A 231,658-nucleotide genomic window follows, 5' to 3' on the forward strand; every position below is an offset into this window, starting at 1 on the left:
CCACGATTTCTCTTCCCTTCCCTTAGTCTGAGGTGTAGCGGATGGGGCTGGAGTTTGGGGTGGGGGCGGGTATAGGACGGGATGAGTCCGGGGGGGGGGGGATGAGATATGAGAAGATGGGCTGGGATAGTTTCCTTCCCTGGGCCCTGTTGCCTCCCTTCTGGATGTCAGGGTTTCTGTGGTGAGGACAGCCAGGTGAAAGAAACAAGGACTGATCTCCAAGCTCCAAGCCAGCCCCAAAGTGATCGCTGCCGCTCTGTGTACACTGAGTTCCATACTGAGCTATGAGCTAACCATTCCAGACCCCTATTGTTTCAGAGTGATTCTGGGAGGAGACATAGGGGGACCTCAAGAAGTTAGATTCACTTCTGTGTCTGATGTGGACACAGTCCTCTCCCCAGAGACCCTACCCTCATCCTCCCAGACCTCCAGCTTCTCCCCATTGCCCTGTCCCCGCCCTCATTCACTCTACGGGCACCGGCCCCGCCCCAACCTGCTCAGCCCACGCCCCGCCCCTACCTGCGCACCCCACTCCCAGCGGCTCATCTGCTCAGCGGCTCAGGATCCTGCCCCCCACTGGCTGCCCAGCTCTGAGATCGACTCTGCCGCGGTTCCTTCCCTCCTTCCTGTCTCTGCCCCTCCCGGGGGGTGATCCCTGTCTCGCTGCCTCCAGTCCGAACCCAGAGAAGTCGCCCGGTTCGGGACTACGCGACCCAGCCCGAGAATGGACAGGAAGGTGGCCCGGGAATTCCGGCACAAGGTCAGAGCCACTGGCGGTCAGGCGGGTGGCGCTAGCCCGGGGTCGCAGGAACTCGGGCTCGCGGTTACTAGGGAGGAGAGGGAAGGACGGGACAGGTTGTGGTAACTGAAACTGATCCCCACCCGGAGCCCTCGCACAAGGCCGACCTCAGATATTGGGCCCTCGACACCCCCAGAGGATGATCGAGGGGCCACTTTCTCCAACCTAGGCCCCGCTGGCCTCACTACGCACCACCATCCCCAACCCGCTTCATCCACCCTACTTCCGTCCCCCTCTCCCTTCTTTCCCACCCCGAAAGATACTTGTATTAATTTGGGACTTAGCTGGGAACACCAACCCTGGGCCACCCACCCTGCCCCCTCCTTTCTAAATGGGAGCCCAAACTTGCCCCACTCTTGCTTCTCCCTCCCCACACCACACACTTGCAGGAGGTATTCCTAAATCATCCCCAGCTAAATCTTCAAAGGGAGTGAGACTCCTAGGAAGAACCCTCACCATCCTACCCACAACCCCAGCCCCCTTCCAACACACACTCTGGCTCTTATTCCTGCGCAGGGCCTGTCCAGTCAAGCAAGGAAATTAGTTGTGAATTACTTCGACGTTTACCTTTTGACCTTTCACCTCAGAGAGGGCTTTCCACGCATATCCCTGCTCAGGATTATATAAAGAGGCCTTGATGCTCAAAAGGAGTCCTGTGGAGCCCCATTACCCAGTTAAGGTGTAGGGGTTGGGATAGAGAATAGCTCAAAGACAGTGCAGTTTTAAAGAGGATTGGAAGGTCCCATCAGGGCGCTTGTTTAGGGTGCTTCTGGCTCTGAAGCTCTCAGTGTGAGGTCTGCCTGTGAGCCCTTGGTGTTTGGTTAGCATGTCATCAAGCAGTAGGGCTGATCTGAAAAGTGCTGGGGTTAACGGAAGTACCCCATCTGGGCAGGTACTCACATCCTAAAGGCTAGAGTTATAACAATTCATTCCACCCAAATGGACTCAGACTCTTGTAGAATGTCAGAGCTCCAGAGAATCCATCGATAAGTAGACAAGCATTTTTAAAGTATCTGTCATATACATATCAAGGACTGGGCTGGGCCCTTATACAAAAAGCAAAACTAAACCATGTCTGCCCTCCAGGAGCTGACATTCTAAACAGATACAAAATATGTATGAGAAAAATATCGAGCAATTTGGAAGGATGAGGAACACCCTCTTGTATATGCTGAGCTTCAAAAGAAGCTAGGGACTCTGAGGCACAGAAATGAGGAGGGATTCCTCTCCAGACATGGGATACAGCCCATGAAAAGATAGGTAAAGGCTCTGGAGTCTGAGGATGTGTTCAAATGACCTCTCAATCAATGACTACCCAGGAGACCTTTTGGACAAATTACTTTACCCTCATACATATTTCGTATCTGTTTAGAATGTCAGTTTCCTCATTTTGCAAATGTGGGGGTTATATATACTCAGATAACCACTATAAGCTGTAAAATGGTATGTGACAAATAACACAGAGGCCAGTTTGGCTGGACTGTAGAATGCATAAAGGGAGGTAGTCTGGACTGTCTCTAAGTCAAGTTGTGAAGAGCTTTATTCTAGAGGCAATTGGGAGCCATTGGAACTTCTTGAGTGGAGGAATGACATGGTCAGAGTTGTGTTTCTGGAAAATCACTTTGACATCTATGTGGGGGATGGATCAGGGGTGAGAGAGACTGGAGGCAGGGAGACCAATTAGGAAGCTATTTGAACAGTCCAGTGGAGATCATCTTGTTCAACCCCCTCCCCCCCCCCAAAAAAAGAATATGGTAGACCCAAGAGAACACCCAAACCCCTGTTTTCTGACTTACAGTCCAGCATTTTTTCCATTCCACTGTATAACTGGCACTCACTTTATTTTGGGGCCCGTGATGGGAGTGGGTAGTGTTATATGGTGGAAGGATAAACTCTTCCTAAGAAAATGCAGGCTTCCCATTGCAGGTTTCATAGTAAGAGTAGGGGATGGGTCAGAATTAGGCTGAGAGTTCAGGTTGACGGTGAGCATCGGAGAGTTTGGCACATAAAAGAACATAAGGGAAGAAATTTCAGCTGATGAGTGTTTGGTGAGTGTGGATTTCAAGCAACCCATTGTGAAGAAGCCCAACCCCCTCCCCTTCACCCCCACCAGGATCTCTTGTGTCTGGCCTGCAGACTCCGGTTTCACTTGTGCCATTGGGTTGTGAAAGCCAAAGTCCGAGAGGCTGTGCTTGGTAATATCTTTGTCTGTGGGCTCCTCCTCTTTAAGGAGAGTGTGTGTGTGTGTGTGTGTGTGTGTGTGTGTGTGTGTGTGTGTGTGTGTGTGTGTCTTCCCCAGCTCGGCTCTGGGGACTGCTGAGCCTACAAACACTGCCCCTAGTTCAGTACCATTGCACTTCCATGATCGTGTTTCCTTATCATATTCATCTTTATGGATTTATGCTCCCAAGAGGTGTGTGGGTTGACGAGATGGCAGGGTGGGGACTGGTCTGGACTTTGTACCAAACAGTTGTCTGAGAGAGAGGTTGGCCCTTGAGAAGGAAGCTTTCCCTAACCTCCCCACCCCCATCCCTTCCCTTGTGAGCCCAATACAAAACTCTCTCTCTCTCTCTCTCTCTCTCTCTCTCTCTCTCTCTCTCTCTCTCTCTCTCTCTCTCTCTCTCTCTCTCTCTCTCTCTCTCTCTCTCTCTCTCTCTCTCTCTCTCACGCGCGCGCGCGCGCGCGCACACACACACACACACACACACACACACACACACACATATCCCATATATCCAAGGTTTAGGAATGAGTTGAATTTGGAGGGAGAGAATCCCTGGGAGCAGCATTAGGGGGAAATACATCTTGTGCTGAAGTTGAACAATCTACCAGTGATTTCCCCAACCCCTGGGACTGGACCGTGACATAAATCTCCTGTTTTTGAAAGTGGCGTGGGACCTTGTTGCCATCTTGGCCATACTACGTTTATATGCCAGAGAAGGTGTTGGGTTTGGAGTGAAAGAGTTTTACACGTAGGTTTACACCTACGTGTAAAATCCAACTGTGCTATTTCTGACCTGGGTGACCCTGGGCAATCAATGAACTCCCTGGGCTGCAATTCCACATTTGTAAAACTATGTGGTCCAACTCTAATCCAAGGCCTCTGAGGACCCTTCCAGCTCTAAATACCAGTTCCTATCATCTTTCTGGGCATCTGCTGAAGTTTAGTACCTTTTACACCTGAAAGGTACCTTTAGAGGTCATTCAGTCCAGCTCTCTCATTTCACAGATGAAGAAGCTGAGTCCCCAAAAAGGCGAAAGACTTGCCCAGGGTTACACAGGTAGGAAGTAAGCCTTTTTAGGCTAGGTTTGGACCCCACGTCCTCTGATTCCAAATTCAGCACTCTTTCCACTACAACAGGATAAATTAAGTCTCTATTAGAGCTCCCAGGGACTCTGTGTGAATTGCATTCTTTCAGGCTTGACGGTATTTCTTTGATAAAATTCTAAAATAGGGAGGGAAATATCAAAAAACTATGATTCCTTTAGTGCCAATGACTTCTAAAAGCAAGACTAGCTCTTTATAGATGAGAGAGAGAGAGAGAGAGAGAGAGAGAGAGAGAGAGAGAGAGAGAGAGAGAGAGAGAGAGATTGGTCTATCTATTGAGCAATAAGAATTCAGTGTAAATCTATAAGCTGAGTACTTGGATCTTTCAGGGTGGTCTCCATACTGAAAGGTGGATATCTTCCTTCCATTTTCTGGAAACTTCCATACCCCATGTTCCTGCTCCCTGTTTGTCTCCCTTAGCCTATACCTAGTATCTCCTTGCTTCTGCTATCAGATATGGGCAACCAGCTAGCCTCAGGAAAAAACCTACCTCTTCCCTAGAAAACTCCAACCTTCCTATGTTTCTCTGAGTTAAACTGGTCTGAAAGTTGTTATGACTTGGGTGATCTGCCTGCACTGACTAGACATGATGAAGAAATGGGCAGAGCCAGATGCACTGAGTCATCATTGCCAGAATGTCACTGATGACCTTACCTCCTGTTGACCTCCCTTCCTTCTACTTTTTTTTGGGGGGGTGGTAGCTCTTAGGCTTAGAGATTTATAGTTAGAAGGGACCTTAGGGATCACTGAGTCCAACCCCCTCATTTCATAGATTCAGAAATTGAGATTCAAAGAGTTTAAGTGAGGTACTGAAAGGATCTTCTGGTCTTCAGGTCTTCCTGACCCCAAGTCCATCATTCCATTCACCACATCATATTGCCTACTTGTTTCCTTCTACTTGTCTCTCCACCCATTTCCTTGACTCCTGGGTGTTTTCAACACTTAGCAGTACTTGGGCACATAGTAGGTGCTTAATAAGTGTTTATTGATTGACTGTTTTGCTTTGGGTTCCAAGCCTCCCTTTGTATGAGTTAAAATGGGTAGAAACAAAGCCTGTTGTTTTATGTGCAGCTTGCTCATCTGATTCTCTTTGAAACCCTTTCTAAGATATATAGCTGCTATTAAGGACTGGTAACAGTCTTTTTATTGTTTGCCTATTACATGCCTAGCATTTTCCTGATACTGCTGACAATACAAAGAATATGGTCTGTCCCCATCTCAAAGATCTTACAACTTTCTTATAATAATAATACCTCACATTCATATAGCAGAACTCTTTCCTCAGGATAAATTTTATTATGATACCCATTTTATAGATGGGGAAACTGAGGCTCAAAGTGCTTGTCCAGGACAGACGGTCAGTAAAGAATTAGAACCAGAACTGGAACCCACATTTTCTATGGAGACAAAACTTAAGCTTTAGGGGACTGCAGGATCATATTCTAGAGCCGAGAGTGACCTCAGATGCCATTTCCCCCAACTCTCTCATGAGGAAACTGAGGCCCAGTAACTTGTTCAAGGCCACAGAGGAATTGTCAGAGGTGGGATCTGAAGCCAGAACTTCCTGAATCCAGAACCAATGCTTTTTCTACTGGACCTATGATCCTATTAGCATGGTTACTTTATCACTGGGGCAGCTTGCCCACCTTTGCATGCCCTTTCTTTCTTTGTTAGTTATCTTTTCCCAGGTCTTCTGGTAAATCTACTGTAAGGTATCTACCTGATATGCTGGAGAACTTTCCTTTATTTATTTAATAGTATAGGTATGATAATGTAATAGGAGCGGTAGTAGTAGTGGTGGTGGTGGTGATGGTTGTAGTAGTGTTAGTAGTAATAGTATTTATAGAGAGCTTTAAGGTTTGCAAAGCACTTTACAAATATTGTCTCATTTTATCTACACAACAAGCATGGAAAGGAGATGCTATTATGATCTTCACTTTACAAATGAGAAAACAAAGGAAGGCAGGTCAAGTAACTTGTCCATGGTCACACAGATAATAAGTGTTTGAGTAGAGATTTGAACTCAGGTCTTCCCGACTCCTCAGATACCATGTGACCCTGGGCAAATCACTTGACTCTGCTTGTCTCTGTTTCTTCATCTGTAAAATGAGGCAATGGCAAACTACTCTAGTATCTGCCAAAAAAATCCCAAACAAGGTCCCGAAGAGTCAGATGCAACTAATAAATGACTGAACAATAAAAATAACCTCCTGATTCTAGGTACCACATGGCCTGGCCATTTGTTATCTCTCACTCATGTTACATGAGTGTCCCACCATCTTTTCAAGTCATACAGAGCTTTGAAGCTGTTCTCAACACCTTCCATCATGCACAAACCCTCATTGGTAGGCAATATGTTGCTGCCAAAGGCATTTGGGGTCAAAGGACATGACAGGTTCCAGCTCTGTTATTCACTAAGCTGTGTCATTCATTCTGTCTGAGTGAGTTGTAAAAGGAGGATGCAAATATATCTGCTACTTTCCTCAGAGAAGAAAGCCCATCAGAAACTTTAAAATGCTCATCAATTATGGTTATCATGAGTGCTTCTCATAAAGATTTTATAGAGCTGAGGAAGTAGGTATACGGTCCTAAATTTGTTATAGATCTCCATTGTCCTGTGTGTGTGTGTGTGTGTGTGTGTGTGTGTGTGTGTGTGTTTAATCAGATAGAAAACTGTCCATGATCTTTTTCACCCTTTTGAAATCTTTTTCTCTGGGAGATCTGCAACACTGATCCCTGAGTGTCTTTAAAGTGGCCATTTCCAGACTAGATTTCTTCTCTATGTGTTGTTTGGTCAAATTTGACTGCTTTTTCCAACTTCATCTTCTAGGTTTGCTCTTAGAACTCTTGAGATCTCTCTCGCGATCACAAGACTTGGAACTGGAACTAACCTTCTAGAGAATCTAGTTCAATCCCTTCATTATACAGTGGGGGAAATCCACCCCAGATCCTTTTTCATATGAGTTGCTCTCTTGCCATGGCTCCCCCCACCCCATCTTATAAAATTCATTTCTTGAACTCAAATATAAGACCCTATTTAGCGCTATTCAATATCATCTTATTGATTATAATCTCAATAAACATTTATTAAGTGCTTGTTATGTGCTAGGCAATATGCTAAGTTCCGAGGATACAAAAAAAGACAAAAGATGGTCCCTTCCCTCGAGGAATTCACAATCTAATGAGAGAGTCAACAAGCAAACAACTAAGTACAAACTACATACAGGATTTTTATTTGGGGGTGGGGTGAGGCAATGGGGTTAAGTAACTTGCCCAGGATCACACAGCTAGTAAGTGTCAAGTGTCTGAGGCTGGATTTGAACTCAGGTCCTCCTGACCCCTGAGCCAGTACTCTATCCACTGAGCCACCTATCTGCCCCCTACTATACAGGATTGATGTGTTGTTCAGGCATGTCCCACTCTTTGTGGCCCTGTGGATCAGCTGTCTGCAGGGTTTTCTTGGCAAAGATACTGAAGTGGTTTGCCACTTCCTTCTCCAGTTTCATGAAGGCAGAGGTTAAGTGACTTGCCCAAGATCACACAGTACATGTTTAAGGTCAGATTTTCACTCTGATCTTTCTGATTCCAGTCTCAGCCACCTAGGCACCCCTAGAAGCAGGATAAATAGGAAATAAGCAGAAAAGGGAAGGCACTGGAATTTAGAAGGATTGGGGGAAAGCTTTCTATAGAAATGGGATTTTCTCTAGGTCTTAAAAGAAGCCAGGAATTGCAGATGAGGAGGGAGAGCATTCCAGGCATTGGGGACAACAAGTGAAAATGCCCAATTCAGAGAGATGTAATGTCTTGTTCAGAGAACTCCAAAAAGATCAGTGTCACTTAATCACAGAGTGTGTGTGTATTGGAGGTAGGATGTAAAATGTAGGTTGGGAGTGGATATAAAATGTAATTTAAGAGGGGGCAGGTAGATGGACCAGTGGATAGAGCATTGGCCCTGGATTCAGGAGGACCAGAGTTCAAATCCAGCCTCAGACACTTGACACTCAACTAGCTGTGTGACCCTGGGCAAATCACTTAACCCTCATTGCCCTGCAAAAAAAAAAAATGTAATCTAAGAGTTGGGGGAGACCTCAGAGGCCTCTGGCTCAACTGATATCTGAAGAAGTATCTCCCCTCCTCCCCCAATAATGTCTTTTAAAAGTGGTGGTCCAGGGGGCAGCTAGGTGGTACAATGGATAAAGCACCAGCCCTGGACTCAGGAGGAACTAAGTTCAAATCCGGTCTCAGACACTTGACACTTACTAGCTGTGTAACACTGGGCAAGTCACTTAACCCTCATTTCCAGATAGATAGATAGATAGATAGATAGATAGATAGATAGATAGATAGATAGATAGATAGATAGATAGATAGATAGATAGATAAAAGTAGTGGTTCAGCTTCTGTTTGAAGAGTTCCAGTTGGGGCAAACCCACTACCTCCCTTGATGGCTCATCCAGATTTGAAATAGGTTTGATGGTTAGGAAGTTTATACTTATGTCAAGCCTAAATCTTATAGGCAGAACCAGCTAAATCACTTCCCCAAATGATAGCACTTCATACACTTAAAATACAGTTGTTATGCCAAACCTCCTCATCTCCCAGCTGACTGTAGTTCTTTCAGCCAGTCCTTGTGTAGCATAATCTCTAAGCCCTTTGTCATTCTGGTTGCCTTCCTTTGTATGCTCTCTAGTGTGTGAGTGCCCTTCCCAAAATGTGTTGCCCAGAACCAAACATAATACTGTAGATGTCGTGTGATCATGGCAAAATACAGTGAACCTATTTCCTCCTTAGTCCTAGATACCAAACCTATTGATATAGCCTAATATGGCATTAGTTTGGATTGCCTTTCATAGAGTTGACTCATATTGAGTGTAAAGTCCATCAGAGTTCCAGATCTTTTCAAAACAAACTCTAATGTAGCCACATTTCGCCTACCTTATACTTAGAAAGTTGATTTTTAAAATTCACTATGGGAGGGTGGGAAGGGAGAGAGACAGACAGAGACACAGAGAGAGACAGAGACAGAGACAGAGAGACAATATTCTTAAGGACGCAGACTGATGGAAGAGATGAGATCAGAAGCAAAAGTAGAAGAAAGGGCCTTGGTAAAAAAAAAAAAGTGTTGATGATGTAGTAGGGTTTTGAAATGTAGAATAGAGTAGAAAAGGATTTTATGACAGATGGTCTCTGCTTTCTCAGATAGGCAGGATGCAAAGTCCTTTGCTAAGAGGGAAAGGGAGATGTAATGTAATGGGTTGCAGGAGAGAAAATTTAAAATAGTGGCTATGGAGTGCCAAAGTGTCAAGCAGAGTAGTATCAAGAGATTACTGTGCAACAGGGAGGGCCCAGTTGAGATTACTTGACATCAATCTGTAGTGGTCCCAGTTCACATAATTGTGTGACTTCTCCAATCGTAATCAACAGTATATTAGTTGGAATGGAGAAGGAGGGAGTTGGGGGCAAGCCAAGGTTACCAATTGTGCCTAACCAAACCTCAGCAGAACAAGGGGACAAAGGACTAAAGGATAGAGGATAGTATATAGCTGAACTCATCAACCCAACATTCAAAACTGTGAGGGGAAGAAGATAAAGCCAGAGTAGTGATAAGGGACTGGGAGAGCAAAGAGGAGGTGAGGACATGGAAGTCATACAGTAAGGGTGAAGATACTCTTAGGACAAATGAGACAGAGGGAGAGATGGAAGTATGGGAGGTTATGACTAGAGAACGGAATTTCAAAGTTCTGAATCATGGAGCTAGTAAAGATAAAGGTCATGGTGAGATCCAAGAAATGCCATTCATTTGTATGTAGAGTGAACCTGTAGGTCGTGGGGGTGGAGAAAACTAAGAACCCCAGAGATGAGTGTTTAAGGTAACATAATGTATATTTGAACTTCCCAAATACTCAGGCCCCTTTACAAGTCTATGATGACTGAGTATGAAGTCAGTTTTGGAGACAAGTCAGCTTCCATGGATGCCTGCTCCAAACACAAGGGATTTAGAGGCATCTTCAAGAAAGGAGTTCTGTCCAGGCATATGTGTCAATAACTGGTGCTACAGTCTCAGTAAGTTTGGACTCACTGAACATCAGTCCTGTAGACTCATCCCCAGGATGGCAGGGGATACAGCACACCCCACAAAAGATAGCCCCCATGTAGCATAACCACTCATCTCCCAAGCTCTTGATTATGTCCCCTGTGGTATATAGGCTTGGGACCTAAAGTGAGTCTGAGCCCCCTTCTGTTCCTGGTGCTCTCTTAGGAATATTAAGTGCCTACTATGTGCCAGAGACTCTAGTCCTCATAGAAGCATGGGAGACTTAGACAGACACTGCCTCAGACACTTAGAAGCTGTATGACCATAAACAGATGGGTTCACTCCTGAGAGCCAAAGTTTGTTCATTTGGTAACACTTGTACTAACCTAATCTCATAGAGAGGAAAATGTTTTGCAAACCTTACAATGCTCTATAAAATTTCCTTGTTATTACACATGCTACCTCCTTCCCTGTATTAATTTGGGTTCTTTGCATCCGTAGCCCTTTCTAGATTTTTCCCATCCACCTCAGTCATCTGTCCTGAGCCCCTCTAGCAAGTACAACCTGAAGCTTAAACTAACAAAGTCCTTTCTCTTTCTATAATTGTTCAGGGTCAGGGGAGTGTCAGCCAAGACAGTCCTGGGCAGTGCTCACCCCAGAAAAGTGGGGACGAAGGGAGAATTAATGGGGATGGAGTAGAAACTGGTATTAAATAGTCTCTTCCCCAAATGTATATAGAATACAAGTCCTTCAGGGGCTGTAGACTGAATGACAGAAGTAAGGCAATGTGTTCTAGGGGTCCAAGAGAAGAAGAATTGATGTAATAATAGCAAAGCCAGGCATTAATACAGCTCTTTTAACTTCACAAAATTAGCACTTCTGAGCCTCACAACAGCCCCGGGAGGTAGGCATGGCAGGAATTATTGTCTCCATTTTATAGCTGAGGAAAACAAAGACCAGAAGGCCTCATTGGTGCTTACAATCTGGCTGAAAAGATATAATAGAAGAGGAAAAGATGAAGCCAAGGTTGTGTGTGATTAGTGCTACAGTGACAGTACCTGCTGGAAGTGAAGAGCTCAGAAAAGGCATGGGCAGGGAAGCCCTTTGGAGAAAGGTGAGACTCAGTCTGGGTCTTCAAGGAGGGGTAGCAGTTCAGGAGCTGGAGATGGGTCAGGATGGAGGAAGAGTATGAGCAAAGGCATGAGGGCAGGAGCGTAAAGGACATGTGCAGGCTCTAGTTTAGGCATAGTTTGGATAATAATGAAAAACAGGACTGGAAAAGTAGGTTGGGGAAAGATTAAACAGGACTTGGGAATGAACTAATTGAGGCCTCACCAGGCCAGCCACTTAGGAAGGATCCTAGTGGAGAGACGTTTTTTGAATATAGGAGAAAGGAAGAATAGAACCCCTAACTCAAGCACATAGAACCACCAGCAAACTATGCTCTACTGATATTATACCTCTGCTCTAAAACCTTCAGTGGCTCCCCACTATCTACCACATAAAGTTCATATTTCTAAGCCTGGCATTCAAGGCCCTCTATAGCTTGGTTCTGTTCTACCTTTCCAGAATTCCTTCACAAAGCTCTAGTCCATAGACCCCTACATATCAGTCAAACTAGATCATTCACTGTTTCTGATACATGCCCTCACTTTCTTGCCTCTGTACCTTTTGTTGTTATCATTCAGTCATGTCTGACTCTTCATGGCCACATTTAGGGTTTTCTTGGTAAAGATATTGGAATGGTTTGCATTTCCTTCTCCAGCTCATTTTACACATAAGGAAACTGAGGCAAACAGGGTTAGGTGACTTGCCCAGGGACACACAGCTAGTAAATGTCTGAAGTAGATTTGAACTCAGGAAAATGAGTCTTCCTAACTCCAGGTCTGGTGCTTTGTGCATTATGGTGCCACCTAGATGCCCTTGCCTTATACCTGAAATGCCTTTCCCTTTTTCCACCCCTGCTTAACATTTCTACCTGATGAAATGTTCCCTTTAAGCCTGCATTCAGGTGCCGTGTCTCCCAAGAAGCCTTCCCTTGACACCCTGCCCCCCTTCACTCCAGTTACTGTCCCCTGCCACAGGTGAGAACTCTGTTCTCTGACTTAAGTTCAACATTTATTAAATACATATTTGTTCAGAGAACTATGCTGGGTACTGGTCAAGAGAGAGAGTTTAGATAAAATGTAGACCCTGCCTACTCAGTGCTTAGCAGGTAAGACACACAGATAACCATAATACACAAATATACTAACTATAATACATGAATATGAGATATTTGCATCATAGAGGTACAAAGAGGTACAAAGGTTTGAGGGGGAAAGCCACAAAAAATGGAATGATTCATGAATCTATGCATTCTCTGAACCAACAGAGTTTGCACCTCTGTCATGCACACACCATGTTCTCTTTGGTATGATGGTTATTTGGGTTTGGGTTTGACCTCTTTAATAGACTGCCAGCTCTGGGGATATAGGAACCCTTTCTCATTTAGCATTACATCTTTTCCAGAGAGAGAATCTACTGGCCAAAAGATGGGGCAGAAGTATAGGGTCATTGGGATCTTAAAGTAGGAATGGGCCTTAGGATTCTTCCACTCTGAACTTCTTCCCAATGTAGGACACCATCTAGATTCTGCCTGAAAACATCTTGTGTTAGGGAGTTCAGTGATAATAGTAAAAGCAAGGGAACATCCAGGCTTTCCAGCTGTGCCAATCTGGACTCTGCAGCTCTGAAATGATCATAATAATCTTCATGATCCGTAATGACGCTGTTGTTGTTCAGTCATTTTCGGTTGTGTCCAACTCTCTGTGACCCCATTTGGGGATTTTCTTGGCAAAGATGCCTCACAGTAACCTTGTGATTATGACATGGATGGTGCAGATATTGTTGTTGTCGTTATCAGCATTAAGACTGAGTCTTCTTATTGCGCAGTGGCCACTCTAAAGCCTGATTCTAAAAGCTTTCATCTGTTCCATTCTTCTGACTTGGGCTGGTTTGTCCCATTTTAGGCAACCTAGTAGCCCTCCCTCCTGGGGGAATCATCATAATACTTCTAGATCTAGTGCCGACACCCAACTGGCTCTAGTCTTAACTGCAGCTCAGAACTACCACACCCAAACAGTCCACCAGCCTCAGCCTCCCCCAGTTGTTGTTATTGTTGCTTAGTCATGTTTGACTCTTCATCACCCCATTTAAGGTTTTCTTGGCAGACATACTGGGGTGGTTTGTCATTTCCTTCTCCAGCTCATTTTATAGAGAAGGAAACAGGCAAAGAGGGTTATGTGACTTGCCCAGGATCACACAGCTAGTGTCTTTCTCTGGATTTGAACTCAGACCCTCCTGACTCCAGGCCTGGCACTCTATCCACTAGGCCACTGAGCTTCCCCCTGGGGTGGGGATTAGTGGGGAGAAACTCCCTCTACCGATCCATATTTGCAACTTAGTGTCAAATAGAGTTGCTACAGTAACATATCCAGGATATGTCAGATTGTGATTGTTTCTTTGGACTCCAAGACTGGCACTTTCTCTGTCTAATATTTCATGTTTCCCCATAAAACTCTGTCAAAATGAGATTTAAATTAAACTTGGCTAAATTGCCTAGTTTTTGTTGAATGCATGCTGACTCCTAATGATCACTGCTTCCCTTTCTAAGTGTTCACATGCCATCCCTTCAATAGTAGAGTCTAAACTTTGCCAGGACTAGAAGCTGAGCTCACTGATCCTTGGTCTGAAGGATCAACTCCTCCACCTTTTAGAAACATGGGGCACGGGCAGCTAGGTGGCACAGTGGATAAAGCACTGGCCCTGGATTCAGGAGGACCTGAGTTCAAATCCGACTTCAGACACTTAACACTTACTAGCTGTGTGACGCTGGGCAAGTCACTTAACCTTCATTGCCCTGCAAAAAAAGAAAGAAAGAAAGAAAAATGGGACATCTGCCTCTCTCCTGCGGCATCCTCCCTGTTCTCCACAATTCCTCAAAGATTGCCAGCAGCAACTCTGCATCCTGAGAAGCCTTTGACCTTTAACAGTCTATGACAATGGTTATGTTAAACTTATTAACATTCAGGATCCTTATAAAGAAAGAGGAGATAACATGGACATAAGGAATATATATATATATATATATATATATGTGTATGTATATAATATTAAATATATTATACTACTATATCAAATATATTAAACTACTATGTATAATATTAAATATACTATAATACAATATTAAATACATTATACTATTAATTTGTAATATTAGAAATATTATGCTATTAATTTATACTATTAAATATATATTCCTTATGTCCACGTTCTCTCTTCCCATGAGTAATAGCTATCTTTCTTTTTTTGTGTGTGAGGCTATTGGGGTTAAGTGACTTGCCCAGGGTCACACAGCTAGTAAGTATTAAGTGTATGAGGCCAGATTTGAACTCAGGTCCTCCTGACTCCAGGGCCGGTGCCCTATCCACTACACCATCTAGCTGCCCCTTATAGCTATCTTTCTTTATAAGGACCCTGAATGTTATCAAGTTTGAGATGTATATGGCATATGTATATAATATGAGATATATAGTATTAAATACATATTTTATATATTATATATGTATATTATGTGTGAGAGCACCAAATGAGTATCTGAGGGAAGCTGTTGGCTTTCAGTCCCTGGACAGCTTTACCAATAAGAGACTTCATCTACATGATGCGATTGTGCCACAGGTAGGGGGAGCTGTCCAAGATGACCTTTGATAATTCCCCCAAACCTCATGCTTTAAAAGACCTTGGGACTGAAGAGACAGACCTTAGATACAGTTAGAGGAGCATTACCATATACTGGTATCTAGGAGTGACACTGAATTCAGAATTGCCCATATGGGGATGAGGTCATTATGAAACAACAGCTGAATCTGACCTTGGAGATGACTATTGTCCCCAAAGTGGCAATGATGTAATCTGAAACATTCCCCTGGGACCTGCTGAGATAGGAGGGAGTGACAGGAAGGCTGATGAGAGGACCAGAGCTCAAAGACAGCATGTCACAGAGCAGGGTCCCAACCCCAGGGTACAAGTCATTGCAGGGTCAGCCTCAACTCAGTGGTCGGTGGTTTCTTGCTAGGTAGGCATGTGTTATTAACACGTATGTGTTATGTGAGTGGCCCAAGTCCTTCCTGAAAGTTTTCGTCCAGCAGGCCAGCCACCACCAGGCAAGTCATACTGGGCAGTCATGGGTGTGGGGCTGTTGTGGTTTGCATCACCACATCTGTGTGTATGGAGGAGAGTTACTGTCATGTCAGGGTGTGTGTGACGTTTTTGCATTGCTACATCTGTGTGGAGGACTTGGCATTTCCACATCTTAGGGGAGATGGGAGACAGGAGGGTGGCACTGACACACTTGTGGGAAAGAGAGGAGGGTGACATCCCCACATCTGTTTTTGGAAATCTGACATTATTCTTAGAAATGTGTCCTATACAGGGGCAGCTAGGTGGTGTAGTGCATAAAGCACTGGCCCTGGATTCAGGAGGACCTGAGTTCAAAGCCAGCCTCAGATACCTGACACTTACTAGCTGTGTGACCCTGGGCAAGTCACTTAACCCTCATTGCCACAGCAAAAAAAAAAAAAAGAAAGAAAGAAAGAAAAAGAAAAAAGAAAAAAAAGAAAAAGGAATGTACCCTGTATTTGTTCATCTGAAGATACAATATTCCAGGGGTAGAAGGTAAGCCCTATAGTGGCAGGAATTGTTCTGTCTTTGTCTTTATATTCCCAGCAACTAGCACAGCATAGCACGTGGTAAGTACTGAATACAGTACCTGTTGGTAGACTACCTGCATGTTGGGGATGGTGACATCACCATTTCTCTGTGAGTCTAGAAGCCACATCTGAGAAGTTGGCATTTATCTGGAGAGGGGGCAGGGATATCAGCATGGCCTTTGGGGTGGAGGCCTGTTGGTAATCTGGTGGATTACTCAGAGGAAAGGGAGGTTGACTTCTGGGCTCCTAACTGTACTTCAGGGACCTGGAAAGATTCCTCCGGTCACAAGGTTTCCTCTGGATGGAAAGACTCAGTTAGGATGTGGCTCTTCTGTTCTAGGTAGATTTCCTGATTGAAAATGATGCCGAGAAGGATTACCTGTATGATGTTCTACGAATGTACCATGAGTGAGTATGAAAGTAACTCCACACTCCTCCCCATCCTCTCCATCCTCTCTCCCCTCTCTGTCCCTCTCTCCCCATTCTCTCTCTTCTCTCTCTATCCTTCACCTCCCTATTGGGAGCCTACTGGGCTATTTGCTGCCTGAGCTGAGCCCTCCTTATTGTTTCAAAGGCCGTAGGCCCTGGCAACTGGTCTCCATGGGCCTCTATGCTGAAAGGAGTGGGCCAGACTGGCCTATCGCCTGACCCAGTTTCCGTCTGGGCTCTACAACTGTTTCCACATTCACAAAACCTTCTGGGACAGCCCCTGAAGAACCATTCAAGCTTTCTGCTTCATGGAAGTATTATTAGGGATGGAGGTGGGGAGGACAGCCCAGGAAGAGCAGAGGGCACAAAGGTGTCAGAAGGACAGGGGTTGTCTTGGGGAGCAGGGTTATGGCTCAGGGCCTCAGGATGCCTGCTTTTCTTTAGTTGGGTACCTGTCTATCCCAATAAACTCCTCCCCTCTCTTCCCACCCCTACCTTGAAAAATACACACCATGGGGCAGCTAGGTGGCACAGTGGATAGAGCACCGGCCCTGGATTCAGGAGGACCTTAGTTCCAATCCGGCCTCAGACACTTAACACTTAGTAGCTGTGTGACCTTGGGCAAGTCACTTAACCACAATTGCCTCACAAAAAAAAATAAAGAAAAGAAAAATACACACCACATTATACTGAGCTCACAGAGACAAGTTACTTAGATCCCCTCAAGGCCCTGGTGTTATGCCTTTTCCCTTTCCATTTCTCCTTTGTACTACATTAATCTGTCTTGTCAGCATCCCTCATCCTCAAGAAAAGGACACTTTTGCTGTCGTGTTTTGTTCTTTGTCCCTATCCCTGAAAACAACAATACAACCAACATCACTAAAACACCCTCCCCGGCCACCACTCCCCAATATGCGTTGTCTTCCCCTATTAGAATGTTAGCTTCTTATACTTGTATCCCAGTGAGGTATCTGGAAAATGTCAAGCACCAAATAACTGCTCTTCCATTGTGTTTCCCATAAGGGCCATGGATGTCTCTGTGCTGGTGGGCGACCTGAAGTTGGTGATCAATGAACCCAATCGTCTGCCCCTATTTGATGCTGTCCGGCCTCTGATCCCACTGAAGCACCAGGTGGAATATGACCAGCTGACGCCCAGGCGTTCCAGGTAGGGACAAGACCAAGGAAATGATGGGGAAGGTAAGCAAGAAGGGGTGATGTTAGACCCCAGTGTTGGGTAGGGAATTAGTCATTGAAGTCCAAGGGCCTTCTTGATGCACAGATGGGAGAAGTAACCACATTAGCTGGATAAGGAAGGGACACCCAGGGTTCAAGATCTCCATTTCCCGAGTGACAGGTTAGACATCTTTGTCTTCTGCAACAGGAAGCTAAAAGAGGTGCGCTTAGACCGAACACATCCTGAAGGTCTGGGCATTAGTGTGCGAGGGGGCCTGGAATTTGGCTGCGGCCTTTTCATATCCCACCTCATCAAAGGAGGACAAGCAGACAATGTCGGGCTCCAGGTGAGTGAGGGGAGACCTTTGTGAGTGGTGGGCCCTAAAACTTTCCAGCTCTCTGATCAGCATTATTAAGATCCAATAGGTTCTGAGTTGGAAATCTAGCCTCTGACTGAGTCATTGTGTACCCCTCTGAGGTGGTTTTTGTCCCATAGTGTAGAAGGGAGCTCAGAGTGGGCCCTTCCCCTATCTGTGTCATTAATAGCTCCAAAGACAGTCCAGACTCACAGAAATCAGGCAATGTCCTTCTTCCTACTGTTTATACAACAGGCATCTTCTGCCTCTTTGTCTTTGCCTCGCCTGTTCTTGTGCCCAAAATGCACTTCTTTCTCACCTTTGTGTCTCAGAATGCTAAGCGTCCTTCAAGACTCAGCTCAAGAACCACACATCTATAGGAAGCCTTTCCTCATCTCCATATGGCCTGCCCCACCCCACCCCCAACTACTAGTAGTTTCTTTCCCCATATCACCTTAAATCTCTTTTGACCTAAATCTAAATCCACAGCTCTCCTAGTTATTGTTTGTCCAGGAGGTGAATCTAGGGTTCAAACTTGGAGTCAATTCTAGCCAATTTTGTCTCATCCCCAAAGGTGTCATTTGATCAGAAAACTTGAAAGTGAGGGGTAGAAAAGGACTATTCGGTCAAGATCTACCCCTATTCTTGTCCCCAACCACACCACAATTTAGTGATCACATCCTATCTACTGAAACACCCACGCCCAGCTCTGGCTTCCCAGATATGTTGTCTCCCCCTATTAAAATGTAGGCTCCCATCTTCATAGCTCTGGGAGAGTCATTTAACTTTCCTCAGGCTCAGTTTCTTCATTATTAAAATAGGGTATTAATAGCATCACCCTGAGAGGGTTGTTGTGAGAATCAAATGAGATGCTATTTGCCAAGTGCTTTGTAAGCCTTAAAGGGCTATATAAATGCTAGCTATTTTTATCATCATTATATATTTTGTATGTGCCTATGTGTATGTTTCTCTGTGTGTGTGTGTGTGTGTGTGTGTATCCTATTGTCTCCCACAATAGAAATAAGTTTCTCAAAGGTTGGGTCTGTTTTCTTGCTTGCTTTTGTCTTGTATCCCCAGGGTCTGACATGCTGTAAGTGTTTAATAAATGCCGACTGATTGTTTGATTGAAAAATCTACCCCCCTCCCCAAGTGACCCCCTGCTACTGCCTAACTGCTCCAGGGACACAAGACTGAATGGTGCGACTGATGGTTGGAGGCAGTGACCACAGGGCCTGCTGTGGGGCTGGCCAGCCCTTCATGGTTGCCATAAGTGGAGTCCTCCCAGGCATGTGTGGAGCTCTGAGCCCAGTCCCTTACAGAGCTGTCTCTTGTGCCTGCAAACAAAGAAGACCCTCAGCCTTCCTCCCCCAAACGGGAGTTTTGGAGTCACGTCTTAGGGCCCCTGGCAGCACTGTTAAAGCCGGGGCTTCATGTGGCTCAGGAGCCAGATGGCACAAGATACCGTGTAGCCCAGAGTGAGGGCTGGGAGCTGACAGACGGCGCTTTGTTCTAAATCGCTGTCTCATCCTAAAGCCAGCAGCTTCTGAAATTTCACCCCTTGCATTATTTCCCTACATCCCGGCACATTTTCTAGACCAGAAATGTGGTCAAAGAAAGGACATAATGACTTGCTATCATAACATCACCCCAGGCCCCCTTGATTTCCTACTAAGTTCTCTTCCCAGGGCAATTACTCATCAGACATTTGAGGCATTGGGAGGGACGTGGGGCTGAAACTCTGAGTTTCGACTGTCCTTGATGTCTCTCTGCTTATTAATTGGCGAGCTCCGGGCCTTTCATGGACAAGTATGTTCCATCTCTCTTTGTCCAGCTCTCTCAGATATTCATATCTGTGGCATTTCTGCAAAGGGCTTTTCCCAGGGTGGATGAGAGTGAACACAAGAGAAAATTAATCTAGAAACCCGAGCTGGCACGGGTGGGGGGAATAGTGTGAGAGCCACTCATGCCTGGGATCACAGAGTAAGTTTCCTTTGGGAAAGGGGAGAAGAGAATTCAATGGGAGTTTGGAAAAAGTGAGTTTCGGCCTGCTTGGGTATTCATGTTTCTGGGTCAAGCACAGGGGAGCCAGTGAACTTAACGCTTAGCCAGAGGGCTGTGGTAGAGGCTTCTCAGGAGCCAGACAAGCAACATATTCACCCCCTCACCGTGATATTGACTTGAGTCCAATTCTTCCTGGGAGTCTTCATTTAGGCAAGCTTGCAGGGCCCAGCCCTTCTGTTCTCTGTTCCCCATGGGCTTATCAGAGTATGTTTCTCCATGGGGATTTTCAGAGACATCACCATTTATTAACCTAGGGATCACAGGAACATAGACCCAGAGCTGATCTTAGCCACGTAGCCTGATCCCTTCATTTTACAAGCTTAGGAAGATTAAGTGATTTTATCCAAAGTCACATCAACATAAGCTTCCACGGTAGGATTTGAACAAAGGTCTTCTGGCTCCAGAGACAGCCTTCCTTTTACTCGATCCACACTGCCCGTCAATATCATTCAAGCACCCCTGTCAAAACAATTCTAATTTGTTGAGTGACCTAGGCCTGGTAATTTAATTTGTTTATGGCTCTCCAAATTGGTAGAATAATCAGGGAGAAATGGACACATCAGGCTTGACCCATATTCCCTCATCCCTGCCCCACTCATCACCCAAGAAGAAACTCTGGCATATTTGAGGTCTCTGGCTACATTAGCTGAACCAGGAAGTCTCAGGTTCTTTAAAGAGCCTGTCCTTTGCAAAGTCAGGGGTCAAAGAAACTGGAGATCCCAGCCCAGGGCCACTGGAAGGGTCCTATGAACAAGAAGGAGGAGATGGAATGGTCTACATTGAGAAACTAGGTGATGGAGCTGTATTTTAGGGATAACACGGAAGGAAATTTCTGATAGGTGGTCACCTAGCCCAGGCTTCAAGTTTTCTAGTACCGGGGAACTCAACTGCTTCCCTAAGCAACTCATTCTGCTTCTAGGTAGCTGATTGTTAAGAAGCTTCCCCTTAATTTGAGCCCAAATTCAGCCCTCTGCGACTTTCCTCTATTCCTGTGAGTGCCGCTCTCTGGTCTCAAGTGAAACAAGGCTAGTCTCTCTTCCATATCATTTCCCTTTAGGTGCTTGAAGACAGAAATCTTTTCTCCTCCAAATCTTTCCTTCATCGTGTTAATCATCCTCAGTTAAACATCAAATGCTCATGTGGTCTAGTTTCCAGTCTTTTTCATTAATCTGGAGTTAATGGCCCTTTGCACCTTCTAACTGTGATTCTGTTAAAATAGCATTGCCTTCAGCCTTCCCCTGAGGCTGTGAGGGTGCCTTTAGGGGGGCTTTCTGGAAAGAATTCCATTCCTTCCTCACATCTAATTTAGAACTGAGCCATAAATTGATATATTTATTGAGTCCCCTTACAGTAGCCGGGGAAGTGGTCATATAGATGTCTCCACATATAGAATTTAAGCTCTGAAAGGGAAAGGAGTGGTTTTGTTTTTGTCTTTGTATTGCCATTACTCAGCACCAATGCCTGGCACATACTTGATACTTAATTGTTTAACTGGGAACTGTAAGTGATGTGTGTTTTTTTAAAGAGATATAAGCAAAAACATTCATGTAAAAAATTTTAATTTAAAAATATTTATTGATGTATTTATCCTTGTTGTAGGTTTGAGGGGCTATATGTAGAAGTTCCCATCCCATATTACTGAAAATATTGATTTTTTAAAAATTAGTTTAAAAAATGTGTTTATTGATGTATTATTCCTGATGTAGGTTTGAAGGACCATATGTACAAATTTCCCATCCCATATCACCAAGATGTAGCCATTGCTTGTACATCCAATACAACCATTGGTATAACCATTGGTTGTAACCAGTAGAATGTAAGTTTCTTGAGGACAAGGAATGTTTTTTCTTGTCTTTGTCTCCCCAGGGTCTAGTATAATGCTTGGAATATGGAAGACACAATAAATTGAATTGAATTGTTGACATAGACTAAGGAAATTTCTTGTTTGGGAAGAGTAGGAAAAGCCAAGATGGTTTTAAAAACCAGATTGGGTTATCTATCTGGGGTGGTTTGGGGATCATCACTCCGAAATACAGTGAATTGGGACCAAGTGATGATGTTTCAAGGTCCCTTCCAGTGCTGGGCTTTGTCAATTTGATGACAAAAGGTGACTGAATTATCAGCCTTCCCTAGAGCACAAAGGCACTATTCAGTGTAATTTGGTTCATTTGGCATGGTGCATCCACTGCTATGGGATGAGGCTGCCTTCCTCAGAATGACCCCATGGACCCACTGTGGCATATCCCCTGGTCTTCCCAGCCAATCCTTTCCCTTCATCCCACCTTTTAAAATAGTTCCCCAAATCCATAGTCCTCCCTTTGTCTTCTACCAAGCTTGGTGATGAGATCGTCCGGATCAATGGATATTCTATATCTTCCTGTACCCATGAAGAAATCATCAACCTCATCCGAACCAAGAAGACTGTGTCCATCAAAGTGAGGCGTGAGTACAGTCAGTGCTGGAATTGGGAATGGAGGCAGAATCTTAGTGCTTGGGCAGTGAGGAGGCAGGGAGGGAGAATGGGAGGATGACTGTCTTCCTTACTCCTATCTTTTCCCCTACAGACATTGGCATGATCCCTGTGAAGAAGTGAGTGGAGGACCAGCTCTCCTTTTTCTGGCTCATATTCTCCCATCTCTGATCTGCCTCAGGCCTCTAGCCCCTGATCTCAGCTGACCAGGACCATATATGCAACCCCTAGTTTTTGCATTTAGTGTGTGCTTTTAATTTTTCAACACTGTCCTATAGGAAATGTTGGGGGCATTGATTTTGAATTGGTTTGATAGCTATGTAACCAACTCTACCACCACCCCAACCCCCTCAAAGATAGCCCTTGGACTATAAGGTCTCCAGACGTGGGGCAGGACTGCCCCAGGGGTGAGCACCTGCCATCAACAGCTATCTAATCACCATACTTATTCTCCCCCTCAGCTCTCCTGATGAATCTCTCAAGTGGCAGTTTGTGGACCAATTTGTGGCAGAGTCAGGGGTAAGAAGTATGATGCCTCACCTAAGGATAAGGGAATAAGGCAAGGGTCTCCTAATACAGGTCATGCTTGACCAGAAAGTGATTTGGTCTGAATTGGGCTCCTTTATCCAGGTGAACTAGAGACTACATTTGTTGGAGATGAGCCTCAGGATCCAAAAGCTTAGTGAAGCTAGAGAAGATTTATTCCCTGTGTACCCCAGCATGGAAAAAGTGGTCCTATAGATGACCCTTCTTTGCAGGGCAGTGAGGGTTAAGTGACTTGCACAGGGTCATGCAGCTTATAAGTGCCAAGTGTTTGAGGCTAGATTTGAACTCAGGTCCTCCTGAATCCAAGAGCAGTGCTTTATCCACTGCGCCACCTAGCTGCCCCCTATGGATGACCTTTTGACCAGACTGAGATATATACAACTTAACCCTTAAGAAAATTAATGTCCTTCCAGGGATGATGAGGCTTGAAGCAGGCAATATAGCTCAGCCATAGGCTCAGGACAGAGTGGATGGATGAATGAATGAGAAAGCATTTCTTATTCTCTGTGGCTCAGAGAAGAGGTCCATGGACCTGTCATAGCTCACTGAATTGTCTTTGCCTTTGCTCTATGAGGCCACATGCACTCACAGGTCCGGCATCACACATTTCATTTCTTTCTATTGTTACAGGGAGGAAGAGGTGGTCTACCCTCTCTTGGGAACCGAGAAAACAGAGAGAAGAAAGTTTTCATCAGTTTGATTGGTTCTCGAGGCCTGGGATGCAGGTGGGTAGTGGTCACGTGGACTGTATTTTTAGGTGAGGATTCCATTTTATCACACTGTCCCCCACACAACTCTCCTCTCTCATTAGCTGTTACTGTTTTCCTAAACACCAAGATGAGCAATTCAAATCCATGCAGAGCTTTCTATTAATAATAACAGCACATTTATATAACTGTTCAAGCTTATTAGGACTTTCCTTGCACTGACCCTGTGAGGTGGGTAGTGAAAATATTATTACATTATATGTGAATAAACTGAGGCCCAGAAAGGTGAAATATTTGGCAAAAGTCACACAACTTTCTAAAATTCAAATCTAAGATGTTAAGGTACATCTTCCAGCTCCTGGCCTTGTGCAACTTTCTAGTAACTCTGCTTTCCAAATAAAAGAGGGTGGCAATGTGCACCCTGTAGCCCTTCTTTCTCTCTGTCTCTCTGTATATCTCTCTCTGTCTCTGTCTCTCTATGTCTCTGTCTCTTTCTCTGTCTCTATCTTTCTGCCTTTCTCTCTCTCTCTGCATCTCTGTCCTTCCCCTTCTCCTTATCTCACTGTGTTCCTTCTCTCTCTATTCTCTCTCTCTCTCTTCTCTCTCTCTCTCTCTCTCTCTCTCTCTCACACACACACACATTACCTGCTCTGTACAGAGCACTATACTAAGTATTGTGGTATAGATGAGACAATCCATGTGTTTAACACACATGGAGCGGACAGGTTAACAATCAGATGAGTAATCAGGAGGTAGCTGATGGTTTTCATTCCTGGGAATATTAAGAGATGAACCTGGTGGGTGACTAAAGAGTTGAAGGCAGGAAGAGAAAAAAAATAGAGAGATCAAACCCTCACCCTGCCCTTCTGATCTGTTTGTGCCAGCATTTCAAGTGGTCCCACCCAGAAGCCAGGCATCTTTATCAGCAATGTGAAGCCAGGCTCTCTGTCTGCAGAGGTTGGGCTAGAGGTGAGTGAGTACTCTCCACCCCCATCATCCCCAACCTTGCCTTCTGAACTGAGGCCCAACATCTGTATGACTGACCCCCATAAAACTATGACAAAATTGTTCTTCTCCAAACCCCCTTCCATGATCATCTCCCAGTTTGGTGGTGCCAATTCCTCCTTTTCTCCCCCACCCCATTTCCCTAAGCACCTAATATAGTCAAATTTTTGCCCTTTGCCAGGTCATAGCCTTCCCACAGGGCAGAATATGAACATCTCAGTCACCCTGAAGTATATGAGTATAGCAGGGAACAAATAGTACTATCTACTGAAAGTATTCACTTTTAACAGTAATGTTTTGAAATGACTTTGATTATATATAAAATACTGATAGCCTTGGCATGGATGCCACCACCACCTGGTGGCAGTATACCCCAATTACAGGTTTGCTTGTTTTGAGTGATGTCAGGTATCTTATAAGTTGAACCCTGACATCTATAGGAAAGGATTACAGTAAATGCCACAAGGGGACAGAATCTTAAGCTAGATAAATAAGTCTATAATTACAGAATTTCAGGTATAAATGAGTAATTGGAAGAGGTATAGTGGAAGCCAGTTTCACTTGGCCCTAGAACCAAGAAGGAACTGAAGGGCATTGCCTTAAGTCCCCAAGAGAGTTTCTTCTTGATGCTCAAGACACAAGGAGGAGAATTAGCCTTTATGTTGTCACCACTGAGTCCATTTCCTGAGCATTTGAAATTGACAAGATGGGGGGCAGATTTTAAAGTTTGTAAAAGACACAGCATCATAAGATTAATGGTCTATAGAGACCATCTTGTCCAACCTCCTCATTTTACAATAAGGATACTCAGAGATTTACAGTAACTTACTCTGGTAGTAACTCCCAGAATCAGGACTTGAACCCAGGTCCTGACCCTGAATCCAGCATGTTCTCCTTCATACCACCCACTCTCACAGTGATTATGCTTCTTTATTTCCTAAGACAGGAGATCAGATTGTTGAAGTAAATGGCATTGACTTCACCAACATGGATCACAAAGAGGTGAGACATATTTACCAGAGGAGTACCTCCTTCTGAAGTTGTCTTCAGATCTCTCTATTCCTTCTCCCTCCTTCCCCTATTCCCTGCCTCAAGCAAGGAAAGATGCTTTCCTAGACTTTAGCTGATCATTCTTCTGTCTTTGCAGGCTGTGAATGTGCTAAAGAGCAGTCGAAGCCTGACCATCTCCATTGTAGCTGGAGCTGTAAGTTATAAATGTCCCAGTGTCCCCCATGCTCTGCTCCTATCTGGAGCCCCATATCCCTCGTGGTGTATCCATTGGGAAATGGTCTAACATGAAAGGGCTGCTCAGGGTTGGCTTCCTTACAAGACTTACCTAAAGTTTCAGAAGGATACCCTTCCCTTTGCACTCCTATCCTGAAGCTAAATATGGTCTGCATTGAGAGGGAGAAATATTGTCCCCAAAGATGACCAGTTGGAATTCTCAGTATTCTGAGATGAATAGAATCTCAGCTGTCAGGGGAGGAGGAGTTTCAGCAACAGCTATTCTTTAGTGCTTCCTAGGTACTAGGCACCAGGTATATCAGGTCCCTGCCCTCAAATAGCTTATTGTCTAGTAGGAGGGAAGAGACATATGCATAAATATGTATAATCAAGGTAAGAAAAGATTAAGGGCATAGTCAAGATCAAAGTAGCCCAAGAGATTCATGGTGGTAAGAGAGAATCACTTCTAGTCAAGGAAGATCAGGAAAGACTTTTTGGAAGAGGTGGCAAGTACCCATGCCAAAGTAATTCTCTTAATGCACTGCAGTGATCTACTTTCCTTCAGTGGCTCCCCACTGCCCACCAAATAGAGTAAAATCCTGATCCTAGGGTTCAGTCTCTCTACATTCTGGCTCACACCTACCTCTCCAACCTTATCTCATACTATTTCCCTTCAGACTGTATGTTCCAACCAAGCTCGGCTCTACTCTCTTTCCCCCCAATTCTTGTCTTTCTCCCAATTCCATGTCATTACTCATGAAATACTGCATGCCTGTAATGGATTCCGTACCTCCTCTAATATCAGTCATTTGAAGTTCTTCCCTTATTTCAAGGTTCATCTCCCTCTAAGGAGATCTCCCTGACTCTCCCTTCCTTCTCTAAGTAAAAAACCCTCCCTCTTCATATTTCTCATCATGTCTGCCTGGTCTCTCCTTTCTACCCATCTCACTTTCCCCTGTATCATAAGTGTCTGTATCCATATATTTCATCCCACAAGTTTTTAAATCTTTGGTGAGCAGAGTCTGAGTCACATCTGTTTTTATATCCCCTCTATTGAGTATAATAGGCATAATCATGTAGACAATTAAGAAATATTTGTTTAATTTGAATCAATCAACAAGCATTTATTAAGCACCTGCTATATGCCTGGCAATATGCAGGGTTATAAGGATACAATGAATGAATAGTCCCTGCTTTCAAGAAGCTTACATTACATCAGATGGTCAGACTTGGTCATTTGTAAAACCTAATGCTCAGAACACAGCTAAAGTTCTGCTACTACACAGACGGATTGAAGGGAGAGAGCCCAGAGGCAGAAAGACCAGTTAAGAGACTATTAAAATAATCACAGCTAGAAGTAATGAGATCGCAAAGTAGGGGGGAGGAGTAGATAGGAAAGGGGATAGATGGGAGCCGATGACAGGAGTTTAGAATCTGATTGGATAAAGAGGAGAGAATAGGATTCAAATTAAACCCCACCATTTCAAGTCTGAGTAACTGGAAAAATGGCAAGACCATCAAGAGAGATGGGAAAGTTAGGTGGAGCATGTTTTGGGAGAAAGGTGATGATGAGTCATGGATAAAACTGTTGACAACTCAATAGCCTGAAGGCTTAAATCTACCCTCATGTCACTCCCTAACCCCGGGTTTGAAGCAATGATAAGATTTTGAAGTAAGGAAGAATGTGATAGTATGAATGTCCATGAGGATTGGGAACCTGAGAAGGCCTTCCACTGCAAGCTGATCACCATGGAGTTGACCAAATTTCTCCTTACACTGAAAGGGACGGGAGCTCTTCATGACAGAGAGGGAGCGGCAGGCAGAGGTGCGGCAGCGGGAGCTGGATCGGCAGGAGTTAATGCTACAGAAGCGTCTGGCAATGGAGTCCAACAAAATTCTCCAAGAGCAGCAGGAGAAAGAGAGACAGTGAGAACAGAGGGCCCAGGGGCAAGGGCTGGGGCTAGGGCCCTTTGTTTTCCTACTCCTGTCTTTTCTTTATCTACCACAACCCACACACACACATAATAAATATGCAGAGTTAAGCAAAACAAATTCCTCCATTGGCATTGTCCAACAATGTGTGTCTCATCCTACATATTTAGTCCTCATTTAGTCAGGAGGCCCACATTCTTCATCATCAGCTGTCTGGAATAATTTTTGATCATTGTATTGATGAGCATTCTTCCAAAAAATTGTGTATTTTTATATTATTGTTTTTATTGTGTAAGTTGTTCTCCTGGTTCTACTTACTACACTCTGCATCAATTCATACAAGTCTTCCCAGATTTTTTTTCTGAAATAATCCCCTTCATCATTTCTTAGAGCACAATCATACATATCCCATCCTATTCATATGCCATCATTTGTTCAGTCAACCCCCAGTTGATTAGCAACCCCTTTAGTTTCCAACCCCTTTAGTTTCCAGTTCTTTTCTACCACCAAAAGCTATGTTATAAATTTTTTGTACCTGTGAGTTCTTTTCCTTTTTTCTTTGATCTCTTTGGTATATATGCCTAGTAATAATATTACTGGATGAAAAGGTACACATAAGCCAGTAGCTTTGGGGACATAGTTCCAAATCACTTTCCTGAATGACTGGACCAATTCACAGCTCCATCAACAGTGCATCACTGTGTTTGTTTTCCCACAACCTCACCAACATTTATTATGTTCCTTCTTTGTCAGCTTTGCCAGTCTGATCAGTGTGAGGTATAAACTCAGAGGTCTTTAGTGTACATTTCTTGAATTATTAGTTATTTAGAGCATTTTATATGGCTATAGATAACTTGGATTTCTTCTCTTTAGAAGTAACAGCCTGTTGACCTTTGACTTCCTTTGACTGTTTAGAAATTGGCCCATCCTTCTCTTTTCAGTTCTTTTACTTACAACCACAGATGGAAATTTCTTTCCCCTTAGTTATTTGAATTTCTTTTCTATATTAACTTAAACACCAAAGTTATTGCACCATCCTATGAGGGATAAAGCCAATCAAAAGTGTATCTGCCTTATTCAATCAACACTCAATTAATTAAGCACTTATTAAGCACCTACTTCACTGTGCCAGGCACTCTGCAAAGTCCTAGAAATATGAGAAAAAAGGCAAAATATTCTTCTCCCGTCTTCCAACTGTGTTAGAAACTGAAGCTGGAGGCACTGGGTTTCTATCGAGAAAGGGGGTGGCGATAAGGAATATCCATACATTAACCAAACATTTTTCTTGGTTAATGTTGGTTGGACTGTCAACAATCATAAGATAGTGGTGATTTAATCTATCATCCTGCCTCCAGGGGGCATAACTAGCTCAGGCCATGCAGAGAAGGATGTCAGTTTTGAAAGCACTCTGGAAGATTTCAACCTCCTTGAATGAACCTCTAGCCAAGCTCCCAGGCACCTCTACTTCCTGCAGTCTTTAGCTGAGCACTTTATTCCAGGAAATAGCCAAAAAGCTATTTCCTGCCCCTATATCAGGCCCATAAGACCCCAATCTTCCTTGGATCCCAGGTGATGGGACCAAAGCCCACTCATTTTCAGCTGATGGTTCATTTACTTTTCTCATTTGGAATGTTGCCTACCCTCTAGCAGCCCCAAAGCCTGAATCTGCCCAGAGGATCCCCAGAGGGAAATTTTGAGGGAGTAGAGCTTGCCATTTTTCTCATATTAAGAATTAGATCAACAAAAGATGTTCTAGAAGTGCTGACCCAGGTTTGTTTTTCAGGAGGAAGAAGGAGATTGCTCAGAAAGCTGCAGAAGAGAATGAAAGATATCGGAAAGAGATAGAGCAGTGAGTTCTCTTGGTTCTTTGTGCATACCTATGTGTATGTCCCTGTGTGAAGGAAGGAAAATAGCCTTAGTCAGGTGTCTAAGGAAAAGGCATCTGATTTGGAGGCATGATCGACTCTACAGGTGCCTGGTTTCAGTTTGGAGTTAATAGTGCTCTCTGAAAGCACCACATTTAAAGATGACACTCACTGAAACCCTTGATTAGGTTGTGGGGTGTTGTGTGGTAGAAAGAGCTTTGAGCTTAGATTTGTGGGATGTGACTTCAAATCCTAGCTCGCCCCTTGCTACCTGAACAAGTCATTTGCCCACTCTGGGCCTCTGTTTTCTGATCTATAAAATGGAAGAGTTTGGCTGGATGGCCTGTGAGATCCCTTTCAGCTCTGTCCCATCCTCTAGTGGAGAACCTGTCTGGTGAAACTGTTTGGGGTTGTGATTTGCCTACAGGGTTCCCATTAACTGGATAATGGACCAAGTGCAGAAAATTTGCTTGGTTCAAAATTATCTAAGACTAGGGAAGTTGAGAGTAAGATCAATTTATATGGAATATCCAGTCAGCCATTAGCCAAACATTACCCTTGGTTCATGTTGGTTGAATTGTTAACAGCCATGTGAGATGTGATGTGGGGTTGCACCAACAGTTGGTCAGAGGGCAGCCAGGCTTACCCGATGCCCAGCAAAAGCACATTTTGGGCGGGGGGAGGAGGAGCTACTACTTCCTGTCCTCTCTGGGACAATTGAGACAGAATTGCTAACCCTAACTCTGGAGAATGGAGGAAAACCCCTAAGAGTCCCCTTTCAGAATGGGAGGCATGTAACTGCATACCAGAGCTATATGTCCTGGCCACCTCCGTCCTGACTGTCCTGAGGACTATCCTGTGTGCTGGTCATCTGGTTATGGAGAGTCATGGTAGACAGTGGGAGGGGGAATTAATTCAAGCACCACAACTCACCCAGTTCTCCTGTGTGCTCAAATCTACCACTCACAAGTAGAATTGGGAATGTGGTTCATGCTGTAATTTGGGTTTTCAAGGCATTAGGGTCTTAGACTATCTACCAAGTCCTAGTCTGATAGTGCTTCCGATCTGGGCATTGGGGGAAGGGGAGGTGTCCCCAAATAAAAATGAGGGATCCCAAAAATCAAGGAATGACTTGTTTCTCTTTTTGGAGAGTCACAGACACACTAAACATCACCTTGATTGGGCAAAAGATCCACCCACTTACTCTTAGTAACTTGGTAAGGAGCTAGTTCCTAGGGGCATTAAGTCGCAGATTTAAATTTAGAAATGGAAGAATTAGAATGCCCTCCTCTCCCCCCCAAAAAAGTGCCACATCCTAAGAGCACCTTATGTGATATTGTCACTTTGCAATTCTTCCCAGATGTTGTATCTTATTACCACATATTTCATTAGAACATGCTTCAGTAGCCCAACTCCTTTGTGTTTAAACCCCCTATGCCTCATTAGCATTTGTCCCAAATTTAAAGCTGGAAGAAAATTTGCAGATCTGCTAGTTAACTCTTCCATTTTACAAATAAGGAAATTGAGGCCCAGAGAGGGGAAATATGCCAAATGTCATGCAATGAATGGCAAAACTGGAACTAGAATCCAAGCCTCTCTCAATTCCCAGTCCAGTGCCCTTTCCATCATACCATGCTGCCCTGGTTGTCTATAAAAATTCAATGCCGAGAATATCCACAGCAAAGAAAAAATATGGCGGCCAGACTTTTATTCAATTCAACAGACTTTTATTCAAATTACCCACTATGTGCCCAGTACTGTGGCAGGTACTGGGTCTGCAATTATAAGAATGAAACAGCCCCTGCCCTCAAAGAGCTTACGTTCTACTGAGTGGATTCACCCTGTACACAGATAAGTAAATACCAGGGCAACATGCTCCTGAGACATGCCTTCTTGAATAGAACATACCTTCTCTGCCAGTAAAATGTGGAGCATAGTGTGCCAGGCACAAAGTCAAGAAGACCCAAGGTCAAATCCTACCTCACACTCACAGTACCTGTGTGACCCTGGACAAGTCACTTCATCTCTCTCAATTTCAGAAAATGTCAGAAAATATCTGAAGGTAGCATGGTGATGTGGTAATGTCAATGCTATGGAGTCAAAGGAACTGGGTTCAAATTTGACCTCATCTATAAAATTGGAAAAATAATTGCAGTACCTATTTTTCTGGGTTATTGCAAGGACAAAATGAGATAATATTTGTATGGTACTTTGCAAACCTTAAAACTCTAAAGATGTTAGTTATTATTGATATTATTTGTAGTAGTGGTGGTGGTGGTGGTAGTAGTAGTAGTAATAGTAGTAGCAGTAGCAGTAGTAGTAGTAGCAGTAGCAGTAGTAGCAGTAGCAGTAGTAGCAGTAGCAGTAGTAGCAGTAGTTGTTGTTCTTGCTGTTGTTATCTTTGTATTCTCCTGGGTGAATAGTATCAGGCAGTGCCTGACGCAGAAGAAATTAGAGAAACTGGAGTTTTAATTCCATTGCTGTGAGAGCTCCCAAATGAGGAAACTCTTTCTACCAAAGAAGTGCAGCACTCTATTCGAAACTTACAATCGTAAAGGGTTGCCTTGATGGGGTGGGGAGGGGACTAAAGGGTTAAGTAACTTTCTAGACAGTGGTGGAACTTGAACTCAGGTCTTCTGGTTCTATTGCTTACTCTATACATTATTTCCATTCTGGCTCTAACAGCACATAGCAGGTTCTTAATGAATTAGATTGGATCCTTGAAGCCATGGGTCTAACCCTGAGATAGTCAGCTCAGTTGCAGTGGAATTTGGTCACAACAATTCCCAAAGAGCAGAGCCTGTTGGCCATGGCGGGACATGAGGATGGGAAGATGTAAGTTTGCCCACATCACATGGGGTGGTCTTGTTGGTCTTTTAGGATCACAGAAGATGAAGAAAGGTTTAAGAAGCAGTGGGAAGAAGAATGGGGCATGAAGGGCCAGATGCTGATGCCTAAGACCATCACAGCCGAGGTGCACCAGCCACCGCCACGCAAACCAAAATGTAGGTAACAAGGGAAACTTGGGGAGGTGGCACGGGGAGCAATGGGGATGGAAGGGACGAGTCCATCCATCTCACATGTTCCCAATAAAGGTTTAAGAGAGTCCCTGGGCACAGAGGTGGTTTAGCTTCACCAATTGATTTCCAGAGACATCTCTGTTGTTGTCCAGGTCTCTTCTCCCAGGTCCTGAAGCAAACCTAGTCTGTGGGTAGACAACAAGCCTAAAGTCTCTGATGTGTTCCAGGCAAGAATGCATGCATCTGCCTATCCCAATCAAGGTTTTTCTTACAAACCTACTCTAGGGTCATTTGCACACTGATAAACTGTATGGAGAGGAGTGGGTGTGGTGGGAGGTGGTAACTGAAGGTAAAGATTCACAATTCTCCCCAGCCTCTACAAATGGCACCACAAGATCATGGGCTTTGAGGCCCAGTGAGAAATCTTGGCTTCCTTAATTAGTCATAGTGTCTCCTCTTGTGCAACTTCCAGCATGGGGCTAAGAGTGAACCTAGGGGTAGAATCTTAGCACCTAAGGAGTATAAAAGATCTCGGGATGATGTAGAAGTGAAAGGAAACAAATATTTATAAAGCACCTACTGTGTGCCAGGCACTAAGTGCTTTCCAAATATCCCATCTGATTTGTTGTGAGGACAACAACCATGGAAGGTAGGGGTTGTTATTATCTCCATTTTACATTTGAGGGAACCGAGGCAAACATAGGTTGAGTGAGTTGCCCAAGGGTCACACAGCCAGAAAATGTCTGAGGCCAAATTTGAACTCAGGCCTTTCTAACTCCAGGCCCAACATTCCATCCATTCCACCACCTAGCAGCCTAGAAAGAACATTATCCCTGGCGCCCTAGAAGTCAAACCTGAACTCAGCCTGTGTGATCTTGGGCAAGTCACTGCATCTCACTAGGCCTCAGTTTTCTCATCTGCAAAATGGGAAGAGGAGGGGGGTGTTGAACCTAGTAGTCTGTCTTTAAGGTCCCTCCTACCTCTAGGTTTTTGATCTTATGCTCTTTTGGGTTCATGGTCATCCATAGCAGTTTTTTTTTCATGATGGAGGAGGTGCCTAGTATCTTAGAAAAATCTTTATTCCTAAATGTCTGTTCAGCTTCCTAGTCACATTTGGGTCTTCCCTATGTGTCTGTCCTTAGGCCTCATCTTGGCTTTAGCTCTGTCCTACCCACTATAAACTGACCTCCTCTCTACCTTCAGGGATGAGCAGAGCTACCCGTGTCCACCTCAGGCTAAAGCTGGAGTCTCCTTCTATCCCTGCAGTCAGTCAGAAAAATCATGCAATGGCATTTCCAGCTCAAAAAATGGGCTTTTCTGAACTTTGGAGACTAGAAAACAGGGAAAGTAATCTGGGAGCAAAACTCAGCTTTGAGTATTGTCAGATTTGTAGTAATCTTCCAAGATAGCTGGCAGTGATTTTATTCTTATCCTGCAGCTGTGAATAATGTTATTTTTAGTTGGCATGGGAAAATCCCAGCCTTCTACACACTCAGTGCCCTCCTCAGGGCCTGGTATGAGGTTGGCCCAAAAAGCTAGGGTAACCCGGGCATCTCTAAGACAGAGCAAGTCACATGGCAGCTGCTGCCCATGTGGGTATGCTCACTAAAGCTGTTCCCTGACCCCAAAGTACACCTCACCCCCTTCAAGGTCAACTGTCTCACAGGTGCATGGCAGTGAGAATGGAGGGGGGCACCCATCCCTACCAGTTGTAGATGCCCTATAGCACAGGCCCTCCTGATAATAGACTGACTTCATCTCTGAAAGACGAAAACGCTACTCTCACAAGTCTCACACTCAGTGGTGTTTTATATTAGTTAGGGATGTGGCCAGAGATAAGCTGCAGATGAATAACTTGCTCTCAAAACTTACAGCTAATTTGCTTTTATGAGAGAAATGAGAGCTTTAATAGAGGAGAAATCGATTTTAATTGGTTCCCAGGAAAGGAATCCTAGGTCAATTCAGTGCCTCTTTCTTGGAGACAGTCATGGATGGCTCCTGCTCAGATGTGGTCTGCCAGGAACAAAATGAAAACCCCTTCATTGGCCATTTGTTTGTTTAGATTTTTAACGAAATCAAGTTTTTCTGAGGAGAGGGAGAGAAAGGAAAGTGGTGTGTGTGTGTGTGTGGGGGGGGTGTTGTTTTGGTGAGGGTTTTTTTGCTCCAGATAAATGTTTTCTAGGGCTGTAAACAAGAATCTCAGCAGCTGTTTCCTGCAGATTGCTGAAATGAGCTAAGATACCAGGCCCAGCCATCCATCTCCAAGAACATCACCCACTTACCTCCAGATTAACAATAACTCAGGAAATGTTGTTAGGCAACTGGGCTCTCTGGGTTCATTCCTTTCTCCTTTCCAACGCATTCCGATAAGGCTGCAATATCCACAGCTTCAATCAGAATCATTGGGCCTGGTCCAGGCTCTGTGAGTGTGTGTGTGTGTGTGTGTGTGTGTGTGTGTGTGTAAAAGCAAGAGTTGTAAGGGATCTGAAACCTAATTGTCCAAGAGTATAAGCATACAACTTAAGCTTTTTGAGGAAAGCAATTGTTTCTTTTTTTTCTAATTATATCTTCATCACCTAGTAAGGTGCCTAGCACATAGTAGGTGCTTAATAACTTCTTAGTGAATGACTGAATGAGTAAATGAGTGAATGATGGAATGACTGAATGAGTGAATGAATGAATGAATGAATGATAAGTGTACTCCTATTTGGGAGTTAAAGATGTATATACCATTTTAAGGGCTAACAGGAAATAGCTTAGAGCTGGAAGCAGGGTTTGCTCTCAGCCTCTGTTGAGGTTTTCATGGCTGCCCTGCCAGGTATCCAACGGCCCCTTGTCTGACTCAGCAGGAACAAGTAAATTTCTAGAGAAAACTGGGTTCTAGTTGCTCCTTTGGGAAGTTTTCCCCTTCCCTGGGGGAGGGGTGTTAGGTCAGCCTAGGATCCCACATCCTTCCTCCAGAGAGGTGACTATCCAAGCCATCTGAACTGGATGATGTCCATGAAGAGCTCTCAGGATGGAGGTTCACTCATTTAAGCATCAGCTTAAAACCCTGTAGTTTGGTTACTGGTATTGTTCTCCCATTATTCAATCCCTCCTCATTCCCACTCCCAATGGCTTCCCCCTCAATATTCTACCTTTTCCTCCAGCCTCTGAGGTCACCCATTCTCCACCTGTAGGAAACAATTCAGAATGCCCCTTATGCAGAGAAAAATCCTGGGAAAGGCAGATGAAAAAGGTTTGGAGACGCTGGGCAAGTCAATGGAACTCTTCAAACCTTTGTCTCCTTTCCTGTCAAATGAGGGGGCTGGAGCAGAAGGCCTCTGAGGTCCCTTCCGGCTCTAGGTCTATGAATCATTGTTAGTTCCATCCTCCATCTTCAGATCTCCTCCTATCCTCCAGCTCCCAAATTATGGCCCAGATTTTCAAGATATTTTCCATGCATCTGGGCACCTTGATCCTCTAAAGGATGGTAGAGTTAATATCTTTTTTTTTACAAGTAGGAAAATAATCTGTGAATGAATAAAAGAACTTCCATGACCCCACACTGAATGATCAGCTCAACCTAGAACTAGAACCCTTTATCCTCAGCTCTAGATCCCCATCCCCTAATTCTAACCCCATTGTTCTTCTGGAAACCTATGCTTCCCATCTCCCCTTGGTGCCAGAAGCAGGCTCTCTTTCCTCCATCCTCCAGGGTGTCCTGAAAATATCTCTGGGGTCCATTCCTCCTCATTTCCTTCCTCCTCTGTTTCCCTAGTAAATGAAAAGGGAGTGAAGTTTCTGCCACATGCTGACGATGACCCGAACGGAGACACGGAGAATCAGCGAGTGCAGGTTGGCAGTCCCCGCTTAGCTCCCCACCAGTCTAATGCTAATGCTTACTGCACCTTGCTTCCTCCTGACAGTCAGCTTGGACCCTGGGCCTCAGGGCAAGCAGCTTATACTAACTGGTCCAATCCAGTTTAATGACTACCCAGCCCTGTGGGGGAGATGCAAGCAGAGCAGATGATGTGGGCCCTGCCCAGAAGAAGCTGGCAGTCCTTGTTGGGTTAGGGCTCCTGTCATCCTACCTTCCATAACAAGAGGTCTTGGTAGGTCTTACCTTTTGTAAGTCTCCTTCTCTGGGAAGCAGACAGTCACTTCATGGTTTTTGAACCAGTTCAGGAAAGTGTGCTTGTACCCCTTGCCCTGACCCCTTCTCTCCACCCTAGTTACAATTTCTGTTAGCAGTACTCAGCCAGGTGGCCCTTTACCCCACCCCCCCCACCCCCCACAACATCTGACTCGAATCATTGTCCTTTCTTTAATTGTTGAAAATCACTGTAGGGGAAACAGAGGAACTTTGCCCTGTGTATGCAGGACCCTGACTGTTCTCAAATGCGAGTGTGTGATCTAGAATCATCTCTTGGATCAGTGGCCCAGTGAGGGGCCAGGGAGGGGATTGTTTTTCTTTTAATCATTCTTTGTATTTTCTGGCTGGTTCTGGTTTTCAGAAGAAAAACAAATAACCTTCCAATATTTAGTCTTTGATCACCTGGCACCTACATCTGATGCCAGGCAAAGACAAATGAGCGGGGCTTTGGCCCCATGACAAATAGTTCTTCAAGTGGTTACACTGAGCCACGCTTGCAAATCAGATATTTTTAGGTGAGTTCAAGGGCCATACTCAGAAGCCATGCTTGCATTTGATCTGCTAACACCATGCCGGCTGTTCTTTGTGTGCCTCGAGTTCCCTTGAAAACGAATTTCCAGCAGTCGCCGATGGATGCGTTCTGATTCCCCCTGGAAAAGATTTTTCTTATTGCCTTGTTCTTTGTTTCTAGCTTTTGGGTGGTTTTATCGGTATGAAGGCAAATTCCCAACCATCCGAAAGGTAGGGAAGGACTGAGGGCTAAGTTTGCTGTGGAGTTTGGGACTTTCAAATCTCCTTTATTTTCTCTCTTCCATGAATGGCAGCACCCTAGGGGACCACTTTGAACATTCTCCAGAAATCCCCTTCCTCTGAATGGTTTGCTGATGATGGCCAGGGATGTCACTAAAGCTAAGGAGGGGTTCATATGTAACAACTGATAACAGTGGCAACATTGCAAACATGTTAATTATGTTCATTAAGTTTACATATCTGTTAATTATGTGGTGGTAGATGTCAGAGTAGAAAGAGTACTGGACATGGAGCCAGAAATCAATCCTGTCTTAGATACTTACCAGTCATATGACCTTGGATGAGTCACTTCACTGCCTCAGTTTCCTCATCTATAAATAATAGCACTTCCCAGGGTGATTGTGAGAATCAACTGAATTAATATATCTATTGATTCTCAAACCTTAAAGTGCTATATATCTATTGACTTATTATTTTTATTCTCCCTCAAGTCCCCACCGTTTACCAGCCCTGCATTCTGATGAGAATAGGGATGCATTTGGAACTCTGGATTTTTTCCTCAGTAGGGCAAGACTGGAGAGAGACCAGACTGGAGTCAGGCAAAGAAAAATAAATACTAAGTGACAGGCTGCAAACTGTAGTGGGGTCAGAGCTGTGGCAGTTGGCCAGATTATGAAGACCCAGGGAACTTCTGGGCCAAAGCCGTTGCCACTAGAGACATCCAAGCCTCTAACCATTAATAATATCATCTTGAGGGGCCATCCCAAAGCATCTCTACTGTCATTAACTAAGCCCTTTAATTTTATATCCCAATATCATTGCTGAATGTCTGGCTCCCAAGATTCTAATATCGTTTTTCTTTCTTAATTCTTCTGACACCAGATGAAGGAAATGTTTCTCCTGAAATCAGTGACACTGAGACGACATAACTTGGTATCTGAAAATCACATCCCAGTAAAAATAAGGACATATTGCCTCTAAAAGGCTGCCTTCCAGAATCAAAGGCTCTGATGTCTGAGTGACCTCGAGCAAGTCGTACAATATCTCTTTCCACTATCATCCTACCTCAGTTTCCACATCTGCAAAATGGAAATATCTCATTCCCTTGAGTTTTCCTTACTTTTTTCTGGCTGGGGGAAGAAGATAAACAATTTACACTTAAAATAAGAATTATTCCAGTTATGGACTAAATAGGGGAAGGAAGGGGATAGCTGACACCATAATCCTTTATTCTAGATTACAGACCCAAAAGATTTGATATTCCACAGCTACAGACAAATGCAAGATACCTTGTCCTAAGGTCTGTAAAAATTCACTGCCTTCCCCTTGGCCTGATATGACTATAAAGTAATGTCACTGCATTTTCTTTGTTTTTAATTTTATTTTTTGTCACTGCATTTTCAAACGTACACATTAGAATTAAACCATCTAAGAGACTAGCGACCACTTCAAAGCAGTCTCCTCGGGGAACATGTATATATTCTAGCAATGCCAATATTGTTCAAACTATTTCTGGCCTCTTCTGGAATTGCTATCAAGGCCTGCTGCACATTCTTTTAGATCTGCCTGTTGGTAACAAAAATTGCTCCTTTTTTGGGTGGATTTGACTTTTGGAAATAGCCAAAAGTCATTCAGAGCCATCCAAGTCTAGTGACACAAAATGGGATTGAGCAATAACATTTAAAGATGGAATTAAAGGTCCCAGTGGCGATAGAAATGCTTTATGGTGGGCACTCAAGAAAAACAAATGGGGTGATCCTATTTGGGAATGAAAACTAAGGGAGCCTATAAAGTAATGTGAGTGGGAGCCAGATTATGAGTCCTACACAAAAACTGAAAAGGAAGCTCTAGAAATGTCTGTGACCCACTTGAGTGAAGTTATCCTTATGCAGGATGGAGGAGGGACTGAGGATGATTCAAACATCCGTGAGGGACACATCAGCGATCCCTTTGCCTGACTCCTCTAAGAAAGAGATTTCAGTCAAGTTGCACATCCCTAAGCAAGTGCAAGGAAGGTGCTCATTTACAGAATTAGTAAAAATATTGGGGTCCACTAGGTGGCGCAGTGGATAAAGCACCGGCCCTGAATTCAGGAGGACCTGAGTTCAAATGCGGCCTCAAACACTTGACATTTACCAGTTGTGTGACCCTGGGAAAGTCACTTAACCCTGATTGCCCCGCCCCCCCCAAAAAAATCTGTTGAAACATAGACTGCATGAGCCTGTATCAGGGATACTATTATCAGTCAGGTGGTTGAAGCTGAGATTCTGTGATCTGCCACCTAGTACCATCATCTTCAATTTGGTCCATGCTGCCATCTATACCTATTCTACAAGCTGTTTCCTTCATCTGTGTGCTGTGGAGTGATTCTGGACTGACCCTCTCTTTCCCCTCCCTATCACTTCCCTCCTCCCCCTGTAGGTAGCTTCACCCACCTTCAGACCCCCTGGGAGAAAAAGCTGAAGTCTATCATTACTGACTTCAGTGAGCAGGAATACAAAATTTTTACTTGCCCCTGTTCTACTAAAAATAAAAACTTCAAACCTAACCTTTCTGGGTAAAAGAAAACCAGGAGCTCTCAGCTCTAACTTAACCTCATTGCTGCTTTATTTTAAATTTTCATCTACTAGCTCCAAACCCTTAATGCTTCAAGTAGAAAATATTTTAAGTTTTTCACTAGAAACTAAGAGAGATGAATTGAGTCCCCAGTGCCAGGAGGGCAGTTCTGTTGTACAAATGCAGCTTTGGCCCACTCCACCCTCCTCTTACTGAGGTTAGAAGTTCCTCTTAGCCAAGGTTTGCCAGCTCTCCCAAATTTCCTGGGCACCTACTGGATTTGTAGACATTGACCAGATGTAAAACTCTAGGCAAGTCTCTTAACCTCTCTCACCTTCTTCATTTACAAAATGGAATGGGTAAGATTAGATGATTTCCAATGTCCCTCCCAGCTCTATAGCCTATCATCTCTCTGACTCCTGGACATTCAGTCTTGTTCCTTCTGATAAACCAAGGAGCAGAGGAAATGCCCAGAGCCTCTCCCAGAGCTAGAATATACATGGTACCTCTAGCCTCTGCTTCCCTTAAGCCCTGTGATTTATACAGTGAGCTGAGGGTCAGGCCCTGAAAGGATAGGAGAGCCTGTTCTTAAGGGTTTGGCTGCTGTGTTTGCGGTGATGGCTGCCCTTTTAGAGTGGACATCTCCCTCCCATGTGCCTCAATGCGCCCTCCCAGAAAGGGAAAGATAAGAAGAAATCTAAGCATGACAGCCTGCAGGAGCTGAGGAAGCACAAGAAGGAAATTGAGTTTGAGCAAAAGCTTTATAAGGAGAAGGAAGAGATGCTGGAAAAGGAAAAACAACTGAAGATCAACCGGCTAGCCCAGGAGGTACATGTCTTCTTTCTAGTGTTGAGCTAGCCCCTCTTGGGACTAAATTCCTGTCCTTCCCTCAGGGCTCAGGTCTGAGGCTATCCCTCCTTGGAGTTAGTCTAAGATTGGCTCCCCCAAACAGTTGCCAGAATAGATGTCTATGAGCTAGTCTTAGCATCTTACCCTTCTGACTCGAATATGGATCTGAGGTTATCCCACACCTGGCCAGGGTGTGGGTCTGAGGTTAGCCCACCTCCCCTAAGGCATGTCAGAACAGTTACATAGCAAGTAAGCCTTTTCTAGATGGGGTTGAGTGATCTATACTCACTCCCCTGGCTACTGAAAATAATATGTCTGCTTCTTTTTAACATTTCTAGGAACCAAAAATGCCAAAGTAGTTAAGGAGAGAGTGGTACAGTGGAAAGAGCCCTGGATTTGGAGTCTAAGAGACTGATTGGGTTCAAATCCTGACTCTGCTACTTACTGAATGTATAACCTTGGCTAGGTCATTTCACTGGTTCTCAGTTTCCTCATCTATAAAGTGAATAGCTTAGACCCAATGATCTTTAGAGTCCTTTCCCACTGTAACTCTGTGGTTCCGTGAACCTATGTGAGAATACTGTTCTGGGCAGTCTCTGGAGGCCTCTCGAGAACCCAGTTCTTTGTGACTTAAAGCTGCTCATGGTGGGAAGGGTGGTGTTTTTACGATCTTTGTGTGGTGGTCCTGTGGCCCAGGTGTCAGAGACTGAGCGAGAAGACCTAGAGGAATCAGAAAAGATTCAGTACTGGGTGGAAAGGCTCTGTCAGACCCGCTTAGAGCAGATCTCCTCTGCAGAGAACGAGCTTGCGGAGGTAACAAACTACTCTGTTCTGTGTGCTGTGCTGGACACACCTCGATGTCTGTGACCATACCCTTGGCCCCAGTAGCTTCCCATGTCCAACCGCCCCCCACCCCAGCAGCAGTGTTGGAACTTTAACCCTTTGCTCCCAGATCCGTTGTCCATCCCACTTCTGGCTACCCCAGCCCCTCCCTCTCACCCAGTCTTTGCTCACTGATACAGTGCAAAGGACCAATTCAAACTAAGGTGCTGATGAGTGAAAGATAATTGGGTTAGCCCTCCCAGGACTGGTGGCATTTTTCTACGGGGGCCATTGCTTGGCTCTGAAGGAGTAAAGCTGTAATGGTGGGATGTTGGGCCTTGGCAGCATACTGAGATGAAGCAAAGGCAATTAGAAGGGAGGACTTCCTAAAACGCATCCGATTATCGTACATCGGCAGCTGGATGTCCTCTAAGGTCCCTTCCAGCTCTAAAGTCTATGGTGCTGCTCCACAGACTTGTTGGGCCAGCCTTTTTCCCATAAGAAACAGTTCTCCTGCCACTCTTCTGGAAGTCCGGTGGCTCGCACCCCCAGGCAAGGATCCCTTTTGTAGGCTCAGATGAATAAAAGAGACCAAATTAAATTAGGTGCTAAACACCCAAAGCCCCCACGGTCCTGCATCAACAATGGGCCGTTCTGTTATCCCAGCTCTGCTAAATTCCCTTCTTAGAAGCCATCTGCTTTCTCCTAGTGGTGAGTCTGTAACCAGGCTCGAAATGACCGTTTGGAGATGCCCTCCCCCCCCCCCCCGCCCCAATTCACACCCTAGTTTCTTAAAGAACAGTTTGAGTTCAGCCACCACTGAAGCACAGTGGCTCTTCTGCCCAAGTGTTTCAGGAGCAGCAGAAGCTCTAAGGCCACTGAGGCATTTGATTATGACCTGAGCAACATTGGTCCTATCAGTGCACCATCTCTCCACCATCACAGGATTGGTGCTGCCCCTCCGGGGGCTATGGCGATGACCTCTGTCTCAATAATGACCTTGCGGAACTTCAGGCCACATTGTTCCCAAGGGTGTGAGGAAGTCTTTATTGCCTGTGCCCACACCGACATGGACATGGAGCGTCAGCAGACAGCTGTAATCACACACACAATCCATTCATCCTGATTTCCTTAGGAAATCATCTTGGAGGTGCTAACAGACAGGAGTGCCAGGCTTAGCCACAAATCCCATGCTGGGGTCAGCTACTGTAATTTCTCACCTAGAATGGCCATGTGGTATCATTCTAATCACTGGAATCTGAAACTGACCTCCACTCCCAGAAACATATGCCTTGCTTGAGTTAGTTTGGTGAAGATTGTTCTGTCGTAGATAAGCCCTACACAGCAAGGATGCTGATTTGAGTTTTTGTCCCCTGAAACACTGACACTCTAGCCAGATAGCATCCTCAAGTCTGGGCAGTGCAGGTCCCTGGTATAGCTCCCTATTCACCTGCACTGGGACTGAGAAAGCCCCTCCATGACTTTTCATTCCCCCAGATGACCACCAGTCCCCCATCTTCCGCGACTCTCCTGGCCCCGCCCCTGCGGCGCTTCGCTGGCGGCCTGCACCTGCACACCACTGATCTTGACGACATTCCCTTGGACATGTTCTATTACCCTCCTAAGCGCCCGGCCCCTCTCCCACCACCCTCGGCACTGCCTGTGATGCCCCACCCCCCAACCCCTAACCTGCCTTCCAAGGTCTCAGCACCCCCTGTCATTGTGCCAGCTGGCCAAGCATCTTCCTCTTCCACTTGGGTACGGCGCCCACCTCCCCCACTCCCTCCCCCTCCTTCAGTTCCCACTCTGGACCTCAATCTGTCCCGCTCACTTCCTTCTGCCTTGGAAGAGGCCCTGGTTAACCACGGTCTCCATTCTGGAGACTCAACTGAACCTGTGGAGGACTGGGAGCTAAAGAATTATAGCGGGAGGCCTGTGAGCTCCCCCCTCCCTGAACGGAGCTTCCCTCCAACTCCAAAGGTACACGCTGCACTCAGCATGGCATGCCTGGGAGACTGGCTCTTGGCATCTCTCCTTTAGAGTGCCCCTGAGAAGTCAAGAGAAGATACTGCCTTTTATTTTCTAAAAACACAGTATCCATTTGTTGCTGTTCGCATGTTGCATGTTGCATGTATATAGTATCTAGTGAGTGTGATGGGCTAGTTCTTCTTTGCAAGTTGTCATTCACTCCTCTCCCTGTGATTCTTCTTGGAAGGGGCAGGCTGGTATGGGCCACTAACTTTTGGCCCTTACTTCAAGGCCATATTAATTAAGAGACAAAGTTTTTTGACCAGTGTCAGCTACCTGTTACAACCTAGCAGGCTGAAAATATGAGGAACCACTCTGAGTAAAAACAAAACACATACAAACAAGTCCTAACCCTTCAAAGGATGTAGTGGCTGTATTCCAGTATTAATACTGGAATTGCATAGGTGGAAGTATACTCACCAAAAGTTTCTGGTTAATTCCCAGCCTAAGAGGAAAGAGTTCAAAGGAAACCTTATTTCTGTGACCTTGGGAAAGTCACTTACCTCAGAGAGCTTCAGAGTACCCATCTGTAAGGGGTTAGATTAGATAGGTGGTTCTCAACCTTTCCAAGCACCAGGACCCTCTTTTCATGCCAAATTCCACAAACCTCTCACATTGTATTATTAGCATCTGGAAAAATACATGATGGCAAAATCTGCATTCACAGACTCCTTGCATAATACCAATAGACTGGGGATTCTCAACCTTATTTGTTTCTTAGATTTCACTGGACTTATGGACCCCTTCTCAGAGTAATGTTATTAAATTTATAAAATACATAAGATTACAAAGGAAACCATTTACCTTGAAATTTAGCCATCAAAATTACTTTTTTTAAGTTTATGGACCCCAGGTTAGGAATCCCTGCAATAAGATGAACTGCAGGTTGGGAACCATTGGACTAGACCACTAGGATCAAACTCAGATAAAAAGAGATCCCTGTGGGCTCTCATCTTATTATCCATGTTGCTTGGTATTTTTATTTAATTTATTAAACATTTCCCAATTATGTTTCAATCTGATTCAGCCCCATTAGCCAGAGAGTTTGACAACTCTGGACCAGAGGGTAACTAAAGTCCTTTCCAGCTCTAATATCCAATAATTTTGTAATTTTCAAAATGAGTACCAAAAATTTGAAGATTTTTTTTTTCAGTCTTGGGGGGTGAATGTGTGACATTTCTTAGGGAAGTCATTCCTGAACCATTTGCAGACAAGCCAGAACCCTAGGAGAAAGACAAATAAATCTTTCCACTCATCCTAGAAGAAATAGAATGCCTCTCTGAGGTGGTCCCTGTGGCCAGATATCAGGCCTGCCCTTACCAGTTAAGGGAGGGGGCTTCTTTTAGGGGTGTGTAACAGTAGTTTGTGGGGAGTTTTATTGACCATTCCCTGCATGAATTTGGATGCCTTCATGATCTGCTTGAGAGTGATGACTGGAGGCAAGAACGAGGGTTTGTGGGTACACCATATGGGGGACAAGCAGGAGCCAGTTAAGACAACACTGCTCTCAAGTATACAGCTCTAGACCTTCTCTACATGGCTCCCATGCTGGTAAGTAAGGATGTGAGCCTGGAAGCTACAGCCCTGGACTCTGTACCCAAAAGCAAGGCTAGGAGGCCAGATGGGGTTTGCTGGGAGGGTGAATGAAAGCATGGCATGGAGGCACAGACCCTCCCTCCTTTGAGGGCTGTCCTCATACTTAGCATGCTATCGAAATAAGCAGAACTGTCCCAATCTGAGACAGCAGCACCAACAGGAACAGCAATGTTTATATGGCAAAGGTGATGCAAGTGATGCATTTATCTAGACCTGGAAGGGACCTTGGATTTGACCCTAGAAATCACATAGTCCAGTCCTCATTTTACCAAAGAGGAAGCTGAGGGCCAAAACATTGAGGTCGTTTTGCCATGGTCACATGGGCAGAAAAGGCAGAGCTTGGATTCTGACCCAGGTCCTGGAGCCCCAAATTGAGTTCATTCTGCCATGATGACTGGGGAGTCAGGAGACTTGGGTCCCATCCTGGTTGTTCTACTAATTTGTATGACCTTGAGTGAGTCCCCTACCTTTTCCATCCCTCAGTTTCCTCTACTGTCAAATGAGGAGGTTGGACTAGATGCATTCGTTCATTCAGCAAGCATGTATAAAGTGAAAAGCTCTCTATCCACTGAGCCAAGTTGCAGTTTTAAACAGCATTCAAGGACAAAAGACTTGCTTGATTCTAAGTCCTCAAGCATCAAGAGCAAATGGAATTGCCAGGGATAGAACCCAGGCTCTCACAAATGAAAAAATAATGCAAGATATTTGGCATAGAGGATAGAGGGCTGATCTTTGGAGTCAGAAGGACCTGGGCTCAAGTCCCCATCTCTGACATCTACTGGCTATGTGACCTTGGACAAGTCACTTAACTTCCTAGTGTTCCAGGCCACTCTCTAAGTTTACAAATTACCCAATGGTTGCTAATCTGCATTGGTAGAGGTAGAGGGAATTTCCTCACCTGAAATTCTTCATACTGATGAAATCGCAAGGCCAGAAGAAAACAAAAAGTAAGGTGTCCAAGGCACCATACTGGGCACTAGAGATGCAAAGACAAAACTGAAACAATCCCTGTCCTCAGGCAGCCAATGTTACCTCTATGCTATGGCTTTAATAATCTAACATGTTTTCAGCAAATCTCACTGGGAAGGTTTCAAGTCCCCAAAGAAATGCCTTGACTTTGGGGATTCTCATCAAGAGACAAAGAAGCTTAAAGAGCTCCTGATTATTAGAATCTCCAAAAGGCTGATGAAGTCTCACTGTTTAAGCACCTAGAAATGGCTTCTTTTTGGAAAGTGGAGATTGTTATGTAGATTAAGAACAAAGGGTGACAGGAGAGTTCGGCCCCATGTGTATCTTCACTTTGACCAAGAGCAAAGCTGTCTGCCAAGCCTTATGGGACCTAGATGTAGTCACTGTGCCCCCAGGGTCAGTGTTGTCAATGGGCAGTGGGCAACCCAAACTGGTAGGCCCTTTGCAGAGCTCTTGCCACCTGGACAGTCTGTCCAATCTTTTATACCTCCCACTGAGCATTTTTGTCAAAGCCTGACCCCTCATGTTTTGCCCTATCCCCCTTCCATGGTTGGCATCTCCCACAAGGAAGCTTCCTTCATCCACAGCTCTGAACTGCCCCAGGAATGTTCTTTTATGTGTTATACTCCCAGTCCTTCTAGGTCCAGTCTTCAGCTAAGCAGTGACCATACTGGTGACATCCTGGATAGGTTATCTGAGCAGAGGGGGCCAGGACTGCCTTGTGAATACTTCTTAGGAACAACCCCATTTCCTCTCTCTTTACATTCTCACCCTGGGAGCTAAAAGCCCATTTATTATTAGCAATGTGATGGTAGGCAAGTCACTTTGACATTCTGGGCCTCGGGGTCCTTGTCTAAACAACACGTATTAGAGTACCACTAAAGGGAAGTATGACTGTAGTGGAAAGAATACTAGACCTGGAGTCGAAAGGTCTGGGTTCAAATTCCCCCTCTGACACTACATGATTATAAGCCTCAGCTTCCTCAGCTATAAAATGGGAATGATAAAACCTGTGCTATCTAACCTACAGGACAGCACTCTGTAAACTTGAAAGTGCTAAGACAATATAACAGAATGACCAGTGCCCTAGATCTGGAGTTGGAAGACCTGTGTCCAAATCCTGGATCTGCCACTGATGACTCTTGGGCAGGTCATATCCGCACTGGACTTGGAATCAGGAAGACCTGGGTTCAAATCCTGAATATTTACCAGTTGTATCAGCCTGGGGAAATCACTTAATTTCTTTGTGTCTCAGTTTCCTCATCTTTAAAATGAGGGGCTTGGACTCAGCAGCCTCTAAGATTTCTTCCAGCTCTAACCCTATGGGCCCTCAGCTTCCTTGTTTACAAAATGTGAGGAGGTAAACAATATGCTAGTAATTAATAATTAATAATGTAAGTGCAATGTGATTATTAACAAGAAATTGATATTATAAGTACAATGTCCTTATTAATAAGAAATTAAGAATAGAACTATAATGTCCTTGTTAATAAGAAATTAATATGTTATAATTTGTTTATTAATAATATTATGTTTGCTAATGTCCCTTCTGGCTTTAAATATGATGATCCTCACTTTCCCAGGAAGGAACCCTCCAGAGAAAGGGTTATTCTTGACATGCGGGACTGGAAGGGTCTTTAAGGATACCCTCTTCTGGGATGGGGCCAGACTGGAGTTCAGCAGAGAACTGAAAAGTTTCCATTCTAGGGCATTCAGTTCCTAAGACCCTCCCTGTAGCTTTGAGCCTCAATCTAAGAGGTCATAAATGTGGCCACCTTTACCTCTACCTGTGCTGTAAGAGTCAGTGACCTTGACTAGCTCTGTGGGTGTGCATGGACGTAGAAAGGATGCCATCGCTGCTGTGAATGGGCCAGGCTGCCCCTGTGGCCACCGAGTGAGACTCTTTCTTGAATTGACCCCTCCTAGCCACTTTGTCCGAGTCCGATGCCCCCGCGAGGCCCTGGTGTGTCCACCATCTCCAAACCCGTCATGATTCCTTATGACTTCAACTTCGTTGGCAGGCCAGTGGTCAGATCCGAGGTCTTGGTAAGCCCCTTCAGTTCCCTGTGTGGGCTACACCCTCTGATCCAGGTCCTGAGATGCAGGCTGCTATCCTGCAGATGAAAAGAAGGCTCGGTTCCTGTGGTGGGAAGGTTAAAACCCAGTACCAGGGAAAACTATCCAATACCACCTACTATATTCCCTGGCCATGAGCCATCACATCCAAGTCCAGTATGTGAGGATGTGTTGGTGTGATGGGACCCACAGCATGTCTCATGTTTGAAGGTCAGTCCACTAAACTTCTGGTTAGAAGTCTCCTCTGTTAGCAATTCCAAATATCAGAATCCTGGCCTTACCAGGGAAATCTTTGCCTTAGTACCTAAGGGATCCACGATTCTGTTTGTGCAAGTCCTTCCACTGATATAGGTCACGACTCTTCTACTTGAGTGAGATGGTTTTTGTGAGCTGCCATAGTCAAAAACAACATCCAAAAGTCCAGCCAAAATAACCCTAATCACCAGATTGCTGATGGCTTCTCTATAGGCCTGGGGACCAGGGACCTCTTGGTGATGGTTTCTCTATTGGTCTTTGGACAGTAGAAATATAATCTATCACCCAGTCTATGATGAAAGCCTTTTCATCTTGGTGTCCTCCACTGGAGCCTCTGTTCTGCCAGCATAGCCTTCAAGAACCTTGGTCCATTTCCACATCTTAAAAAGGCATCCACTTAGACTTTAGTGCTTAAAGCAAATTTACTTCCTCTGTTCAATTTAACTTCACCAGTACCGGGGGTCGCATGAGGAATGTAAAGTCCTTGAGGGCAGGGAGTATTTTGCTTTTCTCTTTGTATCTCCAGTGCCCAGCACAGTGTCTGGCCCATAGTAAAAATCTTAGTAAATGCTTGTTGAATGACGAAACTGTACAAAATGTAGGTGTGCCAGAAAGGTAAGAGGGTACCCTTGTGCCTTGTGACCCTTTCCCCTAGGGTGTATGGTGGCCAGGAAATCAATGTTACACATATCTTACTGTCCCTACAGCACTAAGACTCACACCCCCTCCCCCAGTTATAATGGTTATCCTACATATAGAATCACCCTACCCATGTGTATCATATATCTAGAATCAACCAGCCCCATGTGTGTATCATATATCGACTAGTTACTTACCCACTCACAGTCTAATAAGATCACTGAAAACATTTTCTATTTAACTTCCAAAGAAACCCTACCCAAATGTCAGGAAAGATTATGTATCATAGATTATTTTTGGTTTTCACTGTAGTATCGGCTTCCAGAGGAGAAAAGTTCACTCGGTAAATGAAAGCTTTTTTAAGCATAGGACTCACATTTGGCAATTAATTCAGTGAAATATCCTTCTCTTACTGATATAACTTTGGGCAGCTTTTGTGGCCAGAGCCTGGAGAAAATCAGTCTAACCACAAAAGAAATCAGGCTTCTATCAAAGTAAGAAAATTGCCTTTTAGGAGCGGTCCTGCCCTTGGCTAGGACCCAGGAACCTCAGCAATGGCTGTTGGGAGGAGGGCCTGCCTCTGAGCTGGGCCAGGCCCAGAGGGGTTGGGGAATGGGCATCTGACACAAGGGGACAGGCAGGTCTTTATTTGCACACACATGTGGAGAGGGCCAAGTGCTTAATATCCAATTTGGAAATGTTCTTTTCTTTGGCAGCCACAGGAGATGTTGAAGAGGATGGTGGTTTACCAGTCGCCATTCAGAAAAGTAAAAAAGCTATATGTTTTCCTCTTCTTTCCCCAAGTGTTGCCTATCTTGTTTCTGACTGGATGGTATAGTCCTGAGCTAACCTATGCCCATCAGTAGGAACCCATGAGATTCCCATGTTGCCATGGTCTGGCAGCCAAGGTGCATTGGAGTCTCTTAGAAAAGGCTAGAGACCCCAGTGCCCACTTGCTTGTGAATGGTTGGGAGACCCAAAGCTATGGACAACATGGGAGCAGGGAGGAGAGAAGGAAATTGGCCTGCTGCTTCTGTCAAATAGACTCACAGAATCCTGGATTCTGTGATTCTAGTCCAACCTGTGCCTTAATAGGAAATCCCTCTGTGATTCCCCTAGATACCCCAACCTGGTAAGGAAGCCCAATCCACCTTTGAAGGCATCTAATGGTTCAAAAATTCTTCCTTACTCTGAACTCAGATCTACCTCCCTGTACTGCCCACTCCTCCTGAAGTTCTGTCCTCTGGGGTCAAGAATAACAAGTCTAATGCTGAGGCAGCTAGGTGGCGCAGTGGATAGAGCACCGGCCCTGGAGTCAGGAGTACCTGAGTTCAAATCCGGCCTCAGACACATAACACTTACTAGCTGTGTGACCCTGGGCAAGTCACTTAACCCCAATTGCCTCACTTAAAAAAAAAAAAACAAGTCTAATGCTCTTCCATATGACAAGCCCTCAAGTAATTGAAAATTAGGGCTTTCCCCTAAATCTTTTTACATCAGGCAGGTTCAGTTCCTTCAAATGATTTTCATTTTTTTCCTGGTTTCTAGTTCCCTAGCTGTCCTGCATGCTCTCCTCTGGATGTTATTCAATTGGTCAGTGTCATTCCTAAAATGCTTGGACAGCTGAACACAATAGCCCAGATAAGGTCTGACAACAGGGCCTTCACCTCTTTTGTTCTGGACACTCTGTCTCTGGATTGGGGAGGATAAGACTGAAACCCCAGCCCCACACAGGGCCCTGCTCAGGGCTCTGCCCACAGACAGGACAGCTCTTGGCTGTGTGGACTCCCCCACCACCTTGACAACCAGTTCAGTGCATCCTAATATGACGTTAGTTTGGGGGAGGGAATAGGTTGTTATGTCTCTTACTGAGCCTGCACTCCACCAGAACCCCTAGATCTTTTTTTACAAGACTCTTGATCTTGTGCTGTGGATTTTTCTAACCCAACTGTAGAGCTTTATGTTTATCTATAGTCTTTCTCCCTGAAAGATAATTTGATTTTGGATATAGTTAGATTCTTGGTTGTTTCCTTCCTCCATGATCTTTTTTCCCAAGAGGTATCACCATCATTACTTGCTGTAACTGGAGGAAGGTTGGGATTTTGTTGTTGTTTGTAACCTGATCATCAGTCCTCCATTGTATAGCTTAAGGCCAGTTTGTGGTATACATGTGAGATCCAGCTCTGACCTTGAAGCTCAGAGATCTATAGCTGCTCTCAGAATCAGGACCTTAATATCTATCATCCTGAAATGAGACCAGTCTTGGGGCTAGAGCTTCCCCTCTCAGCCATAGAGTGAGGAAAGGAGAAAATGAGTTGTTTAAAAGAGGGTCTTGGACAAGGATGGGTAGTATGAGGAAAAGAAATTCTGAAGCCAAGTAAATATGGAAGTGAAATCAGCCAAACAATTATTGGTTAACTACTATGTGAAGGAGATAAAGGGAATGCTATGAATAAGCTGCCCTTGTAGCCTGACTCAAGCGCTGTTGTCAAATTGACCAAGAAGATGAATTGATGATCTATATTGATGATATAGACTGTCTGACCTCATCAATCAAAGAAGCATCTGTTTTGGGAAGGAAGAGCAGACCCTCCAAGGAGTATCCCTCTGAAAAACCTTTTCAGAGACTAACCTACATGTATGTGTGTTCACACGTACACTAAAACTAGACTATCAGTCTGCATTGTCAGACTCAATTCAGGAAGGTTTTGTTGATTCCTAGTGAATAGGACAGTTCTTTCCTTACATTGAATTCTAGGAAAGAATAGAGGTACTCCCCTTCCCTCCCCACTCTAATCATAGAATGCCAGTGATCTTAGAGACCATCTCCTTTAACCCTCATTTTACAGATAAGGGCTCCGAGTTCCTTGAATAGGTTCACACAGTCAGTAGTAGAGCCAGGACAAGAACCCAGGTCTCCAAATTTCCAGTCCAGGGCCACACCTCTCTACCACTAAATCTGACATTATTCATCCAGATGTATGAATGATTCCATGGTTTCTCAACTATTCTACATGCTTCCACCTGGATGTCTGGATGTGCTGGATGTCTGTGCTTGCTGCATTAACTCTTCCTCTGGCCACATTTATTTCTAAACACAGTCACCTGTTACCTGTTGATTACCAACCATAATTGCTGGTGCCTGGTCATTCCTCCCGGTAGGCTCTTTAGTCCTCTGGTGGGGTGTTTATCCCTTCCTTCTCAATCCTTCCTTCCATCAGGTCAGCCTCAACTCTTCCCAGATTCCTCCACACTGATAAGTTTCATCCCATTAAGAAATGGGCTAGACCCAGACTAGGACAATTTCTCTCATCTCTATTTTCTGTATAAAAAGAATGGGATTTGGACTTGTGTGTGTGTGTGTGTTTTCATTGCAGAATATGATTTATTTTCCCTCAAAAGTTTCAGACCTGTTTTCTACAAGGCCACTTTGCCATCCAATGGCAGTGCCCTGGGAAACCAGGCCTTTCTCCAAGATTAGAGCATAAGAGTAGAGAGGAGATTGTCTGATCTCTTTCTCTTGGGTACTTCTCCCACTCACACCACCCTAGAGTCTCAACCATCATCTCATCTGAAGTCAGCCAGAATAAGACAACTGAAAACCTCCAATGAATTGAGAGAAATTGAAACAAATGAGGCTTTGAAACAGCGAGAAATTTTTCTATTTAGTAAATATAGATAGTCCATCTTTGTCTCACAGTGTCACATGTGTACCATTCATCTATTGCCTCCTCAATACATGACTGGACCCCTCCTCTTTTGGTAATTCATGCCTCTGATGGGGGCTTCCATCCCACTCTCTTCTCTAAGCACCAATGATAACACACTGCTTCATGCTTTGGATTACTTGCAGTTTACATTAAGTGACATTTTCTACTCCAGTAGTCTGTGATGTGGGTGTTTCCTCTAACAATGCAGACCACTACCCATCAGGGTTGGTCCATCTTGTATAGTTCTCATCCCTGTCTTCCCATAAGTCCATTGGCTCATCTTTACATACCCTGGGAGAGGAGGGGAATAAGTTCTTCAAGATTCTATTCCCTCCCTTGGTGATCTCATCTTCTCCTAGGGCTTCCACTATCACCTTCATGCAAACATGTAGGAACCTAGCCCCAGAGCTTTGAGGGATCTCAGAGTCTACCTCCCTCATTTCACAGAGGAAGAAACTGAGGTCTGGGGAGGCTGTGAATTGTCCAAGATCACCAAGGTAGTAATTGACAAAGCCAGAATTTGAATCCAGGTCCTTTGATTCCAGAGTTGCTCTTCTTTCTATGAGAGTATCATGTTGATGCAATTGACTCCCAAGTCTATGGTTCTATTCTGGACTTCCTCCAAGTTCTAGACTTGCATCTCCAGTTGTTTTTACAACATCCCCAACTAGATGACCCATAAGCACCTAAAACTCAACACTCAATTCAGTTCAATAAGCATCTGGGTTTTTTAAAATAAATATGGGTATGTTTTGATTTTTGCATTATCTACATTTCTCACTGCATCTATCCCCTTCTGTTCCTTAGCAGGGAACCATCCCTTGTTATAAAAAAGGAAAAAAAGTTCAGGAAAATAAACTAATGTATCTAAAAAGTCTGAGATTATATACAACATTACAGAACCATAGTCTCCCATTTCTAAAAAGAAACAACTGAGGGATCTAAAGTCTTGTAGACAGAGAGATGACCATAAAAGGATCTAGTAGTCCATACCATCTGTATTATAAAGGGCTTAAGGGGTTGGCCTTTCCTAGTAACTTGTGTTCCCATGACTTTTCAAGACAGAAAAATCTTCAAAAGAATGTATCTCTTAATAGTGGGATTTCAGTCATTGTGACAGATTTTGGAGAAAACTTCTTTGGGCAAGATGACTTTGCCAGGATAAGCATCTATTAAGCACCTACTGTGTGTTGGATCCTACGGCCAAAACAGTTTCTCCTTTATCCCCCAAAATCCATTTTTCCTTCTTATGCCACTCTACCTCTAACTCCATGATCCACCCTGTCCTCTCTACTTGAAGCTTTGATGTTATTTTTAGCTCTCCCTTCTCCCTCACCTTTTGGATCTAATTAGTTACCAGGTCCTCCCACCCCCAATCTTTCATAGCACTTTGTACCTTCTGATGTACTTATACAGTGCACCATGTGTGTGATTCATCTGTTGCCTCTTCGATATATGATTGGACGCCTCCTTCTTCTGGTAATTCATGCCTCTGTTGATGCTTTCCATCCCACTCTCTTCTATGAACACCATTGGTAACATGTTGCCAACTGCTTTGGATTACTTACAATTTACATTAAGTGACATTTTATACCCCAGTAGAGTCTGATGTGGGTGTTTCCTCCAACAATACAAATCATTATCTATCCAGTTTGGCATATCTTTTACAATTTTCATCCATGTCTTCCCATAAGTTTACCCCAGGGGGAACACCCAATGTCTGGGGCAATGGGATGGTAAGGAATTAAAGTTTTCTTGGCATCACTAAGGTAACAATGAAGTCCATGGTCTATTCATCAGTCATCCATCACTCTTGCCAAGTAGTCAGCTCACCTTTTTTTAGTCATGCATTCCCTACAATTTGCAACCTCCTAAAATGCACTTATATCTTTATATTATCCTTACCTGTTTATGTATAATATTTATCCTATTCCCTCCTTAGATTAAGTTCCATGAGAGCAAGGATGGCCACTTATCCAAATTCCATATCTTCTTCTCCAGGCAAAGTGTTCTTAATAAATGTTTGTTCAATTTCATTTGATTGATGAATACTATTCTCAGGCTGGGTCCTTTCTTCTTTTTCCCCCAGAGAGGGTTCCTTGCAGGGATCTGTCCCTAGGAAGTCCTTCTCCATGAAATGGTTCTATTTATCAGAAAACATAAAAATGACTAGCCACCAGGATGTTTGATCATTTATTCATTCAACAGATATTTGCTGAGTGGCTATAATGTGCACAGCCTGATAGGGGATCCAGAGCTTTATGAATTTCACAAGATACCTCCCCTTGGGGAACTATAGGCTCATAGGTGGAGAGATGAAACTATTAGGAGCTATTAGTCCTTCCTGCCCCTATGATGGAGATCTTAGGATGGTAACCTTTCTTAGTAACCTGAATTCTGTTGTCAGGACTCTCCAAGTTAGAAAAGCCACCCAGAGCCAAAGGAATACATCTCTAATAGTGGCATTCAAGTCCCTGTGACACACTTTGGGGAAAGTATCTTTGGACAATAGGGTCTTCCTGGTATCCCTTACATCAGAATTGTCCAACCCAAGGCTCCAAGACCACATGTGGCTGACAATATTCTCCAGGGTGGCCATAACCAGATTAAAATGTAATTGGAAAATCTTTTTTAAATAAATAAAATTACAAATAAAACATAAATAACATTACATTTTTTAAAACCACATCAATATGCAGCCAGCCAGGATCCTTCTGTATGGATCAGGGGCCCCCTTTTTCTACTTCAGTCTGACATCACTGCTTTAAAGCATTTACCTCATTGGGTTATGCTATTTTCCTGCCCTACCTCCTCTCTCCCAACTCTTAGTCAGCTTGGGGCTGCTCTGTCTGTGAGAATAAAACTCACCTTTTCCCTCCCCCTTAGGTCCAGACTTCTCTGCTTTTTGCTTGCTCTGCCTCCCTTCTCCCCTGCTCCATGACATCCCTCTTCTCATTCTCCTTCCATCTCTGAGTTTGCTTCCCTGAACCTGCAGCTGTCTGTTCTGAATTCCATGCCCAGTGAAGAATGCTATCCCCCCTAAATTCCTATCTTTGTCTCCAGGATTTCAGGAAATATGAGGAAGACTTTAACCCCTACTCCATGGTAAGAGATGCCCTTGGCTTCCCTGGGAGGTTGGAGGGAGGGAAGAGAGAGAGAGAGAGAGATGAGTATGAAGGGTAAGCCCACATTTGGGGTGATCAAGAAGGGCTGCTGAACTTGGGTCAGATTGATACACATGCTCCCTGGAAAGACCAGATAGGAATGTGAAGGTAAGGTCTGTGTTAACTGCCTGCCAGGGGGAGCCTTAATCCTTGAAAGCATTCATTTTCCTTACTCAATGCTCACAGTCCAGTTGGGGGGTGTGTGTGTGGATGTGTGGATGTACTGTTTGTCATCTGAAGTATCCTGTATATGTTACTGTCTGGGGAAGGGTCAAAGGCATTTCTAATGCACTTAACATGATCCTGAAAAGTTTTTTCATTAAAAAAAAAACACCATGATACTGAAGTGAGGATCCAGCATCCTGACTGTAGTAAGTTGGATGTTGGTGATATGCATGTATGGGTCTTTGCAAGGTTGGTGGCTCTTTATTCAAGAAAACCCATGTTCCCTTACCTGAAAATTTCTCTTCCCCATCTAATTTTTCCAATAATATTCAAAAATCCCATACCGTCTCTCTTTCCAGTTCCTCCCAGAGCAGATCATGGGGAAAGATGTCCGGCTCCTAAGAATTAAAAAGGTAATACAGCTTCTTGGGTAGGGGTCTTTTCTGCCATGTCCAAGGGCAACCACATTGTGGCCATTATATTGCTCTGGGGAAGAGAGAAACACCTACCTTCCTCTTGTCTGGTTCGGCCATACTTTACATATAAACAGAAGACAAAAGTGGCCTCCCAGACTGTTCCCCTCCAATACCTGCAGGCAAATCCCTCCACTCTGTCACCTAAGCAATGTCATGTCCAATGATGTTATCCTTGGAAGGACAACTCCCCATCCTGCTGTGGAGGTATTTCCTCAAGTGCCTCATAACCTGATTTGTGATGTAATGACAGTCCTTCTTTTCCAATTTTTGGGCCATCCAAACACCTCCATTATTATAGTGCAGTATTAATTTAGGGTTCCCTTGTACTAGAAGCTATTTGAAGAGATGAGATGAATTCTCTCCTTTGGGATAAAGAGGGGGAGGATTTGCCTGGGCCCTGAGCTCCTCCCCTCCTTTCCAATACAAACCCTAAAGAATCAGATTAAAAGACTTTCTGGGGCCCTCATATCTGGGCTGAATTGGATTGCCTTACTTCTCTCTGTCTTCTCATTGTTTTGTTTTTCAACAAGCACTTATTAAATGCTTACTGTGTGCCAGGAACATACTAAGCTTTGTCCTCTTTTCTCCCTTTTGTTTTTCTTTCATGCTCTATCAAGGGTATTATTGATATCTATAAAAATTTATCCTGGGCCTTTACAGATAACAAGTAGTAGCAGCAGCAGTAGCAGTATAGTAGTAGTAGTAGTAGTTGTAGTCGTAGTCGTAGTCATGGTGGCAGCAGCGGCAACAGCAGTGGTAGTAGTATTTATATGGTACCTAAAGCACCTGCCAGGGCTATACTAAGTTCTTTACCAATATCATTTCATTTGATCTTCACAACAACCCTTTGAGGTAGGCACTATCATTATATTCACTGAGGAAACTCAAGCAAACATAGGATAAGTGACTTGACTAAGGTTCCAGAGCCATTAAATATCTGAGGCTGGATTTGAACTCAGGTCTTCCTGACTTTAGATCTATGAATTGTTGTATCTGGCTGCTAAGTAATATAAACAGAGGCTAGTTGACCACTTATCAGAGATATACTGTATGCATGGTAAGGGGTATTAATGCTTCAGGAAAAGGATAGATTTGATTAATTCCGCCATCCTACCCCATTCTAGGATCCTGTAGTTTAATAATGTGGGGGTAGTGAAGCCCCTTTTGTTGCTTGCAGTCCAGATGGGAGCTGCAAGGTGGAAATCCAGCTTTTGCTCTCCTTGGACTCTTGGGACCTTTTTGACGCAAGTTGTTTCTATTTTAGGATCCTTGGGGAGGCGGGGTCTCCAGAGGTCCTTGAACCTTTAAACTCTAGAACTGTTTTTTAATACTGATCAACTCATTTCACCCACTTATTTTTTCCCATGGAAAAAAACCTGAAACCCAAAGAACAGTATGATTGGGTGGAAAGATCCCTGTTCTGGGAGCTGTGTCCCTCAAAGCTGTGCCACTAACTATAGAATTTAGGCAAATCATTTAACTTTTTTCAAAGTTAACATTCAAAGAAACTGGTCTATCTGGGTGACCTACCTATTCCATCCACCCCTGCTGTCTCCCCAAAGTTTGGTATTGCCCTATAGACCATAGGATAATGTAAGAGTTTCTTAGACATGTACTGTGTAAAGAACCACAAAGTACTTTGTAAACTGTAAAAGAGCTATATAAATAGGAACTACTACTATTACTACTACTACCACCACTACCATTATCATCATCATTAAATTCAATAAACATTTTCTGGGAGCCTACTATATGTAAGGCACTGTCCTAGATATTGGAGACACAACAATGGTATAGTAGGAAGAGCTAGATGGCACAGTGGACAGAGCACTTGGCCTGAAGTCAAGAAGATCTGAGCTCAAATCCAGCCTTAGACACTTACTAGCTATGTGACCCTAGGCAAATCACTTGGCCTTTGTCTACTTCAGTTCTACAACTGTAAAATGGGGATCATAAGAGAACCTACCTCACTGGGCTGTTGTGAGGATCAAATGAAAACCATCCTTGTAAAATAATGACAGCTAAGTGATGCAGTGAATGGAACTCCAGGCCTGAAGTCAGGAAGACATCTTTCTGAGCTCAAATTCAGCTTCAGACACTAACTAGCTGTTTGACCCTTGGCAAATCACTTAACCTTCACTTTGACTCAGTTTCCTCATCTGTAAAATGAGTTGTAGAAGAAAATGGCAAACCACTCCAGCATCTTTGCTAAGAAAACTTCAAATGGGGTTGTGAAGAGTCAGACATGACTAAAAATGACTAAACAACAACAAGAGTCCAACTCCTTAGTGTAGGGACCAATTTTTAATTGGGGAGTGTTAGCTAGGCCGCTCGCCTCAATATTGGGGCAAGGAAGGAGACCAACAGCCTCCCTCAAAACAGAGCAGGATTTATTTAACAAGAATGAACTTAAAAAAAACACAAACAGGATCAGTAGGATTAAGGAAAAGGAAATAAAATGGGGAAAGGGAAATTATACAACCTGAACAACACCACTGCCCAGGAATCAGCTGAGAACACATAGCAGCGTCCTGTCGCCTTCCAGCTTCCAGCTAGAATGGCAAAACACCTCCCTTCTTCCCAGCAGACCCCAGGCTGACCACACAGAGCCCCCAGCCAATTGGCTGGCCACTCTGACAGTCACATGGCTGCCCTCACTGGGCTTCCAATCATTATAATTTTGCCAGGCCCATATAGGCTTCAGCAAGTGGTGATGACGAGAGATGCCAGCACCATGGCGACAACTACAACAAGTGGGTGGCGCATCTTGCCACCCAGGAGCCCCCAGGCCAGTGCACACACCAATGTCTCCTCAAACTCTAGCCAAAAAATGGGTCCATAAAAACTTCAAATAACAATCAATTATTTACATTAGGGAAGGGAAGGATAGATAGATAGGTATACATGTGTATGAGGGAGATAGGGTTGTCATTTGCCCAGGGTCACACATGTAGTAAGTGTCTGAGGTCAGATTTGAACTCAGGAAGATGAGTCAGGAAGATGGTATTCTATGCACTGAGCCACATAGCTGCCCATAAGGGGTTGCAGCAGAAAGCCTCAAAGGTCTCTTTCAGCCCTGTGTCTGCAGATCCATGCTCCATCCCCACATCTCCACATACTCATAGGTTGCTGGTCTCTCCAGGTTGGCCATCCTTTCTCTAACTCTTTTCTTTGTTCTTTTTTTTTTGAAGGGCAATGAGGGATAAGTGACTTGCCCAGGGTCACACAGCTAGTAAGTCTCAGGTGTCTGAGGCCAGATTTGAACTCAGGTCCTCCTGAATCTAGAGCTGGTACTTTATCCACTGCAACACCTAACTGCCCCCTCTCCATCTCTTTTCAGGAAGGGTCATTAGATCTGGCAGTGGAAGGGGGTGTTGACTCCCCAATTGGGAAAGTCGTGGTGTCTGCTGTTTATGAAGATGGGGCTGCTGATCGTCACGGTAAGCATCATGGGGACTATGTTGGGGGATGGGGAAGAAAACCACTATCACATAATGTTTGCTGGGGACTGGCCTTGTATGTAGATAGTAAAACAGCTGCCTGGGTGAGATGGTTCAACATGGAATGCCTTTCTCCATTTCTGTTTGTCAAAATCCTGCCATTGTTTGCTTTCTTTTTTTCCTGGTTCAAATGCCACTTCCTCCGTGAAGCCTTCATAATAGGATGTGGCATCTCCCTTCACTCCACTCCCATAGCCCTTTGGCTATACCTCTGTTATGGTGCTTATCATGTTTTAGTGATGTAATTTGTAGTTGTTCCTCCCCTAGGAAACTCTAAGCAGCATGATGAGTGCCAAGAATTATTCTAATGATACTCTAATAATTCTAAGATGCCATTTACATGATGCTTTACAGCCTACAAAACTCTATGGAGATAAATTATCTCCTCCAAGTCCTATACAATCCCAGGAGGCTGGTCCTGCTGGGATTATTAGCCTTATTTTCCAGATGAGGAATCTGGAGCTTAATGAGGTTAAATAACAATATCCAGTGTTACACAGCCAGGAAATAAATGTCAGAGGTGGAATTTGAACCTGGGTCTTCCTGCCTCCAAGTACACTGCTCTCTCTGCTGCCTCATCTCCCTTCCCCAGCAACTAGCACACAGTAGGTACACAGTCACAGCTGGAAGAAACCCTAGAAAACTACAAAGAGAATAAAGTATGGCTCCCTTTCTGGGCCCTTTTTGCTATTGATTCTTCTCCCCCCTCCCTCACTAGGGACATAGCCCTTCCCTAATAAAGAATCTTTATTGTTGTTGTTCAGTCATGTCTGACTCTTCATGACCCCATTCGATGTTTTTTTGGCAAAGATTCTGGAGCAGTTTACCATTTCCTTCTCCAGCTTGTTTTTTGTTTGTTTGTTTTTTGGGGCAATGAGGGTTAAGTGACTTGCCCAAGGTCACACAGCTAGTAAGAGTCAAGTGTCTGAGGCTGGATTTGAACTCAGGTCCTCCTGAATCCAAGGCTAGTGTTTTACCCACTGTGCCACCTAGCTGCCCCTCCAGCTTGTTTTACAGATGAGGATACTGAGGCAAACAAGGTGAAGTGACTTGCCCAGGCTCACACAGCTAGTAAGTGTTGAGACCCAGAGAGACTGAGTGATCTGCTGGAGGTCAGCCTGGGAGTAAGCATCAGAGTTGAGTCATGAACCCAAGGCCTCCAGCTCCAGTGCCAGAGCTTTCTTTCTTGTGAAATGATTAAGATAAGGGTAACTAGCAGAATCCCAGGCCTTGGGGGGGGGGGGATAGAGAGAACACCAGTCATTACTAATCAATTACAACGAGAGATTTGTCTATCTGATGCTTTTTGTGATTGTCCTTTTTGTCTTTGGGGCATAGGAGGGATTGGTAGATCAGTCTAGTAAGCTAGGGAGGTCTTGGAGAAGAGCTCTGAATCTGAAGTCGTGGGACTTAATTCTGAATCCCACCTTTATTGCTCATTACCTGCATGACCTTGGGTGCATCACTATCTCTGTCTTGGTTTCAGTTTCCTTCCTTTCGAATGCAAGGGAGTTGGACTAGGTTATTTCTCTTCCTACACGATGATCTTATGATTCCCAACTGAAATCGGGACCCTTCTAGGATTTGGCTGGCATCTTGTTCCTCTAGGTGAAAGGGAGAGGTCCAGCAGAGGGAGGAGAGGAGCTCAAAAACGGAGGCTGTGCACAATTTACCTCCTTTGCAATTGGGGGGAGTTTTATCCCTGATGTTTTCATAGCTTGGTTATTGCTGGTTTCTTGCTTCCTCTACACCATTAGGCTTTGCACAACATTCCCACCACCCCCCTCTCCAAATGAGGAAACCAAGGTGCAAAGGTGATCTGCTCATAGTCACATAGCTAAGAAGCATCCTATCTGCTCATTTCCTTTCTTTATCTACTTCACTAGGGAAGCTTTTCAGGGTTGATCATCTGAGATGCATCTGGGGCTACTTTCACAGGGCATAGAAAGCAGAGACAAAACTGCCTACTTAGAGTCCTCCCCTGTGCCTGGGCGGTAGTTGTTGTTGTCAATGATAATGATGGTGGTGCTGATAATGATATTGGTGGTAATGATGATGGTAATGGTGATGCTGCTGCTGGTGATGGTGGTGATGGTGATAATAGGTGGTGGTAAAGATGATAATCCTTCATTCTCAATGATGTCTTGTCATATATACATGTGATGGAAGGAGGAAGGGAGAATATCTCCCGTTGGCTAAAAGTCATGTCTTCTCACCATGTCTCCCCCACCAGGTGGCATTGTGAAAGGTGATGAGATCATGGCAATTAACGGTAAGATTGTGATGGACTTCACCTTGGCAGAGGCCCAGGCAACCCTCCAGAAGGCCTGGAACCAGGGCGGGGTAAGAATGGTCCTTCTCCTTACATTAGACTGTAATAATAATAACAATAATAGCTACTATTTTATAGTGATTTCAGGTCTGCTAAGCATCTTGCACACATTAGCCCATTTGATCCTCACTGGGAGGTAGGGTACTTTTATTTTCCCCATTTTACAGATGAGGAGATTGAGACTTATGGAGGTTAAGTAACTTGCCCAAAGTCACACAGAAAGTAAGTGTCTGAGGCTGGATTTGACCTCAGGTATTCCTGCCTCCAAGTCCAGGGCTCTATCCACTGGGCCATTCAGCTACCAAACTCCTTGAGGGTAGGAATCATTTTTTTGTTTTTGTTTTGTTTTGTATCCACAGTGATTAGTACAGTGCCTGGCACGTAGTAAACACTTAATAAATGCGTACTGATTGATGCCTACTCATACATTTGCACGCGTGCATTTGACCTTTGGAAGTGAGGTCAACATCTTTTACTGTGTGTACACACTCTATGGCCAGAGGCAGTGCTCAAGGTCTCCGGCATCATAGCATCATTAGTATCCCAGAAGACACCAGCAACCCCCACTGAATACATCTCTCAAAATAGTAAAATGCTTCCCTTAATGGAGAGGCTACCCAAGACCTGTCAGTCTTCCCAGATAATAAATCTCCCCCTTCCTCCCAGTGAGAAAACACAGAAGGAACACCCTGTCTGCTATTTCCCTAAGCAGGCCTGTCCCAGAAGCAGCAAAGAGATATTCATTTATAGGAACAGAAGCAGAGCCCTACCTCCTGTTACCCAGGAGTGCTTTATCTAAGATCTGAGATCTGAGATCAGTGCTTATCGGAGACCAGTGGCTCTTGAGTTCCTGGGTTCTGAGGTGCTATGGAGACAAACACATTACCCAGGCCTGTAACAGAGGCAACCTAGATTGGTAGAAAGAGCATAGGTTAGATTCCATTCTCTACTTACTACCCATAAGACTTTAATCAAGTTACTTGATATCTCTGGGCCTCAGTTTCCACATCTGTAAAATCAAAGGGTTAGAGCAGATGACTTCAAAAGTGCCACCAAATACAATTGTGTGATCTTAAAAATTGGTCATTGTGGATGGCACTTGATATTTTGAGTTGTGAGTAATGATTACAGGGTGTATAGAAGATTCCCTGCTATTGTTTGGGGAAAGGTGTATGTGATAGGATAGGCACTAGGAAATATCTTGGCCCCATTATTGAGGCAACAGTAACTGTATGCATGGAGTAATGCCCTCCTCTCCCTACAGGATTGGATTGATCTGGTCATTGCCGTGTCCCCACCCAAGGAGTATGATGATGAGCTGTAAGTCCCTGTTGGACTCTTGCCTCTAACCACTTCATGCAACCCAGTCAACCTTCACATAAGCCTAAAAGTGAGGGGGGGAAATGGTCCCTCTGCCCCCTCATTCAGGCTTCCCCAGATACCTTGACCTCTTGCGAATATCTTGAGGTTGCATCATCTCCATGAAGTATCCCAGCTTAAAGATTTGTCCTGAACTTTGTGAATGACTATCTGCAATACCTCCCTTACTGCCCAAGGGTCAGAGGGGAGATGGCCCAAACATAATATATAAGGACATATCTACCCCTTGCTTGCTCATTCAAGCCCTCTCCTCCCCTCTCTCCCCCTTCCTCTCTCCAATCCCCCACTCTCCCTCTCTCCTTTCCCTCTTCTCTCTCTGCTTTTCCCCCTTCCCCTTCAAACTTTCTTTCCTTCCTCTCTTTTTCTACCTCTCTTCTCCCTTTTTTTCCTCCTTTCCCTTATCTCCTCTCCCTTCCCTGTCTCACCCTTTTCTCTCCTCCCCATCTCACTCTCTACCTTCCTATCTCTCCCTTTCCCTTTATCTCCCTCCCCCTCATCCCTCCTCTCCTTTTCTGCTTTCCCTCCCCTTCTCTCTCAATCCCTTTTCCCATTCCCTTCCTCTCCCCTTCATCTTCATTATATTTGTCTGGAATTCTCTCCTTTGAAATCTGTTGTCCTCTCTCTCTGATTCCTGCATGTAGACACCACTGCAGCATATATTCACCATAATCACATTATACTTCAACATCTTACATCCATTATTAACCCCAAAGCTGACATTCTAACAAAAACAATCTCTTGTCACAGAAAGAGCTCTGAATTTGGAGTCTAAAGCCAATACTGGCTCAGACACTTAATAGCTATGGGACCTTAGGCAAGTCATTTCTGGGCTCTGGCATTATGAAATGGGTGGGACCAAAGGATCTTTGATCTTGTCCCTAATGAGCAGAGTCTAGAGGCCCCTTTAGTTAGTCTTAGGGAGGCCAGCATCCCTCAGGCCCATCTGTCCTCTTAGACTTCTGGGAAGATAACCAGGGTTGGGGGTGGGAAGGAAGGGGCTACCCCTGCAAAGAAGATCATATAGCCCCAAGGAAATAACACAAGTCACCATTTTGTGTGTTTTCCTGCTCTTCGTATGTAGTTCTTCTCTTCCCTCCTCTGCAGACAGCAGCCCCCAGCCACTCAGAAAGAGCCTTGAAGGCAGCGCCCCCGTGCACAGACACGGCTTTCTCCTGCAGCTGTAGCCCCCACAGCATTCCCTCATGGTGAATAGACGGTCCTTCTAAGGCTAGTCATCCTGATGCTGACCTGACGTCTCTCATAGGCCGTCAGAGTGTTCTTTGGACTGCTGCCTGACTTGGTACTGCCAAACATCATCTCCCAAATGTGCCACTGAGGCAGATGTTTGGCCAAGGAGAGGTCCCCGGTTCATATCTGACTTGCACAACTTTGCCAGTCTGTGCCATGTGCTAGGGACCCAGGAGTCCTATCCTCACCCTATCTTCCAACTCATGCCCAATGTCATGCTTATTTCTGCCATGCGACTCTCATATGAGCTGGAATTCTTGCCTTTGCCATTCTGTGTAGGGTACGAACAATGCCACAAAACAAGGCAAAGGCACCATTGACAGAGAAAATGGGCCTGTAACTTCCCCCCAATTAAAAATGTAACAGGCATGTGGCATTTTTTTTTTTTTATCAAATCCTGATGTGACTGACATGGAAAGTGAACTGGCCTTGCTCTTGGGGTATAATCAGTCAGTCAATCAACACACATTTATAAAGTGCCTACTATGTGCCAAGCCCAGGTGATATAAATACAAAGGAGGAAACAATCCCTACTCTAAAGAAGATTCTATTCCAAGCCCCCTGTCTCCATTCTAGCCATCAAATGCCAGCCAGAACTAGATCAAATTTGAGAGATTTTCAAGGCTGGTCCAAAGAACTGGAACTAGTGTTCTTTACATACTTTCCTGCCTTGGGTCATACGAAAAAGAATTTTTCCTGTTTCTTCTCCCTCCGTTCCTGCTCCTGTGCCAGGAGACCTGTCTCAAATCTGTAGAGTGTGCTTGTGCCCCCCACCTCATGTCAAGGGGTTCCCATGGGCAGAACCAGCAAGCAGATGGGTGTGTTACCACTGTTTGGCATAGCCTGAAGCCTAGATTCTGGGAACAAGCCATGACTTGACCCTGGTCTGAGTCTACTTGGGAAATTTGGCCTTCTGCCATTGAATTTAGCTTGTCATTACCATTTCACAAAATGTTAAGACTGTGCACTCCCACTGTTGTTGCTCTGACACCCTGGTGGCGTCCCTCTGTCCCGGGAAGTGGGTCTGGCCCTAAGTTTTCTGTCATTTGTAATCTCTGGTTTCCCAAGGGATTTTCTTGGCCTGCTTCTATCTTTCTCCCTCCTCTCCTTCCTGATTTCACAATTTTAAAAGTTAGGTCTCCTCATCCCTTGCAGTCCTGTGGGCCTGAGCCCATGGTTGGCTAATGTGACCACAGGCAGAGGAGAAAGTGAGACTTTCTGCTAAAGACATGCATGAGCTTTGGTTGATTGTGAGTCAAGCTTTGCCTGGAGGCTAGCATCATCTTTCTCCCTTCCTTTGTGTTGCAGGACATTTTTTTGAAGTCCAGGAGACACCAAATCCATGCCTAGCTGATATCCAATCTCTGATTCTTCCATCTGAACCTGTGACCAGTCATCTGCTTTTAAGAATGCCCTACCACTCTGACTTTGGTCCCCACAGATCCTAGGATCCTTTTCTGGGAGGCTCCACCAGCAGTCAGCTGGATGTCTTCCCATCTATCATTCAACACTAATGCTTTCCTGAGTCAGACTGGAGCTAAGCAGCTCAGACCTGCCTATCTCCTCTCCACACCGAAGCCTGAGAGAGCTGGGAGGGAGCTTCCAGGAGGGGTCCAAGGAGGAATGACTGATAAGACTAATGTTTCTATTTCGAATGTTGTCTTATTACCTGTGAATTTGGTTTCTCCACAATCCCTAGAACTCCTCTATCACACCCCAATTCCATCCCTGCCCAGAATAAGGATTTAGAGGCAAATGTCATTAAGTTCTGTAGGACCTTCTCCAGTGTTCTCGGAAATTGTTTTCCTCAGGTTGCAATTACTTTGGGGTTAGGAACAGAGAACCCTCTCAAAACTGGCCAATAAACTGATTACCTGATTGTCAAGTCAACTAGCATTTATTGATCACCTACAATGTTTTACACACTGGGCTAGGCTCAAGGCAAATACCAATCCTTGCTCTAATAGGGAGGGCAACATTCAAACAGCTATGTACACGCAAGACACATACAGGATAAATTGGTGGTAATCTAGGAGGGAAGGTTGACAAAGATTAGAAAAGACTTTTTGTAGAAGGTAGTACTTTGGCTGAGGTTTTCTGCCAGTGTCTGTGCTTAAGGCCCAGGTAGGGGTAAGGAATAGTTATAAGGTCATAGATTTTGAGCTAGAACAGACCTCACAACCTTTCATCTTTTTTTATTGCGGTTGTTGCATTTTAAATTCTGAACTGTCTCCCTCCCTCTGTCCCACCGAGAACTAGAGAAGACCACCATTTCACACATACACATACATTTATATATAATATAATATATACATGCATGTATATATTTACATACATATGTAAAACCATGCTATGTATACTCCTATTTATCACTTCTTTCTCTGGAAGTAGATAGCATCTTCCTTCATAGGTCCCTTGTAGTTTAAGTATTTGTGATACTCAAAATAACTTAGTCATTCACGGTTATTCTATGAATAATATTGCACAGCCTTTTGTGAGGGCCAAAATTGGATATATGGAGCATTAATCTCCCCTTTAAACTTTCCCTTTTATATATACCTCCCAGGCCAATAAGAAAAGGAGCCTCTGAGCTTTAGTTCATAAAAGATCAGGTTTTATTGCTTGGGAATTAATTAGACCACAAAGGTGAAACCAATTAGGGAAATAAGGAGGTAAAAATACAGATGGATAGTCTTAGCTTTAAGCTTAGCCTATGGAACTTAGGCTTAAACTCACCAACCCTGAACTGCCACCAGACTGAGAACCAGCACACCCAAGACCGAGCACAAAACACGCCACCACGAGCTGAGCGCCTCCAGAGACTGATCTCCAGGCCAAAAGAGCGCAACCTTTAGAATGCCCCACCCACCAGAAGTTGCCTCCCTTCTGGTGGAGTTTTCCTCCCACAAAAGGGGAGGTCTGGCATTTTTCTTCCCCAAAAGGGGAGGTCCTTCAAAAGCTGCTTAGTAGCATGTGCAGTCTCAGGGTGGGCCAGGTGTGGCCCCTCCCAAATGATTCAGCTAGAATTTTCTATATCAATCTTTACCGCAAATAATTTTTACCACACTCTCATCTTACAGATGAAAAAACTCGGGCTTCTAGGGTAACGTGACTTTCCCAAGGCCACATAGACAGTGTCCGAGATGGAATTTGAACTCAAGATCTTTGATTCTATAGCCAGTGCTCTGTCCACTGTACCATCATTTAATATCTGCATTTCCCCTCCTTTCTAGCCCTTTTCTCCTCTCTGAGCTCCCTCAGGGTCTAAATAAAATCCCATTCTGATCAAAGCTCACTCCCAAGTATATTGGTTTATCCATAGGGAATACCAAAAAGCCTTCAAGACCCAAAGAACTGGATTCCCTCCAAGGGGTAGAATGAGCGTGACTCCTCCCTGAGTAACCCATGGTTTCCCAGGACATATTATTTAGGATCTCACCTAGAAGAGAGGGGCCTTGATTGATGCCCACAAACACAGCCCTCTTCCCCTACTCCATCCTCCCAAAGATGCATTTGGACTTGGGCATTCTTTGTGGGGAGAGGTTCATTTAGTGAACATCCTCTAGAGACTCTAAAGCAACCTTCCTTCCTGCAGAAAAATGAACACTTTGGGAAAGATTTTAGCTTTGTTTGGTGGCAGAGACAACAGTTCTACCTCAACAACATATATTGCAAATGGCCCTTTCCATTCTCCTGGCCACCACTCCAATTAGTGCCCCCATCACTTTTTGCAATAGCCTCTTTTTCCCCAGGGCAATGGGGGTTAAGTGACTTGTCCAGGGTCACACAGCTAGTAAGTGTCAAGTGTCTGAGGCTGGATTTGAACTCAGGTCCTCCTGAATCCAAGGCCAGTGCTTTATCCACTGTGCCACCTAGCTGCCCCTGCAATAGCCTCTTAATTGGCCTCCTCACTTCCAGTGTCTTACCTCTCTATTCTCTACACAGAAGTCAAAATAATCTTAGAGCACTGTTCTGATGATATCACTACCTCACCTTAACCCTGCCCACCAAGAACTATTGAAGGCAATGGCTCCCTATTGACACTAGGATAAACTGTATAATATTTAACTTGCATTTTAAGCCCCTTCACATTCTGGCTCCAGCCTACCTTAGAAGCTTTTGGAATATCACTCCCTTTCATATACTGCATTTCAATAAAACTGGCCAACTACTATTCCCCAAACTTGGTATTCCATCTCCCATCTCCCAACATTTACACAGGTTCACCAACTGGAATACCAAGAATACAATTTTTGTCACCACTATCATTTAGACTCTCTAGCTTCCTTCAAGCCTCAGCTGAGATACCTGCTTTTCATGATTCCCCGTAATGAGTGCTGTCTCACACACTGTGTGTATTCTCTGTTGATAAACTACATCTCCCCACCCAAGTAAAATGTAAAACTTTCTAAAGGCAAGACTTTGACATTGCAAGTTTCCTGGCACATTGCCTGACAGCATCTCACAGAACCATTGCTTTGAGATTCTGGATGGATCTAAGAGGCCATCTAAGACAAGCCATACACCAAAGGAATACCCACTATCATACACCCAACATGTGTTCATTCAATTTCTGCTTGAAGACCTCCAAGGAGCACCTCAACACCTGTTGAGGCAGCCCATTCTACTTTTGAACAGCCATTCAAAAGTTTGAATTATGTTATCATAGGTGCTTAATAAATGCTTGTTGGACTGAATTTGGGTCATTCAACAAACCTTTAAACAGATGAGTGTGGTCATATTCTGGAAGACCAGCTGTCATGCAAGTACATGTTGGGGGGGGAAGTACATAGAAAATGTACTTTTGTAGTCTGTCATGGGGGCAGAGAAGGGAAAAAGGGGGCATGAGTACCAAGATCAGGGCACCCAGACATGGTCAAGTGCCAGGAGGTGACCTGGTAATTAGGGATTTGGTTGGGGGGGGGGGTGACGGGACTTAGAGCCTTGATCTGGGCTTCAAGGATTAGGAAAATTTGCTAATGAGTGAGAGGTGCAAACTCTAAGGAGGCTAAAGGCAAACGTCCTAAGAAGAGGAGACAGTCCCCTAGGATGCCCACTATGTCCCTGTGGAGTCTAACATCCTCTCCCAACTCCTCTACTTCATCCTCCTCAAACACCAACATACAGAGACAATGCACTATTCCATCCATCATCTGGAACCAGCCTAGGTCAAATAATCTTAAAGCTGGAAAAGAACTTAAAATATGTCCTAATTATAGTTTCATAAGATTTGGAAATGTATGGGGACCTTGGAACTCAACTCCCTCTTTTTACAGATAAGGAAACTGAGGGTCTGAGAGGTTATGTTACTTGCCCAAGGTTAAACAGGGAATAAGTAGTGGGAGCAAAATTCTTACTCCAAGTCCAGAGCATTTTCGACACTACACCAATTCAGTCCTCCCATTTTACAGAGGAGATAAGCAAGACTAAGGGGGGGGGGTGTGACTTGCCCAAGGTCACACAGCCAGTTGGGAATAGAGCCCAGTTCTCTTGACTTCCAGTGCAAAGCTCTGTCTAATGCATCAAACTGCAGTAGAATGCTGTTGGGAAGATGACAGAGGAGGGCTGCTCCGTTTCCAGGCTTGGGAAAAAATAAACAAGAACGTGTTCCTGCTGATAAAACACTGAATGACCCTGTCTCCAAGAGTCTTCTCCTTTTTCTCTCCTCCCCTACTCTGTATCACTCAGATTTCTTGACTATAAACTATAAAGCAAAGCACGGGGTTCCCCTGGAAGCAAGAAACAGGCTTCTAAAATTATTGTTACAAACTTTACACTTGCAACAAAACCCAATAAATAATCAGGCTACATTTGGAGCAAATAGAAAGTCTCCAAATAAAAGCCTAAAATGTAAACTATTTACATTTTTCAGAACTAGTAATAGTATATACAAATATGTGGCAGATGGGAATAGGAACTAGACCAGTAATTTCACTGGTGTTGGAAACTACCAGAGGAGACAACTCCCCCTAAAATTGGAGGTCAGCGCCTTCTCTACAACTTACAGCTAGAGAGCTGGTGAGAGCACTAAGAGTTTAGGTTACTTGCCCAAGCTCACACAACAGGTGGTCAGAGATGGGACTTGGACTCAGGTCTTGCTGGGTTCCCAGGCCAGCTCTCCATTCATTACATTAAGTGCCTGTCCTAACAAAATAAGCACTAAAATAGAAAACTCCGTCTGTGTTCTATTGTGAATCTGTCAAGCTGTAGGTTAGAGGCTCCTCCAAATACAGAGGTCCTGAGTATACTTTGGGAGACCTCTCACTTCTGCTGACTGCTCTCACCCTAAGCTGGAACCACTTTTCAAAGGACCTTTGTGGTAAGTGAGAGGCAGCATGGTATAGTCCAATCACCAGAAGTGAGGAAACTGAAGCTCAGAGAGACTATACAATTTGTTCAAGGTCACACAGGTAGGTATTAGATAGCAAGGCTAGGACTCTGCCTCCACACCCAGAATGCTTTGCATTGTACTGTGCTGCATTTTGGGTGGTTCAAATGGCCAGGATGACAAAAATCAACAGCCTTTTGGGAGTATCTGTCATGTAAAGAGCACTGTGCTAGGCACCAGAGTTACAAAACTGAAATAAGAGAATCTTTGCTTTCATGGAGCTCATAGTCTAGTGAGACATGGCATCCCCTTGATGTTATGGTCCTCTTCAATAATAAAGGATAAACAACAACAATGGCAACAAGAAGTCATTACAAAATCAAAGACTCTAAGAGGAGAAATAGTAGCACAACTTCCCATTCAATATAGCAGCTGCAGACGCTGCGTGATATAGTCATTCAGTCAATAAGCATTTATCAAGTGCCTACTATATGCCATCACTGTGTCAAGCTCTGGAAATACAAAAGAGAAGAGTTTTTCCCATAACTTCAACCTCTCAAGATAAAATATATGGCTATAGATAGGTATAGATATAGGTATAAGTATGGGTATAGGTATAGTATAGATATAAGTATAGGTATGGGTTACATAGGTAGATAGATGATAGAGATGATGATAGAGAGATAAATGATGATGATAGATATAAGTGGGTGGATGGATGGATGGATGGATGGATGGATGGCTAGATGGACAGAGACAGGATAAATTGGAAATGATCAATAGAGGGCAGATCAGCAGAATTGGAGTCTGGAAGACCTGGGTTCAAATCCTGCCTCTGATACTCTGTGACCCTGTGAAAGTTATTTAACCTCTTTGATCTTCAGTTTCTTTATCTGTAAAATGGGAGGGTTAGACAACTTCTAAGGCAACCTCCAGCTCTAAATCTATGATGTCAGGATCCCTTCGTCAGGGTCCATGGCAGGTAGTCAGCCAGCCTCTTCTTGAATACTCCCCTTGAGAAGCTCTTGAACCATAAGACAATTGGTTCCACAGCTGTACAGCACTCAGAATTAGTGAGTGCCTATAGTATGCAGTTACTAAATTAGAATCCATCCCACAATTTATCCAAGAAATAGTCATCCAACCATTGATTGAAGACCTCCCTTGAATAAGAGCTATTCTACCATAGAGTTAGAGCTAAAAGGACCTTAACTGTAATTTAGTCCAACTACCTTATTTTACATTTGAGGAAGCTAAGGCTACAGTCACTTGCTTAAGGTCATGAAGGTATTATATGGCAGAGCCAGAACCCTGACTGCAAAACTAGCACGCTTTGCATTGTACCGTGCTATGTTTAAGATGGTTCAGATGGATAGGATGATGAGTCAACGAACTTCAAGGAATAGAAAAACAATGTTCTTCCTTATTGTAAGAAATGGGAAAACTGAGGCACGACTCCTGGACTGGTGCAAAGAAGGAAGTCCGTTTTTTTAAATGTTTTTTTGCAGGGCAATGAGGGTTAAGTGACTTGCTCAGGGTCACACAGTTAGTAAGTGTCAAGTGTCTGAGGACAGATTTGAACTCAGGTCCTCCTGAATCCAGGGCAAGTGCTTTATCTACTGCGCCACCTAGCTGCCCAGGAAGACCATTTTATTCTCCAACTTGCAAGAACAAGCAGGCACTCCAATCCCAGTGAAGTTCCCCTTTTTATCCTAAATCTAATGCAAGGTCCCTCCCCAGTCTGGGTTCACATTCTTTGAGACACTTCTAAGCATGTAGGCCAGCCCCCCCAGATGTGGCGCCACTGCTGCCCCCACCCTGTGGGACAACTAGACTCTGAGATTTTATGATTCTTTGTTCTCTAACTTTAGAAAACCTCTGTTGACTCAGCAGGGAAAGGAAGGAAATTTTGGGGAGTGGGAATAAGCCTTTAGGGCTTGAATTATGTAGTTTATTCTTATCTGAGAGAAACATGCTCTACTAGTTAACTGTTAATTCAGCAGGAAAAAGGAAGGCATGTTGGGGGAGAAGCCCCCAGGACTTGAATAATGTATCCTGCTTTCTGAGGAGGACACACCATTCCTATCACTTATATTGAGCTAAAATCTGCCTTTCTGAAATTGTCTCCCATTGGTCCTAATTCTGCTCTCTGGTGCTATACAGAATAATTTTAATCTCTCAAAATGACAGCTCTTCAGATACTTGAAGGCAGCTATCATGTTCTCTGTTGAAAGGGCTCATCTTTGTACTCTTGGGAAGGGGTGTTGTATTCTATTTTTGAGGTGATGGGAAACTGTAATTGTGAGTGATAGCTCTTTATCTCTCATCCCCTTTGAGCAGAAGAATGAGAGATATGTAGTTCACTGAGTGATTAGTAATATGAGCTAAACCTGCCATAATCAGGATGCTTCCTGGTTGGCCAAAAGGGAGATTGGGATTGTAGAATGGGCCAGTGACCCTGATCCTGAGCACCAATACAACACAATCCCAACTGGTCAGGGTGTGTTCTGGTGAAAAAGATGCCATTTTCTTTGGGTGGAGCAGAGGGAAGCTGGAAGTCATGAGCCAAACTAGACCTAAGAAACTGCAGTAATTTTCTTTTGTAACTTATGATTCATGCCCCTTTTCCCCTGCCCAAGACTTTGGGTTTATATGAAATGGGCCTATTCTTGGGACCTGCCTCCTTATGGGTCAGTTTCTTTCTAAAGTTCATTGCTCCCACATGGGGTTACTCTAGGAAACTCTCTGAATATTGCTTCCATTAGGTTCATGTCTGTTTCCCCAAATGCAGCCTCCCACTCCTATGTAAGCACTCAAGGTAACAGCTTCTTTTCACTTCACAGAAAATACAGAAGGCATTTTGATGGAAAAGACACACAGGAACCTATAAACAGTTACAGAAATACAAAAAACAACACACTAACTCCCCACCAAAGGGAACTGAATGTGGGGGCCTCGAGACAATCCTTTGACATTCAGGACGATCCCTAGCTCTCCTACAGGGTTCTACACAGTCTATTCTAGACTCCTAGTATCATCCTGTGATTTAGAGTCTCCCCAGAAGACAAGTACGTTTGGAAGCTTTGGATTCAATAATCTTCCCAGTAGATTGGCATTGTCTGAATAACACACTGGCTTTGTTCTCCAAGTTGGATGCTATTCAGGAGCTGTGATGTATCCTCTTCTCTCTTCAAGGAGCATGCTGCAGCAAGAAATTATCATCTCTCTCTCTCTCTCTCTCTCTCTCTCTCTCTCTCTCTCTCTCTCTCTCTCTCTCTCTCTCTCTCTCTCTCTCTCTGGAAAGTCCATTCCCCAAACTTGAAAACTCTTGAAACTGGGGTCAATTTCCTCATCTGTCAAATGGATAGAGTATTTCTTCTGCTCCTTCCTTGAAAGAGTGGCCATGACAATCAAATGGCATAATAGAAGCAAAAGTACTTTGAAAGGTATAAAATGTAATGAAAATGTGATTTGCTATATCATATTAGCATCATTATAATTACTAATACTGCTACAAAGCAGAAAATTTCAAGACAAGGTGTTACTATGCTTCTTAGTTATACACCTGCCCCATCAACAGTCAAGGAGTATGTGTGTGTGTGTGTGTGTGTAGATGTGTGTGAGCATGCACGTGTGTTACACATGGGTACATGCACGTGTACAAGTGATTGCTGGTGTTTGAGGTACATGAGTCTTACTGGGTGAATGCAGTGTGTGGGATGACAGCAGGACTTGGGCTCAGAGTCATTGCCAAACAGTGAAGGTGGACTCCATGCCTGAATGCACGATTCCTTCTTTCTTTAGCTTATATTTGGAATGATGAACAATCTTTGCAGTGAGACTTCCTGGGTTGGTGTTCCCTTCTGTTGTATGTATCACCAGGACAGCTTCTCTGGGCCTCAGTTTCTGCAGGTGGAAGATGAAAGAATTGGAGTAGATGTTTGAAATTATCTTTGATCCTCTACCCCACCCATCTAGTGCTCCCTTGCATCTGCACGCTCTCTCTCTCTCTCTCTCTCTCTCTCTCTCTCTCTCTCTCTCTCTCTCTCTCTCTCGATCTCTCTCTCTCTTGATCTCTCTCTCTCTTGATCTGTCTTTCTGTCTCTCTCTCTCCCCCTCTCAAATTTTCTTGTACATACATATTAAGGTTGTATATACTTATATATGTCCATGTCTCCCCCCATTTGAATGTAAGTTCATTACGATTAGAGACTATTTCCTCCTTTGTACCTGTATCTGTCTGAAGGATTTAGCACAGTGCCTAGCACATGGAAATTGCAGAATAAATATACTTCATATCTATTTTGCATATACCACATGTGTACCTCTATATAGAGATTATATGTGTACAGATATATGAGCTATGTATATGTATGTATAGATATCAAAACTACATATGTAGGTAGAGATCTCCCCAAATAGAATGTGAATTCCTTGAGGGCAGAGACTGTTTCACTTTTGTCTTTGTAACCCCAGTGCCTAACATAGTGTCTGTTGCAAATTGGGTACTTAACAAACACTTGTCAACTCATTGGACTTTGCCTTCAGTTGTTGATTGAAGGGTGCTTCCAGCTCTCATATTCTAGTTTCTATGACTCTGAAGTTGTATAATTCTACTCATTAAATACATCTCAAAATCCTACATACAAACACCCATAACTGGCTAAAGATATTAACTAGGCAGTAATTTTAAGAGAGACTTAAAATTAAGAAGTGGGAGCAGCTAGGTGGCGCAGTAGATAGAGCACCAGCCCTGGAGTCAGGAGGACCTGAGTTCAAATCTGCCCTCAGACACCTAACACTTACTAGCTGTGTGACACTGGGCAAGTCACTTAACCCCAATTGCCTCACCAAATATATATATATATATGTAAATAAATAAAATTAAGAAGTGGTAGAAGTGACATCTATTGTAGAGTCAGCACAAGTAAATTATCCTAGTGAGAAAGACAGTGCGGTTGAACTGTGGGGGAAAAATGGCAGCAGCTACTACCAATAATCCTGAGGAAATCACCAACATCAATGTCACAGTGGGCTTAGACAAAAGCCGTAAGAGGAGCAGAGCTTCCTATGGTAGTTTAAGGCTGCCCAATCAGACTGCTATTGCTTCTTACCCTTTGTAGGGGGAAGAAGTAAGTCAGATGGGACCTAGTTGTGGCTATGAAGACTGTGGTCTTCCGGTACTAATCCTGGGCAGCTTTTCCTGTGTCTTGCTGTTGTTCCCTTATATTATATGCATCTTTGGAGAGTCTTATGTTCTTTACTCTGCTTCACAACTGCCCAAGGTCCTATTACCTAACACCCAACAACGCATCTACTAACTACTCTGTGTCAAGTAAATTACTCAAACCACAAAAACGATTCTTCCACTCAATCCATTATCTATTCTCTGTATTCTGAAATTCCATCCTCAGAGCACTCCATGCAAATTACACAGAAGCCAAGCCCACTAACAAATCCCTTCCAACTATCTGCAATAGGAAAATTCCCTGACTACTCCAAGTTCTGGATGAGCAGCTGTAAACCCTTTTTTCAACTTGAGCACACAGCTGTTACCTTTTCAGTCTATTGGAGGCAGACTTTAATTCAATCAGAGGCATTGGAGGAGGACTTCAGTGAAGGGATAACAATGATGATGTATCAAAAAGTCCTAACCCATTTGTCCTTCCAGAATGTCGGCCCCTCCACCAACCAAATAGCAGGCAAATTTTAAGCAAGTCAGTTGCCTCAAATAATTCAAAGAGCTCTCCTTGGGGGAGAGGAAATAGCTCTCCTGGGGTGCCAGTCTTTAGGTCAATATTTTACTACTTATCCAGAGAAAATTAAATAACACCACTGCCATTAAAAATATACAAATAATGGTTTGATTCCTTTATAAATGAAACAGCCTCATTCTCCTTTTTGGAGATTCCAAGTAGGATTTTTCTTTAAATAAAGTACATATTCTTACAAAAGTACAAGAATTCTCTCCAGCATTGGTGCTAAAAATAGTTTCTCTTTCATTTGCATATTTGCTTCACATATCACGGGAAACCCAATTCACTTGCCAATTTAAAATTTTAATGCATATTTCTTCCATCTAAAAGTGGATTTTAATTATATACAATTGTGTACTTAGAAATGTTTCCTTAAGCCACACAGTGTTGTCTAGAAAAGAAGTCAAGATGAAGGCAAATTGTAATTGTTATGAGTATCCTACTTCAGTTCTGTCTGACCTTCCTCTTTTTATTCATCCCATTTGATTGACTAAGCAAAGGAGACCTGTTCCTGACAGCATCCTGGTTCAAGAATATTATGAGTGATGGTGCACTTCCTCTACCAGAGATTGAAATGGACAAGTGGGATCACACACACACACACACACACAGTATAGAAGCACTCATTTATGCAAATATATAATCCCTATGTCATTGTAGAACACAAGGGTTATATATTTGTATTAATGTGCCATTAGAGGAAGCACCCACAAGAGATCACATATTTACTAAAATATTGTGGTAACCCTTGTATCACATATATACTAATAGCAAGAAATGCCTTTATTGAGAAGCAATGGGGTGGTAGGGTACTATACTCCTCTTGGTTCATACCCCAACCTGGAATCCTTGGGGCATCTCAGTATATTGGTGCCAATTCCACATTCACAAACATTCCAGTCATAAAATACAGAAAGGAAATTTTGTTAGCAAAATGATACCTTACACATAGTATATGTTTTTAACTGTATTGAATTTAGAAAGATGACAGAAATCAAAAGATTTACAGCTAATCTGAAGAGTCTTCATTCCCACAAAGTCTCACCCTAAGTATTCACAGTGACACAGTCCTAGGCTCTTGGAATCAGAGATGTAGAGCTGGATGTCACCTCAGAGATCATCAAGTCCTTCCTCATTTTATCTAATCCTTCGTTTTGTGTCTAAAGAAACTAAGGGCCAGGGAACTTAAATTACTTGTCCATGGCCATGCAGGAAGCACCAGAGACAGAATTTGAATCCAGGCTCCTCAACAGCAGAGTCAGTATGCTTTCTCCCACACCATTGCCTCCCACTGCCAAAAGGAAAGGTCCTCTTATATTTCAGTCCCCATTGTCATTATTATAGTTCCCTTCTCTTTTGATGATCTTTTCTAAAGCAGCTTTCTAGTGCCCACCTGCAATATTGTCCTCTCCTGACTTCCACCCTCAGAGTACTCTGATTCTCTCCTCTTTCTTGGCACTAACCAGAATAGGTCTGGCTAGGACAACAGCTTTCCCAACAGGGTTCATGGCTATAGAAATTTTTTTACCACAATTAGGGAAGCAGAGCAGTTAAGCTATAGAATAGAAAGATAGCAACTGTCACCCTAAGCAATGAGATCCTGGATCTCTAGGATGAGGCTAGTCTGGCCAGCTAGGCTGAGGTATTGGCAGTCTTCAATTTAGAAAAAAGGAAAAACAGGAGAGCCAGGTGAAACCCTTTTGTGGCAGAACAGTGGGCCTCTGGGACATCTGGTTAACCTGGTTGGCTTTCCCTATGTGCTTAGCACAGTGCCTGGAACATTGTAGGCACTTAATAAATATTTATTGAATTGCATTGGACTTTAGGAAGATCAATATGACAGCTGAGTAGAGGAGGGACTGGAGTGGGAGAGACTTGAGGCAGGAAGACCAATCAGAAGGCACTAAGACGTTTAGGACCCAGACCAGGGTGGTGGCAGTGGCTTTTACAAAGATAGAATTGACAAGACTCGGCAACTGATTGGATGTGAGGGGTTGAGAGGAGAATCAAAGATTACACCTAGGATTGAAAGCACTGGTGATTGGGAGGATTCTGAAGCTCTCAGCAGTAATAGAGAAATTAGGAAGAGAGAAGAGTTTGAGAAGGAGTTCTATTTTGGACACATTAGGAAAGGACTTTGAATTTACAATGTCTATGTCTTATCCAATTTGAGATGTTCAAATAGGCAATTAGAGATGCAAAACTGGAGATCAGGAGAGGGGCTTTGGCTGAATAAATAGATCTGAGAATCATCTTCATAGAGAGGATAACTGAATCTATAAGCTTCACCTAAAGTCCTTTCCTCATGTGTTATCAAGGATGGTACTTCTCCCCAAGGGAATGCTCCCTACTTATCTAAGCATTGCTACTGATTTCTTATTCTTAGCCACTTGCAGTTATTCAAGCAATTAAAAGACTGTCAAAATCTATACTGGTTGTAAGCCCCGTTCCCACAAGGTCCTTTTTTTTTTTCTGGTAGTCCCAAAGCCTTGGATGTCCTAAGACTCCTACCATTCTCCTTAACTAGCCAACTTAAGGAGAAACATGAAAAAGTGCTACAGTCTTTCCAGAGAAACCCTCTAGTTATTTCTTCATAACATGCTAAAATCATCTTCCTAAGGCACAGGACTGATCATATCATGACCCTGTGTCAAAACCTTAAATGAGTCTGCCTTGGTGAGGTGGGGAAAGTGTAAATTCCTTGTATTCAAGGCTCTCTGAGCTGGATTTCAATCAGGAATGTGCTAGGAAATGTATTTAAACTAGATTATTGGAGTGGAGGGTGAGGGATGAGGGTGGGAAGGGGGATTTTACATAGGACATATGTTTCATTTTAATCTTCATTATTAACATTTTATTCACCGCTTTCTTAAGTGAATATAATCAACAAAAGAAGAACTCAAACCGAGATTTGTTTGTTGATTTCCAAAATATACATGCTGACACTGAACATTTAACAATTAGCTTTTGGGAGGTGTTGAAGTTGACTCTAGCACATTCCTAATTCCAACCCACCTCTCCAACCTGACCAGGAACCAATCTTGATTGAGGATGAAACATACCTTCCACCCCTTGGCAGGGAGGTCAAAGACTAGATACATGGAACTAGATATGCATTCTCGGCATGGTCACTGCATTGATTTGCTGTACTTGACTATACATAGTTGTTATAATAGAACTCTTCCATTCAGGGGGCAGGGAAAGAAGATAGGTTGGGAAATAGCATTAGACACTGAAAAAAGAGGAATAAATGTATGACACTTTATTCAATGAAATGTATTAGGGGGCAGCTAGGTAGTGCAGTGGATAAAACACTGACCCTGAATTCAGGAGGACCTGAGTTCAAATCCAGCCTCAGACACTTGACACTTACTAGCTGTGTGACCCTGGGCAAGTCACTTAATCTTCATTGCCCTGCCCCCCCCCCAAAAGAAATGTATTCAAGTAAAAATAGTAACTAAACAAGGTCATGTGGTTGTATTAATGATCAATATGAACTGACTTCAACCTAGTCTTTTTTGCCTTTGGGGCTGCCCTCCCCCCTCTCTCTCCATTATGCCATCCTGGTTCTCAACTCATAATAATTATGAAAACAAGACAAAGTCCTTCCTGTGAATTTTCCAGTTTTCACACTCCCTTGTCATTGCTTAAAGGCTAAAGACCTTACAAGCACAACTTAACAACAGTTATAGGCTTAGTGTTCCTCAGTGCTTATCACAAGAGCAGATAACTTACCATCTGCATCACTAATAGCCCTCTTTCTACCTGAGTTTCCATTTCAGTTGATTTTGAAAAGCCTTTATCCTTTCCCACACTTGGCCCTGGCTGATTGGCACTTAAGAAGCCACAGGGAATGGACTGGTTGTTTTCAAATGGTCCCTAACATCATGCCCTCTATGGATTCATTCATTTATTCATTGATGCAGCAGGTCTGAAACCCTGCTATGCACAGAGACATGAGGGTGTGGGGACATGGAACAACAAGCCTATTTTCTCTCCTCTGGAGGAGGCAGAGTCATCCAAGTGGGGAGAGACCTTGCACTCAGGAGAGGTAAGTAACAGTGTATGGAAAGTTAGTATGAATGCTGAGATGAGTAATGCTGTCAATAAGTGTCTAGAAAATCAACTGTGACTGGAGCAGCAAGAGACCCCTCCCACACATGGAAGGCTGTCAGGGGAAGGGCACTGGATTTGAGATCAAGGACTTGGGAGTTTTAATGGGTTTTTTTTCAAGTAACAAGCATTTTTTCTCTCTCTCCCTCCCACTAGTTTAAAAGAAAGAAAGAAAACCTTCAAAACAAATATAGAAAGCCAAGCAAAACAAATTCCCACATTGGTCATGTCCAAAAATGCATCTAATTCTGCACTTTGAATCCATCACTTCTGTGTCCCAAAGTGCTAAGCATGTTTCATCATGAGACTTCTGTGATGTTGGGTAATTACATCGATCAGAGATCTTAAATCTTTCAAAGTTGCTTAGAAGATTGGGCTCCCAATTTGCCTACACTGATTAATAGCCCTGTAATCTTGGGAAAATCACTTCTCAATGAGCTCCAATCTCCTCTTCTGAGAGAAACCTCCTTCGCAGTTAGGTGCCTCAGTGAATAGAACACTGGCCCTGAAGTTGAGAGGATCTGAGTTCAAATCGCACCTCAGACCCTTACTAGCTGTGTAATCTTGGGCAAGTTACTTAACCCCAATTCCCTTAAATATCCGGGGCCATGTCCAGTCATCCTGATGTATATCTTGCCACTGGCCCCAGATGCCTCTGGAGGGGAAAATGAGGTTGGTGACCTTGCACAGCCCTCCCTCACTCAAATCCAACGCAGTGCATGTCATAACACCCAGATGTCATGGTCCTCTTTGAGAACGAAGGACCACCACCAACACCACATCAGCATCCATCTACAGCTGGAAGAGAGATCAGAGGCCAGATAATTCAACCCCCACATTTTACAGCCAAAGAAACTGAGGTTCAGGGAAGTCTGACAATTTGCCCGATGTCACCATGGGTAATTAGAATCAGAATCAGGATTTGAATCCAAGTCCTCTCTGACTCCAAAACCAGAACTCTTTCCATTATACCATGCTTCCTCCTACTGTGAGAACCAAATGAGATAATGTATATAAAACCTTTTTATGCTATATATTCTTATTACTATTATGACCGTCTCAGGGTTTCAGAGTGGTTAGAATGTTGGGTCTGGAGTCAGGTAGTATAGGTTCAGATCCCTCTTTGACATTTTCTAGCTAGATGACCATGGACAAGTGGCCCAACCTATATGAGACTGTTTCCTCATCTGTAAAAGGGGCATAATTATGGTGCCACTTACCTCATAGGGTTGTTATGAGAGTCACATGACAGTATATTAAAAATGTTGCTAAATAAATGCATTGAAATTATTATCATCTGCATTTCCAGTTATATTTTCCCACATCTCCATCGCATGCTTCACCGCCCTCCTCCAGTTTCCAGGCAAGCTCTACTAGCAGGTAGATCTTAGTAAAAACATATCCCCACCCCCAAGCAGGAGCCCTCAAGGGACTTCACTAATTCACACGTAAGGACTAAAGATTTTCTAAGAGGAAGGGGACTTCTTCCTAGAGCCAACTCTTAGATTATCCATGTTTATGGGGGAAAGAAGGGTGGTAAAGATAATCCAAAAAACCCTTGGTATTCCAAAATTCTTTCATACATTTGACTTTGGGTATATAATTGGGAGAGAAGGGCATATTTTTTTCCCTCACAATGTCAGCCTTGAAATGAGTTTGCATTTCCTGCCTACATTGAGCCTGGGGATGGTCTATGAGCCTCCTAGGGAGAAATAACCTCCCTTCCATAATCCACTGCTGCTAGAAAGCATGCACTTGAGGCACCCTCACTAAAGAAGTTCTTCCTTCCATCTAATCTTACTCTGGGAGTGGGGAGGGAGGAGATAAGCATATTTCTTCTCATTGATGAAGAGGTGCTGGACCACTTTCTGCCCCACCCCCACCCCACAAAGGCTTTCCCATCCAGCTGAGAGAAGCTTTCAGAACTGTTGTCTTGCCTACACTAAAAGGGTGTACTGAGGGATAGTATGAGGAAACAGTTGTGAAATGCTTTGGGGACTAAAAGGCACTAGCCATAGGGCAAAGACTGTGGTTATTACTGGGATTTTTCCCCCTGAGGAACTCATCTCACACCAGCATCTATTAAGCAATTTATTGTCTAAGTCACACAGTCAGTATGCACAAGAAGCAGGACTGGGACCTATGTTGGTGTGGTTCGAGGGACATCTCTCTTTGCCCTGCTGGTGCTGTTTTCCTACCAAGGTGGCTATCCATAATAAATGTTCGCAATTGAAATATCTACTGTATAAATATGACGTAAGCTACTTGGGAACAGGAGTTTTCATTCATTGTCTTTGTATCCCTGGCACCTAGCACAGCGCATAGTGCATACAGCAGGTGTGGTATAGATGATTTTGCTGACCGGCTTGGTTGCAAGGCACTGCTCTGAGTGATGAGGAGATAGAAAGTCTTTTTGTAGCTAGTTGTGGAACAAGAAACAAACATAATAACTATTTCTATGCATTGTAACAAGATAAGTTCTATAGAGAGTTACCAAAGTTCTGAGGGAGAAAGTGGTTATGGGAAGAGAATCAGAGACTGTTCTTTGAGGAGGTGGCATTTGAGTTGGACTTTAAAGAGTGCGTAGGGCCTCCTATAATAGTAGAGAAAGAGGACATTCTAGAGTCAGAAAGCATCATAAAAGGTAGGAAGTGTGCCTTTAATCAAGCATGTGCTGAACTCTTTGGGGACAAAGGTGTCCAGTCTGTAGAGAGTAGAATGAGTGGAGGGGAAGAATATTAGATGGCATCGAACAGGCCAGTGATGCCACATTTTGAAGAGCTCTAAAGACTCTCCTTAGTACGCCTTAGGGAGTTGGGGGCCAAAGAATGATGTGACCAGAGATTCTCTTCTCCAGATTGAGCCATAGTAGTTCTGATGACTTCTTCCTGGGTCCCAGAATCGTCTAGGTACAGGTTTAGGACACGAATCGTCCCCGGGACCTTTCCCTCCGGTTAATCCCAGCTACTCGATGGGCTAGGGCGGGGAAGAGGGGTGGGGGGACGGTCTTCTGCGTTCGACTCTCGGGAACAGGCAGCGCCAGTCTGGACGTGAGTCCTAGCAGCTCGGAGACCGTCTCTGGTTCTACCTTCCCCACTTGCCCTACCCCCGTATCAGACTTCTTTGGCAACCCCAGATTCAGCCTAACTCCGTGACCCCGAAGTACTCTCCCAGTCACACACACACACACACACACACACGTCCAACCTGAGCCCTCGGAAAGTGCGCCCCCAGCACACACAAAAGAATAGAGACCCATAATTAGGTTCACCCTCCATTCACCCAGCAGCGCACGCGCGTAAAACACTCCCTTGCACGCGCTCACACATATATACATAGACACACTAGCGCGCACACATACACAAACATACATGCATAGGCGCGCACACACAGAGGCGTGCAAACCTCCTCCTTCCCTAAGGCGCGCGCGCGTACACGGGCACACACACTAAATAGGACTCGCGCAGGGGTGCCACCTCCAACGGAGTCCGGGGCTGGACTAGGGGTGAAGGGCGGAGGTGGAAGCTCAGGTAGCTGGGTCACAGCGGCTGGGCGGGGCTGGAGGGTGGAGCCGGGGTGGGGGGCCGGCTGACAGCTGGTCCGGAGCGCGGCGGCGCCGGGAGGATAGGAGGGAAGCTGGTGAGCCCGCAACCCGCAGCCTGAGCCCTGGCCCGGCCCGCCTGGCCCCCGCACCGCCATGCCCTTGGCTTTCTGCGGCAACGAGAACGACTCGGCCGCCTACAAGGTGGACCAGGGCGTTCTGAACAACGGCTGCTTCGTGGATGCGCTCAACGTGGTTCCTCACGTCTTCCTTTTCTTCATCACTTTCCCCATCCTCTTCATCGGTAAGCCCGAGAGTACCAGGCCGGGGAGCTGGGGCTGCGGAGGGCACTGGGGAGGGGAGCAGCAGCGGGGGCCAAAGCGCGAGCATGGACTTTCCCCTCACTTTCCCCAGCTCCCCGCGGGTTCCCCTACACCCGCCGTCCCCAGCCTCTCTCTGCTCTCCAGCCCTTCTCCCATCGCCCTTCTCCGACACTTCTCCTTGCGCCCTTTTCTCTTTCTTGTTTCTCTCGGAGCAGCCCTTCCTCTCCGAGCCCGGTGTCTTCTGCATCCCTTCGTTCTTCCTGTCTCCCAGCCCCACTTTTGTGCGCTCCAGCCCCCTTCTCTGTTTGCGTTCCTGTCTCAGCTCCGCTCGCTTCCACCCTTCCCCACATTCCTTTTGCCGGGGTCCTTGACCCTCCTGGGAAGCCTAACTTTCATGAGTCCTAGTTTAACTTCCTTGATCAGCCCCTAAAGCCCTAACCTCAGAAAACTCCTCCAAGAGACATACGTCCCCTGTGCTCCAGCCCCGCTTTTCCTCCCTCGCCCCCAAAGTGCCCCAGGTGATGTTAAAATGGAGGAGGGGGTGGCAGTGAAAGTGGAAGGGGGGTGAATAGGGAGCTCAGGTTCCCAGGGCTGAAAGTGGGGCCACAGCCCGTTCTGGGAGAAGCAACGGGACTCAGAGTGGGCCCAGAGAAGTCCCAGGTAGCCCCGAGGTCTTTCTGTCCCCTCCTCCAGAGCCAGTCAAGGTCTCTCCTCTCCCTTCCCTGCTTTCCCCTCTTCCCAAAGTGCAAGTCCTAAGGCTAAGCTTCAGAGCAGACCCTACAAAGGGAAGAAGGCTGTCAAATCCCACCTCGCCTCCTCCCCAACCCTTAGTTCATCTCAGAAAGATGTCGTCAGTACCCGGTTCCACTAAATTCCTGGGAGCTGGGGACTCTGGGAAGAGGTAGAAACCTAGATCAGGGAATGCCTGTGCCCTGGGGTAAATTAGTATCACATAGATTCATAGAAAGAGAACTGAACTTGGAGCCAGGAGACCTGAGTTCAAATGTTCACTTTGCCAGTAACTACCCCTGTGACCTTGGGCCTCTTTTTCCTCATCTGTTAAAAAAAATCATTGGGATTAGACTAACTACCCTCTAGCATCTCTTCCAGCTGTAGGTCAAAAATCATTATGTCAGAGGTAGAAGGGATGTATGAAGCCACAGATCATAGCCCTCTACTTTTTCAAATGGGTAAAATGAGGCTCCCAAGTAAAATGACTCATCCAAGTCATTCAAATAAGAAGTGGCCTAACCAGAACTTGAACCATTAGATTGGCTCTCAGTTAAACAGCCTTTCCATTTAAGCCATACTGCCTACCTTCTTTTTAACTTTATACCCAAGCTAGAGCTAAACCAGATGCACTTGCAGCTTGGCCAGGCCTGGTTTTCGGAATTTAACCAATTGGTGGGCACTTCTGTCTCCAAGCAGCATGTATTTTGTTGCTTTTATTTTCTTTTCAGTTGTATTTTTATTTTTAATTCCACATTCTCTCTCTCCCTCCATACCCTCCCCGCCCCCATTGAAAAGGCAAGAATTATGATGCCTGCTATACATATACAGTCATGCAAAACATATTTCCACATTAGTTATGTCCTCCTTTCACAAACACATACATACACACACACACACACACACACACACACACACACACACACACACACACCCCAAAGCAAGAAAAAATAAAGGGAAAAAAATAAGCTTTTATCTGGACTTTGAATCCATCAGTTCTTTATCTGGAGGTTGATATCATTTTATATCATGAGTCTTTTGAAGTTATGGTGGTTCATTGTATTGATCAATTACTAAGTCTTTCACAGTCTATTATCCTTACTATTATCTACTACTATCCTTACTATTGCTATTATTGTGCAGGTCATTCTGATTCTACTCACTTTGCATCAGTTCATATATGTCTTCCCAGATTTTTCTGAAATCATCCCCTTCATCATTTCTTATACAGTAATATTTGTATCATTCATATACTATAACTTGTTCAGCCATTCCTCAATTGATGGACATTCCCTCAGTATCCAGTTCTTTGCCACCACAAAAAAAAAAAAAGAGCTGCTAAAAATATTTTTATACATATGGGTCCTTTTCCTTTTTCCTTGGTCTCCTTGGAGTATAGACCAAGTAGTGCTATTGGTGAGTCAAAAAAGTATGCATGTTTTTATAACCATTTGGTTCTAAATCAGTGTCACCAACTCAGGTTTTATAACATGCCAGGGTGTCAATGTTCTTTCAAACATCTTGATTTTGCTTTAATTTTCAAATAAAAAAATTAAAAAGTATGCCCTACAACATTTTTAGAGGGAGAGGAGTGTTAAAAAAAATGAATAAACATGAGTAGAATGATGCAGCTCCCACAAGTTGATAATACACATGCTTCAGATGTACCATATGTGCAGTGTGCTGGAGCCAGCTCCAATGGGCTAGAGCCTGTTGTTAAATTTTCAGTGTCAACACTTAAACTGTAGAAACTGGCAACTGCCACAAGTCAAGTCTTGATTTATTGTTTTGTTTATTATCCACACTTAGGATACTGGGAGGGAAATATTAATAAGGAAGATTTAACTTAAAAGTGTGTCATACATATTTTTTTTGTAGAGCCAGTTGTTAAACATTTACCCACACCCCTACATAAATGTAATACACATATATCTGTTGGTGAGCATTTCCCCTCAGGAAGTCAGTAAATATAACCAGCATTTATCCTTCTGATTTGGATTTTCTTTTTTTAACTTTATTTGATGGCTTCTGTCTTTAACCAACTATAAGGTCATGGATTCAGATCTAGAAGGGATTGTAGAGACCATCCAACACCCTCATTTTACAGATGAGGAAACTGCATCACAGAAAAGTTAAATGACTCATCCAGCTCACCCAGCTTGTAAGTTGTTTTGGAGGGATTTGGATCCAGGTCTTCCTGGAAGATGTTAATGATGTTCAGCCTGAAGAAATAAAAACATAAGAGAGATATGACTGTTTTTAAGAATTTGAAGGGCTATCATCTGTTTGGCCATGAAGAGTAAAAGTAGGAGTAACACTTCAATGGTCCTGTGATCTCATCAATGTGACTATTCCCTCCATCATTCCAAATCGCAGTCCATCCATGCCTTCTCATCCTATGTAATCCATATTCTTTTCCAGTCCTCTACTCACTATACTGGAGACTTTCTTATAGTTCTTTGTATATTTCATGGGTGCCAGTAGAATGCTCAAACTGTTCGTCTGTTGACCCTTAGCCTCACCACCTGCCTGGACCACCCAATTTTCCAATTATATATGATAAGCCTAAAGATGATTTTATTTAGTCACCAAGCTCCCCTGGAAGTAAAGCACTAGCTTTTTGCTGTTCTGGGCATTTTCCTATGGCATTATTTGGCTGTTTTTTGGGGCGATCAGGTCATGAGTTCGGGAGCTCACTGCCTTTCCTCCACCATCTTGGCTCCACCCCGGAAGTCCAAGCACTATCTTTTTAATACGGATATTCTTCTGGTAACATTGTATGGGTTATAGGTCACTGGAATGCTACAGAATCCAAGAGATGTGTAGTGAGCTTAAGCAGGTAGGAGAAGTGGCATAAAAGAATGGCATCATAGAAATGGACAACCAGGAAAAGAAATGGCTAGGCCACATAGCCAGAGTGAGGAACAGAACCAGTGGGTAGCCTAAGCCCTCCGTTGATATCCATGCAATGCTAAGAGATTTGGGGGAAGGCTCCCAGAATGTTGGGTACGCCCACTCCCTGTGACAAATTTATTGGAGGATGTGGACAAGAGTCACAGGACAGACAGGCAGAGATAACTTGTCATCTTTGTCAATAGAAGGAAGCATCCATATCAAGAATATTGGTACTGTCAAAGCATTTCAAAGGGCAGCTAGGTGGCTCAGTGGATAAAGCACTGGCCCTGGATTCAGGAGGACCTGAGTTCAAATCTGGCCTCAGACACTTGACACTTACTAGTTGTGTGACCCTGGGCAAGTAACTTAACCCTCATTGCCCTGCAAAAAAAAGCATTTCAGTAACAATTCCTTTTTCCACCTAGAGAACTAGAAGCTAGAGAACAGACGTAGATTTCAGCTCAGTGGAAGAAAGACGTCTTAACTTCTAGAGCTGTCAAAAAATGTGGAATGAGTTGCCTTGTGAAGTAGTGAGTTCCCCAATACTGGAAATATTCAACTGGAACCTAGATGAACACTTGTCAAGTATATTATAGGAGGCATTCCTGTTCAAGTAAAGGTTTGACTAGGTACCATCTGAGTTCCCTCCAACTCTGAAATTCTATGACTAAGTACCCTTTCCAAGCAGCTAAGAGCTAAGCCTAAATCCAAGCCTTGACTTATATACCATAGAAGGCTTAATCCCTTTCCTGGCAGGGAAACTTTTTTACTTTACAGGTTGGTAAGAATTAAAGAATATAAAACTAAATATACATACCCCCCTCCAAAAGACATTCAGCACATAGCTTCTGCGTGAGTAATGTCACCCTCTAGACTCTATGTTCAATATTGTCCTAATGTCTCTTCATTTCCTGCTACCTTCTAACCACTCTCACCTTTCCTAGAAATGTCTGTTCCCTAAAATGTCTCCCCTGCTTCCAATTCTTCCAAGAGAATCTACATCTCTCTACTAGTATAATGGAGGGAATCCAGGACTTAGAGTTCAAAGATCTGAATTCAAGCCCCAGTTCTGACAGCTACTGATGTTATGACCTCGGGCAAGTCACTTAACCTTGCTAAGCCTCAGTTTCCCCATCTGTAAAATATGATAATATCTGTATTACTTCCCTCAACAAAGTGTTATCAGAATAGTGAAATCTGAAAATGTTTTATGTCAGGGAGCCCCATATGAAAGAATAACAGGTCTTCAGTATTCACAGAATCAAAATGTCAGGGCTGGAGGGGGAGTTATAACTTAAAACAGTAGGGACATGGGAACATAGAGCTAGAGAATTTTAGAACTGGAAGGGATTAAAATTAGAGCATAGAATGTAGTACCTAGAACGTCAGAGCTAGAAGAGACCTTCAAAACCATCCAGTCCAGCTACCTCCTTTTACAAAGGATTAAAATGAGGATTAAAGTTGGGTGATTTACCTAAGGGATCCATGGCAAAGAAATTACTGAAGCTAAAGGTTCCAAACTCCAGGTCTATGACTTTGTTTATCCAGGCTATTTCCTAGCACAGCATCTGGCACATAGTAGGTGCTATATAAATATTAGTGATGGTCATGGTCATGGTTGTGGTCATGGTGGTCATAGTGCTCTTAGTGGTCATAGTGATAATCTTTAATAGTGTCTTTCACAGTATTTTTACACAGGAAAATGTATCAGTGTCAGCCTCAGAATCAGGAAGACTGGGTTCAAGTCTTGACTCTAACATATGCATGTTGCATTATTCACACAACCTCTAAGGGCCTCCTGATAGCTCCTTAAGACCATAAGTCTTAACAGTCATCAATCTGCATTGCTGGAGGATATCCCTCCAGTGGACAGTTCCTTATCTTTTGGGGAGGGAGGGGGCAATGAGGGTTAAGTGACTTGTCCAGGGTCACATGCTAGTAAGTGTCAAGTGTCTGAGGTCAGATTTGAACTCTGGTCCTCCTGAATCCAGGGCTGGTGCTCTATACACTGTACCACCTAGCTGCCCCTGGACAGTTTCCTATCTTAATAAAAATCATTATTATCAGACAATCAATTCATATAAATATGCATTTACCATCAGTTGATCAACAAGTCATTATTAGGGCAGCTACATGGTGAATTGGATAAAACACTAGATCCTGAGTCAGGATAGAGTTGAGTTCAAATCTCGTCTCAGAAATTTATAAGCTATTGTGCTGGCTTGTCAGCCCTCAGCTCCTCATCTGTTAACAGGGAATAACTATTTGACCTACCTCTGAGGGTCACTGTGAGGATAAAATGAGATGCTATTTGTGGAGCACTTTGCAAACCTCAAAGAGCCTGATTCTTATTATTAAGTGCCTACTATGGGCTAGGAACTGTGCTCAGGCTGGTGATATCAAGATAAAAGTGAAAGTCTCTTCCCTCAAGGAGCTTACATTCTCTCATTTCCATCCATGCACTGATCTATGTGAAACTACACCTTTACCATTTCTGGAGTCTATGACCCAGTTGTTCATTCTCTTCAGGATGGGGCAGTCAGAGTTCGAAAGTTCACATCCATCATAGCACATGGCTTCACTTCCCTGGCCACAACCTTCGCTGGATCCTAACCTTCATGCTGCTGTTTGTCCTGGTGTGTGAGATTGCAGAAGGTGTCCTGTCAGATGGGTAAGTGGAGCCCCCTTGTGGTAGGGAATTATGTCAATAACTCAGGCAGGTGTCCAGAGTGTCTGTTGGATGACAATTCACTGACTTCTTTCTCTCTCTGTCTTCCTTCTGGGGTGGGGAGAGAGGGAGAGGTATTCGATAGAGTATCAGACTTCAGGAAAACCCAGGTTCAAATCTTGCCTCTGACACTCATTAGCTGTGTGACCATGAATAACTCAATTAACCTCTCTGAACCTCGTTTTTCTTATCTGAAAAATGAGAATGACAAAATATGTAACCCCTACCTCTTGGGGAAAGAGGGGTAGTGAAAGCAATTGAGATACTGTATGTAAAGCACCATGCAATTGTTAAAATCTGCTATTATATATATATGTATGTACATATATATGTATATTTAATTTGGGGGGGGGGGAATTAGGGTTAAGTGACTTGCCCAAGGTCACACAGCTAGTGTCAAGTGTCTGAGGCTGGATTTGATCTCAGGTCCTCCTGAATCCAGGGCTGGTGCTCTATCCACTGTGCCACCTAGCTGCCCCTGCTATTATATATTAAATAATCAATCTCCTTTGGGTTAACCAGATCACAGATAGTCAGTGTAGTGTGGTAGAAATAGGGCTGGACTGGGTCAGAAGACCTAAGCTCTTAGGCTGTCAGTTCTGCTTTTTGTGCTGGAATCTTCCTCTGTCTAGATGGAGATGAGATAGTCCCCCAAATCCTCCCTCTCCCACTGGACGGGAATCTAAAACTCCTAGAAAGTCTATGATTCTGGTTGGGATCCTTCTACAAATTCAGTCAACTTTCTCCTCTTTGTTGTTTTGTTGTCTCTTTCCAATGATTCCCCTGCTCAAGTGTGCGCACACGTACACACACACACACACACACACACACCCCTACCTAGTAACAAATAATTACCGTCAAATAAAACAAATGAACACACTGACCATAGCTGATAAGATATGCTTCATTTCTTACCTCTAGTCTGCCAACTGTCTACTTGGAGGGGATTTGTAGAGGGTCTTTTTTTATCATCAGTCTCATCAGTCCACTGGAGAAATGACTGCTCTTATTTTCAGTGTGTTGTATGACTATCACATGGACCAGCTGACGTGTCTGAACCTAACAGAGTTGGGCAGGTGGTCATTGGCTCAAGGCTGGGGTAAATAGCCATCATGTAGAAGCTAGGATTGTCCCTTCTGTCCTTTCTACCCAACCACCTGAACCCTTTTCCCCTGGGCTTGGCACTCCTTTGCAAGCCTGGGATAAAGGAGCACAATGCACCTGGAAGAAATGTTGATTGCACCCTAAAAATCCCAAGAAGTGACCATTTTAACATCTTGTCCCCTCTATCCTGGAGCCAACTGGTCCAAGCTGATTCTCAGATTAACAGAAGCCCTGTATGCCACTGCTGGCATGGATGCGACTGATGTCTGGGACTTTGGAAAAGTACATAAAACCCTCTGTGACCAAGTTTTGTCATCTGTGACTTGAGAGAACCCTTCATGATTGTCCTCTTTCCTTGGAAGTAGAGAAGATGAAGAGTGTGCTGTAGGGTAGGTGTTTCAGAAATATAAATTCCTCCGCTCACTGAGTACAGAGCCATATTGTGCTTATTTAACAAATATTTACTGAGCACTTACTTTATTCAGGGTCCTGTGCTAGCAGCTATGGCAGAGCCAAGGTGAATCACAGATAGTGCCCACCCTCTGTGTCTTTACTCTATAGTAGAGATACGTTAGAACATAAGGCCGACTGTGATCTGTGCAATTGGACGAGCCATTCTGGAAGCCTCAGTCATGGGCATATATTTGTGCCTCTACATACACACACACACACACACACACACACACACACACAGCCTCACATATGGCTGCCTAAGCTCTCTACCAAGACGTAATCCTCTTGGCACTGGGAAGCAGGTTTCCTGACTCCACCCCCTGAGCAAATTCTCCGATAACAGATGCCAACTAAATGCTAGGGGCACTAGCTGGGAATAGCCTCCTCCACTCTTTCCTCTCCAGAGTTGAGACTTACCCTTGGCAAAGTCAGGACCTCTAGGCAAAAGCTCTTCCTGGGAATAGTTAGATCTTCAAAGCTTCCAAGAAACTCTCAGGCTATGAGAGTAAGGAATTCATCAAGTTTCACTTGCTCTTGTAACTCCAAGACAATTATAGAAACTTGGAAAATCAGAGTCAGACAAGATCTTGGCTTAGATAGTCAAATCTCTTACTAATTAGGAATGCCCTCTTACAAATTTCCCAAGAGAGAAGAAATAAGCAAGACCCAAAAGTAAATGAACATAGTCGCCTAGTGTTTGATAAACCAAAGAACCTTTATTGTCCTATAACCTGAACATGAGCTACTGGGATAAGGACACCCTATTAGACTGGAGAGCAGTATTGCAGAAAATTAGATAAAGAGCAACATCTTACACCTCATACTAGAATAAGTTCCAAATGGATATGTAATCTAAATATAAAAGATTGCATCATTTTAATGGGGAGAGAATGAAAGAAGGTACCAAACAATCCTCCTAGGAAGTGATGGTGATGTGAAAAAAAATAACATCAATAAAGCATTTTTTTAAATGGCCATCCACCTCTCCTTGAAGATCTTCACTGAGTAGAACTCATCACCTCCCAAGGCATTCTAGTTTTAGTCAGATCTAATTGTTAGGATTTTTTCATGCATTAGGCACAGCTCTACATATCTTCAACCTCCACCCATTGCCCCTATTTTTACCTTCTGGTGCCCAGTAGAACATCTTTAATTCTACCACATGACCTCCCTTCAGATATGCAAAGATAGCTAATACATTCCTCCTAGGCAGCACAGTTCCTTCAACTGATTCTCCTATCCTCTCCTTATCCCTGTCACCTTCCTTTGGATCTTCTCTAATTTATACCAGAGTCCATCTTTAAATATGGCATTCAGAAATAAGCACAGAGTTCAACCTGTGATCTCACCATGGTATAGTACCCTAGGATTATCAATCACCAATAAGCATTTATTGAGTGACTTCTGTGTGTCAGGCATCTGGTTAGGCACTGGGTATGCAAAGACAAAAATAGCTAATTCCCTACCTTCAGGAAGTTTGAGAAGCAACAGGTACAGATAGAAGTAAATACAAAATATATTGGTTCTTAGTTCCTTTATCTGTAAAATGAAGGGTTGGAACTAGACAGACTCTGAAATCCCTCTGTATCCATAATCTTAACCCTATAAATACAAAGTAATTTGGGACAGAAGCACCAGCAGCTGGGAGGGCAAAGGGGATCAGGAAAGCCTTTATATAAGAGATGAAACTTGAGCTGAGCTTTCAAGAGAGGCAGAAATGAGAAGAGAATATATTCCAGGCATGGGGATAGTCTGTGCAAGGACAAGAAGATGTGAAATAAAATGTCACATGTGAGCAATAGCAAGAAAGCCTGTCTGGCATAAAGGAGATTAATATAAAATAATACTGGAAAGGTAGACTGGAGCTAGGTTGTGAAGGGCTTTCAGTGACTAACAAAGGAGTTTGTATTTTAAACCAGAGGCAATGGGGGGGGGGCAGCTAGGTGCTACAATGGATAGACTGCCAGGCCTGGAGTCAGGAGGGCCTGAATTCAAATCCAACCTGAGACACTTACTAGCTGTGTGACCCTGAGCAAATCAGTTTACCCTGTTTGCCTCAGTTTCGTCATCTGTAAAATGAGCTGGAGATGGCAATGGCAAATCACTCCAGTATCTTTGCCAAAAAAAAAACAAAAACCCAAATGGGAACACAACTGAACAATAACTGAACAACAACTGAAAATAGGGATCCACTGGGACATAATGAACAGAGGAGTGACATGCTCAAACCAGTGTTTTAGGAATATCATGTTAGCAACCACAGGAAGGATATATTGAAGAGAAGAGAGACTAAGGGCAAAGAGACCCTGGCTCTTACAATAGCCCAGGGTGGAGGTGGTGAGGGCCTGAACTAGGTGGTGGATGTATGAGTGGAAAGAGGGGGATAGATGTGAGAGATATGTTGATAGTAGAATTAATAAGACTTGGCAACTGATTGGATATGGGGGGCAAGGGAGATCCAGGAGTCAGGGACAACTCCAAAGTCTCAAACTTGTGCTTGAGGGTAGGGGATTGTCCATTTTTGTCTTTGTATTGTCAGTGCCTAATTTAGTGCCTGACACACAGAAGTCACTCAGTAAATGTTTATTGATTGCAAGAATAGTAGCGCCCTCAACAGAAACAGGGAAGTTGAGAAGGATGGGTTCAGGGATGGAGGGTCGGAGGAATATAATAAGTTCGATTTTGAACAGTGCTGAATTTAATATGTCTACTGAACAGCCAGTGAAAATGTTTAATAGGCAGTTAATAATTCAGGCCACAAGCTCAGGGAAGAGACTGGGGCTAGTTTTATAAATCCGGGGGGTTTATGCATAGAGATAATTGTTAACCCAGGGGAGCTGATGGCACCATTCTGTACACTATACTTAAATTAACATATTTTAAATAGTCATAGCCAGTAGATAAGAGAATGCTAGCTCTGTGAGCACACAGCCGGAGATATCCAATTGAATGTATATCCAAGAAGATGCGGGGCACCTGAGCCAATTACCAGTATTCCCCTCTCTCCTGCTGACTGGCAGCTCTTGCTGTTTACTTGGCTACATTGGAAATCCTGACCCCTCTGGCTCAGAAAGAGGTCTTCTCTAAAGAAGTGTTGGATGCTCATGATGAATTGTTATTAAATAACAATAAGTCATTATTGAATGTCTCATGGGCTATATGCCCAACTCTGGACTAGGGCATATACAGAGGTAAGAAATAGTCCCAGTCCCTAGGTCTGTTCAATATATCTCGAGGATTAGATCTTCCTGGGAATTGTGCCTTCCCCAGGCTCCAGGGACTTTATTTAATCAGTCAATAAACATTTATTGAAGAGCCAAGTATGTGCTAGGCACTGGAAGCACAAATACAAAAGTAAGACAGAATATACCTTCAAAGAGCTTATGGGCTAAAAGGCATATCCTTACCCATGAGGCAGTGGTGGCCTTGCAATGGAATTTTGATCTGGGCAATGACAGGGATTGTGAAGCAATAGGTTATCGTGCTTTTCTCGTAGCAATGGGAGTAATGGTTGTGTTATTGATCCCAGAACAAGAATAAGAGGTGGAAATGGGGTACACTTGGTGGCAGGGTAGAAGACAAGATACCTCCATTGGAGGGCCATGGTCTCCTGATGAGACCACTGAGTAAGATGGGAAGCATGTCCAGGGCTGGCTAGATACAATGTGCTATGAAAGTAATGGACCTTACAGTTACAAAGTGTTATATCTCTTATTATAGCTGTTATTTCTCTGAAGAGGTGGCAGCAGCCTCTGGAAAAGGAAAAGAGGGATAGGGGTATAAATGAAGTAGAGGATGGCTTACAATTAAGAAAGGCAGTAGTAGTCATCAGAACTTAGAGTCCTGTTAGGGAGCAGAAGAGGTGCACAGGAACTGGAAGTCTAACTCATCATAGTGCTCAGTATCCTGGGATGTGTCTGAAGCCACTAGATCCTCCTTACAGTCCAGAGGCAGGAGTCACATAAAAAAGGGTAATTGGGGTATCTCTGACCCAGGTGACAAACCTGGGAAGGCAGAGCAGTCACAGTTCTCTAGCACCCAATCAAACTCTGGGCAAAGCTTCTCTTCCTTGCCCTCTGACCTCACCTTTCTCCTTCTTCCTGGAGCCTTATTCTATTTCCTGGGTCCTCTCCCTGCTGTCAGATAGATGTCAATTAATCCCTGCTCAGATATTATCTGGTATGGAAAAGGTTAGCATTGTTAATATACTTAAGTTGTTGACTAATAACTAAGTTGTTAGCTGACAACTAAACTCTAACTTGACTGTTGTGAAGGTATGGCTTTCTTTAAACTAGGGTGCCTGGATAACAGCAGCAGGATTTTCCTCTTGATGAAAAAAAGAGAATTCATAGCAGATAAAGAAGAAATCAAAGAAATTGTCAGAAACTATTTCCACCAAATATTTGCCCCCAAACCTGGCGAATGAAATGGATGAATATTTATGAAAATACATACAGAACAAGAAACAGAAAGTAGAAAGCTTAACTGAGTCACACTCTCAAATAAGAGCTTTCAGAGCCTGCCATCCTTAATAAGTAGGGAGACCAATTCTTCCATATCTTCCATCTCCTCAGAGGTAGATATATACTAAATTGGGCCTATACATAATGAAGATTAAATACAAGGTTAGAGAGGAAAGAATCTGGCAGCTGGGAGGAAGCAGGTCATCATGTACCATGTGGTACCTTGTAAGGAAGTGGGGCATTCTGTGAAGTGGAGATGAGTAGAGAGTGACCTCTGGGCATGGGGAACAAAAAATACAAAGGTGCGTGTGTGTGTGTGTGTGTGTGTGTGTGTGTGTGTGTGTGTGTGTGTGAGAGAGAGAGAGAGAGAGAGAGAGAGAGAGAGAGAGAGAGCAGTTTGTCTGGACCATAGTGTGAGGGCAGGGAGTCATGTATGATACTGAAAAAATAGATTGGGGCCAGGATGTAAAAGGCTTTAAAACCACAAAGGAGGAATTATATTTGGCCCTAGAATGAATACTGAGCCCCTGTAATTTATTGAATAACAATGTGATATGGTCAGATCTGTGCTTAAGGAAAATCCTTTTGACAACTGTGCAAAGGATGGATTGGAATGAGACGTGGGGAGACTTGAGGCAGGGAAACCAATTAATACCTAAAAATAATAACTAGAATTTAGATAATGCTTTAAAGTTTGCAAAGCATTTTACAAATAATATCTCACTTCCTCCTCACTCCAAATCAAGGTGGCAGGTGCTATTATTATCCTCATTTTTATCAATGAGGAAACTGAGGCAAACAGAAGTTAAGGGACTTACCTAGTGCCATGCAACTAATAAATGATCAGGGGCCAAATGTGAACTCAAGTCTATCTACCACACCATCTGATTAGATAGCAATTAAGAGACCCCTGCAAAAATTAATTAATTAATTAAAAATAAAAACAAAACAACAAAAAAGAGACCACTGCAATAGACTCAACAGCAGGTAATGAGAACCTGAACTAAGTAAGTAGGTAGCTATGAAAAAAGGGGGTGGATGTGAGAGATGTCATGGAAGACTTGACAAGATTTGATAATTGATTGGATATGTGGGGTGGGGAAGAATGAGGAACTGAAGATAATGATGAGGTTATGAACCTAAGGGCAGCTAGGTGGCACCGTGTATAAAACCCTGGGCTTGAAATCCAGAATATTCTTCTTCATGAGTTCAAATCTGGTCTCAGACACTTACTAGCTGTCTGACTCTAGACAAGTCATTTCACCTGGTTTGTCTCAGTTTTGTCATCTGTAAAATGAGCTGGAGAAGGAAGTGGCAAACCACTTCAGTATCTCTGTCAAGAAAACCCCAAATGGAGTCACAAAGAGTCAGACAACTAAAATGACTGAACAATATGAATGTAGGAGACTAGAAGAATAATGGTGCCTTCAACAGAAATAGGGAAGTTGGAAAGAGTAGTGGGGAGGGGAAATGAAATTTGTTTTTGACATGCTGAATTTGAGTTGCTTATGGGACATTCAATTTAACATGTCTAATAGGCAGCTGATAATTAAGGGACTGAAGCTCAGGAGAGAATGTAGGGCTGGATTTGTGGCTCTGGAAGTCATCTGCATAGAGATGATAATTAAACCAATGGAAACTGATGAAGTCACCAAAAGAGAGAGAAGAGAAGAGGGACCAGGCCAGAACCTTGGGAAACAGAGAGTGAAGGGGCATGATATGGATGATAAGCCAACAAAGGAGACTGAGGAGTGATTAGACTTATCACAATAGCACCTACATGCATTTGATAACTAGTAACACATCTATGTATGAGACCTAATCTATAGCCATTCTCTAGAAAGTATATTTGCTTATTTATGGCCTTTCAGATCCTTTGCAATAACCCCATGCCCCCTTTCCCTTCCAGCTCACAGGTTGGAAACCACTGGACAGGACTATCTGCCTTTGCCAGGGAGTTGAGAAGTGGGGAGAGAAACTAATGGGGAGAGGGGATGAAAGTTGATGAGACCCCATGACTCCTCCATTGCATTACTACAACTTCTCTTCCTCCCCCACCCAGCCTTTTCCCCTTCATACCTTATCCTGGCACTTGACAATCTCCACTGATCCTACTTACTTGTTGTGAGCAGCATTGACCAAATTACTCAAGGCTCTCAAAAGTGCCCCTTGTAGGTGTCAGCTGATAATTATAGTATTAGGTGATCATTAGGGTACCAGTTGATAATTAAGGTGTTAACTAATAACAGCTTGTTATGACCCCATTGGGAGTGGGGGCATGCTGAAAAGCCCTGCCTCCTGCTGTATCTCTGACTATTCACAAATGACAGAAGGTTGGGGGGTATGACAAGGGGGCGACTGAGGAAAGGGAAGGTCAAGGAAGTCAATAGGGAAAGTTGAGTGAATCAGCCCTGAACAATTTCTAGCCTCTAAGCCTTGACCTAGCCTACTGTTGTCCTAACATGGATCTGTCATTAATCTGGCTCAGGCTGGGAGGTTTATCCCTGGTACTTGAACTTATCAAACCATTTGGGCCAGAAGAATTTAGTTTCTGGCACAAAGAAATGGTTCTCCTGGCCCACTGACCTCATGGCTGCAGCCAAGAACAATGCCCCTGTCCTAGATTCCCCAAATTAGGAGGGAGAGAGGGAGAGAGGGAGAGAGGGAGGGAGGGAGGGAGGACCATTCCAGGGAGGGGGAAGGGAGGGAGGAAGGAAGGGCCATTCCAGGGATGGAGGGAGGGCCGGTTTTCTCCAGGCTTCACTCCTGACTCATCTCTATAGGGCTTTCTCTACCATACCTCAAGACTGGTACCTTCACATCTCCTTACCTTCAGCTTTTAGCTTCCTTGGATATGTTGTCTTCCCCCATTAGAATGTAAGTTCTTTGAGGACAGGGACTGTCTGTCTGTTTGTATTTGTATTCCTAACACTTAGTGCAGTGCCTGGCACATGGGAAGCACTTAATAAATGCTTGTTGACTTGACTCACTTAACTTCAAAGTAGCCTATGTACCAGACCCTCATAGGTTCAAGGTGTATAATTCAAGACCCTGGTGCACTAGAAAGGGCAGTGGACTTGGAATCAGGAAGACCTAAGTTCAAATCCTGCCTCAGGTAGTTAGTTACCTGCTGGGTAACATTGAGTAAATCACTTACTCACTCTGAACTTCAGTTTCTTCATCTGTAAAATGGAGGCAATAATACCTCTAGTACCTGTCTCACCAGGTTGTTGTGAGACTCAAGTGAAATCATGTATGTGAAGTGTCTTTCCAACCTCACCAAGGAAAGACTGTGGAAACCACAGAGAGTAACATATATGTCAGTTCCCAACTTCTTCAGGCTGTTGTAAAGAAAAATAACTTAAAAATAAAGTGCTTTGTAAATGTATTTTCCTCCCTCGGTGATTTTGTTTTTGTTTTTGTTTTTCCATCACCTTAATTTCTGAATACATCTCTCCTTCCCAATCCCTGTCTCAGGTCTGTATTTGGTCAAGTCAACAAACATGATAAGCATTTACTTACAATGTGTCAGGCACTGTGCTAAATGCCTGAGACTACAAATACCAGCAGAAAGATAATCCCTGCCCTCAAGGAGTTTACATTCTAATGGAGGAAGAGCCAGGTACAATATTCTACACCTTCAAAGAAGTGAACTTTCTCAGTGCCTTATTTTTATTATCACTGTAACAAAGCCTTCATTTCCCTCCCTCCCTCCCATGGTCCTATCTCCAACCACCAATTTAGAGAAAGTGTCCAATGCAAACCCCAAGAAAGCATTGAGCTTGTCAGCAGTCGGTGTGAACAGGATGGCTTCTGAAGCTCTAATAGTATCTTCCATGTGGGACTAACACAATTCCTTCTCTCTCTCTCTCTCTCCTCCTCCCCAGGGTGGCTGACTCCCGTCATCTGCACTTGTACATGCCTGCCGGGATGGCATTCTTGGCAGCTATCACCTCTGTCGTCTACTATCACAACATTGAGACCTCCAACTTTCCCAAGCTGCTGATTGGTACGTGACAAAGCTGCTCCACAGCCATCCTAACCACCCCCTGGTTCTGCTGTGTATCCATAGCCAGCTGACAGTGGCCAGTGACAGACACTAGAGAGGAGATTCTAGCAGTGTGTGGGAGGTTGGGTTAAATGGTTCCAGGGGTCATTTTCACCTCTGAGAATCTTCTCTCTGAGCATTTCCTGCTAAGCTCTGGTGCTGCTGATTAGAGAGTCCAGGCTTCGAATCTGGGGCTCAGACTGTGTCTGGTTCAACTCGTGTACCTGGGGTTGAGAATAACCATCACCTGTAATCATGAGGTGGGGCTAGAGTGTTCTGGTCCCCATACCTCTCTCCCTACTGAACCTTGCATTTGTGCAGTCTAGGAAATCATGATGAATACAGGGAATTCAGGAGAGACCATAGGAGAGGAATGGGAAAAGGGATATTAATGCACAGTTGAAGCATGTGTGGTACACTGTGAAGAGTCCTAGATTTGGAGGGAGAGAACGTGGGTTCACATCCTGGCTCTTCCCTTTGCTATCTGTTTGAACTTTGGCAAGTCACCTTACCTCCCATGGCCCATGAGGGATTTGGACTAGATGGGCTCTAAAGTCCCTTTTCTCTCTGAATTTGTGACCTGATGTTCTGAAGGAAGAAGAAGAGGAGGATGTGGTATGAGTATGGTGAGGAGGGAAGGAGGGATCTGGAGAAAATGATTAAAATATAATAACAATAGCTTACATTTAGATGACAATTTAGAGTTACACAGACTTTTTTACATATAGTATCTCATTTGTTTTTACAGGGCAATGAGGGTTAAGTGACTTGCCCAGGGTCACACAGCCAGTAAGTGTAGTGTGTCTGAGGCCGGATTTGAACTCGGGTCCTCCTGAATCCAAGGCCTGTGCTTTATCCACTGTGCCACCCAACTGCCCCCCTATAGTATCTCATTTGAGACAGACAATAGCATCTCATGTGTTTTCAGTCTTCTACAAGGACAGGAGTGGTTATTAGTATTGATTCAGTACTTAAAGCATCTACAATTTCTTCTGTATGGATATGTCCACTAGTACTGTGGATTGCTCTATGACCTAATGGTTGGTTTTTGAGAGATGCTGTGGTTGAAGATGCATCACGCTAACCCTGTAACCTTCTCTTGAGTTATTGAGCCTTTGTACATATCACTTCCTTTCACAGATCTGAGCTACCTCACTGAAGTGGTAGGTAACAGGTAACATAGTGTATTGAGTTGGAGAATCTGAGTTTGAATCTTGGCTCTGCCTCTTTACTCCCTCTGTGACCTTGAACAAGTCACTGAATTTCTTGGCCTCAGTTTCTTTATATACAAAATGAGAGGGTTAGACCACGTGATTTTCACTTTCCCTTCTAGATCTAATTTTATGATCCTATTATCCTTTCTCCCCATTTCACAGATTTAAAAATCTGAGATATAGAGAGATGAGTGTTCACCATAGGATTACATGATCTGTTGATTTCCCAGTCTGGGACTCTTTATTTCAAACAAAATAATCTCACTTTGAAAATACTTCAAAGACCATCTTGTCTAGCCCAAAGGTGGTCAGGAATCCTTTTTACAAATTCCAGCTTTCACTTGAAGAATTATGAAGGGGATCACACTACCTCCCAAAGCTGACCTAGGCATAAACTCTGATTGTTAAGAAATTTATACTTCAATGAGACTAATCTTGCCTCTCTTAAACTTCCATCCACTGTTCCTAGTTCTGTCCTCTGGGGCCAAGCAGAACAAGTCTGGTCCCACCTTCCCAGAAGGGACAGCCATACAAATACTTGAAGACAGTTTCATGTCATTCTCCCTACACCCCGCCCCCACCAAGTCTTCTCCGCTTTGGGTTAAAAACATGGCATGATCCTGAAGGCTTTTCTCTCCTGCTCATCCACTTCTGGGTGTCCTTCAGTTTATCCACATCTTCCTTAAATATGGCAGATAGAACTGAACCACAGTTTTGTGTCATATCTGAATAATAGAACAAACAGGGAGCAGCTAGGTGGCCCAGTGTATAGAGGAAAGCCTTAGCTTGGGGCTCCCGGATTGCCCTGCTGCTGGCAAAGCAGGCAGTCAACAAGCATTACCTTTTAAAATTAAATTTCTTTTTTCCATTAACAAAAATCAATTTTCTTCCTTTCCCATTCCAGTACCTAACTTGGGTCAGGGGGGAATCTTTATAATAAACATGTATATTAAAGCAAAATAAATAACTGCACTGGCCATGTCCAGAAAAACATGCCTCATTCTGTACCCTGAGTCCATAACCTCTGATATATTTCATCATTTTGTCCTCTGAAATCATAGATGGGCATTGCATTGATCAGAATCCTTAAGTCTTTCCAAGATATTTTCAAGAAACACTATGCATTATGTGAAGACTAGGGATAGACAGAAAGGTAAAAACCAGCCTTTGTTCTCAAAGAGTTCACAAAGAAGAGAGACAAGATGTACACACATGGCATACATGTGTGTGCGTCTACCATATATATCATGTATGTTTTAGAGATACTATATTTACATATATATTTATATACATGTGTATGCATATTTTAATCTGGCTTGATGGTACTTGGGAGTTTTGCAAGCTTCATGCAGCTGACTGCCTTGAGTTTGACACATCCAGTCTAGAATTAAGAAAGTGATGGAGAAAATGTTAATAATATAAATTAAAAGTATGTTGTGTGCACATTTTTTTGGAGAGCCAATTCATTGCCAAAAATTTGTTACTACTCCCCGCAAATAATACATATAGGTAATATAGATAGTATTAATGTGGGTAATATTATATGTAATATGTGATATGGATACATATTATCATGTGTATAATACAAGATATACGTAATACACACAGTGTAAATCTAATTCCCTCTGAGTAGTCTCCAAGGAAAGTCAGGCATCTCATGCTAACCAGGTGTGGGTGGCAGGTAATTTACATGACAGGTGCTAGCATTCCTGTCTCTAGACTGAGTGGGGTATTGAATACAGGTTGCTGACAGCAAAAGTGTCAGGGGTCAGTTTTCTAAGCCCCTTCAATCAGCTGGGAGCACTCACTGACCCAAAACACCCTTCCCCCTGCTCCTACAGCTGCTCACGTTAGAGTCTATTTTTTAATTCACAAGGAAACAAAACAGTGAGGAACTAAGATTTTCTTTTTATACCCAAAGTTACCTCCTGGGAAAGGGGTAGTTATTTTCTAAGGAACAAGAAACTAATTCATCCTGCTTTTTCCAGGAACTCTTCCACTGTGCTCCCAGGGGACTTATAACACACAACACATGTTATAGGAGAAGGTGGCTAGGGGCAGAATGTAAACTTCTACTGACTTGGGATTGTTTCATTCTTTGTACTTATATCCTCAAGTGCTAGAATAGTGCCTGGCACAGAATAGACACCTAATCAGCACTTGATTGATTGATTGATTGACTGGGACAGTGGAAGCCAAAATTAATCTTGGACTCACACTCAATTTCTTCTTCTTCTTCTTCTTCTTCTTCTTCTTCTTCTTCTTCTTCTTCATCATCATCATCATCATCATCATCATGATAACTTGCATTTATTTGGCACCTTATGGTTTGCAAAGCACTTCACATAAATTATCTTATTTGATCCTTTCAACAACTTTGGTAGTTAGGGGCTATACTATCCCTATTTACAGAAGAGGAAATGAGGCTGAGAGGGATTAAAGTTACTTGCTCTGGGTCACCCAGCCAGTAAGTATCTGAGGTCAGATTTTAACCTAAGCCTTCTTGATTCCAAGCCTGGTGCTCTGTCCACTACTCAACACTACCTCTCACACCTACATGCACTTGGGATCATGGTATCATCTAAGAATCCTTAAAGGTCATTAAGTACAACTCCCTAATTTTATAGGTGAGGAAACTGAGGCCCGGGGATTCACCCAAGGACATACAATTAATAAGTACCTGAGGTGGTATTTGAGCCCAGGTCTTCCTGACTCCAAGTCCAATGCTCAATACCATGCTCCTTCTAATCACCACCACCATCCTCCCACACTTACTCACAGCTGCATTCTCCCAGCAGACTCAAAAACACACTGCAGAAATCTATATTTGTACACAAACCCATCCTCACATTCATGCATAGATTCACATGGGCAGATAAGTTACATAGTGGATAGAGTGGTGAGTCTGGAGTCAGAAAAACTTATCTTCCCGAATTCAAATATGTCCTCAGACATTTACTAGCTGCATGACCCTGGGCAAGTCACTTAACCTTATTTACCTCAGTTTCCTCATTTGTAAAATGAGCTGAAGGGGCAGCTAAGTGGCGCAGTGAATAGAGCACCAGTCCTGGAGTCAGGAGGACTTGAGTTCAAATCCAGCCTCAGATACTTGACACTTACTAGGTGTGAGACCCTGGGCAAGTCACTTAACCCCAATTGCCTCACCAAAAAAAAAAAAAAGAGCTGGAGAAGGAAATGGTGAACTATTCCAGTATCTTTGCAAGAACACCCCCCCTTCAATGGGTTCATGAATAGTCAGACATGACTGAATTAACTGAACAACAACAAAGGTTCCCATATATATACCTATACTCACACACAGAGAGACTCACAATTCTTCCCACTTAGACCCACACACATACTCATGATTCCCTTTTTTCAATTTCAGCCTTGTTGATTTACTGGACTCTGGCCTTCATAACCAAGACCATCAAATTTGTCAAGTTCTATGACAACGCAATTGGATTTTCTCAACTCCGATTCTGCCTAACTGGGCTGCTGGTCATCCTCTATGGAATGCTCCTGACTGTGGAAATCAATGTCATCCGAGTGAGGGTAAGCAGCTTCCAGCCTGCCCTGCCATCACCACTGCTATTGGTGTTCACATGACAGAGCTGACCAGGGCTTGGGACAGCATTGAGTGAAGTCTGGTCTATCTTTGCCAATGGGCATTCTCCCTCCCTCTGACCCCAGAGACCCCATCTAGGCTCTGCTGTCCTCCTTTAGTTGGGTTTAACAAGAGCCATGTAAATCAGTACGACAGATGTTAGAGGGTTTGAGAAGTAATAGGAAAATCATTCAAAAAAGAATTGGAAAAGTCCAAGTTTAGTTTGTAGAAGAAAAAAACAGGTGAATATGGACAGCAGGGGATCATAGATTTAGAGTCAGAATGAAGCTTAGAGGTCATTTAGCTGTATCCCCTCATTTTTCAGATAAGGAAACTGAGATCCAGAGAAGTAAAATCTGTATGGGTGGTAAGTCACACACAAGTAATGGGTAACAGATTTATACCTGAAAGGGACCTTATAGGTCATATAGTCAGTCCAACCTCCTCCTCTTTGAGAAGGGAAAGCCCAGGGAGCTGTCCGAGATCACATAGGTAGCAAGTGACAGTCAAGATTAGAACCCAGGCCCTATAACTCCAAATTCAATGTTCTTTCTGTGATACCATTCTTCCTACTCTGTGTATGTCCTTGATTCTATGGAGAAATTAACAACTCATAAGATCACAAGTTTATAGAGAGCTCAGAGACAAGCTAGTCAAACCCTTTCATTTTATAGATGAGGAAATGGGCCCAGAGGGTGCAAGCAACTTGCCCAAGATCACACAGGTAGTAATTAGCAGAGTCAGATTTTAATCTAGATCCTCTATCTCCAAATTTTGCCACTCCAGTATACTGACTGCCTCCTTAGAGGACAGGATAAGTAAGAACAGCTTAAACTATAGCAGGACAGATTGAGAGTACAGCCAGAAGGGCCTAAAGCATTAAATAAATGGTCAAGGGAGGTGATGTATATCCTTTCCCAGATGCCATTAGTGATAACTCATAGAACTCATATCAACATAATGCTTTACAGAGCAATCTTATTTTATTAATTATTCATTATTTATTAATTATTCCATGAGGTAGTAATGCAAGTATGCTCATCACCATTTTACAGGTGAAGAGATTGAGACTTAGAAATTCAAAGTGACTTCTCCAAAGTCATACAGCTTTCAAGTCAGAAGACCCTGGTCCATATCCCTTGGGCAAGCCACTCATCTGTCTTGGGCCTTGGTTTCCTTAGGTCTGAAATGAGTAGGTAGGACCATTCCAGTTCTAAATTTGTCTTCTAAGCTAATAAGTAATAAAGCTTGGACTGGAACTCAGCTGTGCTAAACTCAGAATCCAGGGCCCTTTTCATCCCATCTCTCAGAGGCCAAGCTCTGGAATCCTTTACTTTATTTATTTGTGGCAGGGGAGTGGTCACCTGGAGTCATTCACTCCCCACTGCATGTGTGCTTCCCAGAGATATGTGTTCTTCAAGACGCCCAAGGAGGTGAAGCCGCCCGAAGACCTGCAGGACCTGGGTGTACGCTTCCTGCAGCCTTTTGTGAACCTGCTGTCCAAGGGGACCTACTGGTGGATGAACACCTTCATCAAGACAGCCCATAAGAAACCCATTGACCTGAAGGTCATCGGGAAGCTGCCCATTGCCATGAGGGCTCGAACTAACTACCAGCGCCTCCGGGAGGCCTTCGAAGCCCAGAAGGTCAGTGAGGGACCTGGTCCTCATCAGAAGAATAACCTTCTTCTGGGCCCTCAGAAGGATTTGACAGTCTTTCTGCAACCACAGAAGGGGGGTTCTTCAGTCTAGTTTCATAGCCCATTAAGCTTAATTAAAAGGGCCTTTCATAGAATCACCAGATTTCAGACCCAAAGATGACCTTGGAGGGCATCTTGTCCAAACCTGAGCAGAAATCCCCTCTAAAGGTGGACCTCTGCCAAAAGACTTACAACGTGGAGAATTTCTCTCTCAAGGTAGTTTAGATAGCTTCAGTAGAAGCAGCTTGGCATGGGGTCAGGAGAACCTTAGTTCACATCCTGCCCCAGACACTTTCTATATTCGTGACCCTGAGCAAGTCACTGAACTACTGACTACCTCAGATTCCTCATCTGTAAAATGAGGATAGTAACAGCCCCTGCCTCTCATGGTTGTTGTGAAGATAAGCAAGATAATATTTGTAAAGCACTTTGCCAACCTGAAATGTTATATTTTCTTCTTTCTTTTTGGGGGGGAGGGGTGGAGCAATGAGGGTTAAGTGACTTGCCCAAGGTCACACAGCTAATAAGTGTCAAGTGTCTGAGACGATTTTGAACTCAGGTCCTCCCAAATCCACAGCTGGTGCTTTATCCATTGGGCCACCTAGCTGCCCCCCTGAAATGCTATATTAATGTTAGTTATTATTAGTAGAAAGTTTTTGTTTATATGAAACTGGAATCTGTTTTTTCAAGTATTTTATTGATTTTTTTCTTTTTATATCACTGATATTTCCCAATTTTACTATTTCCCCAGGAAGACCTTCCCTTGTAACAAAGTGCAATTAAGCAAATCAAACACCTTGATTATGTCTGACAGCACATGCCTCATTCTGTATCTGTGTCCCACCACCTCCCTTTTGAAAGGAGAGAGCTCAGCTTCACCATCACTCCTATGGAGGAGGATTGGTCATTACATTGCTATGAGTTCTGATTTCTTTTAATGTGGTTTTCTTTTACTTAAGTGTTCTTGTGCATACAGTTGTCCTGGTTCTCATTTTCCTCTGCAACAGGATTTTTTCTATTCATTGTTTCCTATGGCACAATAATATTTTATTATACTCATAAACCACAGTTTGTTCAGAAATTGTCTAATTGATGTGCATTCTCTTTGCTTCCAGATTCATCATATCATAAAAAGTGGTACCATGAATATTTTGGAATATAGGGAGGTCTCTTTGTCTTTGACTTCCCTGGGGTAAAAGCCTAGTGGTACCTCTGGGCCAAAGGGTATGAACAGTTTAGTCACTTTTCTAGCTCAAGTCCAAGTTGTTTTCCAGAGTGGTTCAACCAATTTGCAGCTCCACCAATAGTGTATCAGTGTGTCTCTCTTCCCATGGCTCCTAAATAACACAAATTATTTCCATCTTTTGTAATCTTTGCCAGTCTCCTGGGTTAGAAGTAAAAACTCAGAGTTGTCTTAATGGATATTTCTCTTATTAGTCATTAAGGAGCACGTTTAAAAAATGACAGGTAACACATATGTCACTTTTAAGGTTTGCCAAGTGCTTTACATATGTTGTCTTATTTGAGCCTCACGATAACCCTAAGAGGTGGGTGCTATTTTTATCTCCATTTTACAGAAACATTGGATAAGGAAACCGTGGCAGGCAGGCAACAAGCCTTTATTGGTTTCTACTGTGTGTGTAGAAAGTATCTGAATCTTTAAAACTTGAATCTAGGTCTTCCTGACTTCAAGTCTAGCCCTTTATCCACTGAACCATCTATCTACCTCATACAGTTCATCATTTACCTTTTGTCTTCTTTTAACTGTTTATTTATAGATTTTAACCTCTTATTATTGGGGCACGACATCAATTTTGCCAATTTCCTTTACATTTTGAAGATCAGAGCTTTATCAGTTATTTAATGTGAAGGTTTTCCCCCATTGACAATTTCTTTTCTAATCCTAATTATATTGATCTTGTTTGTCCAAAAGCTTTCTAGTGATAGCTACCTTTCTGCAACTCCCATTCATTATTTCCCCCTTAGAGCCAAACCAAACAAATCTGATCCCTCTTCCTGATAACAGACCTCTAATTACTTGGGGATAGTTTTTACAGCCATCTAATCCTCGTGATATTCTGAGAAGTAGACAGGGCAGGGATATTATTTCTATTTTGCAGATGGGTAAACTGACCCCAGAGAAGGGAAGATCCCATAGCTAGCCAGTGGCACAGCTACTGACTCCCATCCATCCAGTCTATTTTTGCCTCTCCCTTATGCTGCCTCAACATATATATACACATAAACTATTCACAGAGTTAACAGTCAGGATACTGACCCACTACAATGGGCAGGCTAAATACCTCCAGCTGCCCGGCTCTCCCTAGTTAAAATTGGTTCTGTCCTCTTAATCTCAGCAAGCTCACCCAAGTCCAAGGATACAGCAGCCATTAGGACCTTTGAGTGCTGTATATAGTGTTGTAGTGTTCGAGGACCAGCAGCTGAGTAGAGGTGGGGTGGGGGATGTCTGGGGAGGTGATGGTTATGGTCAATCTCCTGGGAACAGTTTGCCCATCCGCTGTGATGGATCTGACTTTGCCGCTGTGCTTTTTTACTGGACCAGGGGAAGGGCTCCAGATATTCCCAGGGCTCCCGGGCCATCTGGTGTGCTCTCTGCCATGCCTTTGGGAGAAGGCTGGTCCTCAGCAGCACATTCCGGATCTTGGCTGACTTCCTAGGATTCGCGGGGCCACTGTGCATTTTTGGAATTGTCAACCACCTTGGGAAAGAAAATGGAGTCTTCCAGCCAAAGGTAAGCAACCCCTGTGAGCCAAAAGGCCCTCTCTAGGGATCGGGGAAAGGCTCAGCCCATTCCCTCATGGGACCAGTGCAGGGGGAGCCTCCTCAGAAGGGCTTTTGTAAGAGACTGTTGGTGGGTCCGTAATAATCCCTTACCTACTATAAGACAAATAGCTGAATGTATTGGAGAACATGGGGAAAGAAAGGGAAAGAAGGACTTTCAAAGAATAGAGACATAACAACCTTGATCTACAGGGGAAAGGGGTCTGAACTTGGAATTGGGTAACAGGAACTGGAACAGGGTTCCAATCAGGCCTCAGATATTTACTATCTATATGACTCTGGGTGAGTCATTTCATTTTTCTAGGCTTCGGCTTCCCCATCTCTGAAATAAGAGGGTTGGATTTGATGACTTCTAAAATTCCTCCCACTTGTAAATCTATAATCCTGTGACTTGAATTCAAAACACCACCCTGATATTTAGTAGCTGTGTGACCTTGGAAAAGTCACTTACAATCTCTGAGTCTCAGTTCCCTTGTCTGACTTAATAAACCTTAATTTGATAATAATAATTAATAATAATAATAATATAGTTGGCATTTATACATCACTTTAAAACTTGAAAAGTACTTTATATATGTTATCCCAATAGTACCCCACAACTACCCCCTGAGGTAAGTATTGCAAGTATTATCCCTATTTAATAGATGAAGAAATTGAAATTCAGAGGGTTTAAGTGTTTTGCCCGGCATATGGCTAATAAGAGTCAAAGGCAGGATTTGAATCCAGGCCTTCCTAACTGTAAGTCCAGAGATCAGTCCACAATACCAAGCTAAGTTATTGTTAGTATCATGGGCTGCATTTGTGTCTAGAGAAGTCTGGTCTCTTTCTTAAAATCTGTGTGGGAATAGCAGGTCAGATTGGTCTTAAAACAGCATCATTTCCCAAGAGGTGACCTATACCGGCACGGAGTGGAGAAAGTAATGTTCCAGTGAATTTGGGGGTATCCAGAGTGCCCACACTTAGTCCCTGGAGCAGGAATTGTTTGATTCCCTTTTAGCCCACAACCATCAGGGCACCTAACACCTCCTTGAAGATGGAGGGGGCAGGGACCAGGCCTGTGACAGAAGGGCTGCTGTCTGGGGTACCATGGTTTTAAATACTTCTCTTCATGCTCAGATAATGCTGTGTTCTGTGATCTCACTGATAGAGGTATCACTGCCACCCCCACAGATTGGAACTCTTTGGTGCCTCCTAATTCCTATCTGTGTCTTCCCTTAAATCCTCCCCAGAACAACCACCCTGTGTTCCGGGTGCTTTCCCTGGCTCTTTTGATATCTGTAGGATACAAGTATAATACATGGCCATCTATCATCTCTCATTCTTGATACACAATTGGCCCATCTCCTTCTTTTTTTAGTCATTTATGGTGATGGTAGAGTAGAAATAATAATAGATGGGGGCAGCTAGGTGGAATAGTGGAGAAAGCACCGGCCTTGGATTCAGGAGGACCTGAGTTCAAATCTGTCCTCAGACATTTGACACTTACTAGCTGTGTGACCCTGAGCAAGTCACTTAATCCTCATTGCCTCACAAAGAAAAAAGAAAGAAAAGGGAAATATGAAATAATAACAGAGGTAATACCTAGATGTAGAATGGAAATAATAACAATATATATGTAGCACTTTGTTTGCAAACTGCTTTACATATAATCTAATTAGATACTCACAGCAATCCTGGGAGGTAGGTATCATTATTACTCCCATTTTACAGATGTGAAAACCGAGGCACAGAGGGCTCATGCAAGGTCACACAATCAGTAAATGTCTGAGGGAAGATTTAAACACAGTCTTCCTGATGCTGAGTCTAGTACGCTATTCATTACTTCATGTAGCTGGCTTCTCAGGGAAGAGAGAAGAGCAGCCTGGAATGAAGGTTCTTGTGTATCTCCCATATATAAAGATTAATTTAGGGTAGAGATATTGTCATGAAGATTCTGCAGTGATTTGGCTTCCTACCCTTGTGACTTTGTCACTTACCTGCAGAAGTCATCCCCTCAGATGTAAAATTAGGAGGCTGGTCCCAATGAGCGAGCCCCAGGGCCTCTTCAGAGTTCTGATCCTGTGATCCAGTCTCTACTGCCAATTTTTGTGTACAGGTCACCAAAAGTCATATGATGCTTCCCATTTGTCCCTACCACGAATCTTTCCATTGCCCTTTGGGTCAGCTGCAAGCTTAATTCTCCTGAGATCATGGTGTTTGCTGATTCATAGAGCATCCCCAGGAGAATATGGATGGTAAAGAGATGGGGTTTGCAGAAGGGAGCAGCTTGGGATTATTGAAAGCACAGCATGATACTCCAAGTAAATGTAGCCCATTCTCCTACTCACCTCATTCTGTCCATCTGGAGTACTTGTACTAGATCTATGTGCTCGTGGACTAACCAAACATGTTGCCCAACTAACTGCTTTTCATAATCTGAATCAGGCCTTCTTAAACTTTTTCCATTTGCTACGCCCTTTCACCCAAGAAATTTCCATGTGACCCCAGGTATATAGGTATATAAAAATAGTTATACATAACTTTTTACTGTGGCCAAATTTTTCCAAACCCACACATTCAGTTACATGACCCCCATATGGGGTCATAACCATAGTTTAAGAAGCTATGATCTGGATAATAAGCCTCTTTGGGGACAGCTAGGTGGTGCAGTGGATAGAGGGCCAGACCTAGAAGGGGGTAGACTTGTGTTCCAATCTAGCCTCAAACACTTACTAGCCGTGTGACCCTGGGCAAGTCCCTTAACCTCTTAAGCCCCAGTTTCTTCAATTGTAAAATTTGGACAATAATAGCACCTACCTCCCAAGGTAGTTGTGAAAATCAAAATGAGATAATACTTGTAAAACTACATTTAGCACTGTGCCTGGCATACAGTAAGGGCTATGTAAATATTAGCTATTACTATTATTATTATTTGCTTGACCACATTTCCCACAGAGTGAATGAATATCTAGCTCAATCTCTTTCTAATCACAATGAATTTCACTACAAAAGCTATATAGTATTGCAGGGCAGCTTCCATAGATGTCATTATAGGGGGTAGGCCAACAATAATGAAATCCCCCCCTTCTTGGAGATTTTTCTATTTGTTGTCATCCCTTTAAAGGTTATAGTGCAATGTTTATGGACTAACTATGGTTTGTTTCTACAGTATCTGCAATTATCTACAATGATCAAATCCCATGATTCTTGGGGATTTTACTGTCTTTTTATCCATGTAGAGGTTATTATGTATTATTTATAGACTAATGTGTGGTTTATGTATTTTCTACTTTCATTGATGAGTCACTTGAGTCCTTTATAGCTCCTGCATTTTCTATGGAGTGAAATAAAGACTATTTCATACTCCATATGCATTTGTTACCTTGAAAACTTATATAGGAAGGAGCTGTGGACCTTATTCCTGATGTCTGCAGAAGCCTAGGAATGAAATGTGTTCTGATACCCCAGCATAAATTCTGGGTGTAGGCAACATAAACCAAAGGAAGACTATTACTCATATGGAACGCTATCCCTCCCCCACAAAGACTGACCCTTGTTTGTGCAATTCTAGAGCTTGACGGCTCCAAACCATATATTACAGTCATATATTTTATATTGACTTACCTGTGTACATATTCTTCCCCACTGTGAGACATAAGTGCCTTGAACCAGGGACCATCTGACTCTTGCCTGTGTCTGTTCAGCACCTAGCACACTGCCTGAAATATAGGAAGGGTTTATTCAACTGCATTATCCTGGGGATAAAAAAGCTCTAATCCCCATCCTCATTTTTCATTTGGGTCATTACAATCATTCCAGAGGCAGACTTTTGAAGTTCCCCTACCCTGCACTTCCTGGGCCCAAAACATGCTGCTGGTATCTTGACTTAAATGATAGCACTGCAGCAGAGAGCAGGCCCCGCAGGGCGGTGAATGACACAGCCTCAAGGTTGTTTCCCTGAGTCTGGGAGAGATTTATTTCTTGCCTGGTCTGGGCTACTGCCCTGCCCCCAGAGTCTCCTCAGGCCTGGCCAGTCTACAGCTCCACTCTGTATTCTAGAACCCTGATCTCCTTCCAATTTCTAATCCAACATGATCATTACTGATGCAGGGGCCTGGACCCTTTAATCCTACAGCAGGAATTCTTCACCCTTTTAGAGTCATGGGCCCCTTTGGTAGTCTGGTGAAGCCTATGGTCCCCTTCTCAGAATCATATTTTTAAATGCATAAAACAAAATATGTAAGATTTCAGAAGAAACCAATCATATTGAAACAGTTATTTTTTAAAAGTTCATAAACCGCAGGTTAAGAACACCTTTCTTTTTTTTCTTTTTTTCTTTTCTTTTCTTTCTTTCTTTTTCTTTCTTTCTTTCTTTCTTTTTTTGGTTAGGCAATTGGGGTTAAGTGACTTGCCCAGGATCACACAGCTAGTAAGTGTTAAGTGTCTGAGGCCAGATTGAACTCAGGTCCTCCTGACTCCAGGGCCGGTGCTCTATCCACTGTGCCACCTAGCTGCCCCAAGAACACCTTTCCTAAAGGGAAATAGACATTCACCTTAATGCTGAAAAGCATTCCTGGGGTATCCTGTTTTTAAGAAACCCTGCTCTGACTATTTGGTTCACTAGAAAGATCACTGAATGGGGAGTCAGAACAAGAATGCAAATCCTGCCTGTCTCACTGATTTATGCTGTAACCTCAGAAAAGTCCCTCGATTTCCTCTTCTGTAAATTGAAGGCATTGACCTTGTGTTATAGGGAAAAGGTCACTGAATTTGGAATAGAAGGACCTGAGGTAAAATCCTAGCTTTGCTATTCACTATTTATGTGACCTTAAGCAATCTCTGTCCCCCTATGGACCTCAGTTTCCTCATGTGTAAAATAAGGGGATGAACCCCTTGGTTGTCCCCTAAGGTTCCTTCCATAGCTGGAGCTATGAAACTTTCATTCAACAATCTCTAAAGGCTCTCCCAGCTCAATCAGTCTACAACTAAATCTTCCAATTAGAAATGGAAAGGATTAGGATAAGATTATTCCTCTCCCAGAGCTCCAAATATTAGAGAGCAGTTGACACCTGTGGTTTCATTCATTCATCCATCCATTCATTCAACAAATGTTTGTTAAGAACCTACTCTGTGGGGGCAGCTAGGTGGCGAAGTGGATAAAGCACCGGCCCTGGAGTCAGGAGTACCTAAATTCAAATCCGGCCTCAGACACTTGACACTAGCTGTGTGACCCTGGGCAAATCACTTAACCCCCATTGACCCGCAAAAAAAAAAAAAAAAAAAAAAAAAAAAGAACCTACTCTGTGAAAGGTCCTGAGCTGGCATTTTGTTTTGTTTTGAAACTGGAGATTCATCAGGTCCATTGATTGTCTGGAGCCAGAGGAACCTGGGATAAGATGTTGACTTTGCCTTGAGGTTTTTTTTTCCCTTTTCAATCTGGATGCTTTGTCCTTCCCTCTACTTTTCTACAGCCAATTCATTTCAGATTATTATAAAATAGGAAAGTCACTACTCCTGCTGAGGACTGGGATCTTATTCTCCCAGTGAGGAAGAGATTCTAACCTCTTAACCACAAACAAGTGGGAAAAGAAAAAGCAAAGACGTAATTAGTGACTTGAATAATTGATGGCTCAGCCTCATGTAATGCCATTCATCTAATAAGTCCCTAAACCTCAGGCAGCAGTAAATCCTCACAAGGTTTTTATTAAATTTCGTTTTGCCCGAGTTACAATTAATCCTCCACACCTCGCTGCAGGGGGGCGGGAAGAGAGAGATTCTACACCAGGGAATATGAAATGTAATCTCCCAGGCAGAAGGACTTGTCCTCTCTTTGGGCATATTGGATGTTTTGAGAGGTTATATGTTTTCAGCTTCTGCACCTGATCCAGGAACAGTAGAAGAATTCTGCTGCATAATAGCTAGCTAATAATGATAACTAACATTTAGATAGTGATTTTAAGTCTTTACAAAGTTCCTTGCATGTATTATATCAGTTGAACCTTATAACAATCCTGTGAAATAAATACTATTAACATCCCCACTTTATAGATGGGGAAATGAGGCTCAGAGAAATTAAATTACTTGCTCAGAGTCCCACAGCTAGTAAGTATTTGAGTCAAGACTCAAGCTGACTAGTCTAGTGTTTTATGCATTAGGCCACCTAGCTGTCACCACCACCACCACCCCACCACCACCCCACTACCACCTCCAGAGTAAAGGATCATGGCATGGGATAGAGGAATGGCGAAAAGGAGGATCCTACCTTCCTCATGATTTGGAGTACACGAACAGATTTTCTAGACAGGGAATGCTGGGACTTCATGACCCTAACTGGACCAGGAAGGCAGAACTTGTAGCCAACCAGAGAAGTTTAGATTTCTTGAGCAGTCTCTGTTTATTACCCATGGGCTAAGGTTAGAAAGCACCAGAGGGTCTATTTTGAAGCCAGCTGGTCCTGGCCCCAAGGAAGGAGACTTAAGTAGCTTTTGTTTTGTTTTGTTGAGGCAATTGGGGTTAAGTGACTTGCCCAGGGTCACACAGCTAGTAAGTGCCAAGTGTTTGGGGCCAGATTTGAACTCAGGTCCTCCTGAATCCAGGGTTGGTGCTCTATCCACTGCTCCACCTAGCTGCCCTGACTTAAGTGGCTTTTACAGCATCATAGAGATAGAGATAGAGTGGGAAGGGACCTTAGAGGCCATCACATCCAACCCCTTCATTTTATAGACATTGAAACTGAGGTTCAGGGGAGCTAAATGACCTACCCAGGGTCACACATTGAGGAAGTGACAAAGGTAGCATCTGATGAGAGATCTTCCTGGCTCTGAGTCCAACACTCTGTACACTATGTCTTCATATGAGGCTTCTCATTATCTATATCCCAGTCCATAAGGAAGAAGATTGGCCAGCACCATCCCCAGTACTTAACAGCCCTTCTCTCCCCTCCCCCCAGGATGGTGTAGTGGACTCAACCCTCATTTGGAGTCTAAGGCCTGTGTTCAGATCCTGGCTCTGCTACAAGGTCACCTGGTGACCTTGGACAAATTGCGTGACCTCTTTGTTCCTCTGTTCCCTCATCTGTAAATGTGAGGTTGGATTAGGAGATCTCAGAAGTCTCTTCTAAGTCTGAATAATAGCGATTATTATTGTTCATTATGATCAATTAATAATAATAATAATTACTGTTATGATTCCCTCATCTATAAAATGAGGTTAGACTAGAAGACTTCTGAAGTCCTTTCAATAACCACAGCTTGCATTTCCATATGTCTTTAAGGCTGCATCCATCATCTTATTTGCTCTATTGATCCTGGAAATTTTTGTCCCCAAGCGCAGCCTAAAGCCTCCACCTTGCAGCCTTGGCCCATGGGCAGACCTCACTGATGTTGTAAACAGCTCAGCCTGGACTCACTTCAGTTTCCAGGCCAGCAATAGCACATTGTCCTTGGCATCAGCAAGGACGAGCCACTTGTATTGTTTTGTTGGATCACTGAAGGTTTCAGTGTCTCTGCCAGATCTTCCTTCCTCCCCTCTGACCTCCCTCCCTCCCCTGCCTACCTTCCTCCCCAGGGTGATGCACATAGGGGCCAAGGAGTCCTTCATCACTCACTCCCCCCACCATCACATGCAGTACATGCCACTGTTCAGGGCCCCAGGAGGCCGGGAAATTAAATTCATCCCCAGCCCCAGGCGCTGAAATCTGCCACTAGAGCCTGAGCCCAGAAAAGAAGTGTCAGAGGCTGATTCAAGGAAAGACACTTCTAATGGCTTAGGGAGAGGGAGGGAGAGGTGAGAAGAAAGGATGAAGGAGGAGGAAAGGAGAGGGGAAGGAGGGAGGGAGATAGAGAATATAAATGTCTTGGTCTTCCTATGTCCCTTTGTCTTCCTGTGTCTAAAGCTGTGGGTAGGTGTGTGTGTGTGTGTGTGTGTGTGTGTGTGTGTGTGTGTGTGTGTGTGTGTGTGTGTTCTGGGTAAAGATTGCCTTTTGTAGATTTCATCGGGTCCCCTCCCACATATCAATGTCTATTTGCAGCTCATCCTTCCTCAGACACTATCATAGAATCTGTCATGACACTATTAGGCAGAAAGCATCTAAGAACAAAGCCCCAGATGGCTGGCCTAGATCATTTGCTTCCAACTGCCACGTGTCAACCTCACCCAATAACCCTAGAGAGGTAAAGAGGCTTTCTCAGTGTCTCAACTGGCCAGGAGGAAGATGGAGGAATACAACCCATCCCTTGCGCTTTCTGCACAATAGCCTAATACATGGATTTTAAAAGAATATAGAGGTGGCAGCTAGGTGGCACAGTGGATAGAGAACCGGCCCTGGATTCAGGAGGACCTGAGTTCAAATCCAGCCTCAGCCATTTGACACTTACTAGCTGTGTGACCCTGGGAAAGTCACTTAACCCCAATTGCCTCACAATTTTTTTTAATTAAAAGAATACAGATTTGGGAGTCTGATGGTCAAAACTATGAATGGCACCCCAGTTGTATGTCTGCTTTCTGAAAGGATTATCCCTAGCTTAGCCCAAACTGCTCCATATACTATTTTAAACATAAATTTAGGACCCCGGGGCTCTAGAATTAGAATGGACATCAGAGGCCAACTATTCTGACACCTTCACTTTACAGATGAGGAAAGTGAGGCCCAGGGAGGTTCAGTAACTTGCCAACAAGGTCATACAGGTAGTATCAGAGGTAGGATTTGAACCCAGGTCCTTTGACTCCAGAGTCTGTGTCTTACTACTGTACTGTTTATAAAACAGGGGATTTGCCAGTTTCATAGCTAATATTTCACGATCCCCCAGTTGGGTGTAATGGAAAGGGCAATGGATATCGAGTCATAATACCCAGATTCAAGCAGTGTGGCTCTGCTATTGACTGCTTTGCTACCTTGGGTAAGATGCTTCATCTCCCCCACCCCACCCCAGTACTGCAGACTCCCAAACCAACTCCTCTGTCCAATTCTGCCCAGAGCTGCCTGGCCAGACGTTAGATTATTAGATTGCTTTTCAGTGAGCTTCCCAGTCACATCTGTACCCAGTGAGGAAACAACACAATGGCATCCCCTGGGAATTAGCATTTTAGGCATGCCCAGGCTAAGGTCTACATTAAAAAAAAAACAAATGGGGAAAATGGGTGGCATGTGTCTGTGATTCTGACAAGTAAACAGTCAAGTTACAAGTATTTTTTAAATGCTCACTATATGTCATGTGTTGTGCTACATGCGCTGGGGCTACAAATACTCAAGGAGATTGAATCCAATAAAGGATAATAGCACATAAATGGAAGCTCTGGGAGAAATTCACCCACAGAAGGGGATTTCAAGGACAAGGGGCTCTTCCAGGGCAGAAGCACGGTGACAAAGTTCAGAGAATCATCAGCAGACCCAGGAGAAGAAATACAGAGTGAGGGGTGTGTGTACTGTCAGTATGAATTTTTTAAAAACCAACACAAAAAACCCCAAACCAGCCAGAAGACAGGCATCTCCAGTCCCCCTGGTAGTCAGAAATTCGTCCCTGACTTCACTGAACTAGGTCTCCAGGTGAGGAATTGATTATCTCTATGCTTCCAGATTTCACTACCTTTTTTTGGGGGGGAGAGGTCAGGCAATTGGGGTTAAGTAACTTGCCAAGAGTCACACAGCTAGTAAGTGTCAGATGTCTGAGGCCGTATTTGAACTCAGGTACTCCAGACTCCAGGGCTGGTGTTCTATCCATTGAGCCACCTAGCTGCCCCTCACTACCTTTTTACTCAATTTTCACTATTTTCCATTTTTCACCATCTTTATCTACAGCTTCCCCCCACCCCCAAGATTCCCTGTATTCTGATTCAAGATACATAGGCCCTGGGGGCAGCTAGGTGGTGTAGTGGATAAAGCACTTGCCCTGGATTCAGGAGGACCTGAGTTCAAATTTGGCCTCAGACACTTGACACTTGCAAGTTGTGTGACCCTGGGCAAGTCACTGAATCCTCATTGCCCTGTGCCCCCAAAAAAGATATATGGGCCCTCCATTCTGCCCTTCTCCCCCAACTAGGCCTTACTGCACATTAGGGAGATTATTTGTGAGCTAGGTAGCACCCAGAGAGGATGCATCCCATCATATGTTGCCATCTCTCTCTGGGGCTTGGATGATCCCTCATTAAGAACATATTGCATCCTTTTGGTGTCTGCTTCCTGCTATTCCTCAAGGGGAGAGAATCTCCCTTTAAGAGGATGTGTCCTGATTATGTGTGTATAAGCATGTATAGACATGTTGGCTGTGGGCATGGCTGTCCCCCCAAAGTTCTACCCTGTGCTCTCTGCTCTCTCTATTCTCTCACTTGGTGACCTTATCAGCTCCCATGAGGTTAATTATCATCTCTAGGCAGATGACTCATAGATGCATATATCCAACCCCACTTTCTCTACCTACACTCTAGTCTCACATCACCAAATGCATAATAGGCATTTCAAATCATAGATATCTCAACTCACTTGTCTGAAAGCTTGTTTCTCCCCAGCCCCACTTCTTCCACTTTTTCAGACTTCACTATTTATGTCAAGGGTACCAACATCCTTCCAAGGCACTCAGGTTTGCAACCTCATCATCCTCAGACCCTCGTTTTCCCCTATCCCACATGTTCAATCACTTGCCAAGTCTTAGCAATTTTATCTCCTCAACCCTTGAATCCACCCCCTTCTTTCCACTACTCTAGGGACTCAACACCTCTCACCTGGACCATTAGTCTCCCAAACGGTCTCTCTGTCTCCAGTCTCTTCCTTCTCCAATCTATCTTCCCTGCAGCTAAACGAGATTCTCCATAACACAAGTCTGGCCTTGTTATTCTCAGTCTCAAAAAAACCTTCAGTATTTCCCTATTACTCCAAGTATCAAATATAAACTCTTCTATTTTTCTATTTATATTTTCTATTTCTATTTTTCTATTTCTATTTTATATTTCTATTTTTCATTTAAATTATTTTTAAATTGTATTTTTTAATCCATAGAATAAAACAAGCATTTCCATAATAGTATAATTTTTGAAAAGATGATTACACACAAAACTGCAAATATACTATGTACAACTTTCTATTTTTAAAATATATAATAAAGTTATCATGTAAACTTCCTTTTTTCTTTTTCCTTTTTTTCTTTCCTGCCCCCTGCCCTAGAGATGGCTGCCATTAGACACAAATATATGTGTGTGTACATATGTAGATATGTATGATCATTTTATACATACTTCTATTTTAAAATTCCTTTTAAACCTGGCTGTCCTTTCCATCCTTATTATATTTTAATTCTGATATAGTTCTTCCCTTCATGTGCTCCATGATTGAAACAAATTGGTCTTCTTGCTGTTACTCACCTGTAAACACTCCATCTTCTGCCTCAGTGACTGCACTGGCGATGTCCCATGCACAGCATAAACTCTGTCCTCACCTCTGCCTCCTAGAATCCCTGGTTTCCTTCAAAACTCAGTTTGTGAAATCTTTTGCTATCTTCTCTCCCCATATGCTAGTTCCTAGTGCTTTCTCCTCAAAATTATCTTGGATTTATTTTGTTATCTATTTTTATTTTCTCTGTCTCTGATAGAATGCAAGCCCTTGGAGGTCATGGATTCTTTCACTTCTGTCATTGCACTTCAAACACTACCTGGCACTTAGTAAGTGCTTAAGAAATGTTTGTTGCTTAATCAGTTGATTGGTTGACTGTGAACAGAATTCTACTGTGCCCTGTAGCTGAGAACCTGGGAGTCCCTCCTCTGATACCAAGGGGCTGGAGCATAAGACTGCTAAAGAAGAGAATATACTTGTCCTGTTTTTCTCTACTTTGTTTTGATGGGATTTTCACTTAAAAGCTAATGAGTTCAATATCATTTCACGGGAAGTGTACTGTTCCATCTTCATGCAAATAGTGCTGTAGTTCAATCTGTGAGTGCCTGTTTACCAGGATCAAAGTGTTTCTTATAGCTGCCTATGTTGCCTCTGAAAGAAAACACTCTTATTCCCCGGTGTCTTTAGCGAGAAAATGGTTTTCCTGGCTGCCTATTATGGGCAGACGCTAACTGAGGACTGCATCCAAGTGGACATTTAGACTTTAGAATGGCAAAGCCAGGAGTGACCTGAGCATTTAGCTATCCCTACCCCCTCATTTTGCAGAAGAGGAAACTGAGGCCCAGGGAGGGAAAGCGATGGATTTTCCTGCTCTTACATACCGGCATGGCATGATTGGGAATTGAACCTTAAAATATCCAAGGCAGTATTCTTTCTGCTATAATCCAATAATAGAATTATAGGAAACCTGGGGCAAGGGACATCTGCCTAAAATGAACACCAGTCTTTCCACTTACCTCACTTAGACAGCAATGAATGGCTAAGTATTCTCTAGTTATCTTCCATTCTTGGGCAACCATAACTCACCTAGCCCTGTCAGTTGCTTCCTACTAGTATGAGTAGCAATGTTGGCTGACTACATTTTAATGACAGAAGATGGATAACAAACATCGAGGGACTTGTTCCAACTGCTCTGACTTCAGCTAATCAGTGATTCTTTCAGTGTTTTTGCTGCTTCACCTGGGGACCCAGGCTCAGCTGCAAACTGCTCACAGCAGTACCCCTGCACAGAGAACTAGAGAACTGGGGCCTGGGCGAAAATCTAGTCCTGTTCCTCTTGTCCCCATGTCGAGGGTAGGAGGGCATGCTTAGGCTTTCCTTTAAGCTGATAGAAATGTTCAGTTGGCTTTAATGATCATCAGCTCAAGTACAAATATGCATCCTGCACAACTGCAGGACAGGAAAAGCATAGCTTAGACAGAAGCTTGTGTGAAAACAATCCCAGGGGTTTTAGTGGATTATAAATGCAGTCCATAGTCAATGATGGGACATGGGATTGTAGGATGCATTCGAAGAGGCGGAATGTCTGGGACCAGGATGGAAAGAGCTCTCATTAAATTCTTCCCTGCTCCAACCACATCTGAAGGTTTTCTGTTGTGGTTGTTCAGTTGTTTTCAGCCATGTTCAACTCTTTGTAACCATACTTGGGCTTTTTTTGGCAAAGATGTTAATGTGGTTTACCATTTCTTTCTCCAGCTCATTTTACAGATGAGGAAACTGAGGCAGACAGGGTTAAGTGACTTGTCTGGGGTCACACAGATAGTAAGTGTGTGAGGCCAGATTTGAACTCAGGTCTTCCTGACTCCAGGCCTGATGCTCTATCCACTCTGCCACCTGGCTGCCCTCAGTTTCTGAAGGTACCCTCTAAAGATACCTTTTAGGAAATTGACAAGCCAGAAGATGTACATCAGAGGTCAAGCAGGATAGTAAGGGAACTCATAGATATGTCTTACATGGATTGATTAAAAGAACTGAGGATGTTTATCCTAAAGAAGGGGAGACTTGGGAGGGACATGATCCCTGTTTTCATCTATCTGCAGGGCTGTTCCCAAAGAGCAGACTAGAAGCAAAGGGTGGAAGTAGAACAAAGGCATATTACACCAGGAGTTAAGGAAATAAAATGTCTGCAATGGGCTCCCTAGGGAGGTAGTGAACTCCCCATCACCTAGTCATAGTCATGGCCATAGATCTAGAGCTGGGAGGACTTTAGAGATCATCGAGTCCCACCACCCATCATTTTACAGAGGAACTTTGTCACAGAGAGGCTAAGTTATTTGCCCAAAATTATCTAGGGAGAAAGAAGAACTAAGATTTTAAACTAGGACCCATGACTCCAAGTTCAAAGAAAGTCTCTAGGCAAATTGTGGGTTACTACTGGGTAACCACTTTTCAGAAAAGTTGTAGAGGCAATTTCTGTTCAGGGAAGAGCCTGTGATGATTCCCACCAATGACAATATGTGCCCTCTTCCAACATACAAAGTGTCCCATAAGTCTGCCTAACAGTGGGATGAGTTGTCAGTGATGATATTTACCTACACGCTGTGCTTTTCAACCAACAGACTAAGTTCCTCGGTGTTTACTTTGTCTCCTCTGAAGAGTTCCTTGCCAACGCCTATGTGTTGGCTGTGCTCTTGTTTCTTGCCCTCCTACTACAAAGGACGTTTCTGCAAGCATCCTACTATGTTGCCATTGAAACTGGAATCAACTTAAGAGGAGCCATACAGGTATGGAAGGGCATTGGATGGGTGTGTGTTGAGTTCCTCAGTATATCCCTTCTCTTCAGCTTGAACAATAATCCCAACTGACATTTCTGTGAGCATTTTAAAGGTTTTATAAAGTCTTTTCCTCCCAACAGCCCTGTGTGATAAACAGTATAAGTATTATTATGTCCTGGTTGAAGATGGGGAAAAATGAGGTGAGAGGAGTAGAATGACTTGCCCAAAGTCACACAGCTAGTGAGAATTGGAGCTGAAATTTTAGCCCAAGCCCTCTGATTGTAGGTTCTATACTTTTCCCTTTACCCCACATGACTTCTCAGGGAAGGTCACAAGCTCTCTAAATAATTCTCCTCCAGATTCATCTCCATAGAACCTCTCAAAATATCTTCTGCTGTTGATTGATTTTAATGGGTTTTTATTGATATCATTTAATTTTTCATTACCTAGAATTCCTCTTGTATCCCTCTCTCTCCCTGTCCTAGAAAACCGTACTTTATAACAAGATTTTAAGAGAAGAAAAAGAAGAGAAAAGATTCCATAAAACCAATTGAAAAACCCATCTGACCTAATATGCAATGTTAACACCTATGGAACCTAATCTCTGTCAAGGAATGAAGGGAGTTGTCTTCTCATAGCTTGTCTTTGGGGACAAGTCCATTCTTTGTAATTTTGTAACAGTCAGTTTTGATTTATTTTTGGTTGTTCTTTCCCCTTACATTGTTGTAGTCGTTATGTATATTCTTTTCTTGTCTCTGCTTTCTACACTCTGCATCAGTTCATATAGATCTTTCTATGATTCTCTGTATTCATCACACATCATTTCTCATAACGTAGTAATATTCCATTACATTCATGTACCACAATTTGTTTAGACATTCATGATCTTTAGTCATCATTGACAGTTTTCTGAGTGGAAGGTAATGCCTCAGCATTTTCTAGATTTATATTTCTCTTATTTGTAGTGATTTGGAGTAGTATGCATGATTGTTAATAAATTATAATTCTTCTTTTGAGAACTGTTTGTTCATATCCTTTGATAATTTTCTATGGAGGAATACTTTTTTTTGGTGAGGCAATTGGGGTTAAGTGACTTGCCTAGGGTCACACAGCTAGTAAGTGTTAAGTGTTTGAAACCAGATTTGAACTCAGGTCCTCCTGAATCCAGGGCCGGTGCTCTATCCACTGCACCACCTAGCTGCCCCTGAGGAATACTTTTTGTTGTTATTGTTCAGTTGTTTTCAGTTATGTCTTGCTCTTTGTGACCCCATTTGGCAAGATATACTAGAGTGGTTTGCCATTTCCATCTCCAGTTCATCTTACAGATGAGGAAACTGAGACAAACAGGGTTAAGAGATTTGCTCAAGGTCACACAGTTTGTGTCTGAGGCTGTATCTGAATGCAGGTCTTCCTGATTCCAGGAAGTGCACTCTATCCACTGTATCACCTAGTTGCCCCAATTCTTCTTTTGAGAACTCTTTGTTCATATTCTTTGATAATTTTCTGTGGAAGAATAGGTTTTGGTCTTGTGTATTTTTGTTAGTTGTCTGCATATCTTGGTTGGTTTGATGAATTTTCTTATTGGACTTTAAATGTGTTTTAAGGAATAGCTTTTTTAAGAAGCTTTTTATTTTCCCTTTAGCTATTCTAAAGGAAAGACAATTGAAAGTAGTTAGAAATTCTATACCTTTGAAAGGGCCAGAACTGGAGACTTCCAAGCAATATGACCTACACTGTTTGCTGGGGCACCCCACTCCTAATGTTGCTCCATTCTTAGGGAAATTTTGGGAGGCTGGCATCAATGTTGTTCCTTTACACACCAGATGAACATGGGAACTCGTCCATTAAAGTCTAAAACACTGGCAGAATCAGTAGAACACAGAAAGGTTGTTATGAAGTTTCAAATGCAACTAGGAAAAAAACACTCAGGATCCATGGTGCTAAGTGACTTCATGAAAACAGGAGCTGAGGGGCAGCTAGGTGGCATAGTGGATAAGGCCTAGGCCCTAAATTCAGGAGGACCTGAGTTCAAATCCAGCCTCAGACACTTAACGCTTACTAGCTGTGTGACCCTGGCAAAGTCACTTAACCCTCATTGCCCCTCCCCCCCCCAAAAAAAACAAACAGAACCTGGACACTGGTCTGGAAAGGTCTTATGAGAAGAAATAGGGGTGTGACCAAGGCCACAGCCTTGATAGTCATTCTGACTGAATCTTTCCTTAAACTGAGCACATATGACATAGGTCTGGCATAGTGGGAAAAGAATCAGAATGAGAGAAATAGTCTGTAGAATGCCTAAAATGATGTCAGGGAAAAGATAACTCAAAGGAAATCATACTCAGAGGAACTGAGAAACTACTGGAAAGAGAGGTGGGGAAATAGGAGAGCAAGATGTTGCATGCATTGCCAGGGTTATTATTTCATTAATTTTTGCTTAATTATTTTTTTATTTGTCACAAGGGAGGGTTCGATTACCTGGTATCAGAGTGGAAGTATTCAGAAATTAAAGTTATGTAAAAACAAGGGGCAACTAAGTGGTGCGGTGGATAGAGCACTGGGCTTGGAGTCAAGAAGACTCTTCTTCCCAAGTTAAAATCTGGCCTCAGACACCCAATAACTGTGCAACCCTGGGCAAGTCCCTTAACCCTGTTTGCCTCGGTTTCCTCATCTGTAAAATGAGCTGGAGAAGGAAATGGCAAACCACTCTAGTAGCTTTGCCAAGAAAACCCCAAATGGGGTCAGGAAGAGTCAGACATGACTGAAACAACTTAACAACAACAACAAATAACCAATAAAATTTGATTTTAAAAAAGCATCAGGGAAGGATGGATCAGGAGCAGGGCTCCTCAGGGAGGATCTCTGAGGGACACATCAGTGATGGAAGAATCATCATGGTCATGAAGAAGAACTATGTGACCAGCACAGCTATCATGTGCTTTAAGATGCAGGCCCACATGGCCACCATGAAGGTTTTCCCAATTAGTGACTACCTTGCTGAACTCACCATTCACATAAAGACCAAGGCTCACTCAGGACCCAAAAGTCTAACTGAATATATATAAACAGAAGGATCACAGGGTCGCCGGTCTAGAGCTATAAAGGATATTAGAGCTTGTCTAGTCTAACCCCATCATTCCACAGATGAGGAATTTGAGAGCCACGGGGCTGAAGGGACTTAGGTCACACAAATGTTAAGTTGGCAGAGCCAGGTCTCAAATGCAAAATTCTCTAAGCCCAAAATCATTCATTGGATAGGACACACATTTATCAAGTGACTCCTATTTGTCAAGCACTGTGCCAGGTGCAGGGTATAGAAAGAGAGGAATTATACTGTTCCTGCCCCCAGAGAGCTCATGATCTTTTGAAACCCAGGACTCAAATCCAGTGGTATTTTTTTCTAAACCACTTTGCAAAATGAATCAAGCCTTATACCCTAATGAGCATGATAGCTAACTTCCTCAGTGAGAAGCCATTTTATTCCAATGCCCTGGAACCAGTCATTACTGGCCTATATCCTAAGGACCCTGAGACCCTCATCTGTTCCTTGGACTTCATGCCATCCAACCCAAACAGCACTGGATGTTTCATAGTGCCTGATGACCTGGTGGTCAGCGGCACGTGCTCAGAGTATGGGATGTGCAAGTCCCTCTGGGAACCTGATACAGCATCAAGACAACTGTTTGAAGTCATATTCCAAAGCCGGGCTTAACATTGCAAACCAGAATGCCATGTCAGCAATAGTGGCAATTATTAGTCATAAAGAAGAACAAGATCACCAACAGGACACTGAAGGTTGAGCTTTCCCTCCTACTTTCCTGACCCAGTGATGAGAAAGAAAGAAAGAAAGAAAGAAAGAAAGAAAGAAAGAAAGAAAGAAAGAAAGAAAGAAAGAAAGAAAGAAAGAAGGAAGGAAGGAAGGAAGGAAGGAAGGAAGGAAGGAAGGAAGGAAGGAAGGAAGGAAGGAAGGAAGGAAGGAAGGAAGGAAGGAAGGAAGGAAGGAAGGAAGGAAGGAAGGAAGGAAAGAAAGAAAGAAAGAAAGAAAGAAAGAAAGAAAGAAAGAAAGAAAGAAAGAAAGAAAGAAAGAAAGAAAAAAGAAAGAAAGGGAACAGGGAGGGAGGGAAGAAGGGGGAAGGGAGGGAGGGAAGGAAGGAAGGAAGGAAGGAAGGAAGGAAGGAAGGAAGGAAGGAAGGAAGGAAGGAAGGAAGGAAGGAAGGAAGGAAGGAAGGAAGGAAAGAAAGAAGGAAAGAAGGAAGGAAGGAAGGAAGGAAGGAAGGAAGGAAGGAAGGAAGGAAGGAAGGAAGGAAGGAAGGAAGGAAGGAAGGAAGGAAGGAAGGAAGGAAGGAAGGAAGGAAGAGGGGAGAGAGGGGAAGGGAAGGAAGAAAAGAAGGAAGGAGGAAAGGAAGGGAGGAAGAGAGGAAGAAAATTCCCCCTACCAAAAAAAAAACAGATTTAGTTTCCAACCCAGTTCAGACACTAGGAGATGAGATATGTGACCCATGAACAAATAACTTAAGTTCATCTAGCTTTAATTTGCACGCTTGTAAATTTTGGAATAATTGCAGTGCAATGAGAAAAATACTGGACCTGGAGTCAGAGGACACTGATTCACATCCAGCTTTGTTATTTACTACCAGCATGAGCTAGTCCCTTTACCTCAGGCTCAGGTTTCCTATGTGACACACACATCCCAAGGGATGGCCACTAGCAGGAACTCATTGAAGGTCTGAGGCCATCCAGGGAGTGAAAAAGCCTGGAGAGGAGCCTGTAACCATCTGTGAGTTTATTGGTCCCTTGGCATCTCTTAACTGCCTCTGATCTTGTACCTAACTGGAGGAAGGAGGAGTAACAAAGTCTCCTGAGAACAGTTAATTGATCAACCTGAGCCATCCCATCGGATCACCCTTGCTCATGTGGAAGAGATGACTGAGCCAAAGGACTTCTGGCTCCTGAATTCTGAATGCAAGGAAAGAAATGTAATTATATATTCTCCCTAATCTATTATGTCCAAGTCAATAGCCTGCCATGTGCTTTCTGATGGTTTTAATGTAGTTTTTAAAAAATGGTTACTTTTTCAGCATTTTAATCTCTTGCAATAAAAATCATCAATCACTTCCTGTGCCATGAAAATGTGAAATACAGACATGAGCTGTGGAAACAAATAGAAAAGGATCCTCAGTTTTCTTTCAGAAAACTTCCCAAGGAGGAAAGACCTTTTGTATCTTCATGAGTTCAAAGACAGGAATGTCTAGGCCCCAGTGAAAGACAAGGCTGTTCATGAAAGGATGGGACTGGTTCTGTTTGGCCTTAGAGGAAAGGAAGGAAGGAAATAAGCATTTTATTAAGGGCCTACTATGTGCCAGGCATTGTGAACTTAACAAATTTATCTCATTTGATCCTCACAAGTCTGAGAAGTAGGTACTATTATCCTCATTTTAATAGTTAAGGAAACTGAGGCAGATAAAGGATAAGTGACTTGACCAGGGTCACACAGCTAGTAGGTGTCTGTGGCTGGATTTGAACTCAGGTCTTCCTGACTCTAGGCCCAATGCTCTATGTATTTCATCACCTTGCTGCCACAGAGGCGACAGAGCACAACTCGGGACAGTGGATAGAAAATGTGAAGAAAATTCAGGGTTGAGGTTGGAGAAAACTTCCTAACAATTGCAGCTGTCCCAAAGAGAACTGGGCTACCCTGAAAGGTAATCTGTCCCCTCCCCCCATCATGGAGGTCTTCAAACAGAGGCTCCATGATCATTTGTCAGGAAGATTTGCACTAAACTTTCCTTTCAGGTATGGGTTGGACTGGATGGCTAACAAGGTTCTTTCCAACTCCCACATTGTCATAGCAGGTGATTCCATGAAGCAATCAATCAGCAAACTTCCCACAAGCATTCACTGGGTGCCTCACAGTATTATTGCACAATTGGCTATTCTCAAGAATAAGTAGAATTCTCAAGCTAAGGAGGTGTGGTATAGTGGAAAGAACATCGTACTATACATACATACATACATTCACATACATATATATATATATATATATGAATGTCCATTTTATTTCTGTTAAAATGTCATTTTATTTTTGTCACATTTGTCAAGTTCAGAATACAGATAATCTGGAAATCTGGGTTCAGGCTCTGGTTTATTTGTAAACCGATTAGCTGCATAATCTTGGACACACCAGCACTGTCTGTGACTCGATTTCCTCATCTCTAAATCCCCATCTCCTCGCCTTTGCCCTCCCATGCCTGGAATGTACCCCCTTGTTCCATTTGCATCTTAGTTTTCTTCAAAGGTCCTCTCCTCTCCCACATGAAATTCTTTCTGATGTCCCCTAGGTCCACACCTGAAATCACCACGTGAAAGTACCACCACCCTGAAATTAACTTTAAATATTATTTAAATATTATGTAGGTACTTGTATGTATACATGTTGTTTCCACTGGTAGAACATAAGCTCCTTGAGGAAATGGACTGTTTATTTTTTTGTCTCTCTATTCCCAGTGCCTGGCACATAGTAGGCTCTTAAAATGCTTATCAAGGCATTGATTAAAATCAGATAATAATACATATACTGTGATCTTTACAGGGTCATCATAAGGAAAGCATTTTATAAACTCTAAAATTCTATAAAAATATGGGTTATCATTATGAAAAGTTATTTATTAAAGTTCCCTTGGAACTTATTTTGGGAAATATACAGAAAACATTATATTCTAGAAGGTGGCATCTGTGGAAGTTAAATATGACAGGAGCTATGAAAAGAGGATCATAGGTTACAGCAAGGCATGAGGACTGTCCTGGGCCACTGTGCTGTAATGGAAAGAACACCGAATAAGAGTCTGAAGGCCTGGGTTTGAGTCCCAGCTCTGTCACTGACTGTTTGCCTTCAGTTTTCACTTTTGGAAAGTGAAGGCATTGGGCTAGATCATCACTAGATCAGCCCTTTGGACTGAAACACCAACAGCCTTGTCAATTTCATATAGAGCAGTAACTGACTTGGTGGGGGGGGGGGGGCTGGACCATGAATGAGTACTCTCAATGAGGAAAAACCACTACCAGAACTTATTGACACTCTTTTTGCAGACTATAGCATTAATCCTCAGGACATTGAGAGGTCAAATGATTTGTCAAGGGTAACATTGCCAGGATATGTCAGAGATGGGTCTTGAAATTCAGTCTTCCTCCCTCCAAGACCACTCTACCTCATAAAGCTTTTCTAATTGTGTGTGTGTGTTTGTCTAAGACAATATAACTACCAATAATAGAGAATTGCAGCTTCATTGTATTATGTTTCTCTTCTACTCTGTATATGGAAATGCCCATTTTATTTGGTTTTTTATCATGTTCAGAATAAACAAATTATGGCTCATAGGAAAATCAAATCAAATAAAAACAACACAGCCATTACTATAAGCCTCCACAAGGGAACTGCATCCCTCAGTAGAAGGAAACATTGACGTACCTCACTTTAGCATACCTGACATAGGAAAATCTAGACTTAGATAAAAGATTAATTATTAGCTAATAATAAAATCATTAACAAATATGTAGATTAATCATGAAATAGTAATTAATAAAAAGATAAATTGATCGAGGCTACAAAAGGATTTTTTTCCTTACCAAAGCATTCCTTTCAATAGCAAGTTTCCCTAGTGCATCTAAGACCAAATTCAGCAAGGATGAAGAATCTTGCCATCTGCTTGAGAGAGAGAAATTGAAGCTGCCTAACCCTTCCATCTGTGCAAACATGCTGGGCACAGAGGTTTTAGTTTCTGAGCTCATGAGAGCAATTAGATCCCCTCCTGAGGTCTGGAAGGGGCTTAGGTCACAGCTGAGGCTTCCCTGTTGAAGTCAGCTCCATTCTTGAAGCTGTTGGCGCCAAGGACTAAAACCTGTTGATGGCAGAAATAAAACCTGCCTTGTGGTCTCAAACTGTTTGATGACAGGCTTTCTCACTATGTAGTTATGTTCCAAGGAGCATTATTTGACTTATGTTAAAAAGCCTTGTATTAAATAACTACATTATTATAATCGTCATGGCTCACATTTCTCTTGATCTTTAACATTTCACCAGCAACCCCATGAGGAAAGTAGTATAAGTATTATCCCCATTTTGCAGATGAGGAAACTAAGACCCAGAGGCTTTTAAAATTTGTTTTAACAATAATTAAATATAATAATTTCTAAATTGTTTATAAGTTATAATAATTAGATGCATTATTTAAATGTTTATAATAATTTATAAATATTACCATTAAATATAATTATCAGTCATTTCCTGATAGATCTCTTGCCTCACTCCCCATGGATCTCTTCCATATAAAAACAACAGCTAAGCCAAAACCAATCAACAACATGACCTTGTCTAACACTATACATGAGTCATGCCTGTAGTATTCCACCTCTCTACTGAGAAGTGTATTCCCTTAACTATTCTCTGCAACCAAGCTTGTTTGTTACAATTAAATTGAGTTCAACCGCCTTTTGGTTTGTTTTTATTTGCATTATTATAATCATACTTATGTATGTTATCTTAGTTCTGTTTTCTTTACTCTGCAGCAAATCTTTCCATGTTTCTATGGATTCCTTCTTATTCTTCATTCCTCATGGAATAATGATAATGAGGAGGAGGATAATTAGCACTTACAGAATGCCTTTGGGGGGGGGGCAATAAGGGTTAAGTGACTTGCCCAGGGTCACACAGCTAGTAAGTGTCAAATGTCTGGGGCTGGATTTTAACTCGTCTTCCAGAATCCAGGGCTGGTGCTTTATCCACTGTGCCATCTAGCTGCCCCTAGAATGCTTTAAGGTTTGCAAAGCACCCTACATACATTCTCATTTGATCCTCAAAACAACTGTGGGAAAAAGATGCTGTTATTAACTCCATTTTACAGATGAGAAAACTGAGGCAGACAGAAATTAAGTGATTTGCCCAAAATCCCATGGCTAAAAAGTAACAGGCTAGATTTTAACTTGGGTTTTCCTGACTCTGGGCCCAGCTCTGTAGGTACCCACTTTTTCCCCAATTTTTTTGCTACCAGAAAAGTGTTGTTCTCTACTGGGAACAAAGTGGGTACTCATTGATTGAAGAATGTCTGAACAAATTGTGGGAATTGTGATCTATTAATATAATGGAATATGACCACTATAAGAAATAACCAATAAGAACAATTCAGACAGGCATGAAAGACTTCTATGAACTAATACAGAGGGGAGTAAGCAGAATTAGAAAAACAGCATACCCAATGTAAATGGCAAGAACAACAACAGAAAGAAACCTAACAGGGGCAACTCATTGGCCTGCAAAAAGGAAGGAAGGAAGGAAGGAAGGAAGGAAGGAAGGAAGGAAGGAAGGAAGGAAGGAAGGAAGGAAGGAAGGAAGGAAGGAAGGAAGGAAGGAAGGAAGAAAGAAAGAAAGAAAGAAAGAAAGAAAGAAAGAAAGAAAGAAAGAAAGAAAGAAAGAAAGAAAGAAAGAAAGAAAGAAAGAAAGAAAGAAAGAAAGAAAGAAAGAAAGAGGGAAGGAAAGAAAAAAAAAGAAGGAAGGAAAGAAACCTAACATTTAAGAGTGAGTAATTATAATGACTGAGTCTGTCCCCAAGAAGAGATGAGAAAATGCACCTCATTCCCTTCTTTGCCAAGATGAGGAAGTGTTGGTGTAGAACATTGCACTTACTGTCAGGGTCAATTGATGTACTGGTTGGTTTCGCTAAACTGCTGTTTTTTTCCTCTTTTTTCTCTCTTAAACTTTTCATTAGTTAGGAGAATTGAAATGAATATAGCAGGAAATGAAAGTGCTATAAAAACAAAAGATATCAATAAAAATTTTGAAATTGATTTTTAAAAAGAGTACTGTCATGAAGGTCAAGTTACACTCCCAATTCTGGACGTTTTCACAGGCTCTCCCCCTTGCTCTAGCTCCTCATCTCCACCTCATGGCTTCCCTGGCTTTCTTCATGTCCCAGCTAAAATGCCACCTTCCATAGCAAGTCTTTCCCAATCTCTCCTAATTCTGGTGCCTTCCTTCTGTTGCTTATTTCCTATTTATCCTGTACGAAGCTTATTTGTACATATTTGTTTGCATACTGTCTCCCCAAGTAGATGATAAACTCCTTGAGGGCAGGGACTGTCTTTTCCCTTTCTTTGTATCCCTAGCATTTAGCACAGTGCCTGGCACATTGCAGATACTTAATGTCTATTATCGGACTGACTTTGCCCAAGATTATACAGTCAGTAAGAGGTGATGTTAGAATTCAAAGGCTCCTGACTCAAAGTCCATTTCTCTTTCCACACTACTGTGCCATCCCTACTCATTTATTTGGTTCTGCCATTTTCAATGTTTTTTTTTCCAATAAGTAAGAACTTTACTTTGAACATATAGGAACTGATTGAGTTGTGACAGCAAAGATCCACTTATGTGAGTGAAGCACTCTGCTTTTGTTCCTAGACCAAGATTTATAACAAAATCATGCATCTTTCCACATCCAATCTGTCTATGGGAGAAATGACTGCTGGCCAAATCTGTAACCTGGTCGCCATCGATACCAACCAGCTCATGTGGTTCTTCTTCTTGTGCCCAAACCTCTGGGCAATGCCTGCACAGGTAAGAGCTGGAAGATCATTTCTCTCAGGAAGTTACATCTGAGTCTTCTCCTGTACATTACAGAGCCTCTTATTTGGCCTCTGCCTCAGCCTTATGTGTCTCCCTGCTCTGCAGGCATCAGTCACCACCATCACAGATAGAGTCACAATGCTTAGGGCTAGAAGGACCCTTAGAGATCATTTAGTCCAACAGCCTCATTTTACAAAAAGAGAAAATGAAGCCCATTTAGGTGAAGTGACTTGTTTAAGGTCACACAGAACTCAAATCCAAATCTCCTGATTCTAAGTCCACTGCTCTTTCCACCACTGCCCAAATCCTTTCTGCGAGTGAAAACCTCTTTACTGTGACTCACTCCAAAAAATCCTGTGATTCAGCGCCTCTCTTTGTCATTGCACAGAGATGGCGGTCTGGAAAATGCAGCAGATGTTTAGAAATGTCTACTGGGCTGACAAAGCGACTTGCTAAATCAAGTACATGACTTCGTCAAGAATAGTTTATTTCAGTCTAACCTGACTTCTTTTTTTGACAGAGATATTAAGCTGGCAAATCAGGTAGGTAAAGTACTTCCATTTTAGCAAAGCATCTGATAGAGTCTCTCACAGTATTAAGAGGGACTGACCTCTGTATTGTAGATGCAGAAGGAGATAAGACTTCTGACTGGCTGAAAGACCTCTGAGCAAATGTTGTGTACCTGCATAGGGGCACTTTGGGAAAAGGGTTGGAGAGAGACCATAAAGAGAGACAAATGCCCCTCTCCTTCTTAATGCCAGAGTCACTAAGATTGCTTTTAGGAAAACTGTCCCAGATTTGGAAGAAGTCCTTCCCATTTTTCCTTCCAGAGAACCATTCTCTGATAGTTTAGAATTTAAAAAAAGAATTTAGAATTAAAATCTACAATATCCACAATTTAGAATTTCTTTTAAAAGAATTAAAAAAGAGAAGAAAAATAGTTCAGCAAAACCAGCCAATATATCAAAAAGTCTGACATGTAGTGTTCCATATCCACAGTTCCCCCAACCCCAAGCTCTACATTTTCTCATTTCTTCTTTGAGGTTAAGCTTGGTCATTATAATTGTAGAACATTCAGTTTCATTTTTGTTGTTATTTCTATTTACATAGTTGTAATCATGTTTTACTCTGCATCCATTCCTGTAAGTTTTCTCATGATTTTCTGAATTCTTCATAGTCATTGTTACAGCACAGTAACATTCCACTGTATTCATACACTTCATTCTGCATTGGTTCATATGTCTTCTCATTTCATTGCATTCTTGTGGGCAAAATGAAGAGATATGAGCTAGATATGAGCAGCTGTCGCAAGAATAGAAGATGGAATGGAAAAGGCTGTTCCTGGCACTGTCCTTTGCCCCCCATCCCCTGAAAGTATTAACCCCAAAGTTCAGAAATTCACACCCATGATCCAACATTGTCTTTGGTGTGGGCCATTTGGACCCTTGGAGGAGGGCAGATTTTGAAGGGCAGGAAAAGAACACTGGAGGAGTGGGCATGAACCAGGAGACTAAGAATGGAGGTTGTGTGATCATCTCTTTAGCTGTGGGATCCAGGGGATATAGATGTCTGTGTCATCACAGCAAGGATGAATGATAGTGCTTTAGGCAAGTGCTTAGCTTGATGGAAGATACAGGCCCTGGAGCAGATGCCCTGTTGTTAATGACCAGTCAGGAATATGGGCATATGGCTGGTTTTCCTGCTAATAATCCTGTTAATTCCTGATGTCTGATCTGTTGGTCACATAATTGCTTCTTATTGTGGACAGAGCCAATGAAGCAGACCAGGGAATCGAGGCCAGTGTGGGTTTTCTGGGGAAGGTGATGAGGGAGCAGCAGGGTGAGCAGGGTTACCTTCCCTTTTAATGAGCTCTCCCAACCTTAGTTCATTAACCGTGTGATAAAGTGATTCTTCAAAAGGCTATTTGTTAAAGCCAGAGACAGCTTTGTGATTAGTGATAGTGGAAGAAACCTCTGCGAAGCTCGTCATTTAGAATTACTATAGTTTGGGGATACTGAACAGTGCATCTCAGCTTTCTTTTCTCTATAGGCTGCGATTAGGTCTGTATGTATCTTTTAAAACAAGACACATGATATTAGGGCCTGAATTTCCAACACAAAGGCACTGTGGTCCTCTCTCTGAGCTAAAAGCTTTGGGCATTGGCAAGAATATTTGCATTTTTCATAAATATTCATGAGCAAGTAATCGTTTTCCTAAGGTCTGAGACTAGGACAATTCTTTTTTCTGAAGTGATTCACCAAGGCTCATAAAAACACTAAACATGCCAGGAAAAGAAAAATGAAAAGTGATAACTTGGGATATTGAGTTGATTCTGTGAATAAATAGGGGGGGGAGGTATGCTTCAACCATTCCTGGGCCCATACTAGTCATTAAACAGGTCCTGGGGGGGCAGCTAGGTGGCGAAGTGGATAAAGTGCCGGCCTTGGATTCAGGAGGACCTAAGTTCAAATCCGGCCTCAGACACTTGACACTTACTAGCTGGTTGACCCTGGGCAAGTCACTTAACCCCACCAAAAAAATAAAATAAAATAAAAAAATAAACAGGCCCTGAAATTAAAATGAACTGAACTGAACTAACTAGTGAACTGAACGATTGCCTTAAAGGTAATTGAGGTGCTGCCCCCCCCAATCCCACAATTAAGAAGGGACTGACTGGCAATGTCTCTCAACTTAACACTATGCAGTAACCAAGGTAATAGGAATGGGGAAGTATTGTTCTGTCTGTCCCGCCCCTTACTAATTGTGTGATCTTTTCTGTTGATTTACCCATGTGGGCAATAGAGCTAGTTGGAATTAACAGGAAGGCCAGCATTTCAGAAGAATGTAAAAGTCTTCCAGTTCATGAATTTTATCAACCTATCTTCCACCTAGAGCAGAGGTGGTCATCTTTGATTTTTGGCCCTGAAACATCCCTATCACCCAAAGGCTCAAGAAGCAGAGTAGTCACTATGCCCCTCAATTTTATGAGATATGAGAGGATACCCCCCTAGATGAAGCTTTAGGGTATTTTTTTTGGTGAGGCAATTGGGGTTAAGTGACTTGCCCAGGGTCATACAGCTAGTAAGTGTTAAGTGTCTGAGGCCAGATTTGAACTCAAGTCCTCCTGACTCCAGGGCCGGTGCTCTATCCACTGTGCCACCTAGCTGCCCCTTTAGGGTATTTGTTGACAGGTCACTGGAGGATTCTGGGCTTTCTTTTCTTTAAGGTCCAAGTCAGCATCTTACAGGAAGGTTTTCTTGATCTCCTTAGCTGTTACTGCCATTTCCTTCCTAAAAGAATATTATATTTATCTGTTTAAATGTATCTCTAGTAGAATGTAAGCTCCCTGAAGGAAGGGGTCATTTTTCTTTTTGTCTCTGTATATGCAAGCAGTTGCTTGCATATAGAAAGCCCCTAATTTTAATACTTACTGCTTGTATTGTCTGGGGCAAATAACCACACTGGTCTTCAATTTCCTCATCTATAAAATAAGTGTCGAACTAAACAGCTATGGAGGTCCTCTCCAGTTCTAGATTCAGGATCCTATTAACTAAATGTGTCTCTTCTTGATCTCCCTAGATCATTGTGGGGGTGATTCTTCTCTACTACCTCCTCGGGGTTAGCGCCTTAATTGGAGCAGCTGTCATCATTGTCTTGGCTCCAATCCAGTACTTTGTGGCTACCAAGCTCTCCCAAGCCCAGAGGAGCACATTGGTGAGTGTCTTCAGGGCATGCCTTTGTTCCCCCCTCACCCATCCTTCCCCTGCCTGATTCCACTCTCTCCTCTACTCCACTGATGCTCTTTCTCCACAAATTCTTCCTCCCACTCTTCTCCTCCCCCAGAACCTGGACTGAATCATATGGTAAAGAATAGAGATAAGACAAGGACACCCTCTGGATGATCTGTTTCTGACTCAACCCACACCCAAACATGCTATATCCCAGGAAGGAACCTTTTTTTCACCAGGAGGTTATAGTAACATGAAGAGAAATCATAGAGTTGCATTGTAGCAAATCACCTCTCAATAATAACTACCATTGGGGCAGCTAGGTGGTTCAGGGGATAGAGCACTGGCCCTGGAGTCAGGAGGACCTGAGTTCAAATCCAGCCTCAGATACTTGACACTTACTAGCTGTGTGACCCTAGACAAGTCACTTGGCCCCAATTGCCTCACCAAAAAAAAAAATTAAAATAATAATAGTAATAACTAATTTATATAGACACTTACTAGTTGTGTGACTCTGGACAAGTCACTTAACCCTGTTTGTCTCAGTTCCTCATCTATAAAATGAGCTATAGAAGGAAATGGCAAACCATTCCAGTATCTTTGCCAAGAAAATCCCAAATGGGGTCATGAAGAGTCAGACAGGACTGAAATAACTAAACAACAAAAATGTAGATTTTCAAGTTTACAAAGCATACTGTCTCTACACACATATATATACATACATACATACATACATACATACATACATACATACTTCAGTATGTATATGTAATTCTACAGAAATATTGCATGTGTGTGTAATCTTATATCCTCATGACAACCTTGTGAAGTAGGTGATCTTATTATCCCATTTTACATGGGGAGGAATTCAGGCTAAGAGAGCTTAAGTAACTTGCCTAGTAAGTGGTTCAGGTTGGATGTGAATTCATATCTTTCTGATTTCAAACCCAGCCTCTATCCACTGTACCATCCAGCTGCCTCTACCACACCTAACTCTCCCCCAGAGAATAGCCTAAATGATTCCCCCAGATTCTTTGGGAAATGCTCTTGCTACTGTAATCTTGAAGACTTCTTCTCTTCCTTGTCAAATCACAGAGGGTTCAAGTCCCAGTTAGTAATCCAGACAACACTGAGCTCCTACTGTATACTTAGTCCTGGGCTAGGTCTACCCAAGGGGATACAGAGAAGTAGAAGACACTATCTCTGCTCTCAAGAAGCTTATAGTCTAGTTGGCAAAACACACACAAAGACTCACATGAAGCAATTAACAATATAAAACAAAATAGAAGTCAATGTTAAAGCCTCACATTTGTAGGCAATCACATATATACTTCACTTTAAGGTTTTCAAAGGTTTCACAATGATCATATCAGGTAGATGCTTCATTGTTGTCCCCATTTTACATATGATGAAACTGAGGTTTAGAAGGGTTAAGTGGCTCATCCCAAGGCTACACAGCTAGTGAGTATTAGATTAAGGACTTCTGACTCTACAACCAATGTTCTTTCCCTTTTTCAAGGTTCCTCTATAGGGAAGGCCAGCAGGATCAGTGAGAGTTAGAGTAGAAAGTAGAGGTCTCATGGAGGAGATGGACCCTGGTCTGGATTTTGAAGGACAGATAGGATTTGAATAGTCAGAGAGAAGAGAGGGAGGGTGTTCCAGAGTAAGAAGGACCAGGATTAGCAAAGGCACAGAGATAAGAGTTGAATTTTTTTTTAATTATTAAATAGACATTTACTGAGCACCTTCTATGTGCAAAGCCCTGTCCTAGGTGCTGGGGGAGACATACAAGGATCAAGGAGCACAGCCTTCCTGTCCTCAGGGAGCTCACAGTCCTCAATAGGATGTAAGCTCCCTAAAAGCAGGAACTGTTTACTGTTTGAATTTGTATCCTCAGTGCCTAGCACAGTGGCTGGCACATAGTAGGTGCTTTATAAATGCTTGTGGATCGACCAATAAGGGAGGTCAAACATGTAACCAAATAAACATTGTTCTGAGTCAAGGGTGATAAGAACTGAAAAGAGACATGGACAACAAAGCATTGTGTTCATTCAGAAGCCAGAGAGATCCCTTCTGCCTGGAGAAATGTGGGAAAGAGGGCTTCTTGGAGGAGAGGCATCTGATCAGGACCTTGATGGCTGGGGAGTATTTCAGCAGGTGGAACAGGTAGGGCATAACAGATAGAAGGAATTAGGTAAGCAGAGGCTGGAACCAATCAACAAAAAAAATTTATGTACTGACTATATGCCGGTCTCTGGGGATACAAGCACAAAGAATGAAACAATCCTCATTTGCAAGAAGTTTATATCCTAATGGTGGAGGCAACAATCCTAACCACAGACAGAACAAATAAAAGAAAATGCAAAAAGATAAAATACCAAGTCATTAAATGCATGATGATTTGAGAAGGCATACACTAACAGTGGGGGGAATCAGGCGTAGTTTTATGTAGAAAGACATTCTTGGGGGCAGCTAGGTGGTGCAGTGGATAAAGCACTAGCCCTGAATTCATGAGGACCTGAGTTCAAATCCAACCTCTGACACTTGACACTTACTAGCTGTGTGACCCTGGGCAAGTCACTTAACCCTCATTGCCATGCAAAAAAAAAAAATATATATATATATATATATATATGTATGAAAGACATTCTTGAGGAGCTGAAGTACATCAGAGAAATGAGGCTAGAAAGGTCAGTTTGGACTGAAACATGAAAGACTCCATTCATAAGGCCGGTTTGTTTCCCAAACCATTAAAGGTTGTTGAGCAAGAGAGGTCACAACCAGAGCTCCCACTTGGTAATGGTGTCTGATTAAGTAGACTGAGGGGAGAAGCAGTTGGAGGGCAGGGGATGGAGACTAGGTGCAGAGGAGTCCAATTAGGAGGCTCTTGTGTGGAAGGGAAGCATTGGCAGCAGGGGACTGACTCTGACATATGTGCCCCTAGACTCACTTCTAATCCATGTGAGGCAGGAAAGTTGCAGCAAGTTGTTGATAATGGTTTCCTGAGTAAGTGGATGCTAGGAATCAGATCCTCTGAGCTGCAGCACCCACAGAACCCTTGGATTGGGGTTTTGGCCCCACCACTGACTTACCCCTTGACTTTGAGCAAATCAACACACTCTTCTGGCCTCAGTTGCCTCATCTGTTGACAAAGAGCTTAATTCCTGCTGTGTATACCAAACAGGGATCTTTTAAGGATCAAATGAGATGATTATGTGTAGAAAATTAAAGCACTGTCTAAATGTGAGGCCTCAAATATAAAGAGAATGTAATATAATCTATATCAGATTATTTGCCATGTTGGGGAGAGGGGAGGGGAAGGAGGGAGGAAGAAAAAAATTGGAACTCAAAATATCATAAAAATGAATGTTGAAAATTGTCTTTACATGTAATTGGAAAAATATATATAATACTATTTTTTTAAAGTGAATGTAATCAGAACTCCCATGGCTATAGAGACTCTATGATGCCCAGAGACTGCATGTCCCCTTCAGGGAGAAGGAAAGGGAATAAGCATTTATATAGCACCTACCATGTTCCAGGCATTGTGTTAAGCACTTTTTATAAGTAGTATTTCACTTGATCTATCCAGCAATTAATCAAAGCATTTATTAAGTACTTACTATGCACCAACCATAGTTTCAAGCACTGGCACTACAGAGAAAGTAAAAACAAACAAAAAAAACAGTTCCTGCCCTCAAGGAGCTTACACTGTACTAGAGGAGAGTAGATAGAAGGTTCATGCGAAGTAGATGGAAGATAATCTTAGAAGGGAAGGCCCTGGGCAGGAGAGGAAAGGAGACCAGGAAAGATCCTACAGAGGGTGGCATTTGACCTGAGTCTTGAAGGAAGCCACGGATTCTAAGGAATGGATAAAAGAGAACATTCAGGGCATGGGGGAGAGACAGCCAATACAAAGGCATGGAGGTAGGTGATAGAGTGTTGCTCGAAGAATGGCAAGTAGGCTATCATGACTTGCATCTGGAAATTCTCAGAGGGGAGCTATATGTAAGAAGACCAGAAAGACAGGATGGGCTTCAAATACCAAACAGAGGAGTTTTTATTTTATTTAATCCCAAGGATAATAGGGAGCCACTGAAGTTTAATGAGTGACAGGGGCAGGAAGGGAGGAGATGACGTGGTCAGACTAGCTCCCACCTAACTCCATGTGAATCTGGCAGGAATATTCCAATGAGAGACTGAAAAAGACCAATGAAATGCTCCGGGGGATCAAACTTCTCAAACTCTACGCCTGGGAGAACATCTTCCGTGCTCAGGTGGAGATGACTCGGAGGAAGGAGATGACCAGCCTCAAGGCCTTTGCCATCTACACCTCCATCTCTAGTAAGTCGCAGAATCACAAAATTTCAGTCAAAAGCTCAGCAGTCAAGTAGTACAACCCATCCCTGAAAAATTGTCTCTGCTAGGACATGGCACTGATGATCATAGCTAGCATTTGTACCGTGCTTTACAGAAATTCCATTGGATCCTCTCGGCAACCCTGGGAAGTAGTTGCTATCATGATCCCCATTTTACAGTTGAGACAGCTAAGGTAGACAGAGGTTAAATGACGTGCCCCAGGTCACACTGTTAATATGTCAGGCAGGATTTGAACACAAGCCTTCTTGACTCCAGATCCAGCCCTCTATATACTGTGATGCTTACCTGCCGTCATTCCTGGGATGGATCACAAACTATATTCCTATATATTCATCACTGTTCCAACTTGCTCCAATGGGGAAACTGAGGCTTGAGAACTGGAAAAGAAACTCAGTCCCTCCTGACCACCACCAGCCCCCTCCCCATTCCAACCAACCTGGGAGGAGTTGCCTTCCCCTGGGTACAACCACTTCCAGGACCACTCTGAACTAGAGAAGAATTGGCATGAAACACCTAGTAGGTGCTTAATAAATGTTTGTCAGAGGAATGGAAAGTAGACTCCTTGTGAGGGCAAGAAGGGGAACTGAACTCTCAGGTCAGACTTGGGACAAGCATAAAGATGCCTCAGGAAGGAGACAACATGGTCGGTCAACTAGCATATATTAAGTGCCTCCTATGTGCCGGATAGCACATAAGGAATAAATAAGCAAATGAATGAATGAATAAAATAAAATGAACAAAACACCCCAGCCCTCGCCCTCAAGGAGCTGACAGTCTAATGGCACAGTGCAAAGAGTACTGGGTCTGGAGTCAGAGGACCTGCCTTTTGATGATTACTAGCTGTGTGACCTTGGGCCTCATCTGTCAAATGAAGAGATAGGACCAAATAGACTCTGAGGTCTCTGCTGACCCCAGATTTATGACCCTAGGACTTCACTGAGCTTTATTGTTAAACAGAGTTTCATTTTGGACATCTCTGTCCCCCAGTGAGATCCCAGGTCTAGGTCTATGGTATAGAGTGGGAAAGATTGGCATAGAGGGGAGAACATTGGATATGGATTTGAATGACCTGTGTGACCCTGAACAAATCATTTTTGGCCTCTACGGACCCCAAGCTCCTCATGAGTAAATGGCTAAATGTTTCTTCCAATTCAAAATCCTGTGACAACCAAGAGGGGGCGGAGATTCTAGGAAAGTGGCTGATTGCTCTAACTCAGTGACATAGTGAGGAGAAGGGGGTCAGCTGAGCAAACACTAGTGCTTGTGGGGGGTGGGCTCTGAGAGGACCTTAGGGGAGGTGGAAAATTTAGTTTTGAGGCCAGGGCTTAGGGAACAGAGCCCTTCACTGAGTGAGGGTGAATAAGCATGCCTCTGGGTAGAGGAGGGTGGGGGAGGGCTCAGGTACTATGGGGTGGGAGGAAGGAGGAATATCACCTGGATCTCTGAACACCTGGGGAGGGAACTGCCTTGGTTTCTGAGGCAGCTAATGAGGCCCAACACATCAATCTAGTGATGGGGAGATGGAGGGAAGGGAAGGAAGGAAAGCTTTAAAAAGAAAATGTTATTTGTTCAGTATATTTGCTCTGGCCCACATGTCTCTGTTGCACCACACTGAAAAGCTGGGGCGGGGAAGAAGGGAGGCAGAGGGAGGGAGATACCTTCTGGCTGCCAGTGTCTACCTCTAAAACCTGCTTCTCTCTTTTGGTGCCCTCACACCCCATACAGCCAGGTGTCCAGACACAGTTCATTAAGCTTGAGTTTAATGGGTCATCTTTCACTCCCTCCCCCTGGGGTCAGCTGGAGGGTCCTGGAGCCAGGAGCTTTGGAAAAATAGTTCCTGATGAGACCTACCTGGACACTCCCTTGATTGCCAGTCGGTGGGGGCCCCAGACTGTGGGGCACCTAAGCCCTGTCTTGGATGCTAGGGAGGGAGCAGGGCAGCCTCAGGGACAGACTTACCAGGCTTGAATACCCAGAGGAAGTAGGTCCAGGTGGTGGGAAACAGCGGAATCGTCCATCACTCAATCAATGAGACCCACAATGTATCCAGCCCTATACAGAGAGCTAAAGGGGAAATAATGAGATATGATCCCTGCCCTCAAGGACCTCACGGTTTCCTAGGAAGACAAGATTAATGCACATGGATCAATTAGAACACTGTTTAGTCCAGACGAAGAAAACCATTTGAAGCTCAGGGAAAAGGAGGCTATAAGCCAGGGTAGTCAGGGAATAGCCCCTGCAGAAGATAAGAGCTTAGTTTAGCTTTGACGAATGAATAAGGTTTAGATAAGCAGTGGCAGCAGCAGCAGATACCTCACCCTTCTCAGTCCTTCTCTCTCCCTCACTGTTAGAAGTCAGACTGATGGCCCCCCTCCTTTTGAAAGCTCCTTATTCAGCATCCAAATGACTCTGCCTCCACCTCTGTATAGATATGACCATAATGAACTGGGTTGTCTCTAGCCCAAGATGTATCCTGCTGATTCAGCATCTGAATATTCCAATATTTCAGTATTTCAGTGACCTCAGCCTCCCCGAGCTCCTGCCTCCTTTGGCATCATAGGATCATCATCTAGGGATGAAAGGGACCTCAGAGGCCATCCAGTCCAACTCTCACTTTAAATATGAGGAAACCTTGGTGGTTAAGTGATTTGCCCAAGGTCACAAAGGCAGGGGAGATTTGAACCCAGGTCTTCCAACTCCAGAACTATGCTTTGGACTCCAACCCTTTCCCATGCTCAATTCAATTCAGCAAACCCTCAGTACCCTGAGTGCTTACTACATGTCCCACCCAAGAGCTGGGCACTGTGGAGAATATCCAAGTGAAGAAGACACCCTACCTGTCTTAGAGGAGCTCACAGTGTAATAGAGGTAAGATAGAGATGGCTCCCACAGCTTCCTTCTCTCCACCTGAAATCTCAACTGTGCTTCCTGATTCCACAATAAAATCATGTTATTCTGCTTCAACTGAGCCTTCAATGAAGGAAGGCCATCCTTTTATTACTCCCTAACTGATGCCCTGCGTCACTCCCTGTAGAAGTTATTCCAAACCTTCTCTTAATAATAGCTAGCATTTATATAGCACTTTAGGGTTGCAAAGTACCTTACAAATATTATCTCATTTTATCTTCACAACAACCCTAGGAGGTAGGTGCTAATATTATGCCCATTTTACAGATAAGGAAACTGAGGCAGGATGTGGTTATATGAGTTATCTGGGGTCATACAGCTAGTAAGTGTCTTAGGCTAGTTTTGAACTCAGGTTTTCCTGACTCCAGGTCCAGTGCTCTCTCTGATCATAGAGTCCAGAAGACTAGGCATCCAAGGGGAGGACTTTCTTTGTTCACAACAGAACTCTGAATAAGTGTCAGGGCATCAGGAGATCATAGTTCAGCATGCCTTTGGGGAATGGGGTTAATCAAACCCTGTGAAATAAGGAAGCGTGGGAAGGTGACCACCATTCAATCCTGAGGAATTGGGTATTCTTTTTTTTAATGACTGAAACTGAACCTCTCCCAGTCGTTATCCCCAGGAGTCCCTCCCAACTGCCTTTGGCAGCTGGTGTCCTGGCACTCCTGCCCCAGGAGAGGGAGGACAGGGTGACCTCAATGCCCTAGCTCATCTCCAGTTTCAGGTTCTTTGATATCCTCCTTCATCATGCCATTCTGCTGCAGGGCCACAATAGATAGATTGGGTGTCTTGTCCCCAGCTCCCTGTCCCAGGCCAGAGTGAGAAAAGGGGGAGAAAAAGAGGAGAATGAGCTGGTAAGGGGCATTGGGGCAGCCATGAATTCATTCAGTAAGCAACCCAAGAAGTCCCAGAGGCTCCCCTGCAGCTAATGCCAGATTCAGTGGTTATGGTCTATTCTGTTATACTTTGTGGATTTTCACAGACGATGGGACCTGGAACACCATACCAGGCCAATCTGTCAGCCCCAGTATGTGCAAAAATGCAGGGTTCCTAGTACAGGCATGAATTCCAATTAGACCCAGGCTGGTACACCTCCAATATCCTGTCCTTGCCACCCCCCTGCAGGGTAGCTGACGTAAAGCAGAAGGCACATTTGGGCTGCTGGGTAAAATGTTTATTAACTCTGGAACCCTATGCACACCTGGATTAATGCAGCACCTTTAAGAAGCCTTGTACATGTTATCTGATTCTGCCAGTCAAGAGGTGTGGGGACCAATTTTTAATTGGGGAGTGCTAGCTAAGTGGCTCCCTGAAATATTGGGGCAAGGAAGGAAACCGGAATCCTCCCTCAAAACAGAACAAGATTTATTTTAACAAGAACGAACTTAAAAAAAAACCACGAACAGGATCAGTAGGATCAAGGGAAAGGAAATAAAATTGGGGAAACGGAAATCATAATATCTGAAAAATACCACCACCCAGGAATCAGCTGAAAATACACAGCAGAACGCCTGTCGCTTTCCAGCTTCCACCTAGAATGCCCAATTCTCCTCCCCCAAACCTAGAAAAACACCCCACACAGTCCCAGCCAATGAAATGGCCGCTCTGACAGTCACATGACTGCCCTCACTAGGCTTCCAATCATTATAATTTTGCCAGGCCCATGTAGGCGTCTGGTGATGATGTGAGGTGCCAGAGCCCTGGCAACGGCTACAACCAGTGGGTGGAGCACCATGCGGTTTGCGGAGCCCCAGGCCAGAGCTCGCTGAGGCATAAAAACCTCAAATAACAATTAATTCTTTACAGAGGGTCCAGTGTTAACAGCTCGGGGTACTAACAAAAACACTGACCTGGGAGTTGGTGTATTGGGGTTTGTCTAAACTCTGCTAACACCCTGATATTGGGCCAGTCACTTTCTGTCTCTGAGTCTCAGTTTCCCCTTCTGTAAAATGAAGAAATTGGACTAGAACTATTTTTGTGTCATGGACCCCTTTGGCAATATGGTGGCAAGCACAGTGGAATATGACATCTTGGAAAAAAATCTTGAGGTCCACCCCCCTAAACTGGGAACTTCCCAAGGCTAGACACCCCCTCTGCCCCCACACTAGTGGATCCCCCAAGGCAGATTGGAGGTTCTTAAGGGTAGGCACCATGTCTTAGAATCATAGATCGAGAACTAGGAAGGACCTAAGAGACCAAACCCCTCCCCTCATTTTCCAGACAAGGAAAATGAGTTTTAGGGTGTTTCAGTGATTTGCCCAAAGTAGTTAAGAATCAGAGGTGGGATCTGAACCAAGGTTCCCTCAGTCCCAAGCCAGGGATTTTTCCATCATACCCTACTGTCTTCCCTGTTAGACTAGAAACTTCCTAAGAATGGTTAGCCAGCCTCCTTCAAACTTTTTGGGAAGGGATTGTTGAGCAGTGCCTTGAGAATGCTGCTGACCATCCTCTTCTTTCCCTCCAGGAGGCTGGAGAAAAGTCTTACTGCATTGTGATATCAGACTTAAAAGTTCATTGGAGGGCATCCAAATTCACATGCCCAGCCCCAGCCTTGGGTATCTTTCCTAACTAGCATCCAGCAGCTTGAAGGATGCTGGATGCTGAATTAGGGGAGCCAAGTAAGCCAGGAAAGAGGTGAAGTGGAGAGAAGAATCTTCTGGGTGCCATTACTGGTCATGCTGCCCAGCTTACCAGGACAGCTGTCTCTGGAAGTGAGTGACTGGGGAATCAAGATCAACTTCTCTGCCATACCAGGCATAGTGATATCCTAGCACCAGGACCAGGACTGAAGGAATATGGGGGAGGCTTATGAAGGCAGGAGTCACCCCCCACATCCAACAAGGGAGTCAACACTCACTCAACCTACCCCCCAGCTTAGGAGTATTCTATCTCTCCTAAAAATTTCCTAGAGTAATTTGTCCATATTCCCCCTTTGCCTCCCACTCCTAGTATGTAAGCTTCTTTGTCTCTGTCTGTCTCTGTGTATGTCTGTTTCCTCTCTCTCTGTCTCCCTCCCTCCATCCCCCCCCCCCCCGCCTTTAAGAGCTATTTGTTTTAATAGGATACATTTAAATTGGCATTATCAAGCATTTTCCCCATTTTTCAGTTCAGAAAACTGAGGTAAAAATAGGCTAAGTGACTTGCCCTGATTCACACATCTTATAAGTATCTGAGGTCCAATTTGAACCCAGGTGTTCCTGACTCCAAGCCCAGCACTCTACTTTACTACCTCAGTGCTTCATAACTAGTTGGTGACATTCTTCATTAGTGGTCCTCTGAAATCATAATGAAGAACTTTTGCAAAATACTAGAAGAAGGGCAATGTCCTAAGGGAACCAGATGATTCAAGAACTCTGCATCATTCATTTCCCCACCCCCATACCCACAGACATATACACACACACACACACACACACACACACACACACACACACACACACACACACACACCCTCCACCCATCCTCTTTTGGATGATATGATAGCTCAACTAATGAAACCCAAACAAGGCAGACCCAGAAGACGATGTCTGGTAAATGAGAGCCAGGATCTGGATTTGTCTAACTAGCATAGAGGCCAAATTTAATATGGGGAGAGGTCATTGGGTGGCTCTCCATAATATTGGGGTTCAGAAAATAATGAGGGACCTCTAGGTCCAAAGTTTCCTCCCCTCTGAACTGCCTTTTTTAGTTATTTCTCCCAGGCCAATAAGAAAGGGGATTGACAGCCTCTTTTCCACAAACAAATCAGGTTTCATTAATGGGAATAAAATACACAGGAAAGGTGAAATTAATAAAGTCAAGGACAAGGGAATAGAGAAAAATAAAAATGGATAAGCTCCCTAACCCTAGCAAAGGCCTATGCAATCCCCAAACTTGCTTCCAGCTCAGCTAATTCAAAGAGCCAGACTCGTTTTTATTAACTCACCACCTGGGGTCCATGGTTTCAATAGGAAACAACTATGCGGCCTTTCAGCAGTCTCCTCCTAGAAACTTACCTACAGGAAAAAAAAGACCAAACTTCCTGCTGAGAGTCCCTTTTTCTACTTTTTTCTCCCTCTCCCAAAGGGAAGGTCCTTCAAGTTGTGTGGCTGAGACTGGTCCCCTGTTGATGACACAGTCCACAGCTTCTGAGGACACTCCTTCTCAGGGTTGGCCAAGTTTAAACTAGGTTTAACAGGGCTGGCCAGGTGTGGCTAAACATCTAATCACCTTAAGTGGGTACTTAGTAGTTTCTCATTCACACCCAATTCAAACACTACTAAATCAATCAGGTGGGACCCCTAGGTGTCTACCAAATTCCATTATTTTACCACACTAGGTTACCATGTCCAAATACTAACTGTTGCCATTCTCATACACTTCCCATCCTTCATTTTGCCTAAGGATTATTGTAAGGAAAGTGCTTTGTAAATCTTAAACCACTTTATAAATGTAATTGTTATCATAATTACTACTGTTATTATTGTTGTTGTTGTTGTTGTTGTTACTCAAGGCTTACTCCAAGGCTTCTTCTGATGTCTTGAGTTCTTAAAGGCTTCCTCAATGGAACATCAGTTCCAACAGGTCCTTTCTAGGTGGAAAGGCTTTGAGTATGACCCAGTGGTAGCATGTATGTCTGTTACCCAAAGACACTTAGCCAAGTTTGGGGAGGCTTATTACCAAGCCGGCCTCATGGCAATGAATTTTGAGGCCTCTGAAACTGAACCATAGGACCATCTATGAAATCTTGTGATTAGCATTGGCTGAGAGAGCTCCCCATCCACATAGAACAGGGGGTTCTTAACCTTGTTCATGTTATGGTCCTCTTTAGCAATCTGGTGAAGTCTCAGACCCCTTCTCAGAGTAACATTTTAAAATTCACAAAATAAAATAAATACGATTACAAAGAAAAGCAATTACATTGAAATACAGTTGTCAAAATATTTTTTTAAAAACAAGTTTATGGATCGCTGGTTAAGAACTCTCATCATAGATGAAATCACAGCATAAATAGCATTATGGATAGAGAGCACTGGACTTAGATTCAGGAAGGCAGACATTTCTATTCTTCCTCAGATGCTTAAAAACTGTGTGATCCTGAACAAATCATTTAGCCTCTCTCAGACTCAGTTTCCCCATCTGCAAAATGTAAAAAATAATAGAACCTATCTCACCGGGGTGTTGTGAAGATAAAATGAGATAATATATTTAAGGTGCTTTGCAAACCTTAAAGAAATACATGAATGTTAGTAACTATTGTTATGGTAATGTGTTGTTTTATTTTTTTTATTTAATGTCTTATTAAATAGACATTTTCCTTTTACATCACAGTCATTTCTGGATAGATCTTCCACTGATAGAAGTAGAATCATCCCTAGTAACAAAAGAAAACAGTTAAGCCCAAGCAATTAATATAGTAACTGACAAATCATGCAACACTGTCCCTTTAGTCCTGTACCTCTCTACACAGCAATGGGAGGTATGGCTCATTATTGTTTTCCAAGAATTATTAGTGTTGAACTTGAAATCAGAAATGCCTGGGTTCAAATTCCACTTCGGTCACCTACTAGCTATGTAATTATGGCTGAATCATTCTCTTAGAGCCTGTTTTGCCATCTGTGAAATGGGAATAATTATCCTTCCAATCACAGGGTTGTTGTAATGAAAACCCTTGATAAAAACTTAAAGCACTCTGAAAATAGGAGTGACCATGATAGTGATTTTAGTAGAAATATTCAGCTCTTCTAAATAACTATTTTCTTTGTCCACAGTCTTTATGAACACAGCACTCCCTATTGCAGCTGTCCTGATTGTAAGTATGTGTTTCTTTCTTCTTAGAGAAGAAGTTATAGGACTTGAGGGGAGGGAGAGGAGAGGAGGCAGGGGAATGGAACTGAAAGGGGACCCATCACTTGGAGTTTTCCTATGGTCACCTTAGCTGGCTTGAGGAGGTTCCTGAAAGTGAACGGGGGGGGGGGGGGGAGGGAAGGGGAGCAGCTAGGAGCACCAGGAGAACCTGAGTTCAAATCCAGCCTCAGACACTTGACACTTACTAGCTGTGTGACCCTGGGCTTAACCCTCATTGCCCCACAGAAAAAAAAGAAAAAAGAAAGTGAATGGGGGTTGAGATGAAAGCTTCCCTTATTTTCTCATCTCAAGTGACTGCCTACCCACCCGCTGAAAAAGTTGGAGTGGGAAGAAAAACCAAAACAAGTTAACAAGAATACATTAAGCATGTGCCAAGGACTTCGTGTGCTAAGCACTGGGGCTATCAAAAAAAAAAAAATGTCCCTGCCCTCAAAGAGCTTACAGCCTAATGGGGCAGAAAACAGACAAAACTATGTACAAACCAAATACAGAGAGGAAAAATGGGGAGACTCTTGGAGGGAAGGCACTCATATTAAGGGAAATCAAGAAAGGCTTCTAGCAGCAGGTAGCACTTGACCTGGGTCTTAAAGGAAGCAGGGACATGGAGATGACACCAGTCTCACTGGTGGACTGCCGAGTATATGAACGGGGTTTAAGGCCTAAGAGGAGAGTCAAAGACTACCTAGAACCCCACCCCCAAGGACTCCCACATTTACCAGCCCTGAATTTGTACCCCAGGGCTCAGCCCCAGCTTTGGTTTTCAAAGAGCACATTCCCCCAGTTCACTCCCTCTCAATCATGCCTGCGAATTCACTTTCTGGGCAGCTGCTTTGTCTGGGCCCTGCGCAGGCTGAATGCAATTTGTCCTGGTAATAGATGCCTTTAGAATCGGCAAGGCAACCAAAGACTAGAGAGGAGAGGAGGCTGTTTCATAATCACCGTGTTCCCATTTCCCATCTGACCACATAGAGCACGTAAGTTACTGCCTGAAGGAACAGAGTCGTTATCTAATTGGCTGGTTTCCTCCTGATGTTATTTCCCTGAACAAGAGAGAAGGAAGGAAGGAGGGAGGGAGAGAGAGAGGGAGGGCAGAAAGGAGGGAAGTACAGGACATTAACTCTTTTACTGACTGGGGGGGACCTTTTTTACTGATATCTTTTATTCTTAAATCACCTTCATTTTCAAATATATACTCCCTGCTCTCCTCTACCCTAAGATCTAAATCTTATCACAAAGAATAAAAAAAGATGGGGGAAAAAAAGCAGTTCAGCCACACTAATCAACCCATGAAGTAAGGATTCCATATCTATAGTCTAGACCAGGGGTTCTTCAGCTTTTTGGGTCATGGACCCCACTAAAAGCCTGATAAAGCCAATAGACCCCTTCTCAGAATAGTGTTTTTAAAGGCATAAAATAAAATATGTAGGATTACAAAGGAGACCAGTTAAATTAAAATAAAGATGTAATTTTTTCCCCATCCAAGATCACAGACCCCCTCTAAAATATGTCCACAGAATTCACTGACCCTCATTGCTCAAAAAAAAACAAAAGCAAAACAAAAAATGTAATTGGGAAATATTTAACAAAATAAGTAAAAGCACTGTAGACCACAGATTGGGGAGGCAAGTAGATGGTTCGGTTGAATGGAATCCTGGGCTTGTAGTCAGGTAGACCTGAGTTCAAATCTGTCTCAGACACTGACTGGCTCATGTGACCCTGGACAAGTCACTTAACCTCTGTTTCTAGAGAAGGAAATGACAAACCACTCCAGTATCTTTGCCAAGAAAATCCCATGAATAGTGTTGGTGTGCTATGATCCACAGGGTCACAAAAAGTTGGACACAACTGAACAACAAGAACACAGATAATGTTAATGCTTTCTGAATCCCATAGGAAGACTTCTGTATGGTTTAGTGGCCCTGATTCCTATTAGATTTCAATGCTGTTGGACTAGCTGACCCTTGAGGTCTCTTCCAGCTGTAAACCCATGGTTGAGTGATTCAGAGATGAGGCCTAGACCACCTGAAAAGTCCCTCAGGTTCCAAAAGCTTCTGCTGCTGCCGCTGCTGCTACTCCTCCCTCCCTCACCCTTTCTCACCAGCCCTTCTCTCTTTGGGCCAGGGCCCCTGCCCAGGCCTTGATCCTACTTCTCAAATGTTGTTTCTCTGTCCCCCAGACATTCGTGAGTCACGTCAGTTTCTTCAAAGGAGCTAACTTCTCCCCATCAGTGGCTTTTGCATCTCTCTCCCTCTTCCACATCCTGGTCACACCCTTGTTCCTGCTGTCCAGTGTGGTCCGGTCAACAGTCAAAGCTCTGGTCAGGTAAGAGGAAACACCCATCCCACCCCCTCTCCCCACTGCCCTTGGTCATGTAGGGAGAAAGAAAACACAGCCCCTTTTCTGGAAGCCTATCCTGAGGATCTGGATGGACACACCTCGGCTCACCTGTATGAGGGATGCAGCTTCACTGACTGATGACTTCAGAGCAGCTAGCCTCTCTTCTTCTGGTCTACACTAGCTGAATCCCCAGCAGCTCTACCTTAGCCACTTAGCCTAGACCCAGGAGGGAAGGCATGGTTGGCTACTCAGTCTCCAAAGTTGTGGACAGGGCACTGGGAATGGGCAAGGGAAAGGAGGCAGGGGCAGGACTTTCTTACTTTCCTAGTTAAAGGGATGATTCTTAACACACCCTCTTCCTGGACCACCTAGCCCTAATTGAATTATGAAATGTGCTGGAGGAGGGGGGATGTCTTTCCTTATTATGTTTTTCTTCCTCATAGGAATCCTTCCCTCTCTGAGAGTTCTGGACTCTTTCCTTCTACCTCCCCTTATCAATCAAACAACAAGCATTTATTAAGCACCTTCAATGTCCAGAGACAGGCATTAAGCACCTACTATGTGCAGGGAGAGACTCAGTGACTAGAGAGCCAGCCTGGGCATCAGGAAGAGCAGGTTTCCCATCCTGCCTCTGACATGTACTAACTCTGACCTTAAACAAGACACGGAATCTCTCCATGTTCTAAGGCAACTCTTAAGTTACAGAGTAATTGCTAATCGATATTGGTAGAGGCAACTTCACAGGATCAAAAACCTGGAACTGGAAAGGACCTCACAGGCTACATAGTGCAGCCAACTCATTTTACAGGGAGGGAAACTGAGACACAGAACATTTAAGTGAATGTGAATCCTATCAGATCATTTAGGTAATAAAAATCACATGGGATATGAAAGCAGACCCTTTGACTCAGGTCCATTATCCTTTCTGCTGAAATGATTTCTAGCTTGAATATTAAAACACACACACACACAACCCCCCAAGAAAAGATATGGTTTGTCATTCATACTGATAGCAAATTAAATACTTAGCCATCCCAGGGCCATTTACATTTCAGTGCAAATCAAGGCAAGGCAGCTAGGTGCTACAGTGGATAGAGTGCTGGACCTAGAGTCAAGCAGACATCTTCCTCAGCTCAAATCCCACCTCAGACACTTACTAGCTATGTGATCCTGGGCACTTAATCCCGTTTGCCTCAGTTTTCTCATCTGTAAAATGAGCTAAAGAAAGAAATTAAAAACCACTTCAGTATCTTTGGCAAGAAAACCCCGAATCACGACTGAAACAACTGAACAACAAAAGCTAGATGGAAGGATGTAGACTGTACTCTTGGGTTTCAATAGGAAGGGGAAGATTTTTTAGCCCATCCCACTCTCAATCATCCCATAGGTGAGAAAGGATGTCCAACCTTTTCCTATAAGATTTGCTCATTGGGCAATCCCATATGGGCCCTGGTCCTTCCATCCTGGGGGGAAAGTGGTTCCCTGTCCAGTAACAAGCTGGTAGGAGACATAGCTGTCAGAGCAGAGTAGTTGGCAAGCAGGCATGGTATCAGGCAGAGTAAGTTGCCCCATACTGATGAGGCAACCCTGGTGGCCTCCAAATGGGTGTTAACAGAGAAGAGCACAGTGTGGGGAGCTTTCCATTGAATATCCAAAGGATTCCATATGAAAACCACAGATGCAACTCATTGTTCTCTCTATATCTGATAGGAATCACATACAAATCCATCCAGGCCTGGGTTTTTTTTTTCCATTGAGCATTTGTTTAAGGCTCAACCAATTTCTTTTTTTTTTTTTTTTTGGTTTTGCAGGGCCATGGGGGTTAAGTGACTTACCCAGGGTCACACAGCTAGTAAGTGTCAAGTGTCTGAGGCCAGATTTGAAGTCAGGTACTCCTGAATCCAGGGCCGGTGCTTTATCCACTGCACCACCTAGCTGCCCCCCAACCAATTTCTTTTTTAGAGGAAATAATCCCTAGAAGATATCTCTAGTAAATATTGATAAATATTCAGTATACTGAATACTAGATAAAATACTAGAAAAGAACCTACAGCAATCTATTTAAAAGATTATTAACTATGACCAGGTTGAAGCTATACTCGAGGTGGGGGGGGGGGACCACAAATGCTAGATTCCTAACCTTCCAGGGCAGTTGTGGCTAGCTGGTTATGAATCAGGAGCTTCTATATGGGAAGCCTCATGGGTGTACTTGGTGTCTAGGAGACCAGACTGTGTAACCCAGCGGGTCACAGACCATTTCATTTGGAGGGGAAATAAACTGAGCAGGAGGATGGGCCTCTTCTCTCCTCTCACCCCAAGATGAGCAGCCCCTCCGCCTCTTCCTGAAATCATTGTGACCATAATGAGTTCTCTTAGGTCATGAGGACAGGCAGCCGGGAGAAGGTCAGGCTTGAATTCACGAAGGCCTATCAGTTTATCCTTCCTGGGGATTTACAAATGCAAGGCTGAGTGAGGATTAAAGACAACTGGCAAGAATCACAAGGACACAGCTGCCACTTGGCTCCTCAGTCCTGCTCCAGCTCCTAACAGTTCTTCTTTCTTTATGGGTTAGAGGGTCCCAGGGGTTGATGAATACCCATCTCCTAATCCAACTCTGAATTAAAGACAAAGAAGACACCTGGGGTCCTAGGTGCCTTCTGATTCAACTTCCAGAGGCAGATCCTGGCATCATAGGTGGAGAAGAGGAGAGCAAAGGAGAGCAAAGCAGAGGAGAGGAGCTGTTTGACTTTTTGGGAGAAGGGATTGAGTGACTTCCTCCACTCCCAGGCGTCACTAAGAACATCTCATACACTGTGATAGAAGGAATTCCATGGGGGAAAGAGTGGGTAGTGTGGGTTGGTAGAAAGAGAAATGCACTGCTTGAGCCCTCAGACTTTAATCCCAACAATAACTAATTGACCCTGATCATAAAAGCATCCCTCCCCATCTCCTTCTCCCCTCCCCAACCCATGATCCCCACCCACAGACTTCAGGGAAGAGCAGTCACATCCACTTGCTTGTGGATGCTGAGAAGCCTCCCTGCCCTGGCTTTCTTCTCTTTGTACTGAGCCCCTGAGGAGTAGGAAGTGTTGGGTCGAGACACCACCTGCTAGCCCCGGAATGAGAGGAGCTGCCCTCCCCACCCTTAGCACTAAACTGTATGCATGCTCAGCACATGAGAGACCTCTGCTCTCTCCACAGCGTCCAGAAGTTGAGTGAGTTCTTGTCCAGTGAGGAGATTGTGAAGGATCAGTGCTCCCAGCCTGAGCCCCCCTATAACAGCCAGAGCAGCAAATCTCAGGCAGTGGTGAGTCCCTCTACCCTTGCCCTTTTCATGCATAGGCTTTGGATCCCATGCCCAGATCTTTCTCCTCCTCTCTCCCCTCCTATGTAATGAGGGAGAGAAGGAGTGTTGGACTCCCCCACTCCTTAGGGAGTGTCTTATGAATGACTGCTCTGAAGAAGAGATGCTCAGTAGGTTCCCCCCATGGCCAATCTGAGGTTTTTCCTCTTCTCCTGTCCCTGAGATGAAGAAGGGAGTTCATCCATATGCAGCACCCACCCACCCCAATCTCTCCACCTTCTCCCTCCCTGCCAAGCCACTCAAGGTTGTGAACCGTAAGCGGCCTGCCAGGGATGACTGTAGGAACTTCATGGGGCACCTGCAGAATCTAGGGCCTGACGAAGAGCCAGACAACAGCTGTGTCCGGGTGAGTCTGTACTCCTTCCCTGTCCCTACATCTTGGCACCATGAAAAATATGATTCTTGCCCTTGGCTCTAATAACAGACTTCAGGAACCCTGAAAACCCAGAGCTTTTCTTCCACCTCCTAGGTCGCCTATTTATTCAGTTGTCAGTACAAGCAGATCTTAAGGGTTTGGTTTGGGTTGGATTGGATTTTGGGGCTTTTTTTACAACCAACAGAAGACCTGGAGGAGCATCTTAGTTCTAGTTATTTAACCTTCTTCCCAAAGAAGGGCCTCAGTCCCTAGGAGGGAATTAACTTTTTTAGGAAGATGCATATGGGAAGGATCATCTCTTCTCCTCCTTCCCTCCCTGGAAATATTTCATCTGAATTAGAGTATGTGAGAAAGCCGAGAAGGATGAAAAAAAAAAAAAAAAGATTGGGGATCTCAAGCCCTGTCTGTGATTCTTTGTTTTCTTTCTGGGCTGGGGATCACTGGTGATGAAGATCACAGGGGGATTTTTCACCTGGACATCTGATGGAGTCCCCACACTCTCTAATATTGCCATCCGCATCCCACAAGGTACCAATTCACCCCCAGCCCTGAGGTTCAGTTTCCCACCCTCCTGAGTTGCCCCAATGGACCAGAAGAGCCCATATTGACACTTATGAGGACCTCCCACATCTCTGTGAAGAGAATCCAATTCTCTTTCTCTTATTAGTCAATTACCATAGAGTTAGTTTCTCTCCAGTAGTCAGTCTTGCTCTGGAATGCAGGATAGGGCAGGGCAATATGTACAAAGGTGTGCAAATAGGAACTAGTGAGGTCTCTACAGTGATGGTGGGGGATATGAGGAGGCAAATAAGAGCACATAACCAGAGGAGATCAGGTTTTATGGAGAGTTGAAAATCATTGGGAAGAGTTTAGGCTTGAGCGAGGAGAGAGTTCAATGGGGAGGTGATCCAAGAGGAGTTGGGGGAAAAGCAGAAATTTGTGGCCCCCGAGATATGCATATGTGGAATACTTTCTGAGCCCTCCCCTGCTGCTATCTCTGTCAACCAGCTCCTCCTCTGTGCAGGGCAGCTGACCATGATCGTAGGCCAGGTGGGCTGCGGGAAGTCTTCACTGCTGCTAGCCACACTAGGGGAGATGCAAAAGATTTCAGGGGAAGTCTCCTGGAACAGGTAAGACAGTTGGGAGATGGGGCGGGCAGGGTGGGAGATCTCTCTCAATCACTTGGGATTATTTTTCTTTAAAATAAAATTTGCACTGGCGGTTTTTTATATGACTGTTGATCGCTTCCCAGTGATTCCCCTACTCCCCAATGGTACCCTGTGCTATGACAAAAATATACCACTACCCAAAACAAACTTCCACATTGACTATGCATGACAAGGCATGGCGTATTCCACATCTGTGATCCATCACCTGCCAAGAAGGCAATTTTCTGTCAGTTCTCTGAAGTCAAGAATGGTCACTGCAATGATCAATTCTGATGATTTTCAATGCTGTGAGCGTCATTATGGTTATTATTTAACACCTGAGAGTTTTCCAAAGAGGGAAAATCCCTCCTCCTGCCCTTCCCTATAACAGAAGATGGCAGAATTTGGAGTCATAGAACCCAGCATCCAACCCCAGCTCTGCTCTCTGTTCCACCTTGGGCAAGTCACTCATCCTCAATAGGCCTCATTTGCCTCATCTGTAAAATGAAGGGGTTAGACCAGATGACCTCCAAGGTCCCTTCCAACCCCACATCTACAATCTAAGGATTTAGAATGGCTCACAGCTGTGCTTCCTGACGCATAAATGGGGAGTGGTTGAGGACGGGCTCTTTCAGTGTTTGCAGATCCCTTGAAAGTCATGAAGAAGAGTTTAGGCTTAAGTGAGGATGGGGCTCAACGGAGAGCTGATCCTGATGTTTAATTTTCAACTCCCAGGGAACCATTTGGTTCTCTTTTCTAGGCCAAAAATTAGCCTTCTTGGAAGAAGAAAGAAGCAATAGATTCTGTTATCTGTTCTCTGTTATCATTTCCCCAAGCACTATTTTCATCCCCTTCTTTGCTCCTCCTATTCCCTCTCCCCAACATAGCTTTAAAAATAACAAGACAGGGGCAGCTGGGTGGCGCAGTGGATAGAGCACCGACCCTGGAGTCAGGAAGACCTGAGTTCAAATCCAGCCTCAGATGCTTGACACTTACTAGCTGTGTGACCATGGGCAAGTCCCTTAACCCCAGTTGCCTCAAAAAAAATTTTTTTAATAACATGGCACAGTGGATAAAGTACTGGCCCTGGATTCAGGAGGACCTGAGTTCAAATCCTGCCTTAGCACTTGACACTTACTAGTTATGTGACCCTGGGCAAGTCACTTAACCCTCATTGCCCTGAAAAAAACAAAAACAAACAAAAAAATAAAAATAACAAGACAAACCCCATGTTGTGGTACCTAACTTTCACAGGGAGCCTCAGCTCATTCTGGGCCTCTGATGCTATCCTTTAGACCTGGGTCTCATGATTTGGGGTTGACCCACTTGGGGACTTTGGATCCAACTTGTTTGCCCGAGCTATAATCCTGATCTGTTCTTAGCCAATTAATTATAATGCCTCTTATTTGGACAAACTTTGAAATGTTCCTCCAACCTCCCTATCTTCTCTTTAAAAAAAAAACACTTTGTTGTTGTTGTTGTTTTATTGACCGTAAAGGAAGACAATATGTTTTCCTTTTATTTCAAGGAAATTGTTTGTATTATCTCCTGTTCCCCTATGTTCTCATCACTGGCAATCTAAACTTCCCTTTCCTCCTACAAAGGGAAAGCCAAAAAAAAAAAATTGTTCCCATCACCTCCAAATCAGAAGAGTTCAGACTATCACACAAGTTGACCCAAAGTTTGCAAAAGACAGTGTCCTTCCTTATAGATCTCCTTTAGGGTGTTTTCCCCTTTGTTTTTACGGAAATGTATTCTTCCCATTCAGGGATGGTGCTGTAACTGAGAAGAAAAACACTTCCTTTTGGGGGGGGGGGGCCAGATTCTTACTCAGGCAGAAGTTAGGAAGGTTGCCCATTGTGTTTAGCCTGTTGGCCCATATTCCATTTAGCCCTCCCTCACTTAAATCCAATTCGGTGCAAGTCATGACATCATCCCTATGTCATGGTCCTCTTTGAGAAGGAAGGACAAATCCGGCCTCAGACACTTAACACTTATTAGCTGTGTGACCCTGGGCAAGTCACTTAACCCCAACTGCTTCCCTAAAAAAAAAGAAAGAAAGGGGCAGCTAGATGGCGCAGTGGATAGAGCACCGGCCCTGGAGTCAGGAGTACCTGAGTTCAAATCCGGCCTCAGACACTTAACACTTACTAGCTGTGTGACCCTGGGCAAGTCACTTAACCCCAATTGCCCCACCAAAAAAAAAAAAAAAGAAAGAAAGAAAGAAGAGAAGGAAGGAAAGAAAGAAGCATTTTGAAAATACCTACTATGTGCCAAACATTGTGCTAAAATGATTTACAAATATTATCTCATTTAATCTTCACAATTACCCTGGGAGGCAAGTACTGTTATTATCCTCACTTTAAAGATGAGACTTTGGCAGACAGAAGTTAAGTGACTTTCTCAGGGTCAAACAGCTAGGAAGTATCTGAGGCCAGCTTTGAACTCAGGTCTGCTTGACTCCTGGCCTTGGGGCTCTATTCACTGCACCACCCAGCTGCCTAGACCATAGGTCATCTTATTTCAAATCCCTCATTTTACAGGTGAGTTAACTGAGGCCCAGAGAAAGGAAGTGACTGGTTCAAGATCACAAAGAGGGACCTGAGAAGGGAAGATTTGAACCCGGTTTCCCAGATGAAAACTGCAGGGCCAGTGTCCCTGCCTTGGCAAGCTCAGACCCCATCGCAGAGTCAGCAACTATTTCAACCCCAGAGGACTGTTTCTCTCCCTTTTCTTGGTGTTCTTGGTGCCAGGGATGATATTTGCCATTGCTTCACTTCATGAAAGTGCTGGCTTTCTTTTACTGACTCTAATGAAAGAAAGCTTTTAATTTCTCCCCAGAGCACAGTGGAGCAGGGTGCATCAGGTTAACAGACAGCCAGGCCTGAGAAGTCAAAAGACTAATGTGCTGCTCGTGTGGCAGTTGCTCTGGCTCATGAGCTCACACAATTCATTTACTCCTATTAAAGCTGCATCCTAACAGGTCTAAGTAGCTTCCTCTTTACCTCTTCCCTGGGTAAAATAAGGGGCCTGCTCCCCACCTTTTATGCCCTGTGTGACCTAGGACAAGTCACCTAACTTCCTGGCTCTTCAGTTTTCTCATTTTAAAAATAAAGTGGGGGGGTGGGGCAGCTAGGTGGCACAGTGGATAGAGCACCAGCCCTGGAGTCAGGAGGACCTGAGTTCAAATCCAGCCTCAGACACTTGACACTTACTAGCTGTGTGACCCTGGGCAAGTCACTTAACCCCCATTGCCTCACAAAAAAAAAAATGGGTCACCCCATCCCAGGCTAGAAGTACAGAGGATACTTACCAGCCAATCCTACCCCTCAGTGCCAGGATTTGACCTGCTCATTTTCAACCTGAGCTGGCTTTGTCCCTTCTTACACAATCTGGCAGAGGCCTGGGTCCAGGGACTCACTACATTGCCAGCATACTTAATGCAAACACCCAATCTGCAGAGACCACTGGGGCTCAGAACTCTGAAGCTCAAGAGATCAGCCAGCATCAGCCTGGGTACCTGGGACTACAGGCATGCACCACCATGCCCACGTGGACTCAAGGGGGATATGCCTCTAATCCTGGCTCCAAATCTCAATTGATGAGGACCTACTAAGTTCCATGAGTATAAAGATCTACCCCAATATTCCCATTCACAGGAGCTGGGGGTGTCAGACAACTTCCTGAAACTTCACAATGGTGGACAAATAGAAAAGGAGGCAAAGAGGACAATCATTTTCTTGGCCAGCTGTCTCAGAGACAACTAGGTGGTACAGTGGACAGTGTTAGACCTATAATCAGGAAGACCTGAGTTCAAATCCAGCCTCAGACACTGACTAGCTTTGTGACCCTGGGCAAATCACTTCTGTCTGCTTCATTTTCCTTAACTTTAAAATGGGAATTATAATAGCACCTATTTCACAGGATTGCTGTGAGGATCAAATATGATATTTGTAAAGCATTTAGCACAATGCCTGACACATAGTAGGCCCTTAATAAATGCTTATTCCCTTCTTTCCTTCCTTTTTTCCTTCTTTTACCTTGTCTGGTGGTATCTCGAGCTTTCATACAAGGAAGAAGATGCCAGGTAGTAAATGTCATCTGAATTCCTATCCAGAGCAGATTCATGGAATTATAAATTTAGAGGCAGAGGGGATGTTAGATTGAGTCTTATTTTACAGATGAGGAAGCTGGGGCACAGAGAAGTTAAGTGTCTTGTCCAAGGTCACAAAGCTAATGTTTGAGGCAAGGTTTGAACCCAGATCTTCCTGACTCCAAGTCCAGTACCCTATTTACTATACCATGATGTCAAAATTATATTAGTATGGGGCATCTAAGTGGCACACTAGATAAAGCACCAGCCCTGGATTCAGAAGGACCTGAGTTCAAATCTGGCCCCAGATACTTGACACTTACTAGCTGTGTGACCCTGGGCAAGTTACTTAACCCTCATTGCCCCGCAAAAAAAAAAAAAATACATTAGTTGTCATCCAGCAACAGCCCAGAAATTATGGAGGAAGATGGAGTAGGACAGAGCAATAAAGTACCTAAGAATGGCTGGGGGAGAGGGGGCAGGGAGGAGAAGAAAGAGAAACAGGTTTAGGAAGAACCACTAGGATCCTGGTTGAGCCAGGCCCTGTGAGCAATTAACCCAAGGATGGCCCTCAGGGAGCATATAATCTGGTGGTGAAGGAAGTCAAGACTGCACTGCCCGGCAGTATGGAGACATGCCTCCTGAGTGAGATCGACAAAACACCATCCCAGTTCCTGCTCAGAAACACTCAGCAGGCTGAGTCAGCAGCTTGGCTCTGCATTTCATAAGCGAATCAGCCATTTGTTTAATAGCCATACATCATGTCTGCAAACATCTGTGATGAGAAACATAGAATCTGAGTTAGGAGAATAATCCATACCTGCATGTCTTCCATAAGTAGTCTTCCACTCTCCTCTTAGTGATGAGGAACTCACTCCCTTGTGAAATACATTTAAATTTGCCCAACTCTCATCCTTAAGAAGTTGTTCCATTCCCACTGCAACCTGCCTCTATGCACTACTGACCCATGGCTCCAAGTTCTGCCCTCTTGGACCAAGCAGAAAAAGTCCAATTTCTCTCTCACCTGGCAGTCTTTCAAAGCCTAGAGGCAGCTAGGCAATGCAGTGGACAAATCGATGGACCAGGACTCAGGAAGATCTCATTTCAAATCCAGCCTCAGCTGCTTACTAGCTATGTGATCCTGAGCAAGTCACTTAATTGCTATCTGCCTCAGTTTTCTCAACTGTAAAGTAGAACTCATAAGAGCCCCTACCTTCCAGGGTTAGTGTGAGGATCAAATGTGATAATATTTGTAAAGCACTTAGCACAGTGCCTAACACATTGCTGGTATTTAATAAATAGATTATTTCCTTCCTTCCGTCTGCTATTATAATCCTCCCCAAATCATCTCCAGACTAAATATTCCCATCTACTTCAACTGGCAACCCAGATGGCATGGTCTCCAGCCCTCTCACCATCCTGCACCTTTTCTGGAAGCATTTCAGCTTATCAATGTCCTTAAAAACTGACCCCTGGAAACTCAATGTAGTATCCCAGATGTCACCTGACCAGAGCAGAAAGCAGTAGTACTACTACTGGGTCATCAGTGCTGCTTAAGATTACCTTAGTTCCTTGGTGTGCTGAGGGTTATCTTTGCTACTAGGTCACCCTTATAGAACCCCATCCAGGTCTTTCTCATAGAAACCATTGCCCACCTATGCCTCTCCCATCCTAGCCTTATGTAACTAGGGGTTAGATGGTTTGTTTGTTGATGTTATTTGTTTTTTTCAAGCAGAGCACAGGACATTTTTTTCCCTATTTGATTTCATTGCTCTAGCCCGTTGAGGATATCGGTGGGATAAGCCTTTAATGCTGGGCATCTGGAAACAGCTGTTGCCATCTGAGGAAGAACCAGTCCCTTGGTAGTCAGAAAAATAGAAACTTTTTCCAAGCTGTCCACTGGGTTGACTCAGTGCTCCTTCTTGGAGCTGGGGAAGGAGGACCTCATGAGACTCAGGAGCTGGCATAGATCTCCAGTGAATACGGTCACTTAAGAGGGCAATGGCAAACCTGGTATGGCAGCTAAGTGAATGAATAGAGTGTCGGACTCAGAATCAGGATGGCCTGAGTTAAAATCCTGCCCCAGACACTTAGTAGTTTGGTGACCCTGGGGCAATCACTTACCCTTTCTGAGCCTCAGTTTCCTCATCTGTAAAATGGGGATAATAAGGGCACCTACATCACAGGGTTGTGAGAAATAAGATAGCACAAGTAAAGCAACCATGAATCACTATATAAGTTCTAGTTATTATTATTACAATTATTATTATTATTATACAGAAAAGTTGTGCAAGAAATTAAAACCCTACCTTCTGAGGCACTCCCCAAAACATGCCCAGCTTGCTTACTTCTGCTACAGGATTCTGCTGGCTCTTGGGACAGGGAGATAGTCAATGGCTAGAAGGGGACTCTGGGGCTCTATCTGGCATGCTGGAAAGAGTTGTCAGTATAAGAAGAATTTTGAAGTACCCTCCTCTCCAGACTCTGTCCTGAGGAAGGGGAACCTCCTAGTCCTCTGTCTAGCTGAGCCTTTTATTCACTGGTCCCCAGAGAACAGTCAGGGGACAAGCAAATATCCCTAACACTAATTTTTTTTTAAATCCCAGCAATCAATGGAAAGTTTGATTCCTTCTCTTTTCAGATCAAAAACCCATGGAGCCTTCCTTGGTGAATGGGAACTAATCTCCATCCTTCAGTTCAGCATTTATCAATTTCCATAGTCTACTCATGTTTAACATCTGCCCTGTGTACATCCATCCCTGCAGTCACCCATAAGAAGGAGGATTTGAGTCACAAGGTCTGAATTCAAATTCTGGCCTTGTCCAATGCTACCTGTGTGCCTTTAGACAAGTAACCTGTCCTCTGCAGGTCTCAGTTTTCTCTTCTATAAAATGAAGGATCTCTAAGGTCCCTTCTCCCTTCATGTGCTATAAGTATAATACCTCACATCCCTACCTGAAGAAATCATAATAATAATGATTCCCATTTCCATAACACTTTTAAGGATTATGAAGCTATTTCCCCATAACACCTCTTTGAAGTAATTAATACAAATATAATTATCCTAATGTCACTAAGATAAAAGATAAACTCCTCACTCTGACCTTTAGAGCCCTCCATAGTCTGATTCTCACCTACCTTTACAGTCTATTTCCTGTTCTCCCCCTCCACACTCTCTATTTCAGTCAAACTGGCCTGCAGAAATGGACTTTCTACCCACCTAGAACTTGTAGAATCCCAGAGTTCCTTCAAAGCACAGTTCAGGGGGCTGCCTCCTACATAAATCCTTCCGTGACACCCTCCCCACCCCTAGTCGTTGGCACTTTCCCCTTGAAATCATTTGTTATTTCCTTACTTTTGTATGCTCTCTTCCTAACAGAGTGAGGCTGAAGACTTAGCAACTCTGCCTCACTTAATTCCAATTCAGGGGCAATTGAAGACGTCACCCATGATGTCATTGGTCCTCTTCAAAAAGGAAGGAGGGCCAACAAACAACAAAAAGAAAATGCAAGCCCCCCACAACAGGGACTGTTTTGTTTTGATCTTCCTATGCCTAGCACCTAGGGTAGCTAGGTGGTGCAGTGAATAGAGCACTGGCCCTGGAGTTCAAATCCAGCCTCCAACACTTGACAGTTAACAAGCTGTGTGACCCTGGGTAAGTCACTTAACTTCTATTGCCTCAAACATCTGGAGCCATCTCCGGTCATCCTGTTGTATATCCAATCCACTGGACCTCTGAGATGGCTCTGGAGAAGAGAGTGAGGTTGGTGACCATGCACAGTCCGGCCTCAAATCCAATTCAGTGCAAGTCATGACATCACCTCCCAATGTCATGGCCCACTTTGAGAATGAAGGACAAATAACAGCACTATCTTGCACATAGTAATTGCTTCATAAATCCTTGATGAATTAAATCAAATTGAGTCTCCATTTTACAGATAAGGAAACTGAGGCTTCAAGAACTTAAGTGACTTGTCTGAGGTCAAATAGCTCATAAGTGTTAGAGCTGAAATATCACAGCTCTTTACTGCCTCTGGGTCCAGCAGCCTTGAATGCAATTAGGGAATGCTAATTACTCAGTCCAGAAATAAACTCACAGCTGATTAAGTCAAAACAGAACTTAGGAACCAGAGATCATTCTGAGCTGGGGCCTTCACAGAAAGTGAATACCTATTTTCATTTAGAAAAATGGGGGGAGGGGGGAGCAGCTAGGTGGTACAGTAGATAGAGCACTGGCCCTGGAGTCAGGAGGACCTGAGTTCAAATCCAGCCTGAGACACTTAATAGCTGTGTATCCCTCGATAAATCCCTTAATCCAGATTACTGAGAGAGCAAAAAAGAAAGAAAGAAGGAAGGAAGGAAGGAAGAAAAAAAGAAAAAGAAAGAAAGAGAAAAAGAAAAACTGCACCTTTCCTAAGGGAAAGAGTCTTAGATTTAGGATTAATAATTCCAGTTACTAATTTACTTTTAATTTCCACTTACTTTGTGACTATGACCCACAGTCTAAACTTCAGTTTCCTCTTCTGTAAAATGGGGATAATTAATACCCATTGGACCAACCTCACAGGACTCTTGCAAGGAAAACATTTTAAACTCTGTAAATGGGAGCAGTTATTTGCACATGGTCAAAACAAAAGGGCTTCTGGGATAGGGCTATCTCTGTTATTTCTACAGGACTGAAATTTCTAATCTCTCATTTCTGCAGTTTATGTCAAACAGGGTCAGTGACAGGGAAGTTTAGGTTAGGTCAGAAGGAAGGAAGGCCTAAATACAAAGGGCAGAGAATGGTTCTCCAAGGAGACCAGCAGTGACTGGAGCCCTCCAATTTCATTCCTCTTCCTCCACTTCATAAAAGTGATCCCTGCCCTCAAGGAACTTACATTCTATTAGGAAGAGAACTAAGGAAATACCAAATAATTTCAAGGGGAGAGTGCCAACCACACGGAGAAGGGGAGTGTCAGGGAAGGGCTTATGTAGGAGGTAGCAACTGAGCTGTGCTTTGAAGGAACTCTGGGACTCCTGCAAGTTCTAGGTGAGTAAAAGCCAGTTTAATTGGAATAGAGAGTGTGAGGAGGGGGATAACAGGAAATGGATTGTAAAGGTGGGTGAGAATCAGACTATGCAGGGTTCTGGAGGACTAGCTGAGGAGTCAGTGACATTAGGACAATTATATGTAGATTAACCACTTCAGAGGAGTAGAAGGGTAGCCTTTGTATGAATGCAAAATGGAAATTCTTTAGTTTTTCTATATCTACTTAGTACGTTTCTATTCAGTTTTTCTAAACAAAAAGTGTGTTACTAGTATTGTGTAGATGGAAATTTGGCAGAACCCAGAGCCATAACCAGGGTGGGACAACCAAGCCTTTGCCCCAGGGCACTGAAAGTCTCAGTCCTACAGGCAGAAGTTGAGATTAGAACTAGTTAGCAAAACTAAACTCAGAAGCTACCAGATGATGACTTTTTTCTTCCCCAAATGAGCTCCTCTCTGACTTGGCTTTAAACCTTTTCCCTCTCCTCTGGCAGGGGGCCTTGGGTATCCCACAGTCTCTACCCACAAGGACCAGTGTCCTAGGATCTCTATCTCCTCACCACAATGGGTTCATACTCTGGGGTTTCTCTCTCCAGGCACCTTGTGCTGAAGGTCTGATTTCCCTTTCCAAAGTCCTCCTCACTCTGCCCTCAAAAAAAAAAAAGCACCAACAATAACCTTACCCTCTTCAGTGCCATTGTTAGCTACAACTCTGCTAAAGTCAAATTGCTGTTTGGCAATGTCTTGTCCTGGCCCCTTCCTCACCACTTCAGGTGTACAGCATACATGGGCAGGACAAGTTTGGGGCTGGAAGAGACCCTGGAAAGAATTGCAAATGCAGTCCCCTGCAGGCTGGCACTGGTGGTCAAGAGCCTTGGAAGTGAGAGAAGCTGGCCATAGTTGTCCACTCCTGTAATCCTTACGACTGAGGGAGGCCAGACTGGGGGATCTCTTGAATCTGGGTGTTCATGTACAGTGTCCCTGCTAAGTCTGATAATAAAAGTCTGAGCCCCCAGGAGCAGGGGGCCACCAGGTTTCCTAAGGAGGGACGAACCCTCCCAGGTTGGGAAATTGGAAAAAGCTAAGGCTTCTAAGCCAATCAAATAGTAGGACTGTGCCCTTGAGTGGCCATTGAACTTCCAGTCTAAGTGACATAGGGAGACCACGTTTCCAAAAGAGTTGTGGTTTTTTTTAACTGAAAAGACATGGTTTCTGTTCCTGCTTGGCCAATGATTTGCTATAAGACCTTGAGCAAATTCTCTCCCTTCAGTTTTTTTTATTCATAAATATGGTTGGACTTGGTCCCTTAGGGCTTACAGCTGCACTAAGACTTTTGGGACACTTTGCATATCTACTCTGTGCTGGATCTCTCTCTCTCACACACACACACACACACACACACACACACCAGATTGCTTCCTGTCCCAATCATGGCACCAAGTCAAGTACTCCCACTGACAATAACTTTCAAAGAGCCCTTTTAACATCGTCATTCTTACAGAGCAACTTCTGGCCATTGCAGGTACCTGCCTCCCCTCCCTCTCTTTTCAGAGCCCTTGGAAGGGAGATACCAGGGACTGGGAAGAGTCAGTAAAAGGCTGCTCATCCCAGGGACTGAGTGCTGGTACACGGCAAGTAATCAATGTCTCTGCTTTCTGTTTGCGGCACTGTAGCCTCCCAGACAGTGAGATGGGCGAGGACTCCAGGTACGCAGAACATATATCATAGTAGGGGAACCCAGGAGGCATTCTGGTTACATAGCTAGATAAGCCATGTGCAATTTGGAACAATTTCTATCTTCTCTCTCTGTCTTTCTCTCCGTTTCTCTCTGTGTCTCTCTGTCTCTGTCTGTCTGTCTCTCTCTATATATATATACATATATGTATATATGCATATATATGTCTCATACATATGCACAGAGTGTGTCTGTCTTTATCTGTCTTTCCTTCGCTCTGTCTCTCCTGTCTCTCTGTTGATCTCTCAGTGTCTGACTTTCTCTGTCTCTGTTTCTCCTTCACTCTCTGTCTCTCACACACTTTCTCACACACACACACACACACACACACACACACACACACACACACACACACACACACACACACCCCTATAACCTGCCAGCACTTTTCCTCATATATTTCCCCAAACCAGGTGAATGTTTTCCCTTGGCCCTAAATCAGCAAACCCCAGGGGCAGAAGGGAACAAGATGAAAATGTAGCCCAAAGTATCTGAGTGGGTTTTCCCATGGGATTAGTTGGTACCCATGTACAGGCTTTCCAGGCTGGGCTCAGAATGGAGTTGTTTTTCAGTTGGAGAGAGCTGAGTATACTTGGAGAAGCCTGACCACTTTTAAAAAAAATAATGATGTCTCTCTTTCCCTTTGCCACAGCCCAGAGAGGGAAACAAATGCCGGCCCGGATGTCAGGTACTTAGCTAGCTCTCACATCTCATGGGAACAAACATCAAAGGCTTTTACTCTTGGAATTCTCCTCCCTTCCTTCCCAGGTGGTCCCTGGGGTGTCCTTACAGAACACTGGGAGGCAAAAATCCCTGACATACTTACAGTTTCTGGGAACTGTGGCAGGGAGATGAGATTTAGTGCCTGGTTCAAATTGGGGTTCTGGAGGTAATTAGTGGAAGCTCCCAAGTTTCTAGTCCTTCTTAGTGCTCTACTGAGCTTTGATTGAAAACAAACATTCCCTGGAGCCATCTGGGACTTAGCCTTGTATCTGAGAAGTTTGTGATCCCACTTGTGAGAGAAACCTAGAGAATGAGGCCCCAATCACATTGTAGGGAGGGTGGCTTGCAAACAATCTAGCCTCAGTGGTCTATTCCCATGCAGGTAGGAGGTATCTGAAGGCACAGCTATGTTCTCATCCTGGAACTACAAAGTATTAGGATCCCTCATGACCCTAGCTATAAAGAGATCAGAGATCTAAAATCCAGGCCACAACTGCTGGCAAAATCCTTCCTCCTCCCACCCCCATGCCCATCTCCCTGGGCTGGGAGAAATAGGGGCCAAGTTACATCAGGGCTCCCTTCAACATGACTTTGAAGTAGGTAAGGATATTTCTGTTCTTCATTTTTAAGACTCCCCCTCCCATCTTCCCATTAATTTATTCTGTGACCCATTTCCCAGCATCTTATTCTCAGCTGATTTTCAACTATTTTATAATGTAGAAACAGACCAATAAAAGTTGAAAGTATTTGTTAGCCTCTCGGGGGTATTTCAATCAATCAAGAAAGTTTTTTTCAAGTATTTACTATGTGCCAGGTACTTTGCTAGGCCACTGGGAGAAAGAAAGAGGGAAAAAGAAAGGAAGAAATAGAAAGAAAAGCAAGAGAGAAAGAGGGATGAAGGGAGGGAGGAAGAAAGGAGTTAGATAGATAGATAGATAGATAGATAGATAGATAGATAGATAGATAGATAGATAGATAGATAGATAGATAGATAGAGAAATTCTGGAAAACACAAAAGGATGATCCTCTGAGGGTAGATTTTCTTGGGCTTTAATAAGTTGGTAAAGATGATTCTTGGGGGAGCCTATGTAAGACTGGTATGGGGTAGTCACATTAGAGGCATTCATTGGCCCTCACTGAAGCCCCTCTCTGGCTTTCTTTTTTCAGAACAAGGGGTCCAGTGGCTTATGCCTCCCAAAAGCCATGGTTGCTTAATGCCACAGTGGAGGAGAACATTACATTTGAAAGTCCTTTCAACAAACAACGGTAAAAGCTTCTCTCTCCTGGTGGGAGGGAAGGGGCTAGTGGAATCATTGTCAGATGGGTCAGTAGCCAGGCCTATCTCCCCTTACTCTCTACTCCTACAAAACCACCATCCCCATTCCCCAGGACTACTCAAAGGCCCAGCCCTAGTGCCCTCCATTCAGGTTATTTTAATTGCATCCTCTGACAATGGTCCTTACATTCAGAGAAGGTTGTTCTCAACATCGTTGCTGGGTCACAGCATATGTTGCCGTCCAATTAAACTCCTTAACTCTAGATCTGGGTAGAGATTTCAGAATTTTCTGGATGATTTATTTGGAAGTGGATTCAAATGCAAATTCACTTTGGATAGCTGGGTCCAACCCATCCAGAGCCCTCTATCTGGGGATGAGAGGAGGAGGGAGGGGACAGGATAAGTGGAGAGCTATGCAATCTGATGCTGTATCTAGAGCAAGCTAGGGGAGAGGCCTGGGCTCTTGCTTTCTGTCCTCTCTGTCTGTGCAACTCCTCCAGCTCAGTGGAGAAGATACTTCAGATGTGAGGCAGCTAAGTAAATAGTTAATAGTCAGCATTACCAGTTATCACACCAGCCAGACCGGAGGGATAGGGAATTTTGTCTGAGTTTTGTTGGTTTTTCCCCCCTCACTAACATGTAAAGATCACACGGACCCATTGTTGCTGGGTCACTGTGTATCTTCCCAACCAATTTAACTCCTTAAATATTTAACTAGCACAGTTATGAGCCTGAGTAAGGTGCTGACCCCGGGTGCTTTCCTGAATCAGATGCTGTTTGTTCTTCCAAGCTGGGAAGGCTCATTAAGCCATCTGTGTCCATGACAGTCTCTCCAACCCCAAATCCCTCTTCTAGGTAATGACCCTCTATAAAACCCGGCAGAGACTCTTGGGCCAAGCCATGCTTTGTCCATCTCTGTCTTCCCACAGGTACAAGGCTGTCATTGATGCCTGTTCTCTCCAGCCTGATATCGACATCCTGCCCCATGGAGACCAGACCCAGATTGGGGAGCGGGTTCGTAACTATCTTCTAGGGTATTGGGGTTCTCAAAGTTCACTCTCAAAATGGTCCTTCCCATAATTCTGACTTATGCCACCCCCTCCCCAAACCATGCTCTTCAGAGATTCAGTTACTGAGTACTAAAGTAGTATCTGTCTTATGATCAAAAACCACTACCAGGATCCTTGGGCCATGCAGAGAATTTCTAAGGTGAATTTGTCAGGAAGCAGTTGGCTTGGAGAATATCAAAAGAAGTGGTCATCTTACCCATCTTAGATATGAGAATTTCCTTTGACCTACCTTATTGTCTGAAAATTCTTTCTTGAGTCTAACCTTAATCTCTCCTGCTAGAACCAAAGTCCATTTCTTCCATAATCCATTGTTATGCTTGTGATAATAATTGAAAGCACTGTCTTCACCTTTGTGAAGGAGGTGGTACAAATATCATCAAGCCCATTTTACAGATGAGAAAACTGAGGCTCAAAGAGATTAATTGACTTGCTCAGGATCATGTAGAAGTAGGAGGGCCAGGACTAGAACCCAAGTATCCTGACCTTTTCCCATGTATGCTACCTTTCATGTGGAGAATAGATATGGTATCATCCCCATTCGCCGTTCAGACTCAAGGACCACACCAGCCCTTCCTCCAACCCCTTCTTAAAGAAAACAATCTCAGTTCCTTTATTCCGACCAACTCCATAGAATTAAAAGTTTCCTCATATTACACAGGGTTTAGAAATGAGTTAGAGAAGTGAAGACAATGAGTATAGACAGTGTAAAATGTGCAGGCTTCAAAATCCATCTGAGGCTTTGGGCCTGGCAAGATCAGAAATGAAGTTAGGCAAGAAAAAAAAATTTTAGATAATAATGATAACAACTTAAAACCTCCCCTGCCTTGGACATAGATGGCTCCCTTCACACTCAGACCCCAGTCCCTGTGACATAACCCAGGGAGGGGGCAATGACAGTGACCAGTTGCTCTCCACTGCTACCAGGGCATCAACCTGTCAGGAGGTCAACGTCAGCGCATCAGTGTGGCCCGAGCACTGTACCAGCATACCAACGTCGTGTTCTTGGTGAGTTCGTCTATCTGTCTCCCCTAGTCCCCCTCCACCCACACTTCATCCCACCACATTGTATGTGCTCAGCCCCTGCCCTGCATTACTATACAGTTTACTGTCATAGGTGGGTGGTGGGGGTGTTATTATAGTCCCATTTTACAGATGAGGCTCAGAGAGGTGATGACTAGGACATGGTAAAACAACTAATACATCAAAGGACCAGGATCCTAACTTGGGACTTGACTCCCAAGTGTAAGACTTTGACTAAGGGAGGGAGGAGTGGAGGGAGAGAGTATAGGATGGGAGCAGGTAGAACAAGTCCTAAGCAAACAAGCAGCTAAATCCTACCCTTCCCACCCTGGACACCCCCCAAAGACATGATGGGAGAAGAAAAGGTGGCTATCCCATGATGGCATTTAAATGTGAAAAGGATGTTAATTAGACTGCTACCCTACACTTCTATAGTGATTAGCAGTTTATAAGGTCCTTTCCTGGGGATCTTGTTTGGTCCTTGTAACAACTTTGTGAGACAGGTAGTATAAATTTCATACCCATTTTACAAATGAAAAAACTGAGGCCCTTTAAGATGAAGCAACTTTTCCAAGGTCCTATGGCTAAAGTAGCAAGGCCCAGAACTGGTATTATTCTAATTATTACTTTTGTTCCTATTTTATACTCACTTGACAAGTTCCTATCCCTAATCTCTCCTTCCTCTACTCAGGACGATCCATTCTCAGCCCTGGACATCCACCTGAGTGACCACTTGATGCAGGCTGGGATTCTTGAGTTACTGCGGGAGGACAAGAGGACTGTGGTCCTAGTGACCCACAAGCTGCAGTACCTGCCCCATGCAGACTGGGTGAGAGCCTGGCTGATAGATACCAAGGATGATCAGTTTAGGGGGTTAGGGAAAAGAAGAAGGAGGAGAGGGAAGGAGGAAATCAACAACAACTAAGATTCATTCTCACAGCCAAACACATGGGAGTTTTCCCAGACTGGAGTCAGTGTGACGGAACAGAGGCCCTTTCATCAGAGAAAGTCTGTTCTGAGGGGGAACACACAGATCCTCTCCTGAAACAACTTCCCATGAATGATCTCTCCTTCTAATGGAAGATACAAATAACAACACCCACTTATATTTCCATAACACTTTAAGCTTCACAAAGTTTTCCATGTTGTTATCCCCATCTTAGAAATGGAGTAAGCTGAGGCACAAAAAGTGAAGTGACCTGCCCCCACTCCTGGCTCCACGGCCAACCCTTTTCCAGTGGCATATATGCTAAAAAAAAAAAAAAAAAAAAAAAAAGGCTGATCGAACTCAAAGAAAATCCTCAAGAATGGTACAGATGGGACCAAAGCTGAAAGTCACATCAGAAACCTGACACTTTCTCACCCCAGCCCTCTAACTGTCTAGAACACACAGCAGGAGGGAGCCCAGGGCCATCTGACACCCAGGAAGAGCTGCCAAACCTCTGGGCAGTCATAGTCAGCCCTCACCCAGTTCAATTAATTGGAAGTCTGAATGATTGAATTCATACAATCACACAACCTTTAGAGCTGAAAGGAACTTCAGAGCACATCTCGTCTGACCTGCTCCTGTAACAGATGGGGAATCAAAAGCCTGGAGTCTTTAAGTGATGTTCCCAAGGTCACACAGGAAATGGCAAGACCAACACCAGAACCCAGGTCTCTTGGCTCCTGGTTTGCAGCTCCCTTTTCCAAACTTCTCTTCCTTTCATTTTATAAACTATTTTCAAAAAAACACGAGTTTATTACAGCTTTCAGGCAGACACAGCAACAAAAACATGAGCTGACAAATTTGTGCCAAGTGCCAATAGAGATCCCACCAGACCTGGTTTAATGACTAGGTAAGAATATCTTCATATTAATCATAAAAAGCCAAGTTGCAAGTAGCCCAAAGGCAATAGTGAGAGTAAGAGGCATTGATAGTACTCAGTCATTCAACAAGCATTCATATTAAGTTCCATGATATTTTGAGGTCTGGACTTGGAGTCAGGACCACCTGGGTTCTAATCCTGCCTCTGACACTAACTCTGCCATTTAATATTTCAGAGCCTCAGTTTCTTTATTTGTTATTTAAATACCTTATTGTCTGCCTTTGGAAACTTTAAAACTGTGTATGTATATCCATTATCATAATAATTATGTAACCAATGATTTACTGTAGGTAAGAAGTAGTGTGAGGTACATCATTAAGGAAATATTAAAACAGAAAAGGAAGTGGTCCAACCTTTGAACAAGGTTAAAGGATAAAAGATAAGCAGCTTGAAAGCTAGACTAGTACCCAAGGAACTTAAAGGGCTTTTTACATTTATTGCTATCATTTGTCTTTATAGAACTTTTTTTTCCAAATATATCTCCCAGTTCCCCCTATCCAATGAACCACCCCTCATAAAAACTGTAAAAGAAAGATTTTTTAAAAGCACTTTGACAGAATCAATCAATGCATCTGCTGATACTGAAAATATATGCAATATTCTATATCTATAGTCCACCACCTCCACATTTTCTTAGCTCTTCTCAAAGGCCATGCTTCTTAGTTATTATGATAATACAGCATTCGATTTCTGCACCTATGGGATGTTAAAAGACCTGGATGAAGATCTCTAAGGTGATGCTTATCTCCCCTTTGGAGGATTTATGGGAAGTAGACAGGGCAAGAATCATACCAGATGAGACATGAATGGGTTTCAGTCTGTATAAGAAAAAGGAAGTGCCTACAACAATGAGGACATGAGTCCAGCCTTTAAAGTACATTAAGTGTATATAAATGAACAGGGCTGACATTTTTGAAAATTCTTTTTAAAAACAGCTTGCCTTCCTTTTTTAAAAAATTATATTGAGATTTTTTGTTATATAAAACTTTCATTTCCAAATATATCCTTCTCTCCTCTCCTGCCCCAAGAAGCATCCCTTGTAGCAAAAGTGGCTTTCTTAAGGAAATCGGCTGTTTCCCCTTCATCTGACTTTGACCACTCATTTCCTAAATAACCACTTTTTTCCGATAGATAAGACAAGGATCAAGTCCAGAGCAGTGCCCTGAGTTTCTATAAACTCTGAATGGGGGACCCTAATCTATGAGATTAGACTATGATACAGTTCCCATGAGCTGTAAACAGGAAGAATCCCAAAGGGGAGCAAGAAAGCAGGACTCTGGGAGCTACAATGTGCCAACCCTGCTCTATGAGACCTCTATGGACAGCTTCCTAGTGAAAGGTCCACTCCCTTCACCATCCATCCCTCCTTCCCCTATATTTATTCTTCATCCCCAAGAAGACAAGTTGTATCCTTTTTTCCCCCCAGATCATTGCTATGAAAGATGGTACCATCCAGCGAGAAGGAACACTCAAGGATATCCAGATGTCTGAGTCTCAGCTATTTGAGCAGTGGAAGACACTCATGAACCGACAAGATCAAGAGCTGGAGAAGGTTGAGCCCTAAGGACCTTTGGCATCTGGGGTTTTCAGTTCCCTCTGTCCCCTAGTAAGGGGAATAATGCCCAACCATCCCCTAGTATGCTTTGTTTTGATAAGAGCCATTTCCCCTCCTCCCTGACCCAGGGGGCCCACAGAAAGTGAAATCAGTGTTCCCTTCTCTAGATTAACAACAATGAGCTATAAGCCAGCTGGAAAATGGACCAGTGCCCAAGAAGCCTGAGCCAGGATAAAGAGGCTACCTCCTTGGGGCAGCTAGGTGGCACAGTGGATAAAGCACCAGCCCTGGATTCAGAAAGACCTGAGTTCAAATCCAGCCTCAGACACTTGACACTTACTAGCTGTGTGACCCTGGGCAAGTCACTTAACCCTCATTGCCGAGAGAAAGAGAGAGAGAGAGAGAGAGAGAGAGAGAGAGAGAGAGAGAGAGGCCCCAGCAGAGACAGAATATGAGACTGGATGGGCTCTAATTAGGCTCATCTGGCATTTTTGAGGTGCCTGAATCATTGACCTAATGAAAGACAATATATTTTTTAATAACCTTAGGGTCCTAATGTTCTTTGTCTAGATAACCATTGGCTTCCTTCCCCACACATACTTTTGTCTTGATAGATAGATAGATAGATAGATAGATAGATAGATAGATAGACAGACAGACAGACAGACAGACAGACAGACAGACAGACAGACAGACAGACAGACAGATAGATAGATAGATAGATAGATAGATAGATAGATAGATAGATAGATAGATAGATAGATAGATCACCTTCATTTTACATTATATCCATCCCTCTCCTTCACCCAGCAAGTTATCTCTTTTTAAAGAAAGAAGGGGGCAGGATGGTGAGAAGGCAGTTCAACAAAGCCAACCAGAATTCCATGCCCACTGTCCCCAACCTCTTACAAATAAAGGAAGGAGATGTATTTCTTTAAACTTCCCTCTGGGGTCAATCTACTTGGTCATTATAGTTACATTGCATTAAGTTTTTATTCAGTTTCAATTTTTTTATTCTGTCCACTTACACTGTAGCAGTTATGATGTATATTGTTTTCCTGATTTTGCTTACTTCACTTTGTATCAGTTCTTTGAAGTATTTCATGCTACTCTGAATTCTTCATTTTCAGTGTTTCACAGTAATATACCATTAAGTCACATACCATAATTTGTTTAGTCATTCCAAAAGTGATGGGCATCTACTTTGTTTCTAATTCTTCACATCCACAAAAAGTCCTGCTTTGAATATTTCAGTGTATAGGAAGCCTTTTTTTCATCTCTTTGGAATTTATTCTGGACATCTGGGTTAAAGGGTATTTTGAACACTTTTTTTAGCAAAATTCCAAATTGTTTTCAATAATGGCTGGACCAATTCACTGCTCTACCAACAGTATATTTGTGTATTTGTGTGCCTAGCTTTCCACAGTCCCTTCAACACTATTTCCAGCTTTTGACATCTTTGCCAATTTGCTGAGTATGAAGTGAAACTTCAGAGTTATTTTGAGTTGCATTTGTCTCATTATTGATCATTTAGCACAATATTTCCTATGGTTGAAGCTTCCTCCTTGAACAACTTTTTTTCATATTTTTACACCACCAACCCCTTTCAAATTGAATCTGGGAAAGAAAGGCAGGGAGCTCTAATAATACTGGGTCATCCCCATGTTCCAAAGAAATTCAACTTATTTTCAGTTTCCTAGAGGGAGCTAGTGACATAGCAACCAGTCTGATGCATTCATCTCTTTGTTATGCCACATACAAAAAGAGGAAGTAGTTTCACCACATGGCCCCAGCCCCTTGGCTTCTAGCCTTTCCCTAAAAGATCGAAATAACCAGAAATAATTGTAATTATTATAGCATAAATGGGGTTGATTAGTCACTTCCCCTTATGACCTTACCCAGAGATGAGCCTTCATTTGGAAATTTTTATTGTCTATGCCTTTCCATATACCTGTCAACCCCCTTTACAATAGAACATACTTTTACAGAGTAATAATAATACTTCATATTTACATAGCACTTTAAGTTTTGTAAAGAATTCCCCTTATAATATCCCAGTGAGTTAGGTAGTCAACAAGTCAGTCAACAAACATGTATTAAGGGACTACTATATGCAGTACAATGTGCTACGCTCCAAAAATGCAAAAAAAAAAAAAAAAGAAAAAAAGGACAAAATCCAGTCCCTGCTCTCAAGAAATACAGTCTAATAGGGGAAACAACATGCAAATAACTATGTATAATCAAACTATATACAGGATAACAGGCTGTAGAATAAATGGGTATCAGGAAAGACTTCTTGTAGAAACTGAGATTTAAGCTAGAAGCCAAAGGAAGCTTGAGAAGCCACAAAGTAGACACAAGGAGGAAGGACATTCCAGGCATGGGGGCATAGCCCATGACAGTTACCTGAGTCAGGAAGTGGAGTGTCTTGTATGAGGAATAGCAAGGAGCCCAGTGTACCTGATCTGCATACTATATACTAGGGAGAAAGGAGGGAAGGACTGAAGAAGTAGGAAGGTGTGTGTTATGAAAGGCATCAAGTGTCAAACAGAGGGTTTTATATTTGATTCTGAAGGTTATGGGGAGCCATTGGAGCTTACTGAATAGGAGTATAACTCAGTATATGCTCAGACCTGTCCTTTAGGAAGATCAATTTAATATCTAAGTGGAGGATGGACTATATAGTGAGAAACCTGAGGCAGGGAGACCCAACAGCAGGCTATTGCAGTAGTCCAAGTGTGAGACGAGAGCCTGTACCAAGATGGTACAGATGTCAAAGATGAGAAGATGTCAGAGAAGGGGAGAATGTCTTGAGCAGCAAAAATAGCACTGAATTAAGCATCACAGGACCCAAATTCAAATCCTCCTGCTGCTTATTACCTATGTGACCTTTGAAAAGTCACCTGACCTCTCTGGGCCTCGGTTTCTTCATCTGTAAAATGAAGAGTCCCTTCCATGGATGATCCACTTTACAGATTAAGAGACTGAGATTCACAAAGAAATGACTGGCCTTGGGTCACACTGTTAGTAAATATAAAAGCCCAAATTTGAACCTAGGTCTTCTGGCTCTGAGATCTCTCCCATGGATCCATATAGGCTAGAACCCTATTCCAACAATTCCATTCAATCCTGACTCATTCCAATACAATAAAAAACTTATTCCATACATGCTATGTACAAAACACCAGACTGAAGGCTGAAGAGAAAGAACATTTAGAAAAGACTTGGTCCTTGCTCTCATGCAGCTTAGAGTCTAGAATGGGGGTAAGACATGTTTACAAATAACCACAGAAGAAATTAGGATATGTCAAGTACAAAGGCTATATATAGCCAAAGTGTCATGGAAAAGTTCAGAAATCCCTTAAGACTGAGAAAATGGAAGACCCCAATGAGGAGATGATCCAGAAACATGGATTTGTCTCATTCTTGCTTCCCCATCCCACTCCTTCCTGGCTTGGGGAAGAGCAGCTGGTCATAAGTGGTTTTGTATTCCTGACTATCTTTCAGGAGACTGTGGTCATTGAGAGAAAGAACATGGAGGTCCCGAAGGGTCTGCCCAGGGCCATGTCCTCCCGAGATGGGCTCCTGCTGGATGAGGAAGAGGAGGAAGGTGAAGTAGCCTTGGTTCCCAGCTCTCAGGGGGCAATCCCATGCCTCAAAAAAAGTAGCTGAGGGGCAGCTAGGTGGCACAGTGGATAAAGCACTGGCCCTGGATTCAGGAGGACCTGAGTTCAAATGTGGCCTCAGACACTTGACACTTACTAGCTGTGTGACCCTGGGCAAGTCACTTAAGCCTCATTGCCCTGCAAAAATAAGTAGCTGAGCTAGAGATGTGGTGATGGCCCTTGTCTCTGTCAGTGAAAGGGAGGTTTGAGAGACTAATGTCCCTGGAGTAGAGTGGACCTGGGAATTGAGAGCACTTGGATGAGTCATAGAATTAAGGGCCCTAATAGAGGCACCGGTCCTAGGACTTATGAACTTTGAGGGGGCATAGGCCTGAGTTCTTAAAGTCCTACAGAGACGGCCTGGAAGTTTGGAGGTCTGTTGGGATGGGCCCAGTGTTTTTGCATACCAAGACTCTTTTGCTGAATCTGAGTATAGATTAACCCCACAAGCTAAGAAGTAGGCTCAGTGACGCCTGATTTTCAGGGATTTTCTCATTCCCAAATAAGTGACTATAATTGGAAGGGTGAAGGTGGAGAGAGAGGCACAATCTCCTTGTTTGGCCTGGCGAACATCTACAAGAGCATCCTAGGCCTAAGGGGGTGGCTGGTATGGTCCATGAGCTGAGGCATACTTGGTAACTTAAGAGTAAAGGGGATTTAGATTTAGGAGTCCAGAAAGCTAGGTCCCAGACTCAGTTCCACCACCAATTTGCTGTGTGACCTTAAGCTTAGTCACTAAACCTTTTTTGTTAGTTTCTTTCTCCATCTATAAAATAGGGGTGAAATTCCCTGACCAAACCACCTCCCAGAGCAGTTTTGTGAAGATTAGATTGGCTCAAATGAGATAAAAGGTAGAAAACCCTTTGCAAGGTATAGAGTCATACAAATATGAGGTGATGGTAAGATCACCCCTACCACCCACAGAGGAGATGGCAGAGAGTGAAGAAGAAGACAACCTGTCATCTCTGCTGCACCAGCGAGCCAAGATCCCGTGGCAAGCCTGTGCCAAATACCTGTCCACGGCTGGCGTACTGCTTCTGCCCCTGCTGTTCTTCTCACAGTTGCTCAAGCATATTGTTCTGGTCGCCATAGACTACTGCCTGGCCAACTGGACGGATAGTGCCCTGGCCCTGGGCCCGGCCACAAGGAACTGCTCCCTCAGTGAGGTAACTTCAAGCAGGCCCAAGGAAATGGAGGGCCAGTGTGCCCAAGGGTGGGGGATGCCATCAAACTGGCAAAAATAGAAATGACAAATGTGGGCAGGGCTGTAGAAAGCTAGGCATGCTAACACAGTGCTACTGGAGCTGGGTTCAAATGTTCTGGAAAACAATTTGGAATTTGGCTCATTAAAAAAGTGACAGGGGCATCTAGGTGATGCAGTGGATAAAGCACTGGCCCTGGATTCAGGAGGACCTGAGTTCAAATCCGGATTCAGACACTTGACACTTACTAGCTGTGTGACCCTGGGCAAGTCACTTAACCCCCATTGCCCACAAAAAAGTGACCAAAATGTTGTGCAAAGGAGGGTGTGAAACAGCACCTTCCTTTGTAGGAAGACCCTGAGATAACCTTTCATGTTTTTGACTATCACAGGATTGCTCCTTCGACCACAGGGTCTATGCCATGGTATTCACAGCTCTCTGCAGCCTGGGAATTGTGCTGTGCCTGATCACATCAGTCACAGTGGAGTGGACAGGCCTGAAAGTGGCCAAGAGGCTGCATCGAAGTCTGCTGAACCAGATTGTCCTGGCCCCCATGAGGTATCTCCCTCCCCATCCTTCCCATTTCCCACCACAGAGATGTCGCCTTGTCTCCTCCCCATCCCCCTGAGATGTTACTTTGTGTACTTCTCTCCCTATCAAATACCCTCATCCTCTCCTCAGGGAAATCCCCCTATCCTTTTTCCTCTCCTTCTCCCCAGTGAAGTACCTTTCCACCTCCCCAGGGGGGTCATCCATTCCCTGTCCCCTGAGATACTTGGTTCCCCCTTCCCACTCTCCCCTAGAGAGCATTTCTCTCCTCCCTTACCCAGTGAGGTACCATCATCCCCCACTGCTCCTCATCTCTTCATTCCATTCAGACCAAAGGTCATAAATTCAGTCACTTCCTTCCACAACAGCCCCAACTAACAATCAATTTGATGTCCATGTGGCTACTCTTCAGTCAGTAAAACAGTCAAGGAGTCTTACCTGATATTTTATAAACCTTCTACCTCACCCCAACTCCTATTGTATGGATGATTTTTTTTACTTGTTGCTGCTCAGATATTTGTTTTGATACTATGCATCAAAGCCTGATTGTAAGGATAAGGATTTCAATGGTATAGGAACTCCTACCTGAAAGAAATCCCTCTACTGGTGCAGACTGGTACCTTTCTGTGACTTTTATTGCCTAGAGCACTTAAGTGACTTGAGCAGGGTCACATAGGCAGAATATGTCCACAGCAGTACTTGAACCCAGGGCTTCTGGCTTTGAGGCTGAATTTCTATACACTATACCACATAACTGCCTGCACTGAGTATTCCCATAGCAGCCAGAACAGATGGGAACTGGGAGGGGCTATACTTTACTCGGGGGAAAGGGAAGGGGAATAGGAAGAAGCAGTTTCTGGGAACCAGAGCCTAGATACACACTTGAAATAAATTGCTAAATAAATACACTTACATCATGAACAGGTGCTAGAATGAGTGGCTTTCCTTTTCTCTTGCTGTCTCTTAGGTTTTTTGAGACAACTCCACTTGGAAGCATCCTGAACAGATTTTCATCTGACTGTAACACAATTGACCAGGTAATGAGATTTGGAGTCTATTTTCCATGTGTTCAAATAGCAAAGAAGGACTGGGATCCTCCCTTAGTTCATAGTCATCCTGTGAGTTAAGGGATAGAAATTCCCCACTGGAAAATTAACAAATATGGGCTCCCCCTGATGCCTAACCCTGTGCCAGGTCCCAAAATATTTGATACAGGTGTGCTTGAGAGGAGACAGAAAGAAAGTGATGTGAAGGACACAGCTATTTATGACATTTTGACAATAATCAATACCAAACTCTTTAGTGTAGCCTGTCCCTAAAACTTCAGGCAACTCCAAGCACAGCCAGTGTACCAGACCTTCCCAGAAATGCATACACACACACACACACACACACACACACACACACACAAAAGGAAAACCATCTAGGTAAGCAGTTCTGCCATGACAAGGTCTCACCTGACGCTCTTACTCACCCTACTTCCAAAATAATCATTTTTACAGCCATTGAACAAGAAGTTTGGCTAGGTTCAAAACAATATATATATATATATATATATATATATATATATATATATATATATAAAATAACTTTTGTTGTAGGGAGAACTCAATTCAACATTTATTGAGCACCTGTTATAGACACTTACATTGTGCACAGGGAAGGATGCAGAAGATTAATAAGATACAATGCCTGTCCAGAAGGAACGTATAGTCTAGTTAGAGAGACTACACTCCCATCAGTGAAATGACTAGCCGGAAATACAAGACAGCAAAGGTGCCGAGTGCATGGTGCAGACAAAAGGTGGCAAAGCTGTATCTGGAAATGCTTTCAGAATAAAGGGATGGTGGCAGTGACCCAGAGTATTGCTACAGGAAATGTCACAGATGGCAGCCTCAAGGGGGGGAGGGGAGAGTAATGACAGTAGTTGTTGGAATATAGGGGACAGTCTGATGGGTGTGGGGGGAGAGAAGTACAGTGAGTGGTGCAACAGACCATCTGACCAAGCAAGGATGCAGTTGCTTGGAGAGAGGAGGTAGGCATTTGCCCAGAGACTCTGCCACTGCCTTCAGCAGAGTGGCAGGAAGGAAGGTCCTAATAGAAGGGTTCTCTTGTAGATAAACCCTTGAAGTGGAAAGCTAGGTGAGGGATTGGGGGTACCACGTGGTGCAGTCCAATGGAGGCATATAAGGTACTCCACACCTCACCCCATATAGATGCTCTAAGACAAAGTTCCAGTAACAGTCCCTAAGTTACATCTCTGGGATATGTCATGGGTGTCCAGGAAGGAGAAGGTCATGGGAGGTTAGTGAATTCTGAGAAATTAATAAACACTTCCTATTTGGACATTTGCCCCAATTCTCCTTCCTCTTCCTCTCCTTCCCCTTCTCCTTTTAGCACATCCCTTCCACCTTGGAGTGCCTAAGTCGATCCACAATGCTCTGTGTCTCTGCGCTAGCCGTCATCTCCTACGTCACCCCTGTGTTCCTCATTGCCCTCCTGCCTCTGGCTATTGTGTGCTACTTCATCCAGAAGTACTTCCGGGTGGCATCCAGGTGACTCTTGTTTCTTGGAAAGATTTTTTTCCCCTCATGGGAATTTGGTTCTGAATGTCATTGTGTTAGTAACTCAAGTTCAAACTCAAGCTGCAGTCATCTGCATTTGGCCATGGGGACATTGCCAAGAGGAAGCTCCAGTGACCTAGGGGTGGGAGACCAGACACAGAAGAGAAGGAAGAGCAGGATACAGGGAGAAGGCCCCTGTTTGTTAAAAATGATGGGTTTTAAGAAGTGAGAACCTTTGGCAATCTGCAAAATCTTTACAGACCAGTGGAACTCGGCTATAGCCTGGTGATTAGTAAATACTGGCATGCAGTCTATTCACAATCTCAAAGAAAAGTGGTACTCTTTTTGCTTGCATAATCTAGATTGCTTCCTCTATAAACTGGATACCCACATGAAGAAATTCAATAATTTCTACATTTGAAGTTTATGATGACTCTAAATGCCACATATGATATTTACTCAAAGCTCACTTGGACCACTCAGGGGAGGGCCTGATCTGCATTTGTGGAGGAATTTCCCCATACAAATGAAATTATTTGTGGTCCAAAAAAAAATCTGCCACCCCAGGGTGTTTGGGTATACCCAAGACAACTAGGTGGCACAGTGAATAGGGCACTGGGCCTAGAATCAGGAAGACTGAGTTCAAACCTGGTCTCAGACACTTACTACCTATGTGACCTTGGGCAAGTCACTTAACCTCTGTTTGCCTCAGTTTCCTCAACCACAATCTGGATTATGGTACCTACCTCCCAGGACTATTGTTGAATAAAATGTGATAACATTTGTGAAGTACTTAGCACAATACCTGACACATGGTAAATGCTATATAAATGCTTATTCTCTTCCCCTACTCACCCAGGCAAGTGTAAGGTAGGGCACCCACAGGAGTATGAGTTCATGCCATCATTATCCCCTGTTTTCCCACAGGGACCTGCAGCAGTTGGATGACAGCACCCAGCTACCCCTGCTCTCTCACTTCTCAGAGACAATGGAAGGGCTTATCACCATCCGAGCATTCAGGTACAGCTGTGCCCATCCTCCCTCTGGGGAAGCCATTGAGAGCCACATCATGGGGAAAGGGGAGGTGAGAAGGTCATGTACCATCTGGGCAATGGCTCCGATCCGGGTGATTGAACTGGGTCAAGATCCATGGGGTTCACAATGACTGCTGCTGACCATTTAAATAGCAGCAGGGAGCAAGATGTGGTTAACTGGGATGCAAGGACATTGTATTAGAGGTCTGTCCCATGGAAACGGCGTTGGACTTTTTCTGCTTGGCCACAAAACTTAAAAACAATGAGTTGAAGTTATAGAAAAGTAAATTTTAGTTCAATAATAATGAAAAAATTTTCCAATAATTAGGAATAATGGTATACTGAAAAAAAATTATCTCCAGAGTCAAGAGACCTGAGTTTGGATCCCACTTTGAATCCCTGTGTGACTGTGGGAAAGCCAATTAACCACTCTGGGCTTCCATTTCCTTACCTGTAAAATGATTAGATGAACTCTGAGATCCTTTTGAGTTCAGCACCTATGAGGCTATGAACTATCTAAATGTGAAATGGATCGCCTCCAGTGTGAGTTCTCCATCACTGGAGCCCTCCCCTAGCAGACAAACAGTAGGACAGTTCTTGATCTGAGATCCATGAACTTATTTTTTGTTTCATATTTTGATAATGTATTTCAACATAATTGGTTTCTTTTATAACCCCTTGTGCTTTATTTGATGAATTTGAATACATTTTTCTAGGGAGGCATCCCTAGGTTTCACCAGACTATCACAGGGGTCCATGACACAAAAAAGGAAAGGAACCCTGTTATAGGACAAATGAGCAATATACTTGGAATCAGAGCTCGTTGTTGTTGTTGTTGAGTCATTTCAGTTTTGTCCGACTCTCCTTGATCCCATTTGGGGTTTTCTTGGCAGAGATACTGGAGTGGTTTGCCATTTCCTTCTACAAGCTCATTTTACAGATGAGGAAACTGAGGCAAACAGGGTGAAGTGATTTGCACAGGGTAGCACAGCTAGTGGTGTCTGAGGCCAGATTTGAACGCAGGAAGATGAGTCCTCCTGATTCCCAGCATGGTGCTCTATCCACTGAGCCACCAAGCTGCCCTGGAGTCAGAGGTCCCGGGTTTGAATCCTGGATGCTACTTAATATTTGTGTAGTAGTAGCAACTCAGGCTAGATGACCTCAAAGCTCTCTTCCAATCTGTGCTGCTAATTGGTCACTAACTAATGTTTTAAAGGGAATTACTGTTCTGATATAAGTTGAGCTGGATGACCTCCAAGGTCCCTTCCAACTGAGATTCCTTAGGATCATAATCCTCAAGCTGGAAGGAGTCTTATAGCACATTTAGTCCAACTCCTAAATTTTACAGATCAGGAAACTGAGGCCCATGGAGATTAAATTACTTGTCCAATGTCACGCAAGTAATGTTAGAGCCGATATTTGAACCTTGATGATCAGACTCCAAATCCAACTTGCTTTGTGACCAAGTTCAGGTCCTTGACTCCATAAAGAATCTAGCCCTGATCCAAGGGCCACATGGATCTGAGTTGCCTTTGAAGTCCCTAGCTCCTTCTTAGAACTGGTTCTTTGTTTGGGACCCTGAGGCTTTCACTTTTAATTATTTTCTAAATCTCCATTGACTAGTAACACTCTAGGGGAGGTGTTGCACTGAGCCTCCCGATCTTCCTAAGGTTGTTTCACTCCCCTGGGTTCAAATATCTGTTGCCCCCAAACCTTAATTTCCTCTTTCTTCTTCCTCCACCTTCCACCACCGTACATGGATTCCCAATTCAGACATATGCTCTCTGCTCCCCTTCCTGTTCCTATTTTCGGTTGGGTCATATCCCTCTCTTGTGCCAACATATCCAGGTCCTTATGGGTCTCTGCCCCAGCAGAAAAGAGTCTGGTTTGGACATAGAATACTCACAAACCAACTTGGTATTTTCCTACCTGGAGGTAGGATGGTCTTTATTTGTCCATTCTTTGATCCTGGGCTCACTCTCAGCCAATCAGGAAACTTTCTGAGTGCTTAGAGGGCTTTGGGTACTCTGCCCACATTTCTGTGTAGCCCCTAACCCCTCCCAGTACCCACCACTCCTACCAATGGAAGAAGGCAATACCCAACAGGTCCAGTTAGCTTCAAAAATCAGAATAATTTAACCTAATACACAGGTCAGACCAAAGTTTATAAAAGATAATCCCAGGGCAGCTAGGTAGCACAGTGGATAGAGCACTGGCCCTGGAGTCAGGAGGACCTGAGTTCAAATCCAACCTCAGACACTTAACACTTACTAGCTGTGTGACCTTGGGCAAGTCACTTAACCCCAATTGCCTCACTAAAAAAAAAAAAGATAATTCCTTTCTCACAAGCAAATCCCAGACACAGCCACAAATGCGAATAAGCCTTAGTCCTTGACTATGACCTTGAACAACTTCCCCTCTCTTGGCCTCAGGTCCTGCTTCTGTAAAATTAGGGACATGGATCAGATGATCTCTCAATTCCCTTCTGACTCTAAATCCTATGAACTATTCAGTCAATCAGCCAATAAACAAACATTTATTAGGCATCTACTATGTCCAAAGCACCGTGCTAAGGTCTGGCATATGTGAAGTTTAGCTGGAACCATGGAGAATCTTTGTTCCTAAGTAAATTACAATCTTATTGTAGGGATGAGTCCTTAGTATGTGACACAAAGCTCTAACTAAGGTGGAACAACTAGAGTTTTCTGGCAAGGCACTGGAATTTGACACATGTATTCCTTCAACATTATAGCAATTAACTCCCCCCTCCTGCTCAGCTGAATTTGTCTTAACTATTTCCTGTATTATTTTCATCTCATGATTACAGAGTTGATTTGAGGGTATGTTTCATCCTGTTTGCCCTGGGTTTGTCAAAATTCTTAATTACAGATCAGATTTCTAAGTACTGGGTGGCGAGGTGCAGAGTTCAGAGAAAGGAGAAATGAGTTGTACCTAAGTATTGTCTCTGACTAAAGGCCAGATTATGAGGGTGCCCCCTTGGTGGTTTTTCTAACCATGCACACCTATCTACAAATACACACATCTAGACAAAAGAACACAGTTTGGGAGAGGATATTAGGAAATATGAGTCTGGTTCCCTCTCCACCATCCTCTGTCCTCCTTACAGCATGCACTTCTCCTTCCCTGTAGCATCTCAGGGAAGGAATGGACCAGATGCAAACTCGCTGGCCCACCCTTCACCTCCTCTTTCAGGTATGAGGCCTTGTTCCAACAGAAGCTTCTCAAGTACACTGACTCCAACAACATTGCCTCACTCTTCCTCACTGCTGCCAACCGATGGCTGGAAGTCCGAATGGCAAGTCCACACCCCTTGGGGAGTAAGAGGAAGTTTTGGGGGTGAGAGTCAAGGGTGTACCCAAAAGCAGCTTTCAGAGGTGAGGGTGGGGAGTCTGCAGATGAATAAATTAAAATTTTTAAAAGGTGTTTTGGTCATAGAAAGTCCAAGTTGTCTGGTTGGGAGGAGGGAGAAGACAAGGAAGGTGGGATCATTATCCTCACCCTCATCTTCCTTTTCCTCATTATCTTCATCAAAAACCTCTTTAAGGTTTTCAAGCATTTTGTACGTTATCACATTTGATGCTCACAACTGGTGGAGTAGGTACTGATAATCCCATTTTATAGATAAGGAAACTGAGGCACAGAGTAGTTAAGTGACTTGCCCAGACTCACAGCTAGTTAAGTGTCCAAGGTAGGATTTGAACTCGGATCTCCCTGACTCCAAATTCACCCATCTGCCTCACTAGAATTATCCATTTATACAGCATAAATCAGAATAATACTAAAATGCAAGAGTTAGAGAGGATTTTAGAGATCCAGATCTCTCAGGGGAGCAGTCTCATTTCTCAGACTCAATTAGCATTCATATGCTGTGTCTGGGGCCCTGGGCTGGCCACTGAAGAGATGAAGAGAAATAGAGCAGGCTCTAATCTCAAAGACTTTGCTACCTGAAGGAGAAATTGCTTTAAAAGAAGTAACCCTCAGGGTGGAGGCTGGGTGGGAATGAAATCCAGGCATAGAGGATGATGAACCAGGAGTTGAGAGAGAATAGGAAGTCATTGGGGTGGGAGGAGAGAGGGCAGGGAAATCTAGTTTGATTGGAGCACAGAGTATAGAGTATATGCTGGTAAGTCATGTGTGATAAGACTGGCTAGAATAAGCCCAGAGCAGCTGACTTGCCCAAAGGCATACAATCACTAAGGGGCAAAGCCCAGATTTCAGCCTCCCTACCTCCTGGCCTGTGTCCTTCCCACTGTTATGCACCTTGACAAGTCAGGACACCTCCCAAACCAGGGAAGAAGATAAACCATGCACCTCCACCATCCCTTGTGTACAGGCCTCTGAATGTCAAACCTAGATCACCCCATCACTTCTCATCTTTCTTCATCTGTCTTCTTGCTCCGTGTGTGTGTGTGTGTGTGTGTGTGTGTGTGTGTGTGTGTGTATGAATATGTATATGGGTGAAGGCATGTGTGTGCGTGTGAGGTATGGTCATTTCTGCTGCATCATGTGTGTGTATATTGTGTGGATGCATAAAAGTGTGAATGAAATCATCACATTATACTCACAGAGGGAGTGTGTGTGTGTGTGTGTGTGTGAGAGAGAGAGAGAGAGAGAGAGAGAGAGAGAGAGAGAGAGAGAGAGAGAGAGCGCCTTTGTCTCTGCAGACTGTGGCTCGGGGTGTGGCACACAAGGCTTTACAGGGAGGCTCTATGGGGAGCTCGTGATGCCTGAGGAGCAATCTTGTTCTCCCAGGAATACATTGGTGCCTGTGTGGTCCTCATCGCTGCTGTGGCCTCCATCACCAAATCCTTGCACAAGGAGCTGCCTGCGGGATTAGTGGGGCTGGGCCTCACCTATGCCCTCATGGTGAGTGAGGCAGGGTGGATCCCCTGTCCTGGTGAGGGAAGAATGAGGGGCTCTCTCCCTAATAGGTCACCAACACTAAATGATCCCTGTCTCAGGGCCCCCAAATCTTTCAGGTCAGAGTCACTCATGACCCTCAGATTTACCTTAAGTTTAGCACCCCCACCCCAAAAAGGGGGGAGGGAGTTTAAGGATCACTGCCAGAGCTGGACTGAGTCAAGAAATGATACTTCTTGCTTCAAGATTGGATATTAAGATATTATAATCCAGGGGACAGCTAGGTGGCACAGTGGATAAAGCACTGGCCCTGGATTCAGGAGGACCTGAGTTCAAATCCAGCCTGAGACACTTAACACTTACTAGCTGTTTGACCTTAGACAACTCACTTAACACTCATTGCCCTGCAAAAAAGAACCTACTATGTGCTGAAACCTGGGGATAAAAAAAAAAGGCAAAAGATAGTCCCCACCTTCAAGGAGCTAAAAGTCTAATAAGTCCCAATATTGTAACTTCAGCTCTTCAGCAGCCCCTAAAGTTACCTGTATCCTGTTCCATCTGTGATCCCCTTCCCCATGTCCTGGCTTTCTCCATAGGTGTCCAACTACCTAAACTGGATGGTGAGGAACCTAGCAGACATGGAGATTCAGATGGGGGCTGTTAAAAGAATCCATGGTCTTCTGAAAACCGAAGCTGAGAATTATGAGGGGCTTCTGGGTAAGGAAACTCAGGAAGAAGGAAGCATGAGAGTCTTCTGGGTCAAGGAACTCAGAAAGTCAGGGTTTCCTTGTGAGGTGACTCAGAGGGAGAGGGAGGGGCTGATGGATGAGGAAGGTCTGGGGAAGGGAAAGAGACTGCTGGGTAAGGGGGCACAGGAGGGACAGAGTTAGGGGCTCCTGGGGGGAGGGCACAAGCACTAGGAGATAAAGGGAAGGATTGCTGGGTATAAGCAGATAAACTCCTGAGGGCTTCAAGAGAGAGGGTACAAGGCTAATCCAGGATGGGGCCAGGGTACCTGGGGGTCTGGGGATAAGACAAAAGTCTGAGCCAGGCTTTCAATTAGACCACTTCTGTGGTCCTCTTCTCCTTTATTCATCCCTCCCACCACCTTCCTCAGCTCCATCCCTGATACCAAAGAACTGGCCAGTCCAAGGAAAGATCCAGATACAAAACCTGAGTGTCCGCTATGATAGCTCCCTCAAGCCAGTCCTGAATCATGTCAATGCCCACATCTCCCCAGGGCAGAAGGTCAGTACAGAACCTCAGGGCTGGGGGGAGATGAGTAAGAGGGACAGGGAGGGAAGCAGGGGGGAAAGGGAGGAGAAAAGGTCAGTTCCAGGGTCATATGACCTCAAGCTAAGGTCCAGTCCCATACCAGCCTTAATGCTCAGCTCCCTTGGTCTGGGATCCTACAACCTCCCTCCCAGACCATTCTAAGTGCTTTAGTCCAACATGCCCACTCACTGGCATTATTAGTGCCAACCCTTCCTGTTGTAGCCTTAGAAAAATGGTAGTGGCAGAGCCCTTTTATTGTGGCTTGAGACATTTGGCATGAGTGTCCTCTGTAGCAAGAGAAAAAGGAAGAAGAGAGATTTCCTGGGATCACCTCCCACCCTGAGATGAGGAACCTGAGCCCAGTTTCTCTCTCTGTTGTCTATTTCATTATGACACTTCCTCTTTCTGTCTCTCTCTGTGTCTCTGTGTCTCTTCCTCTGCCTCTCTCCCTCCCTTGCTTTCCCTCTCCCTATCTTTATCTCTGTCTCTGACTTCCCCCCATTTCTCTCTCTCCCTTCTCCTCCTCCTCCTCTTTCTCCTCCTTTCTCCTTCCCTCCCTCTCCGCTCTCACAATCTATAAGCCTCTAGTCCATCCTTGGCCAAGCTCCTCAAAGAGCTTGATCAAAGATAGAAGATCATACTTCCTATGTTCCCCTGGGAGGGCTTGGTTCTCAGCTTCTCCCTATTGCAGATTGGGATCTGTGGCCGAACAGGCAGCGGAAAGTCGTCCTTCTCTCTTGCCTTCTTCCGCATGGTCGACATGTTTGAAGGTAGGTCCTCCTCCCCTGACACCCACAATACAACATTCCCTGACTGCTCTTCTCCACACAGAGCTCACTCCCTAGAGAAAGGGCAAATTGTCACTACTGAACCCCTGCCTGTAGAATCACTCTTTCAGTGAGGCGCTCTGTCTGTTTGTCTTTCTGTCTAACTGGGTAATGGATGCTCCAAGTTGTATGGTCAGGTTTGAATGTTTCTATGATACTCACGGCCTTCAATACAGAGGGTCAACCACATGGCCTGGCCCTGCTTCCCAGCTAGGTCCCTTCTACCCACGCAAGTCTCTGTCCCCCATCCCTGTCAGTACTAGGCACAGTCCCCCTGTGTGAGTTGATCCCTGGTTAATACAGGGAGGATCGTCATTGATGACATTGACATTGCAAAGCTGCCCCTGCAGACCTTGCGATCCCGACTTTCCATCATCCTCCAGGACCCCATCCTCTTCAGTGGCACCATTCGGTGAGTAACACCCCAGGGGAGGCCCAGAAAAGACCAGAGATGTTACCTTAGGGGAAAGAGCTTCCCCCTACCCCACCCCCGCCCCAGCCCAGGAACCTCACAGTGTATGCAATGTTCCAAAATGGACCATGTCTACAAATCAAGAGATTTCTGATTCTAGGGTCAAACTATGTAACTTTGGAAATATTAGTTCCATTCCCTAAGGCTTAGTTACCTCATCTATAATATGAACACTCTTTCACAAACAAAAGTATGCTACAGACAATCTCTAATTCCCTCCACAACCTCAGTAGCCAAGAGAGTGGGGACAAGGAATGAGAGAGTAGGAATGAGACAGTGAAAAGAAGAGCTAGATATAGGAAAAGAAGGATGAGGAGATCATTTTTAAGATCTTAAGACTGTCTATTTAACTACAAATTTGTCATTTTAACTGCATTTTTTTTGGTGGGGCAATGAGGGTTAAGTGACTTGCCCAAGGTCACACAGCTAGTAAGTGTCAAGTGTCTGAGGCCGGATTTGAACTCAGGTCCTCCTGAATCCAGGGCCAGTGCTTTATCCACTGCACCACCTAGCTGCCCCTTAACTGCATTTTAACTTTAATTTTTACTCCTCCAATTCAAAAAAAGAAAAAGAGAAAATAATAAGAAAACCATGCTAACAAATACTCATAGTCAAGCCCAAAAAATTCCCACATTGGCTGTGTCCAAAAATCTATTCCTCATTCTGCATCTTGGGTCCATCACCTCTCTGTCAGCAGGTGGATAGCATGCTTCAACATCATTCTCTGGAATCAGGGTTGGTCACTGGAGTGATCAGAGTTCTGCAGTTTTTCAGAGCTGCGTGTCTTTATAACACTTTTGTTAGTGTATAAATAGTTCTGCTGGTTCTCGTTTCATTCCACATCAGTTCATACCAATCTTCCCAGGTTGTTCTGGAAATGTATCTATTGTCTTGCCCACATTAATACAGCTAGTCAGTATCTGAGGCTGAATGCAAACTTAAGTCTTCCTGACCCCAAATCCACTGCTGCCTTGCTGGCACCATTGACTGAAATTAAGTATTTGGTGGTGGTAGGTTTGGCCTCGTGCTCTTTTCCACCCCCTAGGACTATTCTGCTATTGTTCAAATGAAAAGTAGTGACTTACTACTCGCCCCCCCCCCTCCCTGCAATAACTCTCTCTCAGGTCCAGATCCCAAACCCCTGGGTTCTGTTAAGGGCTAAAATTCTAGCTAGTCTGTCTAAAATATCTAATGAGTGGTCGCCAATAAATTATAAGCTTTAGCAAGAGTTAGACTTTTAAGCATTTATTAAGGAGAATAAGAATTTGGTAAAGAGAGAGAAAAAGGCCTAGATTCCTATCTATTAAAGGGAGAGCACATTTCTAGCTCCCTTCTCCGCCAGAGTCCTCAGGAAAAAAGACCGAGACTGAGCGCCAGTCTCTTCCTTCCTCCTCCCACTAGTCTGCGTCACTTCCTGACTCCTGGTCTTGCCCTCAAAGACCTTCCCTTCATGGGCAGAACTCTTCTACAGTAAGTATCCAGCAGGTGGCGTCATTCCAATCGTTACAGTTCCATGTCCCAACAGGGACCAGGACTCTCCAACGAGATCAGCTAAGAGGTTGGACTAGATGGCCTCTGGTGTCTCTTCTAGACCTGAGATTCTGTGTTTGTTTGATCTTCATCAACTAGTCTTTACTGAGTCCCTATTGAAGGTTCCAAAATATACATCTTTAGTCACATCTTTCAAGTTTCTGGACTCCTTCCCACACACATACACTGTGTTGTTATTCATTCATTCATTTGCTCATTCAGCAAAAATCTTCTAAGGACCTACCATGTTGGGAAATGCTGGGGGTGGGGGGACAAGGTGCAAAGATGAATTAAGAAATCATTTCTGCATTGGACAAATGAGACATATATGCCCTCTGTCATAGGCAACCTTTGGTATGAGTCCCAAGTTTCTAACCTATAAGCTTTAAAAAGGGCTGAATAGGAAACTGGGAGTTGCTTGAAGCCCCAAAGCCAACAGGACTTGCAGAAGGAGAGTACACACACACACACAAACAAACACACACACACACACACACACACACACACATCAAAGGCTACTTCTTAGGGCTCCAATTTAGGCAGGGCTAAGACCAAAACAATATTGGTCTGACGCAAGTAGAAGGGAAAGGATAGGCTAAGAGGTTAGTAGCAAGATTTCACAGAACATCCAAGATGGCAGGAACCTCCTTGGTCATCTACCCAGGTAGGAATTCCCCTGAAAACATCCTCATTGAGGAGTCTTCTTGAAGACTCCAGTGATAAAAAGAAATCATTCCTCCAGAGGCCTCCCATCCCACTTTAGGACAGTTCTGATTGGGAGCAAGGTGTTTTGTTAGAGCAAACTGAAATCCAATGTCTACAACTTCTACCTCGTTCTGTCCTCTGGGGCTCAGCAGATCAGGTTTGAGCTCTGCTCTGGGGCTCAGTGGAACAAGCTTACTTTCTTTTATCTATGATGGCTTCACTTCAAATAATAAAAGACAGCTCCCAAGTTTTCCACCTAAATTTTGGCTTCTCCAGGCCACCCATATCCACGTACTTTCATCAGTCCTGATGTCACAGTCTCCAATCTTCATGGTGCCATGAAAAGATGAGTGGATTTAGAGTGAGGACCCAGAGGCTCTAAGACCAAATCCTATGTGACATGGGGCACTGAGCCCCTTAAACTTTCTGAGCTCCAGTCACCTCATCTGTAAATGAGGGAGTTGAACTAGAGACATGAGTCACCAAGGTGAAGAAGACAAACGGAGGTCTTCCTCTGTGATGGAGTGTCTGGAGGATCACTTCCAGCTCTAAATCTCTGAGCCTGTGAACTATCCCAGTCATCCTCCTCTGAATGGGTGCCAGCTTGTCTATATCTTCCTAAAATTTGTGCCCAGAACTGTGCACAGCTAGGGCTCTAGATGGGGTCCAACCAAGGCCCAGAAGCCCCTCTTTGCAAATGTCAGCCCAAAGAGGATTCCTGATCTTGGGGCAAGATCACTCATTGCCTTCCCAACCCTATCCTTGGCCCCGCTCTTTGCAATACCCTTGGGTTATGGGGGTGGGATGGGCCAGGTTACTCACTGGCTATTAATTGAAGTTTCTGTGCTGTTCTGCAGGTTCAACCTGGATCCAGAAAAGAAGTGCTCAGACAGCACCCTGTGGGAAGCCCTGGAGATTGCCCAGCTAAAGCTAGTGGTGAAAGCACTGCCGGGGGGGCTAGGTAACTGTGCCCACCCCCACCTCCCTGGACTGGCTTCCTGCCAAGTTGGGGAGGAGTCCTAGCTCTATGGGGGCTAGTTCCAGGGTCAGTCTACATGAAAGCTTGGGCACATATCCATCTGTTCTCCCACCCATGTGTGAATGGAGTAGATGCTTACACATATTTTTCACACATACACAGAGCCCAGCTATTCCCTATAATAACTCCAGGGCTCTGTTTCAAAGCCTTGAGGCACCAGGCACATCAAGGGGCCCTGGAATTCCTAATAGTAATGAATTAATTGTTCATATTGATAGTGCTACAACACTCCTGGACTCATTGATTCTCCTACCCCATCTCTCACCTTTGTCCCATCCCATTTATCTATCCATCCATAGAACCCTGGGAATGGGGAGAGGCTAGTGAGCTAACTAGTGTCCCCATATAACATGCAAGGCCAAGAGATGGAAATCACATATCTTAGTCCAGACAGGGATAGAGTCAAGACCACCTTTGCCCACAAGACAGCTGGGCCCTCAAACAACCAATCAATTTATCAAGAGTTATTACAGTCAGGTTAAAGGAAGGTGGGACTAAAGTGTGCTTTAGGAACAACTGCCTCCTTTCTTTCCCACAACCCAGGACTCTGAAAGCCAAGCCAGTATAGTTCTCAGTGACAGAAAACCACCTAGTGACCAATTATCAACCCATGAAAAACATACATATTCATTCGTTCAATTAGCATTTATGAAGTACCTGCTGTATACCAGGAACTGAAGATGCAAAGACGGAAATGAAGCAGTCCTTACCCTCAAGGAGCTTACACTCTGTGAGAGGAGACAACACATACATGTATAATTATATACAAGTCACACATAAAATAAATAAAGTATTTGTAGTAGAGGGAGGCCACTAATAAGTGAGGAGATCAAAAAGGGCCTCTTATAGGGAGTGACACTTAACTTGAGCCTTAAAGGAAAGGAAGATGGCAATTCTAAGAAATGGAGGTAAAGTCATACATACACACAAAAAGTCATTGTTGTTTTGCAGATGCCATAGTCACAGAAGGTGGAGAGAATTTCAGCCAGGGACAGAGGCAGCTCTTCTGCTTGGCAAGGGCCTTTGTGAGGAAGACAAGCATCTTCATTATGGATGAGGCCACAGCCTCCATCGACATGGCCACGGTCAGTCCTGGGGGGGGTCTACAGTCAGTTTTAGGTGGTGATGGTTAGGGAATTGAGAGGAGAGGAGGGAGGGAAGATTGTTATACAAAATATCTCTCAACCCATAGTGTGGGTGTTTAAAAACAGAATAGATGTGTTATGGAAATAAGACGAAGAAGAAAAAAAATGAGCTATGGTGTTCCAAGTTCATGCACACATGTATACAGGGATTCAGGCATCTCCATGGCATTATTAGCCCTGCTTTTCATAAATGCTTGGTGGTTTGTTGAATGATTGTTAATGAAAAAAAGAAAATTAGCAACTCTCAGTATTGAGTAACCCTCTTTTACTTCCAGAGTGGTGTTTGTAAAATAGGGGAAGTTATGATAGAGAATACTAAGAATCAGTTATTTATGCCATCTGCAAATTTTAACTAGAGGTGCTATAAATGAGAGGTCTTTTCCCAGTGACCAGCAAGTTGGTGTTACCATTGGAAAAACTAAAACTCACATCACTGTCAATATTCTCATAACATCAAAATATATAGCAAAGTTGCAGATGAACAGAAGGCTGGTTCATGGGTTCTTCTTGGAGAACTAACAAAAGAATTAGCCGATTTGGTTTCAACATGTGTCCAAAGTCATCAAGAAATATCATTTCATGGGAAGCTCCTACATGTACTCTTGCAGTACTTCTGTTAAGCATAAGCAAAAAGACTAACAGGGAACAGTGGTCCATGAACCAACTTTAATTGCAGAAGATGCGAAGGTAGAAAAAGTCTGTGAAGAACTTGACAAGAGCCTCCAAATAAGTCAAGGAATACTGGAATACTTTGATGCCTAAATATGAAGATGGACATAAAAGAAGGGGGCAAAAGCATATTTGGACAATTTGATTCAGGTTTGAGAAATGAAGAAATCCAAAGACATGCTGGCTAGCCAAGAGCCTCACATATATAAATCATGAATGTTTCCCTTTTTAATTTTTTCAATTGATTTATGCCCCTTTTAAATCACAAGAATTTTCTAATATTCCCCACTCACCACCTCCTTCACTCGCCATTGAATTCTCCTATTTAACAAAGAAAAAGGGTTAAGAATAACAAGGTAGCCACATCTGACAACATATAGAATATCCCATTTCCTCTTTACTGGCAGGAGGGATAGGTATTTCATCCTCTGTTCTTCAGATCTAAGATTGCTTATTGCAATTAATCCGAATTCAGCCGCCTTCTGGTGTCATTTTTGTTTTGGGTTTTTTGGAGTTTTTAAAATTTTTTTTCTAGTGTCATTTTTTATACTATAGTAGTCTGTGTATATTGTTCTCTGGGTTTTGCTTTGTGAATATTTTATTCCAAAAGAGAATCTAATAAGAACTGAACAACATCAAGAGACAAAAGAAAAAGAAGCAGGAAGAGGAGAAATAGGAGGAGATGATGATGATGCTGTAGGAAGAGAGAGAAAAAGAGTAAAGGACTTGACTATATCTTAGCAAACAGGAAACAACTTATTACTTAATGTGGGAGTCATATCAGAATCAACTCTCCTTTGCAGTTAGGTCATCAACTAGTTAGATCAAAGATCAGAATCAATATTGATTTGATTTAGCAAAAGGCTAAAGACATTGCAAACAGTTGCAATAGTTTCTACCTGAACTATTCACACAAGTCACCAATGCTGGGGGGAAAATGAGAAATGGGAAAAGGCAGAGATTATTACCATTTCCTATAGAAGTTTAATGAATGGAAAACTGTTGTTACTATTAAGAGACCAACAAAGCCTATAAACATTGATCTTCTTGACAAGTGGAGAGAAACAGAAGTCAAAGGAAACAATGGTGTAAAATACATACTTTTTTATAAGACAAACCATAGGAAGATGGTGGAAGACTGCAAAGATTGTCATCTCATTAAAAATGAAAAGGAATCGGGCAGCTAGGTGGTGCAGTGGATAAAGCACCGGCCCTGGAGTCAGGAGTACCTGAGTTCAAATCTGGACATAGACACTTAACACTTACAACCTGTGTGACCCTGGGCAAGTCACTTAACCCCAATTGCCTCACTTTAAAAAAAATGAAAAGGAATCAAAGTAAAAATATATCCACAGAAAACTTGGTATGAAACTCATAGGGCTATAGTGTCAGAGAGCTAGAGCTGGAAGGGTCCTCAGAGGCTAGATTATCCACTCCAACCATCTCATTTAGTAGGCATTAAAATGAAGGCCCATGAGGATAAGTAACTTTCCCTGGGTCACTATGATCTTTGATTCCAGACAATTCAAACTTATCTGAACCACAATATCCTGAGTCAACATAAATGAAATTGGCAAGAGGATAATAAAGGCAGAAAATGAAATAAATTTGTCACTATTTCCTTAACAGTCTATTTTTGCCACCAATGACATACCTAGACACTAACGACTCAGTCCCTAACATGCTCCATGACAAAGTAGAAATGCCACTTAAGCAGCTTAACCAGTCTCCTCAAAAGTACATCTCCCGGGGCAGCTAGATGGCGCAGTGGATAGAGCACCGGCCCTGGATTCAGGAGTACCTGAGTTCAAATCCGACCTCAGACACTTAACACTTACTAGCTGTGTGACCCTGGGCAAGTCACTTAACCCCAATTGCCTCACCAAAAAAAAAAAAAAGTACATCTCCCCAACAATCCATGCTTGAAGCAATACAATAGAAAACATTAAGAGATTATTTTTACAAACTATCTCAGGAAAGGGAAGATATCAAAAGAAAAATAAAAAAACAGACTATATTAACATCCAAAAAAGAGAATATGCCCATTTTCTCACCTTTATAGAATTTTTTACAAAGGTAATCTACATGCATATTGAAGGCATCCTTGATGAAAGTATAATAGGCAAGCTTTTGAAAACAATTGACAGAAGACTGCATCTTAAGTGTCTCACCAGTGACTGTAAGATGCAGAGGATGCAAGATCCTTCTCTCTTTATCCTTTGTACATTTTTAAGTGTCTTATTTGGTAGAACAAAAAGCAGTCCAACAAGACTTGTGGATCTGAAGATCATACAAGTATAGCAGAGGGTTGACTAAAGAATTCCTGATCAATTGACTCTACAAAATCAACTTGTTGAAATTATAAGACATAAAGGGCAGGTAATAGAGGCTATGGTATGTAAGGATGTTTGCCTTTCAGACTTAGAATGTTCACTCCCTTAGATGTTATCTGTTAGCTCAAAGCACGAGTATTTTCTAAATGGAAATAGTAGCAACAATAATAATGATACTGTAATGTATAGGCTCTGGCCCTCTCTCCCAAAGTTGTACCAGCTAAATCCCCTCTCGGGGTTCTAGAGGGTAATCCTGAGATATTAGGGTGTTATCACAACACATACCCCAATAACTTGGGATGTGTTTTCCTATGAATACACATGTCATCAGCAGAAAGATTATATACAGAGTTTGCATGCAGAGAGACACATGTATAGGGAATACATGTGTCCAATGTAACTTACAACCTTGGTCTTTCAGGACCCCAAGATATTCTAGTTATGCTATTGTTCCTTTCAGGAAACAAAGTCTCAGTAAGTCACTCTACTAAGCTGCATAAGTTGTCTCTGAGACTGAAGGAAAGGCTCTAAGGCTAGACCAAGTATCTACTGTTTCTAGTTTCAGTCTCAGGTAACACCCATCCTTGAGCACTACAATATATATTTAGAAAGAACCAGAGCCCACACCCTAGGACCTGCAGCAGCATCAACACCCCTCTTGACAACTCTGTCTTGACTCAACTTCACAGCTGGGCCTTGGACCTGCCCACTACTGGGCACAATCTCCTATGGTCATATGCTTCTGTTGCAAGATGCCATTACCAGTGGTTGGGGATCAAAGAGGAAGAGCAGAGAGAAATCCCCTCCCCATCCTTGCAGCACTCTAGATCAGGCACAAGAAAGAAAGTGAAGTGAATTCTTCTTCCATAACTGGTTTATCTAATTCCAGAGCAGTCTGGTTTACTTTTTTAAAGCCACCAGGTATGTGGTTGATCCTTAACTTCAGCTGATGAGTCTTTCATATGCAAATGAGCCACTAAAAATCTGAAAGGGACCACACTCCTCACCAGGTACAAATTTCACCACTCCAAATCTAAAAGGGGTATACCCTGATATCTTGTTGTCTCTGATACCTGCCTCTTAATCTTTTAATTTCATCCAGTAGATTGGGAGGACTCAATTGATTAGGAGTCCTCTGCTGAAACTCCAGATCCACAAGATTCTTTGATGCATGAAATCACAGAGATAACATTAGTAAATGCTCCTCTAATTATGAACATGCACTAAGACATAAAATAAAATTATATTTGTGTGTATGTATATTTGCCAAAATAATTCACCTCAAGCATGGCAAATATCTTGCACAAATTGGAGAGGTATTCCCCATAGATGATAAAGTTTTCCAGAGGCTTTTGAAAGAATTTGGGAGACCATCTAATCCAACCCATATACTATAGAAATTCCCACTAGAACATATCCAACAAATAGTTGTCCAGACTCCACCTGAAGAGTTCCAAGCAGGAGACTCCACCACCTCTCAAGGAAGGTCTTTCAATTTTGGACAACTCCAATTGAAATTTTCCCTCACATTGAGTCTAGATTTGCATCATTGCAACTTCTATCCATTTCTCCTTGTTCTGGCCTCTGGGACCAAACAAAATAAATCTAATCCTTCCTTCACATAGCAGCCCTTTAAATACTTGAAAACAGCTCTCATAATAGAAACCACATCCTATTCGAGCATGGTTTTGTATTGATTGAATCAAGTCCCAGAGCACTACAGGGCCCCCTTGATGATATCCATGACTATTCAAAAGAGATCACCATAGCAATCAATAGAGAAAAAACTAAATGGATGAAAAAATGTCTATTGTCTGGTCTATGACATGAAGTTGGATGGTCAATCTATCAATACAATGTACAATTAATTAAACTCCAAATTGAATAAGACTAAAATGCATTTGAGAAAATGATCAGGGCTTTTAAGGATTCCTAAATTGTCCCTTGACACAAGCTTCATCTTTTTTATTCAATTGTCCTCCATATGGTGCTATATCCTTGTAAATATTGAAAGGCCCAGAGGACTCAAAGTTGAGGGCAATTAAGTGAGCACTAGCAGGCTACAACATTTTTCCTGTAATGGTTCGTGCACAAGGAGGGATAAAATCCAGAAAGTGGGTTATTGAAAAAGATGAGTTCATCATGTGGAAAGAGCAAGGAATAAAAGACAACAAGATGCTCCACTGGTACCCCATATAACAAAAAGACTTAAATGAAGGCCTCCAACAAGGATGCATGGATTCACTGTGGAGTAACTGTGGAAGAATATGATCGAGAATCACAAAGAATGAGGAAGCATGGATAGCCTGAGATCCATACTGACAGAGGAAGTGCCAAACCAGTGAAATCACCAAGTACCAGCATGGCATGATTGAGAGCAAACCTCACCAAACCAACTTCCTTTCCTTTTTTTTTAGACAGGGCTACTAGAATGGTAATTCAGGGAAGCTCAGAAAATAGTTTAAATGATAAACCCAGGTTGGCACATGATAATTACTGCTTCTTTTGCTGGCTTTTAAATGTTCCCTTTACTAAAGCCTCCAAAAATTTTGCTAGGAATCAAGTTATTGGTTTATTGTTTGAAAAGCCTATCTTCTTCTGCTTCTGCTAAACGACACAGTAGGTAGTGTGCTGGACAGCTCCTCTTTAATTTTTTTTTCCCGTGGCAATGAGGGTTAAGTGACTTGTCCAGGGTCACACAGGTAGTAAGTATCAAGTGTCTGAGGCCAGATTTGAACTCAGGTCCTCCTGAATCCAGGGCTGGTGCTTTATCTACTGCACCACTTAGTTGCCCCCTCTCCTCTTTAAATCTTGAGTTTAAATACAGCCTTAGAATCTAGCTGTATGACCCTAGGCAAGTCACTTAACCTCTCCAAGTTCCAAGCCACTCCCTAGGATTGTAAGAGGCTGAGACGTTGCTAGCCTGCATTGATAGAGGTGGTTTCCCTTCCAGGGAGTTCCTTATGCCAATGAAATTCTGGGTGCAGACCTTATCCCTCTAAATTGTTGCCAGATCTTGCCTTTTATACCTGCATAATATCTCTTGTATATACCCTCTTCTCTCTCCTGATACTGCCACCATGCTGATATATGCCCTTATCACTCCATCCTTGGACTGTCATTCCAGTATCTGAAGCTCTAGTCCAGAAATTCATGCCCCACTCCCCCAAACCATCTTCTTTACCAGCTGAATCATCTTCCCAGCTGTTCGCTTCCCATACCTTCTTTTTAATTTTCTAAAGCAATGATGTCAAACTAAAATAGAAATGGAGGCAACTAATCCATCTATAAAGATCCCTGTTGAGCAGCATATTGACTTAGTTTTAAAATGTAATGTTAGCTGTTTTATTGTGCTTTTATTTACTTTGTTAAATATTCCACAATTACATTTTAATATTGTTTGGGCTCAAGGAGTGTTGTGGGCTGAGGCTGCATGTTTGACACCTCTGAAAGCCCCTTTTTTCAATTGGCAGCCATGAGATAAAGATCACCTATGACCTGATGGTCTTCACTTTCTTGCCTAGTTTCCTGCCTAGTGTCTCCTGTCAATTTCATTCGTCTCCACATGAATCTGTACAAATGAAAAGTAGTCATCAGATTTAACAAGTCTCAAGATTTTGTTGTGGCATCCCAGATACATATGCCTTAGGAAATCAGTGTATTCCTTGATTGTTCATGTCAAATTGGTACATGACCACCTCAATACACCTTATTAGCACTGATCCTTTCCTTCTGTGGTCCTAACCCTAACCCTAGCCCCCTCCCAGAGATACCTGGGGATCATCATCATTCCTTGAAAAATGGGAAGTGGATTCTTCCTCATAATCCAGTTCTACTCTCTATAGAAAAAGCCTCAGGGGCAGCTAAGTGGTGCAATGGACAAAGCACTGGCCCTTGATTCAGGAGGACCTGAGTTCAAATTTGGCCTCAGATACTTGACACTTACTAGCTGTGTGACCCTGGGCAAGTCACTTAACTCTCATTGTCCCACAAAAAAAAGCCTCAAACCTAGCGATTATCTCCAAAGGTTGAGTAGTGCTTCTTCCCCCATTATCCTTATTATGTCACATTCCTCTACCTTCCAACCTCACGACACAGATTTGGATAAGCCTTATATTTGGATAGCTCCTTATATTTTTTCCTTCTTTGTTTTCTTCTTGAATCATTTTCTCCATTCTTTCAAGAAATGCTTCAGCCTCCCAGATAAGCTACAGATTAGAGATGCCTTCCTCCAGTCTTTTCAACATTCTCCTTTAACAGGGAGACCAGTGTACATATGTCATTGCTAATCAGTTCTATATGAAGCACAATCTCTGCAGCTCATGGAAACATTCACTTCATTTTTTTTTATACCTGCTGAAATGAATTTTGAGTTCCCTGTGGTTCTCCTTGCAAACTCTCCCCCATTACTTGCGTGGCTGATTGCTCCTTTACCGCATGGGTTTGGGGTGGGGCAGGACTCCTAAATAAGGCTCATGGTGGGGGAGGGGGATTGGGGGGTACAGTGTTTGAGTTGGTTGTTTTGTTTTGTTTTTTCACTAAGTGTTCCTGCCTTTTTCTCCCATCATTTCGCATTGCTTGCACAGGGAAATTTGAGTTTCAATTAGAAGATCAATAGCTGCTCTTCTATGTTTCCCCCAAGGTCTTCTGTAGAAATGTACCTTTTAACCATCCCTCGCCTCTTCCTTTAGCTTGTCTCCTCTAATCATTTGTCAGGTTCTGTGTGCTTGAAGGTCTTCCTTTTTTGCTCAGGGGTGGGGTTGGGAGTGTCACAGATTCCCTCCATGTGGCCACAATTGGTTCAGTCTCTGTTGACTTTAGCAATGGTTCTACAGTGGGAACAGTAGTGGACAATAGGCAAGAGGGGTGGGGAACCAAGGTAGTAATGATGGGAGATTGTCTCCCTGAGATTCTCTCAAGGCAGGCCAGGGCTACTTCCTGTTCAGGCTCAGCCCTCTTGGGGAAATGACCAATGCAGCTTTCATCTCTTTTCCCCCAGGAGAACATCTTACAGAAGGTGGTGATGACAGCCTTTGCTGACCGCACTGTGGTCACCATAGCGGTAAGGGGACATGATGCACACAGCTTTGGGAAGGGAAAGCCCAGGGAGCATTAGACTTGTGGTGGGCGGGGCCTTTTAGGGAAGCCACCTACATAAACCATCTGCCTGTTCTAACCACAGTCATACACAGGACAGTCTCTTCCTTTTCCCATACCCCAAAACTGCAACCCTGCTGCACCAATAGATTCAATTTAGTTTGAGGCCCTTTAAGACAATCAAGTATGGAGAGAGGGTTAGCCTTGAAACATAATATATACTTGCTGTGTGACCCTGGGCAACTCATTTAACCTCTTAATGTTCTAGGCAACTCCCTAAGATTTAATTTGTTGAGAAGGTGCCAACCTGCACTGGTAAAGGGGGTTTCCTTACCCGGGAGTTCCCCATACCAACGAGGGAGAAGGGCCAGGCATAGCCTCCTCTACCTAGTCTCTATTTCACTCTCCTTCTAATGAGGGGGGACTTCTGATTGGAGCCTGCATTTGTTCTGACTCGTATTCCAATTCTCATTGATAGTCTTATGGTTCTTCCTCCTTCATGCTCTCAAGGCTCATCTACCTGGCTCCCCAGGGTGTCTGGGACAAGGGTAAGGGAGAGGTTGGCTTGTGTGTTCTTGGACCATTAGTTTCAATTGACTCCTGAGAGAGCATCCCTAAGTGTCTGAGTTCTCAAGGGTTATAGTCCCATTGACTAAATCTAACAACAATGAGGAAGAGGAGGAAGAGGAGGATAAATCAGTTAGTATTTGTTAAACTAAGGTTGGCACAGGACTTTGGGGCTGTTGATCTCATTTTGACATCACATCAACCCTGTGAGGTAGATGCTATTATTATCTCCATTCTACAGATGAGGAAACTGAGGCTGAAAGAGGCTAAGTCATTTGTCCGGAATCATGCAGTTAATAAGTGCCTGAGACAGGGTTTGAACTCAGGTCTTCCTGACTCCAAGTCCCAGCATTCAATCCACTGTGCCGCATAGTTGCTGTTATCTCCAAAGCAGAGAATAGATGGCGGTCATTAGTTTGTAATCATCTTGGTCATTCCCAGCTATGGATAGGATGGAGCATGGATAGGATGAAAAGGAGGTAACCCCAAGAAACACAGAAAGCCCAAGTGACTTCCCCATTCAATGAGTAAGAAGCCCAGGGGCCACATGCATCAAGGTAAACATGCACTGCATGTTAGATTCTGATGTTGGATCTGATTATTTAACTTGTGGGTGAAGAGTAAAGAGACAAGGCTGGCCCTCTGACCTTACGGGAAGACACAAAGGAGCCGCTGCCCTATGATGGGGTACAAGTTTGAGCATTAGGTTACAGGCTCGAGCAATGGGTTTTGTGTCTCACTTTCTAGTATAGATGTTTACTTAGCTCTGCTGGTTCATCTCAACTCTACTTAAAGCCCCTCTGGTCCTCCCTCCAGAACTCATTCCCTGGCCACACACCCTGAGCCCATCTTACCCCACTTTCCTCATACCTCATCCCCACTCATACCTTTCTCTCTTTCCAATGCTGAATGTCTATCCATGCTCCCCTTCCCCTCACAACTATAGATAACCTCAGCCCTTCTTTCCCTTAACATGTGCCCTCAGCTCCCTCTAGTTTGTCAAAGCATCATAGCCCCATCTGGACTTTCTCTCTCCAGCATCGAGTGCACACCATCCTGAACGCCGACCTCGTGATTGTGATGAAGCGTGGAGCCATACTGGAATATGATAAGCCTGAGGTGCTGCTCAGCCGCCCAGACAGTGTCTTCGCTTCCTTTGTCCGGGCTGACAAGTGACCTGGGCTGGAATGACTCTAAGTGCCATTTTCCCCCTTTTTGCCTCCTCCTCCAACCTGGATTTTCTAGCTGTATAAATCATTTGTAAATAAAGAGATCAATTATTTCCTACCAGATCCCCCAGAATTCCTATGGGGCTCCTTCATAATCCTCTACCTAATTTGGAATCCTGGTAGCTTGGTAGGTAGAGTTCCTAGGAGTATAGAATCCCCCTTCAAAGCACTAGCCTCTTACTAGAGAAATGCAACTATACCTCAACTAATATCCAGATTATGTTGCATGTGTAAAAGCATGAAATCATGGATAGAAAGCTGGCCTCAAAGGCAGGATTCAAATCCATCCTCTAATCCATAATGACGGTGTGACTCTGGGTCAAGTCACAACTGCTCAGTACTCTAGGAAATTCTCTAAGACTTTAAGTTGCAGAGAAGGTGCCAACTTGCACTGGGAAAGGGAATTTACTCCTCTGGGAGTTCCCTCTACCACTGCAATCATAGGTCTGCTTTCTATTCACTATGTAACACTAGCCCCAGTGGCCATCCCATGGAGTGGGATGATGTTGATTGACTTGAACCCTGGCCACTCCAGGGGGACACATGAAGGACGTATCAATTTGAGATGGCACAACAAACCCTGGCTAGTCTCTTGGTTCCCCATCCCTTAAGAGTTGGGGTGTCGGGAGAGAATTGAAACAAAGCTATATCAGGAAAGACTGAACCAGAAAGAATAGCCAACTTAGGTTTTAAAAGAAGTGGCTCTGCCTCCTTACTCTCCCATTCTCCATGCTCTGAGAGGGCATCTCTCATATTGATGCCATCTCTCTCTCTCTCTCTCTCTCTCTCTCTCTCTCTCTCTCAGATTTTGCTTGAAGGGGTAAAGAACAGGCATGAAGATGTCCACTGTTAGACTTATAATTTGCATTCAAATCAACGAATACTTCTTTTTTTTAAGCAGCACAATAATATTGGGGTTTAAGATTTATTTCACTATGCCAATATTTACGTACTGCTAAACAAATACTTCTTAAGCTAACACTTAGTAGACCAGTTAAGTAATTTGATACTTCAGATACCTGTAATTTCATCAATGTAGATACTACCTTTCATCAACACAGATCACAATCCCACAGTAGCTGAAAAATGCAGCACCCTATGACAAGTTAGTGATGAGCCCATGTACTTGGGACCTTGGATCAAAGTCCTGTCATCCATCATTGGGCTCATTCTTGGAGCTTTCTAATTGGATAGACTCTGCCATCTACTACTCCCAATAGCCTCAGAAAGGTCAAGATGACAGAAGGAGGAATCAGAGTGGGACTTTGAGTTAAAACCTGTGAAATGTTTTCTTTTTCAAAATAGCTGCATTTTTCGAGCAACCAATCCATGTCATAAGAAAGTGAGTCACTCTCTAAAGCACAGCATAGCAGAAAGGTTACAATCACAGAGGCAATCTTTCTAGGCCAGGAGTTCTTAGACCTGAGATCTATGAACTTGGTTTTTAATATTTTGGTAACTGTACTTCAATATAATTTGTTTCCTTTGTTATTATATATATCTTATTTTATGAACTTTAAAAATACTATTGTGAGAAGAAGCCTCTGGCTTCACTAGTTTGCCACAGATTTGGGTCCAAGACATGAAAAAGAATGAAGAGCCCTTGATCCAGTCTAAATGTTTAAAATCACATGCTTTATTTTGAATTGGTGGATTTGGGAATAGAATGCCAATTTCCACCTGGATCATTGCTTTCCTTTGTCTGATTTCATTTCAACTATCAATCTTGTAGCTTCTTCACCCTGTTTCAGCGCCCAGTTTCTGTTTACAGGACCAGTGGGCAGTCTTAAATTCACCCACAGGTTTTCACTGGTCTACTAACCTCACCTCCAGAGGGGCATCACCTCTTCTGATACCTCTTCATGCTATGGAGGTGACTGTGCCAATCAACAAGCATTTATTAGGCACTTACTTATTAAGCCAGGCTCTGTGTTGAAGATAGAAAGACAAAAATGAAACAGTACCTACCATCATTACTTGCTTACAGTCTCCTATTAAGCTTGAAAAACTGACCCACTTCATCTCTATAGGCTTCTGTTTCCTTACTTGTAACATTAGGCACTTGGTTGGGCTCCTTAACCTTTAATGATGCTTTCAGCTCTACACTCTACAACATTGTAAAATGGTTGCAATGATAGTCTCTGAGGCTGTTGTCAAAGAACCAATGAGTCTGGTTAAGTTCAGAGGAGCTTGTCGTCCCTTGGTTGTCCAGGTGATGAAATTTGCAGCCACTGTAATTCCCAAAAGACTTATCTAGACAGCAACTGTTATCTGCATTCATGGAGGGACAAACCACAGAAGAAATCATAACCCATTGCTGTACTACAATGTTAATTCTTTTTGTTTGTTTGTTTTTATTTACTTACTTACTTACTTGGTTATTCATTCATTCATCTGCTTGTTTATTTGTCTGTTTTGAGCGTTTTCATTTATAGTTTTTGGTTCCAATTTTTATCCCCCCCCCTCCCTGAAGTGGTAAGTAATCAGATATAGGTTATACATGTAAGATTATGTAAAACATTACCATATTAGTCATATAATGTTAATTCTTGAGGCATACCTGGAATGGCAGCTTCTCTATGAACATTACGTCTGACTCTCCCACCTTTTGGGTCCTCTACAGTCTATTTCACCCATCCTGAAGATGTTTTTTTATATATATTATTCACTTATTGAATCATCTATTAACTGATGAACAGTTCCTCAGTTCAAGGTTCTGAGCATATATTGCTGGATATGCCCTTTTAGGGAGGGACTGCAATCAGCAAGTCTTCACTGAGCACACAGTGGGCGATGCTAGGCCTACCTAATTGGGAAATTCAAGAATAGAAATCAAAATGTGCCATTCCTCTCATGTCCATTCTCATTAATGGTCAGAGGCCCATGAGAGAGGTCAAGTTGCTGGAAACTTAACCACACACCATAAGATTGGATATTGCCTGCCTCCACCCTACATATACAGAGAGAGAGAGAGAGCCAGGGATCAAGTGGAGGGAACTGGGACTCAGCTAAGAAATAGAAGCAATCACAGCTCACATTTCCAAATCTCTTCCCCATCCTTTCTCTCTTGTCATTGTCCCTACAGCTCTGTGAAGTAAGGAGAACAACAATTATCATCCCCATTTGATAGATAAAAAACTAAAACCCATTCAACATCATGGATATGGTAGATGGTAAAGCTTGGGTGTGAATGCTACTCTTCTGACTGCCAAGTACAGTGCTTTTAGAAGGGAAGACATTTTTTTTTCCAAAACAACAACAACACCACCTACAAGCCAGGGTATAGGCAAACACCTGCATGTACGCACAGAGTTCCCCAGGATCAGAAGAGCAACCTCTGATGAGAACTATAACCTTGTGTGGCTCTCTAACCTATGATGAGGCATCAGAAAAGATGATGCCTCTGGAGTCAAGGTTAATAGACCAGTGAAAACCTAGGGTGTGTTAAAGACTACCAGTTGGTCCTGTAGACAGCACCAAGAGCCTAAACCAGTGTGAAAAAACTATAAGATCATTGGCACCAAAATGAAACCTGACAAAGAACAGCAGTGATAAAGGTGGAAATTATTTGGGGTTCTACTCTTTGTTCCACAGATTCAAAGTGAAAGCATATGGATTTTAAACATTTAGACTAGAGCTTTTGATGTTCAGTTGTTTCCAGTCATGTCGGACTCTCCATGACCCCATTTGGGTTTTGGGGATTTTTTTTTGGCAAAGATGCTGGAGTGGTTTGCCATCTCCTTCTCCAATAGACTAGAGCAGGGGCTCAATTTATTTGTATTTTTTGTAGTCCAAGGAGGTCATGTATAAATGTGGTATATTGCTATATTATAAATGATGTTATTGTATAAATTGGATTTACACACTGCTCCCCTAAAATCCTCTTCTGATGCCTCACTGTGATGTGGAAGTAACCCTGGGTCTTTAGAGACAGTGCCAGGGAAGGGCAAGTTCTATCAGGGACCACTTTCAACTCAGGCCTGATAACAGACTCTACATTTGCTATCTGAGTATCAGCCTAACAATGCCTAGGCAGGCTTGTCATAAGACTGGCTACAGTAAAATGAATTTGGGCATGGAGCAACTCTCAAATACAGTAAAATAAGTTGCACTATGGGTATATATGCAAAAATAATTACAGATAATAATAGCAAACAATTACTTAAGCACTTTGTAGATTGCCTTACAAATATGATCTTAGTTCATCTTCACAACAACCTTGGGAGGTAGATGCTATCCTCAGTTTACAGAGGAAGAAACTGAGGCAGACAGTAACTTGCCCATGATCACACAGCTAATAAGTGTCTGAGGTTGTATTTGAACTCAGGCCTTCCTGACTTCAGGCCCAACTCAGCACCACCTAGCTACTTAATTTGCACTCCCTCCCTCCCATTGTTGTTGAAGAAAAAGTGTTTTGAAACCTTCAAGCCCTATGGAAATAGGAGTTATGATCAGCATCACCAAATAAGAAGCTTGATGGAAGGAATCATGTTTACATAGACTCAGGTCTTCATTCCTACCCCTCCAACACACTTTCCACTGTATCACCTAGCTGCCTGCAGTTCTCTGAAATATTGAAGAAAATTGAATTTTTGAAAATTGAATCTGTTAAAATGTCACTGGAATTCAGCATTGGAAAGAAAGCCTATTGTGAATCATTTTTTAAAGTGAAGAATTCTATAAAGAGAATGCCTCCCTCTTTCATATGCTTTGTAGGTTTGGAGTGTAAAATGAGGGGGGCTGCACTAGCTGACCTTTTGGGTCCTTTCCCACTCCAAATCTATGATTGTCACGAATCCGGGTTTGCTTAAAGAAAGGCATGCCTGTTTTACATAATTGTACATGTATAACCTAGATCTGATTGCTTACCGCCTCAGGGAGGGGGCAGGGGAGGGAGAGAGGGAGGGAAGAAAGGGAGGGAGAGAATTTGGAACTCACATTTTAAAATAAAAATGTTTATTTTTTAAAAAAGACAAGCCTGTAAAATTTAAATTCTAATAGAAAAAGCAACGAGGCTATGATGCCCTAAGTGTGTCCTGAATCCAAGAACTGGGGAGAGCTCAGCTGTATATATTCAGGTGAGTGGGCTTTAGGAAACCGGATCCCGGTTCTGCCACCAAAAACTTATTCCATGACCTTCCCTTTCCTGGGCTTCAGTTTCTCGAACCGTAAAATGTTCTTCTAAGGGCCTTTCCAGCTCAAGTTTTAAGAGTCTATGAAAGGCATCCCCTCCCCCTCTAAGCTATGTAATACAGAAATAGCGGTTGACTACTTTCCCTCAGCCATTTGGCCGCGGGGCTGGGGGAGGGGGGGGGGGGCGCCAAGGATGGATAGGCAGGTGGGGAGGAGGTCAAAGCCCAGGTAAACAGTTGGGAGCTGCCCGCCTCTGGGACTTCCTCCACCTCCCTGCTCCCCCAAAATCAAACAAATTTGACCCCCGCCTTGTGCGCGCGCGCGCGCACACACACACACACACACACACACACACACACACACACACACACACACACACTCACACACAGCCTTCCCAGGAATCCCTGGGTCCAGGGGCGGGTCCGGGACGGGGCGGAGCCGCATCTTTGCAGTAGTCCCCCTTCTACACGCACCCCCAGTCCTCCGCCTTCCTCCCGGCTGCGGCTGATCCCGGGTCAGAGTCTCCCTCTGGTGGCCTCTGGGTCCCCGCTCCCGCCCTGCGGCAGTCAGGGCTGGGACACCGTTCTGACAGTCACCCCGATGATCTCGCCCTCCTGTCCTCGGCCTGCGCCTATGCTCCTGCCGCTGCTGTCTTCATCTCCGACCCTCCCTCCCTCCAGCATCTCCAATTTCCACGCCCGTCCCTATCTCCCCTGCCCTCATCACCTCCAGCCTCCTGAGCTCTTACCTCCCCCAGTCCCATTCCCAACTCCAAGCTACACCAGCCTCCGGTACTCCGCCATCACCCCAGCATTCTGCATCTCCTACCCTCTTAGCCTTGGATCCCCACTTCTACATCCTATCCCCCCGCCTCAGGCTCCTGCAGTTCCTCTCTTCCCCATCCACCCACTCCATTAGCCTCCCTCAGTTCCTACCTTCCTTTCCCATTCTTCACCCCACCCCCGGCCTCCCTCTGCTCCTAGGCCCCCACCGCCACCCTGTACCCTCCTGCCATCCATCAGTAGAACCCCAACCAATTTTCTCCTCTACTCCACCCCTCCTTATCTCATCTCGGCAGGGTTCCCAGCTCTCCACCTCCCTCCCGGAGCTGGAACGCAAGCCGAAGTGGCAGGGGACGCTGGACAGACGGACAGACTGACAAGCTTTGACAGGGGACTAGGCCTGGCACTGGCGTGGAGGGCGGGCTTAGGGAGCAGCAGCAGCGACAAGACGAACAGCAGCAGGTGCTGAGCTTAAGGGGAGGGGGAAAGGAGGAGGCTCTGAGCTGGAAGGGGCGGGAGCAGAGCTGGGGTGGTGGTTGGAAAAGAGAGGGAGGAAGAGGTTGGAGTCCCCAGACCCTGTGGAGAGAGGTTCAGGATGCAGCTAAAGGGCTTCCGGTGAAGAACACCGAAGGGGGGGGGACTAGTGGAGAGGTGAGAGGGGCAAAGAGAGAGTTAGTGGGAGGAGGCTGGACCTGAGCTGTGGGATAGGGAGAGTGGCTAGGGTCAGTAGGTAAGGGGATGGGTTCAGGGAGTGAGGCTGGGGGTTATTGATGTGAGACAATGGACAAGAGCAGTGTGTGGGAGGTGAACTGATGCCAGTAGCACCAGGAAGTGGGGAAGTGAGCTAGGGGCTGTAGGAGCTAGAGGGAAGAAAGGTGGGGAATTGCCTGTTGTACTACTTGACTGCTTTCCAACTCTGACTTGGGGTGGAGACAAGATCAGAAGGTGGGTCTGGGTTGGGGATTGAAAGGACAGGTAAGGGCTAGGCTGGTAGGAACCCCCCCCATGGGGGAAGCCTAGGGAGGGCCTAAGCCATGCTGTCCCGAAAGGGAATCATCCCTGAGGAATATGTACTGACTCGACTAGCAGAGGATCCAGCAGAGCCCAGGTACCATGCCCGGGAGAGGAGAGCCCGCTTCGTGGCCAAAAATGGCAACTGCAACGTAGCCCACAAGAACATTCGGGAGCAGGGCCGCTTCCTTCAGGATGTCTTCACCACCCTGGTGGACCTCAAGTGGCACCACACATTGCTTATCTTCACCATGTCCTTCCTGTGCAGCTGGCTACTCTTTGCCATGGCCTGGTGGCTCATTGCTTTTGCTCATGGTGACCTGGACCACAGCACCAAAACTGAAGCTGGAGAGAATGATGCTACCTTCATCCCCTGTGTCACCAGCATCCACTCCTTCTCCTCCGCCTTCCTTTTCTCCATCGAGGTGCAGGTGACAATCGGTTTTGGGGGTCGCATGGTGACTGAGGAATGTCCATTCGCTGTCCTGGTGCTGATTGTGCAAAACATCGTTGGGCTCATGGTCAATGCCATCATGTTGGGCTGCATCTTCATGAAGACAGCCCAAGCCCACCGCCGAGCTGAGACACTCATCTTCAGCAAGCATGCAGTCATTGCCATGCGCCACGGCCGCCTCTGCTTCATGCTGCGCGTGGGTGACCTCCGAAAGAGCATGATCATCAGTGCCACCATCCGCATGCAGGTGGTCCGGAAGACCACAAGCCCTGAAGGCGAGGTTGTGCCCTTGCACCAGGTGGACATCCCTATGGAGAATGGTGTGGGTGGCAATAGTATCTTCCTGGTGGCCCCACTCATCATCTACCATGTCATCGATGCCAACAGTCCCCTGTATGACCTCGCCCCCAGTGACCTGCACCACCATCAGGACCTGGAGATCATTGTGATATTGGAAGGTGTGGTGGAGACCACAGGCATCACTACACAGGCCCGAACCTCCTACCTTGCCGATGAGATCCTCTGGGGCCAGCGTTTTGTTCCCATCGTGGCGGAAGAAGATGGCCGCTACTCAGTGGACTACTCTAAGTTTGGCAATACTGTTAAAGTGCCCACACCTGCCTGTACTGCCCGCCAGCTAGAGGAGGACCGAACTCTCTTGGACTCTCTGCCTCTCGCCTCTCCCAAAGGGCCCCTACGCAAGAGGAGTGTGGCATCGGCCAAGCCCAGACTCAAGCCCAAGTTCAGTATCTCCCTCGATGCCTTGTCCTAAGGGCTGCCTTCACTATGTGGGCCAGCTCAAACTCCCCAGGCTTTCCTCCCTCCCAATACTCGGCCTTAGGGCAGAGACCTGATCCATCAACCCTGCATGAAAGAGGGGGGTGGGGGTGAGGAATGGCCTTTGGTCCGGCAGGGCCTTCTGTTTATTTACTGAGCTGCTAGGAGCTGGCAGTGATTTCAGGGCTTCAGTGTCTCCTGACTCTTGCTCAGGGGTGTTATGGGGTATTTATCACTGAGCTATTTATGGGCTCACCAGGTCTCAGCTGCATTCAGCTATTTTTGTCTCTGCTCTTCCCAGCACCAACACAGGACTGGCTCAGGCCCCCTCAGAGGCAAAGGAGACCTAGACCAGGTTGGGGGAAGGGAGGTTGGGGACAAATGCTTTAGTCTGAGAGTTGGGCCTCAGAGTCCAATCCAATACCACTGACTTGTGAGCCAGCAATCAGCCCAGTCCTGAGGCAGGTGGGTGCAGCTTCCCAATGCCATCTTCTCTGTCCCTCTCAATATCTCTTCCCCAAGAACCAGCACCACCAACTAAGATTGCATAACCTTTCTTTCTCTGTCTCCACAATTTCCCATCTCTGGGGGAAGTAGAATGGGTGTCTACATCAGAGCCTGGGTGGAGGCGAGCCAATCAAAGAAGGGAAGGATGCAAGTTTCCCACTAGAGTCTAGAGCCAGACAGTCATAGCCTCCTCCATCAATAGTCCCTCTCCCAAAACCTGCTGATGGTACTTGGTTCTGGGGATAACAGACTGACTTTGGGAGGAGGGATGAGAAGAGTTTGTCACCGCACTGTCAGACATACTACCACAAAAGGGACCCTAGGTGTGAGGCATTGGGGAAACTCATGGAAAAACAGTCTCCCCTGGCACAGTTGCAATGGGTGCTGGGTGCAGTAGGAGGAGGGAGTATATGCTGGCTTGGGAGCAGGGGAGGGGAGTGCAATTCAATAGGCATTTGATGGCTCAGGATAAGCATCAGTCTTGAAGTTGGAGTGAAGTATGATCCTAAGCAATCTTTAGTCTGGATGCTGTTACCATGAACAGGGAATGTGCTGAAAAGGGAGCAGACTGTGCTGTGTGTGCTTTTCCAGGAATATGCCATCTCTGGTCTGTAAATAAAACTTCCCCCTCCTCTATCCTTAACTCCTGTGTGGTTCTTATCTTCAATGGCAGACGTATCAGGGTAGAGAATGTGTTGGTTTTAGGGCAATGGCTGACCCATGATGTTATAGCACTACTGATTGGTGAGCTACTCTCTGGAGAAGGAGGGCTGATGAATGGCAAGCTAGGGAAAGGACCTGGCTCTGATATAGGGAAAAAGCAGGGAGCTGTCTGGGCTTGGGGAGGAGGGGGAGGCTTTTCTCTTTCCTCTGTAAAGAAAGCCAAGGACATTGGACTTCAGCAGAGAGGCTAAAGCAACAAGCATGCTACCAATTGCCAAATAAACTCTGAGCATCTGTGTCATTTGGGGCATGGCCTGTTCCCCAGCCTTAAACCCAGATGCAAAAAACTTAGGGTCTAGGTCCATGTCAGGCTTTCCAACACAAAGGAGTGACTGCCAATTTCACCCCTCTGTTCACTGAACCTATGTCCCAGGGCCAGCTTCATAACCTGCCTGTCAGGAGACCTGAGTTATGATCCTGGTTTTGCCACTAACTAACTCTGACCTTGAAAGTCCTTCCTGGTTGAGTTTCTCAATTCCACATCTGTCTTCAGAATGAAGAAGCTAAAGTCTTAGATCCAGGTTCCACCTCTTCCACTAACTACCTCTGTGACCCTGGGTAAGTCCCATCCCTCTTTGATCTTTGGTTTCCCCATTTGAAAAAATGAGTAGTGGAAACCTGGTCTCTAAGGTTCCTTCCAGCTCTAAAATCATAGGATACTAATTAAAGTCCCCCCTGCCTGTCAGTTTATCCCTACTCCTTCTCTTGGGTTCTGGTCCCATCCCTAGGGATTAAGGGAGGGAGAATTACTCCAAGGTCTGAAGAAAAAAAAGGAACTCCACCCATCCATGGATCTGATCCAGAAGAGCAGAATTTATTGTGGGGGAAAGGAGGAAGATGGTAGTGTGACATACTATCAGGGCAGAGATTTGTTCACTTCTCTCCATTTCCACTGCCCTAACACTGCTTCTCATCTCCCACTGTTACAGCAACCTTACAGGGTCTACTCCCCTAACTGAGTAGCTAACACCCATTGCCAGATGGGCCTTCCTAATTTGTGACTTTGAATACAACATTCTCCTACTCATAAACCTTTAAATGCTCCCCTTGCCAATAGGAAGAAGCCCAAACCTCCCACTGACATTCAAGGTCCTACAATATTTGGGACCCATCTCCTCAATAGATCAAGCTGGACTCTTCATTATCCTATCAACCTCTGAACTTTCCTGACTCCACTTCTTTGGGAATATCATTTCTTCTACTTGAATCGCCTTTCCCCAACATCTCTGGGTAAGGCACAACTGAAATGCCAGCTCCTATTCATTTATTGAATTGACTGTCTAATGTCCTGTGATCCTCCATGTTTATTTTTTAATTGAAATAATTTGGAGGGGGCAGCTAGGTGGCTCGGTGGATAGAGCACCGGGTCTGGATTCAGGATGACCTGAGTTCAAATCTGGCCTCAGACCCTTGACACTTACTAACTGTGTGACCCTGGGCAAGTCACTTAACCCCAACTGCCTCACAAAAAAAGAAAAAGAAATAAGTTTTTTTATATCTTTTGTTTTTACATCACCTATACTTCCCTTTGTATCCTCCTTCCCTCTCTCAGAGAGCAATCCCTTATAACACAAAATAAAAAAGAGAAGAATAAAAGTTCAGTAACCAACATGTTAAAAAAAATCTGGCATTATATGCCAGTCCCACATCTGTGCAAAGAAAGGGAAAGATGCAATTTCATATCTCTTCTCTGAGACCAAGCTTGGCTATTTAAATTTAATAACATTCTATTCCAATCATTCTGTTATTATTATTATTTACATTAAATTATTGTACCCATTGTATATGTTGTTTTCTTGGGTCTACTTACTTCCCTTTGAATCAATCCATATAAATCTTCCCATGCTTCTCTGTCTTCTTCATACTTGTTGTTTCTTATGGAATGTTTCACAGTAATATTTTATTACACTGTAATTGTGCTTAGCCATTCCCTAATGAATGGGCATCTACTTTGTTTCTAAATCTTTGCTAAAAAGAAGAAGAAGAAGAAGAAGAAGAAGAAGAAGAAGAAGCTCCAAACATGCTGATGAATGTGAGGTCTTTCTTTTTTACCATTTGCCACCTTGGGGAATATACCCAGGAGTGAAATCTGGTCTACTTTCTTCATCTCATTCCAAATTTCTCTGCTTCTCCTTAATTGGCCATGATCTCCTCCTTTCCAGGTTCACATAGCTCCTTGTTGGCACCTCAGGCAATATGGTATAATGGAAAAAGTTCTGGAAGTCAGAAGACCTGGGCTTAAATCCTGGCCCTACCCAGTTACTATCCATATAACCATGAGTAAGTCATTTAACCTCCCTAGTCTTCAGTTTCCTCTATAAAATGAGGTAGGAGGGACAAGACACTTGTAAGGTCCCTTCTAATTCTGGTTCAAAATAAACATTTACTAATGCCTACTGCATGCAAGGCTTGCTAAGCTCTAGGGATATAGAAAAAAAAATTTTAATGATCTGCACCCTCAAGGAGCTTACATTCTAGCTGGAAGGGGTAGGGTTGGGGTAGTGGGGACATGAACACAAATAAGTTACTATTGTTATTAGTAGTAGTATCCTGAATAGACTATGCAAGCCCCAGTCTGGGAACACAGGATGACAGGACCTTAGAGAATTAATTCAAGAATCAAACTCAACAACATTTATTAGCTCTCTACTATGTACAGGAACTATGAATAGAAAGCTAAGAATCCCACAGTTTTAGCCCATCTATTCCTAACCCCTATAAATATTAATCTAACTGTTTGGACTTGAAATGTAAGATCTTTGTCCAATGACAAACAAGTTGACACCCTCTCTCTTGACATTACTTTGTGTTGGGACAGCTAGGTGGCGCAGTGGATAAAGCACTGACCCTAGATTCAGGAGGACCTGAGTTCAAATCTGGCCTCAGACACTTGACACTTACTAGCTTTATGACCCTGTGAAAGTCACTTAATCTTCATTGCTCCACAAAAAGAAAAGAAATTGTGTTAATTTGTATATACTTTATATATGTTCTCTCCATCCCATCCCTCTCTCCCAAAGAAACATTTAACAACACCCTCCCAATTAAACCTGGTGGTTTTCAGTGGTAAGGTAGGCATAAAAAAGTATGATTTTTAAAAAATAGGTTGAAAAACTAATGCATTGTTGGTGAAGCTGTGAACTGATCCAACCATTCTGGAGAGCAATTTGGAACTATGGCCAAAGGGCTATGGGACTGGTCATACCCTTTGACCCAGTGGTACCACTGCTAGGTCTGTATCCCAAAGAGATCATAGAAGAGGGGAAAGGACCCACATGTACAAAAATATTTATAGCAGCTCTCTTTGTGGTGGCAAAGAATTGGTAATCGAGGGAATGCCCATCAATTGGGGAATGGCTAAACAAGTTGTGGTATATGAATGTAATGGAATACTATTGTGCTGTAAGAAATGATGAGCAGGAGGAGTTCAGAGAAACCTGGAAGGACTTACATGAACTGATGCTGACTGAGAGGAGCTTCTGAAACAGGAGAACATATACACAATAACAGCAACATTGTGTGATGAACAACTGTGATAGACTTGACTCTTCTCAGCAGTGCAATGATCCAAAACAATTTCAAAGAAATAATAGAAAATGTTCTCAACATCTAGAAAAAAGAACTGTGAATTATGAATGCAGATTGAACTATACTGTTTCTACTTTGGGGATCTTTTTTCTTTCTTTTTTGAGGTTTTTCCCTTGTGTTCTGATTCTTCTTTCACAATATGACTAATGCAGAAATAGGTTTAATGTAATTGTACACATATAACCTATATCAGATTGCTTTCCATCTTGGGGAGGAGAAGGGAAGGGAGAGTGGGAGAAAAATTTGGAACGAAAAATCCTATGAAAACAAATGTTAAAACTATTTTTACATGTAACTGGAGAATAATAAAATACTTTTATTAAAAAATAGGTTGAAAATATGGCTTAAGTAATGAGGTAAATTAACTATAGACAACACAAAAATTTCTGTGTTGTCTACTGCCTGACCTATTTAAACAAGTTTATCAAATTAGTAATGGGAAATGAATAAAAGAACAAACCAATAAACTATCATCATTTTCTAAGAAAATTTAACCAATGTAAATCACTGTGTATAACCTGGAGACCAAAAAGAGTCTAAAACTACTTCAGCCAGCAAACACTTGATCTCCTTACCAAATGGAGAGGTATGGAAACCAGAGACAATATCAGTTTATAATAAAAATGTGTTAGTAAAATACTACAAAGGATAGACAGTTATGAGCAACATAGTCTCAAAAATACTTTGAGAAACAATGGAGAGATTTACAGTAAATTTAGCTAGAAATAAAATTCTTGAGAGTATTTAAGGTTGACATTGGGAGGGCAATAAACAGATAAATCAAGATTTTTATAACAAGCTCTTTCGTTCATCAGTGACACTGGAGTCACTACATTCGGGCTCTCCCCTGATATACAGCATGATTAAGTAGATATGGAACTCAAGAAAACAAAGATGGAAGAAAGAACTGGACTGAATCAAGAAGAGCTCCATGCTGGTAGAGACATAATTGTAAAAGTGCTAAGAGATTGATTCTCAATACCTGAAAGAGGAGAGGATATCAAGTGCCTGGAAATATCATGGGTTTTATATTACCACCAGAAAAAGATAATCTAGTAAATATAAATCACTACTAACAAAATGCCTGATTTTTTAAAGGAGAGGGGCCCATGTAAACAAAAATATTTATAGCAGCTCTTTTTGTATTGGCAAAGAATTGGAAACTGCACATAAATTGGGGCATGGTGGAACAAGTTATGGTCAATCAATGTGGTGCAATACCATTGTGCTATAAGAAGTGATGAAGGAGGGGGCAGCTAGGTGGAACAATTGATAAAGCACCAGCCCTGGATTCAGGAGGGCCTGAGTTCAAATCTGACTTCAGACACTTGACACTTACTAGCTGTGTGAACCTGGACAAGTCACTTAACCCTCATTGTTCAGGAAGAAGAAGGAGGAGGAGGAGGAGGAGGAGAAGGGGAAGGAGAAGGAGAAGAGGAAGGAAGGAAGGAAGGAAGGAAGGAAGGGGGAAAAATGATGAAGGGGACCATTTCAGAGAACCCTGGGAAAACTTGAATGAGCCAATAATAAGGGGAGTGAACAGAATCAGGAAAACAATTTATACAATAACAACATTGCAAATACTTTCTCATCTCTACAACGTCTTCATGAGAATAATTTGCACACATGTCAATGGTATCTTTGATGAAGGCATGAGAAGGAAAGACTCAGACTTCTGCAAACAGCAAGTATGTTGTCTCTTTGGGTCCCTTTTCCTAAGGAGTCATTAGTGTTGAAAAGGTCAAAAAGGGTGTTTTTATTTAAAGGAAAGATTAATGTTAATTTTCAAAGGGAGTATGTTATGCTCCCACTGTTTTAGATGAATGCTTAGATGCCTGACACAAGTAGAAAAAGAGCTTTGTTTTAATATACACCGCTAAAATATGCATATGAATAAACAAAACTTTCAGGTGGGATTTGGACAGTCTGGAAGCAAGGTTCTGTAGTGACTGCCCAGAACTTGTCAATATTGTGGAGCATTGTCTCACTTGTGTAGGAATGGCTTAATGTTGTAAAAGACAAAGAAATGTCTTTTATTATTAAAAACTAGAAAAACAAGGGAGTGAAGAAATACAATTTCAAGGGTGGCTATGAGCCAGAGAAACCCAGTTTAATTCAACCCTAGAACAGTTAGAGTTAAGTTTCCTGGCTCGGGCCCTTCATTCTTTATTCCTTATTAGGCAATTCAGAGAACACCATCATATCAATCAATGGTCCCCACTACCACACTGCCTCACCCCGCTGGTACCAGGATAGTTTCCTATTAGTTCCATGCCAGTTCTTTATCTGGAAACTCTTAATCCCTGAGTGATTCTGGTTCCTCAATTAAAGCATGTATCCTGCTGCACATCCTAGACACCAACCACACACTGCCACGGAAATGAAGGGGTAACAGGGGCTGTACATCTATTCTATGCCCCATTGTCATCTGGTCTCCTATAACTGCTACCTGATGTGTAGCAGTGTTGTTCCCTCCCCCTTTGCCCTATGGTGCCAAAGAGATACATTACTGTTTTGAGAAATTCAGAGAGCTGCGAAGTGTAATGGTACCTTAGCTAATCTACACATTCATGTTTTGTGGCTAAAAAGAATAAAACTGGGGCAGCTAGGTGGCACAGTGGATAGAGCACCAGCCCTGGAGTCAGGAGTACCTGAGTTCAAATCTGGCCTCAGACACTTAACACTTACTAGCTGTGTGACCCTGGACAAGTCATTTAACCCCAATTGCCTCACTAAAAAAAAAAGAATAAAACTAAGAAAATGAGAAAATTTGGGGGGTTGAGGTATGATTGGGGGAAGGGCTACTGATTTGATAGGAGAAATTTGGGAAGTTGTGATTAAGTAAAGTGTGAGTTACTGAGAATCAGGACCCTCTCCTTCAAAGCAAGATAGCAGAAGCAGGGGAGGAAGGGTAACCTGAGAAGAGTTGGGGGTGAAGGGGTGGGATACTGACGCTGGAAAAGTGGTGGGGGGAGGTCTTAAAAAGCTACTCTATTAATCACTTCTCGGCCTTTTGGCTAAAACTCTGGTCTATTTAAACTAGGGCCCTTAGAATCAGTCCATTAAAAGACTTCAGCGGATTGATTCCTGATTGGTTGGAGAGGGAACTGATTTCACTGGCCAGAAGTTCCAGGGTTGGCTATTGCCCTTCAGTGCCACCTAGAGTTGGGGAAAGGTAAAGCTTTTCATAAGGTCTTGCTCTCAGCTTACACTTCTGGTTCAAGAAGGAAAAGCAGAAAGGCCCCAGTTTTCAACAGGTTCTGTCTCCTGTTGAGCTAGTTTAGAATGTTGCCCCATTCTGATTTGAGAGTACAGCATCCAGGTGAATGAATAACTAACTATCTAGGCTAGGCTGGATAGTCCAAAGATAGGTAGTTTGATGACCTTAGAAACTTTCTAACTTAAAAGAACTGCTATGTTCACATTAAAAGCTAACACTGGGGGAAGCTAGTTGGCGTAGTGGATAAAGCACCGGCCCTGGATTCAGGAGGACCTGAGTTCAAGTCTGGCCTCAGACACTTGACACTTACTAGCTGTGTGACCCTGGGCAAGTCACTTATCCCCAATTGCTTCACCACCACCACCCCCAAAAAAAGAGCTAACACTTTTCTAAACACCCTTTCAAGGGTGATGGTTAATTAGAAGAGCTTACAAAAGCTATAGTCAAGTAGGGAAGAACTCTCCCCAGCTGAAGGGTGGTAAGGATAAACAGTCAAGTCCTGTTTCATGTGGTATAAACATTCCTGAATGGATCAATTAATATAATATTAAATAATTTATATTATAGCAGTATCTTGTTGTATAATACAATATAATAAATTATCATTATAATGGATTAAACCTGCAGTCTAGAACTGTGGGTTACCCCTAAGCACATGAATTTTCTTCCCTCACAGTTTCCCCTACCAGGTTCCTCTAGGTGTATTCCTACTCTTCACCATTGCTATGTGGTACATAGATGAGAAATAGTGACCTGGGTTTATATGTGTATGGTGATGTATTTTATTAGCTATGTATTTGCTTTAATATATTAGTATTTGTAATATTATTGGTTCTTTTACCTTGTTATTATGTAAATGGTTATGTTTATGATTCCAAAATATCATTAATGAGTTACTGATTGTGTAGGGGAAGGAAATAAGCATTTATATAGCCCCTGTGCTAAACACTTTACAAATATTGTCTCATTTGTTCCTCACAACAGCCCTACAAGGTTGTTGGTGCTGTTATTATCCCTATTGAGGAAACTGAGGCAAACAGAGGTTAAGTGCCTTTTCCAGGGTCACAAAGCTAGTGTCTGAGTCTGCATTTGAACTCAGGTCTTCATGACTTCACACCAGGCACTCTCTCTACTGAACCACCTACCTGCCTCACAGTATATAGATAAAAAATATTGAATGGTGTTTCGTCAAGGAAACTCTCCATATTCCTCAAAGAAACAAAGGGGGTGATGCCACCTGCTGGAGAGTTACTGTAGGAAAGCTCCGTCATGAGGAGAAAGCATCTGAGGGCAAGCCATGAGGCCTTCCTTGGTGTCAAGAAGTGACATTTGTTCGTGGGTACTGTCAATCAAGGCTACCAGACAGCTTGAAGATGTGTATGTATGTGGATGGGATGCCCCCGGTTTCACAGGAGGCTTGTGGGATGAAGAAGCGGTGGTTCACTCTCTTTTTTGAGGACTCTCATGGAGAGTGGAGCTAAAATGTGCGCTCCCTAAGATAGATAGATATAGGCATCTAGGCCTCTTTCTCTCTCTTCACCAAATTCTTATTCTCCTTAATAAATGCTTAAAAGTCTAAACTCTTGTTAAAGCTTATAATTTATTGTTGGCCACTCATTAGATATTTTAGACAGACTAGCTAGAATTTTAGCCCCTTACAATTGGGACTCAAGAACTAGATTGGTAGATCAAGGAAGCATGTTTCCCTTCAACAGCATTACCCCTAGGACCCTGAGACAGTTTGCATGCAACTGAGTGCTGTCAAGAAACATTTGTCACTGCCAAACCCAGGACGTGGCAAGACCTAAGAGAAACCTTGAATGAAGGGGACTCTTAGAGGTAGGAAAATGTAGGTAGCCCATTCTAGGCATGGAGAAACCACTTGTGTGAAAGCAGAAATGGGAGAAGTCACATTGAGTCCAGACAGTTCCATTTGACTGGCTTGTGGAATATATGAAGAGGAATAATATGAAATAAGGTGAAGCCAACTTGTAGAAGACCTTAAGTGCCAGGCTAAGGAATTTGCATTTTATCTGAGAGAGAATAAAGAGCCCCTAAGTGTTATGATCAGGAGAGTGACAAATTTAGACCTGTTACTTAGGAAGGGTATCCTGATATCTCTATCAGGAGCAAGACTTAATGGACACCAGGTAGGAGGCTAATATGCTATTCTAAGTGTCTGTCTTAGTTTGACAATTTGAGATTTTATTGTACACAGATGAGTGATCAGGCATTCTTATGTATCTTCCCCAACATTTACTAGTATGTGCTTTCTAAATGGGTGATTTTTATGGTAAGTTACCTGCTATTCCAGAAAACTGAAAGAGGCTACATATAAAATTTATTTTTCCTAACTGGAGTTTACTGAAGGATATTTGGTTTTATAGAATATTGAGCCATGGGTAGTAAGCAAGGTTAAAAATAAAGCTTTCCTGAATGAAAAATGTTCTATGTAAACCCATGACAAAATTCCCATAAAGCACAATATATGGACCCAACTTATAAAATGAAAGCAGTAAAATGGTCTTTCCAGCTTTTACCCATATCCCTTAGGTTCCATCTCAAACATAAGCTGCTGTTTCTTAAGAGTTTTTTCCCTGCTTTCAAAATCTTTTGCCTTATAGGTCTTAAGAGTCAAAGGCCTAATTTTGGCTTGGGAATCCCTAGAGCAGTCAGAACAAAGGGATTATTGGGACATTTACAGAAAAAAGGTATTAAAGCTATGTTGTTTTTGTTGTTGTTCAAGCATGTTAAGTCATTAACTCATCATGACCCCTTTGAGGTTTTTCTTGACAAAGATCCTGGAGCAAAGATATTGGATTGGTTGGCCATTTCTCTCTCCAGCCCATTTTTACAGATGAGGAAACTGAGGCAAACAAGATTAAGTGACTTGCCCAGGGTCACATGCTAGTAAGGCCAGATTTGAACTCAGAAAGATGAGTCTTCCTGACTCCAGGCCTGGCACTCTAACCACTGCACCACCTAGCTGTTCTACTAAAATAAGAGGTACAGAAATTTGTTCATGGAATATCTTTGTAAAATTCCTTCATCACCATTAGTAATTTCACACTGGAAAGGTTTTGGTCAGAAGAGAATTGTCTTAGCCTGAAACAGAGAACCAGTAAGGTAAAATGGAAAAACTCTTGAACAAGACATTAGATATTTCAGCAGGAATGAAAGTATTGTTGTTCATTTTTAGAGAAAATTGTTACCAAATGCATATGTAAATACAGAAGTTAATCTACATATATGTATATACATTCCTACTTAATACAGATAAAGAGCTCTCCTTCTGAAAAACAAGAAATAGTCCCATAAAACTCTGCTCCCTTCTTACAATCTAGGGGTTTCTTTCTCTGCTAAGTAGGTATTTTCCAATCAAAGTTTCCCAGAAGAATGGCACAAAGAAGGGAGAGATAGAGGATTTGGCAAACAAAGTGAGTTTTAAAATACTTGCTCCCTCACTAATATATTTGCGTGTAATAAGGGAGGCTCCTTGCAAAAGCTGAATAAATTAATGAATGAAAGAATGAACAAATAAATGAAAGAAGCATTTATTAAGTGATCACTATGTGCAAAGAACTGTGCTACGTGCTGGGGAATGCAAAGAGGGAAGTAAGAGGATCTCGGCTCACAGGGAGGTCACTTTCTAATGAGGGAGTCAACACATAGGGAAAGTGTCAGCTACAAGTTAAAATATACAGCTGTGGATTCATGAACAATGATGTCTTACATTTCCATTCTGAAAAGTAAGGACTGGAAGACACAGAGTTAGCATGAGATACTAGATAGACTGCCTGCCCATCCTGGATTCCAGTTCTGCCTCTGACACCTACTAATTGTGTGACTCCAGGAAAATTATTAAGCTCTCAGTACTTCAGGCAACTCAGTGCAACAATAATATGCAGACCAGTCAGCCAGAACTGCTTAGGTAGAGGGAAATTCCTCAACAAGAGCTCCATACAAAGATAAAATAACAAATCTGGACCAAAACAAACAGAAAACCCAACAACAATTGAAAGAATCCAGAGGTGGAAGGTATCTCAAAGGCCAACTGGTCCCATCCCCTTATTTTATAATTGAGGAAACTGAGGTCTAGGGAGGGGAGGAGAGTTTGTCCAACCTCATGTAGGTAATATCAAAGGTAGGAATTTGAACCTGGATGCTCTGGTTCAAGAAAAGTCTTTGGGGAGGCCTTTCTCCATCTTTTATTTGTCCAAGGTCACAGATACAAAAACAAAGTCTTTTTGAAAGAATAAGGTGTTATCAAACAATAAAATTAACATTATTCATTATTATATAGTTATTTCTTATCCTGCAGCTAAGTGGCACAATGTATAGAATACTGGACCTGAAGTCAGGAATATGGGAATTCAAATTATCCCTGAGATACTATTTGTGAGACACTTACTAGCTTTCATTTACAGCCTCAGCTTTCTCATCTGCAAAATGGGTTTAATAATAGCACCTACCTCCCAGGGTTGTTTTGAGGATACAATGACATAATATTTGTTAAAAAAAAAAACACTTTGAAAACCTTAAAGCACTATATAAATACTAGCTATTATTTTTATAACAGTTATCCCAGACACAGGTTTGCTCACATTTGTATATGTAAATACTTATGTAGATACACATATATGTATGTGATATCTATGCATACAAACCTACACAAATAAAAGATAGCATGGTAATAAGAGCTTTGGGAAAGCAACATGTCCCTTCAATCACTTTGCATACATGCCCTTAATTTCTTGGTAAATCCTTTAGTCTTCCTAAACTATTCTTTTTCAGCTTTGGGGCACATATGAATAACTTCTGTTCATTTCCTAGGCAGTGTGACTTTCACATTCAAGCACTCTGCGCTTGCGAAATAGTCCATATAACACTGATATAACAGCAAGTCAAAAATGGGCAGGAGGAGGGTAGTGGTGGTATGAGCTAAGAGATTGTAAGTGATATTGTGGAGGCAATTTTAATGGAATTTAGCAACTTACTGGCTGGATTAGGAGATACGGGAGAGGGGAGATTCCAGGATGACCCCGAGGGAAAACTGGGAGGATCGGTGGTGCCGTGAACAGAAAAGGGGAAGTTGGGATAAAGAATAGGTTTGTGGGGGACAAAGGAGACTGAAATCATCTCCAGCCTCTTGAGAGATTAAATGCGTGATTTGCCCAGGGTCACAAAATGATTGTCAGAATCAGAATTTGAACCTAGGTCTCCTGACTCCAAATTCAATGCTCTCTGCCCCTTCCTGGGCATGTTGTCAGTCTGACGGTGGTTGTAATGGTGGCATAACTGGGAATCTAGCACCACCTACTGGTGGCACTGAAAAAGGGACGATCTAGGCTTAGGGTGTCCATCTAGTCCAACCATCTTGTCTGAATGAGAAAACTAAGACCCATAAAGATGAAATGGCTGCTTTTCTGACTGGGAATATGCTTAGTCAAGGCATGAGGAGATAAAGTGTTTCAGTCCCAAATGCCTTTGGAGTTCTCAGCGGAGTTTGCCATAGAAGAGAAAAGCTAAGAGAGAATCGTGTAAAATGTGTTTGTTAAGTAATATCACCATATTTTGAAATGCAAAAAATGTTCATTTCCTGATTGTGAACTGTTCCACATAGACCTTTTTGAGACTCTTTACTATAAGGCACAGCAGAAGAACAAATGCTTGAACCTCCCTCCCTAAAGAGCTTTTCGGAATTTGGGACTATGGACCTTGCCCAAAGTATTGGAGTTGATTTACTGGGGACAGCAAATATTTACCTGGAGGAGAAGATAAGGAAGGGGGTTCCCCACATACAAACACCTCAAAATAACCTGTGTGAAAGCATAATGAAGCTTATGATGTATAAACAAAATGATCTACATCCCATGATGTCTTTATGAAGTGTGATCCTCTTTAATTAGATCAAGAAAGAAATAGTTTATTGGCTAACCAAACAAACTAATGGTCTCCATGCTTCTGAGGACTTTCAATAGCTGGAAGAAATTGACTGGTGAGCAGAACTGATGATTGAACACACCTTGAAACATTTATTTTTCACTTTCATTTTTTCTTTTATTCAAGTTTTCTTATACAAAATGACTAATATGGAAATGTTTTACATAATCACTTATGTAAAACCCATATTTGATTGCTTACCACCTCAAGAAGGTGGGGAGGGGAGAGAGGGAAGGAGGGATAAAATCTGGAACTCAAAACTATAAATAAAAATGTTTATTATTAGAAAAAATAGCAAAAAATAAAAATAGATAAAAATAAATTTTAAAAAATAAAAATAGAAGAAGCTCAGATGCCCAACGGGGCTGCCAAATATCACTGTTGTTTCAGTCCAGTGAAAGGGCAACTCTATGGCCTAAGCCAAGGCTTCTTACACTTTTTCCAT

At 43.5% G+C, this 231,658-nt stretch overlaps 3 protein-coding genes across 12 annotated transcripts; all 3 read left to right on the forward strand.

Annotated features, from left to right (window-relative positions):
- The first annotated feature begins 532 nt into the window (after positions 1 to 532).
- Positions 533 to 67,203, forward strand: USH1C (USH1 protein network component harmonin). Its single transcript, XM_043971427.1, has 26 exons — positions 533 to 760; positions 16,252 to 16,319; positions 17,364 to 17,507; positions 17,724 to 17,862; positions 22,266 to 22,374; positions 22,497 to 22,521; positions 22,864 to 22,921; positions 23,579 to 23,673; positions 24,540 to 24,624; positions 25,603 to 25,662; positions 25,808 to 25,864; positions 27,668 to 27,810; positions 29,600 to 29,665; positions 32,562 to 32,686; positions 36,462 to 36,538; positions 40,818 to 40,970; positions 41,688 to 41,804; positions 43,311 to 43,793; positions 48,333 to 48,452; positions 50,093 to 50,143; positions 56,150 to 56,191; positions 56,775 to 56,828; positions 60,232 to 60,331; positions 62,625 to 62,734; positions 63,988 to 64,043; positions 66,660 to 67,203. The coding sequence occupies exons 1-26, from the start codon at positions 725 to 727 to the stop codon at positions 66,670 to 66,672; spliced, it is 2,586 nt and encodes an 861-aa protein (XP_043827362.1). The 5' UTR covers positions 533 to 724; the 3' UTR covers positions 66,673 to 67,203.
- A 17,656-nt stretch (positions 67,204 to 84,859) lies between these two features.
- ABCC8 (ATP binding cassette subfamily C member 8) lies at positions 84,860 to 209,138 on the forward strand. Of its 10 annotated transcripts, none has more exons than XM_043969966.1 (39): positions 84,862 to 85,393; positions 91,566 to 91,707; positions 101,672 to 101,793; positions 106,435 to 106,601; positions 108,057 to 108,299; positions 110,916 to 111,104; positions 125,072 to 125,236; positions 135,672 to 135,827; positions 139,416 to 139,550; positions 143,746 to 143,908; positions 152,602 to 152,642; positions 154,875 to 155,020; positions 158,237 to 158,342; positions 158,635 to 158,745; positions 159,228 to 159,303; positions 159,800 to 159,905; positions 170,719 to 170,751; positions 171,433 to 171,468; positions 172,671 to 172,769; positions 173,709 to 173,793; positions 174,774 to 174,854; positions 175,561 to 175,698; positions 178,164 to 178,289; positions 181,800 to 181,902; positions 182,882 to 183,123; positions 183,551 to 183,717; positions 184,676 to 184,745; positions 186,106 to 186,263; positions 187,210 to 187,292; positions 190,520 to 190,701; positions 192,080 to 192,193; positions 192,784 to 192,904; positions 193,305 to 193,435; positions 194,154 to 194,232; positions 194,593 to 194,701; positions 197,854 to 197,957; positions 198,987 to 199,120; positions 207,182 to 207,244; positions 208,885 to 209,138. In XM_043969966.1, exons 1-39 carry the CDS (start codon positions 85,246 to 85,248, stop codon positions 209,020 to 209,022), a joined length of 4,812 nt encoding a protein of 1,603 aa, XP_043825901.1. In that variant the 5' UTR covers positions 84,862 to 85,245; the 3' UTR covers positions 209,023 to 209,138. The 10 variants fall into 10 exon arrangements, with proteins under 10 accessions (XP_043825906.1, XP_043825907.1, XP_043825901.1 ...); XM_043969967.1 differs by having other exon boundaries at positions 158,644 to 158,745; XM_043969968.1 differs by having other exon boundaries at positions 84,864 to 85,393; positions 187,200 to 187,292; positions 190,520 to 190,622.
- A 6,369-nt stretch (positions 209,139 to 215,507) lies between these two features.
- Positions 215,508 to 218,375, forward strand: KCNJ11 (potassium inwardly rectifying channel subfamily J member 11). Its single transcript, XM_043971783.1, has one exon. The coding sequence runs from the start codon at positions 216,025 to 216,027 to the stop codon at positions 217,225 to 217,227; it is 1,203 nt and encodes a 400-aa protein (XP_043827718.1). The 5' UTR covers positions 215,508 to 216,024; the 3' UTR covers positions 217,228 to 218,375.
- The last annotated feature ends 13,283 nt before the right edge of the window (positions 218,376 to 231,658 follow it).

Source organism: Dromiciops gliroides, chromosome 6, assembly GCF_019393635.1.
Source record: "Dromiciops gliroides isolate mDroGli1 chromosome 6, mDroGli1.pri, whole genome shotgun sequence".
NCBI classification, from domain to species: Eukaryota; Metazoa; Chordata; class Mammalia; order Microbiotheria; family Microbiotheriidae; genus Dromiciops; species Dromiciops gliroides.

What these genes read in the sequence shown, in the direction of transcription:
- ABCC8 (XM_043969966.1), top strand. Translation starts at nt 85,246, where the DNA reads ATGCCCTTGGCTTTCTGCGGCAACGAGAACGACTCGGCCGCCTACAAG. An exon ending in TCTGGGCAATGCCTGCACAG is followed by an intron (nt 135,828 to 139,415) that starts GTAAGAGCTGGA and finishes TGATCTCCCTAG; the next exon opens with ATCATTGTGGGGGTGATTCT. An exon ending in AGACCCAGATTGGGGAGCGG is followed by an intron (nt 173,794 to 174,773) that starts GTTCGTAACTAT and finishes CACTGCTACCAG; the next exon opens with GGCATCAACCTGTCAGGAGG.
- KCNJ11 (XM_043971783.1), top strand. Translation starts at nt 216,025, where the DNA reads ATGCTGTCCCGAAAGGGAATCATCCCTGAGGAATATGTACTGACTCGA.
- USH1C (XM_043971427.1), top strand. Translation starts at nt 725, where the DNA reads ATGGACAGGAAGGTGGCCCGGGAATTCCGGCACAAG. An exon ending in GGCATGATCCCTGTGAAGAA is followed by an intron (nt 22,522 to 22,863) that starts GTGAGTGGAGGA and finishes TCTCCCCCTCAG; the next exon opens with CTCTCCTGATGAATCTCTCA. An exon ending in AATTTGTGGCAGAGTCAGGG is followed by an intron (nt 22,922 to 23,578) that starts GTAAGAAGTATG and finishes CTATTGTTACAG; the next exon opens with GGAGGAAGAGGTGGTCTACC.